Raw genomic sequence first — 261,189 nt, 5'->3', positions numbered from 1 at the left:
CAAGCATTCCGTTTACCAAACTGAGACAGAACACCGTCGTTTTATAGAATAATGCAATAACAACCAGCCAGGTATAGAGACATGGAAGCCCTACTTCGACGCCATTGACTGCGCGCGTCAATATTTTCAGTTTACAACCAAAGAGAGAACAGCGTCGTCTTACAATCACAATGCGTGTTCTAAACACCGGGGTCATACAAGATGCAAGACAGAGAAATAAAAAAATATATATATTTAAAACTGCACATATTACTTATTTTAAACTACCATATTCATTCAATCCAAGGATATAACAGCGCGAATCATTGTCATGCTATAATACAAACGTTTAAACAATAATCATTACGTGGACGCCAAATGACAGCGTCAATGTTTTTAAGACTATATTTTTTGTGTTTCAGCCTAATTCAGCTGTGGGACTTAGGCAATTAAGGAGAGCTGACATATGATCTGCCTAACTCACAGCTAATATCATTATACTGCCCTCTCTACATTATCTGAGTGCCTGTATATACATTTGCACATGCTCAGATCGTTTTTTGTATTTCTGCCTCAGTCAGCTGTGTGACTTAGGCAATTAAGAAGAGGAGACTCATGCTTTTTTAATTCTTTCTCTTTTATTGCTACATTCCTTTTCTAAAATCATCAGTGTTAATTTTAATCTGAAGAGCTAATGCTATTAACTTTTGTAACTTAAAGGTAGACTTTTTTGTATATAGATGATATCGACAGCCTCATAACAAAAGTGTCTAAGACATAATTTTTTTTTCTGCTTAACTCACTGCTTATATCAATATACTATATTTTTTGTGTTTCTGCCCAAGTCAGTTGTGGGACTTAGGAAATTAAGGAGAGCTGACTTATGATCTGCCTAACTCACTGCTTATATCAATATACTATATTTTTTGTGTTTCTGCCCAAGTCAGTTGTGGGACTTAGGAAATTAAGGAGAGCTGACTTATGATCTGCCTAACTCACTGCTTATATCAATATACTACATTTTTTGTGTTTCTGCCTATGTCAGCTGTTTGACTTAGGCAATTAAGGAGAGCGGACTTATGATCCGCCTAACTCACTGCTTATATCAATATACTATATTTTTTGTGTTTCTGCCCAAGTCACCTGTGTTACATAGGCAATTAAGGAGAGATGACTTATGATCTGCCTAACTCTCTGCTTATATCAATATACTATATTTTTTGTGTTTCTGCCTAAGTCAGCTGTTTAATAAAATAAGAAATACATTTTTATGGTGTGTTTTTTAACCCATTTGTTACAAATTCTTTCTCTTTTATTGCTACTTTCCTTTTCTAAAACCATCAGTGTTAATTTTAATCTGAAGAGCTAATGCTATTAAATTTTGTTACTTAAAGGTAGCATTTTTTTTAAATAGATGATATCGACAGCCTCATAATAAAAGTATTTAAGTCATAATTTGTGTTTGTTTTTCTGCCTAACTCACTGCTTATATCAAAATACTATATTTTTTGTGTTTCTGCCTAAGTCAGCTGTGTGACTTAGGCAATTAAGGAGAGCTAACTTATGATCTGCCTAACTCACTGCTTGTATCATTATACTGCACTCTGTACATTATCTGAGTGCTTTTATATACATTTGCACATGCTCAGATCGTTTTTTGTGTTTCTGCCTAAGTTAGCTGTGTGACTTAGGCAATTAAGGAGAGGAGACTGATGATTTTTAAAATAAAATAAGAAATGCATTTTTATAGTATATTTTTTAACCCATTTGTTACAATTTCTTTCGCTTTTATTGCTACTTTCTTTTTTTTTAAACCATCAGTGTTAATTTTAATCTGAAGAGCTGATGCTATTAAATTTTGTTACTTAAAGGTAGCATTTTTTGTATATATATGATATCGACAGCCTCATAACAAAAGTGTCTAAGTTATAATTTTTTTTCTGCCTAACTCACTGCTTATATCAATATACTACATTTTTTGTGTTTCGGCCCAAGTCAGCTGTGTGACTTAGGCAATTAAGGAGAGCTGACTTATGATCTGCCTAACCGACTGCTTATATCAATATACTATATTTTGTGTGTTTCTGCCTAAGTCAGCTTTGTGACTTAGGCAATTAAGGAGAGCTGACTTATGATCTGCCTAACTCACTGCTTATATCATTATACTGCCCTTTGTACATTATCTGAGTGCTTTTATATACATTTGCACAGGCTCAGATCGTTTTGTTAAGTGTCTTATATTAATATACTAAGTATTTAAGTCATAATTTGTGTTTTGTTTTTCTGCCTAACTCACTGCTTATATCAAAATACTATATTTTTTGTGTTTCTGCCTAAGTCAGCTGTGTGACTTAGGCAATTAAGGAGAGCTAACTTATGATTTTTATAGTATATTTTTTAACCCATTTGTTACAATTTCTTTCGCTTTTATTGCTACTTTCTTTTTTTTAAACCATCAGTGTTAATTTTAATCTGAAGAGCTGATGCTATTAAATTTTGTTACTTAAAGGTAGCATTTTTTGTATATATATGATATCTACAGCCTCATAACAAAAGTATCTAAGTTATAATTTTTTTTCTGCCTAACTCACTGCTTATATCAATATACTAAAATTTTTTGGGTTTCGGCCCAAGTCAGCTGTGTGACTTAGGCAATTAAGGAGAGCTGACTTATGATCTGCCTAACCGACTGCTTATATCAATATACTATATTTTGTGTGTTTCTGCCTAAGTCAGCTTTGTGACTTAGGCAATTAAGGAGAGCTGACTTATGATCTGCCTAACTCACTGCTTATATCATTATACTGCCCTTTGTACATTATCTGAGTGCTTTTATATACATTTGCACAGGCTCAGATCGTTTTGTTAAGTGTCTAAGACTTATTTTTTTTTTCTGACTAGGCAATTAGGGAGAGGAGACTCAGGATTTTTTAAATAAAATAAGAAATACATTTCTATAGTATATTTTTTAACCCATTTGTTATAAATTCATTCGCTTTTATTGCTACTTTCCTTTTCTAAATTCATCAGTGTTAATTTTAATCTGAAGAGCTGATGCTATTAAATTTTGTTACTTAAAGGTAGCATTTTTTTGTATATAGATGATATCGACAGCCTCATAACAAAAGTGTCTAAGACATAATTTTTTTTTCTGACTAACTCACTGCTTATATTAATATACTAAGTATTTAAGTCATAATTTGTGTTTTGTTTTTCTGCCTAACTCACTGCTTATATCAAAAGACTATATTTTTTGTGTTTCTGCCTAATTCAGCTGTGTGACTTAGGCAATTAAGGAGAGCTAACTTATGATCTGCCTAACTCACTGCTTGTATCATTATACTGCACTCTGTACATTATCTGAGTGCTTTTATATACATTTGCACATGCTCAGATCGTTTTTTGTGTTTCTGCCTAAGTCAGCTGTGTGACTTAGCAATTAAGGAGAGGAGACTGATGATTTTTAAAATAAAATAAGAAATGCATTTTTATAGTATATTTTTTAACCCATTTGTTACAATTTCTTTCGCTTTTATTGCTACTTTCTTTTTTTTTAAACCATCAGTGTTAATTTTAATCTGAAGAGCTGATGCTATTAAATTTTGTTACTTAAAGGTAGCATTTTTTTGTATATATATGATATCGACAGCCTCATAACAATAGTGTCTAAGTTATAATTTTGTTATGCCTAACTCACTGCTTATATCAATATACTACATTTTTTGTGTTTCGGCCCAAGTCAGCTGTGTGACTTAGGCAATTAAGGAGAGCTGACTTATGATCTGCCTAACCGACTGCTTATATCAATATACTATATTTTGTGTGTTTCTGCCTAAGTCAGCTTTGTGACTTAGGCAATTAAGGAGAGCTGACTTATGATCTGCCTAACTCACTGCTTTTATCATTATACTGCCCTTTGTACATTATCTGAGTGCTTTTATATACATTTGCACAGGCTCAGATCGTTTTTGTGTTTCTGCCTAAGTCAGCTGTGTGACTTAGGCAATTAGGGAGAGGAGACTCAGGATTTTTTAAATAAAATAAGAAATACATTTCTATAGTATATTTTTTAACCCATTTGTTATAAATTCATTCGCTTTTATTGCTACTTTCCTTTTCTAAATTCATCAGTGTTAATTTTAATCTGAAGAGCTGATGCTATTAAACTTTGTTACTTAAAGGTAGCATTTTTTTTGTATATAGATGATATCGACAGCCTCATAACAAAAGTGTCTAAGACATAATTTTTTTTTCTGACTAACTCACTGCTTATATTAATATACTATATTTTTTGTGTTTCTGCCCAAATCAGCTGTGTGACTTAGGCAATTAAGGAGAGCTGACTTATGATCTGCCTAACTCACTGCTTATATCAATATACTATTATTTTATGTGTTTCTGCCTAAGGCAGCTGTGTGACTTAGGCAATTAAGGAGAGCTGACTTATGATCTGCTGTTGACTTTTGCTTGTATATAATATGTTATATTTTACGACTCATATACTATATTTTTTGTGTTTCTGCCTAAGTCAAGCTGTGTGACATAGGCAATTAAAGAGAGATGATTTATGATCTGCCTAACTCTCTGCTTATATCAATATACCATATTTTTTGTGTTTCTGCCTAAGTCAGCTGTTTAATAAAATAAGAAATACATTTTTATGGTGTGTTTTTTAACCCATTTGTTACAAATTCTTTCTCTTTTATTGCTACTTTCCTTTTCTAAATTCATCAGTGTTAATTTTAATCTGAAAAGCTGATGCTATTAAATTTTGTTATTTAAAGGTAGCATTTTTTGTATATAGATGATATCGACAGCCTCATAACAAAAGTGCCTAAGACATAATTTTTTTTTGTTTTTCTTCCTAACTCACTGCTTATAACAATATACTATATTTTTTGTGTTTCTGCCCAAGTCAGCTGTGTGACTTAGGCAATTAAGGAGAGCTGACTCATGATCTGCCTAACTCACTGCTTATATCAATATACTATATTTTTTGTGTTTCTGCCTAAGTCAGCTGTGTGACTTAGGCAATTAAGGAGAGCGGACTTATGATCTGCCTAACTCACTTCTTATATCAATATACTATATTTGTTGTGTTTCTGCCTAAGTCAGCTATGTGACTCAGGCAATTTTAAGGACAGCTGACTTATGATCTGTCTAACTCACTGCTTATATCATTATACTGCCCTCTGTAAATTATCTGAGTGCTTTTATATACATTTGCACAAGCTCAGACCGTTTTTTGTGTTTCTGCCTAAGTCAGCTGTGTGACTTAGGCAATTAAGGAGAGCTGAATTATGATCTACCTAACTCACTGCTTATATCATTATACTGCCCTCTGTAAATTATCTGAGTGCTTTTATATACATTTTCACATGCTCAGACCGTTTTTTGTGTTTCTGCCTAAGTCAGCTGTGTGACTTAGGCAATAAAGGAGAGGAGTCTCATGATTTTTTTAATAAAATAATGAATACATTTTTATGGTATATTTTTTAACCCATTGGTTACAAATTCTTTCTCTTTTATTGCTACTTAATTCCTTTTCTAAATTCATCAGTGTTAATTTTAATCTGAAGAGCTGATGCTATTAAATTGTGTTACTTAAAGGTAGCATTTTTTGTATATAGATGATATCGACAGCCTCAAAGCAAAAGTGTCTAAGACATAATTTTTTTTTCTGCCTAACTCACTGCATATATTAATATACTATATTTTTTGTGTTTCTGCCCAAACCAGCTGTGTGACTTAGGCAATTAAGGAGAGCTGACTTATGATCTGCCTAACTCACTGCTTATATCAATATACTATTATTTTTGTGTGTTTCTGCGTAAGTCAGCAGTGTGACTTAGGCAATACTGATGATTTTTAAAATAAAATAAGAAATACATTTTTATAGTATATTTTTTAACCCATTTGTTACAAATTCTTTCGCTTTTATTGCTACTTTCCTTTTCTAAATTCATCAGTGTTAATTTTAATCTGAAGAGCTGAAGCTATTAAATTTTGTTACTTAAAGGTAGCATTTTTTTGTATATAGATGATATCGACAGCCTCATAACAAAAGTGTCTAAGACATAATTTTTTTTTCTGAATAACTCACTGATTATATTAATATACTATATTTTTTGTGTTTCTGACCAAAGCAGCTGTGTGACTTAGGCAATTAAGGAGAGCTGACTTATGATCTGCCTAACTCACTGCTTATATCAATATACTATTATTTTTTGTGTTTCTGCCTAAGTCAGCTGTGTGACTTAGGCAATTAAGGAGAGCTGACTTATGATCTGCCTAACTCACTGCTTATATCAATATACTATAATTTTTGTGTTTCTGCCTAAGTCAGCTGTGTGACTTAGGCAATTAAGGAGAGCTGACTTATGATCTGCCTAACTCACTGCTTATATCATTATACTGCCCTCTGTATATTATCTGAGTGCTTTTATATATATTTGCACATGCTCAGATCGTTTTTTTGTGTTTCTGCGTAACTCAGCTATGTGACTTAGGCAATTAAGGAGAGCTGACTTATGATCTGCCTAACTCACTGCTTATATCATTATACTGCCCTCTGTATATTATCTGAGTGCTTTTATATATATTTGCACATGCTCAGATCGTTTTTTTGTTTCTGCGTAAGTCAGCTGTGTGACTTAGGCAATTAAGGAGAGCTGACTTATCATCTGCCTAACTCACTGCTTATATCATTATACTGCCCTCTGTATATTATCTGAGTGCTTTTATATATATTTGCACATGCTCAGATCGTTTTTGTGTGTTTCTGCGTAAGTCAGCTGTGTGACTTAGGCAATACTGATGATTTTTCAAATAAAATAAGAAATAAATTTTTATAGTATATTTTTTAACCCATTTGTTACAAATTCTTTCGCTTTTATTGCTACTTTCCTTTTCTAAAACCATCAGTGTTAATTTTAATCTGAAAAGCTAATGCTATTCAATTTTGTTACTTAAAGGTAGCATTTTTTTATATAGATGATATCGACAGCCTCATAACAAAAGTATTTAAGTCATAATTTGTGTTTTGTTTTTCTGCCTAACTCACTGCTTATATCAAAATACTATATTTTTTGTGTTTCTGCCTAAGTCAGCTGTGTGACTTAGGCAATTAAGGAGAGCTGACTTATGATCTGCCTAACTCACTGCTTGTATCATTATACTGCCCTCTGTACATTATCTGAGTGCTTTTATATACATTTGCACATGCTCAGATCTTTTTTGTGTTTCTGCCTAAGTCAGCTGTGTGACTTAGGCAATTAAGGAGAGCTGACTTATGATCTGCCTAACTCACTGCTTATATCAATATACTATAATGTTTGTGTTTCTGCCTAAGTCAGCTGTGTAACTTAGGCAATTAAGGAGAGCTGACTTATGATCTGCCTAACTCACTGCTTATATCATTATACTGCCCTCTGTATATTATCTGAGTGCTTTTATATATATTTGCACATGCTCAGATCGTTTTTTTGTGTTTCTGCGTAAGTCAGCTGTGTGACTTAGGCAATTAAAGAGAGCTGACTTGTGATCTGCCTAACTCACTGCTTATATCATTATACTGCCCTCTGTATATTATCTGAGTGCTTTTATATATATTTGCACATGCTCAGATCGTTTTTTTGTGTTTCTGCGTAAGTCAGCTATGTGACTTAGGCAATTAAGGAGAGCTGACTTATGATCTGCCTAACTCACTGCTTATATCATTATACTGCCCTCTGTATATTATTTGAGTGCTTTTATATACATTTGCACATGCTCAGACCGTTTTTTGTGTTTCTGCCTAAGTCAGCTGTGTGACTTAGGCAATAAAGGAGAGGAGTCTCATGATTTTTTTAATAAAATAAGAAATACATTTTTATGGTATATTTTTTAACCCATTAGTTACAAATTCTTTCTCTTTTATTGCTACTTAATTCCTTTTCTAAATTCATCAGTGTTAATTTTAATCTGAAGAGCTGATGCTATTAAATTTTGTTACTTAAAGGTAGCATTTTTTGTATATAGATGATATCGACAGCCTCAAAGCAAAAGTGTCTAAGACATAATTTTTTTTTCTGCCTAACTCACTGCTTATATTAATATACTATATTTTTTGTGTTTCTGCCCAAATCAGCTGTGTGACTTAGGCAATTAAGGAGAGCTGACTTATGATCTGCCTAACTCACTGCTTATATCAATATACTATTATTTTTGTGCGTTTCTGCGTAAGTCAGCTGTGTGACTTAGGCAATACTGATGATTTTTAAAATAAAATAAGAAATACATTTTTATAGTATATTTTTTAACCCATTTGTTACAAATTCTTTCGCTTTTATTGCTACTTTCTTTTTCTAAATTCATCAGTGTTAATTTTAATCTGAAGAGCTGATGCTATTAAATTTTGTTACTTAAAGGTAGCATTTTTTTGTATATAGATGATATCGACAGCCTCATAACAAAAGTGTCTAAGACATAATTTTTTTTTCTGAATAATTCACTGCTTATATTAATATACTATATTTTTTGTGTTTCTGCCCAAATCAGCTGTGTGACTTAGGCAATTAAGGAGAGCTGACTTATGATCTGCCTAACTCACTGCTTATATCAAAATACTATTATTTTTTGTGTTTCTGCCTAAGTCAGCTGTGTGACTTAGGCGATTAAGGAGAGCTGACTTATGATCTGCCTAATTCACTGCTTATATCAATATACTATAATTTGTGTGTTTCTGCCTAAGTCAGCTGTGTGACTTAGGCAAATAAGAAGAGCTGACTTATGATCTGCCTAACTCACTGCTTATATCATTATACTGCCCTCTGTATATTATCTGAGTGCTTTTATATATATTTGCACATGCTCAGATCGTTTTTTTGTGTTTCTGCGTAACTCAGCTATGTGACTTAGGCAATTAAGGAGAGCTGACTTATGATCTGCCTAACTCACTGCTTATATCATTATACTGCCCTCTGTATATTATCTGAGTGCTTTTATATATATTTGCACATGCTCAGATCGTTTTTTTGTTTCTGCGTAAGTCAGCTGTGTGACTTAGGCAATTAAGGAGAGCTGACTTATCATCTGCCTAACTCACTGCTTATATCATTATACTGCCCTCTGTATATTATCTGAGTGCTTTTATATATATTTGCACATGCTCAGATTGTTTTTGTGTTTTTCTGCGTAAGTCAGCTGTGTGACTTAGGCAATACTGATGATTTTTAAAATAAAATGAGAAATACATTTTTATAGTATATTTTTTAACCCATTTGTTACAAATTCTTTCGCTTTTATTGCTACTTTCCTTTTCTAAAACCATCAGTGTTAATTTTAATCTGAAGAGCTAATGCTATTAAATTTTGTTACTTAAATGTAGCATTTTTTGTATATAGATAATATTGACAGCCTCATAACAAAAGTGTCTAAGTCCTAATTTGTGTTTTGATTTTTACCTAACTCACTGCTTATATCAATATACTATATTTTTTGTGCTTCTGCCTAAGTCAGCTGTGTGATTTAGGCAATTAAGGAGAGCTGACTTATGATCTGCCTAACTCACTGCTTGTATCATTATACTGCCCTCTGTACATTATCTGAGTGCTTTTATATACATTTGCACATGCTCAGATCGTTTTTTGTATTTCTGCCTAAGTCAGCTGTGTGACTTAGGCAATTAAGGAGAGCTGACTTATGATCTGCCTAACTCACTGCTTATATCAATATACTATAATGTTTGTGTTTCTGCCTAAGTCAGCTGTGTAACTTAGGCAATTAAGGAGAGCTGACTTATGATCTGCCTAACTCACTGCTTATATCATTATACTGCCCTCTGTATATTATCTGAGTGCTTTTATATATATTTGCACATGCTCAGATCGTTTTTTTGTGTTTCTGCGTAAGTCAGCTGTGTGACTTAGGCAATTAAGGAGAGCTGACTTATGATCTGCCTAACTCACTGCTTATATCATTATACTGCCCTCTGTATATTATCTGAGTGCTTTTATATATATTTGCACATGCTCAGATCGTTTTTTTGTGTTTCTGCGTAAGTCAGCTATGTGACTTAGGCAATTAAGGAGAGCTGACTTATGATCTGCCTAACTCACTGCTTATATCATTATACTGCCCTCTGTATATTATTTGAGTGCTTTTATATATATTTGCACATGCTCAGATCGTTTTTTTGTTTCTGCGTAAGTCAGCTGTGTGACTTAGGCAATTAAGGAGAGCTGACTTATCATCTGCCTAACTCACTGCTTATATCATTATACTGCCATCTGTATATTATCTGAGTGCTTTTATATATATTTGCAAATGCTCAGATCGTTTTTGTGTGTTTCTGCGTAAGTCAGCTGTGTGACTTAGGCAATACTGATAATTTTTAAAATAAAATAAGAAATACATTTTTATAGTATATTTTTTAACCCATTTGTTACAAATTCTTTCGCTTTTATTGCTACTTTCCTTTTCTAAAACCATCAGTGTTAATTTTAATCTGAAGAGCTAATGCTATTAAATTTTGTTACTTAAATGTAGCATTTTTTGTATATAGATAATATTGACAGCCTCATAACAAAAGTGTCTAAGTCCTAATTTGTGTTTTGATTTTTTACCTAACTCACTGCTTATATCAATATACTATATTTTTTGTGTTTCTGCCTAAGTCAGCTGTGTGACTTAGGCAATTAGGAGAGCTGACTTATGGTCTGCCTAACTCACTGCTTATATCATTATACTGCCCTCTGTACATTATCTGAGTGCTTTTATATACATTTGCTCATGCTTAGATCGTTTTTTGTGTTTCTGCCTAAGTCAGCTGTGTGACTTAGGCAATTAAGGAGAGGAGACTGATGATTTTTTAAATAAAATAAGAAATAAATTTTTATAGTATATTTTTTAACCCATTTGTTACAAATTCTTTCGCTTTTATTGCTACTTTCCTTTTCTAAAACCATCAGTGTTAATTTTAATCTGAAAAGCTAATGCTATTCAATTTTGTTACTTAAAGGTAGCATTTTTTTATATAGATGATATCGACAGCCTCATAACAAAAGTATTTAAGTCACAATTTGTGTTTTGTTTTTCTGCCTAACTCACTGCTTATATCAAAATACTATATTTTTTGTGTTTCTGCCTAAGTCAGCTGTGTGACTTAGGTAATTAAGGAGAGCTGATTTATGATCTGCCTAACTCACTGCTTGTATCATTATACTGCCCTCTGTACATTATCTGAGTGCTTTTATATACATTTGCACATGCTCAGATCGTTTTTTGTGTTTCTGCCTAAGTCAGCTGTGTGACTTAGGCAATTAAGGAGAGCTGACTTATGATCTGCCTAACTCACTGCTTATATCATTATACTGCCCTCTGTATATTATCTGAGTGCTTTTATATATATTTGCACATGCTCAGATCGTTTTTATGTGTTTCTGCGTAAGTCAGCTGTGTGACTTAGGCAATTAAGGAGAGCTGACTTATGATCTGCCTAACTCACTGCTTATATCATTAAACTGCCCTCTGTATATTATATGAGTGCTTTTATATATATTTGCACATGCTCAGATCGTTTTTTTGTGTTTCTGCGTAACTCAGCTATGTGACTTAGGCAATTATGGAGAGCTGACTTATGATCTGCCTAACTCACTGCTTATATCATTATACTGCCCTCTGTATATTATCTGAGTGCTTTTATATATATTTGCACATGCTCAGATCGTTTTTTTGTTTCTGCGTAAGTCAGCTGTGCGACTTAGGCAATTAAGGAGAGCTGACTTATCATCTGCCTAACTCACTGCTTATATCATTATACTGCCCTCTGTATATTATCTGAGTGCTTTTATATATATTTGTACATGCTCAGATCGTTTTTGTGTGTTTCTGCGTAAGTCAGCTGTGTGACTTAGGCAATACTGATGATTTTTAAAATAAAATAAGAAATACATTTTTATAGTATATTTTTTAACCCATTTGTTACAAATTCTTACGCTTTTATTGCTACTTTCCTTTTCTAAAACCATCAGTGTTAATTTTAATCTGAAGAGCTAATGCTATTAAATTTTGTTACTTAAATGTAGCATTTTTTGTATATAGATAATATTGACAGCCTCATAACAAAAGTGTCTAAGTCCTAATTTGTGTTTTGATTTTCTACCTAACTCACTGCCTATATCAATATACTATATTTTTTTGTGTTTCTGCCTAAGTCAGCTGTGTGACTTAGGCAATTAAGGAGAGCTGACTTATGGTCTGCCTAACACACTGCTTATATCATTATACTGCCTTCTGTACATTATCTGAGTGCTTTTATATACATTTGCTCATGCTCAGATCATTTTTTGTGTTTCTGCCTAAGTCAGCTGTGTGACTTAGGCAATTAAGGAGAGGAGACTGATGATTTTTTAAATAAAATAAGAAATAAATTTTTATAGTATATTTTTTAACCCATTTGTTACAAATTCTTTCGCTTTTATTGCTACTTTCCTTTTCTAAAACCATCAGTGTTAATTTTAATCTGATAAGCTAATGCTATTCAATTTTGTTACTTAAAGGTAGCATTTTTTTATATAGATGATATCGACAGCCTCATAACAAAAGTATTTAAGTCATAATTTGTGTTTTGTTTTTCTGCCTAACTCACTGCTTATATCAATATACTATAATGTTTGTGTTTCTGCCTAAGTCAGCTGTGTGACTTAGGCAATTAAGGAGACCTGACTTATGATCTGCCTAACTCACTGCTTATATCATTATACTGCCCTCTGTATATTATCTGAGTGCTTTTATATATATTTGCACATGCTCAGATCGTTTTTTTGTGTTTCTGCGTAAGTCAGCTGTGTGACTTAGGCAATTAAGGAGAGCTGACTTATGATCTGCCTAACTCACTGCTTATATCATTATACTGCCCTCTGTATATTATCTGAGTGCTTTTATATATATTTGCACATGCTCAGATCGTTTTTTGTGTTTCTGCGTAAGTCAGCTATGTGACTTAGGCAATTAAGGAGAGCTGACTTACGATCTGCCTAACTCACTGCTTATATCATTATACTGCCCTCTGTACATTATCTGAGTGCTTTTATATACATTTGCTCATGCTCAGATCGTTTTTTGTGTTTCTGCCTAAGTCAGCTGTGTGACTTAGGCAATTAAGGAGAGGAGACTGATGATTTTTTAAATAAAATAAGAAATAAATTTTTATAGTATATTTTTTAACCCATTTGTTACAAATTCTTTCGCTTTTATTGCTACTTTCCTTTTCTAAAACCATCAGTGTTAATTTTAATCTGAAAACCTAATGCTATTCAATTTTGTTATTTAAAGGTAGCATTTTTTTATATAGATGATATCGACAGCCTCATAACAAAAGTATTTAAGTCATAATTTGTGTTTTGTTTTTCTGCCTAACTCACTGCTTATATCAATATACTATAATGTTTGTGTTTCTGCCTAAGTCAGCTGTGTGACTTAGGCAATTAAGGAGACATGACTTATGATCTGCCTAACTCACTGCTTATATCATTATACTGCCCTCTGTATATTATCTGAGTGCTTTTATATATATTTGCACATGCTCAGATCGTTTTTTTGTGTTTCTGCGTAAGTCAGCTGTGTGACTTAGGCAATTAAGGAGAGCTGACTTATGATCTGCCTAACTCACTGCTTATATCATTATACTGCCCTCTGTATATTATCTGAGTGCTTTTATATATATTTGCACATGCTCAGATCGTTTTTTGTGTTTCTGCGTAAGTCAGCTATGTGACTTAGGCAATTAAGGAGAGCTGACTTACGATCTGCCTAACTCACTGCTTATATCATTATACTGCCCTCTGTATATTATCTGAGTGCTTTTATATATATTTGCACATGCTCAGATCGTTTTTTTTGTGTTTCTGCGTAAGTCAGCTGTGTGACTTAGGCAATTAAGGAGAGCTGACTTATCATCTGCCTAACTCACTGCTTATATCATTATACTGCCCTCTGTATATTATCTGAGTGCTTTTATATATATTTGCACATGCTCAGATCGTTTTTGTGTGTTTCTGCGTAAGTCAGCTGTGTGACTTAGGCAATACTGATGATTTTTAAAATAAAATAAGAAATACATTTTTATAGTATATTTTTTAACCTATTTGTTACAAATTCTTTCGCTTTTATTGCTACTTTCTTTTTTTTTAAACCATCAGTTTTAATTTTAATCTGAAGAGCTGATGCTATTAAATTTTGTTACTTAAAGGTAGCATTTTTTGTATATATATGATATCGACAGCCTCATAACAAAAGTGTCTAAGTTATAATTTTTTTTCTGCCTAACTCACTGCTTATACCAATATACTACATTTTTTGTGTTTCGGCCCAAGTCAGCTGTGTGACTTAGGCAATTAAGGAGAGCTGACTTATGATCTGCCTAACCGACTGCTTATATCAATATACTATATTTTGTGTGTTTCTGCCTAAGTCAGCTTTGTGACTTAGGCAATTAAGGAGAGCTGACTTATGATCTGCATAACTCTCTGCTTATATCAATATACTATATTTTTTGTGTTTCTGCCTAAGTCAGCTGTTTAATAAAATAAGAAATACATTTTTATGGTGTGTTTTTAACCCATTTGTTAAAAATTCTTTCTCTTTTATTGCTACTTTCCTTTTCTAAATTTATCAGTGTTAATTTTATTCTGAAGAGCTGATGCTATCAAATTTTGTTATTTAAAGGTAGCATTTTTTATATATAGATGATATCGACAGCCTCATAACAAAAGTGTCTAAGACATAATTTGTTTTTGTTTTTCTGCCTAACTCACTGCTTATAAAAATATACTATATTTTTTGTGTTTCTGCCAAGTCAGCTGTGTGACTTAGGCAATTAAAGAGAGCTGACTTATGATCTGCCTAACTCACTGCTTATATCAATATACTATATTTTTTGTGTTTCTGCTTAAGTCAGCTGTGTGACTTAGGCAATTAAGGAGAGCTGACTTATGATCTGCCTTACTCACTGCTTATATCATTATACTGCCCTCTGTACATTATCTGAGTGCTTTTATATATATTTGCACATGCTCAGATCATTTTTGTGTTTCTGCGTAAGTCAGCTGTGTGACTTAGGCAATTAAGGAGAGCTGACTTACGATCTGCCTAACTCACTGCTTATATCATTATACGGCCCTCTGTATATTATCTGAGTGCTTTTATATATATTTGCACATGCTCAGATCGTTTTTTTGTGTTTCTGTGTAAGTCAGCTGTGTGACTTAGGCAATTAAGGAGAGCTGACTTATCATCTGCCTAACTCACTGCTTATATCATTATACTGCCCTCTGTATATTATCTGAGTGCTTTTATATATATTTGCACATGCTCAGATCGTTTTTGTGTGTTTCTGCGTAAGTCAGCTGTGTGACTTAGGCAATTAAGGAGAGCTGAATTATTATCTACCTAACTCACTGCTTATATCATTATACTGCCCTCTGTAAATTATCTGAGTGCTTTTATATACATTTGCACATGCTCAGACCGTTTTTTGTGTTTCTGCCTAAGTCAGCTGTGTGACTTAGGCAATAAAGGAGAGGAGTCTCATGATTTTTTTAATAAAATAAGAAATACATTTTTATGGTATATTTTTTAACCCATTGGTTACAAATTCTTTCTCTTTTATTGCTACTTAATTCCTTTTCTAAATTCATCAGTGTTAATTTTAATCTGAAGAGCTGATGCTATTAAATTTTGTTACTTAAAGGTAGCATTTTTTGTATATAGATGATATCGACAGCCTCAAAGCAAAAGTGTCTAAGACATAATTTTTTTTTCTGCCTAACTCACTGCTTATAATAATATACTATATTTTTTGTGTTTTTGCCCAAATCAGCTGTGTGACTTAGGCAATTAAGGAAAGCTGACTTATGATCTGCCTAACTCACTGCTTATATCAATATACTATTATTTTTGTGTGTTTCTGCGTAAGTCAGCTGTGTGACTTAGGCAATACTGATGATTTTTAAAATAAAATAAGAAATACATTTTTATAGTATATTTTTTAACCCATTTGTTACAAATTCTTTCGCTTTTATTGCTACTTTCCTTTTCTAAATTCATCAGTGTTAATTTTAATCTGAAGAGCTGATGCTATTAAATTTTGTTACTTAAAGGTAGCATTTTTTTGTATATAGATGATATCGACAGCCTCATAACAAAAGTGTCTAAGACATTATTTTTTTTTCTGAATAACTCACTGCTTATATTAATATACTATATTTTTTTTGTTTCTGCCCAAATCAGCTGTGTGACTTAGGCAATTAAGGAGAGCTGACTTATGATCTGCCTAACTCACTGCTTATATCAATATACTATTATTTTTTGTGTTTCTGCCTAAGTCAGCTGTGTGACTTAGGCAATTAAGGAGAGCTGACTTATGATCTGCCTAACTCACTGCTTATATCAATATACTATAATTTTTGTGTTTCTGCCTAAGTCAGCTGTGTGACTTAGGCAATTAAGGAGAGCTGACTTATGATCTGCCTAACTCACTGCTTATATCATTATACTGCCCTCTGTATATTATCTGAGTGCTTTTATATATATTTGCACATGCTCAGATCGTTTTTTTGTGTTTCTGCCTAAGTCAGCTGTGTGACTTAGGCAATTAAGGAGAGGAGACTCATGATTTTTTTAATAAAATAAGAAATACATTTTTATGGTATATTTTTTAACCCATTGGTTACAAATTCTTTCTCTTTTATTGCTACTTAATTCCTTTTCTAAATTCATCAGTGTTAATTTTAATCTGAAGAGCTGATGCTATTAAATTTTGTTACTTAAAGGTAGCATTTTTTGTATATAGATGATATCGACAGCCTCATAACAAAAGTGTCTAAGACATAATTTTTTTTTCTGAATAACTCACTGCTTATATTAATATACTATATTTTTTGTGTTTCTGCCCAAATCAGCTGTGTGACTTAGGCAATTAAGGAGAGATGACTTATGATCTGCCTAACTCACTGCTTATAAAAATATACTATTATTTTTTGTGTTTCTACCTAAGTCAGCTGTGTGACTTAGGCAATTAAGAAGAGCTGACTTATGATCTGCCTAACTCACTGCTTATATCAATATACTATATTTTGTGTTTCTGCCTAAGTCAGCTGTTTAATAAAATAATATATTATTATTATAATTATATCATTATACTGCCCTCTGTACATTATCTGAGTGCTTTTATATACATTTGCTCATGCTCAGATCGTTTTTTGTGTTTCTCCCTAAGTCAGCTGTGTGACTTAGGCAATTAAAGAGAGGAGACTGATGATTTTTAAAATAAAATAAGAAATACATTTTTATAGTATATTTTTTAACCTATTTGTTACAAATTCTTTCGCTTTTATTGCTACTTTCTTTTTTTTTAAACCATCAGTGTTAATTTTAATCTGAAGAGCTGATGCTATTAAATTTTGTTACTTAAAGGTAGCATTTTTTGTATATATATGATATCGACAGCCTCATAACAAAAGTGTCTAAGTTATAATTTTTTTTCTGCCTAACTCACTGCTTATATCAATATACTACATTTTTTGTGTTTCGGCCCAAGTCAGCTGTGTGACTTAGGCAATTAAGGAGAGCAGACTTATGATCTGCCTAACCGACTGCTTATATCAATATACTATATTTTGTGTGTTTCTGCCTAAGTCAGCTTTGTGACTTAGGCAATTAAGGAGAGCTGACTTATGATCTGCCTAACTCACTGCTTATATCAATATACTATTATTTCTGTGTGTTTCTGCGTAATTCAGCTGTGTGACTTAGGCAATACTGATGATTTTTAAAATAAAATAAGAAATACATTTTTTATAGTATATTTTTTAACCCATTTTATCAAATACTTTCGCTTTTATTGCTACTTTCCTTTTCTAAATTCATCAGTGTTAATTTTAATCTGAAGAGCTGATGCTATTAAATTTTGTTACTTAAAGGTAGCATTTTTTTTGTATATAGATGATATCGACAGCCTCATAACAAAAGTGTCTAAGACATAATTTTTTTTTCTGAATAACTCACTGCTTATATTAATATACTATATTTTTTGTGTTTCTGCCCAAATCAGCTGTGTGACTTAGGCAATTAAGGAGAGCTGACTTATGATCTGCCTAACTCACTGCTTATATCAATATACTATTATTTTTTGTGTTTCTGCCTAAGTCAGCTGTGTGACATAGGCAATTAAGGAGAGCTGACTTATGATCTGCCTAACTCACTGCTTATATCAATATACTATAATTTTTGTGTTTCTGCCTAAGTCAGCTGTGTGACTTAGGCAATTAAGGAGAGCTGACTTATGATCTGCCTAACTCACTGCTTATATCATTATACTACCCTCTGTATATTATCTGAGTGCTTTTATATATATTTGCACATGCTCAGATCGTTTTTTTGTGTTTCTGCGTAAGTCAGCTGTGTGACTTAGGCAATTAAGGAGAGCTGACTTATGATCTGCCTAACTCACTACTTATAACATTATACTGTCCTCTGTATATTATCTGAGTGCTTTTATATATATTTGCACATGCTCAGATCGTTTTTTGTTTTTCTGCGTAAGTCAGCTATGTGACTTAGGCAATTAAGGAGAGCTGACTTACGATCTGCCTAACTCACTGCTTATATCATTATACTGCCCTCTGTATATTATCTGAGTGCTTTTATATATATTTGCACATGCTCAGATCGTTTTTTTGTGTTTCTGCGTAAGTCAGCTGTGTGACTTAGGCAATTAAGGAGAGCTGACTTATCATCTGCCTAACTCACTGCTTATATCATTATACTGCCCTCTGTATATTATCTGAGTGCTTTTATATATATTTGCACATGCTCAGATCGTTTTTGTGTGTTTCTGCGTAAGTCAGCTGTGTGACTTAGGCAATACTGATGATTTTTAAAATAAAAGAAGAAATACATTTTTATAGTATATTTTTTAACCCATTTGTTACAAATTCTTTCGCTTTTATTGCTACTTTCCTTTTCTAAAACCATCAGTGTTAATTTTAATCTGAAGAGCTAATGCTATTAAATTTTGTTACTTAAATGTAGCATTTTTTGTATACAGATAATATTGACAGCCTCATAACAAAAGTGTCTAAGTCCTAATTTGTGTTTTGATTTTCTACCTAACTCACTGCTTATATCAATATACTATATTTTTTGTGTTTCTGCCTAAGTCAGCTGTGTGACTTAGGCAATTAAGGAGAGGTGACTTATGGTCTGCCTAACTCACTGCTTATATCATTATACTGCCCTCTGTACATTATCTGAGTGCTTTTATATACATTTGCTCATGCTCAGATCGTTTTTTGTGTTTCTGCCTAAGTCAGCTGTGTGACTTAGGCAATTAAGGAGAGGAGACTCATGATTTTTTTAATAAAATAAGAAATACATTTTTATGGTATATTTTTTAACCCATTGGTTACAAATTCTTTCTCTTTTATTGCTACTTAATTCCTTTTCTAAATTCATCAGTGTTAATTTTAATCTGAAGAGCTGATGATATTAAATTTTGTTACTTAAAGGTAGCATTTTTTGTATATAGATGATATCGACAGCCTCATAACAAAAGTGTCTAAGACATAATTTTTTTTTCTGCCTAACTCACTGCTTATATTAATATACTATATTTTTTGTGTTTCTGCCCAAATCAGCTGTGTGACTTAGGCAATTAAGGAGAGCTGACTTATGATCTGCCTAACTCACTGCTTATATAAATATACTATTATTTTTTGTGTTTCTGCCTAAGTCAGCTGTGTGACTTAGCCAATTAAGAAGAGCTGACTTATTATCTGCCTAACTCACTGCTTATATCAATATACTATATTTTTTGTGTTTCTCCCTAAGTCAGCTGTTTAATAAAATAATATATTATTATTATAATTATATCATTATTCTGCCCTCTGTACATTATCTGAGTGCTTTTATATACATTTGCACATGCTCAGATCGTTTTTTTGTGTTTCTGCCTAAGTCAGATGTGTGACTTAGGCAATTAAGGAGAGGAGACTGATGATTTTTAAAATAAAATAAGAAATACATTTTTGTAGTATATTTTTTAACCTATTTGTTACAAATTCTTTCGCTTTTATTGCTACTTTCTTTTTTTTTAAACCATCAGTGTTAATTTTAATCTGAAGAGCTGATGCTATTAAATTTTTTTACTTAAAGGTAGCATTTTTTGTATATATATGATATCGACAGCCTCATAACAAAAGTGTCTAAGTTATAATTTTTTTTCTGCCTAACTCACTGCTTATATCAATATACTACATTTTTTGTGTTTCGGCCCAAGTCAGCTGTGTGACTTAGGCAATTAAGGAGAGCTGACTTATGATCTGCCTAACCGACTGCTTATATCAATATACTATATTTTGTGTGTTTCTGCCTAAGTCAGCTTTGTGACTTAGGCAATTAAGGAGAGCTGACTTATGATCTGCATAACTCTCTGCTTATATCAATATACTATATTTTTTGTGTTTCTGCCTAAGTCAGCTGTTTAATAAAATAAGAAATACATTTTTATGGTGTGTTTTCAACCCATTTGTTACAAATTCTTTCTCTTTTATTGCTACTTTCCTTTTCTAAATTTATCAGTGTTAATTTTATTCTGAAGAGCTGATGCTATCAAATTTTGTTATTTAAAGGTAGCATTTTTTATATATAGATGATATCGACAGCCTCATAACAAAAGTGTCTAAGACATAATTTGTTTTTGTTTTTCTGCCTAACTCACTGCTTATAAAAATATACTATATTTTTTGTGTTTCTGCCAAGTCAGCTGTGTGACTTAGGCAATTAAGGAGAGCTGACTTATGATCTGCCTAACTCACTGCTTATATCAATATACTATATTTTTTGTGTTTCTGCTTAAGTCAGCTGTGTGACTTAGGCAATTAAGGAGAGCTGACTTATGATCTGCCTAACTCACTGCTTATATCATTATACTGCCCTCTGTACATTATCTGAGTGCTTTTATATATATTTGCACATGCTCAGATCATTTTTGTGTTTCTGCGTAAGTCAGCTGTGTGACTTAGGTAATACAGATGATTTTTTAAATAAAATAAGAATTACATTTTTATAGTATATTTTTTAACCCATTTGTTACAAATTCTTTCGCTTGTATTGCTACTTTCCTTTTCTAAATTCATCAGTGTTAATTTTAATCTGAAGAGCTGATGCTATTAAATTTTGTTACTTAAAGGTAGCATTTTTTTGTATATAGATGATATCGACAGCCTCATAACAAAAGTGTCTAAGACATAATTTTTTTTTCTGCCTAACTCACTGCTTATATCAATATACTATATTTTTTGTGTTTCTGCCCAAATCAGCTGTGTGACTTAGGCAATTAAGGAGAGCTGACTTATGATCTGCCTAACTCACTGCTTATATCATTATACTGCCCTCTGTATATTATCTGAGTGCTTTTATATATATTTGCACATGCTCAGATCGTTTTTTTGTGTTTCTGCGTAAGTCAGCTGTGTGACTTAGGCAATACTGATGATTTTTAAAATAAAATAAGAAATACATTTTTATAGTATATTTTTTAACCGATTTGTTACAATTTCTTCCGCTTTTATTGCTACTTTCCTTTTCTAAAACCATCAGTGTTAATTTTAATCTGAAGAGCTAATGCTATTAAATTTTGTTACTTAAATGTAGTATTTTTTGTATATAGATAATATCGACAGCCTCATAACAAAAGTGTCTAAGACATAATTTTTGTTTTGTTTTTCTGCCTAACTCACTGCTTATAACAATATACTATATTTTTTGTGTTTCTGCCCAAGTCAGCTGTGTGACTTAGGCAATTAAGGAGAGCTGACTCATGATCTGCCTAATTCACTGCTTATATCAATATACTATATTTTTTGTGTTTCTGCCTAAGTCAGCTGTGTGACTTAGGCAATTAAGGAGAGCGGACTTATGATCTGCCTAACTCACTTCTTAAATCAATATACTATATTTGTTGTGTTTCTGCCTAAGTCAGCTATGTGACTCAGGCAATTTTAAGGACAGCTGACTTATGATCTGTCTAACTCACTGCTTATATCATTATACTGCCCTCTGTAAATTATCTGAGTGCTTTTATATACATTTGCACAAGCTCAGACCGTTTTTTGTGTTTCTGCCTAAGTCAGCTGTGTGACTTAGGCAATTAAGGAGAGCTGAATTATGATCTACCTAACTCACTGCTTATATCATTATACTGCCCTCTGTAAATTATCTGAGTGCTTTTATATACATTTGCACATGCTCAGACCGTTTTTTGTGTTTCTGCCTAAGTCAGCTGTGTGACTTAGGAAATAAAGGAGAGGAGTCTCATGATTTTTTAAATAAAATAAGAAATACATTTTTATGGTATATTTTTTAACCCATTGGTTACAAATTCTTTCTCTTTTATTGCTACTTAATTCCTTTTCTAAATTCATCAGTGTTAATTTTAATCTGAAGAGCTGATGCTATTAAATTTTGTTACTTAAAGGTAGCATTTTTTGTATATAGATGATATCGACAGCCTCAAAGCAAAAGTGTCTAAGACATAATTTTTTTTCTGCCTAACTCACTGCTTATATTAATATACTATATTTTTTGTGTTTCTGCCCAAATCAGCTGTGTGACTTAGGCAATTAAGGAGAGCTGACTTATGATCTGCCTAACTCACTGCTTATATCAATATACTATTATTTTTGTGTGTTTCTGCGTAAGTCAGCTGTGTGACTTAGGCAATACTGATGATTTTTAAAATAAAATAAGAAATACATTTTTATAGTATATTTTTTAACCCATTTGTTACAAATTCTTTCGCTTTTATTGCTACTTTCTTTTTCTAAATTCATCAGTGTTAATTTGAATCTGAAGAGCTGATGCTATTAAATTTTGTTACTTAAAGGTAGCATTTTTTTGTATATAGATGATATCGACAGCCTCATAACAAAAGTGTCTAAGACATAATTTTTTTTTCTGCCTAACTCACTGCTTATATTAATATACTATATTTTTTGTGTTTCTGCCCAAATCAGCTGTGTGACTTAGGCAATTAAGGAGAGCTGACTTATGATCTGCCTAACTCACTGCTTATATCAATATACTATTATTTTTGTGTGTTTCTGCGTAAGTCAGCTGTGTGACTTAGGCAATACTGATGATTTTTAAAATAAAATAAGAAATACATTTTTATAGTATATTTTTTAACCCATTTGTTACAAATTCTTTCGCTTTTATTGCTACTTTCCTTTTCTAAATTCATCAGTGTTAATTTTAATCTGAAGAGCTGATGCTATTAAATTTTGTTACTTAAAGGTAGCATTTTTTTGTATATAGATGATATCGACAGCCTCATAACAAAAGTGTCTAAGACATAATTTTTTTTCTGAATAACTCACTGCTTATATTAATATACTATATTTTTTGTGTTTCTGCCCAAATCAGCTGTGTGACTTAGGCAATTAAGGAGAGCTGACTTATGATCTGCCTAACTCACTGCTTATATCAATATACTATTATTTTTTGTGTTTCTGCCTAAGTCAGCTGTGTGACTTAGGCAATTAAGGAGAGCTGACTTATGATCTGCCTAACTCACTGCTTATATCAATATACTATAATTTTTGTGTTTCTGCCTAAGTCAGCTGTGTGACTTAGGCAATTAAGGAGAGCTGACTTATGATCTGCCTAACTCACTGCTTATATCATTATACTGCCCTCTGTATATTATCTGAGTGCTTTTATATATATTTGCACATGCTCAGATCGTTTTTTTGTGTTTCTGCGTAACTCAGCTATGTGACTTAGGCAATTAAGGAGAGCTGACTTATGATCTGCCTAACTCACTGCTTATATCATTATACTGCCCTCTGTATATTATCTGAGTGCTTTTATATATATTTGCACATGCTCAGATCGTTTTTTTGGTTCGGCGTAAGTCAGCTGTGTGACTTAGGCAATTAAGGAGAGCTGACTTATCATCTGCCTAACTCACTGCTTATATCATTATACTGCCCTCTGTATATTATCTGAGTGCTTTTATATATATTTGCACATGCTCAGATCGTTTTTGTGTGTTTCTGCGTAAGTCAGCTGTGTGACTTATTCAATACTGATGATTTTTAAAATAAAAAAGAAATACATTTTTAAAGTATATTTTTTAACCCATTTGTTACAAATTCTTTCGCTTTTATTGCTACTTTCCTTTTCTAAAACCATCAGTGTTAATTTTAATCTGAAGAGCTAATGCTATTAAATTTTGTTACTTAAATGTAGCATTTTTTGTATATAGATAATATTGACAGCCTCATAACAAAAGTGTCTAAGTCCTAATTTGTGTTTTGATTTTCTACCTAACTCACTGCTTATATCAATATACTATATTTTTTGTGTTTCTGCCTAAGTCAGCTGTGTGACTTAGGCAATTAAGGAGAGCTGACTTATGATCTGCCTAACTCACTGCTTGTATCATTATACTGCCCTCTGTACATTATCTGAGTGCTTTTATATACATTTGCACATGCTCAGATCGTTTTTTGTGTTTCTGCCTAAGTCAGCTGTGTGACTTAGGCAATTAAGGAGAGCTGACTTATGATCTGCCTAACTCACTGCTTATATCAAAATACTATAATGTTTGTGTTTCTGCCTAAGTCAGCTGTGTGACTTAGGCAATTAAGGAGAGCTGACTTATGATCTGCCTAACTCACTGCTTGTATCATTATACTGCCCTCTGTACATTATCTGAGTGCTTTTATATACATTTGCACATGCTCAGATCGTTTTTTGTGTTTCTGCCTAAGTCAGCTGTGTGACTTAGGCAATTAAGGAGAGCTGACTTATGATCTGCCTAACTCACTACTTATATCATTATACTGCCCTCTGTATATTATCTGAGTGCTTTTATATATATTTGCACATGCTCAGATCGTTTTTTTGTGTTTCTGCGTAAGTCAGCTGTGTGACTTAGGCAATTAAGGAGAGCTGACTTATGATCTGCCTAACTCACTGCTTATATCATTATACTGCCCTCTGTATATTATCTGAGTGCTTTTATATATATTTGCACATGCTCAGATCGTTTTTTTTGTGTTTCTGCGTAACTCAGCTATGTGACTTAGGCAATTAAGGAGAGCTGACTTATGATCTGCCTAACTCACTGCTTATATCATTATACTGCCCTCTGTATATTATCTGAGTGCTTTTATATATATTTGCACATGCTCAGATCGTTTTTTTGTTTCTGCGTAAGTCAGCTGTGTGACTTAGGCAATTAAGGAGAGCTGACTTATCATCTGCCTAACTCACTGCTTATATCATTATACTGCCCTCTGTATATTATCTGAGTGCTTTTATATATATTTGCACATGCTCAGATCGTTTTTTTGTGTTTCTGCGTAACTCAGCTATGTGACTTAGGCAATTAAGGAGAGCTGACTTATGATCTGCCTAACTCACTGCTTATATCATTATACTGCCCTCTGTATATTATCTGAGTGCTTTTATATATACTTGCACATGCTCAGATCGTTTTTTTGTTTCTGCGTAAGTCTGCTGTGTGACTTAGGCAATTAAGGAGAGCTGACTTATCATCTGCCTAACTCACTGCTTATATCATTATCCTGCCCTCTGTATATTATCTGAGTGCTTTTATATATATTTGCACATGCTCAGATCGTTTTTGTGTTTTTCTGCGTAAGTCAGCTGTGTGACTTAGGCAATACTGATGATTTTTAAAATAAAATGAGAAATACATTTTTATAGTATATTTTTTAACCCATTTGTTACAAATTCTTTCGCTTTTATTGCTACTTTCCTTTTCTAAAACTATCAGTGTTAATTTTAATCTGAAGAGCTAATGCTATTAAATTTTGTTACTTAAATGTAGCATTTTTTGTATATAGATAATATTGACAGCCTCATAACAAAAGTGTCTAAGTCCTAATTTGTGTTTTGATTTTCTACCTAACTCACTGCTTATATCAATATACTATATTTTTTGTGTTTCTGCCTAAGTCAGCTGTGTGACTTAGGCAATTAAGGAGAGCTGACTTATGATCTGCCTAACTCACTGCTTGTATCATTATACTGCCCTCTGTACATTATCTGAGTGCTTTTATATACATTTGCTCATGCTCAGATCGTTTTTTGTGTTTCTGCCTAAGTCAGCTGTGTGACTTAGGCAATTAAGGAGAGGAGACTGATGATTTTTTAAATAAAATAAGAAATAAATTTTTATAGTATATTTTTTAACTCATTTTTTACAAATTCTTTCGCTTTTATTGCTACTTTCCTTTTCTAAAACCATCAGTGTTAATTTTAATCTGAAAAGCTAATGCTATTCAATTTTGTTACTTAAAGGTAGCATTTTTTTATATAGATGATATCGACAGCCTCATAACAAAAGTATTTAAGTCATAATTTGTGTTTTGTTTTTCCGCCTAACTCACTGCCTATATCAAAATACTATATTTTTTGTGTTTCTGCCTAAGTCAGTTTTGTGACTTAGGCAATTAAGGAGAGCTGACTTATGATCTGCCTAACTCACTGCTTGTATCATTATACTGCCCTCTGTACATTATCTGAGTGCTTTTATATACATTTGCACATGCTCAGATCGTTTTTTGTGTTTCTGCTTAAGTCAGCTGTGTGACTTAGGCAATTAAGGAGAGCTGACTTATGATCTGCCTAACTCACTGCTTATATCAATATACTATAATGTTTGTGTTTCTGCCTAAGTCAGCTGTGTAACTTAGGCAATTAAGGAGAGCTGACTTATGATCTGCCTAACTCACTGCTTATATAATTATACTGCCCTCTGTATATTATCTGAGTGCTTTTATATATATTTGCACATGCTCAGATCGTTTTTTTGTGTTTCTTTGTAAGTCAGCTGTGTGACTTAGGCAATTAAGGAGAGCTGACTTATGATCTGCCTAACTCACTGCTTATATCATTATACTGCCCTCTGTATATTATTTGAGTGCTTTTATATATATTTGCACATGCTCAGATCGTTTTTTTGTTTCTGCGTAAGTCAGCTGTGTGACTTAGGCAATTAAGGAGAGCTGACTTATCATCTGCCTAACTCACTGCTTATATCATTATACTGCCATCTGTATATTATCTGAGTGCTTTTATACATATTTGCACATGCTCAGATCGTTTTTATGTGTTTCTGCGTAAGTCAGCTGTGTGACTTAGGCAATACTGATAATTTTTAAAATAAAATAAGAAATACATTTTTATAGTATATTTTTTAACCCATTTGTTACAAATTCTTTCGCTTTTATTGCTACTTTCCTTTTCTAAAACCATCAGTGTTAATTTTAATCTGAAGAGCTAATGCTATTAAATTTTGTTACTTAAATGTAGCATTTTTTGTATATAGATAATATTGACAGCCTCATAACAAAAGTGTCTAAGTCCTAATTTGTGTTTTGATTTTCTACCTAACTCACTGCTTATATCAATATACTATATTTTTTGTGTTTCTGCCTAAGTCAGCTGTGTGACTTAGGCAATTAGGAGAGCTGACTTATGGTCTGCCTAACTCACTGCTTATATCATTATACTGCCCTCTGTACATTATCTGAGTGCTTTTATATACATTTGCTCATGCTCAGATCGTTTTTTGTGTTTCTGCCTCAGTCAGCTGTGTGACTTAGGCAATTAAGGAGAGGAGACTGATGATTTTTTAAATAAAATAAGAAATAAATTTTTATAGTATATTTTTTAACCCATTTGTTACAAATTCTTTCGCTTTTATTGCTACTTTCCTTTTCTAAAACCATCAGTGTTAATTTTAATCTGAAAAGCTAATGCTATTCAATTTTGTTACTTAAAGGTAGCATTTTTTTATATAGATGATATCGACAGCCTCATAACAAAAGTATTTAAGTCATAATTTGTGTTTTGTTTTTCTGCCTAACTCACTGCTTATATCAAAATACTATATTTTTTGTGTTTCTGCCTAAGTCAGCTGTGTGACTTAGGCAATTAAGGAGAGCTGACTTATGATCTGCCTAACTCACTGCTTGTATCATTATACTGCCCTCTGTACATTATCTGAGTGCTTTTATATACATTTGCACATGCTCAGATCGTTTTTTGTGTTTCTGCCTAAGTCAGCTGTGTGACTTAGGCAATTAAGGAGAGGAGACTGATGATTTTTTAAATAAAATAAGAAATAAATTTTTATAGTATATTTTTTAACCCATTTGTTGCAAATTCTTTCGCTTTTATTGCTACTTTCCTTTTCTAAAACCATCAGTGTTAATTTTAATCTGAAAAGCTAATGCTATTCAATTTTGTTACTTAAAGGTAGCATATTTTTATATAGATGATATCGACAGCCTCATAACAAAAGTATTTAAGTCATAATTTTTTTTTGTTTTTGTGCCTAACTCACTGCTATATCAAAATACTATAATGTTTGTGTTTCTGCGTAAGTCAGCTGTGTGACTTAGGCAATTAAGGAGAGCTGACTTATGATCTGCCTAACTCACTGCTTATATCATTATACTGCCCTCTGTATATTATCTGAGTGCTTTTATATATATTTGCACATGCTCAGATCGTTTTTTTTGTGTTTCTGCGTAAGTCAGCTGTGTGACTTAGGCAATTAAGGAGAGCTGACTTATGATCTGCCTAACTCACTGCTTATATCATTATACTGCCCTCTGTATATTATCTGAGTGCTTTTATATATATTTGCACATGCTCAGATCGTTTTTTTGTGTTTCTGCGTAAGTCAGCTATGTGACTTAGGCAGTTAAAGAGAGCTGACTTACGATCTGCCTAACTCACTGCTTATATCATTATACTGCCCTCTGTATATTATCTGAGTGCTTTTATATATATTTGCACATGGTCAGATCGTTTTTTTGTGTTTCTGCGTAAGTCAGCTGTGTGACTTAGGCAATTAAGGAGAGCTGACTTATCATCTGCCTAACTCACTGCTTATATCATTATACTGCCCTCTGTATATTATCTGAGTGCTTTTATATATATTTGCACATGCTCAGATCGTTTTTGTGTGTTTCTGCGTAAGTCAGCTGTGTGACTTAGGCAATACTGATGATTTTTAAAATAAAATAAGAAATACATTTTTATAGTATATTTTTTAACCCATTTGTTACAAATTCTTTCGCTTTTATTGCTACTTTCCTTTTCTAAAACCATCAGTGTTAATTTTAATCTGAAGAGCTAATGCTTTTAAATTTTGTTACTTAAATGTAGCATTTTTTGTATATAGATAATATTGACAGCCTCATAACAAAAGTGTCTAAGTCCTAATTTGTGTTTTGATTTTCTACCTAACTCACTGCTTATATCAATATACTATATTTTTTGTGTTTCTGCCTAAGTCAGCTGTGTGACTTAGGCAATTAAGGAGAGCTGACTTATGGTCTGCCTAACTCACTGCTTATATCATTATACTGCCCTCTGTACATTATCTGAGTGCTTTTATATACATTTGCTCATGCTCAGATCGTTTTTTGTGTTTCTGCCTAAGTCAGCTGTGTGACTTAGGCAATTAAGGAGAGGAGACTGATGATTTTTTAAATAAAATAAGAAATAAATTTTTATAGTATATTTTTTAACCCATTTGTTACAAATTCTTTCGCTTTTATTACTACTTTCCTTTTCTAAAACCATCAGTGTTAATTTTAATCTGAAAAGCTAATGCTATTCATTTTTGTTACTTAAAGGTAGCATTTTTTTATATAGATGATATCGACAGCCTCATAACAAAAGTATTTAAGTCATAATTTGTGTTTTGTTTTTCTGCCTAACTCACTGCTTATATCAAAATACTATATTTTTTGTGTTTCTGCCTAAGTCAGCTGTGTGACTTAGGCAATTAAGGAGAGCTGACTTATGATCTGCCTAACTCACTGCTTGTATCATTATACTGCCCTCTGTACATTATCTGAGTGCTTTTATATACATTTGCACATGCTCAGATCGTTTTTTGTGTTTCTGCCAAAGTCAGCTGTGTGACTTAGGCAATTAAGGAGAGCTGACTTATCATCTGCCTAACTCACTGCTTATATCAATATACTATAATGTTTGTGTTTCTGCCTAAGTCAGCTGTGTAACTTAGGCAATTAAGGAGAGCTGACTTATGATCTGCCTAACTCACTGCTTATATCATTATACTGCCCTCTGTATATTATCTGAGTGCTTTTATATATATTTGCACATGCTCAGATCGTTTTTTTTTGTGTTTCTGCCTAAGTCAGCTGTGTGACTTAGGCAATTAAGGAGAGCTTACTTATGATCTGCCTAGCTCACTGCTTATATCATTATACTGCCCTCTGTATATTATCTGAGTGCTTTTATATATATTTGCACATGCTCAGATCGTTTTTTTGTGTTTCTGCGTAAGTCAGCTGTGTGACTTAGGCAATTAAGGAGAGCTGACTTATGATCTGCCTAACTCACTGCTTATATCATTATACTGCCCTCTGTATATTATCTGAGTGCTTTTATATATATTTGCACATGCTCAGATCGTTTTTTTGTGTTTCTGCGTAAGTCAGCTATGTGACTTAGGCAATTAAGGAGAGCTGACTTATGATCTGCCTAACTCACTGCTTATATCATTATACTGCCCTCTTTATATTATTTGAGTGCTTTTATATATATTTGCACATGCTCAGATCATTTTTTTTGTTTCTGCGTAAGTCAGCTGTGTGACTTAGGCAATTAAGGAGAGCTGACTTATCATCTGCCTAACTCACTGCTTATATCATTATACTGCCATCTGTATATTATCTGAGTGCTTTTATATATATTTGCACATGCTCAGATCGTTTTTGTGTGTTTCTGCGTAAATCAGCTGTGTGACTTAGGCAATACTGATAATTTTTAAAATAAAATAAGAAATACATTTTTATAGTATATTTTTTAACCCATTTGTTACAAATTCTTTCGCTTTTATTGCTACTTTCCTTCTCTAAAACCATCAGTGTTAATTTTAATCTGAAGAGCTAATGCTATTAAATTTTGTTACTTAAATGTAGCATTTTTTGTATATAGATAATATTGACAGCCTCATAACAAAAGTGTATAAGTCCTAATTTGTGTTTTGATTTTCTACCTAACTCACTGCTTATATCAATATACTATATTTTTTGTGTTTCTGCCTAAGTCAGCTGTGTGACTTAGGCAATTAGGAGAGCTGACTTATGGTCTGCCTAACTCACTGCTTATATCATTATACTGCCCTCTGTACATTATCTGAGTGCTTTTATATACATTTGCTCATGCTCAGATCGTTTTTTGTGTTTCTGCCTAAGTCAGCTGTGTGACTTAGGCAATTAAGGAGAGGAGACTGATGATTTTTTTAATAAAATAAGAAATAAATTTTTATAGTATATTTTTAACCCATTTGTTACAAATTCTTTCGCTTTTATTGCTACTTTCCTTTTCTAAAACCATCAGTGTTAATTTTAATCTGAAAAGCTAATGCTATTCAATTTTGTTATTTAAAGGTAGCATTTTTTTATATAGATGATATCGACAGCCTCATAACAAAAGTATTTAAGTCATAATTTGTGTTTTGTTTTTCTGCCTAACTCACTGCTTATATCAATATACTATAATGTTTGTGTTTCTGCGTAAGTCAGCTATGTGACTTAGGCAATTAAGGAGAGCTGACTTACGATCTGCCTAACTCACTGCTTATATCATTATACTGCCCTCTGTATATTATCTGAGTGCTTTTATATATATTTGCACATGCTCAGATCGTTTTTTTGTGTTTCTGCGTAAGTCAGCTGTGTGACTTAGGCAATTAAGGAGAGCTGACTTATCATCTGCCTAACTCACTGCTTATATCATTATACTGCCCTCTGTATATTATCTGAGTGCTTTTATATATATTTGCACATGCTCAGATCGTTTTTGTGTGTTTCTGCGTAAGTCAGCTGTGTGACTTAGGCAATTAAGGAGAGCTGACTTATGATCTGCCTAACTCACTGCTTATATCATTATACTGCCCTCTGTATATTATCTGAGTGCTTTTATATATATTTGCACATGCTCAGATCGTTTTTTTGTGTTTCTGCGTAAGTCAGCTGTGTGACTTAGGCAATTAAGGAGAGCTGACTTATCATCTGCCTAACTCACTGCTTATATCATTATACTGCCCTCTGTATATTATCTGAGTGCTTTTATATATATTTGCACATGCTCAGATCGTTTTTGTGTGTTTCTGCGTAAGTCAGCTGTGTGACTTAGGCAATACTGATGATTTTTCAAATAAAATAAGAAATACATTTTTATAGTATATTTTTTAACCCATTTGTTACAAATTCTTTCGCTTTTATTGCTACTTTCCTTTTCTAAAACCGTCAGTGTTAATTTTAATCTGAAAAGCTAATGCTATTCAATTTTGTTACTTAAAGGTAGCATTTTTTTATATAGATGATATCGACAGCCTCATAACAAAAGTATTTAAGTCATAATTTGTGTTTTGTTTTTCTGCCTAACTCACTGCTTATATCAAAATACTATATTTTTTGTGTTTCTGCCTAAGTCAGCTGTGTGACTTAGGCAATTAAGGAGAGCTGATTTATGATCTGCCTAACTCACTGCTTGTATCATTATACTGCCCTCTGTACATTATCTGAGTGCTTTTATATACATTTGCACATGCTCAGATCGTTTTTTGTGTTTCTGCCTAAGTCAGCTGTGTGACTTAGGCAATTAAGGAGAGCTGACTTATGATCTGCCTAACTCACTGCTTATATCAATATACTATAATGTTTGTGTTTCTGCCTAAGTCAGCTGTGTAACTTAGGCAATTAAGGAGAGCTGACTTATGATCTGCCTAACTCACTGCTTATATCATTATACTGCCCTCTGTATATTATCTGAGTGCTTTTATATATATTTGCACATGCTCAGATCGTTTTTTTGTGTTTCTGCGTAAGTCAGCTGTGTGACTTAGGCAATTAAGGAGAGCTGACTTATGATCTGCCTAACTCACTGCTTATATTATTATACTGCCCTCTGTATATTATCTGAGTGCTTTTATATATATTTGCACATGCTCAGATCGTTTTTTTGTGTTTCTGCGTAAGTCAGCTGTGTGACTTAGGCAATTAAGGAGAGCTGACTTATGATCTGCCTAACTCACTGCTTATATCATTATACTGCCCTCTGTATATTATCTGAGTGCTTTTATATATATTTGCACATGCTCAGATCGTTTTTTTGTGTTTCTGCGTAAGTCAGCTATGTGACTTAGGCAATTAAGGAGAGCTGACTTATGATCTGCCTAACTCACTGCTTATATCATTATACTGCCCTCTGTATATTATTTGAGTGCTTTTATATATATTTGCACATGCTCAGATCGTTTTTTTTGTTTCTGCGTAAGTCAGCTGTGTGACTTAGGCAATTAAGGAGAGCTGACTTATCATCTGCCTAACTCACTGCTTATATCATTATACTGCCATCTGTATATTATCTGAGTGCTTTTATATATATTTGCACATGCTCAGATCGTTTTTGTGTGTTTCTGCGTAAGTCAGCTGTGTGACTTAGGCAATACTGATAATTTTTAAAATAAAATAAGAAATACATTTTTATAGTATATTTTTTAACTCATTTGTTACAAATTCATTCGCTTTTATTGCTACTTTCCTTTTCTAAAACCATCAGTGTTAATTTTAATCTGAAGAGCTAATGCTATTAAATTTTGTTACTTAAATGTAGCATTTTTTGTATATAGATAATATTGACAGCCTCATAACAAAAGTGTCTAAGTCCTAATTTGTGTTTTGATTTTCTACCTAACTCACTGCTTATATCAATATACTATATTTTTTGTGTTTCTGCCTAAGTCAGCTGTGTGACTTAGGCAATTAGGAGAGCTGACTTATGGTCTGCCTAACTCACTGCTTATATCATTATACTGCCCTCTGTACATTATCTGAGTGCTTTTATATACATTTGCTCATGCTCAGATCGTTTTTTGTGTTTCTGCCTAAGTCAGCTGTGTGACTTAGGCAATTAAGGAGAGGAGACTGATGATTTTTTAAATAAAATAAGAAATAAATTTTTATAGTATATTTTTTAACCCATTTGTTACAAATTCTTTCGCTTTTATTGCTACTTTCCTTTTCTAAAACCATCAGTGTTAATTTTAATCTGAAAAGCTAATGCTATTCAATTTTGTTATTTAAAGGTAGCATTTTTTTATATAGATGATATCGACAGCCTCATAACAAAAGTATTTAAGTCATAATTTGTGTTTTGTTTTTCTGCCTAACTCACTGCTTATATCAATATACTATAATGTTTGTGTTTCTGCCTAAGTCAGCTGTGTGACTTAGGCAATTAAGGAGACATGACTTATGATCTGCCTAACTCACTGCTTATATCATTATACTGCCCTCTGTATATTATCTGAGTGCTTTTATATATATTTGCACATGCTCAGATCGTTTTTTTGTGTTTCTGCGTAAGTCAGCTGTGTGACTTAGGCAATTAAGGAGAGCTGACTTATGATCTGCCTAACTCACTGCTTATATCATTATACTGCCCTCTGTATATTATCTGAGTGCTTTTATATATATTTGCACATGCTCAGATCGTTTTTTGTGTTTCTGCGTAAGTCAGCTATGTGACTTAGGCAATTAAGGAGAGCTGACTTACGATCTGCCTAACTCACTGCTTATATCATTATACTGCCCTCTGTATATTATCTGAGTGCTTTTATATATATTTGCACATGCTCAGATCGTTTTTTTTGTGTTTCTGCGTAAGTCAGCTGTGTGACTTAGGCAATTAAGGAGAGCTGACTTATCATCTGCCTAACTCACTGCTTATATCATTATACTGCCCTCTGTATATTATCTGAGTGCTTTTATATATATTTGCACATGCTCAGATCGTTTTTGTGTGTTTCTGCGTAAGTCAGCTGTGTGACTTAGGCAATACTGATGATTTTTAAAATAAAATAAGAAATACATTTTTATAGTATATTTTTTAACCTATTTGTTACAAATTCTTTCGCTTTTATTGCTACTTTCTTTTTTTTTAAACCATCAGTTTTAATTTTAATCTGAAGAGCTGATGCTATTAAATTTTGTTACTTAAAGGTAGCATTTTTTGTATATATATGATATCGACAGCCTCATAACAAAAGTGTCTAAGTTATAATTTTTTTTCTGCCTAACTCACTGCTTATATCAATATACTACATTTTTTGTGTTTCGGCCCAAGTCAGCTGTGTGACTTAGGCAATTAAGGAGAGCTGACTTATGATCTGCCTAACCGACTGCTTATATCAATATACTTTATTTTGTGTGTTTCTGCCTAAGTCAGCTTTGTGACTTAGGCAATTAAGGAGAGCTGACTTATGATCTGCATAACTCTCTGCTTATATCAATATACTATATTTTTTGTGTTTCTGCCTAAGTCAGCTGTTTAATAAAATAAGAAATACATTTTTATGGTGTGTTTTTAACCCATTTGTTACAAATTCTTTCTCTTTTATTGCTACTTTCCTTTTCTAAATTTATCAGTGTTAATTTTATTCTGAAGAGCTGATGCTATCAAATTTTGTTATTTAAAGGTAGCATTTTTTATATATAGATGATATCGACAGCCTCATAACAAAAGTATCTAAGACATAATTTGTTTTTGTTTTTCTGCCTAACTCACTGCTTATAAAAATATACTATATTTTTTGTGTTTCTGCCAAGTCAGCTGTGTGACTTAGGCAATTAAGGAGAGCTGACTTATGATCTGCCTAACTCACTGCTTATATCAATATACTATATTTTTTGTGTTTCTGCTTAAGTCAGCTGTGTGACTTAGGCAATTAAGGAGAGCTGACTTATGATCTGCCTAACTCACTGCTTATATCATTATACTGCCCTCTGTACATTATCTGAGTGCTTTTATATACATTTGCACATGCTCAGACCGTTTTTTGTGTTTCTGCCTAAGTCGGCTGTGTGACTTAGGCAATAAAGGAGAGGAGTCTCATGATTTTTTTAATAAAATAATGAATACATTTTTATAGTATATTTTTTAACCCATTGGTTACAAATTCATTCTCTTTTATTGCTACTTAATTCCTTTTCTAAATTCATCAGTGTTAATTTTAATCTGAAGAGCTGATGCTATTAAATTGTGTTACTTAAAGGTAGCATTTTTTGTATATAGATGATATCGACAGCCTCAAAGCAAAAGTGTCTAAGACATAATTTTTTTTTCTGCCTAACTCACTGCATATATTAATATACTATATTGTTTGTGTTTCTGCCCAAATCAGCTGTGTGACTTAGGCAATTAAGGAGAGCTGACTTATCATCTGCCTAACTCACTGCTTATATCATTATACTGCCCTCTGTATATTATCTGAGTGCTTTTATATATATTTGCACATGCTCAGATCGTTTTTTTTTGTGTTTCTGCGTAACTCAGCTATGTGACTTACGCCCGTATTCTTAAACCGGATTTTAGTCGTAGTTCGAGCTAAAACTTTAAAAATGACGTCATTTTAATTCATAAACCGAACTACAACTAAATCGCCGACTAATTCAGGCCAACCTCGACTAAATCGAGACGAATTTTGATCGATTTTTTTAGTCCTGGATGGGGCAGACTAAATGGTCGACTAAATGGTTTTTAAACGATGTTTATAAAAAAGGTGTCGTGAATAAACGTATCACTTTTGTTGCATTTTGAATTATGAAATGTCTAGTTTTTTATTAGCTCATTACAATATTATTTTATATTTATTTTGATAAAGCAAATTGGGGTTTTTTAACACCGTGTCATAAATGGCTTTTTTTGTAATGTTGAAGTCCGACTTAACTTGGTTAAGTTGGACTTTATTTTGATCCGCCATTTTTAATAACCATGGCGAGGCAATTCAACGCCCGTGTTCAGCGATATGATCGCTTAAATTATCGTGAAATTGAAGTAATAAGAGATCGTTCAAACCCCCTATTTGATTATGACGATTCCCAATTCGTCCAAAGGTAGCGGGTTTCTAAAGAGATTATTGTTGAATTGTTAGGAATTCTTGATTTACGTAAGGATACAAGAGGAGGTGGTGGTCACCCAACAATACCACCGTTGTTAGAGGTTTGCGTAGCCCTACGCTATTTTGCTACTGGAACATTTCAGTTAATGCACGGGGATGCAAAAAACATATCGCAACCTATACCCTTTCCAGAATAATCGCAAAAGTTTCTCGAGCTTTAGCACAGGAGAATAGAAGGTTGATTGTGTTTCCAACGGGTGATGGCAGAGATATTGTTCAACAAGGATTTAGGGCGATTGCTGGTTTCCCTAATGTAATCGGATGTATCGACTGCACGCACGTACGGATACCTTGTCCAGGTGGACAGGAAGCCGAACTATTTCGGAACAGAAAGGGATATTTTTCTATAAATGTCCAAGTTATAGGTGACCATCGTCTAATGATTAGAGACATTGTGGCTAGATGGCAAGGGTCCATGCACGACTCTCTTATTTTTGAAAATAGTTTAATTTGCGAAGAATTTGAACGTCGAGTACACAACGGTGTGCTACTTGGAGATTAACTCATATAAAAAAAATAGAAATAGGGCAAAAAGAGTGCGCAATAACATTTAGCGCAAAAATCTGCGCACTCATGGCAATTTTGTAAACGCTTAAAATTGCCTGAAACGTACTCTTATTTCATCGAAAATAAATTTTAAAAATTTTAAGCGCGCGTACGCATGCGTTACATGCGCTACGCACGTAATTGTATTGCCATATGATGATTTATGCCCTGAAATTTATGAGTACCAAATTTTATTTAATTGTGATTCATGGTTGTTAAGATATGATTACAAACGTGATTTCGTTAAATCGTGCGTAGACCGCGTAATTTTTTATTGCGCACCGTGAAAACATAACCACAGCGATTCCTGGCCATAAGGAATATTCTGTGAAAAATTGACTTAGCTAGATTAAACTGATATCAAGATAAGGTCATAAAGCGATAAAACGCATAGTGATACCGGACCGACAGACAGACAGACAGACAGACCGACAGACAGACCGACAGACACACCGACAGACAGACCGACAGACAGACAGACAGACAGACCGACCGACCGACATAGTGAACTATAGAGTCGCTTCCACGCGACTAAAAAGCACTCAGATAATTTACAGAGGGCAGTATAATGATATAACAAGGTAGTTACGCAGATCGTAAGTCAGCTCTCCTTAATTGCCTAAGTCACACAGCTGACTTAGGCAGAAACACAAAAAATATAGTATAATGATATAAGCAGTGAGTTAGGCAGATCATTAGTCAGCTCTCCTTACTTGCCTAAGTCAGACAGCTGACTTGGGCAGAAACACAAACAAATATAGTATATTGATATAAGCAGTGAGTTAGGCAGAAATGTATTTCTTATTTTGTTGAAAAAATCATGAGTCTCCTCCCCTTAATAGCCTAAGTCACACAGCTGACTAGGGCAGAAACACAAAAAAGACAATCTGAGAATGTGCAAATGTATATAAAAGCACGCAGATAATGTACACAGGGCAGTATAATGATATAAGCAGTGAGTTAGGCAGATCAAAAGTCAGCTCTCCTTAATTGCCTAAGTCACACGGCTGACTTAGGCAGAAACACAAAAAATATAGTATATTGATATAAGCAGTGAGTTAGGCAGATCATAAGTCAGCTCTCCCAAGTCAGCTGTGTGACTTAGGCAAAAACACAACAAATACAGTATATTGATATAAGCAGTGAGTTAGGCAGAAAAACAGAAACAAAAATTATGACTTAGATACTTTTGTTATGAGGCTGTCGATATCATCTATATATAAAAAATGCTACCTTTAAGTAACAAATTTTAATAGCATTAGCTCTTCAGATTAAAATTAACACTGATGATTTTAGAAAAGGTAAGTAGCAATAAAAGAGAAAGAATTTGTAACAAATGGGTTAAAAAATATACTATAAAAATGTATTTCACATTTTATTTAAAAAATCGTGAGTCTCCTCTCCTTAATTGCCTAAGTCACACAGCTGACTTAGGCAGAAACACAAAAGAACGATCTGAGCATGTGCAAATGTATATAAAAAGTCTCAGATAATGTACAGAGGGCAGTATAATGATATAAGCAGTGAGTTAGGCAGATCATAAGTCAGCTCTCCTTAATAAACACAAAAAAATATAGTATATTGATATAAGCAGTGAGTTCGGCAGAAAAACAAAAAACAAATTATGACTTAGACACTTTTGTTATGAGGCTGTCGATATCATCTATATACAAAAAAAAGCTACCTTTAAGTAACAAAATTTAATAGCATCAGCTCTTCAGATTAAAATTAACACTGATGATTTTAGAAAAGGAAAGTAGCAATAAAAGAGAAAGAATTAAAAAATCCTGAGTCTCCTCTTCTTAATTGCCTAAGTCACACAGCTGACTTAGGCAGAAACACAAAAAACGATCTGAGCATGTGCAAATGTATATACAAGCACTCAGATATCTTTCTTTCTTTCTTTATTTCGTAATTTGGCCTTCGGCCCATATTACATAACATGAATCAATATTTAGGCGGTCGTTTCTTAAACTAAAGCATTTTCTAAAACGTTAAAATAAAATTATTTCTTTTGATTTGGTCATTCCTTAAGTTAATACTTTTTCAATGTATATAACAAACAGTCTTAATTCTCTTTTATTTCTAAATACATAATTCAAATAAGTATATATATTATGATTTTTTATCTTAATGTATTTCTGTCTCAGATTGATATATAAAGGGCAGCTAAACAAAAAATGCAATTCGTCTTCAATTTCACCAGTATTACAAAATAAACAGATTCTATTTTCTCTAATTATTTTAAGATTTCTTCTCTTCTCATTAAATAAATTATGTGTTGATAAACGAAATCTTGATAAAAGTGTCCTGAACTTAAAATTTAAATCATGTAAATAGTCTTCTGTAACATAATCAGCTTTAAAATAATTATAAAATCGCAAACGTGGGTTTTGTTGGAGACTTTCTCTTCCGTTCTGTAAAGCTGTATCGTATACAGCTTTACAGCTGTATTTGTGTACGAAATTATTATTTATATCATTTAAACAAAAAATATAATTAAATCCGTAATAATTAAGAATATATTTAACATTGAGTGCCCAGCAGTCGCTTCCCTTCTCGGCCCAGGTCTTCTGTTGAAGAAGGCATATTTTTGGTAGTCTTGTGTCTTCCATCATTAATATTTTAATCCAGTAACTTATCATTCTAATATGTCTGTAATACTTTAATTGGATATGGCCTAATTCACCTCTGGCCGCCTCGTTGGGACACGACTGTTGGACATTTAATGTATATTTACAATGCTAAAGATGGATATTTTCAATTTCCTTCATAAATTAAACATGGCTCTTTTTGTCTTGTCTGTTGTAACTTTTTCCATGGTGTTCCATTTACCTTGGCTGTTAATGGTGAAACCTAAATATTTAAAATTATTTACAATTTCTATATCATTTCCAATTAGCGAAAATGTATCATCGTTACTTATTTTTCCTCCTTTTCTGAAAACCATTATTTTTGATTTTGCATTATTGATAGTGAGGCTATTTCCTGTGCAATATCTCTGTAGTTGATCTATTTGTTTTTGAATTCCGATTTTAGAGTATGACATGAGCATAAGATCATCTGCATATATTAAGTGCGAGATAACTGTTGTACCTATTGAACAGAAATGTAAATCATTTTCAAATAAAAATTGTTTTAGGTCATAAAGAAACATAATAAATAATATGGGCGATAGGAGACAGTCTTGTTTAAGTCCTGTGGTGCTTTTAAAACTATTTGTTAGTCCATGTTGTGTTTTTATTTTAATATTTACATCCGTATATATTGCTCTTATAATATTATAAATATATACATTCATTCATTCATCTTTTATTTATTTACCAGAGTGGTTTTCTACAAACATGGTGCTGGCACTGCATGACCTAGGTTTATTAAGGAGCAGGCGTAAGGCATTGTTGAAGCACACCTTTAGTGCTTCCATAGATTTTACATTAAAATTTGCCCACAAAGAAGCACAGTATAAGTTACTACAATATGTTTTAAACAAAAAACACTTTATGTTTTTAGAGCATTTTGAGAAAGTTCTACATAGTGTATTAGCTCTAATGCACTGTACTGTCGTTTGGTATCCGTATCATCTTTCAAATCGGGTGTTAAAGTGTGACCCAAGTAATTAAAAACTCTAACAAAGTCAAGTTCCGACTCAAATAAGTTTAAAGTGGGAAGCTTTGACAAATTCCTGACTGTAGGACAGAATAACATACATACAGATTTTTTCTTGTTATACAATATATCATGCGTTAATGAGTATTTTTCACACATATGAATTAGATGTTGTAATGCAGAGGCAGATGGTGCAATAAGTACCATATCATCCGCGTAACTAAGGTTGTTTAGTTTTATACCGTGTAATTCGCATCCATTGCGAGACATACTAAGATTGACAATTAAATCATCCATATAAATATTAAAAACTAAAGGAGACATAACTCGTTGCTTGTCTAACACCATTGGTAACTGGGAAGTCTCTAGACAATGACTTTCCACACCGAACATGAAACCTTTGATTGATATACCAAGACACAAGAAGTCTAACTACACATAAGGGGGTTCCCCTATTAATCAGTTTCTTGTACAGTGTCCAATGATTAATACGATCAAATGCTTTGGAGGCATCTAAAAAACAGACATAAATCGGGCTACCATTTCTATTATAAAATTCGATTGTCTGTTTGAGAATAAAAATACATGTTTCAGTTGAATGACCATTTTTAAACGCATACTGTCGGTCATTTGATTCGAGTGTATCACCACACATTATAAACCAAAATAGACTCAAACACTTTAGACATCACGCATGCAATTGCAATAGGACGGTAGTTGTCTTTACTTGTAATATCCCCTCTTTTAGATTATTTTCACAATTGGTATGAGCACAACTTTAGATATCTCTTTTGTCACATGACCATGAGATATCTCTTTTGTCACATGACCATGAGATATCATGGCATTAAAACATATACTGTGGACTACAGAAATTCGCTTACTCGCATACCTAATGTGTTCGCCTTTCAAACCATCAAATCCAGGGGATTTACCCATGGGGAGTTTATTAATAAAATCATTAACTTGCAAAGAATTAGTACATAAACAGTCGTATGCATGTGTATATAACGTATCATTAACAAACTTTTTATTGGAAACATCAGAGATACAATTAAATAATGATTCATAAGGATTAGCCCATTAGACCCCCCCCCCCCCCCTCGGGATTTTCGGTGATTTATTTAATTTAAGATGTTTAATGCTGTCTATAACTTCTAATATTGTAATCAGAGGGGTATTATTCTGAGTTAGAGTTAGAGATGGATTTTCTATTAAGGGTGGCTTGTTGCTTAAAATTGATTTATTGAATACTGATTTGAAGTAGTCATACCAATTTTTACACGTTTTAGGAATATTGCTTAATAATTTCTTTGAGTCTTTAAACATGTCCCAAAATCCTTTTTCGTTTCTGTGTAAAGCTGTTAACATTTTTTTCTCTTCATCTCTTTCAAATATTCTACGTTTCTTTCTAATTAGGTTTTTATAGACTATTTTGCTTTCTACATATTCTTTAAGTAGCGAATCAGTTCTGTTCTCTCTGAATCGGTTGAGGTTGCGTCGCATAATGTCACGTGGCATTCATTATCGAACCATGGCTTCTCTACGTTTGGTCTATTGTTATTGCTAATGAATATGCATGATTTAACTTTCTTTCCAAACTTTAGCAAGAATGCAGTGAGATCTGTTACGGAGTTTTCACTCGTGTGCGAATCTGCTTCTATGTTATTAAGGGTTTCTTGTGCGTGTTTTCGTTCCGTTATTTCTTTGTCGATGTTGATTTCTGCGTCGAATACTATCTTTTCGCTAGTTGTGCATTCTTCGCATGTATTGTTAGGTTCTCTACTTGATTTCTGCGTTTTAACTTCAATTGAGAAAGATATTGGTAGATGGTCGGATTCATGTCTGTTAACGATTTCAAAACTACTAAAAATGTTTGTTATTAATAATTTTTCATCTGCAATAATGTAATCTACCGTACTTTTCCCTTGCTTTGTTAGGTAAGTTAAAAAACCTATGTCCTGATCACCATGCATTCTTCCGTTGAGAATTCTCATCTTAGTGTATTTGCAGAAATGTATTAAATTCGTTCCATATTCGTTTACATTGCCATCCATTGATTTTCTTTTTTTGGTGTATACGTCTGGTTGGTCTAACTCGTCATTTTCATTTCTTACTGATTCGATTAAATTGTAATCATCTAATTCTGCTGTACGGGCGTTGAAATCCCCTGCGATGATAAAATATCCTCTACCGTATTTATTTAAAATATGCATCATCTCATTTTCAATGAGCTGAAAAATAATGTACAGAGGGCAGTATAATGATATAAGCAGTGAGTTAGGGTTTATTTTCTAAAGAATTATCGAACGAATGCTAGATGACCATGTTGAATGATTTACAATAAGACACGCACTGTCCTTGGTGCGGGGGTCTTGAAGAATAGGTTTCTCATAAAAAGTTTACGGTCATTTCATACATCGAACGAATGCAATTGTCTTAAACGGCAAGTTAGGTATTATATGCGCGCCTTTGCCAGCTGTATCGGTATTGACGATGTTTGAGATCGTCAACGTTTGCCATCGTATGGACCTTGGTATCAAGTCTAAATCAATACGAATGCTATTGTGTTAAACGGCAAGTTAGATATTATACCACGCCTATATGCGCGCCTTTGCCACTCGGTATTACCATTGTGCCATTTAGCTACATTTAAAAATACAATTTTCATGAAAAAACTGTGAAAATTAATTAATTACTTAAGCCTGTTCTTGAGCTGCTTTAAAGGCACTTAGACTTCCACGACCATGAAAATCATTCTCTTTAGCACTATTTATTCGTCGTCTTTTTCTAGGAAGGTCCGATTGTTGAATTTCTTCATCTTTTACTCCATATCCCCCTCCCCCTGGGGTAAAGGTCTGCAGGCAATCCTGTAAAACAATAAATAATATCTGTAAATATTATTGGATAATATTGTCAGGTTTATCAAAGAAAATACTAATGCAAACCAGAAAAATGATAAATGAAACAAGATCATCTATTAACTAAGTAATAATAGAGAGGTTTCGCAATCTTACGAATACAATAACGAAAACGGATACGTCACGCACACGTATTCGTTTTCGTAAGCCATAAAAAAATCTGTTTCGCATGGCAACGAAATATTGAGGGCGCCGTCCAAAATATGACTGCGGTAAATTTGAGCGAAGCGCAGGTACGTGTTGCTTAAGCTTGGTGCTTGGCTGCCTAGGCCTAGCGTAACACCAACGCGAGTGAGGACTTTAAAAACTGCTATTTATCAAAATTGACCTGGCATTTTAGTAAATTACTTTAGTAAATTACTTTCAATAAATCTATAATTATATTATAATCATGAATCATTCATGATTCAAATGCAAAATGTGCAAAATAGATCAAAAACTATAGTCGTTTTGTAGTTACGAATATGACTGGGGAACACGAAAATGCTTTACGAATATGAAATGGGGATCAGCTCATAAGTTTCAGAATGCGTGACGTATCCGTTTTCGTTATCGTATTCGTCAGGTTGCGAAACCTCCCTAATACACAGATCCTTAAACCAACAAATTGAACAAAATAGAAAAACTAATAAAAAAAACTAAACAATTTGTTTCTGTTTTTGTGGAAGCTTGGACTGAGCTGTAGCCACCAGTACGGTTGGAGCTTGGACTGGGCTGTAGCCACCAGTACGGTTGGAGCTTGGACTGGGCTGTAGCCACCAGTACGGTTGGTAAGGTTTCAACCTGACAACTTTTTCACAGAGGCTGTTGCAACCCAGTGGATTGAAGAGAGATTGTTCCCTTTTCTTGCGAAAACCGAACCACTTTATTTCACTGTTGGACCTATAATTAGGTCCATGGTGGAAGACTGTTTCAAATCTGTTGTTCCCTGTAAGAGATGCTCTACTAACTTTGCAGTTTTTTTCAATTACCACAACTTGAACAAATAGCTACCATTCGGGAACTGAAGTAATGTGACACTTTGTAATTGTTAGTTTTTCATTTATCTGTTTTTGTATATCTCAAAGCAAACATAATTTCTATGTATATTTTATATGCAAATGACAATAAATAGAAGTAATTTTCCACTGATAAATGAATGAACATTAAAAGTAATCATTACCCCAGCAACAACATCAACTGAATTCTTTCCTCCTAGATTAATCAGCCTTCCATCGTGAAAGAGCATCAGGTTTTTCCCACGTTTTCCAGGTTGCCCTCCCGCCATTCCGTACGGTTGGAAACTCCTTCGTTCTGTTAGAATCGACAGTGTCAATGGCTTTCGGAATAGAACTTCCCGAATGACGCCTTCTCCTCCGATCCATTTCCCATCCCCACCGGATCCAGAATTTAACTGGAAGTTTTTCAGTACAACCGGGTATCTAGGAATAAAAATGAATTGTTGAGAAGAAAAAAAATTGTTTGATAGGTTTTTGTTTACATTTAACTATTTATTCAGTCCTTTATATAAGTGAAATCATAAGTGAAATATTATTTTGTACTAAAAGTGAATAACTTTAAAAAACGATAAAAAAAGTGATTTATTCAGCTTTATTTTTCATGGATAATGCATGTTTAGTACACTTTTAATAGCACTAGTTAAATATTCAATTCATTTTTTCAATATTCAATAAATATTCTCCAAACAGTATGAGAGCACATAGAGACTATTTGTATTTTGTGCTATACAAATTTAAAAACCATCAACCACTAGTGTAGTGTGGATAATAAACAAGTAACAAACTTTGTGTCATGAAAATTGAAAATACACAAACCTTCTTTCAAATATTTCAGGGTCTGTGATTCGAGTGTTTGTCATATGTGTGTGGACACCACCTCTTCCATCCCATCCAGGTCCCTATTTAAAAGTTCAATGCATGTCAACTAGTCTTAAGCTCTGTCTACACTATCAAACAAGTTTGACAAAATAGTGTGATGTGCCCAAATATGGTAGTGATATGCCAAATATAGTAGTGATATGACATCATCATATATGGGCACATCATATTTTTTTGTCACATAAAATTTTTGTTTTTGTTTTATAATGTAAAAACAATTAAATTATGAACACCATTTGTTACCAATAATTCAATTCATTACATTAATTAATTTTATTCAGGTACAATTAAAAAAATTATACACATGCAAAATGATGCAGCACCCTGGGGTCAAAGTTGAAACTTACAGCACCGTGGCCGCCAGCCAATGTTTCATAGTATCCAACGTCACTGTCTCCAAACGTCATGTTGTTCATACAGCCCTATACATAATAGAAGTGGTCAAAATAAATGCAAATAATTTAAAAATAAAGGGGAATGAAAAGAAAAGAGTAGAGGGGAGGAGAGATGTGAGATGAAGAGGATAGAGAGAAGGAAAGAGAAATGTAATAGGAAGAGAGATACTATAGGAAATGTAAATAGGAGAAGAGAAAGTACGAAGAAACAGGAAGAACATCAAAGTTGGTTGGTAGAACCCATTGGGACACCTAAAAAACAGGCAATATATCTTGAACTATGCAGCCAACCTATTCAGGGGACACTCGAATTAGGGTACAGTTTGATAAGACCTGAAGAGGTTCTTTTAATATTAAAATTACACGTACCTGAGATGCAGCGCATACGTTGAATGTCTTCAATACGACATCTACAACACGTTGGGATGTCTGTACATTGCCACCAACAACTGCAGCATTTTCAGACGGCGCCAGAATACAGCCCTCTGGAACAATGATTTTGACTGGATTCAAGCAGCCCTGAAAAGAAAATAAAACAAACAAGTAGCAGTCAACAATGTGTGTGGACACAGTTTAACTAGATTCAGGCAGTCCTGAAAAAGAAAATACCACACACAAGTAGCGGTCAACAATGTGTGTGGACACAGTTGGACTTGATTCAGGCAGCCGAAAAGAAAATACAGTTGTACAAACATTACATACCTGATTAAGAGGTATATCATGTCCCACCATACATCGCAAGCAGTATATGATGGCGGAGGTAGTGATAGCGCGAGGTGCGTTCTTGTTACCGTGTACTTCCGGACCAGTCCCTTCAAAATCAAACACAGCAGAACCCTGCGAAGACACAGAAATACATTAACCTAAAAAAAAAAACGACTCCCTGTTTAAATATTTATGAAAAGTAGGCCCATTATAATCACGTCAAATCACCTCTTCAATATCAATATCGACGGTCAGTTTCAGCGGCGTCCCATCATCCATGTGATCAACCGCCATCAGTTTGGTTTGACCGGTATGTTGCTGCGTCTGGCGGCCAATCTGTCGCAGCATGTCTTTAATAGCGACCTCAGCGGTATTCTGTATATGTTGCATGTAGGCCTGCACCACAGAAAGACTATACTCTTCAATAAGCTGTTCTATAAGAACAACGCCCTGAAATGGAGAAAGAGAGCATTATACTGTGTACATAGTTTTATTTGATTTTTATATTCATACAGTAATAGGGAGGTTTCGCAACCTTACGAATACGATAACGAAAACGGATACGTCACGCATTTGTGAAACTTTTGAGCTGATCCCCATTTCATATTCGTAAAGCGTATTCGTGTTGACGAATATCACCAGTCATATTTGTAACTACAAAACGAGTATAGTTTTTGATCTATTTTGCACATTTTGCATTTGAATCAGGAATGATTCATGATTATAATATAATTATAGATTTATTGAAAGTAATTTACTAAAGTAATTTACGAAAATGCCCGGTCAATTTTGATAAATAGCAGTTTTTAAAGTCCTCACTCGCATTGATGTTACGCTAGGCCTAGGCAGCCAAGCACCAAGCAACACGTAATTCAAATTTACCGCAGTCATATTTTGGACGGCGCCCTCAATATTTCATTGCCATGCGAAACAGATTTTTACTGGCTTACGAAAACGAATACGTGCGCGTGACGTATCCGTTTTTGTTATCGTATTCGTAAGATTGCGAAACCTCTCTAATAGAGTGTAATAAATTTATTGTCATTTGTAAACAGATAATGAAAAAATAATATGAAACATAATCATAAATATTATTTAATTGTAAATTTGGTAAACAAAAAGAGCAAAACACACCTTCTGATTGGCTGCCACTTGAGCCCTGAGGTCAGCCAGGTTGTCATAGAGATTACGAGTACCACTATTGCCAGGTATTTTGCCAGGTGCCATAAAAGCTTCAGTGACAGCTGTAAAAGGTGAGAAACGTCAATTTTAAATTACTCCCTCCAATTTGGTTTTTACAATAAATTCACTTTAGTATAGCAAGACAATGAGAATACATTTTTTGTATTTTGTTTTATTTCACACAGCAAGTGACTCAGCAATTACAGGATGGATTTAATAATTTATCGTGCTTATAAACTAAGTCTCATTTGAGGCTTAGGGAGTGGAGTTGAAAGAGTCGTGAGTTACAATGTCAGGACCTTGAGATAGGCAAGCATGTTAACCACCAAGCTACAGCTCCATTTATTTGTATAAAGTGTATCTAGAAGTAGAAATGAATTGCTCTGCACAAACAGATAAAGATACAAATGATACTTACCCTCTTCTTGGAAGACTCCATTTTTGACAAGTTTAAAAGACCAAAATACAGCACCCTCTTCATCAAGCGTCTTTGAAAACGGAGGCATAGACCCTGGAGTCTTACCTCCAATGTCTGCATGGTGACCCCGACTGGCTACAAAAAACACTGGCTTCTTTGTGCCTTTATGGAAGACCTAAAAAATAGTTTTAAGTGTATGCTCTCTAGTTAATTGAGAAAGCTACCAATTTTTTAGGAAATATATATTTTGTCTGACTTTATGATTAATTGAATATTGTAAACAAAATATGACATTTTTTGTTTCAGTCTGAAACTAAATGTTCTTACCGGTGTAATGACAGTTAGATCAGGAAGATGGCTTCCACCAGCGCGTGGATGGTTGCTAAGGATCATGTCGCCCTCATGTATCTCATCACCAAGTGTTCGAATCTAAAAAAACAAACGTTTTACATTATGACAAGCATTGCACGAAATAATCAAAATTCTATTGACTAATTAATGTTATTTTAAATATTTCTAGTTCTTAATATTTCTACCTGGTATTGTACAGTGTCTTGCATAGCACCAAGATGTACAGGTATGTGTGGGGCATTGGCGACCAGTCCGCCATTGTCCCCAAACACAGCACATGAAAAATCCAACCGTTCCTGTGAAAAAAATTAAAGAAAATTAAAAAAGAAACAGACTAGCCAAAAACAGCACATGAAAATCTAATCGTTCCTGTGGACAAAGCTTTGGAAAGTGAACAAGAAAAAGAACAGGCTGGCCTAATAAAAAATGATTCCAGAATTATCCTATAAAAATATAGAATATCATTTGTTAGCCAGTGGAGTAACGGCTAGGAGCGCTCATAGGCTAAACCCAGGGGCCCCAGAGTTTATGAGGGCCCTGAGCAGTGCCCAGAGGAATAACCAAGCATTAAAATATGTAGAAAAGGGCTAAAAATGCCTGAGGCCTCCAGCGTTGGAAAGAAACCAGCCAAATAATATCGCAAATCTACAGCCTGTGTGTGTCTGTTCCCATCACTAGCACACTCCAATTTAGTTTTCTAGTAGCTATCATACACATACTACCTTGATGTTAGTTGATATTGACGTTCTCTGTAGAATTCTACCCATCTGTTCAGCTGTGCTCATGAAACGATGAGAGAAAATTGACAACTGAATCATGTCCAAGTCTGTTCCAACTTTTTTAACTTCTCCAGATCCGACCTAAAAAAGCATGAGAATGGTGTAAGCATTTTATAATTAATTCATTGGCCAATTAATTACGTAGTCATAACACAGGCAAGGATCCGAGGCTTACTCGCTCCATTGTTCTGGTGGTAGAACAATTCTTCTTGGATAAGGACTATAACCCGTAGGTTCAGTGTACACATCTGGCTCATGTGCATTTTAAAGAACCTAGTACATCTTTCGAGATGAGTAGGGGGTTAACCCAGTGTACAAATACATCACAGCCACTGAACTGGGCTGAAGAGGTTGTTCAGTATAAATAAATAAATAACATATTTGTATTTTGACATTTCCTAACTGAGTGCTATTGGCCATTAGACACTACTAAAATATTACGGTTCTATTCCGGATTCTTAAGCTCAAATTACTACCCCTTATCTATGTGCCCAAGAGTCACTACCTGTATTTTAACATCACCCGCTGCTGTGATCATTGCTTGGCAGTTAGGCTCCACTAATATTGTACTGTTCTTTTCTATTAGAATAGCTGGACCAGTAATTGTCTGTCCAAACATCAATTTCTCCAACAGAAATATACCAGTGTCTTGATAACCTTTCTCAAAGTAGCATTTTGTAACCTAGCAACAAAGGCACACATTATTGTTAAAAGTTTTCATAGTGAATAAATACTAGTAACAAAATTTAAGGTACCCAAATATGGACATGATGATGTCATATCACTAACATATTTGGGCATATCACTACAATATTTGGGCATATCACTACCATATTTGGGCATATCACTACAATATTTGGGCATATCACTACAATATTTGGGCATATCACTACAATATTTGGGCATATCACTACCATATTTGGGCATATCACTACCATATTTGGGCATATCACTACAATATTTGGGCATATCACTACCATATTTGGGCATATCACTACCATATTTGGGCATATCACTACAATATTTGGGCATATTACTACTATACATGGGCACATCACACTTTTTATGTCAAACTAGTTTGATAGTGTGGACAGAGCTTTACTGTTAATCATATGCAAGTAATGTTACCTTCTCGGGTATAGGCACTTCTGAACTTTGTGTCAATTGAGTGTTATCTTGCGTTACAGTTTTTCCGATACCTCGAACACGGATATCATCAATAATTATGTCCCTACCAGCAATCGTGAAACCAAATTCTCTTTGATATCTGAAATAAACCAGAATTTAATCTTAAAGATGTATTGTCCACCAAAAACGTGAAAAATGAAGGTCAATAAAATCAAACTTTGTATAGGCCATTTTGTATTTTTAATAAAGTTAATTACTTGCACAGAAAAAAAACTGTTTGAAAAAAATGTTTTCACAAAATAACTATTTTTTTGCTTTAAATTACAGTTTTTTCAGGTAAATACATTTTTTTTCCCATCCAGTTTTTGGTCAAAGTGAATAACTAGTAAGTGATATTAAAACATATGGCATATTCAACAAAAAATGTTAGGGGGATAATATATCTTTAAGCTAATTCAACTGTAAATTTCTACTAAGAGAATTTATTGTATACTTTCGTTTTATAAAATATCATCTAGAAGACTTACCGGTTCGTGAATGCAGTTTCAAAATCTCCGCATTTAGGACTTGAATCGTTTGTACTTGGTATTGGCGAACACATGAGGGCGCAGTCCGTCTTCTGATACCGCATATGTAAGAACACCTCGGTGTGTATTTGCTCTTTGGTAAAACCTTGTTCTTGAAGTGATTTGACACAGTCTTGTGTTAGTTTGTCTAACTTTTCATCGAACTTGTTAAAGTTGTCTTTTTGATAGGGCAAAGCACACGGCTCTTGACTTTCACAAACCACGTCTGCAAGCGCCATCCCGTAAGCAGATAAGATCCCAGAATATCTAAGGAAATTAAATGAAAGGTTTGTTTTCAAGCTGCCATTTATTAGGAAATAAAGATAACTTGGTTTAAAACTAAGATTAGATATTCTATTTAAAACAAAGATAAGATATCTCTATTTAAAACTAAGCTATCTCTATTTTAAAACTAAGATATCTCTATTGCCTAAATAAATGACAGATTGGCGCGTCATACAAAAGGATATACTGTACCATTAGATTGGTGGAACGAATAAATAATGTAGCCATACTTACTTGTGAATAAAGACAGTGGTCATTCCAAGTGACCGGGCTATTGCACAAGCATGCTGACCTCCTGCTCCTCCAAAACAAGCTAGAATATGGCGCGACGTGTCATGACCTTTAGCCTGGGTCAAATTGCGAATTGGTCGACACATTGCTTCGTTTGCAACGTCAATGAAACCCATGGCGACCTCTTCTACCGTCATTTGTTTACCACCGTCGCTATCTGCTCTAAAACTGTTAATCTTGACAAATAACAAAATTAAATCGTTTATTACGAACCGTACAAATTCAACATTTATTACGAACGGTACAAACATTTGATCTACGTGGCACTAAAGTTAACAAACACAAAATACAGATTCAATCACAAGTACCTCTTTGGTGAGATCTTCAAAATTCTTAAAACATGTCTTTTTGTCCAACTCTTCATCTTCATTTGGTCCAAATATTTTGGGGAAAAGTTCAGGCAGAAGTCGACCAAGAATAAGGTTGGCATCAGTCACACAAAGTGGACCACCTGTAAAACAACATTTATTATTTCTAATCAAATACACCTGTAAAACACACCACCTGTATTGATAATACTGCTTCACCACCTGTATTGAATATTTTGTTATTGTATTTCTTATTTTAATCTGTGACTCTGCGATAATTTTATTTTGGTCCCCATTTACACACATTCAGTTATATTTTATTAAATTAAGCAGATGTTTTATGCATTAAATACTTTAATAATTTTACCTTTCCGGTAACAAGTTGGTCCTGGGTGTGCCCCTGCAGAATCTGGTCCAACTACAAACATGCCAGAACGAAAGAACAGTCTGGAGCCTCCACCTGCTGCTACTGTGTTGATATCCAACTAAAAGAAAACACATACTTATTATAAGCAAAGCAACATACAGTAGTGATAGTTCAGCTATGCATGGTCAAATATCAGACTCGTCATTTTTAATATTTTTTATTCACGCATTTATTCTTTGTATTTGTATGCGTTCTGTTTTTGTATGTCAACCCTCCTTTTTTTTGGAAAAATAAAAATTAACAAAATAAATAAAAATAGTCATTGCAGAGTAGTCGTTGTGTGAGCACAGTAGTGACTAAAGGCTAGCTGTGAGAACATGAGGTCACAGTGCTGTTCGATTTTGAAACAGAAGTTTGTTTAAAATCTGATAATTATTTTGTAACCATAAACAAGATGACAGCTTACCTGTGGAGCTTGTATACTAATACCAGCTGTAGTTGTTTCAAATACATGTTCATACTCGCCTGCATAACGACTAACATCGGTCGATGTGCCTGCAGAATTTAAGAAATTAGTGTGTGTGAAATACTAACTTTTGCCAATCCTTCATTTTCTATCAGTTGGCGCAATGCGGGTGGAAAAAGCTCCTGGTTTAGCACTCTTAAAGGGCCCTCCAGCGCTCATGCTCTAGTGCTGCTCCTGCTCTAGGGCCCCTTAAGCTCTAGGGCCCCTTAAGCTCTGGGCCCCTTAAGCTATGGGGCCCTTTAAGCTCTGGGGCCCTTTAAGCTATAGGGCCCCTTAAGCTCTGAGGCTCCTTAAGCTCTGGGGCACCTTAAGCTCTGGGGCCCCTTAAGCTCTGGGGCCCCTTAAGCTCTAGGGCCCCTTAAGCTCTGGGGCTCCTTAAGCTCTAGAGTCCCTTTAGCCAGTGAGCGACCACAGATAATAAAATATTTATAGCATAAAAAAAGCCTCGCATACAACAAATATTTCAAATTAAGAATTAAGCTACCTCCCATGTCGAATCCAATAACCGGTTGACTGGTCTCTTTGCTGTAAGTGGTCAAGGCATAGCCTACAACTCCACCTGCAGGTCCAGAAAGTATTGCTCTGGCACCATTAAATCTGAGAAGTGGAACACAAATTATTCAGTTATTCAGTACAAATAGATTGGTGCAGAACAACTGCAGTATTGATTGCAACAACTGTAAATTTGATAAAAAACAAATATCTTACGTTTCCATGGAAGTGAGTCCACCATCAGACTGCATAAAAAGAACTCTTACTCCTTCAAGGTTAGACTTAAATCCAGCCGCAAAACTCTGAAGATAGTCTTTTATGCAAGGTGTAAGGTAAGCGTCAGCACAAGCTGAAAATAGGAAAATATAGGACAATTCAGAATTTGGTAAAAAGCGGGAATTAATTATTGAAAAAATCGGGGAAACAATACATCAAACATTTTTGTTACGAACAAGCTTTTTTAATAAAGGAATAGGATAAATAATGATGATATTTATTTGGCCAATTTCAAACACAATTCATACTGGGACCAAGCAGCTATAATATATCCTGGATTAAAACACCTAACATTGTGTCTTGACCTTAAGTTACCCATTTGTACACTTGGGTGGACAAAGACAAACGTAAGTAAAGTGTCTTGCCTAAGGATACAAGCAATGTGACAGGCACCACACGTCCTTTTACAGTCAGGGGAAAAATGGCAAAACAATATAGATTATCTGATAAAACTCCTAGAATGTAGGAAGCCTTTTGCCATTTTGTCTCTGTCTAGAAGGTCAAAGGTTATACCTGTGTAGCCTCTTGGCACCATCCTGACCATTGGCATGACATCACTTGAGGTAGAGACGTGTGTAAATCCTACTTCTTTTGCAATCCTTGCTACTTCCTTCTCATGACCATCATAACTACAAGATTACAATATTTGACAACATTGAGGACACCCGATTGATAACAATGACGATGACAAGGGCTTGATGTTTATCTGCTAACAACTATGTTGATGACAATGATCTTGATGATACCAGATGATGTTATTATGAATTAATAAAGAGATAAGATGATGATGATTGTGATCATAAACTGATTAACATGATTGTGATCATAAACTTATTAAGATGATGATGACTGTGATCATCAACTGATTAAGATGAAGATGATTGTGAGCATAAACTGATTAAGATGATGATGATTGTGATAATAAACTGATTAAGATGATGATGATTGTGATCATACACAAATCTTAATGATAGAACTTATTTCTAAACAATTAAAATACACAGGTCCTTACATGTAGGAGTGAATTAGAGCAACAGCCAGGCTTTTGATACCTTTCTTGAAAACCTCTGTCAAATTAGCACGCAGTTCAGCCTCATCAATCTCCTTTTGAATCTCAACCTGCAATAAATAATAAGAAAACACTATCAAACTGACAAAAAAGTGGGATGTGCCTAAATATGGTAGTGATATACCCAAATATGGTAGTGATATGACATCATCATGTCAATATATGGGCACATCACATTTTTTGTCACAAAGTTTGATAGTGTAGACAAACACTCTCTTTTGGGACATGCCTATTAAAAGGCCACAACTAATAACAGGACACTTACCCATGAAAATATGAAGGGCAATTTAACAAGAGAGTACTTTGTTGGGTCTTGAAGATGTCTCCATAATAAAAGGGTACTAACTTTGTACAAGAATAGTTAAGCTTGGTTCCCACTTGCGACGCAACGTAACACAACCTACGCAACATAAGCAAATGCCGTTCCAATAATTGTGTTTGCTCCCGCCTGCGTGAAATCAAACCTGCTTGTTGCGCATCAACGGTAGCATGATGTAGACTTTGACATGGTTCACCCCACGTACTTTTAAGTAAGCGCTGTACTATGTTTTCCTGTGTTCTTTTGCCTTTGTGTTGCTGCGTGAAATCAAACTGATTTGATTTCCCGTAGCAATGTTTACAGCACTGATACGTCGTCGGTTCCTACTTGTTATTACGCAATACAACACTTTGTATCGATAGGTCGCTGCATTACATTCCAGTGGGAACCTAATTCTGTGACCCACCACATTGTTCATTGATGTTTCTTTACCTTTTCGCCTGTTATTCCTGCAACAGTCTTCAATCCATCTGGTTTTGGAAGCCGACATCGATCTTGTTGAAGATAAACACGTTCGTCGACCTCAACTACGTCCTCATAAATCATTTCTGGCGTCACAATCTCCTACAATTAAGAAATTTTACAACAGTGTGAAATATTAAACCATTTTTGTACTACCGCAAAAACTCATATAAACTAAATATAAAAAACTGGAAAGCTCACTGAGTTAGAAAAGCTATTGAATAAAATGACATTTAAAATATAACCTTTAAACTTACAAGGTCAAATATATTAGGACGAGCTTGATTTCCAATGTATAGTAAATCTTTAAAACCTTTTGTAATGGCTAAAGCGGTTCGTTCCCCCTTGCGTTCCAGTAGCGCATTGGTTGCGACGGTTGTTCCCATGCGGATCCATTCGATAAGAGATGTGTCAAGAGGTTCGTTTGCGGGGTACAGCGTTCCAGTCTCCTGTAAAACAACAAATATTATTTATATTAGCAAGGATTGATACTGTACAAATTTACTTACAATCTTTCTTTCTCCTTTTGGATGCATCACCCACATTTAATAATAATCATATATCACATTTATATAGTGCCATTTTCATTAAAAAACATGCTCAAAAGCGCTTTAATACATAAACACATCAAGACAGACAAAAAGTTATTTATACAAAGTAGATATAAAAATATGGATGCAGTTAAACAATAAATCTATTAAAAAGGTAGTTAAATTTATTTAAACATTTTTGGATTTTTATATAAAAATATATTTAAATATTTTAACTGTTTATACATTTATATATTAAAACATCAAAAATACAACATTAAAAAATATAAATAAAAAACAAATTAGATTATAATAAGCATTTTATCACAACCTCTTAAAAAATAACATTATTATATAAATCATTAAAATTTAAAATACAGCTTATATATTTCAACATCCAAAAAAAAAAAAAATTTGTTTCATTTTTAACAAGATCTAAAAGGTTTTAAAAGTTTTAAAATACCAGACTGGTGTTACTGTACTGTATATTAATGACTGTTATTACAGGATAATTACATCTTCCATCAGTCAGTAAATTTGTTTTTATTTTTTTTTTTTTTTTTTCAATATTAATATTGTAAATTAATTGTACCATCACATTTAATCATTATGTTGAGGCATTCTGTCAGTATGGATTCATCAGTATTTCTGTGTTCCAAATAAATTGATTGACACAAAAATTAACATCACGCACATAAAAATCACACTATAAAATAAATTACATTAATAAGTTGTCACTGTAAAAAGGTAATAAAAACTGAAACTGTAGTTCATTAAATTTAAAGACCTAAATTAAAATTATAAAAGTGATCTTTGATAATTGTAGAAAAACTTCTATTTTACAAATAATTTGTGGTTAGTTTGTAGGATGTAAAACATTTTTATTACACATTTTGGAAATACGCCAAATTGTTTACAATTTTTTAATTAGTTTATATCAGCCTCTGCTTTTAAGGATTTTTTCGAGAGCTTCTCCAACTTCGGTGCCTCGAAAAAATCTGTAAAAGCAGAGGCTGATATAAACTATTAAAAAATTGTTATTACAATTTTTATTTCAGACTTTTTTCAACCTCATTTTTTAAAATCTCTTAACTGCCTATATCCATTATATTGTACATTTTTTATGAATATGTGATGAGTATATTTGATTTAATGTATAAAATATTATAATCAGTAGAGAATGAAAAGGTCAACAGAATGAAAAGGTTAAATGAAATAGAAACGAGGCAAGCAAGTCACCTGACCTGTTCAAGGATACGGCGAATCCCTTCCCTTGGTGCATCAGGATAGTTGCTGGGATCAACTGATAAAAGCTTCATTACACGCATCTTTCCGTTTGGACACTTGGCCCAGACATCTGTAAACGTACCACCACGATCAATCGCAAATTGAAATTTCCCAAACATTATCTGAAAAAAAATATAATTAAGTACTTAAATAATATTTCAAAAGCATTTAAAAAAAAAATACATTCTTGCACACATTTAGTGCGTCATCATAATATTAAATAATAGAAGTATTTTAACAAAAAAAAGTATGTAGGCCCTAGGCCTAATAATTATTATTATTAATGGCTAAAAGCAAAATATATATAAGTTTGCAAGAACGTTGGAGCATATATACACTTATTATTCCTAGGCAGCCTCAACCTATATACATACACCGAAATCGGATTGTCAACTAACTTAGGGTAGTAGCACCTGTACTGTTTAGGCTACACCGTACTTCTCTCTGCTGGTAGGGGCCTACCTAACAAAACTTAGCTCAGTCTAGGCCTAGCCCTAGGCCTAAAACTAACTTACTGACAAGGAACTGATTAATGATTTAATGCCAGTTATTACTTGCTTAGACGCCTGCAAACCAGTGTATCACATTAATAAATACAACCAGCTTTTAAATTTGTTTATATACTACAAGTGACATACTGATTTTTGCTGATCTTTTCTTTCGTAAATCAAACCGCATCCATCCAGTGCAGTTTTTTTATGTTTACAAAACATCTGCTTAATCATCGTGACGTCACCCACGTGTTTGTGCAGTCAAGCGTTAAATCCAGGGCATTTAAATGTGATACGTATGCAATTATTGAAATTATCTTAAAGATACATTGTCCCCCAGACAAAATAATTCTGTAACAAATTTTTGTTGAATATGCCATTTTAATGTCACATAATAGTTATCCACTTTGACCAAAAATTGGATAAAAAAAAAATGTATTTACCTGAAAAAACTGTAATTTAAAGCAAAAAAATAGTTATTTTGTGAAAACATTGGCAGCTAGCCAACAGTTTTTTTGTTAAATTTAAACATTTATTTTGTCATTTTATACGTGAAAACATTTTTTTTTTCGACGGAAGTGATAAACTACAATTAAACGTGTTCAAGGTCTAATTTAATTAAACTTCATTTTTCATGGTTTTTTTTGGGAGACAATACATCTTTAATTGATAATTTTATGATTGTTTTATGAAAATTACGTATTACCTTTTGTTGCTGCACACATTGTGTATTACACGTATGGTAGGTGCCAAACATTAAACAGTTAAAAACACAATGATCAAAGTAGAAAACAAACTCACTTTATTACATAATCTGTGAATTATTAACATAATTTTTTACTTATTAAAGATCAGCAAGAACTAAATTTTAATTAAGTTAAACTTTATGCGACAAAAAAATGTGATGTGCCCATATATGGACATGATGATATCATATCGCTACCATATTTGACCATATCACTACCATATTTGGGCACATCACACTTTTTTTTGTCGAACTAGTTTGATAGTGTAGACAGAGCTTTAGAATTGCAGTGGTAAACGTTCATAAACATAACAATCTTTTGAATAAAATCCAATGTTAATATTGTTTAGAAAATAAGAATTGAAAGGAAAAAAACATTTGCAAATTCTTGGTAATGCCATTATTTCTGGTCTAAGTCAAGTGCAAAACAACCAACAAAACATTATAGATGTGACCTTAATGGATTTTGTGACTCCCACGCATAATGGGTCATGTATGACACGCTAAAGGCCAACAAGTATACGTTCCTCTAGGTTGGATTATTTATACATACAACAAGTGTGTATTTAAAATAATATAACAAAATATGTGTGTGTTTACCAATATAATTTCAATTTGATGAAACTTAAAAACAGATTGAAAACCAATTCTATGCCATAACAATATTTGTACAGTATATTATAAACCATCATGTCACTTATTATAAATAATGTTTAACCTATTTTTTTTCTGTAAAATGTACATGCAAATAACAATTTGTTAAAATGATATCACAAAATATATTTCTCGGATTTCAGTTATCTAAACGTTTTGATCATTAAGGTGGTAATCGTGAATTTTAATACAGAAACATGTCGCTTTGAAAATAGAACAAAGTTAATGGGCGTTGAAAAGACACATCAGCCACGAGGCTGGCGTAACGTGCACCTTTGTGGCGTTATTAACTCAAGTCACAAACCAAAGCGTACAAATTTGATTCTAAAATCGTATAATATTAGACGATGAACAACAACAGAATGCACTGCTTATCAGTGGCGTAACACAGAGGCCTGAAACCCCTGGTTTAAGAACCCTAAGTGGCCTTCCAACGCTGGAGGCCTTGGGTGTTTTTAGCATTTTTCAACATATTTTAATGCCTGTTATTTCCGCTGGGTACTGCTCAGGGGCCCCTGGGTTTAGTCAGTGAGCGCTCATAGCCGTTACGCCACTTTGATAATAATGATAATGCAGACTATACTACAGTACATATATTTGTGAAAAAAGGTAGAGGGGCTTATTTGGCCACATTGACTAATTCCAGTACATATATCAGGAAATGCTATCTGGTTTTTACTTCTTTGCTACTACCCTGCTTTCTTTTCTGTGTGGATACAAAAAAAGAAACGGGGTGAGAGAAAACATCGTTTATAATACGCAAATAATAATTTTTTAAATAACTTTAGATTATAATGAATACAACAAAAATTTGATTTTAAGTAAAAGCTGAAGACGAGAAAACCCGCAAATGTGATATGACTCTTGAGCACGCCCTCTACATACCACTACATTAGTTATCTATTTCTTTTGAGACTTTGTGAATTCATGCTTTGTGAATTCATGTGTAATTTGATCTCTGTTGATTGTCGGTTAGGGTCACTTCTGCTCTTGCAGGTTTTGTCATCTTAACTGTTATAATGTGACTGTCACTGCTTTCATTACCGTGGCAACTATAAACTCCTATGAACGTACTCACCAATCACGCGATCCTTAAAATTAATAAATTCTTCAAGTGAATACAACTTTTTATATAAGTAAATTAACAATCAAATAGAATTAATTCATATCAGAAACAGTTTTAACTAGATTTTTAAAATCGGGATTAATTTAATTTTTTACGGCCAATGACACAAACATAACCTTAGACGTCCAGATGAATGCACTCTTTACTTGACACATGAATATACAGTATTAAATTGTAGTTTACACAGAAATCGTAACTCCTATTCACACACATTTTAAAATATTTGATTGAATTCAGTACAAAAAAAAATCTTAGATACAAAATCTATTATTTTATTTCATAATTATTAATCATAATTTTGATATTATATAAAGATATAGATAGATATAGATATGCTTAGAAAATTGTAAGAATAATTAAATACAGATAGGATGTAATCTATTTAAAATTCAAGTAATAAACACAGAGTGTTCCGTTCTGACTAGAGCACCGACAGGAATCCGGACACTAGTGAAGTTAGTATGGTTATACATAATCTCATCAAAACAACAGCATAAAAAAATGTAAATACGACGCATATAAAAACAACACAAAACATAGAAATAAATTTCAAAAAGTAAAATATAAACAGAAGTGTTTTAAATTTCATAGAATCTTGGTGCGTAAACAAGATTAGTGGGATAAATTTGGTGCAACGGTGGAGCGAAAAAATGACACATGTCTCAACCACTTGATGTCAACTTTAGAAGTTCTATCTTTAAAAATGTATTGTCTCCAAAAAATATGAAAAATAAAGATTATTAAAATTAAAATAATTAAATAGGCCACTTTATTGAAGTTATTCACAAAAAAAAAAGATTATTTCACTTACAAACAGAAACATTGAATTTTAACCAAAAACCACTGTCTGACAGACAATTTATTCTTTGCTTTAAATTACATTTTTTTTCAGGTAAATGATTTTTTTTTCGATCCAGTGTTTTGTCAAAGTGAATAACTATTATGTGACATTAAAATGGCATATTAAAAAAAAATTGAAAAAAAAAAATTAGAGAGACAATATATTTTTAAGTATTTAAATTCTATTTAGTCAATTATTTTTTTTTTGTAAGAGTCGAGAGGGATATAATCATCGTAAAACAACCTTTTAAAAAAAAGTGTTTGTCCCACTATGTCGGTACCTGACCATGTGTGCTACATATTTGTAAAATATTAAAATTCACACCATGTTTAATAATTAACTGACATGTGATAAGCACTGTAAATTAACAAGTTGCATAAAAATGTCTTCAGTTAACTGCAAACTGAGCACCAGTTAAATTGAATTTATGTTTATAAAGAGAAATTGAAAATGATCACACTAGACTAAACCACAAGTAAGTAATGGGCGTACAACGCACGAATCTATTATCCGACACATAGTCTAAACTACAAAGTGACCGACTACATTATCACGCATCAACAGACAATATTCCGCACCAATTTATGTGACCATTGTGAAAATAAATTTGAGGTAGAATAAACATATAATATTCTTTTTAAAAAAATACAATAATCGTTAAATTTCGTCAAAACCGTTCGGTTTATATGGACTATAAGAAACTGTAACAAAATATTCTGACTAAATGGTCAGCTCAAACGGACAGAAATTGGTCAAAATATTTGTCAGCAGCCCCTTATGGACATTCTACAAATTCTTAAACACAATTTAATTTCACAGCATTCATTGCTGTACATCCTTTTTAATGGAATGTGTTGTTTGTGTGTGCATTTGTTCCTCCACTGTCAATAATACCATTTGTATACAAGGAGGGCGCCAACTAAAAGGCCTACCCCAACCCCAACATACTTTAGTATTGATTTGTCTTTCTTCTTCTTTTCACTCTTTCGTTGTTTATCTTTCATTCTCTCCACCTTGTCTTTCAACGCTTGATTTTTTTCATCTCGTAGTCTTTTCCTGACGACAGATGCACTACGTCAAAAAAGATTAGAAGAAAAAACATCAATTTTATAAACATTTACGAAAAATAAAAAGAATTTGTCGTATTCGAATTGGAACTTTCATTGTCAACATCAAGATTCGTTGAGTACTTTTTGTATTCGAATTTCGAATAGAAAACGTTGACAACACAAGCTCAACGCTCTGTTAAATAAAAACTCAACGGAAAAACTGTACGCAATGATAAAAGTCTCAATCGAATTAGACAATTGCAAACAATTTTGATGATGTACAATCATTAATAGGTAAAAAAAATATATAATTTAAAAAACAAGGAGTTATTATTAATGTCCTGGCAAATAAATATTTTATAGCGTCATGAGGTAATTTCCCGATTGATCGTAATCAAAACGGTACTGGGTTTGGTCTACTAGCGTTCCTGCTCCCAACCAGTACATCCATTCATAGAAGCCTTAGTCGATAGAAGATTGAAAAAATTGTTAGAGATAGAGTATACGATGTTATGATTATGTGTAGATATGTGATTTGTTCTTTTATTCCAATGATGTTATGTATTTAATAAATTTGTTATATCAATTAATTAAATTATCGTAGATTGCATATTATGCGATGAATATTATTTAATAAATTTTTGATATATTATTATTATTATATTAATAAAAGATATTTGTTAGTATAAATTAAAAAATATAGATATAAGGAAGAAAAGCAAAGAGATTATGGAGCGGCTGTACCAGAATACTAAGTATTGTAAAGTTAATATATTAAAAATTTAGGCGATCTTGTCAAAGGTCAAGCGCCTTCAGCCTGCCACGTTTCGATATTCAATTAACGTGTAGACCTTGATAAAGTACTCACTTTCCACCTGCCCCGATATCAGTGTCATCTGGTGAATGTGGTCGTTTTGTTTGCCTAGGTGGTACAGGTGGCGGATTTGTAGGTAAATCATCCTAATTGAGAGAAAAACAATATTAGAGGGCGTTTTAGATGAGACCTCTTTTGAAGATAAATAAAATTGAGAACTAGTACAAGAACTAGTTAATCAAACATCAAACAACTAGAACTAGTTAATCAAACATTTAAACTTACTTTTTCAACTAATGTACTAAGAGGTATATGTTCTAAAACAGCATGCGCTCCTTCTAAAACTGCCAAGTATGAAAACCTAAGCTGTGCGGGGGTTTGAATTAACCCCATCCGATCTCTCCTCATGTCTAGTAAAATCGACATCACGTCTACATCATTGAAATCACCATCCTTTTCAATCTAGAATACAAATAATATCACATTAATAACCCAGTTCAATTTTTCTCTTTTCGATAAAGCTCTGTCCACACTAAATTGAAGTGTGATGTGCCAAATATGCTAGTGATATTCCAAAATATGGTAGTGATATGACATATCATCATGTCCATATATGAGCACCTCACATTTTTTTTGTCACAAAGTGTAGCAACCTCTATGCAATGGCCAAACAGGAAATAAAAATCGTATCCAGTGATTCTAAAGTGATCATTCATACAATGATGGATAGGAAAATATATTGAGTTCTCAACCAAAATACTTACAATGGCCAAACAGGTATCCACCAGACAAAAGCTGCCAGACCTGCCAACACCTGCACTGCAGTGGACTACAGGTGGGCTGTCGTTGATATTCATACCACCTTTGTCTCTCACAGCCGCTAAGAAGCATAGGAAAGCTGCAGGCGATTGAGGTACCCCAAAGTCTGGCCATTTTGTATAGTGGAAATGTAATACTTGTTTACTTGCTCCTGTCTACAAAAAAAAAACTGAATATTATACATTTTGGAAACCCGACGACCATTTTGCAATTTTTTAAGTAGTTTTTATCAGCTACTGCTTTTACAGATTTTTTCGAGAGGTTTTCCAACTAAGGCCTTGATTGACACCAAGGTGTTTAAGGAGATGTCGTTAATAATGTTGCCGAATCGGCTAGTTAGACAAGCGTGCGGAGGATGTAGGCAACGGATCAGGATCTGAAAAGGTCGCTACATGTTACATTCTACCGTTGACGCATCCTTAGAGCTGAGTAGTTGAATTTCTCTCTTTCAATATATTTTTGTATTGCCTTTAATAAATACAGTATTTGGTTAATAAACTTTATGATAGCTTCTATAACCCTGCCTTCCGAGAAATGCTTCCAGTGCGCGACGTCAATTATGTCTAAAAATAGATCCTATGACATTTGACAATGAATAATAAAACATACAATAATAATAAACACACTTAAATATTAATTTGCATCACGATTGCCGGTAATTCACCTTTGACCTTTAACATTTAACAACTTACAGGGATGTGATCCAGTTTCATGGTCCTAATTGTGAAGAACGACGACACCTCTTCATCTATTAATTGTACTTTGTAGTTTGTATCAAACACCATGGTTCTGTTGTCCTCTGATCCCAAAGGGAAATACTGGGCACATTTTAGCTAAAACAAAGCAATAAAAACATGGTTTATACAAAATACATTGGTAAACACACAACCTTGTCCAAAAAATGGAAAAACATTAATTGTAAATAAAAAAAGGTTTAAGCTAAGACTTAATGATATTGTCTCCCTACAAAAAATTGTTTTTAAATTTCTTGTTTAATATACCATTTTAATGTCACATACTAGTTACTTTAATAGTAGTTCACTTTGACCAAAAATTGGATGGGCAAAAAAATTATTTACCTGAAAAAAAAACTATAATTAAAGCACAAAATATAGACTAGGCTATGAATGAGGTAGGTGCCACCCGGAGAGGTAGAAATTCTCATATAACTTTTCTAGACCAGTTTTTTCTGGGGAATCCAAATATATTGGGTAAACGGGCTGTAACCTGAGAACTTTCGCGTGAGGGCGCTTTTTTCAAAATGGCTGCCAGTTACAGTAGACTATGATATCTTGGCAACCACTGGTCATAGAGAGTTGATTTTGGTGTCAAATTGTTTGGAATGTACATGTTCCTATTTGATGTAATAGAAAATGTTGTCAGAAAATGGCCGGAAATACCTCTATTGACCTTTGACCCAATATCTAACAGATATCATATCTCCGTAACTACTGGACACAGAAAGTTGTAATTGGTGTCAAACTCTCCAGAATATAGATGTTTATATTCAGACTAATAGAACATTATCTGTAAAAATGACCGGAAATAACGTTACTGACCTTTGACCCAAAATGCAAGACATTTCTCCTATCTGATCACGTTAATCCTGTCAATTAATTCATTTTGTGCCAATTGGAGGTTGACATTCTCATATTATTTTCTTGACCAGTTTTTCATGTGCAATCCGAGTAATATGAGATAAATAAGCCATAACAAGGCCAAGAATTTAATTCTTTTACTACATACATGCTTCCCTTTAGTGTTTCAGTCTGTATGTCGTGTATTAATCTTCAAGATCGCTCACATCACTGCAATCTGAAAAGTCTTCATATTCATTATGTGTAAACAGTTCCTGGACATCAGTGGGAATCACTGTCTCAATCCATTTAGGCTCCATTTGTTCGTTCCATCCATTGTGTGTACTGTTGTTGACAAAATCATTGACGTCTGCTGATTGCCATTCTTTAGTAATGAAGTTTGCTCTAAGTATATGAAACTCAAGGGTCTGCTGACATAGTGGCAGTAATGATATATCTGTAATCTTGTTGTGTCTGGAAAACTTTCTGTTGAAGATATCATATCTTGCTTGATTTACACTTTTCCCCTTCACTCCATACAATGGTGAAACATACTCTTCAAGTTCCTCATACAACTCTTTTGATGGAACATCTGACACTCCAAGGTTGCAGAATGTGTCAGCACATTTTGCTTTGGATTCCAGAAGCTTCCAGCAGGTACGTTTTCCTTTCCGAACGAAAGCGGAGTTATACTCGTTACATGTGAAAGCATGGAATCCAATAAGGGATGATTTCTGCGCTTTTGTTAAATCAATGTCACTCAATTTCAGTACATTTCGGTATTTCCCAGTGTTTGTATCAATAATTACCCTCTGCCCATCACCCTATGAAATGAGATAGTGAAATGACTGGAATGTCAAAGTCTCCAGAATGGGAACGAATTATTACTACGCCTTGATTGTTATTTGTTAAAGCATGCTTTGCATGCAGGATGACTTTCGTGTCGGCTTCTTCTTGGCTACTATTAAGCTCCGGAACCAATACAACATCTCAGTTAGTAACGTAGATGCATTCTTTGTACGATGAAAAGTAGATAACATCACTCCTCATATCTGTTAGAATGCTTTCTTTCTTTGACACTAGTACACAGCGAATAAGCTCAATCAATCTGGTCTTGTTTTTGCCGTTGGCAAGGAAATTGTTAAAATCACGGGGCAATTTTGATATTTTTGAGCTTACAATTACTTTTGGTGCAATACCGCGTCTGTTTCTCGCAGTGCTCGACCAGGATCCATAACATCATCTCACTTTATTTTCGAATAGTGGTTAGAAACTCGAAATCAAGGCAAATGGGAAAGTAAGAGTAATATAAGCTAATCGGGATGTTTTAGGAAAGCTTCTTGCCACCTCAACAAAGCATGGTAGAATAATTGACTTTAAGAAAGCCTTTGAGTATCCATTTACCCCTGTCCGCTAAGCCTTGCTAATGCAGATGGGACAAGACGAACAACTCAGAAAAGTGTCCTAATGGAAATTCTCATCAAAAGTTCAACAGATGTTATAGATCCTGGTCGGGCACTGCCAGCAAAGGCTATTGTCATTGCCTATGTTGTTGACTTAATGGTATTAATCAGAACATTTACATCTTACCCTGATACGTACGAGCATCTTGTAGCAAAGGTTTTCAACAGCATCCCTAAAGGATACAAGCGTGTTGATATTGTTACCGATGCATACCTGCCAAAAAACATTAAGTCTGTTGAGAGAAACATACGCGGTATTGCACCAAAAGTAATTGTAAGCTCAATAATATCAAAGTTGGCCCGTGATTTCAACAATTTCCTTGCCAACGGCGAGAACAAGACCAAATTGATTGAGCTTATTCGCTGTGTACTAGTGTCAAAGAAAGAAAGCATTCTAACAGATATGAGGAGTGATGTTATCTACTTTTCATCGTACAAAGAATACATCTACGTTACTAACTGAGATGTTGTATTGGTTCCGGAGCTTAATAGTAGCCGGAAGAAGAAGCATACACGAATGTCATCCTGCATGCAAAGCATGCTTTAACAAATAACAATCAAGGCGTAGCAATAATTCGTTCCCATTCTGGAGACATTGATATTCCAGTCATTGCACTATCTCATTTCATAGATATTGGGCAGAGGGTAATTATTGATACAAACACTGGGAAATACTGAAAGGTACTGAAATTGAGTGACATTGATTTAACAAAAGCGCAGAAATCATCCCTTATTGGATTCCATGCTTTCACAGGTAACGATTATAACTCCGCTTTCTTTCGGAAAGGAAAACGTACCTGCTGGAAGCTTCTGGAATCAAAAGCAAAATTTGTTGACACATTCTGCAACCTTGGAGTGTCAGATGTTCCATCAAAAGAGTTGTATGAGGAATTTGAAGAGTATGTTTCACTATTGTATGGAGTGAAGGGGAAAAGTGTAAATCAAGCAAGATATGATATCTTCAACAGAAAGTTTTCCAGACACAACAAGATTACAGATATATAATTACTGCCACTATGTCAGCAGACCCTTGAGTTTCATATACTTAGAGCACACTTCATTACTACTAAAGAATGGCAATCAGCAGACGTTAATGATTTTGTCAACAACAGTACACACAATGGATGGAACGAACAAATGGAGCCTAAATGGATTGAGACAGTGATTCCCACTGATGTCCAGGAACTGTTTACACATAATGAATATGAAGACTTTTCAGATTGCAGTGATGTGAGCGATCTTGAAGTTAATACACGACATACAGACTGAAACACTAAAGGGAAGCATGTATGTAGTAAAAGAATTAAATTCTTGGCCTTGTTATGGCTTATTTATCTCATATATTCGGATTGCACATGAAAAACTGGTCCAGAAAATAATATGAGAATGTCAACCTCCAATTGGCACAAAATGAATTAATTGACAAGATTAACGTGATCAGATGGGAGAAATGTCTTGCATTTTGGGTCAAAGGTCAGTAACGTTATTTCCGGTCATTTTTACAGATAATGTTCTATTAGTCTGAATATAAACATCTATATTCTGGAGAGTTTGACACCAATTACAACTTTCTGTGTCGAGTAGTTACGGAGATATGATATCTGTTAGATATTAGGTCAAAGGTCAATAGAGGTATTTCCGGCCATTTTCTGACAAAATGTTCTATTACATCAAATAGGAACATGTACATTCCGAACAATTTGACACCAAAATCACCTCTCTATGACCAGTGGTTGCCAAGATATCATAGTCTACTGTAACTGGCAGCCATTTTGAAAAAAGCGCCCTCACGCGAAAGTTCTCAGGTTACAGCCCGTTTACCCAATATATTTAGATTCCCCAGAAAAAACTGGTCTAGAAAAGTCACATGAGAATTTCTACCTCTCCGGGTGGCACCTACCTCATTCATAGCCTAGTCTAATAGTCAAATTGTCTGTTAGACAATTGGATTTTGGTTATGGTTAAATTTAAATGTTTATTTTGTCTTTATAAAGTAAAATCATTGTTTTTTGTTGATTTTATTTTCGTACGGAAGTGAATAATTTCATCAAAACTGCAAAATGATTTTAAATAGATCATTATTTTTCATGATTTTTGGGAACAACACATATTTAATATTATATTTATTTCCTTTTATTCTTTTACAACTATCGGCCATTAATCCACGAAAAATTGAAACTTCATTTGATATCTGTGATAATTATAACAGTAATAATAATAATAATAATAATGATAATAATAATAATAATAATAATAATAATAATGTCTTGGGTAACTTTTGTATAGATATTTTGTACTTTTTTAATCTTCACGTTGTTTTTAATGTTGTAATTTTGTATTTTATTGTTGGATGATTTTGTTTTGCTGGAGACCCACTTGATAGTTTGATTTAGTTCGATTTTGGGAATCCTGTCTCTCTCTATTGTTTGTTATTTTTTTGTTATAATTATGTGAGATGAAATAAATGAAATGAAATGAAATGAGAAAGATAAAAATGTTATAGTCTGTGACTTTCAAATGTGAGCTTCTTTTAACGGATTGCTATAATATTTTCTTATTATTGATGTTAGCAAATGATAAATAAAAATAAAAATAAACCTTGCTGTAGAATTTGTTTTTCAGAGATATAACATCTAAGATAATAATACAATTATAATCACAGTAAGTATATTTCTAGGAAATGTTGTTGTTACAATATTTACTTAGTCTATCACGCCATTAAAACCATCTGTTGTCATACATAGATAATCTTATCAATTCATGTATTCATTTTATAATCGCTATAAGCTTTAAAATGAATACCGATTTCAAAGAAATTTGTCTGCCAAGCCTGATGACGTGACCAACTACCTATTCAACTTTCAAATGCTCTTTATGTCTTGATTTCAAGTTCAGATTCTCCTTTATATCAACAATTGATTTAGATGATGTTTGACATAGTTGTAAAAACTGCTGAATGTTATCACACTGAACTTTGAACCTCCAAAATTGCTCCTGTGTGACAATTGCTTCTGTGTGACATTTTGCTTCTGTGTGACATTTTGCTTCTGTGTGACACCTCCATGGTGACATATTGCTTCTGTGTGACATTTTGCTTCTGTGTGACATTTTGCTTCTGTGTGACATTTTGTTTCTGTGTGAGAATTGCTTCTGTGTGACAATTGTGTGACTTTTGTTTATGTGTGACATTTTGTTTCTGTGTGACAATTGTTTCTGTGTGACAATTGTGTGACAATTGCTTCTGTGTGACAATTTTGTTTATGTGTGACAATTTTGTGACAATTGCTCCTGTGTGACATTTTTGCTTCTGTGTGACAATTTTACTTGTGTGACAATTTTGCTTCTGTGTGACATTTTGCTTCTGTGTGACAATTTTGCTTCTGTGTGACAATTTTATTTCTGTGTGACAATTTTATTTCTGTGTGACAATTGCTTCTGTGTGACAATTGCTCCTGTGTGACAATCATTTCTGTGTGACAATTGCTCCCATACTGACCAAAATTTTTTTCTGATTTCCCAAAAAGTTGAAAATTAGACTGGATGAAAATTCTTAAAATTAAATTTAGAGTAAGCCTGGGTTATACCCTCATTTGTGTAACATCCCTGCCCAGTAGACGTGATATTAAGTGAATTTATTAACTTAATATTGAAATAATAATTATGATTTGCTAATGATTTGAACCTACCACTCCTTTTTCAATAACTTTGTTGAGCATTACAATAACTTTGCAGTCTTGCTCCCAGACCATTTGCCAAAAATGACCAACGGTATTATCCTTTGGTCCCTGTTTTAAAAGAAATATGATATCAAATATAATAAAACAATATATAAAGCTATAAAATGTTTAAAACATATTTTGACATGTAGTAAACAAATATTTAATATCTACAGTATTCTGTCTTTAATTAGATTTTTACTCGGGGTACCCGAGTCTAGGACTTACTCATTTTCTCCTCCTCCATCTGGACACTATTGAGTAAAAAGTGCGATTTTTAAAGTACTACTCCTCCATTATTAGTTGTAGTATTGAGCTGGGATTTGGCATGAATATACTACAGGGACATGTCCTCAAAGCTATAGAGCCGGATTTTTAATTTTTTGTTAATTAATTTGTTTAATTAGGAAGCCACAATGTGTGACACACACCACAGCGCTATGTAGTTATATGCGGCTTGTTGGCGTAGTGGTTATCACGTTTACTTAAAAACACGCAGAAGGTACCTGGTACCTTCTTTCGCTGTACCCCGAGTATTGCACATTCGTGCTTGTTTGTACAGTAGTTTTGCATATGGAAAATATCATTACTTCTGGTAGTACAGTAATTCAAATTTTGCCTGTTTTATTTTCTTGTTATTGTGACATAGTATTGTATGAATCCGAAGAAAATAGTATTGACAATTTTGTTGCAACATACCCCTATGTCCAAATTTAGAAATTCATTTTATGACTGTAGACAAACTGACAAACTGTTAAGCCAGGTTTATTTACGATTTTTTGTAATGAGATTTACAGGTCTGTTCATTTGATTTGCCGAATATTTTGTACGATTCGTGGAATGAAATATACAGTAATTACCAGCTCATATCGTGTAAAGCTCTGTCTACACTATCAAACTTTATCTGACAAAAAAACATGTGATGTGCCCATATATGGACATGATGATGTAATATCACTACCATATTTAGGCATATCACTACCATATTTGGGCATATCACTACCATATTTGGGCATATACTACCATATTTGGGCACTTCTTTTTGTCAATCTAGTGATAGTGTAGATAGACTGTTAAGACTGTTAAATTAAGCCAGGATTAATTTTCTATAGTTTTGTTTTTCCAAAAACATTTACCGAAGAAAAAAAAAAAAGTTTGAGTCTGTCGTTTGCATAGAGAGTATGGATACCTTTCAAAGGCATGAACATTCAAAAACAATTAACTTTCTATTAGTAAATATTTTTAGTCAAAGATATAAAATTACGTTTTTATTTACAGTTGATGGATTTTCTAGCGAATATTTCCAAGAACTATTAACACTATGACATTATGAGGCCAGACAGCCAGACTGCCCTAGTTCCACTTATAGCATTTAACAGTTTTCTCATAATGAGACATCTGTTAAATTAACTTAGAACTGTATATTATCTTTATTTGTCAGATAGAAAGTGCTTGTAATTGTAATAGTATTGTAAATTTGAAGTGCTTAGAAATGTAGTCTGCATTGAAGGGGATAATTTAAGTCATTTTTTATCATCAACGCGCACACACACACACATCTGACTCGTTTGACATGGCCAATGAGTAAGCCTAAATATTCCAACTATCAAAGTAATAAAACCATGTGTCATACTGTACATTAATGTTTTAATAAAACATTTATCTTGGCATATTTATAAAAATTTGGAACTTCAATACTACAGCATTGACACTTTAGCAAGTGAAATACAGTACATATAATAAAATGGTTCTTAATGTGCCATTTAGCAATACTTAATAAATAATTTTTGCATGGAACACTTTCAAATTGTTTATGTACGACAGAATTCCAAGAAGGTATTAAATATGCAAAGGAGAAACATGAATGACTCATGTACAGTTGCATTTTACGAGTTATCGTAGAATCTCAAACAGCTTATAATCTGGTTTTGAAAAAAAATAAAATTTGAAACCACAAATGGAATGAAACTGTGTAACTGTAAGTAGCAAGCTTGATTTGCATAATATCCACCTGTACATAACACATGTATACAACTTATTGTAAAATATTTTACACATTATGGTAAACCCCCAACATATTCTGTAAAAGTTGTTGGGCTTACAGAATGTACATTAGCTGAGTTACCTAGGGGGTAGGTGTCAGCGTAAAAAAAGTGGATGGGAACAAACTAAAACAGGCATCTTATTGGTTTCTTGAGTGAGTTTGTGCGTGAGCTTGACCGAGTTAAATTAACAGTGAAACAGTGTTAAGTGACCTAGGGCGTAAAAATAGCGGATGGGTATAAAATAAAACAGGCATCTTTTGGTTTCTATATAGGGCGAGTTTGTGAGTGAGCTTGGCTGAGTTAAATTTACAGTAGATGTCCCTGCCCAGTTCCATCCAGCACAATTTCCCCCATGGGCTTATACCCAAGTAAAACCGAATTACTGTACATACCTGTGTGAGGATATATTTCTTTGATGCTTTCTTGCCCTGGACATGACTAGCGTTGATGTAGTCATTCTTCCCAGCGTCAAGTTTTACTCGACTGTGATCATCTGTAATATAGAGATTTACATCAATTTGAATTTACTTTTTTTTTTTATATTTATTTAGACAAATTGCCAAGGATAAAGAAAACGAATTAATTCACTATCCTTTTAAAGGTGGCAATCCTGTTCATAAGACAAACATATACACAAGATGCTCTACATAAACAAAATCTTATTACAAAGTCTTTGGGAGTGGAGTTGTAATTTGTTATTAGAAAAAATCCTGACATATGACAGGACTTAAACCCAGGACCCTGGGATTGGTACCCAAGCATCATAACCATCAAGTCACTTGTGAAAATTATGAAATATGAAGTTTCTTAATAATTATTTATTATTTAGGTCAAATTGCGAACAATTTCATAAAAAAATACATGGCTAAAAACAGGTAAATTAAGAAACAAAGTAGAAAGCACATTGCTGAGAATTAATTCTTTAATGTACAATTATTATAAAATGTAATTTTTTGTTTTTAAAAGATTTTTTACAAAGAAAACTAAACTACTCTACTCAAAGTTCAATTACATTTTTGACTGTTTTTATCGGACTAAGAATGAAAATGATCAATAACTATTAATTAATAATTAATATCACTTTGATTCCTAATGAAAAAACTGTCAATTGTCTTTTTCCAAGAAATTTCTATAATAATGAAAGAATTAGTAATGTACTGTACTATCATTATTAAATTAAATTACATAATTATTATTACTATTAATAAAGAACTTAGTTATGATTTCAATAGGAATCACATTCTACTTTCAATTACGGGAAATTTTCACAATTTATACTGTAAAATTAGAAATTATATAAAATGATCTGTAGAATTAATTGATTTAGTAAAAATACATGTAATAATAAATACTTTGTTTGTAATTAATGAATATTCTTTTTATACTATTTTACATTACAATTAAGATTGAAATTAAAATTTTATTATAACAAAGATGAATCAAGAGTTACAGTACTGTTAAATATTAAAGTGCTCAATATTCTTACACGAATCATACACAATAATTATTACACCAAGTACTACAGCAGAAATGAACTAAATAAAATCGTACATTATTGCGGCGGTAAATAATGTAGATTACTGCATCAATTGCAGTATAGAATAATTATGCTATGATCCCTAAATCTCTGTCTACTCTAAACTATCAAACTTTATATGGCAAAAAAATGTGCCCATATATGGACATGATGATGTCATATCACTACCATATTTGAGCATATCACTACCATATTTAAGCATATCACTACCATATTTAAGCATATCACTACCATATTTAAGCATATCACTACCATATTTAAGTATATCACTACCATATTTAAGCATATCACTACCATATTTAAGCATATCACTACCATATTTAAGCATATCACTACCATATTTAAGCATATCACTACCATATTTAAGCATATCACTACCATATTTAAGCATATCACCAGGGAATAATTTCGCCAGCAAAAAGCTACAGTATACAAAACAACCTTATTGCTATACATTTCTAAAATTGCTTAGCAAAAAATACAATAGAAAACTATGTTTCTTGACTCAAAAATCAGTTTAATTAGCAATAATGCTAAACAAAATTTTAAAATGAAATTTGTCTCTGTATCACTACCATATTTAAGCATATCACTATCATATTTGGGCACAAATTCGTTCAGTATATCATAGAGAGTGTGTTACTTACATGGTAGCACATCACGATACCTGTTTCTTTTTTTACTGTCTGGCTTCTTAGCTTCTAAAGTTGTGTAGTTGAATTCAAAACAATTTGTTTGAATTTTCTGTAATAAAAACAGGAAAAAGTTAATTACATTCATCTATTTCCCACTTTCTTGCAACAATGAATTAACAAATTACGAAATCAACAGGAAATTAGTCCGTTATTTTACTACGAAAAAGAACAATTTTGGTTTTGTGTTAATAAAGTTCTGTCTACAGTACACTATTTAAACTTTAAAATGTGATGTGCCCATATATGGACATTGTTATTTCATATCACTATCATATTTAGGTACATCACACTTTTTTTCAAACTAGTTTAGACAGATCTTAATACAAAGTGTAATCAATTATGAGTGATGTGCCCAAATATGATAATGATATGCCCAAATATGGCAGAGATATAACATGTTCATATAATTATGGGCACATAAGATTTTTTTGTCACATAAACTTTGATAGTGTAGACAGAGTTTTAGACAACTGCAGAACGGTAATAGGAAGGTATAAATATACAAAGACAAGGTACACAAAACAGAATGGGCATGGGAGGTATGATTGCGGTGTGCTAACAGAAAAGGTGGATGCGGTGCCAGTTTGATCCCAGGTGACGTTAATAAACAAATTCTATATTGTATTCAAAGGTTGATTCATGTTGTCATACAAATTTTCACAGCCGAAAAAAAATGACATTCTTTCAGTCAGTGTCCGAGGTAAACCACAAGTGATCAGAAACAAAGTGGAACACAAAAGGAAGTACATCCTGCCCAGTAGCTGTCATCAACATTCTTGGTTAAATACAAAAATAAACTTGTAATTTAGCAAAACCACTTTATTAAATAAAGGTTTGTGGTAATTCTTTTTCCACAAAGCATTGGCATTTTGACAAGTATTGTGTATATTTTGGTATTTTCAGTATTTTGGTTTCTTTTTCCACTTACAGTATGAGCAATAGTTGAAGGCTACTACAGTAGCTGCTGAAATCAATTTTTTTTTGCATAGAGTGCGTGATGCATAAAGTTAAAAAACATTTAAGTACAATAAAAAATTGAATATATTATATATTTTCAGTTTTTATTATTATTGTACAGAACTTTACATACACTTTTAAAATAGCCAACTGTTTAATTAAACAATTAATTTATTCCAACAATTCACCGATAGTTTTTAATTTACTGTATGTTATGTCTAGCTATGGTGCCAGTAGGCAAGATGATATGGGCGGCCATTAGGGCAAAAATAGACAAACGTTGCCGTACGAACAATTCCGCTCCCGTAAGGCAAACTAATGGCAATTTTTGTCCTTAACGCCAATTTTTGTCCTTACGCCAATTTTTGTCCTTACGCCAATTTTTGTCCTTACGCCAATTTTTGTCCTTACGCCAATTTAACCATACGGCAATTTGTTCATATGGCAATGTGTTTGTGTGTCCGTACGGCAATATTTGTTTGTCACTCAAGGAATTATGTCTTTAACGCCATTAGTTAAAGAATGCCAAATAATAGGTAAAGCTGAACTACCAGTATCTGTTGAGCAGATACGAAAGAGTAATTACAAACCTAAACAACAGCCAGCAAAATACAAATCCAGTGAGTACTGTTTTCGTTTTGGTTCGAAATCGCACAAAGCCGATGATGTCAAATGCAAGGCAAAGAAAGCTAAATGCAATAAATGCCGTAAGATAGGACATTTTGCTAGTGTTTGCAGAAGTGTTGAAATTGAAAATATTGATGAAACCATGTCTGTTAATATGATGGTTAACAGAAAATTACGCACTGACGTATTGATAGGTCATTCAGCAAAAGTGAACATGACCATAGATACTGGTTCACCAGTTACAATTCTACCCAAAAGAATCTATAATCGATATTTTGTCAACGAAGCTCTACAAAAGGCGTCAATCAAACTGATGAGCTACTCCAAGGAACCGATACATGTGCATGGATTTGTGAATTTACCCGGTTACGCTTACAAGTGAGCCAGAGAATAAAGTGCACGCGAAGATTTACATCGTAGAAAAAGGATCGCCTATTCTCGGGATGGACTTAATTAGCAACCTAAATATTAACATTGTGAAAGGACAAATTGCTTGCGTCCAAGTTGCTACAACTGATGATGCTGAATACAAACAAGAACTGAAAAAGAACTATCCCAGATTGTTCAATGGGAATGTGGGACTCACGAAGGATTTCGTACATAAAGTTATGGTCCACAAACACTGTACACCTAAAATACAGAAATTACAAAGCTTACCATTTACGGTAAGAGACAAAGTTGCTAAAGAACTTGATAGGTTAGAAAGCCAAGGAATTATAGAGAAAATTAAAGTCTAATTGTGGTAGTAGGTAACAAATCTGGTGATGTACGTATTTGTATAGATTTAAGAGAAGTTAACAAAGAACTTGTAGTAGACCAATTTCCTTTACCCGATATTTCAGAATTATTCAATTCATTGCATGGTGCTACTGTATTTTCTACGTTAGATCTTAGATCTGCGTACTATCAATTAACATTACATAAAGAAAGTAGGGATTTAACTGGTTTTATTACACATAAAGGCCTTTACCGTTATAAGAGAGTATGTTTTGGTCTTGCTTCCGCACCATCTGCATTTCAGAAAACAGTGAGTTCAATCCTAATGAATGAAAAGGGGGTACGTTGCTATCTTGACGATATTGTTGTCTTTGGTAAAGATGAACATCAACATTTATATCTATTAATATGGACTATACAATGTTGCACCTTAAATACAAAAGGCAGGGTTAACGCTAAACCTTGATAAATGCCAATTTAGAGTGAAACAAATTTCATACGTAGGTCATACAATTTCGGCTTCAGGACTTCAACCTGATAATGACCACGTAAAAGCCATAATCGAGGCAAACATTCCAAACAACATCTCTGAATTGAGAACTGCTTTGGGAATGTTTGGATAATATGCAAAATTTGTACCAAATTATGCGACTACATCAGAACCATTAAGGTATTTGCTAAGGAAAGAAAATGCGTTTGTGTGGGGTACTGAACAACAAGCCGCATTTGATAAATTAAAGAATTGTATTGCTAAAAGTACTGCATTGAATTTGTTTGACCCCAAATTACCAGTGATTGTTACCACTGATAGTTCAGATTACGGAATAGGTGGTGTGCTAAGTCAAATTAAAGATAACATTGAAATTCCTATTGCATTTACATCCCGTACATTAACAAGTGCAGAGCGTAATTATTCAACGGGAGAGACAGAAGCATTAGCTTGTGTATATGCGTGTAAAAAATGGGTTAATTACTTATGGGGTAACAAATTTACATTACGTACTGACCACAAAGCTAATTTGAAATTGCTAAGTTCATGTGCTACAGGTCATAAAACCATACGAATTGCTAGATGGGCTACTTAATTTAGATTATGTGATTGAATATGTTACAGGGCAAAATAATGCTGTTGCCGATGCTTTAAGTAGACTCCCCATAACAGAAAATAATCCTTCTGTTGATAATAGTGATGAATATGTATTAAGTTATATATTGGATGCTAACACTTGCATTACAAAACAAGAGTTAATTAAGGAAACAAATACTGATCATGTGTCAACATTACTTAAGAAGTATATTAAAACTGCATGGCCAAGTAAGAAAATGTTAAATGAGGAATTAAAACCTTACTACTTTGTAAAAGATGAATTGTGTTTAAATGATGATTTAATTATGAGGGGGGAGAGACTGGTAATCCCAAAATCATTGCAATATAAAATAATTGATGAAGCACATACTGCACATCAAGGTATTGTACGAACTAAAAACAGGATTAGAGAACTATACTGGTTTCCTGCTACAGATCGTAAAGTAGAAGATAAAATTAAGAATTGTGAACCGTGTCAAAATAGTGATAAGACGGCTAAAACTTACAATGCGCCATTACAACCAATTGCGTTACCAGAACATGCATGGCAAAAAGTTGCTATTGATATAATAGGCCCATTTGAAAAGGGACCTAGAAAGTGTAGATATGCTATTGTGCTAGTTGACTATTTCAGTAAATGGCCAGAAGTTTCTTTTACTAATGATATTACATCTACATTTGTATGTAATTTTCTAGACCAGATATTTCCAAGAGAAGGATTACCAAATGAGTTGGTATCCGATAATGGGAAACCATTTGTATCCATAGAGTTTGAAAATTATTTAAAGGAGAGAGGTATTAAACACATTATAACATCATTGTACTATCCTAAAAGTAATGGATTAGTTGAAAGAATGAATAAAACAATTAAACATACCATTCAAATGGCCAATGAAAATAATAAGAATTGGAATGAGGCCATGTTAGAATTTCTCATGATCTATCGATCTACACCTCATGCTGTTACAGGCATATCTCCTGCAGAACTTTTACATAAGCGTAAATTAATTACTAACACTAAATGTAAGACCTACAGATGGTTACCAAAATGGAATTAAAAATACTGAGGTAAAGAGTTCCAAAGTAAAAGTAAGAAGTATTACGATGATAAGAAAAATGTGAGGAAACCACAATTTAAAGTTGGAGATTCAGTACGAATTAAGAATCCGAGACATGTTGATAAATCAAGTAATAAGTTCTATACTGGAGGTAAAATTAAAAGAATTGTTAGTAATGCTACATATGAGCTAGATGATGGAAAGATCTGGAATGCTAAATACCTAACAAATGATCTAACCACACAGAAACAGAAAGATACTGTTGTACATACATTTGATAAAAATAGACCTAGACGTGAAGTTTATAAACCACGTTGGTTAATTGATTACACTCCCTAATTTAAAATTAGTAGTGGAGAGATGTTATGTACAATAGCGAGCGAGCTTTTGTTTTGGTACGGTGGAGCGAAGGAAATGGCAATATACTGTAGACGATCAAATGGAACATATTCCATCCATATTAAATATTATTAAACAACTGTTAAATTACATAGTTGAAACAGAGCAATTCACTTCACTCCAATCTTCCAATCTTGTAAATATAGTAGTTCTGTATTTTTTGTTCAATTAAAATAGAATAGGCCTATCTATACTTGTTTTTGTTTTAACTATTAAAAAAAATTGAAAACCATATTATAATTTAAGTAAGGCCTAAAATGTTAAATTGTAAATTTATAGAATATGATCAATTCCATTTTTATAAACAATTTATGTAATAATAAACGTAATTATTTTTAATATTAAAAAGTAATGCATGCAGTTATACATGTTATACTTCTATTATAAAAAGCTAGGCCTAATATAACCAAAAGCACCAGCCAACCAAGGCGAATCTAAACTAGCTTGAAAGACACCTTGAGTCCTCACCATAAACTCGTTTGCCCATCCGCTTGATTCCTCGTCTATCTGTGAAAATGTCTCTTCCATTTTAGTAGTAGTTTTAATACATAACGTTCTAATAATGGAATATGAAAACTTTGTCTATTGACATGTCAAGTAAACACGGATGTAAGTACTGTACTGTGCTATTTTGTTGCCAAAAAAGCAGAAAAAACTGTGCATGCGATTGTGAACTAACAATTGCCTACTTGACTTGTTTTATTTCACGGGGACGCTCACCAACCGCAGGGTTTTCCAAGAAACTTACAAACCGGAAGTTATCGTATTTCATGATGACTTCGGTTGATAGAGGGCGCAACGTTTCTCCAAGCTAAGTTTATTTGAAAGGCTGCCGTGAAATCTATCCAGAAACGATTGTTTGTACGGCGACCGGCTGTGTGGTTTTAAAGGCCAGGTGCGGGCAAAAAATTTCTATTGATCATACATTCCAATAATTATCGATCTATAGTTTCCCCTATGTTTCATAATTTTTGGGATTTTATTTGTGTTTACACAAGCTTTTTGAAAATTACCACTTTCTTATCAGTGGGGGGATAGTTCAAATTACACAGTAAAATCTCTATTCTTTTGTACACAAATTTTGAAAATAGAGAGGCATTTTAAAAAGCTATGAAAAATAAACGGTGTGGTAAAAAATGTTATCAGATGACTAAATATAGGTAATATAACTTGAATTTTACATTTCTGGTATTTTTATTCAACTTTAGAATTTTATTTTCATGTTATAGCAAAAATTATCCACCGTATATCCACTATCTTTTTTCACCTTCTAGGGAGTCACCAGACATGTTATTACATTATGTTAACTACCTATCTACTGAAAAAAAGTCTTCCTAGTTTTTTTGGCAGAATTTTGCCAAATTTTGTATTTGACCATAATAGGGGAAATTCATGTTTTTTCGTCTTGATTTCTGTTACAAATATTAGATTTATGTACAATTAACCAGATATTATTTTTAAAATTCCTGCCTGTACCTGAGCTTTAAAACAATTGAGGGAGCTCTTCAACTTTTGTAAGTAGTGTTGCTTGGATACATTACGCTCGTCAAGGCTATAGAGCAATTTGTTTTATTTACTTCCCTTTTTAAAGTGTAAAAATAATAATATGGGCGATGCAAAAACAGATTCAATGTATGAAAGTGCCCGTCTAAATCTTTTAGAAGTGATTGAAGACAGAAACAGGGCATTGAATAAGGTTACAGTTGGTTTTATATACAATACTAACTTGTCTTTTTAGATCGTTATATGAATGAACGGGAGCTGTCAATGACAATGTGGATCAGGTCCGCTGGCATACTCAACCTAGGGCTAGGCCTAGTAGTAGTAGATAGGCTAGGGCTTAGGCCTAGAAAAAAAAGGAGTCAAATATCTTTAAAAATATTATATTGGTTTTATTTTTCAGAAATCGTTATTGCATCGGTTGGTGTATGTTGCCAAACTTTCAGAAAATCTCAATGACAAGAATGATCTTTGTGGTAATTTTTGTTTACATTTTTATTTAGGCCTTGGCTTGGCCTATTTTTTATTTTTTTATTTGAATGTTTTGTATTAAATTAAGTTAATTTAAAACAATATTATAATAGGCATATCCTAGAGTAGACTAGGTCTATTGACAATAAACAGTCTATTATAGTGTGTGTTTTTTTTGCAGTGCATTATGATAAACAGTTAAAATACTGGCAGAACCACTACCAAGGAGACAGCGCCACCGGCTTACTTCTCGTCTATCCAAATTACTTTGTACATCTTGTTGAAACGTGCAGCGAAGAGATCATCTCGATCATTAGGGACTTAAAGGAACTAACAGAGGCAGAGGACAGTCCAATCAGCAACAGCAAAATTCTTGTCATTTCGAGCAATGTATCCAATCGGCTGTTTCAACAATGGTCGTTCAGGGTGCTAAATTTGCCTGCCTCACGATTGGAAGAATATGAAACAAGCGAACCAATAGAAAAGCTTGTAAGATTCAGAAAAATTGTATGCAAAATGAACTTGTAATGTGCAATGGGACAACTTTAATTTTTCCCATTAATTTTCCCAATAACCTCGTCTATTTGCTATAGTTTGCATTGAATGTTTCATGACAAATATGATGGCATCTGTATATGTTTCGTTTAAGGTACCAGAATGTTTGACGTTGATACTAAAACTTGGGGCGTACCTTGCTAAGCAACCAAAGGTAATGGTTCATAATCAGAAATATTTTAGATTTATCACCAAACACGTACCTTAGCAATCACACACACACTTTTCTACATAAACAGTGGCGTAATGGCTATGAGCACTCACCAGCTAAACCCAGGGGGCCTAGCTAGAGCTCAGGGGGTCCAGCTAGAGCTCAGGGGGTCCAGCTAGAGCTCAGGGGGTCCAGCTAGAGCTCAGGGGGTCCAGCTAGAGCTCAGGGGGTCCAGCTAGAGCTCAGGGGTCCAGCTAGAGCTCAGGGGGTCCAGCTAGAGCTCAGGGGGTCCAGCTAGAGCTCAGAGGGTCCAGCTAGAGCTCAGGGGGTCCAGCTAGAGCTCAGGGGGTCCCAGAGCATGAGAGGCCTTAAAGTGCAAAACCAGGAGCCTTTTTCCCCTACATTACACCACTGTACACAAACATAGGAGGAACTTTTCAGTTTATGATTGTAATCCAACCTTTTCAGCTCTGGTTGGAATTTGATGTTTTTATACCTTAATAAATAAAAAAAAAATAAATAAATAACTTTTCAAAACTGTGTTTTGAGTTAGTGTTTCTTTACGACGTAGTGCGACTATTGTCAGTGTTTTGAATTTATTCAAAACTAGATGATCCCATATTGTAGAGTTAAGACATACCATGTGTGCCGGAATGTTTTTCTAACATAATTGTTTCTTACCAGATAACACAAAGGAATATTATGGACTCCCTACATGAGAAAGTTCCAGATTTACTCATTCCCCAAGGTAAATCATATTTTTTTTTATTTTTTTTTTTATTTATTCAATTTCTGCCATATACATAAATAAAGAAGACAAAACAATTATAAAAGGAGGCACGGAAAGACCAAACAGGTGCTAAACACCTATGCTAGTTGGTCAACCCAGAACAGAGAAAAATAAATAAATTACGTTCTACAATAAAAACATCGACAAGAAAGCGACCAACTACACACATTTTCAATATCAAAATTATTTAAAAAATAAATATTGAGATAATTAAGTAATTTGGTTTTAAAAGAACTAACAGAAATAAAAAGAACTAACAGAAATATATATTTTAAACTATGAATTTAAAACTATGACAGGACTTAAACCAAGGAGACGTCTTGTTGGTAAGCTGGCAAACTACTAAGCCACAATACCACTACATAAGCTATGACAATGATTATTTTCAAGAATAACCCTAACCCATTTGAAATGGTTTTTTTTATACGTAACATCAAAATTATGCAGAAATTCATTGACCAAGAAAAAAAACATTTTTCCCACACTTGACAGCGAACCAACAGTTTTCTTAACAAGTAATTTTGTTTCCATTGTAGATCTTATTGGTTACTTGCTGCGATCACCTGAGCTTTTTACGCCACAAAGTTACCTTGAGAAATATGACCAACCATTTGATATAGTATTGGATAATGGTAAGTTACAGCACCGGTGGTGCAATGGCTATAAACACTCATTGGCTAAAGCCAGGGCCCCACAACATGAGCAGTCTATTATGCAACTATCCAGCATTGGAGGGCCCTTTAGGAGTGCTAAACCAGGGGCACTTGGCCATGTGTGTTATGCCACTGCAGTTCACATTTAGACAGGCTACACCAATTTTTAAAGATGCACTTTTTTACTCAATTTTTCATTTTTATTTCAGAATTGGTATGGCCACTACCAACCAAGAACTTTCCCATATATTAATTGGTAATTCAACTAACTTGGGATTTGTAAATATAATTTATATCTAGCAAAAACAAGCTGTAATTTTAAAAACTTAACTGGTCTAAATAACTGGTAGCTGTCCTGTGTGTCACCAATAGATACTGCTGTATGTAGTTCTGAAAACAAGTATATTTTATTACAATTAATGGAAATGCATGAAGAGCAAACATTTGTACAGTACTTACCATGCAATCTGTTGGTGCCTCACTCAGTGCCATTACTCCACATCCTCCTCTGAACAGAATGCCTGTCAATCTTAGATTAAATTAGCAGAGGGGAAATTGGCTATATAAACAAAAATAAAACCACTAAACAATTTGTTTCATATGACTATTATTTAAACTTCTCATTATTATGTACAACTTTTTCCTGCCTAAAATTAAACAATACAGAAATGCTATCAAAATAAATTGTATCAACTCAACTCTTTCAAATTATACTTCTAAAATAATTACAGAGAAAGCATATATTACAAGCATTATTCTGAGCAGGTCATGCAGAAATATTTAGTCAGGAGAATTTTCAGAAGTGGAGTTTACATAGGTCATGGAGCAACATTGACCTTGCCCACAATTCACACATCCTCAATCCACGATTTGTCTTAAGAATATGCCACATAATATTCAGAATATGTTTCGGGCCCCATCCCACTTACAGTATTACCTGCCCACCCTCAACCCAACCATCCCTAGGTACCCTAACATCCCAGGCACCCTAACATCTCCAGGCACCCTAACATCTCCAGGCACCCTAACATCCCAGGCACCCTAACATCTCCAGGCACCCTAACATCTCCAGGCACCCTAACATCTCCAGGCACCCTAACATCCCCAGGCACCCTAACATCCCCAGGCACCCTAACATCCCAGGCACCCTAACATCTCCAGGCACCCTAACATACATTTCTCCATAATCTTATAGCCTTATGATATGTAACATTTCTTTTATACAAAAACAGAATAAAAAACATTTTAAAATTGTATCTATAATTAGTACATAATAATGGCAAATTATTTGATAAATTATCCCATTATTAATATTTACAATTCAATCTGGATTGTTCCAATAGCTAATGTCAAGATTTACAATAACCATTTACACTAGGACAATAACGATCGACAATAAATAGACAAATGTGCATTTTTCATACACAAAACAAAAGAAATATAAAAACTTTTCATTCTAGAACTATAGAATAACCATCTATGCTTCCTTTGATGAAAATAATATTTTCACACGTCCAATCAAATGACGTCATGATTAGTAAGAGCAATAATATCGTGACAATACAACGATTTTATTGTTTTTATTTATCCAGACGTCATTTGATTGGAATTTTAAAAATATTATTTTTATCAAAGACAGCATAAATGATTATCCTATAGTTCTAGAACGAAAACCTTTCTAATTTATTTTGTTTTATGTAAAAAAAATGCATGTTTATATATTTATCGTCGATCGTTATCGTCCTAGTGTAAATGGGCCTTAACAACAACTATTCAAATGAAAACGCATGAAATAAAAATAGTAATGCCATGAAAGATTAACAACCTCCAATAAGTTAAAGCGGTTTAAATTTACAATGAATAAATGTTCGTACATTATCATCATTATTATATTAGCAAACAGAATGAACACATGGTATTTTCACATTTATGTTGTGACATAAAGCATGATTCTTAAATGTTAAGTCTATTTATTTAAGTATTATATGATTATTATTGATTTACGAATATTTAATAAATGTTTATAAATCAAAAGGATACTGGGTAAATAAGTTGCTCATTTTTTATCTAAAAAGTATGCATTTTACACTTTGATCCAAATTGAAACTGATCAGAAAACTTGGTTCATTAAATATTAATATCTCAAAATATTATTAATATTAAATATTATAAAATAAATAACCTGCAGTACATATTGATAACATTGCTTACAAAATATCGGTATCAATAATTGGGCGAAAAAAACTTTTTTTTTAGAGACAGCTTGATTTTTAATAAATTTTCTTATTTCAAAGTTATTGTTTTATAACAAAATTCCAGTTACTTGGAATAAATGTTAAGATGCTTTATCTTAATATATATAGAATTGTATTCTATGCAAGTTGTTCCTCGTTGGTGGCGTCATCCGTAGAATCGTCGGTGTTCAAGAATGACGATAACAATGAATCGCCGTCAAATTGGGCGTTGGAGATGGGCTGGTATTCAACTAGTTCGTTACCTGGAAAAAATGTGAATTTAAAACATATCACATCATATTTAGCATTATATGACTAGTCTGTTTGAGGAGATCTAGTTCCTCAGACCCCACGCTGTTTCTATGAGAGCAGTTTAAAGGCAAATTTACACAGACGAGCGGTAACGGTAAGAGGAAAATTGCGTAGCTTGTGCCACGTAAAATCTGTATCTATCCCGAGTGAAAACCGTTCGCTCCGCGTTGTGTGTAAATGGTCATAAGGAATAACATGTTGTTATATTTTTATTACCGTTACCATTCGTTTGTGTAAATTGGCCTTAATGTAAGTAACCAGTTGAGAATGCCTATTAATTCTAAGTAAAGTGCGTGTGTAAATAATACCGAAATACCCTCATCAATATATATCCTTTGTGGTTTAAGGGTCAATATTCACAACCTGTAAGTTAGAGAAGCCTGTTGGTCACACAGTTTATTAGGACAGTGCATTATAGTAGTATAAACTTACCTGAATGTTTTCCGTCAGGTGCTGCAGCTAACTTGCTCAAAAAATCCTGTGAAAAAATAATAATAATAATGCACATGAAAATATATATGCTAAAGATGAGGACATATAAAAGTTGAGTACTGAAGTGCTGTTACACCATATTATACTATATATTATAGAAATGCTATCCAATCAAAATGCTTCAATGAATATACAGTACCACCAAGCAACAAAGAAACTAGATAGGCAACTTGTGTAAGCTGTCTGTCTACACTATCAAACTAGTTTGACAAAAGAAGTGTGATGTGCCCAAATAAGGTTGTGGTATGCCCAAATATGATAGTGATATGACATCATCATGTCCATATATGGGCACGTCACATTTTGTTGTCACATAAAGTTTGATAGTTTAGACAGAGCTTTACACAATAAAACACTTTTTAAGCCTACAAATAATTGCATACCTGGTCAAAAGGCTCGGGGTAAAATACCTGAAAAACAACCATCAAAAATATTAAAAACTTAGGTTGTGGGGGATAACTTATAATATCTGGCAATACAGTCAAGGAAAAACTCAGTGGTATGTGAAAGAGCGACCAAATTTTGTAACCCAATTTCGAGTGTGAAACCATCTGATGGTGTATTACAGAAAATGCCTAAGATACTGGACACATTTAGATACAGTACCGAGAATCAGCTAATTTTGTTGCGTTCCAAGGCGGATGCTTGTTCAAATGTCTGAAACTATGTAATATAACGTAGTTCCTCGGGTACGCCCGGGGAACTACAGTATATATATATTTATACTGTATGATGAAGGGCTAGAGAGTTGCCCGAAAGGTTTACTCATTTTTTTGGTTGTTTTACTTGATTGATTTAGTTTTTTGCTATTTTTTTTTGTATCTCTGTTAACATCCAGCCACTGATACCCACAGCATTGTCATTTTTTCAGTAATTTGCCTTTGGATTTATATATATATATATATATATATAAACAAATCAGGCAAAGAACATTAATTCTAAACCGCCCGGTGATATACTGAAATTTAATTAATTAATTTGAAACGATAAAGATGAGGAAATCTGTGAGAATGAGAAAAAGTCGCCCCAACCGAGACTCGAACTCGGACCGCCTGCTTGATATGCAGATGTCCTAACCATTAGACCACTGGGGCTTTCATGGTATTGTTCGAACTCGATTGGATAGCGACTCTTTAACATTCTCGGCGTGGTACGGCGGAACAGCACTAGTCCTCAGTTGTACGCACGCGCACCAGAGATCAAATTGATACGCCCTCATCTTACAGTATTTTTATTCACGAGGCGGGATCTCCGAAGAGATACTTTTATATATATAAACAAATCAGGCAAAGAACATTAATTCTAAACCGCCCGGTGATATACTGAAATTTAATTAATTAATTTGAAACGATAAAGATGAGGAAATCTGTGAGAATGAGAAAAATATATATATATATCAGCCATAGAACATTAATTCTAAACCGCCTGGTCATATACTAAAATTTTATCAATTTGAAATATATATATGAATACAAAAAATTACATATTATATATTGATAAATGAGATTTAAGAAAGTTGGTGTAGTGTTACTTACTGGTAATAGTGTATCTGGGTCTAGGCTGTATTGTCCGTTTGTTAGCATTTCATGAATAAATTCAATGTTTGATTGTACGTTTTCAATATGTTCAGATAGTTCTTGTCTTTAAGAAAATGGAAAAAAGGGTTAGCAATTATTAATACAAACTTGACACTTTATATCATGCAGTATATACAGTGGCATAACGGCTATGAGCACTCACTGGCTAAACCCAGGTGGCCCGGAACAGTGCCTAGAGGAAAAAACAGGCATTAAAAGACTAAAAACATGGCTTCAAGCTTAGGGTTCCTAAACCAGGGGCCTCGAGCCTCTGCGTTACACCACTGAGTATATAAGAGGCTGATGAAGATTTAGGTCGTTTAACTATATAGTAATACTAACTTGTGTTCATCAACTGAAAGAGGGCGCTGTAATACCAACGAATTGCTTGGTTCCGTGTGCTTTTTGTCTCCGTTTCTAGAAACTGTTTGTAGAGGAATATCTTGAAGAAATTCTAAAGATTCTGAAGGCTCAATTTCGGTAACGACGTCCGAGTTTGTATTGCTCGAAGGAGATACAATATCAAAATTCTGAATCTCTGAAGGAGATTGTATGATGGGTTCGGTAAGTTCCGTCAAAGTAGCTTCAGGCCCGTCAACAGCCGGAAGTAACACTTCATCAGGAGGAGTGAGGGAGTCTGTACTAGATGCATTTACTTGGAAAGCATCACCAAGTGGATTTAAAAGTTCTGAGAAGAATTGTTCAGTTGCCGCTGCCGAAGACGGTTGTAATGCGGAAGCAATTGATGATGAAGCCGTCTACGAAAGAAAATGACAAATTGATTAAACAGTGGTGGTCACAAAGCTGGCTTATTAATTCTAGGATCCTGGGTTTAAATCCTAAAGATTAATTAAAGCTCTGTCTACACTATCAAACTAGATGTATTGTGCCCATATATGGACATGGTAAAGGTAAGCTTAACTGGAAACTGAGGAGATTCGGATTAGGCCCTCTACGGCCAGTAGTGCAGTGCCTACCAGATCAGCACACGGGGAGACGATCCCCTACTCTTTTCAAATAGTGTACCAAGCACTGTTAAGTACACGGGACCAACGGCTTTACATCCCATCCGAAGGACGAGGCAATGAGAGTAAAGCATCTTGCCTAAGGATGCAATTAGTATGGTACAGATAACCTCGAACCCATGCTAGTCCAATATTACCATTACACCATTACTCTCCAGTATATACAGCACCCGCCGCGATTTCTAGACGGTCTCCCATCCAGAACGCAACCGGGCCCAACGTTTCTTAACTTTGGTGATCTGACGAGAACCGGTGTTTCAACTCAGTATGGCCGTATTACTGTGATGTAATATCACTACCATATTTGGGCAAAATCACACCTTTTTTTTTGTCAAACTAGTTTGACAGTGTAGACAGATCTTTTAGACTACAGTACTATACCTATACTGCAAACAGATAATCTGTATTTATTGCAGTGAATGTGAGCTTACCTCAAATGTTGGCATTTGTTTCCTAGTTTTGGGGTTCTGTGCTGCGTCTTGTATCATTAATGGCCTGCATAAGAAATATATTAAGATCAATGTTAGTGATATTAAGGGGTTACTTTGTTGGCTTCCTACTGCATTTACATTGCATTGTGAATTTATATTTATACAGTGTATAACCCTTCAGTCAAAGCCTGGTTTCCCAGAGGGCCCAGTTATGATCAGTGGCTGTGTGTGTACTAATACACCGGGGTGACCCCCTACTCGTCTCAAAAGCTGTACTTGGTCCTTTAAAGTGCACATAAACTAGATGTGGACACTGGACCTACGGTTTATAGTCCTTATCCGAGAAGACTCTTTCTACCACCACAACCATGGAGCGAGTGAGCCTTGAACCCTTGCCGATGTTATGGTTATGTATTTATGGTTCCACTGTCTTGTAAAATAAGATAATCTAGATTTAAGTCAAATAATAAGATGTTGTATTATTCAAACCTTTTTCTTTTGACAGGCCTTTGTGGTATGATTGACATTAGGAACTGAATCAGCCTGTGCACAACTTGCTGCTGTTTGCTGTGCTTTTGTCTCAGTGTAATCACCTCTTGCCATAGCCCCTCGTTTTCCCTGTAAATAAATACAACATTTTAATTTTAATGCATTTTAATACTTAAAAGTATTATGAAATAACATTCTTAAGAAATATTATTTATTGGAAAGTATTAATACTACTTGATAAAATGTGTTTTGAGTAGATAGGTGCAGGACCAAAAAATCTTGAATCTTTTTCATTGTAATTTTAAGTAGGTAGGGGGAAGGGGAGACCCTCAAATCTCTGTCTATGCACACAGAAGAAAACCCCAATATTAAGACAGTAAATACTAATGAAATGTTATTTGCACCAGTATCCAGGGGCATTGAAATACTGTACAGACATAGACAATTGGCTAGTATTTGGACAATGAGCTATTATCTGGACAATGGGATATTATTTGGACATTGGGATAGTATTTGTACATTGGACTAGTGTTTAGACATTGGGCTAGTGTTTAGACATTGGGCTAGTGTTTGGACATTGGGCTAGTGTTGGGACACTGGGCTAGTGTTGGGACGTTGGGCTAGTGTTGGGACGTTGGGCTAGTGTTTGGACGTTGGGCTAGTGTTTGGACGTTGGGCTAGTGTTTGGACGTTGGGCTAGCGTTTGGACGTTGGGCTAGCGTTTGGACGTTGGGCTAGCGTTTGGACGTTGGGCTAGCGTTTGGACATTGGGCTATTGTTTGGACATTGGGCTAGTACTTGGACATTGGGCTAGTACTTACCTTTTCATGGCTGTCAACCTAGAGTCCATATCTTCTTGTTTGCCTTTCAACTCCTGCACTTCAGTTAGTACCTTAGTGACATCATTAGCCTTTACTTTTATATCCTCCTTTGATGTTCCCTACAAAGTAAGAATTAACATTATATTTTTCTTTTTCCTTCTTAATTTAATCATTACATAATGATGCAAAAAACAAGAAGAATGTAATGTTGACCTTTAAATCCAACCAATCACTGGCCTGCATTTTACATGAGGAAATAGCTATTTGATTGTACTGTAGGTTTACCTTTCGTTTTATTTCTTCCAAAAGTTCCTTCTGTCCTCTTCGGAAGAAAAGGTGTTGAAATTCAATTGCATCGCCATCATACCTCATCCCTCCTTGCTCTGGATAGCTGACTTTCCGAAAGCCATCTAAACAAATTTAATTAATTAATTCTGAATACATTCATATTGTATGCATATTAATTTGTTGTTGAATTTAATGAATAAATTAGTACATGAAGATGTTTTGCACAATTTGAAATTGCTTCAAATATACTCACACATATTGAGTTGTCTGACAAAGCTTGCCATGTTATTGTGCTTAAAATAAAGTGGTAACACAGTTTTGGCAAACCCACTCTGATCCAAAACACAGAAACTTGTCCCAGTCTGAAAAATATAAATAAATAAAAACTTAGTTGACCTGCAACATAAACTTAAATTAAATCATATTTTATTCTTCTTGTGGTGAACTGGAGTAAATAAGAATAGATTTCATGCAGCAGACGACATTTATTAATTAATAATTAATTGGGAACTTTTTATAAAATAATTTTATAATTACCTAGGCCTATTGATTAATATATTTTTTTTAAATTCTAGACTAGGCCTACTACCCTTACTAGGACTCGGAGGTAGGACCTAATAATAGGCCAGTTTATCTGCTCATCCTGTCTGTAGTAGTGTGATTATAACCTATAGGGCCTAGCCTGAATAGGACTAGGCCCAGGTTAGCTAGATGTCCGCTAGCTAGAAGTGGTAGGGGAATCCCGACGAGTTCTGTTTACGTACCTCGCTCCATTCTATGTAATCATCTGTGACCTTATCTTCAACTAGCATCCATAGTTTGTTGATAAACGCTGGAACACTGCTTGCAGTGTTATCCATATTATATTTACATGTAGTCTTTGTAATGCAAGTTTACTAAATTTTGACTTTATTTTATTAAAGACGTTTACGATGTCAAAATGCAAAATGGCAAAATCACGTCTGATAGCGCCCTCTATCGATTTGAGTTTAACCTTTGAACTTATTTATTATATAAAACATGTGTTTTATGATTTAATACTCTCTAGAAAAATGGAACTTTTGTCTGATCAGGGCTTTAGAGTTGACGGTCGAAAGCCGCATGAATTAAGAAAAGTACAATGTCGACTAGGAGTACTAAATGATGCTGATGGTTCGGCCTATATTGAACAAGGAAACACAAAAGTTTTAGCCGTTGTTTATGGACCTCATGAGGTAGAGTATGTCTGTGTATGAGGCTGTCTATTGGCACGGAAAGGAAAGCAGTGCATGGTACACATTTAGAGAGGTTTCTATAGGCACGACCGACCGTGTGGAAATATTAGTATTTTCTATTGACACGACATTAAAATTTATTTTTTATTATCAGCAATGTCAACATTTAATGCTTTGTTTTTAATTGTTTTTTCAAATTAAAAAAAAACATTTTTTTTAGGTACGAGGCGGTAAATCGAAGTCGCAACATGACAAGGTTATTTTAAATTGCCAATACAGTATGGCAACGTTTAGTACCGGAGAGCGAAAACGACGACCAAAGGGAGATAAACAATCGCAGGAGATATCGTTGAATCTTAGAAGAGCATTTGAGGCTGCAATATGTACCGAGCTTTATCCACATTCCCAAATCGACATTTTCTGGCAGGTACCTAAATAATGGTGTACACATTTTATTTGATAAAAATCCATTTCACAATTAATTTTCAGAATAAAAATCTGTAATTCTTTGTTTATTTCTTACCATATTTGTTTTAGGTTCTTCAGTCCGACGGCGGTAACTTAAGCGTTTGTATCAACACAGCAACCTTAGCATTGATTGATGCCGGCATACCAATGAACGACTACGTCTGTTCTTGCTCTGCGAGTTTTGTCAACGACACCCCACTTTTAGATGTTAGCTACATAGAGGAATCTCAAGGTGGGCCGGAGATGGTGGTGGCGCTCTTTCCCAGATCGGAAAAGATCGTACACCTTAAGATGACGTCGCGGCTTCACATGGACCACTTGAGTAAAGTGACGGACTTGGCGTGTAAAGGAAGTCGGGATATGTTTGGCATTTTAAACCAAGCGGTGCGTTTACGTGTCAGTGGATTGTCGCAGTCGATGCAAGTTGGTTGATTTCAGATTCGGACATGTGACCTTGCCAACCTGCACTACTACTGGACTACCACATAATTTATCAATGATAATTCCATGTATATTTGACAAATACAATAAATTTATAGTGGGTTTAAATGTTAGGGTATAAGTATCTAAAACAACACTAATTGGCTTGTTTACACTGTGTAACTTATTGTTTGTAAAGAAAATTAAATAAACAAGTTGTTCATTTTAGAAAGGTTGCTGTTTGTGTCATTTTTGTCAGGGATGGCCTTTCATACACAAGATAGCGTTACACAGCACAACTACAATCATAGAGTACTTTACATGAAATTAAAATCAAAATTTAAACAAATTACCATGAAATAATTTCATCTGAAGCCAAATAATTCTAAAAAAAAAACTTGAAATTAAAATACATTTATCACAATTTTACATTTGTAAAATGTTTAATTATTGATCCAAGACAACAAATAAAATAGTAGTACATTAATTACTATTTTAATGAAAGTTTAATTAGGAAAAAAAATGTAATGCTCCATATTAAATGTGGAAAGTAGGCCCTTGACCTTTGACATAATCACCAATCTAAAAATAGAATTTTTAGTTATAATTTATTAATTTTTATAGATTGTTTCGATCCTCCAATTAAACATTTTAGACTTACTGAATCTCATTTAAAAGAAAAATAAAGTTATACTTTTCAAGTAATTATATATTAATATTTCAATAAAGACAGTTAATTTTAGTAGACATTCAAAAAATCTAAATTCATAATTGTTTTAAAAAAAACAATATATATTATATATTAATTTATAATATTCTCCGTTGCATTAGAACATATTGCCAATATTATTTGCATAAATATTTAAAACTGATAACAATAATGAAATGCTGGCTGCTCTTATAATATTTCATTTTACCATCATTACTGGCCTATCACTGCTCATTCTAAACCTTTTTCCATAATATAACATTTCTATCCTCGCCGCCAGTGACTACATGCAGATTCGAACCCAGACACATTGATGCAATCATACCTAAAATCATTTAAGAACAAAATGGGAGATTGTATATCATCATTATTTCATTGCTGTATTGAAATATAATAATATCAAACATTTAAAAAGCGCTCTTTACCAGCGTCTCACAGTGCAACATGAAAAGAATAACTATTGAAATAAGTGAGTTTCCAGGAGAGATTTGAATTGAAAAGGGATGGAGCGAGGAAGTTAGTTCCAGATCTCTGGTGCCTGAGCAAAGAAGCCCTAGGCACAGATTATAGGTTAGTTCTAGGTGGTATTAACATAAGAGGATCCGTTTCAGAACAAAGACCTCTGTACATGTACTCCACTTTTGCACATAGTCACTTTCATTGGTATAATACTGTACACATACTATTTTGTATGAATTTTAGTATGTACACTGGATCATAATTACACTGAAAATTTTAAATAGCTGTAGGGACGGGCGTGCAAATAAACCATCTAAATGAATATTCATTTACTAATTATGTTTTCGAGAATTATTGTTTTTATGGGACCAACAAATATGCTAAAATATAATATTAACAGTCCGTCAAAAATAAATAAAAAGTAGTTAATTTTAGCTTTCAAAGGAGGAAACTACCATAGCGCTACCCCTGGACCCACTCCTGCACTTGTTTCTTAACTTCTCAATCCTTTATTTTTGTCTTGTTGTTGTTGTTGTTGTTGTTGGCGTTTCATGTTTTTGTTAATGAAATAATTTTAAAAATTGAAAAAAAAAAAAACTTCTCAATCCTACACTGATTACACTTACTTTCATGTGCCTTGATTTTAGTAACTAATTGTGCTTTGGCCATATCCCATACAAGTAATTCACCCTGTCCTCCTGCTATCAGGTGTTGCTGCTCAGGCCAACACAGGCAGCTGAAAATAAATACATTTAATTGATTAATTTTATTTGTGTGCAGATGAAACTCACTCAAAAAGTTTTACTTACAAAAGCTTAGGAATATGAATCAGTCTATATCATTGATAGTGAGAAAGGGGATCCGGGACGATTCGGCCCAATTTTGGTGGGACGATTCGGCCCAATTTTGGTGGGACGATTCGGCCAATTTTAATTGATATTGACAATGTTGATATAATATAATAAATTACTAAAAAAACGTAATTTTATATTCAATTTATTACTTAGAAAACTTTGTTTATTTTGTGCATTCGGCAAGTGGGCAACAGAGGGCGTAACTTGTTTATCGTTCGCGTGACTAAAAAATAATCATTTTCGACAATGTTTTCAAAATGTTTGCTTTATTGCATCTTTATCCCTAGTAGTACTACCCCATAGTCTCTCTACCTAACAATGGTCATCATTTGCACCCCTGATTTTAAGGGTTTGAAACCCACACACTAATAACATACCTTATACTTTGACCTAGATCTTTAGCTAGAATCTCAGTCCATGTGTTAATGTCAACTTCACGCATATAACAAATAACATACCTTATACTTTGACCTAGATCTTTAGCTAGAATCTCAGTCCCTGTGTTAATGTCAACTACACGCATATAACAATCTTCACCGCAAGAAACCATTCGTTGCCCATCTAATAAAAGTAATTTTACAAAAGTTTAATAAAAAAAAGGGAGTAGCAGTGAGTATGGCAATCCAAATATTTACTGTTTTCCACACACCTTTGCTGAATTTTACGCAGGTGACTTGACCTACGTGCGATTGCGTTTGTCGGAGAACTGTTTGGCATTCCACATCCCACAAATAAACGTTACCATCTTTTGTTCCACTTAAAATCTGAGAGTTGCTGCTATTCACATGGATACAACTAACCTAGTAACGGATAGAAAATATATACAAATACAAATAAACAATAATGTATTTTTTTACATATATGTGGCAGAAAGGAATATTAAGCTCTGTTTACACTATCAAACTTTATGCAACAAAAAAATGTGATGTGCCCATATATGGACATGATGATGTCATATCACTACCATATTTAGGCATATCACCACCATATTTGGGCACATCACACTTTTTTTTGTTAAACTAGTTTGATAGTGTAGACAGAGTTTTAGATGTTTAGAGTGAAATTTGACAAAAAATGGTCTAGTGGAAAAAATGACACTTTATAAATATATATATATATATGTGAATAAAAATACTGAAAGGTGAGGGCGTATCAATTTGATCTCTGTTGCGCGTACGTACAACTGAGGACTAGTGCTGTTCCGCCGTACCACGCCAAGAATGTTAAAGAGTCGCTATCCAATCGAGTTCGAACAATACCACGAAAGCCCCAGTGGTCTAATGGTTAGGACATCTGCATATCAAGCAGGCGGTCGAGTTCGAGTCTCGGTTGGGGTGACTTTTTCTCATTCTCACAGATTTTCCTCATCTTTATCGTTTCAAATTAATTAAATTTCAGTATATCACCGGGCGGTTTAGAATTAATGTTCTTTGCCTGTTGTGTTTATATATATACTTACCCCCGCGTCATGATCAAGTTCCATAATTGGGGCCAGAGACAGCTTTTTGGGGTCAGCAACCGGGTCATACAACCAAATCTACAAATGTGTACAAATGAATATTGTATAATGATAGGCTTTCTAAAACAAGTCTCATTATTACACTGTTTATGGCAAAGAGAAAAATTCTACTGTGTCAAAGTTATGATTTGAACCTAGGTCTTTGAGCTTGAAGGAGAAGGGCAAAACACCAAGCGGTAGTGCCACTACATTCTGAAGTAGTTTTACCTTTATAGTTGAATCCCAGGAACAGGTAAACAACATGTTATCCTGCCAAAACATATCAGATATAGCGTCATCATGCAGTGTTAACTGGCTTATCACACGGCCAAACTCCATTGAATATAAGTATCTGGTATTACGTAAAGAAACAAAAATTATGATATATTTAACTTATTAGTAATAACCAGAAAATGTACTACTGTTTGTCCTTAGCAGCAGATTAGAGGGGTTTAATGCCTCTTAAGCTCTGTCTACACTATCAAACTAGTCAAAAGTGTGATGTGCCCATATATGGCAGTGAAATTCCCAAATGTGGTAGTGATATGACATCATCATGTCCATATATGGGCACATCACATATTTTTGTCACATAAAGTGTGATAGTGTACACAAGATTTAAGCTCTGTCAAACTTTATGTGACAAACAAAATGTGATGACATCGTATCACTACCATATTTGGGCACATCACAGAAACCGATAGTGTAGACTTAGCTTTAGAGTCTTGGATAGAGCTGATAATTGATTGATTGATGTTTGTTTAGTGTTACTTGTTTTTGACTACTAGTGGATGGTAATTAATAAAAGGTAATAGAAAAACTGTACAGTGAATTGTCCCAGCTGGCAATCAGCACCATCTTCTCATTTGGTAGCAGTATAATGGATGATAACGGCATTGATGACAGGTTGATCCCACGCACTTGCTGTTGCTCTTCAAAGGAATATACTTTAAAAACTCCAGCTGAAACAAACAAAACATAGAGAGCTTTAAATGAGTCTTCTGTCTGTCTACACTATCAAACTACTTTGACAAAAAAGTGTGATGTGTCCAAATATGGCAGTGATATGCTTAAATATGGCAGTGATATGCTTAAATATGGTAGTGATATGACATCATCGTATCTATATATGGGCACATCACAGTTTTTTGTAACATAAAGTTTGATAGTCTAGACAGACCTAGTGAATTGATAAATATGATGGTAGGGGTTCTGTTAATAGGGACCTTTTGCATCAGGACGGTAAACGAAGGGGACAGAAATTAACCCGATGCGAAGGTTCACTAATAATGGTGGGGGTCATGTGTGTTAGGAAGAGGGAAGGAGGGATATTAGCAAAGAGTATGGAAGGGTTAATTACAAAAACGAGGGAAAGTGAGATGAAGGATAAGGAGGAAGGAGAGTAAACAGAAAGAAGTAGGAACAAAGAATGAAGAAAATGGAAAAACATTGAAGAAATGGGAAAAAAATTGAATATATATATCATGGTATTTTTTATTTTTGAAAATGTAAAATAAATTTGCAGGCAACGGCTTTTTACAATAAAATTACAATATTAAAAAGTTAAAATGTATGTATAAAAGACCATTGAATTCATATAAAATTACAACATTAAAAATACAATATAATAATATACAACTGAGTACAGAAGTGATGACGAAAACATAAATTATCTTAATATTTTTAATATACAATAATATAATATTTATATTTCTATAGCAAGCAAAAAATGCCAAAATACCTAACTCTTACCTTGAGATACTGAGTAAACAAGTTTGTTATCTCCAGACAAGCATAAAGAGGTAACCATGCTATACAAAAAAAGAATCATTTTGTAACTATAATATTGAGAACTATTGCACTATAATATTAACCTTTAAAGATATATTGTCCCCCTGAAAAAATTATGCTGAACACAATTTTTGTTGAATATGCCATTTTAGTATAACATAATAGTTATCCACTTTGACAAAAAATGTCATTTTATATGGTAAAACACGATTTTTTTTTTCGGGTTTTTTTTCGGAAGGGGATTAACTATGAAAACTACAAAATAACCTATTCAAAGTCTGATTTAATTATTCATCATTTTTCATGTTTTTGGGGAACAATACATCTTTAATCTTTAATAAAGTTGGAAATATAACAATGTACTACACTACACTTTATATTTACTTTAAACAACCATATTCAAAATAGAATAAAAGAGAGAAACATATGACATGCTACAAAATACATTAACATAAAAATACACAAATCATCCAGACATACAATTTTACCTTTTTTTTATTTCATATGCATCCAACAGCGAGCACAAAAATTACAGGATGGATAAACTATTTAATAATTTATCATGCTTATGAACTAAGTCTCGTTTGAGGCTTAGGGAGTGGAGTTGAAAGATTCGTGAGTTACAACCATAGCACACTCGGTCAGGATTGAACCCGGGACCTTAAGATTGGAAGGCAAGCATGTTAACCACCAAGCTACAGCTCCCCTACCAAGCTACAGCTCTACTACATCTTGTATTTTTATTTTTAAAAACTTACTCTCGGTGAAGTTTGTGCCGTTGATAGAGTGTAAGACTTGCTAGCTGCGACCAGTTATTGGTTTCTAATGATTCCTCCTCATCTGAATATTTAGAACCATCTGGAAAATAAGAAGTGATTTCATTTGTTTTGTTTTTTAAATAGTATTCCTCTAAATAGGCGTACAGTATCCTCTGAATATGATGTATTTATATTGATAAAGAATATATTGTCTCAGAATAAAGATACTGGGAGCATTATCCCAAAAAGAGATACTGTACTAAAGCTTACCTTGATCTACCACCTCACTTTCAATGACATCATCATCTACATACTCCTCATCCTCCTCCTCATATTCGGTACCATCTGCTAGTTTGCCATCATCTGAATTCATTTCATCACTGCCGGTTGCAGGAAACCTAGTAGGATGCGGTTTGGTAAACAGCTGCTTGGGTGTCTGACCAAACTCCATGATTTGAGCTTCAATTGCAGCTCTCTCATTTGGATCTTTAACTCTAGAAACCAAGCACAAATATTGGATAAGAGTTTTTTTAGTATAACCTTAATCTCCGTCTACACTATCAAACTTTATATGACAAAAATGTAAATGTGCCCATATATGAACATGATGATGTCATATCACTACCATATTTGGGCACATCACATTTAGTTTGATAGTGTACACAGAGCTGTAAGTGATCTGTTTGCTTCTCAGAACAGCAAACTGGAAAAATAAAACAATTTTCAAAATGATTGAAATTCATTTAATTTTTAAAAAAATTTACTTTTCAATATCCACTGCACCTTCATAAGTTAGATAGTAAAATACTGAAATTAAAAAAAGAAATTTGTAAACATTATTTTTCTTGAAGACAATAACTATTTTCACATAACGCTTTATATACCTCCGCCAAGGAGGTATATGTAATCGATCGCGTGTGTTTGTTTGTCTGTCTGTTTGTTTGTTTGTCTGTTTGTTAGCAGGATTACTCAAAAAGTAATTACAAGATCTTTACCAAAATGAATGTACAGATAGATATGTGGTCAAGGACGATTCCATTAAATTTTGGAACCATTTGGGACCAAGGTCCCAATTCTGGACCACTTTTTAGTATACTTTTCAAACCTGCTAGTGTTAAAAGATAGGACAGAATTTTTCAAAAGCGAGCAGTCTTAAAGTAACAAGTAAACTGGAATTGCATTTTCTCGAGAACTATACTTGTCCAAAAAACTTTTGTACAAGACAAGAGTTATAATTGGTGATTTGTAATTTTAAAACATAATTTGATTTAATGTGCACCTTTTTTTATGAGAGTAGTTTAAAAAACCTATTTCTTTTCGAATTCACTCGTTTGATTTTCGTGTTGCTGTTCTATTGTTAGTCAACTGAAGCTATTGTTAATTGAAAGGCTTGTTACATAACCATTAGCCTAAATTACAAACAGCATTAAGACACACACAAATATATATATATATATATATTTTTTTTTTTCGGAGAAATCTTATGTAGGAGAATTTTACAGTAGGCTGAGGTATGCACTCTCGGATTAGCTTTCTAGTTTACTTTTAATAGCAGGGGTAGGCAACTCAAATGTACTCTGGCTCGCAGGTCAGGTTTGGCTCTCAGGTCAGGTTTGGCTCGCAGGTCAGGTTTGGCTCGCAGGTAAGGTTTTGCTCACAGGCCATATGAATGAACCCTAGATTTAAGCTCTTGTTAGACTTACAATTGTCATATTTTTCTGCTTCTTTACCACGTTGTTTGAAGCCATATATGAGGTCAATCCATTTATGCAAGTGCATGGATACATATTCACTTTCTAGTGCTTCTCTACACTTCTTGCAAAAATCCTTTGGATCTGAGAAATAATTTAATATAATTGCTTATTCAAAAACTACATTTCTGTTAACAGAACAGAATTTCTGTAGGCCTACAGTGTTTAAATAATTTTCTAATTTGATTATGTTTTTAACTCATAAATAAATATTCGTTGATCTGTGAACATTTAAGTTTGATGTTATAAAGTTATTTAAATGATAAATTAAAATGATAAATTAAAATGATAAATGATAAATTACCTGAAGACCATGGTGGTAAGGTCACATGGTTAACCTTTGACCCATCCTGCCTTACGCCTAAATCTAAGGATTGCTTGTTAATGAGAAAATCTGAATACTCGGGCAAGTAGAACTCTGGGATGACCTCTTTGACATCTGAAGGAAGGGAGAGCACATTTGACCATGTTTCTTGAATGCTAAAAAGAGAGAAATTATTGGTAATCTTGTTAATGTGTTATTCATGAACAAGTACGAGTCTTTAAAATGTGACTACACTATCAAACTAGTTTGACAAAAAAAGTGTGATGTGACCAAATATGGTAGTGATATGCCCTCAAATGGTAGTGATATGACACCATCATGTCCATATATGGGCACATCACTTTTGTCACATAAAATTTGATAGTGTAGACAGAGCTTTAGACTTTCTTCTTTATACTGGCCCAGTACAGCACCATAATCAGCACACACCATATCCTATTCTTTTTGAATGTACAATGTATGTGCACATGACCAGCAGCTTTATGTCCCATCCGAAGCAGGCAATGAGAGTAAGGTATTTTGCCCATATAGGGATATGATGATGTCATATCACTACCATATTTATGTACATCACTACCATATTTGGGCACATCAAACTTAGTTTGATAGTGAAGAATACAATATGGCAGAGAAAGGTTTCTCACATACCTCTCACATATTAGTCCAATATCCCTTATTATTTAAGTGTATAAAGGGCGTGTGGCGTGTAAAATACTTTACTTACATTTGCCTCTCTCCACCCAGGTGTATAAATGGGTACCTGGTTAGATTAAGACACAACTTTGCGCTGATTACTAGCTGCATTATGGGTGTATGTTTCTATACGTGTTTGATCCAAAAAAAATGATTGGGGTAATAATGTTTCACAACATTAGGCGCTATATAAATCCAGGATATTATTATTATTCATTATTTACACCACTCAATTACTTTCAAACTAACCTGTTAAATAGCCTATCAGGCTGGTCAAACCTTCCACTCTGTAAGCATAGCATATACTGAGGTGCAACACGGACTAGGTAGTACAGAATATAGCCAGGGGTTGAATAATGGGAACCGTACAGAAACCTAGGCTCAGGCATATCAGAAAATCTTTCCTGTAAAAAATAAGTTGCATAGGAATACAGTACTATTTCAAACCCACTTGCATTTCAGATGTGATCATTTGCAGAAAACACTAAAGCTCTGTCTACACTATCAAACTAGTTTGACAAAAAAAAGTGTGATATGCCCAAATATGGTAGTGATATGACATCATCATGTCCATATATGGACACATCACATTTTTTTGTTACATAAAGTTTGATAGTGTAGACAGAGAATTATAATCAAAGCAACTATGGCTTTAAAATTATACACTTACCTTAAATCTTGTCAATCGCTTCGGATTGAGCGCTCCAATTGGTTTGCTTAAGTCACGAAATGTTTTAGGGTCACTGAGGTCAAGCGTCGGACTAGTGTAGTCTGCTATTACCCACGGAAACACTGGATACTGAGTAAAATCGTTAAAGCTTCGATCTGCTTCGCTATGGAGAAAAATTTATTTTAAAACAGTAAATATTTATAAATAATTTTTTTCAAATCTGACTGCAATAGAACACCTCCTTTGCCATACAACTATTAAAGGGACACTTTACTGTAAAACGAATGTGAAGCCAAATATGTTAACACCATTATGGAAACCCTAATCAGAGGACACCCCTAACAAAGGGACACTTGTTTGGTCCCAAAGGTGTCCCCATAATAGGGGTTCTACTTCAGATATTTAGTAGATGGTTATTCACAATGAATGTTATACCTATTTAAATATAGTAGATAATCAAGGTTGGTAACACTTCCACTCTGCCATTTTAACAACATATTCTCTTTATCATTCTCCATCAAACACACATCTGAAAATAAAATGCAAAATATTAATTTTGGGCCTCTTGCCAGCCGCTCTGAGTTCCTAAAATTAAGCGTCTGTGTGAGAACGCTCGCTCCGATAACTCAATCCGGTTAGGCCAATCGGGATATACTATCCAGATTGCGAACGATAACGGTTAGAGATTTGACCTTTGTTTCACTAACAGCCAATCAGCTTCTATTATTTCTTTGGTGGCAAATCAAGATGGCATGTTATCATGGTGTTAATTTTAATTTTTCACGTGCAGGCATTGGCAGACGAATGTTTTTTTTAATGGAAATTCATTTCCAGCAGCTTTGCGAATTGCTAGGCTAGCGTAGAGTATGGTGTCTAGGCCTAGGTTATGGTACTACTAGCTAGGCTTACACACAACACAATGTTCGCTTTCGGGTCAACAAAATAAGTGTCTTCTGGTAAAATGACGTCAGTTATTGTTATTATCTGGATCAATAATGTGCGTATGAACGGATATCCTTGAATTTTTGTATCTGGATAAAAGTTAACTGTTAGTGGCTATGTGTGATGTGTGTGTCTCCTCTGATGACATGCACAAATTGGAATCTCTTTATTTATAAGTCTACAAAGAATGTCATTTAGCTGATAACTTCTGTATGGATGACAAAATTGAGATAAACCAACCTTCTTGCTCTATCAAATGCTCATAAAGTTTATCTCGCTCTACCGCTGTTGGAAGCACAAGGTACATATCAGCTATTAATGAATCTTTGGAACAAAATATCTCTAAACCCTGAAATTATTTAAAATGTTATCATTTATTGCGACTACTCAATAAGTTTCAACAACATTGATCTAGGGACAGTGGCGTAACGCATGTCTGAGGCCCCTAGTTTAGGAATGTATTGTGGCCCTACAACGCTGGAGGTCTTGGCATATTTTAATGCCTGTTTTTTCCTCTTGGCACACCTCAGGTTTAGCCAGTGAGCGCTCATAGCCGTTACGCCACTGTCTAGCGATAATTAAATACTTTGGAATCAGATAATTATAAATATATTACTGTACCTTTCTGCAAAAACATATACCGTACTGACGCGGGTATAAGCCCATACTCGGGTATAAGCCCACCCCCGACTTTTGACTAATTTTCATGAAAAATGAGGCACTCGGGTATAAGCCCACCCATTAATTCGAAGATCTACAGTGTGTGTCGTAATACATTATTTTGTATTTGGCGACGTCCATACACCGAATACACCTACCTTTGATCATAACCAAGCTAGGCTAATATACGCTAGGCCATATGAGGCCTAGCGGTCCTGTTTTGTTTACACTCCATCGCGGTCGAAGATCTCTTCACACACGACGCTACAAGTCGCCAAAACGGAAAACCACTATTTGGTATCGGCTGCCATAAACAAGCTTATTAAATTTCTTTGGTACATTTCTATTTAACGAACATTGTATACTTGCTTTTCTGCTTGATAAATTCTTGTTCAATTGATGTTTAAAATAAGATATTCTACGATAAATTACACGAACTATAAGCTTAATTTTCCGACACTCTATAGGCCTACACCTCGTGTATTTAGAGGCAACGTCGTACACGTGAGGGCGCTCGCTCGCATGGTGGAAATACACAGTGTAGGCCTACATGTGCTGTTTTTGACGATCTGCATTTTTGGATCCTCGGGTATAAGCCCACCCCCCAAACTTGACGTGATTTCATGTTCGAGGGGGGTGGGCTTATACCCGCGTCAGTACGGTATATATAGAATAATTTTTAAGAATACATACCACTTGTCTTAATAGAAATCTACGTTTTAGAATCCTCTTCATTTCTGTTAAATTCATTTTTGTAACTGGCTCCTAATAGATAAAAAAGAATATTTTCCCAGTTAATATCTATAACCTAATAGGGTGTGTCAACAGCTAAATGTACAGTAGTCATCAGTCTGTGTACACAAAGAGTTACTTATCATATATATGGACATGACGATGTCATACCACTACCATATTTGGGCATACCACTACCATATTTTGGCATACCACTACCATATTTGGGCATACCACTACCATATTTGGGCATACAGTATCACTACCATATTTGGGCACATTATATTTTTTTGTCACATACATTTTGATAGTGTAGACAGAGTTTATAAATATTGTTTAAATCAAATATAAAAAACACAACTTACTGGTTCTAAGTTATTGAATGGTTGAAAGTATAGCCTTGATGAGGTGAGCATTATTTTACCTGGGTTCACTACCAGGGGTGAGATTCTATCACAACTTGTCTCCATGACGATTTGTTCGTATAAGTTGCCAAGCCAACTGGTATCAAAACTTACCCTGTTTTGTAACGATTGGATTATTGTGGATATCTGGAGAAGAAATGTTTATAAATTACTGAACTGACTTGAAAAATGTAAAATTAACAATTTATTTGCTGGCACTCACCATTGCATTTTGGTCTGCAGGAGTGAGTTGAGAGGCTCTGTGTAACTGACACATCTGAGGTAGAACCTTCTCTGGCGACACAAAGTTGAGAGAGAACATGTATTTGTCGCCTTTCTGCAATAAAAAAAAACCCGCATTAGGATATAAATAAGTTGCCAAATATGGTAGTGATATGCCCAAATATGGTAGCGATATGACATCAACATGTCCATATATGGGCTGGCACACACATATATTATTTTGTCACAAAGTTTGATGCGTAGACAGAGCTTTAGAAGCACTACAAATCTTGTTATTTACATGCAATATGAGCCATGTGCCTGAAGCCTAGCCAATACATGCAATATGAGCCATGTGCCTGAAGCCTAGCCAATACATGCAATATGAGCCATGTGCCTGAAGCCTAGCCAATACATGCAATATGAGCCATGTGCCTGAAGCCTAGCCAATACATGCAATATGAGCCATGTGCCTGAAGCCTAGCCAATACATGCAATATGAGCCATGTGGCTGAAGCCTAGCCAATAGATTTTGATCATGATATTTAACTTTGACACAATTTCAGTCTTATTGTAGTTCATTAATTTACCTTATTAAAATGGTACGGCCCTATGACATCGTCTTGTTTCATCTCTACTGTCTGTTTGGCTTCTATTGATACAACATTGTTACCCAGCCTAAAACACAATCACTCATTTTGTATTCTCTTTTAGAAAACATGCCTTTTAATTTTCACATTATCCGATTGGTTAATAACTAATAGCTACGCTCTACAGTTGTCTTTTTATTTATACAATTAAAACCAAATTATTAAATTATCTCAATACTTATTTTTAAAATAATTTTGATGTTGAAAAAATGTGTAGTTGGTTGCTTTCTTGTAGATGCTTTAATTGTAGAATGGAAATAAGTTGTTTTTTTTGGTTTGTTTTTGTGCTCTGTTCTGGATTGACCAACTAGCAAAGATGTTTAGCACCTGTTTGGTCTTTCCTTGCCTTTTATATTTGTTTATTTCTGTGCTCTGTTCTGGATTGACCAACTAGCAAAGATGTTTAGCACCTGTTTGGTCTTTCCTTGCCTTTTATATTTGTTTATTTCTGTGCTCTGTTCTGGGTTGACCAACTAGCAAAGATGTTTAGCACCTGTTTGGTCTTTCCTTGCCTTTTATATTTGTTTATTTCTGTGCTCTGTTCTGGATTGACCAACTAGCAAAGATGTTTAGCACCTGTTTGGTCTTTCCTTGCCTTTTATATTTGTTTATTTCTGTGCTCTGTTCTGGATTGACCAACTAGCAAAGATGTTTAAAACCTGTTTGGTCTTTCCTTGCCTTTTATATTTGTTTATTTCTGTGCTCTGTTCTGGATTGACCAACTAGCAAAGATGTTTAGCACCTGTTTGGTCTTTCCTTGCCTTTTATATTTGTTTATTTCTGTGCTCTATTCTGGATTGACCAACTAGCAAAGATGTTTAGCACCTGTTTGGTCTTTCCTTGCCTTTTATATTTGTTTATTTCTGTGCTCTGTTCTGGGTGGACCAACTAGCAAAGATGTTTAGCACCTGTTTGGTCTTTCCTTGCCTTTTATATTTGTTTATTTCTGTGCTCTGTTCTGGGTTGACCAACTAGCATATGTGTTTTGCACCTGTTTGGTCTTTCATTGCCTTTTAAATTTGTTTCGTTTGTTTTATGTACTGTATATGGCAGAAATTTAATAAATAAATAAATAATTTGGGATAGCTTTGTGAAAGAAATCTGTAGTGTTTGATCACTTTTTTATTTGATGTTAAATCAACTTTTCTGGCTTAGCATTTAAAAAACTGTGTTAACAAAATATAGCGAAAAAACAATTCACAAATTCGCTAATCTAATACATCAAATGTTAATGGGTTTCAAAATTACAATAGAATTTTCACAATAATATTATGTTTATTCTCCAAGGGCCCATACATTTACCTATTATTAATTATGTAGATATAATACCGACAGTTGTAATAGCTTACTTTGATAGCAGGTTTCCACTCCATCTTGTGATTCGTTCACAATTTCTTAAAATAAACTGTAAAGATATCAATTTAACCACAAATTAGTGAAGTAGAATTTCATTGAATGTCAACAACACTTTATAAAATAAGTGCTTTATAAATCATGGAGTTGTATGAATGAATAATTTTTTTTTTGTATGAATATTTTTCTTCGTACCTTTACAATAGGAAAGCGAGCATCTTGCGGGGTAAATACAATTGACTTTGAACATACTTTCAGACGACCTCTGACCTTCCTGTTTTGAAACAAATAAAAGTGAAATAGAATAATGTTCATAATTAATGTATTATAATTTGAGTTCAACAAAATATATTCTATTATATATTATTATTAGTTTTTATATGACGCCCTACAAAGAACAGAGCGCCTAACAATACTTAGTAATTAATTAAAGAGAAAAGTTTTAAGATGACATTTAAATAGAGGTGCCGAATTCGCTCCTCTCAAATCGACAGAGGTAGCATGTTCCAGATCCGCGGATGTCACCAGCTTTCCGATTAGATCGTGGAACGAAAAGTCGGGTGGGATCATTAGAGGAGCAAAGTGGGCACCTGTAATTAAATGAAAGCTGATCACGGTTAAACTTAATTAAATCAAAAATGTACAAAGGAACAACAGAGTAAATACATTTATAAACAACAAAAACAATAACTTTGTACATTTTTTTTTATATATGATTTTTATATTGTACTATATTAGTATTATTTCATATGATTTATGCAACATTTTTTTATTAGCACCATTGTGCCATCAACACTCATCATTTGCATTATTATGTATTGTTATTATTGATTGACGGTTGTTTATGTTAAATAGTAATTCCTGCCAGGAAAATAGACAATACAGAAAACACTTAATCACCATACCTTCATAAATATTATATTATTTAACAATTGAAAGTAAATTTGTTTCCTGGGATGGAACTTTTAGTATGCAGTATTAATTTTGCTAGGTTATTATATTAGTTTTGATGGATAATATCATAGAGATATTAATAAGTATATCTCTATAATATAATACTTCTACTACTTTGTTTACCTTTGAATTGCCTCATTTTCTGGTAAATCATTGCGATAATAATATACACTGTAATCTTCAAGGTAAATTTCTCCAGGCTCAAGTAGTAGTAAAGAAAATCTGTAAATAATAAATAGTAGGCATATTAAATATTATTAGATTAGGCCTATTAAATTACAATTACTTACAGGTAGACTTCATGCTATGTGCTAAATGAGAATCAGTTCAACGAAAGTATTTGGTGCAAAATCAAGTTAACATTATATGAAACAATATTGATTGGAGTATGTTACCGAAGCTGTGTCAGTAGCTCAAGACAAAACAACAGAGCCCTCAATATACTAATCGAGGAATCCATGAAGCAGAATGTAACTCATAGACTGTTAATAGGAGACTTTAATTATCCCCAGATCAAGTGGGAGGAATATAGAGTGGAAGCTGAAGGCATAAAGGGAGATGATGCTGAGAGTTTCTACGAAACAAGCCAAGACTTATTTCTACATCAGCATGTAATTGAGACGACAAGACACAAAGAAGGACAAAGGCCATCAATGCTTGACCTGGTATTGACAAATGATGAAAGTGCAGTTGAAGAGATACAACATTGTAGCCCACTTGGGAAAAGTGATCATGATGTATTGTTTTTTTAGTATACCTGTTCAAGAAATCCTATTGGAAGTGATGAGAAAAAACAAAAGAATTACGCAAAAGGTGATTATGAGAAACTAAATGATTCATTTGGGAAATTAAATTGGGATGCTCTGCTTGATGACAAAAGTTGTAACCAGGCATGGGAAACATTTATGGAAATCTACAATGCAGAAATATACATATAAAGAATATAAAATATAAAGAACATGAAACCTGTATGGCTGAAAGCTAGAATAAAGAAGAGTATAAAGAAGAAACACAAATTATACAAAAAGTACAGACAGACGAAACCAGTACAAGGACTACCTTGAGTACAAGAAACAGAGGAATGTCGCAAGTGCAAACGTGAGAAAGGCACGTATAGAACATGAGCAAAAGTTAATGAAGAACTTTAAGAAAAATCCTAAGCCAGTATACAAGTACATTAGGGAACAACAAAAAGTAAAAGAAGGTATAACTAATCTTGTAAAAGAAGATGGAAGTTTGACCGAAAATGACCAGGAAGCAGTTGAAATGTTGAGCAAATTTTTTCAATCTGTATATACCCATGAACCAGATGGTGACCTACCCCAGTTTGATAGCAGGAACAGCGACAACATTCTTGAAAATATTGTATTTTCGGTAGAAGATGTTCAGAAAAAATTAAATCAACAGCAACCAAACAAAGCTCCTGGTCCAGATGGTGTCCATCCTATGGTTCTGAACCAATGTGCCAGTTCTCTAGCTCATCCACTTACTATCATTTTCAAGCTCTCACTTGAGACAGGTAAATTACCAAAAGATTGGAAGACTGCAAATGTCACACCAATTTTCAAGAAAGGATCCAAGAAGAAAGCTGAAAATTATCGGCCCATCAGCCTAACATCAATACCATGTAAAGTTTTTGAATCAATCATCAAAGACAATGTGCTTGGCTTTGTTAAAGGAAGTAGAATGCTGTCTAGGTGTCAACATGGATTCCTAAGTGGTAGGTCTTGTCTAACAAATTTGCTACAAACATTCGAAACAGTCACTGAAGCTCTAGATAGTGGTGAAGATGTGGATATCGTATACCTTGATTATATGAAGGCGTTCGATAGCGTTCCACATCGAAGACTAATTCACAAGCTGATAGGCTATGGAATATCTGGTAAGACTATAAATTGGATAGCTGAGTTTCTGGCAGGAAGAACACAGAAAGTAATTGTAAGAAATACAACATCCAAGTCGGTAGATGTAGTGAGTGGAGTCCCACAAGGATCAGTCCTTGGCCCAATCCTATTCATCCTCTTCATAAACGATCTTCCAGATAAAATTATCAGCGCAGACTAAAACATGTTTGCAGATGATGCAAAGATTATAAAGACCATCAAAGAAAAATCGGATTCAAGAAAACTTCAAATTGATCTTGATAGGGCTCAGGAATGGTCAGAGGACTGGCTGCTAAAATTCAATACCAAGAAATGCGAAGTGCTCCATGTTGGTAGAAAGACAGAGAAATCAGAATATTGTCTAAATGGAGAAATGTTATTGGCAGTAAACGAAGAAAAAGACCTTGGTGTTATCTTCACTAGCGACTGCAAGCCAAGCCGACAGTGTGCTGCAGCAGCAGCTAGAGCGACAAATAGTATGAGAACTGTCAAAAGAACATTAAAAAATATTGACAAAGAAAGTTTTCAGGTCATGTACAAGGCATACATCCGTCCACATATGGAATACTGTATACAGTCCTGGTCTCCTTACTATAACAAAGACAAAGAAATCTTGGAGAAGGTGCAGAGAAGAGCTACAAAGATGGTCAAGTCAATAAGTGATCTACCATATGAAAAAAGGTTAGAATATCTTGATCTTCAACCATTAGAGACAAGAAGACTACGGGGAGATTTGATTGAAGCTTTCAAAATTTTGAAAGGCTTTGAGGATATTGACCCAAAAGATTTATTTAAATTGTCTCACAACATCAGAACCTGGGGACACAGCTTAAAACTATATCGTCCAAAACTTAGAGGAAATCTTATGTGCAGGGTCAACTTTTTTACCATCAGAGTCATACATCACTGGAATTCTCTGCCTGAATATGTAATACAAGCCTCTTCAGTGAACATCTTTAAGTCTAGACTTGACAACTATTTTCGGCTAGAAATGGAATCTAATAGGCACTAGCCTAAACTATTTCCATCAAACATTAAGTGTAAGTGTAGGCTCCACCGTGACGTGACCTTGTTGTTTACATTTTGTTATAGCTCCTAGAGACTAGGCCTAGGCCTGGCCTATAAATAGTATTAGTAGGCCTAACCTCGGCCTATAGTAGGCTAGGCCTACCTAGCCTAGCCTGAACACCGCCTAGCCTTAGGCCTGGCCCTAGCTAGCCTAGCTAGGCCTAGGCCTTTCCTACTAGCCTAGTACTAGTAGGCTAGGCCTCCTAGCCTAGGCCTAGGCTAGGCTAGGCCTAGTAGGGCCGGATCCTACTATCCGCCGGATCTAGACTAGGCTAGGCCTAGAGTAGGCCTAGTAAATAATGTGATAGGATATAATCTGGGCCTACCTTTCTTTATCAATACAGTCATTTTTTGCATCAACAAATGCCATGACTTTATTTTTTTGCACAATCTCCCCCTCCTCCTATCTTTTCTCCTCGATCCTGTTTAGTTTTTAATTTTGTTGGTAAATAAAATTTATTCGTACGGCCGCCGGTGTAAGATTTAAATCTGTCCGGTGTTTGAAAGTGTCCACTGGACAATTTTCAGCATTGAATATTGTAATACTAGCTGTTGAAAATGGCCGCAACCACCCGGGCAGCTTTCATCGATAAAAAAGTAGGACCATCGAGACATCGACATCATATTAACCCCGTAAAAACTAGGGCACTGGACGTTCACCAACTCCCGTTAGGGTAATTATAATTCCTTAGAATACCAACTTGAATCGCAAAATATCAAGTGGATTGAAATAAATATTACTATTATTATATCTGGAGACATATAGTCTAATCAAATTAAATTGTTTGTTTTTGATTGAGTATATACAACCTGTTGTCAATTTGAAGTAAATCGACAACTTGAAAAATATATAGCCTACTGTATTATTATTTCGAGGGAATGAATATCACTAAATCATATAGGCATAGGGCCTACCTATTTCGTTATCTCGAAATATTATTTCATTCGAAATTCGAATTACTACTTCGCGAGAGAACGAAATAATTTCCCTCGAAATTATTTCGTTCTCTCGATCATCATCATTATCATCATCATCATTCCTTGTCTCGAAGTAGTAATTCGTTTTTTATATTATTCAGTTCTTGAAATCTTATTTTGTTCTCCCTAAATATATTCGTTCCCTCAAAATATTTTTCAGTTCTCAAAATATTATTTTGTAATATTCATAATACTGCTACTAATTTAATAATATCAACTGATAACAAAAGTTCTTTAAACAAGTAAGTTCGTCATTGTTAAAGTCAGTTCTTTTTCATTATATTTTTTTCACAGATGCCTGATTTTTGTTTTTATTTAATAAAACATTGAATTGGTTAGTCACAATATTTGCTTTGTTTCTAGAGACTTTACATTATTTATTTATTTATCTAAAATACATTTGAAAAATATTGTTGATGCATATTACCAAAAAATATTTGTTTTTTATATTTTATATGGCAAAATAAACACCTTAATTGCGCATCATAATTATTCGTTCACTCAAGGGTATTTCGGTTTTTTGTTTTTTTCGAATATTAGGGTATTTCGTTCCCAATACAAACAGTCCAATACCGTTATACATCAAATTCATAGAATAATGGCTTATATTGAAATGAAGCGTTTAAAACGTCTTTGCCACAATGTCTGTACATGCAGCTGAGTTTAAAAAATCGCGGTTGTATTTTTGTTTTATATGGACATATAAACATAGAAACCACCAGCTAATACCAGAAATACCAACAGCTTATGTATCAATTTTTAAAATCAACACCAGCTAATTTAGAACGGTCAGCAGATAATGTAGTAACGAAAATTGCCTCACAGCTAATGTTGAAAATATTGTATAATTTAAAAACCTGTCTACATCATGTGAAAATGCATTTCTTTACTTACCGGTAGCTATCCATCTATCCACGTCTCGTAAGTGACCAACCAACAACCACTTCTAGTAAGTAACCACCTCTATTGAACGACCACCGTCTCTGATAATCGCCCACCATCTCTTAACGACCACACCACTCGTCAAGGACGAGCTATTTTAAAGGACCACCACCTCGGCTTCTCATAATCAACCTCATGACGGACTACCTCTCTTAACGACCACGCCTAAAGTGTCGACCTCTCTATAAAAAAAAACGTCCACCTCTCCACTGGGACCACTTCTCATAATCGACTACCATCCGTAACGACCACCTTTCGCAAATTACCACCTCTATTGAGGTGGTCACTTACGGGAGGTGTAGTCGGTAAAAGAAGTGGTCGTCTACGAGCGGTGGTAGTTTATGAAAAGCAGTCCCTTATGAGAGGAGGTTACCCCTTCAGGAAGTTGTCCATTGTGAGAAGCGGTCCTTTAACAGAGGTAGTCCCTTTTAAATATCAAAGGTGGTCGCTAACAAGGGTAGTTGCTTACGATCAGAGTGCTACGTTTTGAAAGCCGATCACTTACGAGAGGTGGATAGACTGACAGCTAAACTAAGTAGAGAAATACATTTGCACATGATTTAGACATTTAGGTTTGTAAAATATATAATTATTATTTTATTAGCTGGCGATATTAACTACATCAGCTGTGAGGCAATTTTCGTTACTTCATTACCTGTTAAGTTGTATATTAGCTAATGTTGATTTTTATTTAATAAATAACTGTTGGTGTTTCTACATTAGCTAGTTCTAGGTTTTACTACATGGGTGGATTTGACAGTTTCGACGACATTTGCTGCCGTTTTCTACACTAGCGGTTTTGAACAGGGACTAGTGTAAAGGAAATGCCACAAGTTGTGTTTTTTTATTTTTTTTTATTTATTGTTTTGTGTACTAAAGTGGCAGCATAATCAGTATTTATTTTTACCAGATGTCCAGCAAGGGTAATGTCCCATAACTCAGGCCACAATTGTCAGGTCAACCTCAAAACAGCGGCTCTCGGGAGATATTAATTACCGGTAGTCGTGTTAACTGTCATCTGTTATTTGTCAGGAGAAGGGGTGCGAACTTGCCATATCTCAAATTAAGATTACGCTTACCATGAATATGATTTCATTACAAGAATTATATACCACAGTATGTTACGTAATTTAATTCTCTTATTTTAAAAAATAACTAAATAAATTAGTATATGATTCTAGTATAAGTATTATAAAAAATGTTTCTATTTAATATACAGGGAGCGGGGGTTGCCTCATAGCCTGAACGGTTTTAATACGAACTTATGTACTATAATATTATTTTACGTAGATTACTATTTAATATTATTTTATTTATTTAACAACATATTTATACAGGATTATACACAATCAAGTAGAAATATTTGTTTTGCATTGTGGTCCTGTCGACAAAAACGGATACAAATTTAAATACAATTTCAATTAATATTATAATATAATTTGAGATGAACGTATAATATGTAATAAAGAATAACTATATGATTATATTTTATACTCCTATCTGAATGTGCTATTTATTGTGTAATAGAACGACTGAAGCGTTTACCAATAAGAGTATCTTCGAAATTTAATTTAATAAATGGCATTTCCCTCCAATAGTTTTTTTCTCTCATTTTTTGTGTACTTGCCACTGTAATAAATTACCATTCCCTAACCATGAACATTCTAGAATAAGATGTTTACATTTAAGACATCATGTATAATTAATATAATAACAATCAGGAACATTCCAGTATGCTATTAATAGAAACTGTAATCAAATAGAATAAGAAGTATAAAGAATGATATAGAAGGATAGGAACATCTTGTATATAAAGGGATGTAAAACTATTGTCATGTTGTTGGATATTAGAGGTTGGATATTAGATTGTAAAAGTTATTGTGAAGCTGTTGTTTAAAATGCTTACTGGGTTGTTGAAAGTTGAAGTTGATTGAAATTAAAGATTTGTTTTTGAGTTATTTTACAACTTTGTGAATTTGGTGTGTATACTTTTATGTCACAAGGGAGTTTCTAAAGTATTTTCAACCGCTCGGAAACATACGTAAAAGGAGTTCGTGACATCCACTTAAGGCACAAAGTTTAAATTATAGGCCTACACCTGACAAAACTGTTTGCTCTTTCTTCTAATCGGCAATTGGTTAAAACAAATGTAGCAAGAAGCTGATTGGCTCAATGTTTGTTCAAAACCTCCTACATTTAAAAAATCATTCACTTTGCTTGCAAAGTTCCAATCACGGTGTTGTTCGTTACAATCTGCCTTCTTTCTATTTTTACTTATTATCATGATTATGGCCGATCATGAGTTTGATGCCTTGAGAAACTATCTACAAAACAACGTTTATCCTGTAAATTATTCTGAAATATTAAAACGAAGTTTGCGACGGAAAGCCAAGAACTTTACAATTCTTCGTGATATCTTGTATTACAAACAACATTCTGGTAGATTGTTGCGTGTATTGTTACCGAAAGAAAAAAACGAAGTGTTAAACAGTATCCATAAGCAGGCACATGGTGGTCACTTGGGTGTCAACAAAACGTAAGTTTAAAGTTTGTCAATTAAATAATATATAAGCTTCGATAAGTTTCTGGGTGACTTTAAAACTGTTTATATGTTTGGCCAGGTGGAATGCCATCCTGAGATGAGTATTAGTAATTAGTACAGCATTGTTTTTAAATGATTTTATACGTAATTTTACTTTCTGTGGACCACAGAATTCGAAACAAATGATTAAATGAATGAATTAAATGAATAATAACTAATACTTATCAATTGAAAAATGTATAATGACCGTGTACATTATGAAGTTAGTATTTTATATATAGATTCAAACATATTTTTATACCTCCATGAATGAAAAATATGTTAAGTCGATAATAATTTCTACTCAATATATTATCGCAATTAATTGTATAAATATATTGAAGTTGAACATAAAATATCACATGTAAAAAATACAAAACATATATTGGCATTCAATAATTAATCAAAAATGTTCCGAATATGAGCACTGTTTCAATAATTTGACAGATTATTATTATATAATTTACACAGTGCTACACAACGCATATATCTTTAGTTCAAAATTAAGATATCTCTTTTAATAAAGATAGATTATTTCAATTGAAAACTAAGATGTCTTACTTTTTAAAAGAAATATCTATGTTAATAGATATTTTTTTGTAGGCTTATTACACCTCGAAAAACCAAGAAGAATACAGTACAACTAGCTCTATCTATAATAGTAATGTTTTAGTTTTATAACAGTTCATATACGGTACTCTACACGTGCCCACTGCATAACTAACACAGAAAAAAATCCACTTGTGATATTCCGAATGGGACAAGAATCTTCCATTCTAAATATCTTGGTAAGTAAGTAATATAGAGATATCCCTCATGAGAGATATCTTAGTTTTAAATAGTGATACAAATACTTCCCGAATGAAAACTTATTCAGGTCTTGGTATAATAAATATGTTCAATATTAGTTGCTCATTCATAATGCAAAAAGCCATATCAGTATTAACTTTCGTTCGTTTAAAATGTATACTTATGAAAGAAAACACAATTTGACAAAAAAAAAGGTAAGGAAGAAGACTTTTATTATGTAACTTTAAAGTGGATTATTACATTTTTTTTTAGGGAATACTTCTTTAAAAAAAACGCATTTTCAATAACAAAACTAGTTTCCAATCCCCCGGTAATGGAGTAAAACCACCTGCAGCTTATGTAATGAAAAAAATTAACACCATGTAGAACGATCAACAACGAATGTAGGAACGAAAATTGCATCCCAGCTAATGTAGGACTATCGCCAGCTAATGTAGAAAATATATATTTTACAAACCTAAATGTCTAAATCATGTGCAAATGCATCTGTTTACTTAGCTATCCATCTATCCACGTCTCGTAACCGACCAACTTTCTAAAACGACCACACATCGTAAGCAACCAACTCTTTTAAGGGACCGTTTCTCATAATCGACTTCCTCTCTCGTAACGACAACTTTTTTGGGTGACCACCTCTATTAAACGGCCATCGTCTCTGTTAAGGGATCGCTTCCCATAATCGACCAACTATTGTAAGTGATCACATCCTCTCATTATGGACCGCTTCTCATAATCGACCACCTCTCGTAGTAAGCGACCACCTCTCTTAACAACCACAACTCTCGTAAGCGACCGCTTTTTATTTTCGACCGCCTCTCGTAAGTGATGATCTCTTTTAGAAGACCACCATATCTCTAAATGGACCGCTTCTCATAATATACCAACTCTTGTATAAATCACCTCTCTTAAGTGACCACTTCTAATAAACGACCTCTCTGTTAGGAGACCGCTTCTCATAATCGATCACATATCGTAAGCGACCACCTCCCTTATCGACCACATCTTTCGTAAGTGACCACCTATTTTAAAGGACCACTACCTCTCGCAATCTACCATTGTGGCTCACTAAAAAGTACCCGGTTTCCTTAATAGGGTGTCCTCTACATTTTAAAAATAAATAAATTTAACCAGTATGTAGTGTTAAAACGTATATATTTCCCCTTGTTTATTTAAAAAAAAAAGTGGCGATTTTTATATCTACTCTGTCGCACATTCACCAAGCGTACACAATAATTCTAGTAGGACAATTAATTATTTATACTTTTCAAGTTAGTTTTTTATTGCCTGAGTGAATTATTACCAGATTGAGGGCGTAGTTATTTTGTATGGGAGGCTGCACTCAATTTGAAGTTTATATGGGGGTATTTAGAATGTAAACACGGTACAATCAGGGAGATGTAAATCTCCCTGGTACAATGTGACACGGAATCATCACGGACTGATGGACATTTTTCATAGAAGGTATCTTTTCCCTTTTCAATATTCATTTATCATTGTCAAATAAAAAAACTAGAAACATAGATAAATATTAAAAGTTAATTAATCAGTTGTGCCCAGTGCTTGCCTTAAACGAAAAGTTAAAATATATGGAACGCCAAACTGTAATGTTATTATAATGCATTGATGAGAATGGTGATGTGAACTGCGGTAATAAATAATAAATAATATTAAAAAACAAAATAAAATTAAAATATTTAAAGAATCCATAATACAGTTTTAAGGTCAATAGTAAACCTACAAAGAGATTGAATATCATCAATACAATAAACACATTTTTTTTTTTTTTTAACAGTTGGAAAAAGATACGCGAAAGGTATTATTGGAAGGGGTCATTTGATGGTGTTCGTAATTTTATAGCCGCCTGTGATCAGTGCCAACGGAAAGAAGTTTTAAAAAAAGCAAAAGTGCCACTTCAACCTATACCCGTAACAGATACTGCTTTCAGACAGATCGGTATGGATATTGTTGGGCCTTTGGTAAAGACAGAAAATGGTAAGGTATCTCATGACAAATTACTGAAAAACAAAAATGCTGTGACTGGATAAAAAAGCTAAATCAAAACGTAAAAGTAAAAAGCAAGAAGACATGAATGAAATACGTTCAGAAAACTTTGTAATTCATTCTTCAGGGCCTAAAATTACAGTTAATAATTAGTTCTGTTCGGCCTTTATTGTAATAGGGCTGAACTTAAATTTATTATTGTAAAGGCACAAGCGCAATTTCTGTGAGGTTTCTTGAAATTGTTAACTAAACTAAAATTATGACAGTTCTCTTTTTTACACTGTCAACAAAAACTAGATTTACCAAGAATCAGATGCTCTTATTATTGTCACCGGATTTACATCGATTATGGCTATACTGTAATAATCTTTATTTCTGCCTGTTTTAATTTGATCCAAACCATGACTGGGGTAATACTGTTCAGCGCATAGAGGTTTTACAACATTAGGCGCTATGTAAATCCACGATATTATTATTGTTCTTGTTCTTATTATATTTATTGATATTAATATTGTTATTATTATTGTTATTTCATTCGTACAGTTCGGGTGTTGTACATCTCATCATGACATTTTGACACTACTATTATTACGGCTTATTATATTATTATTTGCTGTGTTTCAGGTAATCGGTACTTACTTGTATTTACGGAGTACCTTACCAAATGGGTGGAAGCTGATGCAATTCCAGATAAATCTGCTAAAACAGTGCTGAGATCTTTTATTGATTTTGTCTGCAGACATGGAACACCTTCTATATTGATTACAGACCAGGGTAGAGAGTTTTGTAATGAGCTGAATGACAGCTTCTGTAAGCTGATTGGGGTAGACCACAGAGTTGCCTCACCATACCATCCTCAAACAGGCGGGCAAACGGAGCGCTTTAACAGAACACTTTGCACAATGCTTATGACGTTGACCAACGCAGACCAAAATGACTGGGATATACAACTCCCATACGTGTTGTTTGCCTACAGAACATCCGAGCACAAGTCTACGAAATGTGACCCATTCTCATTAGTTTACGGTAGAAAGGCTGTGTTGCCTGTAGAATTACGTATTCCCATCGTTTCGTCTAATAAAGATGACATATCCGGAACTGTTCCTTTAAAAATAAGAGTGGACGCTTTTTTGAAACTCAAAGATTCAAGGAGAAAGGCATCAGAAAATATCAAAAAAGCACAGAAAAAGCAAAAACATTATCATGATGCTGGTGTTAAAAGCAACACGTACTATGCAGGAGATCAAGTGCTCTTGCAGAATTCCAGAAATTTGTCAAGAAAGGGAGGCAAACTTAATGCTCGATGGACTGGTCCATATATTATAGAAAAAGTCCTCACTCACAATACATATCGACTAAAAGGAAGAAGGGCTATTGTTAACGGAAACAAGATCAGACATTACAAGTCCGATAAAACAACCTCTTTGAACTGTCCATCATCAAGCACTAAACAGAAATGTAATACCAATGATAAGCATCTCCCTCCAAAGAAACGAAAGCGAACGCCAGACATCCCACCTGAAGTAACGCACCATGATAACATACCTACATCCAAGAATGGTGATATCACACCGGATGATCACATTATTAACATACCTACATCCAAGAATGTTGATGATAACGATAACAGACCTACATCCAAGAATTATGATATCACACCGGATGATCACATTAACATACCTACATCCAAGAACGATGATATCACACTGGATAATCACGATAACATACCTACATTAGACAATGATAATGTCGCACCGGATGATGACCATGACAACAGTAGGCCTGTATCTGATAGTGATGTGGTATACCTCAACACGAAAACTTCAAGAAAGTTATTCTTTCCTGTCGATGCCAATTGGCAGCTTGAAAAGGCAGCACCATTTGGTATCAATGTCAAAAATTTTCACAAAACTCACTTAAAATGTGAAATGGACAAGGCAGCCAGGCCTACTAAAGTTGTTAATATGAGAGGGGACGGCAACTGTCTTTTTAGGGCTTTGAGTTATATTCTCTTTGGTGTCCAGAACTACCATGTAGTTGTACGGGATTACATACTAAACTATATGTCCATGAACAAAAACCTATTTGAAAAAATTGAATCCAGATCATTTGAACGATACGTGGAAGACACGAGAATGGGGGAATATGGGACATGGGGTTCGGACATCGAAATCATGGCATTTGCGACCATGTCAAATACGAATGTTTATGTTTACAGTAAATATGGAAGAAGGAAAGGGCTTCCACATTATGAATGGTTGAAATATGCACCAATAAGTAATCAGTTTGGTGATTTAGTATCTGAAAGAAACATCTACCTATCAAACTTATGTGCACACTTTGAGCCTGTCCTGGATGTAGACAAGAAAACTTATGACGCTGAATTAAAATACACTCGTACACCATACGCACCAATCAAAAACCACCTTGCACGGAAATACTGGGATATTGTATCCGATGTGACCCTCAATGCTGCTCTGGTAGATAATTACGAAGATGAAGCGGTAATGCGTTCCGAAGGCATTATGGACGTTATATACGTATCTGAATTCACGGACACACATTATGACATTGAAGCAGTCAACCATCTAAAAGATGATATCGATCCAAATATATTCAATTTGCTTTGTGACATGGAACATTTCCCGGAAAGGATTCATCAGAGCAACAATGAAGTACCTGGACAATTATATGTTGATTCATACAACGTCACTCTTTAACTGTAGGCCTACCTATGACCGGTAATCTCAACATACACAGAAGCATTAAATGGTGAAAAGGGTATTTGTTTACCTTATAGAGGTAAGTTTCGTTAATGCTTTGATTTTTTACAGGTGCTTCCGTCAAGAGGAGATTGTCGGCTTTGTCTGAAACTCATCGACGAAGAAATACCAATTGTATTTGTCGGACCAGAAAGAAGAACATAGATTCACCACAGCGGCTAATTAAAGCGTCACCATCTTTCATTGAATCAACGGAAGACGAATATCTGAGCATAAGTACGTCAAAGGCTCAAGGGGTCTAATGGAAGGTAACAACAGATCAAATACAGTGTGTCCAGTGTAAACATGCAATGATGTGTCATGCGCCCTGCTTTGATCGCTACAAGGATTAAAAAATTAATTAAAAAGCAGATTGTATAAAAGAATAACGCGACTAAAGGTCCGGTAAGGTAAAAGTACGTGAATTAGATTGTAACTAGTGTTTATTTTTATTGTATTTTTATGTTTAAAAAACTTTTTCATATTTACAACTCATATGATTCTGTTTCATAATGTTATGCAATTTTCTTCTATAATATGTTTTCTTTGGTCAAAGGGGCACATACAAACGTGCAACCTACCCTCGCTATGATCATCAACCTTGACGTGGTAGCGAGGCTTGCGTGCTTCCAATGTATTGGTAGCCAGACCAATGATGATCAATAACAAAGTAAAATAAATACAAACACACTTACTGAAACAAGTTTTAATAGCAATAAATAAATAAATAAATAAATATTTTTCTGTAACTATTGTTCATTATTATTACACTATTATTATTTTATCCTGTTAATATAAGTAATGATCAATGATATATAATTTATGTTTACAAAACTCGTTCATATTTACAACTCATTCTGACAAGACAACAACATTTAATATTTTTGTAATTCACAATTCATACATTTATTTGTAATGTATTCATGAATTTGCTTTTCCTTCATCCAATCTACATAGTAGATATATGAAACTATTGTTCTAACCACGTGACTATGTAGCATAGAACATTAATTCTAAACCGCCCGGTAATATACTGAAATTTAATTAATTAATTTGAAACGATAAAGATGAGGAAATCTGTGAGAATGAGTTAAAGTCGCCCCAACCGAGACTCGAACTCGGACCGCCTGCTTGATATGCAGATGTCCTAACCGTTAGACCACTGGGGCTTTCACGGTTCGAACTCGATTGGATAGCGACTCTTTAACATTCTCGGCGTGGTACGGCGGAACAGCACTAGTCCTCAGTTGTAAACACAACAGGCATAGAAATAAATTCCAAACCGCCCGGTGATACACTGAAAATGATTTAATTAATTTTTGAAACGATAAAGATGAGGAAATCTGAGAGAATGAGAAAAAGTCGCCCCAACCGAGGCTCGAACTCGGACCGTCGGCTTGATATGCAGTTGCCCTAACCATTAGACCACTGGGGCTTTCATGGTATTGTTCTTTAACTCGACCGGATAACGACCCTTTAACATTCTCGGCGTGGTACGGTTGGAACACAATACATATATATATATATATATATATACAGACAGTAACAAGTGTACATTATTGTAAATATAACAAATACATATATATTATATATATATATATATATGTATATGTATTTGTTATATTTACAATAATGTACACTTGTTGTTACTGAACTATGGAGAATTTTTTTTTTCCGAAATAAAAGAAGAATGAATGAATGAATTTATTTTCAATCTTTCTACATAACAACAAATATATAGTATAACAGGGGAGTAGCGGAAAAGCAAAAGTAAAGTAAATTTGAACCAGCCAAACATGTATGAAACATTATCCAGTAAGCACATTTTATAAGAAGCTTTTGTTTATTAAAATGGGTTTCTCTGAAATTCCAGAAGTTTATTAAACATTGAAAATAACACAATCGCCTTTAAACAAAATGCTGTTCAAAAAAAGAATCGGTTGAAGCAAGCGTTCTTATAACATCCGATAAAATGAAGGTTCAATAAAGTAGCCCTATTAACAAATGTATGAGGTCTCAGGCCTATCCCATATTAATTATTTTTATAGATACATTAATTTTAAGATTCCAGATACCGAATTGTTGTTTTTTTACATAACAAGTCATTTTTTCTTTGAATATAAATTCTGATTTAAGGACAAAATACTAAAATAAATACTTACACCAAAGGTGCATAAAAACGTGTTGATGTGGCGCTATATCGATGTCATTATCTTTGCATTCACCCTAGACGCACATAGTGTGACACCCCTACCATATTCTCGATGTGACGATCAATGTACCAATTAACATAATACTTCAGTAAAACTGATTATGTTTTTTCAAGAGATCAGCTATATCGTGTTGATTATAAAAAGGTGCAACTTTTAATTGATTGGGGATTAAACAAGTAAACTATTTATTCTTCTTGTCTTTACTCGTACAAAATAATATAACGGTCGCTAATTGGAAGTGTTTAAACTAAAGTGATCTATAATTGGAAGAGGACCCGTACAATTACTTGTTTTTTATCACATGATTATAAACTATTTATTCTTCTTGTCTTAACTAGTATTTATTCTTCTTGTCTTTATTCATACAAAATAATATAACGGTCGCTAAATGGAAGTGTCTTAAAGTAAAGTGACCTTTAATTGGAAAAGGACCAGTACAATTACTTATTTTTTATCACATGATTAAAATCTATTTATTCTTCTTGTCTGTACTCATACAAAATAATATAACGGTCGCTAATTGGAAGTGTCTTAAAGTAAAGTGATCTTTAATTGGAAGAGGACCAGTACAATTACTTGTTTTTTATCACATGATTAAAATCTATTTATTCTTCTTGTCTGTACTCATACAAAATAATATAACGGTCGCTAAATGGAAGTGTCTTAAAGTAAAGTGATCTTTCATTGGAAGAGGACCAGTACAATTACTTGTTTTTTATCACATGATTAAAATCTATTTATTCTTCTAATTGTCTGTACTCATACAAAATAATATAACGGTCGCTAATTGGAGGTGTCTTACAGTAAAGTGACCTTTAATTGGAAGAGGACCAGTACAATTACTTATTTTATATCACATGATTATAAACTATTTATGCTTCTTGTTTTTATTCATAAAAAATAATATAACGGTCGCTAATTGGAAGTGTTTTAAAGTAAAGTGATCTTTCATTGGAAGAGGACCAGTACAATTACTTGTTTTTTATCACATGAATAAAATCTATTTATTCTTCTTGTCTGTACTCATACAAAATAATATAACGGTCGCTAAATGGAAGTGTCTTACAGTAAAGTGACCTTTAATTGGAAGAGGACCAGTACAATTACTTATTTTATATCACATGATTAAAATCTATTTATTCTTCTTGTCTGTACTCATACAAAATAATATAACGGTCGCTAATTGGAAGTGTCTTAAAGTAAAGTGATCTTTAATTGGAAGAGGACCAGTACAATTACTTGTTTTTTATCACATGATTAAAATCTATTTATTCTTCTTGTCTGTACTCATACAAAATAATATAACGGTCGCTAATTGGAAGTGTCTTACAGTAAAGTGACCTTTAATTGGAAGAGGACCAGTACAATTACTTGTTTTTTATCACATGATTAAAATCTATTTATTCTTCTTGTCTGTACTCATACAAAATAATATAACGGTCGCTAAATGGAAGTGTCTTAAAGTAAAGTGATCTTTCATTGGAAGAGGACCAGTACAATTACTTGTTTTTTATCACATGATTAAAATCTATTTATTCTTCTAATTGTCTGTACTCATACAAAATAATATAACGGTCGCTAATTGGAGGTGTCTTACAGTAAAGTGACCTTTAATTGGAAGAGGACCAGTACAATTACTTATTTTATATCACATGATTATAAACTATTTATGCTTCTTGTTTTTATTCATAAAAAATAATATAACGGTCGCTAATTGGAAGTGTCTTAAAGTAAAGTGATCTTTCATTGGAAGAGGACCAGTACAATTACTTGTTTTTTATCACATGATTAAAATCTATTTATTCTTCTTGTCTGTACTCATACAAAATAATATAACGGTCGCTAATTGGAAGTGTCTTACAGTAAAGTGACCTTTAATTGGAAGAGTACCCGTACAATTACTTATTTTATATCACATGATTATAAACTATTTATTATTCTTGTCTTTATTCATACAAAATAATATAACGGTCGCTAAATGGAAGTTTCTTGAAGTAAAGTGACCTTTAATTGGAAGAGGACCAGTACAATTACTTATTTTTTATCACATGATTAAAATCTATTTATTATTCTTGTCTGTACTCATACAAAATAATATAACGGTCGCTAATTGGAAGTGTCTTAAAGTAAAGTGATCTTTAATTGGAAGAGGACCAGTACAATTACTTGTTTTTTTATCACATGATTAAAATCTATTTATTCTTCTTGTCTGTACTCATACAAAATAATATAACGGTCGCTAAATGGAAGTGTTTTAAAGTAAAGTGATCTTTCATTGGAAGAGGACCAGTACAATTACTTGTTTTTTATTACATGATTAAAATCTATTTATTCTTCTTGTCTGTACTCATACAAAATAATATAACGGTCGCTAATTGGAAGTGTTTTAAAGTAAAGTGATCTTTCATTGGAAGAGGACCAGTACAATTACTTGTTTTTTATTACATGATTAAAATCTATTTATTCTTCTAATTGTCTGTACTCATACAAAATAATATAACGGTCGCTAATTGGAAGTGTCTTAAAGTAAAGTGATCTTTAATTGGAAGAAGACCAGTACAATTACTTATTTTATATCACATGATTATAAACTATTTATGCTTCATGTTTTTATTCATAAAAAATAATATAACGGTCGCTAATTGGAAGTGTCTTAAAGTAAAGTGATCTTTCATTGGAAGAGGACCAGTACAATTACTTGTTTTTTATCACATGATTAAAATCTATTTATTCTTCTTGTCTGTACTCATACAAAATAATATAACGGTCGCTAATTGGAAGTGTCTTACAGTAAAGTGACCTTTAATTGGAAGAGGACCAGTACAATTATTTGTTTTTTATCACATGATTAAAATCTATTTATTCTTCTTGTCTGTACTCATACAAAACAATATAACGGTCGCTAATTGGAAGTGTCTTAAAGTAAAGTGATCTTTAATTGAAAGAGGACCAGTACAATTACTTGTTTTTTTGTCATATGATTAAAATCTATTTATTATTCTTGCCTTTATTCATACAAAACAATATAACGGTCGCTAAATGGAAGTGTCTTAAAGTAAAGTGATCTTTAATTGAAAGAGGACCAGTACAATTACTTGTTTTTTTGTCATATGATTAAAATCTATTTATTATTCTTGCCTTTATTCATACAAAATAATATAACGGTCGCTAATTGGAAGTGTTTAAATTAAAGTGATCTTTAATTGGAAGAGGACCAGTACAATTACTTGTTTTTTATCACATGATTAAAATCTATTTATTCTTCTTGTTTCTATTCATACAAAACAATAATAACGGTCGCTAATTGGAAGTGTTTAAATTTAAGTGATCTTTAATTGGAAGAGGACCAGTACAATTACTTGTTTTTTATCACATGATTATAAACTATTTATTATTCTTGTCTTTACTCATACAAAATAATAAAACGGTCGCTAATTGGAAGTGTTTATTTTTAAGTGATCTTTAATTGGAAGAGGACCAGTACAATTACTTGTTTTTTGTCACATGATTAAAAACTATTATTACTCTTGTCTTTACTCATACAAAACAATAAAAATGGTCGCTAATTGGAAGTGTCTAAACTAAAGTGTTCTTTAATTGGAAGAGGACCAGTATAATTACTTGTTTTTATTACATGATTATTATTATATTGTTATTTATTCTTCTTGTCTTTATTCATACCAAATAATATAATGGTCGCTAATTGGAGGTGTTTTAAGCCAAGTTATCTTTGAAAAATAAAAACTAGTTTGGCATTATTAACAAATAGTGGTCGTTAAAAAAAGACAAGTGCATGCGCAATCACGATCAAAACCTGAATCTCAAATCTCAACCACGGACGGTATTCAATCCAAGGGTCAGACATTATTAAACGCGCCGGACAGCATTAAATTGTTGGAAAACGCCCGCGAACCCGTTGAAACATGCAATTGGACACTATCCAATGCTGAAAAGTGTCCACCCGGACACTTTTGAATGATGGACACATTTCAATCTTACACCGGCCGTATAATACACATACACACCACCTGCCTGCAGAGCAGCTGTGATTGGTGCACAAAACCACGATAAGGGCGCTATTGTGGTTAATTAACTCAGCTTTTAAATACTGTATACAACATGTCACATTCAAAGTAAATTGATGAACTAAATTTTCATTATATTTTATAATTTATTTTTGCAAATATAAAAAATTAGCACAATCCAAGAACAAATAATATAAAATATGATACCGTCCAGTAAATAACAATTAATAAGGGCACTGACCAAATATTGTTTAAAAAAAAAAAAATATGAAAACATGACTTACTTTTTCTTTACAATTTAAGCACTTACAACAATAAAACACTAAATATTTTAGATAGTATATACACTTATGGAAACGAGTGTAATTTATTGTCATATAAAATTATCAACTTATAATAATTATAATTACGGTAATATAATTATAATGAGTAATTAGTTGTTATCATTGCTATTTTTAGATTGCCAAATGTAGAAGAATTAAATACATTGAAAAAAATGTTTATCTACAGTATTTTCTTAACAGTATTAATTGGCATATTATTCTTTCAAAATTAAACAAAAAGTGGGTAGTACGCAGTTTTTGACATAAAAGATATACCTTCGTAAATTGCCAATAAGACAACTTGTATTGTTTCTTATTTTCAGTCTTATTACAAATAATGGATTTTTTTTTGTGGTTATCCTTGGCAATTTGCCTAAAATGAGAATAAAAAATCAAAATTTTGATTTTTTATTAGTCTCATTTTAGGCAAATTGCCAAGGATAACCACAAATGAATTCATTCACTATCCTTCTCAAAGGTGGCAATCCCATTCACAAGACAAACATATATACAGGATGCTCTACATAAACATCATGCATATGATAAACAGAGGATGATATTGATTACAATCTGTGTATTTAAGTACTTTCAACAAAAACTGACACATTTTAAAAAAAAAGTAGACATGGGTCTCTAGGTATATTATACTATAGGTAGTTTATTTAATTCATGTATAATATCAACTCTGTCAATTTTGGACAAACATTTGGCGATATCATTAACTGTTGGGGCTCCAAATTTTTGCTTCCATTTTGAGATGAGTTGGTAAACCTGTTCTTGAAAGCCATACCTGTCATAGTCATACTTAATTGTACTAATGTCATCTGATAATCCAAGTACATTTCCAAAATCTGTAAAATTTTCTGGTTTAAGCTTTCTCTTGATACAAAATATAACATCAACATCAATTGGTCGGGTGCCATCTATAAATAGATTAAAAGGATATGAGACAATCAAAAATGTAATGTATTTGGCAACTAAGTTTATCATAAAGGTACCTACAGTACATATCACGTTTGTTGGAGATGGAAGATTGTAATCTCCCTTAACAACTATAAGCACAGCAGGTACTATGTTTTTACTTACTTTTAACTGTGGGGGTAGTAGATGGCTTTGTTTCTGCTGATCCGTGAGTTTCTGAACCACGAATACTATGTGGCCCTTGAGAATCTTGCTCATCTGTATCTGTAACAGGTTTTTTATTTTTTGGTCTAATATCAATTTGTTCCTATAGAGCAAAAGAAATAAAAAGGTAACAAGTACATTAAAGATCTCTAAATTCGGTAAAGTGATTACTCATCACTAACTGTAAGCAAGTACGCCCATTTCATCCAAAAATTACATGATATCTTGGCCTACCTGTGATAACTGTTCTTGACAAATTCTGTAGGCTTCATGTATCAACTTCCAAAAAACATTGCTATATACCTGTTGAATTCTTGTTTTTATATCTAAAAATGAAATGAAATTAAACTAAAAACAATAGATAGAAGAAGCCTTTGTTTTCAATGCAAAGTTTTGTAGATATTTAAATCTGCTTGTTAATAGCAGTTGCATCTCTATCAGAGTTTTCCTGTTCATGTTGGGGTTCATGCATAGAAGTAGAAAATAGAATAACCAAAAACTAACTTTCAAAGTCTGGTCTTTTATCAGGCTCATGTTTCCAGCACTCTTCTATCAACTCCTTGACAACAGATGGCGTGTCTTTGGGCAGATCTTCAATTGGAAGACGTATTCCTTTCACAATATTTTTTTCTAGTCGGCCTTTATCAACATCTAAAAGACAAACGTTACATAATAAAGTATTTAAATTAACAATTTACAAGTTCAGTTGAACTCTTGCTGAGTATTTAATAGAGGAAATATCAAAGTAACACATGAGCTGAGTCCAGTTTTATGATATGAATTGATTTCTTTATTATTAATTAGTATGTAGTTGTATAATAAGCTTCTCACGGTGTAAGCACTAGGCTGCAGACCTTATTCATTGTATAGACCCAATACAGTAAGAAAGTAATTAATTGTCAACTATAATAACTGTACCAAATAATATTCATTTGATTCTGCATTTATCCAATCATTTGAACATTGCACTTGTAATTCAAATTTATTTTTACATTTGTTTTTCCTAATCTTGTTTGCTTTTGGGTGTAAATAGATTTCTCTTGAATTATATACTAATTCACAGTCTACCTACCTTTGTACACTTCTTCTCCACTTCCAATTTCATACTGCAAAATTGCGAAACTATAAACGTCCCATTTAACATTTCGGGTAGAGAAAGTTGTAAAGTATTCAGGAGGCATGTGAGTTGGTGTACCAGCTTTATCTGGTACGTCCATTACTGAAGCCATACTTCTTGAAAGTCCTAAATCACCAATCTAAAATATGTATTGTAAAAATTATAGGCACTTTCAGTAATATACTAAAAATTATTATCCATTGAAAATATATCAAAACACATATACAAAGCAAAAAGGCATGGAATAACCTACCTCAATCCATTCAGCAAATTGAAAAGTAATTTTAAGAAAAATGTAAAATCACATTTCTGTTCATCCAAATAACTATAAGTAAATTGTAGTCTTTTTAATTAACTTGTTTTATATATATATATTATTCTTGTTGTTATATTTATGTTTAATGCAATACTTTGTAACGTTTATATTTTAGATTATAAAAGAATACCAATGGAAATAAGCTAATAAGTTTTTTGGGCGATCATGGAAAATCTTTTATAAATGTATTTATTTGTAATGTCAGTAATTTATGTTATCACTTTATATGTAACAGTTGAGTACAACCCATTTGGACATGGACTTCATTCACGTGTTCACTAACACCTAAAAGTCACTAATTTAAAAATCAGTGTGGGGGTAGAAGGCCTACAGATAAAGCAAAGATAAATGAAAAATAACTAAAGCAATACCTTTACAACTAACTTCTCATTGACAAAGATATTTTCAGCTTTTAAATCTCCGTGAACAATTGGAGGTTTTTGATGATGAAGGAAGTACATTCCCTCTGCGATATCTTTCAACATTCTCATTCTAAGAGCCCATGGGATGTGTTTTACTCTTTGTTGAAAAGATCTTAAACTTCCAAGTGTCATCCATTCCATGACAATTCCAAATTTGTCGTTATCAGTGACCAAACATAACACATGAATAATTTGACATGAATAAAGCTGGAGTTTTTTCATTTGTGTGGCTTCTCTTTCAGCTTCATCTCTGTAAGAAAAAAACTTTAAACGTTGGAAGATGTACAAAATGACATTTCCAAAAAGATTTACTAAGACTTATAGAAAGGGAACCCAAAAGGTCACTTCTCCATATATTTATTGGTAATTTCTTATGTGCGTCGACATTCCATACAAATTCGCATTTGTCCTTAGATAGTGCTAATGATAATCTGATTAGTTTTTAACGTTTAATTTTATTTTTTAATGTTCACATACCTACTCTTTAACATTTTGATAGCAACATCATTGTAGGTAGGATGGTGGGCTTTAAACACTTTTCCAAAGGCTCCGCTTCCAATATTATTATCGTCAAATTTAAATGAGTCTAGGCGCTCATATTTTAAGTCGTCACCAGTTCCTTTGTTTATTCCAATTAATTTCATTTCAGAAGCTAGATCATCCATTTTGTCAGCCATTTTTAAACCTTTTTAATTTCTGGGGGGAAAATGCAGATGCAGAGTACAATATAATGCAAAACACAAAAAGTAATACATTTTTTACATTAATAAAAATTTGTTGCAATTTCTGATAGCAAGCCTTAAAAATACATTTGAAGCAGAAGTATGCCTTATTTATATATTAATTATCAATTATTGACTATTGGCTATAGGCTACTCAGAGTACCTGTAGGTTGGTAGTGTTTCTGCAACTGCCATTGACTGATATATAAGTTATAAACTGCAATATAAAATATAAGACAGTGACTATAGTTTGGTACTATAACCTGTTTAGTTTCTTAAATATCATAAACTATAAAAAGAAATAATTATCAATACACACCTGACTCCACAGTTCAAAAACAGAAGCAGGAAGCACGTCTAGTCACATTAATAGAATGGTCTATAGAAAGGTCATGTTTGCAGGGTCGCCGCACTGGGTCATAGAGAAGGAAATAATGTTTCTGTTTTACATCTACATTTTGAATAACAATTCCCTGTCCTTGGTTAAATGATAAATAATAGATCCCTCTATTTAAAATATTATGCGGCACATAGGTCTATTAGTCATATTGTTATTTATTTTACAAACTCATTTTAAAAAATGTAATGATATTGCAATGAAAAAAATAGGACATTTATGTACATTTTATAGAAATATGATATTGTAAAATAGTTATCCACTTTGACTAAAAATCGGATCTAAAAAAAATTCTTTACCTGAAAAAAGTGTAATTCAAAGCAACAATGGACTGCCAGCCAATGTGTTTTTGGTTGAATTTAACAATTTATTATGTCATTTTATAAGTGAAAACATTATGTTGATACTTGATTACAACTACAAAATAACCTATTCAAACAAAGTCTGATTTAATTAATCTTCATTTTGCATGTTTTTGCGGGACAACACATTTTAATTATATATTCCGTAAAGTGGATAATACAATTTGATAGCAGGTAAATTTAAATTGGATTGTGTTATAATATTTATACATTACTATTAATACACATTATTTAATACATTATTTACAGACAGATAAAATCTGCAGAAGGATATTTTGAATTAATGATCTGCTAGTTATAGTATTAACAAAAACTAATAAAATTTAATAAAGGAGCACAATATGTATTTAAATTTTAAATGAAATTTGAATAAATATAAAATATAATCCAGTAAACAACTTTAATTATCAATGTTTACATAAAGCAAATGAGTTATGATGGTAAAGGTACAAAAAGATCATTAGCTGTTTAACATCAAAACATGATTACAAATTTAGCACAAACACAGAAAACGTGAAATTGAATACTGTTAATACTGCATAAGGCCTATTCACATACCATACAGTAGGAATTACCACACATTTATCAAATTACATATATAATTAATAACTAATATGTGTTATTGCTATTGCTTTTTATTTTTTCATTCAGGAAACAGAGTTTGCACTAAAGTTGATTTAATTTGTGTATAATGTCAATTTGTCTAATACTTAACAAACACTTGGCGATATCATGAACTGTTGGGGCTCCAAATCGTTCTTTCCATTTTCTGATGAGTTGGTGAACTTGCTCTTGATAGCCATCCCTGTCAAAGTTGTACTTTATTACATCAATTTCTGTATCTGAAAAATCTAAAGCGCTTCCAAAATCTCTGAATTTATCTGGCCCAAGGTTTCTCTTGATGCATCGTATAACGTCAAAGTCTATTGGTCTGGTAGAATCTGTAAATGTTGTTGAAAGAAAACGTTTAAATTTTAGTTACTAAATTCACCATAAGTCAGACCTCTCAAGTAACCTGATAATTGCAAAGTTTCCCAATATTTCAAGTCAATCTTCCACTTCCCACTAAACAGCAATTTATATGGAATGATAAATATACCAGCTTATTATGTGAGTAAACCCTTGGCTACACTATCAAACTTTATGTGTCAAAAAAATGTGATGTGCCCATATATGGACATAATAATGTCATATCACTACCATATTTAAGCATAACACTACCATATATGGGTACATCAAACTTTTTTGACACATAAAGTTTGATAGTGTAGACAAGGCTTAATAGGCATACAGAAGGAAATGAATTTTACATTATAAAAACTTCCTAACAAAGCAAAACAATGCCACTACGTCAATCTTTATTTGTATTGATTATTGTGTAGAATTTCTAATAAATAAATAAATCAATCAAAACATCCAAAAGCTTATTTTTGGAAAATCCCAATGAAGAGCGTGATTGAAGATCGTAATCTAATACCCTATTCACATCTGTAAAATGTAAAAACTTGTAACCAGGTTTACACAGTGTGAATACAATTTTGTAGAAAATCTCCAGGATTTCAGAGAGGTTCCTTGTGAAATCCTGGAAGAGAAACACACCGATGATGGGCCTGTTTTTGTTCCCGAGTTCTTACTGTGCGCGACCGTATATTAAACAGACCAATCACAGTAATCAAATAGTGTGCAACTATGCTCTCTCTTAAGATTTCTCAGGGTTCAAGTATGCATGTAATAAGTTTGGAGATCAAACCTGGTTACAAGTTGTAGAAATTTATCCAGATGTGAAAAGGGTACTAGATGTAATATTAAATTGATTGTTTTTACTTACTTATGAGTATTATAGGAGGTGGCCTTGGTTGTGCAGTTTGTGCATGAATACCAACTCCTTGATGGTGTTTGTTATCAAAATAATGTGGATTTTGTATTGGCTGTCCAGTAAAATTGACTCTATTGTCCGTGTATAATGCTTGGTGGGAACTGGAATCGCCATAACTACTTGTCATTAGCTGTGGAGGATTTTTTGCTTGGTACTGACTTAAGTCACTAAAAGTATTTATTGGGAATTGGCTGGAAGCATAAAAATCGGAATTAGGTGGTACGGACTGAAGAGGTTGTGCTGTCGGAGGTTCAATGAAATCTTGATGATTTCTTGCAAAAGGTGTTGCCGAGCTGGTAGTGGCTGTTCCAGATGTCATATTGCGATGAACACTTGATACATCAGTACAAGATACAGCAATCTTTTCTAACGAACAACGTTCACTTATTTGAGGAACCGACTCACTGACTGTACTTTCTAAACCACAAGCACCAGCTGTTTCTTGAAAATCAGAATGTCGCATTTCAGAGCCATATTCATTCATATTTACTCTTTGAGATCCTGGGACAGTTGTAAGTAAAGACCGGTTAGTCTTTAACACTGTTTCTTCACCATATGATTCACCTAGTATTCGTTTAGTTCCAAATTCTGGTGTTTTATAATTATTCTGATTGATATTTGCATTTTCTCTAGAACTGTTTGCTTGTTTGTCATTATCAATTCCAAACATCGGATTAGCGGTCGTTAGATTTTTCGATTGGTCAAGTTCTGTAGTGTTTTTTTCTTCCTAAAACAAAGGAATTAAAATGTTAAAAGTGATCAAATTCCTTGCTATATTTATTGTACAATTAACGGCCAACTCAGACAGCATCGTACGACGAAGCCCGATGAAACGTCTGGACTCGCCAATGCTGTCTGAGTTGAATCCCGACAAGAGGGAGTCGTCTTGAGATATGATTGGCCGTAGTTTTTAGGTCGTAAGGAGAACATGCTTTTCTCCCGACGAGACGATTTATTGTGCGACGCTGCCTTTACTTTACCACTAATACTATCTTTAGGGATCATATCTAATAACAAGGAATAAACCTTTAATATTAAATGGATTATTTTTTATCAAAAGACAACTTAAGTTTAAAGATTTGTTTTCCTACCTGTGATAACTGCTGTTGACAAACTTTTAATGCTTCGTGTATGGACGTATGAAAATTCTCATTGTATTCCTTTTGAACTCTAGTTTTTATATCTAAAAAAGATTACAGATTTTAACTAAAAACTACTAATAAGGTATAAAATATATAATATCAAGGGATCGTTCACAGATTGAAGGTTTCATATTGGGCATAATATTTCTCAGAGTAATAACAATTTAATACGTCGAAACTGGCCACAGAGACATCTAGTATTGCTCAGAGTGTTCTATACTTGTAAATGCCATTGTTTTGATTATGATGTGATTATAATACTAGACAGAGGTACCAACAAATTTCTTACGTTCAAAGTCTGGTCTTTCATCAGGCTCATGTTCCCAGCACTTTTCTATCAACTCCTTGACAACAGATGGAGTATCATCGGGCAGATCTTCAATTGGAAGACGCTTTTTTCTCGTCTTTACAAGTAATTCTAGTCGGAACGCGTCACCATCAAGCTCTAAAAAAACAAAAGTTACAGGGTGTAGCAGTCAGTTATACAATGATTACAGATGTGTATCGCAGATATGAGGTCGCAGATATGAGGTTGCAGATTTGAGGTCGCAGATTTGAGGTCGCAGATATGAGGTCGCAGATATGAGGTTGTAGATATGAGGTCGCAGATGAGGATGCAGATATGAGGTCGCAGATATGAAGTCGCAGATATGAGGTCGCAGATTTGAGGTTGCATATATGAGGTTGCAGATATGAGGTCGCAGATATGAGGTCGCAGATATGAGGTCGCAGATGAGGATGCAGATATGCAGTCGCAGATATGATGTCGCATATATGAGGTCGCAGATATGAGGTCACAGATATGAGGTCACAGATATAAGGTTGTAGATATGAAGTTGCAGGTACAAGGTTGCAGGTACGAGGTTTCAGATATGAGGTCGCAGGTATTAGGTCGCAGATATTAGGTCTTTTAAGTGAGTTCGGGGGTTGAATGTACCTACCTTTATAAACTTCTTCTCCACTTCCAATTTCATATTGCAAAATGGCAAAACTATAAACGTCCCACTTGGTATTTGGAGAAGATTTTATAGTAAAGTATTCAGGAGGCATGTGAGTTGGGGTACCACCTTTTGGTCTATCCATCATCGATTTCATAGTTCGTGAAAGACCTAAATCACCAATCTGATAAATATAATTATTTTCAATTGAATATTGACTTGATGGTGTAGTAAACTATCGGTTATATGTATGGAATAGCTTACCAGCAACAATTAAATGCTCCACTAGTCTGAACAGATTTAAAGCTCTGTCTACACTAACTAGTTTGGCAAAAAAAGTGTGATGTGCCAAAATATGATAGTGATATGGCAAAATACATGTATAGTGATATGACATCATGATGTCCATATATGTGCACATCACATAAAGTTTGATAGTGTAGACAAAAGCAGAAAAAAAGCAGCATATACTACTACTCCTATCATTGCCTAGAAAAATTCCGGAGTTTACACCCCATTTACACACACACAACAGCAGCCTTGTTCTGTGTATGAATTCTGGAGTCTCGCTATGAGATGTGAAGGGGCTACTACTAGGCAACATACCTTTACAACTAAATTCTCATTGACAAAGATGTTTTCAGCTTTTAAATCTCCGTGAACAATTGAAGGGTTTTGATGATGATGAAGAAAGAACATTCCCTCTGAGATATCTTTCAACATTCTCATTCTAAGAGCCCATGGAATGTGTTTTACTCGTTGTTGAAAAGATCTTAAACTTCCAAGTCTCATCCACTCCATGACAATTCCCAATTTCTGTCCATCGATGGCTAAACATATCACATTTACTATCGATGGATAAACACATAGTTTTCTCATTTTTGTGGCTTCTCTTATTGCTTCCTCTCTGTAAAGAAAAAAAACCCTGAAGAAATCATGTGTGCCTATTCAGAAATTGTGTACAATCAACAACAAAAAATGTATAAAATAGTAACGTAAATAACATTAGAATTTAAGTTAGAATTTAAAACATTATGTTTATTGTTAAATTTTTTTCCAAATTGAGCAAGAAAATCTTGGCACACGTCGTGACAATTGTTCAAACAACACACAATTTTATTTTACGATTTCCTACCATTTCTCATTAGCTGGAGATATAAATATTATTGTTATTTAAACACATACCCACAGTTTGGGAATAACATTTTAATAGCAACATCATTGTAGGTAGGATGACGGGCTTTCATCACTTTCCCAAATGATCCACTTCCAATATCTTGGCCAAATGTAAAGGAGTCGAGACGTTCAATTGCCAAGACAGCACCAGTTCCACCAATTATATTAATTGATTCCATTCCGGAGGTCAGACCATCCACTGTGTCGACCTCTGCCATTTTGAAATGTATTTTTTTGTCTTACTGATAATAAAAAATAAAGCATACAAGTTACAACATATATTATTAAAATTGATAAAATATTTGATAAAAATAAGTCTGTTTACTTTTGTGAAATGTTGTTTTGAGATTTGCAAATGAGTACGAACACTAGTCTGTTTCATTTAAATATTGGTCAAGAAAGCAGGAATATTACACTTATCCATATCTCGAATAATAATAGGCTCTGCGTAGTGTTTCCGCTTAAGCTTGCTTGGTATTATTGAGACGAGTCTGCCTCGTGTGTGCTGTTGGATATCCGAGATGATCTAACTAGCCTATAGCCTAGATTAGTCACCACTACTTACTACTACTAGGCCTAGCTAGTGACTAGTGGTGTATGAGAGGCCTAGACAAATAAAAGGACGCTTTTGTGCCTTTTGAGCGACACGATTATGTTCACAGTTTCCTGAGCCTCAATCTACTTTATACTCAAATGAATTAACAATACATATCCTGCCTTACCATTTAAGAAAACAAAAACCAGGAAACAATTCGCTCTTCCCGGCTTACATTAAAACATCACAACTCGTCTGTCTCTCGATCGTATCGTGTTTCACCTCCGGTCGGTCATGGATGGGTAGGTACGTACGTAATGAGGGGAAATACCCATTTTGTTCTAAAAATAGATGATTAATAATAATAGTTCCCATCTAATCCGCATTCCTTACATTCCTCGGAAACTGCTTAGTAAAAGCATTTAGTAAGAATTATTAGACATTACAAACTAACTATTATTAAAAATATCTCCAAACGCGAACGAAATTCCACTAAGATTATTAATTATATTGCATGGAACCGGTATCATGATGCGATTTTAGTAAATAGCGCCATCATTTATTATTATAGGGACACGCGGCCTATCTACGATATTGATATTTAAATGCAGGTGATATGACTGTAAGCCAAATTCATTTCTGGATCGAAAAACCTTCATCAGAGTGAAAAATCAATTAATTTGTATCGTAACCAATCATTACTCTGAATTAACTCTGCATTAGTAGTAGAAGCTTGTATATTTATACACAGTTCGTTAATTTTACCTCGCGTGTAGCCTACCTTAAAATCACGCGTGTTAAACACAATATTTCTCGTAATAGCAGTTTGACGAACTTTGTATTTGCAGGGGGTTGTTAATTTACAACTACCTGGTAATTGTATCCGTTTTTGTACGCACACCGATCCGTACGTCGATATCCGGTAATCCGGACGCCGATATCGTGCGCGCAACTCGTTTAAATCAAGGAGTTATCATAGTAGACTGTTTTAATCAAAAGGTACGGTAATTTTTGTCTGTATTATTGATTAATAGACAGCAATTAACATAATTATGAATATAAATTGGAACAACGATATATCATATATTGATTGATCGAACTGTGCGTGTTGTCTTCGCTACGTTGTCGTCACAATAGGTTGTGAAGACCATCTTCTTATCTTGTCAAAAGAGGTGGAGCGATGATTACTATACACACACTGTCGATCGCCAACTTATACAATATCTAAGATAAAATTAACTTGTTAATTGTGGCTTATTACAAGAAAAGATCATCATTAAAAAGTCATTTTAACGTGTTGTGGAAAAGAAGCGTGTTGCACTAATATAGTATAATACTAAATCAACATCAGATGAATTGCGATAGGACGGCGGTTTTTGTTTCGTCATCATCACAGAGAGCGAGCACGTCCTTTTAGTCGCGAATAGCAGGCCAACAGTAGCAAGCTATCGATGGCCGTGAATGCTATATACGTTTCTGTGTGACATAATGCAACTCCACATCGCAACACTAACAACACACTACTTCGACTACCAGCACCTTTTTGGATTATATAGTTCGAGAAAAATCAAAACATTACCAAGATGCAAGCTTCGCTATGCGAGTTTTTCGTCTTATCTGTAACTTTTACAACGGTTTTAAGTTTAAACTCATCATCAAGCGGTAACTCAACTGTAACACAGTTGGAGTACGATAACAGTACCGAATCATCTGTGTTTGCCAATAGCAGTAGTAATGTAACGGAGGAAGATGATAGAAGACGTCTAAACGCACATACAGATGTTGTGTCAAAGTTTCTTCAACGTATGGAAGATATTGAACGAAATGTCGCAAACTGCGAAAGAGGTACCGACGTTACCCTAGACAGAGGAGCTGTCACTTACGGCCCAAGAATGTTTCGCCGTCAAGCAATGTTTGCCGTGCATAGGGCTAACCTTCTGACACGAATTTGGAAAAACGCTAGTATTTATAGCCAATTAGAAAACAACGAATTGTTTTTTTATTCGGCTGTGGTTTCGGTTGTGGAAAATAACCCCGATGTGTTTGCATTCGGAAATTGCCACGGAAGAAAACAATTTGGGAATTATACTGCTTTTTGTCCGTTTGCGTATCGTCAGTCCAATGGCATGATATTGGTCAAAGATTTATCCGTTTCTTACGATTATTTAACAAACCAATCGGAATTTTTCTGGGAAGCTGGACAAAAAGCCGAGGAATTGTTAAAAACGAGAAAACCTACCAAAGGTAAGAACTATATACCATGATTTTATTCTTCCCTGATATACCGAATTAGATGGTTTTAGATTAGGTTGTAAAATGAACGTAAAGAAGGCCTTTTAAAATGTAAGCATATTAAGCCTACTGTTTAAACAAAAATACTTTCTTGAAAAAGGATCTCAGGTCCTAAAAACGATATACAGTACATACATAAACACACTCCAAGTTTCGTCACAAACGGTAAACTCCGTTCGTACGCACTCTCCAGTATGGTATACATGCGTCATAAGAATGATACGTTACGCACAAGTGGTGTAAAGCGTGGTTCACACTAGCGACGCAACGCAAGGACGTAACGCAACGCAAGTGAATTGACCAATCACAAGCGATGGCTTATTCGCCTGTGATTGCTAACTGTCTATAACTTCGCTTGTCATTGGTTAAAACGCTTGCGTTGCGTTTACGTCCTTGCGTTACGTTCCAGTGGGAACCAAGCTTTAAAAACGATATACCGTTGATCGTACGTACTCCAATACGGTAGCCTGTAGCCTAACTTAAAATCACGCGTCTAAAACACACATTTATCGTAATGACAAACGTTTGCTGCAAACAATTACCTGGTATTTATATCCGATTTTGTACGCACACCCATCCGATCCGTACGTCGATATCCGGAAAACCGGACAGCAATATCATTTGCACGCGATACACTACCTTTGGCGTAAAAACGATACTTCATTCGTACGCCCTCCAGTATGGTACGTGTCATAAAAACGATACGAACGCACAAACAATACACTACATTGGCGTAAAAAACGATACTCAATTGTGACGCGCGCACTCCAGTACGGTACGTGTCATAAAAACGATACGTACGCACGAACAATACACTCCATGGCGTAAAAACGATACTCTATTTGTACTTACTCCTGTACGCGGTACTTGTCTTAAAAACGCTACGTACGCACGAACAATACACTCCATTGCCGTAAAAACGATACTCCATACGTACGCACTCCAGTACGGTACGTGTCATAAAAACGATACGTACGAACGAATGATACACTACATTGGCGTAAAAAACGATACTCAATTCTTACGCGCGCACTCCAGTACGGTACGTGTCATAAAAACGATACGTATCGCACGAACAATACACTCCATGGCGTAAAAACGATACTCTATTTCGTACTCCTGTACGCGGTACTTATCTTAAAAACGCTACGTACGCACGAACGATACACTCTATTGCCGTAAAAACGATACTCCATACGTACGCACTCCAGTACGGTACGTGTCATAAAAACGATACGTACGAACGAATGATACACTACATTGGCGTAAAAAGCGATATAGGCCTACTCCGTTCGTATACGTACGCACAAACGATAACTACATATGACAAAAATGATCAGCCATATTGTATCACAACCTCAATTAATAAAACATAACACAATGTTAATAAATAGATCACATCTAATGCAGGATTGTGCACAGGATATTGAATCATGTTTTCATTTCTGGTTTTAATCCTTCAGATTTAAGTACAATAGTGAACAATAAGGCAGATAATGAGCTGAGATATTCGCATAATATTACAGAAAAGATTACAGTACTACAATATATTGGTAGGCAGTGCACACAAGTCAGCCTTGGTTAAATTAAAAACAAATTTCAATACCAAATTCCAAACCAGGTTGGCTTGCCGAATAGCGTTGATATAACGTATTTGTAGAGGCAATGTTATAGTGTTTATAGTAGTGAGACAAGAAACGGTGGTGCTGTTAATTGTCTTCAGATATAAACTCTATACAAATCGGACGAACCTACTGTTAGTTACGGTAGTTTTTCATGTTTCAAAACTGAACTGGTTGAATTCTGAACAAAAATGCTTCATCCTCGATTATTTCGTCGACGTATTACATTTTAACTTTTTAATATATCAATACTGTACACTGAATATTGACTGGAAAACCATAAAGGAAATAATATTTCCTCCATGGACAGACCGACCGACCGACTCAACCATTTTGTCGATTGTCTCCTCAAGCATTGTTATGTACTATTGTTCAATTAATATAGGCCAGCTGATTTGGTAGAGTTTGTCGATAAGCACTTGGACTTAAGTCAGCAGATTTCCCAGATCAGTCATTCTATAATCAAACATAGAAATAGCACAATGATCGAAAACTCGACAGGTGATTGTAAAATTGAGTAGCAACTGCCTTCATTACGATTCTATCATTTGAGAATAATAACTCAAAAAATTACATTTATAAAAACAAATAAGAAAAATAAACGTTTTCTGTTAAGCCGCAAATTACAAAATTGACAATTATCAAACACCCGTTGATCATTTTCTGTTGCCGTTAGAAATTAGACGTACTTAGCTCTGAATGGTAAGATTACTGAATGCAACACTTTAACGTTATTTTTAGATTGTTTAAAAATCGATCAGGAAATCTGCCATTATATAGTGTAACTTATCTTTACGGTACTGGAATGTAGGCCAAAAAAACACAAAGTTAGCATTTTGATTATTTCCTATTTCCTATTAATTATATAGAGTTATGACACTTTATAAAAACACTCATGCCGACAGAACAAAGTAAAAACAAATTTATGTGTTGAAAATGAATTTAAAATTGTAGGCCTAATACAGATTGTCACTTACATGGAGCAAAATTGTGAGAAAAAAAACACCCCCGGCTTACTTAAGCTTGGTTCCCACTAGCGACGCAACGTAACGCAATCTACGCAACGTAAAGCGTGGTTCCCACTAGCGACGCAACGCAAGGACGTAACGCAACGCAAGTGAATTGACCAATCACAAGCGATGGCTTATTCGCTTGTGATTGCTAACTGTCTATAACTTCGCTTGTCATTGGTTAAAACGCTTGCGTTGCGTTTACGTCCTTGCGTTACGTTCTAGTGGGAACCAAGCTTAAACAATGTCCTTCAAATAGCTTGGTTCTCACTAGAACGTAACGCAAGGACGTAAACGCAACGCAAGCGTTTTAACCGATGACAAGCGAAGTTATAGATTAGCAATCACAAGCGAATAAACCATCGCTTGTGATTGGTCAATTCACTTGCGTTGCGTTACGTCCTTGCGTTGCGTCGCTAGTGGGAACCACGCTTTAAGACGCAACGCAAGTTACGTAAGTGATTTCAACAACACGAGCGATTGTTTATTGTCGCTTGTCATCGGTCAAATCGCTTGCGTTGGGTCTCGGGAAACCAATATTATTTACGGAATACACAATATACGAAGAACGATTTGAACAATGTTAGGCCTTCATAACTAAATTTTTTTTAAAGTCTCGGGGAAAATCGATCGATCGAAATACACTGTTTTTATTGAGACACAAATCGTTGTTAGAAATAGTTATTACAGTTTAAGTAGTACACCTGTGAGGAAAAATACATTATCTCATAAAAAAATATATATTGTCCATTAAAAATATACATAAATATAGGCCTACATTTAAAGCTGAAATTGGTCAAAATAACATTTTATCTGCTAGCGTGGTTCCCACTAGCGACGCAACGTCACAAAATCTACGCAACGTAAGAAAATGCCCTTCCAATCATTGTATTTGCCCCCGCCTGCGTGAAATCAAACCTACGATGTTTGCAGTACTATACTATTGCGTCGTCGGTTCTCACTTGTGATTACGCAATACAGCACTTTGCGTCAATACGTCGCTGCTTTGCGTTCTAGTGGGAACCACGCTTAAGAAACAATTTGCTTTAAACGTCTGGTGGTACTTGTTGATGAAGATATTTTAATACATGACACGATTTATATGCATATAATTTGCGTTGCTTTTGTTGTAACGGTCCAGTCCTATTCACCATTCATCTATGGCTCTTATTATATTACGTCTTCTCAAGGCCAGAGAAAGGCCTGATAAAAATGTAATAATACTTTAAAGACATCACGAGCGCCGTATTTACTGCTGTTTACATTATCGCATGATTTTCTAAAAGCTCATCTCCTTTCACCATCATATGAACTCGCACCATGGGTCACGTGAAACCTACAACTTCGCGTCCTTCAAAAGAACGGCACAAATATAATTAATATGTATATTTTAATAATTGACAGTAATTATGGTCCAATTAACAGCGGAGGCCTAGTAAAGCTTGGTTCCCACTAGCGACGCAACGTAACGCAATCTACGCAACGTAAGAAAATGCCCTTCCACTCATTGTGTTTGACCCCGCCTGCGTGAAATCAAACCTGCGATGTTTGTAGCACTGTTGCGTCGTCTGTTCCCACTTGTGATTATGCAATACAGCACTTTGCGTCAATACGTCGTTGTGTTGCGTCCTAGTGGGAACCACGCTTTATGGGTCACGGCACAAATAATAATCTTTATTGTCTTTCTTTCTTGTTAGTTCTTTTTCACATACATAAAATCAAAACTAAAGACAAAAGACCAAAAAAAAAAAGCTTTCGCTTATCGAGTTTTGGCCTTTTAAAATAAATAAAACTTAAACTAGAACGTATATCATTTCTGAGAAAGAAAAATCTGAAGAAAATTAATTACATATATGAAAATTAATAACTCACTGGCATTATCAATATGAATATGAAATAAGTAATAGAAGAGTATTATACACATTTTTTTATTTTTTTTTTTAAATAGATAAAACTAGAAAAAAAAACTAAGCATCATATAAGGTTATTAAATGTTCTTTGACTTTGATGGCAAATTGTGTTCTAAATGAAATTGACTTAATATTTACTGGGATTTTATTCCAGAGTTTGGGACCTTGGTATGTTATATTGGTTTGAGATAGGGTCGTACGGCAAAAGGGGATCGAGAGATTAAACGGGTCATTAAATCGGGTGTTAAATGGATGGTTTACATAGTTAAAGTATAGTATAATATGATGAGGTAATCTAGAATAAAATAAATCGGAAATAAATTTAAGCACATGCAACTCATACAATTTAAACACATCTAAAATCAACAATTGCTTAAACAAAGGTATAGAATGTGCTCTAAAATCAGAAAACGTAACACAGCGAACGAACATCTTTTGAATAAGTAGAACTTGGTTTAAGTAACTTAAATGTGTACTTCCCCATACTTCAATACCATAGGTAATTAGTGGTAAAATAAATGATTTATAAATTAACATTAAATACTTTGAGGAAGAAAATACCTTAATTTATAAAAAAAATACCTATTTTTGTACGTAATGTTTTACATAAATTGTTGAGATGAGTTTTCCATGTAAGATTCTTATCAAGTGATACTCCAACAAACGATACAGTCTCAGCCTCATTAATTACTTTATCGTTAACAAAAAGTGAGCCTATCTTATTAATAATTTTGCCTTTATTGTGAAATAAAATATAATTAGTTTAGTTATTTGTTAATATAATTAATATGTATATCTTAATAATTTACAGTAATTATGGTCCAATTAACAGCGGAGGACTAGTTATTCATGGCCTAACGTTTGTCGTCCATGAAAAGATAATTATAATGAATGCAATTTTGAATTGAGCTCAATGTCACTATAGCCAATTGCCAAATGAATGGTTAAGGCATACTCGCGAGGGTAGCCTATAAGCATGGCGAGGGAATCTCGAGTACAGTAATAAATATCTTTAAGAAATGCAATTTTGAATTGAACTTTATGTCACTATCCAAGTGCCAAATGACGAGGCATGCTCGCGAGGGTATAGGTATAGCGAGGGAATCTCGAGTCGAACAGAGTATCTGTAAATAATTTCTTATTAAGAAGATCCTTTGACTAACCTTCGTTGTACAGTGGCTAAAGCGTGGTTCCCACTAGAACGCAACGCAACGTAACGCAGCGACGTATCGACGCAAAGTGATGCATTGCGTAATCGCAAGTGGGAACCGACGACGCACCGGCACCATTGCTGTAAAAATAGCAGATTTGATTTAACGCAGGTGGGGGCAAACACAATGATTGGAAGGGCATTTTCTTACGTTGCGTAGATTGCGTTACTTTGCGTCGCTAGTGAGAACCAAGCTTAAGTGCTAGTTAGCCTATTTACCGCGGATTCTGGTGGTCCTCTCTACATGACGGTAGCCACACAGAGAGGTGATATGCTTATTCACAATCGTAATATAAAATATTCAAATCGTATTGTTACGTCAAGCAGAGAAATATTTAAAAGACACCTGTCAACGTGAAATTATTAAATAAAACCTTTAATTTAGATAATTATTTTCTCGTATATTAGTCATTTAGAATGTTGATTTTAATGTTTTTATAACATGAAAATTACCTTGGAAACAGTAAGTGGTTGTTTTTATTAGATGACGTCACTGCTGGATGTCCTATTTATCTATAAATACCCCGGCTTAAAAAAGATGTCAGGCTGTGGTGGCGTCTTCACAAAAGACCACCTTCAAACAATGTAACCATGGCAACATTTTCTTACCCTGTTTTGTTCCACTAAACGGTCTTAATGTGTTCATGGATATTTCCTCTATGATGTGATTGACATATTAGTCTTATGTGGTAATATTCAATTTGCAAAATTAACAATATTCAAAACTGAAAGTATGTGACGTTATGTACGCGCCGTGTGATGTACTGAGATTCCAGGCATTTTAATAAGCTTGTGTCCACACACTTGTTGGGCGACGCAACTTGACGTATTGGATCCTTTCGCTTGTGATTGGCCACCTCACTTGCATGCGCCTAAATGTCAATTGACGAGCGGTAACGGTAATACAAATAGAGTATATTATATTTCTTATGACCATTAACTTACACAGAACACGGGAGCGGACGGAGGTTTCCGCTCAGGATTTAGATAGGCATACGGATTCTATGTGGGACAAGCTACGCAGTTTTCCGCTTACCGTTACCGCTCGTCTGTATAAATTGGCCTTACGCCTTTACGTGGGAACGAAGCTTTAGTTTTGTCTTCTGTCCATTTCTGTGCTTTCCTCGAACACATACAGCTCGTCTGTGTGAATTGGTCTTACGCCTTCACTGGAGAACGAAGCTTTAGTTTTGTCTTCCGTCCATTTCTGTACTTTCCTCAAACACGTACAACTCGTCTGTGTGAATTGGCCTTACGCCTTTACGAGGGAACGAAGCTTTAGTTTTGTCTTCCGTCCATTTCTGTACTTTCCTCAAACACGTACAACTCGTCTGTGTGAATTGGCCTTACGCCTTTACGTGGGAACGAAGCTTGTCTTCTTTTAATTTTCTGTACATTTAATTCATCGAACACGTACAGCGTCTGTATCTCCATTCTCCTTTCATTGTATTGTTTCTTTCAAAAAGATCGAATTTCACAGACATCTTACAGATTAATAATCCACAACTGAATGGCTAATTGACTCAGATATATCGAGATAATTGATTGAAAATGTATTGATAAGCGTGTTGACTTTATTTACGTATAATATCTTGATTGACATTTGATACCTTGATTGATCGGTACGCTGATATTGTAAACCATTGTGAAAGGCTCTAAAACTCTGTCTACACTATCAGATTAGTTTGACCACAAAAAAGTGTGATGTGTCCAAATATGGTAATGATATGACATCATCATGTCCATATATGGGCACATCACATTTGTTTGTCACATAAAATTTGATAGTGTAGACAGATCTTAAAGCGAATTGATTCCAACGACATTCTTTACACATAAATAGCCCAGGACAAAATATAAATTCAAAGGCAAATTTGTGAAGAAATTTCCATTGGGTATCAGTGGCTAGAAATCTATCTCAATAGTGATACAAATAAAATAAGCACTGAAAAAATGAAAATGCTGTGGGTATCAGTGGCTGGATCTCAATAGAGATACAAATAAAACAAGCACTGAAAATATGACAATGCTGTGGGTATTAATTAGTGGCTGGAGGATCTCAATGGAGATACAAAATAAAATATTTAAAAAAAAAGAAAAGTTCAGATGTATACTTATAAAAAGTTGTGCCCGATGAATACTTAGATTGATTTTTCCACGACGCACTCTGTTTAGATAATTTTAAATGCAACCATCAAAAGCGTCATGTTTACCACGCCAAAGGTGTCTACGAAAAACGTCAAATTGTCATTCTTTTTCACACAAATCATATTTGACAACACTCTAATATACTACGTTAAAGATATTATCTTTTTTTATTCTGAATTTTACATTGAGCACGTTTGCTACGTATGTAGGCCTACCAATCAAATACACTGTATCTCATACCAACTAACTTGTATAACCAATGCTATTAAGCTGATAAGTGGAGCGAACTTTTAAGTCTAGGTACACTTTGCGTCATCTCGACAGGAGTGCATAACTTGTATTACCAGCCTGAGCTGAGTGTTGAAGAAATAATTCGAGCTAAAACTGAAATACATGAAATAAGGTAGACTTGCCCCTAAAGCTTGGTTCCCACTAGAACGTAACGCAAGGACGTAAACGCAACGCAAGCGTTTTAACCAATGACAAGCGAAGTTATAGACAGTTAGCAATCACAAGCGAATAAGCCATCGCTTGTGATTGGTCAATTCACTTGCGTTGCGTTACGTCCTTGTGTTGCGTCGCTAGTGGGAACCACGCTTAAAGCGTGGTATCCACTAGGACGCAACGCAGCGACGTATTGACGCAAAGTGCCGCATTGCGTAATCACAAATGGGAACCGACGACGCAAATTAGTGCTGCAGACATCGCAGGTTTGATTTCACGCAGGCGGGGGAAAACACAGTGATTGGAAGGGAATTTTTTTACGTTGCGTAGATTGCGTTACGTTGCGTCGCTAGTGAGAACCAAGCTTTAGGCCTAGCCTACAATTCACAACGGTTCAATGAACGAAACGGTACACTTACGTAAGCTACCGGTGTAAACTCAGCATCGGAGGTGAAGGGTGACGTTACAGGTGGCAGAAACTGCTAAAGCTCACATCAAACTGTGGATTAAAACACAGCTGAAGAAAGACAGGTGTGTGAGAAATATGATGAGGATTCCACTGGCGTTACCACTTACCACTCACCATAGATAGCATTCACACGAGCAAATTGAATCAATAACGGCTCTCAGTAATGTACTGTACTTTCAATATTCTAGACAAAGTAGACATACTGAGGATTTGAATAACACCTGGTAAACGTATAATGTATAACCTGTTTCTTGTTTGAATGAAAAAGAGTTAAATTAACCAGTGGAAAAACAGGCATTACAATTATGTCGAACCACTAGCGTTGGAGGGCCACTCCTATAACAGGGGTCTTGGGCATCTGCGTTACGCCACTGAAACTTTCTAATCAAACCCATAAAAACCACTTCGGCCATTTAAGCCCTAGTTTATAATATTGTAAAACTTGGTTCCCACTATAGAACGCAACGCAAGGACCGGACGTAAGCGGCAACGCAACCAAATTGACCAATCACAAGCGACAGTTTGAATAATCCACCGCTTGTGTTTGGATTCGCTTACGTCATTGCGTTACGTCTTATAGTCGGAACCAATCTTAAATATACATTGTTCGGTCTGTCTGTATGTCCATCACTCTACTTTAAGGATGATGGGTCACTATTATTACATTATATTGAGAAGTTGTCGATAAAAAAAAGAAAATGATGAATGCGTTTTGTGGGCGCGCGTGAAGCTTTATGACACGTGATTTGACATAAATACGAGTACGGCGTGCAAAACGTTATGTTCCTCTTGATACAGTATAAACAATACGGACTAAAGGATTTCAATCAGCACACCATACACGCTGTCATCTCTTAAAACATGATTGGACAATTCAGATAAAGATCGAGATAAGATTTGAAACTGTATTTCGAATGAAGATTTGTCGAACAAGATTAGAATTGCCTGTCGACCAACCATCTGACACTGTATAAACGTAATATTTATACTGTGTTAAAGATCATCCGTTAAGTTGGAATCAATCATTCATATAATTCTACACTCATGTTTCCTGGAGATATGTTTCACTTTTTAATCACATCACACCACACGGGGCTACAATCAAATTACAGATTCCTATTATTATTATAATACATATAAGGCTATAGAATTTTTCTTCAATTTCCAACAGCGATTTTATTTACCAATTACTAAACAAAAACGCGTTGAAACTGTTAGCTCTGCTTGCGGGGTCAAACACGATAGTGTGTAACATTTCAAATTAAAACCGTAAAGTATGTATTGTCGTCAGCTCCAACAAATTACCATAATTGTCGGAGCGCGGGCCCTAGTCACACCCTCTTGTCAATCAATCTAAAATAAAACAGATTAAAAGACACTAGATTCATTCCTTTCATTTTGCACTAGGGGTCGGGGTAATTGCCACCAGTGACGTAACGCAGAAGCCTGAAGTGGCCGCCGCCCTCCAACGCTGGAGGCCTTATGCGTTTTTAGCCGTTTTCTAAATATTTTAATGCTTGTTTTTTCCTCTGGGTACTGCTTAAGCGTGTTTCCCATTAGAACGCAACGCCGCGACGTATCGACAGTGGGAACCGACGACGCAATGGTGCTGCAGACATCGTAGATTTGATTTCACGCAGGCGGGGGAAAACGTAATGATTATTGGGAAGAAAGGCATTTGCTAAAGCGTGGTTCCCACTAGGACAGAACGCAACGACGTATTGACGCAAGGAGCTCTATTGCATAATCACAAGTGGGAACCGACGACGCAACAGTGCTGCACATATCGTAGATTTGATTTTACGCAGGCGGGGGCAAACACAATTATGGGAAGGGCATTATCTTACGTTGTGTCGCTAGTGGGAACCACGCTTTACGTTGAGTAGATTGCGTTACGTTGCGACGCTAGTGGGAACCAATTTTAAAGCTTGGTTCCCACTAGAACGTAACGCAAGGACGTAAACGCAACGCAAGTGAATTGACTAATCACAAGCGATGGCTTATTCGCTTGTGATTGCTAACTGTCTATAACTTCGCTTGTCATTGGTTAAAACGCTTGCGTTGCGTTTACGTCCTTGCGTTACGTTCTAGTGGGAACCAAGCTTTAGGGGCCTCCATAAGCTCCGGGGCCCCTGGGCTTAGCCAGTGAGCGCTCATAGCTGTTACGCCGCTGATTGCCACTGAATGTACGTACGGTTCAGGATTGAGATCAAACAGCCTTACGGCTATTGAGAGAACTAAGAATTTTGAGTATATTACCGTAGAGACGCGTGTATTGCTGGTAAAGCGTGGTTCCCACTAGCGACGCAACACAAGGACGTAACGCAACGCAAGTGAATTGACCAATCACAAGCGATGGCTTATTCGCTTGTGATTGCTAACTGTCTATAACTTCGCTTGTCATTGGTTAAAACGCTTGCGTTGCGTTTACGTCCTTGCGTTACGTTCTAGTGGGAACCAAGCTTTAGAAAACGTTTTAGATATAAATGTTAATATCGCTTCTTTTTCTTAAGAATGTAGAGAAATAAGTAAGTTAGTATTGCCACGAAGCATACACGTATATGAATGCTAAACGATGTTAGTGTACTTTTTGTAATACATATTAATTCGCTCAACCATTAGTAGACAGAAGGTGTATAAAAGTAAAGTAATTAAGTGGCTGTGACGCGTTCATTATTAAAACATCCGCTCACAATGGTAATCCTTAGTTAATAAAATATACATAACCATTGTTTATTTGCACGCTATCTTGTTGGTTATTGCTCATGTTGTTTTAGGCATAGTTTGTATGCCTAACAGAAATATCATTCATCATTGCCTGGCATGCCTCATGCACTGTCAAAAATGTTTAGATCTTAAACACCTATTTTGTATACCCACTTTTTCCACACGTTTAGCTTTTAAACACGAGTTACATGTTTAGCGTTTTTAAAACCTAAACGTGTTTATATCTACATGTTGTTTTCCTTCACTCGATTAGCAGTCAACATGTCACTAATATGTTCAGTCAACATGTCACTATTATGTTCAGTCAACATGTTTAGGTACGTGTTTAGCGTTGCGTGCATATAATTTACTGTGGCGGGAAAAAGCTTCACACATGAGCTCCACACATGGCAAATTAAACACATTTAAAACTAAACGTGTCTTTATATTGCTCCACATGTTTAACAATCAACACTGATGATGTATTGAGTTGAATAGGCCTACAGACTACTACATGTTTAGAATGTATTTAGAACCTAAACATGTTCATATATAAACATGTATAAGATTAAACGTGTGGAAAAAGCAAAACAAAATACATGTTTAAGATCTAAACACTATTTTTACAGGCTGTAGATTCCATTATAGGCTGACGAAAACACATTCCTGTAGCTATTTATTATTGCCTGCCACGCGCAAACGTTATTGGGATTTTCCCGCGCAAAAGGCAAAATACACAGTAGGACTAGCTAACGATTTATTCATACTTGAGATGTTGTATGATAATGATTGCAGACGTCTGTCGCGAACGAATATCAATTAGTCAATATTCATCACGAAGGCCTCTTCCTCATTTTTTCAAATTCAAATTCAAATAAACATTTATTTCTTTCTTTCATATTTGAGTAAAAAAACATTATAATTTCTGATATTTTATAAATAAATATTTTTTTTTTTTAGAGATATAATACAGTAAATCATATTGTATAAAAAGATGATTCAGTTATATACAAAATGAAAGAGGCAAAAAAACCCAAGAAAGTATCGATCAATTGGAAACAAAAATCCAATTGCAACTTGTATGTTGGGAAGCCATGTAAGAAGATTATATACTTGTATATATAAATGTAAACATATAACTACACATACACAAAAAGATCAACAGACACACACACACACACCAACAGAAAAGGAAGCAATTTCGAAAAAGTTTCTAAAGTTAAAAAAAATATTACAAAATAGAGAAAACAATTAGTTATAATTTGAAATAAGATATTCTTTAAGTTTAAAAGAGAACATTTTGCTAGAAGACGATGATGAAATTTCGGGAGGTAGATTATTGAATAGTTTAGAACCACTATAGCGAATGTTAAGTTTCATTTTAGTTAGTTTAGGTTGAGGAAGATGAAGGTCCCGTCTCATCATCTTGATGCTTGTTTGTTTGTTCATGGAGGTATAAAAATAGATTATAACTCCATGGTTTGTTGATGGTCGTTTCATCCCATTTTTTTTAGCATGGATCTTCAATTAGAGCGACCAGTGTGCAGTGGTATTCAAAAATCACCCAGATCTCTCATTTGAGACTCATGTAAAACAGATTCTTTTTAACCTGAGGGAAAATGCCTTTTGTTGAAAATTTGTTTCAGGTTTACTGCACCTATTAGCTTCTATTGATTGTCAATTTCACAAAGGTATCGTGGAATTAATTACAGTTCGCACATTACTGCATATTCAAGGTTAAAATGTTGTTACAGTGTGATGTCGAATTATCTTCTTTTCAAACAAAAAAAAAAGGATTTACATCTTCCACTTTTCTATAATGCGATAGATAGTTATGATCGTCTGCGCATGTCAAAGGTGACACAACAATGGATACTTAAAGATGTATTGTCCTCCTGACAAATAATTTTACATTTTTTTTTTTTAATATACCATTTTAATGTCACATAATAGTTATTGACTTCGACCAAAAATTGAATGGGGAAAAAAAATATTTACCTGAAAAAACTGGAATTTAATGCAAAAATGGTCAAATTGGCTGCCAGCCAATAGATTTTTGGTTGAATTTAACCATTTATTATGTTATTTAATAAGTGAAAAGATCATTTTTTTCGGTTTTTTTTCTACGGAAGTGATTAACTTTATTAAAACTACAAAATAACCTATTCAAAGTCTGATTTAATTAATCTTCATTTTTCATGTTTTTAGGGGACAATACATCTTTAAGATCGTCTCTGCGCATGTCAAAGATGATACCAGCAACTGATACTTACGATTATTATAATAATGTTTACAATATTAAACAAAAGCTGCTGAAAGTTGCAAAAAAAGAAAAAAACCTAACGGCGTTTCATTTCAATTTCAATTATAGTATGAGATAATATTATGTTCTTATTTATTTACATCAATGCATACGCCATACGGTGATTCTTTTTAAAACAATTGTATTCTGTTTTTGTTCTTCAAATCTATATAGGATTACAAATCTCGTTACATGAACATCCTTTAATAAGATCAATATTGTCACTGATTTCATACATTGTAAATGTTTGTACGCGCGCGTGTAAAAATAAACTGATTATCAAAGTTTGTACGCGCGCGTGTAAAAATATAATGATTATCAATGTTTTTACGCGCGCGTGTAAAACATAATGATTATCAATTTTTTTACGCGCGCGTGTACCATATAATGATTATTAATATTTTGTAATAATGTGTGGAGGTTTTACTGTATTAAAGACTCTACTCGCTTGGTTGATTTAATATCACAGTTGTTTATTCAATAATACGTTATAATACACAATACGATATAATTATGAAGAAACAGGACCAAGGTAAGTGATGCTGGAAGTGAGGTGTGGCTGTAGATGTGCTTCTGAGGAAGTGTCGGTAAGGTGTGTGCTCCAAGAAGTGTCTGTGAGGTGTGTTTTCGAAGAAAATTTATATAATCTTTTTTTTTACTTGTTTTTTTAGTTTTAAACATGTTTAACTTATGTGTTAAAGAAAAGATATTAGTTAAATTGTTTGTTTTTTTAGTTTCTAATTGTGTTATTTTATTTTATTTTTTTTTTGTTTTGTTTTGAGGAGCCTATTCACCACAAGCTTTGCTTTCTTTTAGGCTCCTCCACTTTATATTTATATATTTGTAAAGTGCAATAAATAAATAAATGAATAAATGAATAAAAATGAATCTTCTTCGAAGAAGTGTCTATGACGTGTATACCGCCTTCTGTTCATTAGCATATGTCATTACATCGTCTGTGAGCTTAATGATTGGTCCTAAGTCTGTCCAGGTACGTTTGGATGGAAGTGATTGATTTTATCTGGGGGGAGGGGGGGGTTACAATGATGAATTGGCTCTGTCGAATCTCTGCTTAAAACTGTCAATATCTAGTAGTTTTATGATGTGAACGGTCATAAGGTCAAATTAACTCTTCTTTTGGGTTTAATTATGGACTAATGGACATTAAAACATCTGGACAATCTCTTCACTGGACCTTTCTGGGGCAAATTCGTGTACCCAATCGAAATGTGATACTAAGGTTGATTTTTCAATTATAAATCTATATCACTACATTACAGTTTGTACGCGCGCGTGTAAAACATGATTATCTATGTTTGTAGCGCGCGTCTAAAAACATGATTATCAATGTTTTACGCGCGCGTGTAAAATATGATTATCAATGTTTGTACGCGCGCGTGTAAAAACACAATGATTATTAATGTTTGTACGAGCGTGTTTCATATCACTATTAAGTGTCTCTTTGTGGTTTTATTGTGCATAATTTATTTTTTATTACGAAGATATTTTATAACGCAGAATTGTTAGTACATACAGGTGCGTTAACGCAGCTTTGATGTACGTGTACAGCTTCCGCGTAAGATAGCTGACCTAAGAGCATTTTGTGCGTGTAACTTTTGCGGCGTTCATCTATGAACTAAGAGTTTTAATATACTACATAATACATTGTCACTATTCTGTGTTATTGTGTTATCAAAACAGCTAAATTACAGTCTGAAATGCGATTACAGTACTATATTAATAAAAAATTAAAAAAATATATATATATATATCATTCCGGAAATAATAATCGATTGGTTTTATTAGAAAATTCTTGAAGAAGAGTTATTAAAGTAAATTTATATGGTTTAGAATTTCTATTGTTAAATATTATAACATTATAATAATTTTTTTTTTTATTGTTGAATGAAAAAGGTCAGACTTAGTTTGCAGTTTCAAATTTTTAAAACTTATTCACTTCGGTAAAAAAAAAAAATAAAATCATAATGGTTTCATTTATAAAAAGATAAAATAACGGTTAAAGTAACCAAACACCAAATATCTGTTTGTTTTTTTTTTTGCTTGAAATGAATGGACTTTTTGTAAAAGTTTTTAGTTAAAGTGTGATTTTAAAATGGCATATTCACACACAAAAAAAATGTTTTCATGAAACTATATATTTTTAAAATTAAACATAGTAGTATAAAGCATGGTTACCAATTGAACGTAAGCGCGCCGCAAGTAATGGCTGATCAACTCACGTGACGTCATATAGATGAGGAACGATCTTTAAACCCGAGAAATATCCTTTAACGTTTTATTATATAGTACGGGGAGCCGTATGGAACATACATAATTACGGCACGGCGCCCCATATTTAAGCAGTATCATAACTCCTGACGTGTACTACTTTTTCTTATTCTAAATCAATCTAATAAGTCGATTATATTTGATGTGTATGTAAATTTATGAAATTGATATCGCTATTAGTGATATTTGATATTGTAATCAAGTCAACTTCTGTCATGCTTCATCCGAAAAGGCTACATTCATTATGTAGGCCTACCAGCCTCTACCGGCCTACAGCAGGTGAATACAGGACAAGAAGAGTTTAAACTTCACTATATTCCCCATTACTCATTTTTCGTAAGACTGCCCTTAATCTTTACAATATCCGACTGGTTGACCATTCCACTCGTGAAACGACAATACTAGCTTTAAAAAAAATGTCATTTTTGTTCAATTCATCATTCCTTTTTAACGTTTTTCTATTTTTCAAACATTCATCACTTTTTACAATTTGTTTTTTCCTGTTTTTGACAACACAGTTCATTATTGTCGACAGATATAACAAATGTCCCGAACGTCGCAGCACATTTCCAGCGACTATATACACAGAGAAAACTGCATTTTAAAAAGGAAATTATTAGCATGAAAGGCAAACAATAATGTGATGTGTATGAAAAGTATCAATAAATAAAAGTCACTACTTTAGTGGCAGGTGGAATATGTTACAGATTGTTTGCGTAGGCCTATTGCTTGCCTCCTCAAGCCATTTTCCTCGCGTAGGGATATTTGTCGCCTCAAGACATTTGTCGTCAAAGCAATTTATCTAGAATAACAATGTTTATCTAGCTTAAAGTAAGGAACTTTCTGAGAATGATATTTAGTTTTTTATCAATTAAATAAAAACTTTTCGTCAGTCACGAATGATGATGAGCGCGTGCACAAGTTGATAACACTAGCTTGTGTTATTAGAGAAAACACCCAGATGACACTTCAAAACCCCTGCCGACCACCCACCTCCTCCCACCCCAGCCGATGGTTACTGTGATTCACTTGATATGCATTGACGACACTGGTCACATAGGCCTACTTTTTCTTTGTGTGACCTTAGGCCTACATGTTGACATAATACATTTACTGTAAATACCAATTGCCTTAATTAATAATCATTCTCAGAATCCCTGCAAAGATGATTAAATTTCGTATTACAGTATTACTTTACGAATAATGTGCAATTCTTTGAGAAATCATCAGATAGCCTACTATTTCATTATGACTTGAAAATAGAGGCGACAGGAAATTAAAAATGTATATATTAGAAAATCGTAATTCCATTCCTTGATGGAAATTGCTAATCAATTTATGGTGCGTTAATGTTTGAATGTAAATAATGGAATTAAATTTCATTCGTAAATGTATGTAAAAAGATACGATACTTAATAACGTAATGTAGTAATAGTCATAACGCGTTTGTAATATTGGCAGACGCGTTTGTAATATTGGCAGACGCGTTTGTAACATTAGCAGACTTGTTTGTAATATTGGCAGAGCGTTTGTAATATTGGCAGACTTGTTTGTAATATTGGCAGACGCGTTTGAAATTATTAGCAGACGCGTTTGTAATATTGGCAGACGCGTTTGTAATATTGGCATTCGCGTTTGTAATATTGGCATTCGCGTTTGATTTCATCATCATCATTCGCGGTACTTATACGTACCATTTATTTGTATCAACAGAATATATATATATATATACAGTATTTTTTTTACAAGAATATTTCTATAAGTTTAATCATTAAATCATAATGAACGGAAAACGTATTTGATACAAAACGGGTATGCAATGAGCCGAAGCTCTTAAACGCATTACCCTATAATACAGATATCTAATTAGCAAATAAAACAATAAAAGTACAAATAGAAATAAAAGTAAAAGTAACAAAAGTGAACTCTACATGAATGAGTATTTATTTATTAATAGTTGTTGTATTTCCTTTTTAAATTTTCCGATTTTATGTTTTCAGGTAAACGGTTCAAAATATTTGCCATAGGCAATACTTCTCTGTCCTATATTTGTTCTTTTTAGAGGAATACGAAAATCACTCTTCTTCCGCGTACCATACTCATGTACAGACTTGAGAGGCTTCATAATCCTCAGCAAACTTTTGGCAAAAAGGGTGTAACTATAGTATATTCTGCAGTTTGTAGGCCTACTATTTGCACAAACAAACTTTAGAAAACTTTTTGTTTTTTCTCTTTATTGTTTACCACCACAAATGTTTGCTTTTGTGACAAACCTCGGCAGAAAAACGAAGTTTGTAAAAATCTAAACTAGGAAACTTCAGACAAACATTCGGTTAAGTTTGCTGTGCAGATGTATTTGAAACCTATGGACTTTTACTGTGTGTAAAGCTCTGTCTACACTATCAAACTTTATGTGACAAAAAAATGTGATGTGCCCATTAAAGAACATGATGATGTCATATCACTACTATAATTTGGGAATATCACTACCATATTTGGTATACCACTACCATATTTGGGCATATCACACTTTTTTTATCTAACTAGTTTGATAGTGTAGACAGAGCTTAACATCTACAAGGCGTCTCACAATGCTATTCATTGTATTTTAGTTGAGTTTGCTCTTCGTCTGAACGCCACAGAACACCAAGAAACGTACTTTGACGAGTACATTATGGTGAATTATGAAGACGGCCATTGGAGTCCACCATACTTCGACTGCGGTGGAGGCTACATCTGGATGATGACGTATACAATACCGTTCCTTGGAATGACTGACAACGGTACATATTACTTTAAGTAAGTTTTACTAAACTAGTTTGACAAAAAAAGTGTGATGTACCCAAATACGGTAGTAATATCTCAAATATGGTAGTGATATTACATATGTCCATATATGGACACATCACATTTCTTTTGTCACATAACATTTGATAGTGTAGACAGAGCGTTAAGTTCCTTGAAGTTCGTATCCTAAAGTTTGGTTCGAACGTAAGCGCAACGTAATAAGTAATTTGACCAATCACAAGCGATGGATTTTTCAAGCTGCGTCTATGCCCTGGAGTGGGGATCAAGCTTAATGAGCAACAAATACTGCGCATGCGCAAAAACGTAACGAATAACACTACGAATAATTATAAAATTCGAAAAGCTGCAAAATGATGCCTTACGCTGCAATAAGTAGACTTGCCTCAAGTCTGTATTTAATTATTGTCTTTTTTATGTTAGTTTACCAGTCGACGTTTGATTTTTGTCTGGGTTTTTAAAAGCTGAAGTAGTATACGTATGAAACGCCATATGTGCCAAAATATGGAACCCAGACTACGCCATAAGCAGCATACCGTGGTTTTACAATACATTTAATACGAGAGGGTTGTTTTCATCCGGGTCGCGACAAATATAAAGCATACAAACAGTATGCGCATGCGTACAAGTCAATCAGCGCCCAGATAGCTGTCGTATTCAAATGTCTTTAAAAAATAATAATCTTTGTTATTAGTAAATGGCAAGTAGACAAGAAATGCATTAATCAAAGTTACAATAAATACTATAAATTGTGAAATCGTCAGAGCGATTAGCGTAGTAAAGATTCAATATTATGAGCACGTTTTCGTGTATTTAAATTGAAACGGGAAACTTTCCGATATTGGAAATTTGATACGTCTACGTAAATTAAGTAAGTATATACGAAGAATCCATCAGAATGTATTTTATAGTCATTATTTTAAACATTAAGAAACGATAGAAATGTCAAGGCGTACGCAGTAGATACACATTCATTTATTTTGGAATTAAAGATTTATTGTCCTAAAAGACATGAAAAATAAAGATGAACAAAAAAAATCGAACTTTGATTAGGCCATTTTGTAGTTTAATAAATGTATTCAACGCCGCAGAAAAAAACGAACAAATATAATGATTTCACTTTAAAAAGACAACTGTTAAATTCAACAAATCATGTCTCTGAGGTATATAAGTCATTATATCTTCAAACCGTATTTTTATTCTACTGCGTTTTTAAAACATGAAGGAATTTATTTATAATTCTTTCGTATATTTGAATATAATAGGCGGGAGCATACCGATGCATGCATTGTCTGTATATTTGCCAGAGACAACCATGGGCGGTTGCACAAGGCCTACTAACCTGTCGCTTGTCATTGGTCAACTTGCGTTGTGCGTCGTACACCCTTACTTTGTGTCCATGGAAACAAGCTTTTGACGCGCACGGTCTTTTCATGATAAAAGTAATTTTTGCTGTTGGTTTACATTTACATTTTTTTTCTTTCATTTAATTTTCTAATTTTTAATTTATTTAGATTTTTTTTTTTTTTTTTTCAATAAAGAGGAACAAGTGGGATAGATATTGATTTACGGGACATCGATATTGACCAATGTCCAGTGAGTGAAAACGCCACAGAAGAAGAAGTGGACAACGTGTTTGCTGGTTCAGATAAATGCCACCGAGAAACACAAACTGTGAGTAACTAATATAATCGATTGTTAGCGATAATCAATTATATATATATATATATAAGAATATGAAAATACTACAGCCGTTCTGGTTGAAGGAATTCCGAAGGTTGGTTCAGAGCTGAGTACATGATGCGTATATTTACAGCGTGTTCTACAAATCATAGCGAAATGGCGACACCACCTCCTAACAAAATATTGCTACTCTCTGGAAAAGATGTGTTGTAGGATGTCGTGCGTATATTTACGGCTGGTCTACAAATTGTAACGAAATGGCGACATCTCCTAACAAAAATATTGCTATACTCTCTGGAAAAGATGTGTTGTAGAAGGTCGTGCGTATATTTACGGCTGGTCTACAAATCGTAACGAAATGGCGACATCTCCTAACAAAAATATTGCTATACTCTCTGGAAAAGATGTGTTGTAGGAGGTCGTGCGTATATTTATGGCTGGTCTACAAATCGTAACGAAATGGTGACACCTTCTAACAAAAATATTGCTATACTCTCTGGAAAAGATGTGTTGTAGGAGGTCGTGCGTATATTTACGGCTGGTCTACAAATCGTAACGAACTGGCAAAACCTTAACCAAAATATTTCTAAACTCTTTCTGGAAAAGACGTCTTGTAGGTGGTCAGAATACGTGCGCTTATTTACGGCGTGGCTAAACTACTGCTTCACTTTCGAAAGAAAACGTGCTTAGGAAATCAAAATACATGTGTATATTTACGACATCAAATCAAATCGTAATGAATAACACCTGCTTTCGAAATTATCGATACACTCTTTGGAACAGACGTGTGGCAGGAGGTCAGAGTTAGTAATGATGTAACCAGTTAACAATCGATGGTTAAATCCAATGAGGATTTAATGTCGCATTAGAATTAATTTAAGAAGTATGTTAATCTGCGCATTTGTACACTTACATTATTATACTAGTATTAATAGTCAAAGTTATTACGTTGGAAATGGATTAATCGATAAACACAGAGATTGCGAGTTACCTTGCAGTTCATTTATCTTTTTGGCGGTCAGTTCTGTTATTATTAATGTCGGTTAATATATTTAAACTGTTGAAGCTGCTACGAATGAAAAAAAAATCTTTATAGGACTATACTTCAATATATTGAAATTACTGTAGCTAGCCCGTGTGCTGTTTGATGAACGAGGTGGTAGGGGATTGTGGACCATGAGGCTGAGTTCTGACACGCATGGGGGATGACCTCTAACATGCATGGGGATGACCTCTGACACGCATGAGCGATGACCTCTGACACGCCTGGGAAGGCTAACCTCTGACCGCATGGGGATGACTTCTGACACGCATGGGGAATGACCTCTGACACGCATGGGGGGGGGGGAGGTGACTTCTGACACGCATAGGGATAACTTCTGACACGCTAGGGGGCTGAACTCTGACACTCATGGAGAGGCTGACTTCTGACATGCATGGGGCTAACCTCTGACATGCATGAAGATGAATACGTGTTTTAAGAGTCCTCAATATGTGTTACGTTATTTTGCAGTGTAAATTTGTTTCTGGGAAAGGATTCCGTAGAGGCTCTTATGTCTGTATCTGCAAAAAAGGATATTACTTCCCGAACGAGACGGCGGAAGAACGTCTTTACAACGGCTCAGAGATGGAAGAAGAATTTCGTAAATATATGATACGAGTTGATAATAATTACAAGGATTTAATATGTCTACCATGCGGAGACGGATGTGATGAGTGCACAAATGGTCAATCTTGTATATTTGTATACAATTGGGTCCTAAGAAACGTGTTATTAGCGGTCGACTGTATGGCTATCGTTGGACTTGCCGCTCTGTTTTATTTTACACTAGCCTACAGGAACATAAAGGTAAGATTTTAGATTTTAAAATTCACATTTAAAGATTTTAAATTCACATTTAAAGATGTTGTCCCTGAAAAATAATTGTAAAATATTGTTTTTGTTGATTATGCCATTTTAATATATAACATAATAGTTATCCACTTTGACCAAAAATTGGATCAAAACAAAATTTATTTACCTGAAAAAACTGTAATTTAAAGCACAAATTAGCTGACAGCCAGTGGATTTTTGGTTGAATTTAACCATTTATTATGTTGTGAAAACATTTTTTTCTCCTATGAAAGTGATTAACTTTATTAAAACTACAAAATAACCTATTCAAAGTCTGATTTAATTATTCTTCATTTTCATGTTTTTAGGGACAAAACATCTTTAAGATAGTTTAAAAGAAACAGTAGTTGGAATAAGAAACACAATTTTTAGAGTGAATTTTCTTCACTATTTACTCTAAAAAGAGATGTGGCACACTCCTCAATAGAGTGACCATTCACTCCAAAAGAGTGGATTTCAGTCTGTTACATTAAAGAATGTATACAGATGATTTGTCTAATTTTTTTCAGGTTGTAAAAGCAGCCAGCCCCATGCTATTACGAATTATTCTATTTGGTTCGTTGCTGTTATATTGTCGGGTAAGTTTTGATTAATATCAATTATTCACTGAAATAATTACCGCACAATAGTGTAATTTAAAAACACATATCTACAAAAATACTAAGAGTGGGTCATTCAAACTCTCGGTTGTAATTGGTCCTGAGTGAATCAAGCTTAAAGCTCTGTCTACACTATCAAAATTTATGTGACAAAAAAAATGCCATTTATCATACATGGGTATATCACTACCATATTTGGGTATATCACTACCATATTTGGGTATATCACTACCATATTTGGGTATATCACTACCATATTTGGGTATATCACTACCATATTTGGGTATATCACTACCATAATATTTATGCACATTACACTATTTTGGTAAAGCTAGTTTGATAGTGTAGACAGAGCTTTAAGTCGAATAGTTATTTATATAGTAAGGATTTTAAATCAAGAAAAATGGATATAGGCCTAAAGTAGAACACAATAATTAAAGTAATTCAGTCTGAACGATAAATTCATCAATCATTCTTTCAATCAATCAATCCATTATTTGAATATGTCTACATTTGTTAAATGTGAACACGGTGTACAAACCAATTGCCATGTAAACCAAACACTTCATCAAGCTACATTACGTGACCTGATTTTAAAACACTCTTACGTCACAGAATAATAATAATTCAAGCACAAAGGTATCTATTGTACTTAAATATTAGCAATTCATCTTTCCTGTAATTTATTTTGTAACGTTTGACCAAATAAATTGAATTGAATTATGTTCATTTTGTTGTCGTAATAATAATAACAGGTTCTAGCTGGGTATAGTGAGCTTACAACTACAAAATGCATTCTACAGAAGTGGTTTCAAGTGGCTGGCTTTGCCACTTCGTATGGGGCGCTACTTCTTAAAACATGGAGGTAGGTATGGGGCGCCATTTGATGCCATTTTTACCATTTGATGCCATTCTCACTCCTGAGGACAATCAAAGCATATTGATCTAAACGTCGAGAAACTAATATACGTGGTGTACCGCAAACTTTATATCAACATTTTTAATGTTGTTGAATACACGCTTACATCACATCAGTCATATTAGTTTATATTACTTTTTGATCCCAGTATGAAACGATTCTAATAAACTATACGTACAGTATATTCTAAAGCTCTATATACGTATAACACGCCATGTGTGCCAAAATGTTCGTATTTTTTAGAAATCAATATTAAGTCGAATTGCCGTCTAAAATCTGGACTATGACTTACAAACCTATCACAAGATGCTTTACTCTCTCATTGTCTCCTCCTTCGGATGGGACGTAAAGCCGTTGTTGTTCCAGTTTGCACAGTGCATGTTAAAGAACTTGGTTCACTATTCGAAAAGAATAGGGTATCGTCTCCTTGTGCTGATCTGTTAGGCGCTGCACTGCTGGCTGCCGGTTGGTACGTCCCCGTGGTAGAAGGCCTAATCCGCAACGCAACGACATATATTGACGCAAAGTGATGTATTGCGTAATCATAAGTGGGAACCGACGACGCAACGACAGTGCGGCAAACATAGCAGGTTTAATTTCACGCAGGCAAACACAATTATTGGAAAGGCATCTTCTTACGTTGCGCGGCGTATATTGCATTACGTTGCGTCGTTAGTGGGAACCAAGCTTTAGTAGTACAGTACTGTACTGGAATCTATATAGTAGTAGTGAAAACTAACGCTTTTGCTACGCAAGACTGATTCGTTAAGCTGTCGTTTTCACTTCCGCTGATGTGGTGTTGCATGCACCGGTGTGCAAGTATTTAAATTTAAATTGAAGAATTTCTAAAATCCATTAAAGTATAAACTATATAGAGTTGATACTTAGAGTTACATTATTTTTAAGTGCAGAACAGAATGAGAGCTTTTAAGCATGTATGATGTAGGCCTATTTTTGATTTATAGAAATATACATGACGATCTTGCACGAAGACGCGGTATACACTAGTAATTCATTTTGCGGTGCGAATAGGGAGCTTTCGATTTAAGACGACGGGACTTACGTTTGAGTTCTTGATGACGACCGTGCATAAAAAATTTCCACACAAACTCACACGCATGCGCACAAGAAGTCAATATGCTTTTATAGGTCGTCGAAAATCAACAAATGTATAGTATTTCACACTACGACGCAAACTTAGTTTAGTTTGTTACGGTGCGCGTAATTTTACGTGTTTTCTCCGAAGCCTGTTGTTTGGAGATGTTATAGTCTTTAACTATCATAATTTATGATTAGACCGGAAACATGGCAATGAGGTTTATTGAAAATAGCTTGATTTCCCGAGGAACTTCATTGCATAATGGGAAGGGTTTAGGAGCAAACAAAACAAATCCTGTACGTACGCGTCGTGACGTTTGCTCTCAAAGCATTCCCATCATGCGTCACGCAACCGATTTGCGCTAAACCTTCAGCTCTGTCTACACTATCAAACTTAATGTGACAAAAAAATGTGATGTGCCCATATGGAAATGATGATGTCATATCACTACCATTATTAAGGCATATCAATGTCATATTTGGGCACATCACACTAGTTTGATAGTGTAGACAGAGCTTTAAATTATTTTCGTTACAGGATTGCAGTGGTATTCAAAGTGCAGTCTGCCCTTCGTGTTCGCATCACGGACGCTGATTTAATAAAGAGGCTGTGTATCATACAGATTGTATTCCTAGGTTATCTGGTAGCAAGGACGGCAATATCACCGCCAACAGTCATAACAGTACAGTCAATGACAGGGGTGAAGTCAATACAGTGTTCTAATGATTGGTGGGATCATGCAGGAACACTTGGTAAATATTATGTCAAGTTGATCACTCTGTCCTCAAATTATCCCCTCGGTCATCACACTATCCCCTCTGTCATCACACTATCCCCTCTGTCACCATCATTGTCCCCTCTGTCATCTCATTATCCCCCGCTTGGTTCCCACTAGCGACGCAACACAAGGACGTAACAGACGCAACGCAAGCGAGTTGACCAATCACACGCGACTGTTGGAATAATCCATCGCTTGAGATTGGTCAAATCACTTTGCGTTGCGTTATATGTCCTTGCGTTGCGTCCTAGTGGAAATCACGCTTTACAGTCACTATTATCGGGCAGCCGTCTACATAAACTAAGCTGGTCTCGCGTGACATATAGGAAAAAGCATTTAGCATCATATCAAAACTGCACTCGCTGTAATGGACATAATTATAATTCTTATCTAAAAAAATAACACACGAATAAATAACACAATTTTAATGACAGTTGCCTGCGTTATATGATTCAATAATTCATTTTTATGTTTCTCGTTTTTCATTTTTATAGTCGAGTTGCTGTTTCTGCTCTGGGGTGTACGTTTGTGCTACAACGTGAGGAAGGCGCCATCTGAATTCAATGAAAGTCGTTTCATAAGTTGGGCAATATACAACGAAACGTTATTATCAGTGTTTTCTGGAATAGCATTGTAAGTGTCATTATTATTAATTTGATCGTGGCAGACTATAGATCAGTGGCGTGATGCCCCTCAGGCCCCTAGTTTAGGAACCCTAAGTGGCATGGAGGCCTCGGACGTGTTTAGCCTTTTCAACATATTGAATGCCTGTTTTTCCTCTGGACACCCCATAAGCTCCGGGGCCCCTGGGTTAATTAACCAGTGAGCGCTCATAGCCGTTACGCTACTGCTATAAATGGAAAATATAATAATATAATAATAACAGGATGAATATGAGCCTGTACATGCTTCAGCTTGGTTCCCACTAAATACGCAGCGTAACGCAACCTACGCGACGTAAGCAAATGCCCTTCTAATAATTGTGTTTGCCCCCGCCTGCGTGAAATCAAACCTGCGATGTTTGCAGCACTGTTGCGTCGTCGGTTCCCACTTGTGATTACGCAATACAGCACTTTGCGTCGCGTTCTAGTGTCAACCACGCTTTATCGGCAGAGAAATTGGCGTTGTGATATCTTTATCGCGGATTTTTTAATTGGTTGCAGTAACGCTTGACACATTGTATAATAGGAGTATTGTAGTTGTATTCAATTCCTATCAAAAGTTACTTCATGTAATAGGCCTACAATGGTAGTGTATTGTTACATAGAGCCTGGGTTCGGATTTTTTAATTGGTTGTAGTAACGCTTGACACATTGTATAATAGGAGTATTGTAGTTGTATTCAATTCCTATCAAAAGTTACTTCATGTAATAGGCCTACAATGCTAGTGTATTGTTACATAGAGCCTGGGTTCGGATTTTTTAATTGGTTGTAGTAACGCTTGACACATTGTATAATAGGAGTATTGTAGTTGTATTCAATTCCTATCAAAAGTTACTTCATGTAATAGGCCTACAAGGCCTGGTGGTGTATTATTATTACATTCTATAGAGCCTGGGTTCGAATTATGTGTCTGCTGAACAGACCTCTTCTGATCAAAAACACTACAAGACTCATAATAAGGCGCGCTTGATGATTCTGATGGATGCGAACGATTTAACACGCTATAACAAAAACAATACTTCTTAAATTGAATTGCCGATCTTTAATATACCAATGACGTCACACATTCACCTGGCGCAGTCACGTTTTACTAAAACTACAGTTTAAATATTTTGTATATAAATAAATTAGACGATTTGATTGATTTATTATTTTTGTATAATGTCACAGATTAATAATACAATGGTTTCATATTAAAAGACATTCTGTAACGGCAGCTGAAAATAATCAGTTATAAATAACGTTACAAAATTCGTGAATTAAATTTAATTAGTGTTTTAGGTTTCAAAGTATCTTGTTGTTATCCTAATTGGAAACATCTAAACACAAATTGAAAAGACTTATAATGTTTGTAAAGCATGTTACGCGGTGACGTCATTGTTAATTACGATAATTCAAATATGATTAATTGGCCTACATGTCATTTTTGACATTTAAAAACTATCGTTGCGTTTTGAGAAACGTTTTAATCTGCATGATATAAAAATTAAACAATTATATTTCGCTAATAGTAAAGATGATTATGATGACTTCTCCTCCAGGTCACTATATACCTAGACTTGTCCAATATCTGTAGTTATTTCTGGGCTTTTCGATGTTTGTCTGAAAGCTCAAGTAATATACGTATGAAACGCCATATGTACCAGAATAGTTATATTTTTACTAAATATTACCGTAAGTAAAAACTTAGAACCCAGACTACAATCTGGGCCTACCCTCAGACAAATTTTACTCTCACACCAATCAACGAAACATGTGCAGTAATACACCGGGGTTTAAAACACGAATGAGCTGTAAACCCTATTCTATCTACAAGATTACTTTTTGCCACGAGAAGTACCTAGCCGCTCTGCATTTAATCTATGTTTATACCACATAATTTAAAAATCTCCTTTAAAATTATAAATGGCCTACCGTGAGTATCAAAATTGTGTAGGCCTACTTTATACAACCATGCGAGAACCGTGTATTCTAACAACAGAACATTGAGTTATAAATTATAATTACTATCTTTTTAGGGACCACATTGGAATTAAGTTGTTTTACTTTAAACGACTTTATGTGTTTTCCCGTGCATCGTCAGACTTCATTAATCCCGCCATTTTTATTTGCTTTTTTGATGTACATGTATATTAATATTTAAGGTGATTTTATATATTATTGATGTATTTTTAATGTTATTTATTGAGATGCCAAATAAATGAAAGAAAAAGAAAGAAAGAGCTCGCCTTACCAAGATAGGAACTTGTAACAGTCTTTTGATCTTATGTCTGGCTGCGACGAATACCAACAGTACTGTATATTTACATATTCTCCGCGGCGCGAAGTGTCTGTTAAGAAGCGTGGAACTGATCATATCGCAGCCATAGATAAACCCATTTGATCTCCGAAATTCCTCATCCTGATTAGATTGCCTTGGTATATAATAACCATGCTTGTCTTACAATGGATACTGATGTCTTTTGTTTCAAATCTGTTTTAGGTTTTTCCTTCATGATCTTGCCAATCCTGATCTGATGCACGTTATAGATTTTGCACATACCCAGTTGACAACCACAGTGGTTCTAGTTCTTTTATTTGGTAGTAAGGTACGTTACATTTACTCTGTTTTCTTTGTGTTTGTCTATGTTTATGTATTTCATTCTGTTTGTATTTACTGCAGTGTTAAAGCTTGGTTCCCACTAGCGACGCAACGCAACCGACGAAACGTAAGAAAATGCCCTTCAAATAATTGTGTTTGCACCCGCCTTCGTGAAATCAAACCGATTTTTGCAGCACTGTGGCGTCGTCGGCTCCCACTTGTGATTACGCAATGCATCACTTTGCGTCAATACGTCGTTGCGTTGCATTCTAGTGGGAACCACGCTTAAACGCACGCGCTGTTGGGTGTTGTTTGAGGTGCGAGATAAACTCATATTTTTATAAAGCTTGGTTCCCACTAGCGACGCAATGTAACGCAATCTACGCAACGTAAGAAAATGCCCTTACAATAATTGTTTCTTTCCCGCCTGAGTGAAATCAAACCTGCATTGTTTACAGCACTATTGCGTCGTCGGTTCCTACTTGTGATTACGCAATACAGCACTTTACGTCAATACGTCGCTGCGTTGCGTTCTAGTGGGAACCACGCTTTAGGCCATATTGTATATATACGAGCATTAGAGTATGGTACGCCAGGTTGAGACCGGATTAAACTCTTAGAAAAACTGACAATAGTGTGATATGGTACGCAATCAGTGCATTGAATATCTCATTATGTTGCTATTATATGTTTGATGCAAGATTTTTAGCTCGCATCAGACTATTATAAAAAAATATTATGACATACACTGTACGTTAAATCTTTGTGATGAAAGCTCAACATTTAAGCTTTTAAATCTGAGTATAGTTTTTTTTATCTTTCGTGATAATCTAAGTGTCTTTGTATGCAGACGTTAAAACGTCCATTTTTCTTCTATGCTTAACTTCTCTTCTGTATTTAGCTATAACAGCGAAACACGTTTAGCATTATTTTCACAATTAATGATCACATCATATCATGCGTTCAAGCTTTATATGATAAATTCCACTATCTAACCTTATTTATTATCTAACGCATGATATATTGATTATATTACATTAGTTTCTTTAACGTAATGTCAACATTGTTATAGCTTATATAACTATATCACATAATGTATTCTTCTCAAATTATATACAAAATGCGTTTGACATTAATGAGAGAGAGGAGTTTGAGAATAGGAATTGCGTGCTGCTGTAGTTTAAAATGGCATCGTTGCATTTAGTTTTCCCTGGCTCTATAATCTCGATTATACGACGTCATCAATTATTTGTCTACTATTTATCATATACAGATATATATGGTTTATAAAGGAAAAGGAGATGTCATTGATACAAAGTTTAAGACTACGATGACACAGATAAGTCACCACAGGTCGAGCGTTGGCGACGCGTCGTGGTCGCGGCCGCCACTTGGATATCCATCATCGGTCGCCCCTGCCATAAAAACTGATAAGATGGAGAAGTCTGATATACAGGTAAGTGCCATAAAGCTCTATCTACACTATCAAACTAGTTTGACAAAAACAAAGTGAGATATACCTAAATATGGTAGTGATATGCTTAAACATGGTAGTGATATGACATCATCATATCCATATGAATAAATACCTATATATATATATATATATATATATATATTGTCGTCACATTAAATTTGATAGTGTAGACAGAGCTTAAGACATTGATACAGTATAATGATTAATGAAACCAGATCGTTAGTGCACTGTAAAAAACTGTTAAATGTACAGTTTTTTTAATGTAAACAATTACATCAAACAGCTGTTTTACAAAAATCAGTAAATTTGTAAAAGTTGTTTGCTATGTAGGGCCTACTGCTGTATCAGTGGTGGCGCCAGCGGGGGGGCTACGGGGGCTCTAGCCCCCTCGTCGGGGAGCCTAGCCAATACCCCCCCCCCCCCCCCCCCGTCGGGGAACACGGGTACTTTTTGTCGGGGAATATAATATACAGTAAAAAACGTTCGCGTTCACTTCATATAGCTTCAGCGCCTAGAAAACCACGACGTTCCATTGACCGTGAGAGTACGTCAGAGGGCTATTATGCACTTTTATGCATTCATTTATTGCCAGCGATCTAACTTACTACTAAACATTAGCTAGGTTCGCACTTGTCTGGCGGTATCCCTTTGTACGAATCGTTCAACGTTGGGTCGACACGCGTGATATCAAGTTCCATCCAGGGACCAAAATGTGTAATGTAGTTATTTTCCAGGCGAAGTTTACCGAAGGGAACACGGGTACTTTTTGTCGGGGAATATAATATACAGTAAAAAGCGTTCGCGTTCACTTCGTAGCTAGCTTCAGCGCCTAGAAAACCGCGACGTTTCATTGACCGTGAGAGTACGTCAGAGTGATATTATGCACTTTATATGCATTCATTATTGCCAGCGATCTAACTTACTACTAAACAATAGCTAGGTTCGCACTTGTCTGGCGGTATCCCTTTGTACGAATCGTTCAACGTTGGGTCGAGACGCGTGATATCATGTTCCATCCAGGGACCAAAATGTGTACTGTAGTTATTTTCCAGGCGAAGTTTACTGACGGTTACGTCGTGTACTGCGCGTCGACGTACGCTACACGTAACACTACAGCAAAAACGAATTATGTTAATTGTTCGTATGTTCACCAATTTTTTTAATTTACAAGTAACATTCTGTACCGTGGGGCACCTAAAATAAATTTTTCATCCATTACTAAACAAAAAAACATGCCATTTTCGCTTAGCCAACATCTTATTATAGCTAAGTTATTACATTTTCAATGTCCTGTATGTCATGAATTTCTCACCACTCGGAAGTCCAGATGGTACGCACGCATACACTTGGGAGGAATAAACTTATTTCCCCGACTGAAAAATGTCTACGCTTGCGTTTTTTAAGCCTCTAGGCCTGATGTTTCCGAAGTATAAAATGCAATTTTTTGAAGACCTGCAGCTGTAGTTTTAAACAGTTTCTTAGTTCAGCCCCAACAATAAAGCTGGTCATATTTCGAAGTACAAGAAGTGCATTTTCCGGGACGTAACATCTCTATTTTTCAAACATTTCTTAGCTCAGTCACAACCTTGATAGGGACTTATATATTTTGTTTCATGTTTTGAAGTATAATAAGTCCAATTTCCGGGACCTCCAACTCTATTTTTCTAAATTTTCTTTGAACTTTTATTTTTTAAATTGAAAAATATGGATTAAAACAGTCATCGCGCATCGTTTTTTTGCACGCAGTATTTTATTTATGCGTTATAAAAAATGGAAAAAATGGCTACCCTAAATCTGATTCAAATGTCCTCAAATGACGCTAGAACGCGTTGCTTCCGGGGACTTCGCCCCCTGGACCCCCACCGGGGGCCCTTGGCGGCCCCCTGGCCCCCAGCCTAGTGATGCTCGCTTCGCTCGCATAGCCCCCCTCGTCGGGGAATGTAGCCCCCGCGTCGGGAAGATCCTGGCGCCACCCCTGTGCTGTATATCTGTTACAGCAATTCAAGATATTTGATTTTTTTTAAATGTTCACATTGTGATGCCACAGACTATTGCACCAGATGCCTTTAGATATTCTTGACTGCAAGGAGAAAACAAATTGTTAAATTTACGATAAAAAGCTAGCAGTATTTTTTCCAATGTTTTACTGTAAAATTTACAGTCTGTTATTGCTGTATAAATTGTTTCAGTTAACTGTAATTCGATTTACAGTGTTTAGGCCTATAGTTGTACATCTTAAATTTTCAAAAATAACCTTAACAGCAAACAAGGCCATATACATGGCTGCAGTCGCGTGCTCAAATTTGAGTAGAGTCGCGTTAGCGCGCAACTAAAAACTGCCAGCTTTTTACCGCAAATTTAACAATCTTGTTTACAGTGCGCAGCTTCGACGCGCACATTTATATATTGCTAATGCTACATACCACGCATGTGCGGAGTTTGTGTTTCTTGAAATCCAGGCCTCATTTACAAACAATGCACATGTATGCATGACACGCTTTTGTTTAGCAAGCAATAACGGTATACAGTATATTAGAATAATACGACCTAAGCTCGAGAGTAAATAAAATTATGACATTATGACCAAGACACTGAACATTGAACTAGTTTCATCGAGATGAAGATACTGTGCGTGCCCTAGATTCCGAGTGTGTACGCCACGTGAAGTTAAAAAGTTTGTTTTGATTAAATGGGGAGAAGGAAAGTAGTTCGATACAGTAGATTCATTTTGTTGAATAATCCAATATATTCTCCTATAGAAAGATATATACACTTTATTAGCTGTAAAACTCTACTCAATAAAATGGATATGCAGTGCAATCAAGATACAATAGTTCATTCTCGCTATCAAAAATAGTACGGTATCTTAAAGATACGTTGACTAAAGCTCTGTCTACACTATTAAACTTTACGTGAAGAAAAAAAATGTGATGTGACAACGACGATGAAAACGACGATGACAACGACGAAAAGTATGACAACGACGATGACAACGACGACGACGATGATAATGATTGCTATGACGTATAATGGCCAATAATGATAAGCATATAATATATTTTTTAGGTCGAATTACGACGACTGTATATGCAACTGGAAATACTCAGAGACAAGAGTATGAGGCTAGGCAACCCCCATCTAAAGCAAGAATTAGCCGCAGCTGCAGAGGCTTCTAAAGCCCTAGAATCGGTTCAAGTTTGCAAGAAAACTCGACAGTCAATGGAGTCATTGGGCCTACACGAGGAGCTTCAACCGTTGAACGGTGAAGCGAATCATCTAGAAGGACAGTCATCATACATAGATAATAATTGTAACTACGATGATCATTTATGAGCCTTCCAATATCTCTAGTGTGAATACATAAATATTATTTTACATTTATTACTGATTGTTACAAAAGATGATTTATCACGAGATCGCTGCTTCGAATATCATACGACTATCACATTTTACAGAATTACTATAATAATATCAACTAGTGATGAGATAATAGAAGAATAACAACAGAGGATCAATAATTGCTGAAACTAAATCCGGCACAAAAAAAGTTTAGACTTAAATTTATTTTATCAATATGGTTCACATTTTCATTATTATATACGAATGAAAGACTGCGCACATATCAGCCAGTGGTGGTGTAATGGTTTAGGAAGTGTTTGGTCCAAATCCTTGGAAAAGTTACATCATTTGAACTATTTACAATCACAAATAAAACTGCTAATTGGAGAGTAGGGATTGGTTGCTGAATGTCAGGTGTGTAATTTCGGCGACTCCAATTGGTTCAGCAGCAAGGTTTAAGGGGTATATTTAAAAAACTAGTAAATTTATTAGTATTAATAATAACGTCTGTGGGGTGGGCGGGGGGAGAAAATATATACAGCGTATTTATACACCAGGGAGTTGTAATTGCAACTCCCTGTTTATACTCTTAAGTGCAATATTAAGTTAAGTTTATATATTATTTCTTTCGTTCGAAACTATAAATCAGACGTATTAAGTTTGGAATCGAGTTTCATGTAAAGCGTGACCGGAAGATGTTATAACTAATGCATATTTCATGATGTTTGGTATTATATTATTAATAATTTGTAATGCTTTGAAAACAAAATGGCGGTATATATTCTTGTTCACGCACGCACCACCGTTAGCACAACTCTTGCCAGGGTGTATATTTTAGGGTCAGGGGGTGGGTTTGGTGATCGACTTTCACCTTCAGTACTAATTTATAACTTGTTACAATTAGTAATTTACGCATTTCTGTTGATTTTTTTGTTTGTACAGTACTTTAAGATCCAGGAATTGCCAAGTTCTGACGTCACAATTCTGTACGCCTTTAATACAATCGTTACTTTGGCTTTGCTAGTTCACATCGCGCGTCACGTGATTAATTCATCACATTTTTAACCCATTTAGTGTTGTTATTCTGCATAGTTTCGTATATTAACCTGACCGTTATTAAATCATTAATAAAAGTCTCATCATAACAAACCTACACAATGACGTAATGATACCGCGGTTAAATACATGATAAAGTATGTAAACAAGTAGATGAACTGAATGAATAGTGAGAGGATGAATAAAAGAAAGGATAAACGTGGCGATATGATGGATAGAATGAAAGAACATGCGCATCGATTTTACTAGCCTACAGAAGGCTAGCAACGACCGAAAGCTGAACATGACGGAAATAAAGTACAATGGTTCATTATGAATATGGTTACATCTGACGTAAGTCTAGGCCTATACATAGAATCTGGACTAATTTGCTTATGATACAATTGTGAACTCGGATCGAAGCAAATTATTACAATATACGTTGTCATTGATTGTATTCAATTGCTCAATACGCAACATTATCCACTACAGTAGGCAGCAGGTTAAAGCTTTGTTCCCACTGGAGACGCAACACAAGAACGTAACGATTTGACTAATCACAAGCTTATTCGAACTGTTGCTTGTGATTGTTTAAGCTTGGTTCCCACTAGAACGTAACGCAAGGACGTAAACGCAACGTAAGCGAATTGACCAATGACAAACGAAAGTTTGAATAATCTAAACTTATGTTGTCATACGTCTTGTGTTGCGTCTCAGAAACAGAAATCGTTAAAAAAAACAGCTTGGACGCAACGCAGTTGACCAATGACAAGCCAATGTTCGAATAATCCATCACTTGTGATTGGTCAAATCACAGTCGGCGTTACGTCCTTGCGTTGCGTCCTAGTGGGAACCAAGCTTAAGCGAATTGACTAATAAAGCGTGGTTCCCACTAGCTACGCAACGCAAAGACGTAGACGCAACGCAAGCGAGTTGACCAATCACAAGCGACTGTTCGAATAATCCATCGCATCGATTGGTCGACTCGCTTACGTTGCGTTACGTCCTTGCGTTGCGTCGATAGTGGGGGGCCGGAACCAAGCTTAAAAGCGATGGATTATATTCTGAACTGCCGTTTGTAATTGGTCAATTCGCTTGCGTTCCGGCTTACGTCCTAGTGGAAATCAAGCGTAAGAGAGATTGTAAACTTGTTGTAGGCGCCGGTGCGTTATACGCGCGGGAACTGTGGTCACGTGTGCGAGTGTTAAAGCAGCAGGCAATTATTTCCATTTGTTGTTAATAGTCTGCTCTGGGATGATTAGAATTGTTATTAAAACCATGCTGCTACTAAAATGCCAAGAGCCGAACAGATAGTTTATTACTAACCGGCACTTTTTAGCAATAGGCTTTCCCTCAACACAGTTTTTTTTAAACAGAAAGTGACTTTTTTAAACAAACATGTTTTGTTTTCATGAGACAATCATGCATAATAATGCACGTTTCAATCAATTCTATTCCCTTGCTTTTAAACAACTGGCAGAATTTGAAATAAAATGTCACAGTTGTTGTTGATTATTTTTAGCTTCTTACAAATTATATATTGTTATGTGCGTGCCAAATTTGATATCAAAAGCATCAGGTGTCAATTACCAAGAGGACGTCCTACTTTGGGTACTGTTCGTGTACGTATACAATACTTTATTTATTACCTTCGATTCTAATAACGCTTTATATCCATTGCCTTCGAAAGCGACACGCGTAAATGACCAGCTCACTCTTCGTATAAAATTTTTTTTAAAGTTATTTCTCGAAAAATTCACTCAAAAATATCAGCGTGATATTTCCGTGTGTTATTTTTCAAGTAGGCTAGTTGATTGGTTTTCATTTGGAAATGACGTAAACGCCACTCAAGTAGTTTGACCAATCACGACGCAATACATCATCTGAAGTCGCTTGTAATTGGTCAACTCGTTGCGCTACGTCAAACTTAAATTTCAAATTTTATTCGAAGAAACCCGCACATTTCAAACAGTATACACAGTGATGCAGAGAGGTTCAAACATGTACGTGTAGAATTGAAATCTATCCGATACAGGATAGGATTACAGACAGATTTCATTCGCGAGGAAACCGTTTAAAAATAAATTAACGTCTATGGGCTTTCACGACATACTAATAAATAATTAAATTCACAACATTATTCAATTTAAGCACGCAAATTGGCAAATCCCTCATGGACACTATCATATATTTTGATTACTCTCAAAATTGATACTTCTTCACTCATATTAATTAACTATCTAATTACCTCGTGTATGTAGGCATTTGAGGTATCATGTGTATCGGAGGTGCTTATACCGACACTTCAGTGTTCTATTCATCCGTACAAAACATTCATTCCTCCATTATTCACTCTTTCGTCTATTCACACGAGTCGCATTATATTTCCTACTATGGCATACTTGTTTGTGGTCACATTCAAGACAAATTTAAAGATGTATTGTCTAAAAACATGAAAAATGAAGATTAATTAAATCAGACTTTAAATAGGCCATTTTGAAGTTTTAATCAAGTTATTCACTTCTGTAAAAAAAAAATATAAATAATTATTAACTTATAAAAAAGAAAAAAAAGAAACGGTTAATTTAAACCAAAAACCATTGTCTGACAGACAATTTAAGTATTTTTTGCTTTAAATTACATTTTTTTCGGGTAAATACTTTTTTTTCGATCTAGTTTTTGGTCAATGTGACAGTAAAATGGAATATTCAACAACAAAATTATAATTTTAGAGGGACAATATAGCTTTAAAGAATCAATCAATTTCTCGTGAAAATTACATAATTGCAGAGTGTGTCAAGCGTTCCGGTAAACCGTAACATGGGCTTTTAAAATTTCTTATGGTACATCACAATACTAAACAAAGCTCTTTTTCCTAATGAAAAAATCCCGGACGCGAAATTAATAGTTTTGTTTATAATACAAAAAAAAACCATTTTCGATGAATACTTTAAATTTACTGGGAAAAAAGGCATTTAATTTGTCAATTTCACTTGCGATTGTCGGTCGTGTTGACGATTAAAACGTCAGAATATTCAGAAAGTGTTACAAAAAAAAAACATTTTTCGCTGAATATTTTTCGTTAAATTTACTGGAGAAAAGGCATTCAATTTGACATGTCAATTTTACTTGCAATTGTCGGTCGTATTAACGATTAAAACGTCAGCATATTCATAACTTGTCACAAACTGATGAAAATGTTGATACGACTTTTGCACGGTGTCAGCTTTGTGACTATTTGTGGTGTCATGACAATTTATTGTAACGCCTCAAAGACATGAATGCACAATTCATCGTTTTATTATTTAAAAACTATCGTTTATATTACTCTGGGCGCTAATGACTAGGTGAAGTGAGAATAACGAAATGAAAGAAGACGAATAAATAATAATGTACATTTAATGAAGTCGGACCATCGCTTATATTCGATTTATCACAGCATACTAGTTTTATTTTTTCAAATCTTTAACGAATGAAACGGTAAAATTATAGTAATGCTTGGTTCCCACTTGAGACGCAAGACAAGGACGTAACGCAATGTAAGTGAATTGACCGATCACAAGCGATGGATTATTCGAATGGTCGCTTGTCATTGGTCAACACGTTTGCGTTGCGTTTACGTCATTGTGTTACGTCCCAGTGAGAACCAAGCTGAACAGATGAATAATACATTTATATTGACTGACCTGTAGGCTATGTAACGCCGATTTAATTTCACCTTAAGCGTGGTTCCCACTAGTGACGCAATGCACCGCAGCAAAGTATTGACGCAAAGTGCTGTATTGCGTAATCACAATTGTGAACCGACGACGCAATTAACAGTGCTGCAAACATCTCACGTTTGATTTCAGGCAGGCGGGGGCAAACACAATTATTGGAAGGGCATTTTCTTACGTTGCGTAGATTGCGTAACGTTGCGTCGCTAAGTGTGAACCAAGCTTTAGTTTAAAATGGCTTACTATGTTTTTAACCACTTTGTATTTTTTTTAGTTTACAATTTGGGTAACATAAACTGGCATAGGCCTACCTTTGACTACTTTATTCTCGTTTTTATTTATTTTTTATTTATTTTAAAACATATTTATACAGGATAAAAAAACATTTCATTTATATATATTGCACTTGTTTTTTAGGTGCTCTTCTTACAATTACGTATGGTCGGTCGATTTTTATTTTTATATAAAATATTAATTTTTAAATTTAATTAAGTCGGCATTTTATTCTTGTTTTAAGTTCAAATTTAACCATTGTTACTGATATATATAATTGCACTATACGAATGAAATTTATTATTATTAATAATTATATTTATATTGTTCAATTGCATTTTCAAAAATCACTTGAGTGAGATTAGATTAGTAAATTAACGTATTTTGATCTTGAAAAAAATGTAACTTGTAATCTAAAATGTATAAATCGTTTATTGGTGAATATCTGTATAATCTTTTGCAATAAAATCAGGTCGGTTGTGAAACAATTATTCTAGATAATTTATTTTGAACCGTGTAAATTAATCAACCATGAACCTAACACCAATACGGTACTACCATGTTGACCAACAAATACATAGCATTAAGCGTGGTTCCCACTAGAACGCAACGCAGCGACGTATTGACGCCAAGTGCTGTATTGCGTAGTCACAAGTGGGAACCGACGACGCAATAGTGCTGAAAACATCGTAGGTTTGATTTCACGTAGGCGAGGGAAAACACAATTATTGGAAGGCATTTGCGCATGTTGAGTAAATTGCGTTACGTTGCGTCGCTAGTGGGAACCAAGCTTTAAAGATGATATGAAAAGGTTCCAAAAAGTTTCATTTTATGTCTTCAACACGTAGTATACCGGTATACTGTTATATAATTCTGACTGTAATAGTAGGCCTACATTTCGGGGATGACGGTTTGGCATAGAAAACAGCCCTAAGAAATGGGGAAAAAATCTTTTGTACAGAGGATATAGGAATTTCGGGGTTAATCGTCTACCGAGCCAAAACTATTTCGATATTTACTTATCCGCTAGGCAGTTTCATTCGCAAATGATTAATGCATCGTAAATCGTTGAAAATATGGAATGTTTCTTGCAACTTTTTTTTTAAATCTATTTTTAAATTCGTTTTTCATGCTCATTTTTACCGAAATATTTAGCCACAAGCCACTGACTGACAAACCGCCACAGCATCAACCATTCAACATTAGCAAGCATCAACATTCACAAACCGCCACACCAATAATATAAAAAACGGCAAGCACCAAATTGGCTAAACAAACAACCAAACGGTAGGGTACATTTTTGTATGGGTCCATGCGGGACAAAATAATTTAAACACATTATTGTATCATTCATCATGCAGTACTGTATCACATACTGATATAAGATGATACAATCTAAAGCACTATAAGTATTACGCACTAACCTAAAAGATCAAAGAGGAGAAATTGATTGATAAATCCTCCAAACAAAATTCAAACGCAACCACATGCGCATGTGTAAACTTAAGAAATCGTTTAGGGTAAAAAAAAGATAGGCTATACACTTGATTAGGTTATTAATCAGTGTCGCATTACAGTTCTAATGGGTTTTTTCTCGGAAATGATAATCTCTGAAGAAGACCATAAACTAGCGTGGATTACAAAACGCAATGAGTGGTCAAGATCCACTTGTTATAAACAAGAGCTCATAACGAAGCTACTATAATTACGTTTTTGAATTATACCGTAGATAAGATAATTAATAGGTTTTTGATTAAACACTTAACTTCATAAAGAACCTATTATATAATAACATTCTTATAGATTATCCAATAATAACTGTTCTGAATCGACCAATCGTAACACAGGATATAATGATGAATGACAGGTTTTTAAAAGATTACATTATATGCTGCTTTAGTAGGCCTAGCGGGAGCAAGAGTATAAATCACCCTTCCGTGGTAGGTCTAATCAGGCGATTGCGTTTACATTTGTATGACGCTAGCTCGTCGCCTGTACCCAGAATCAATCCGCTAAAACCGCGTAGTCCTAAAGCTTGGTTCCCACTAGAACGTAACGCAAGGACGTAAACGCAACGCAAGCGTTTTAACCAATGACAAGCGAAGTTATAGACAGTTAGCAATCACAAGCGAATAAGCCAACGCTTGTGATTGGTCAATTCACTTGCGTTGCGTTATGTCCTTGTGTTGCATCGCTAGTGGGTGGGAACCACGCTTAACACGTGAAATGGAATAGTCGAAGAGAAAATAAAAGAGAAATCAGAACTGACATGCTCCTATAAATATTTTCGTGAGAAAAATAATCACTACCGAAATGAACAAATATATCACTATACGTTGTTTTTTCATTTCAGAAGATTGGAAAATGGTCAGTAATGAGCGAAATAGAAAGTGTCAAGTAAATGATAAAATGATACAGATTGGTACGTGCGCGGAGAAGGAGGTACAGAACAGACACGCGCGTCTAAGTATATCTGTATGCGCAAGTAGTTGAAAAATGATAACGATTTTATACGCGCGCGTATAAAGAGGCACGGAACAAACACTCGCGTCTAAGTGTTGATAATCTGTATGCGCAAGTCGTTGAAAAAATGATACAGATTTTTTACGCGCGCGTATAAAGAGGCACATAACAGACACGCGCGTCTAAGTGTTGATATTCTGTACGCGCACGCGTTTAATTTACGTCTATTTGTGATAGCCTCAATGGTTGATAACCAATTTTGCCTTGGGATTTATTGTTTCCAAAAATCACACTTCTGTGTTAAATAAACAATTATTATATACACGACGCTAACTCGTAGTGATAGCTCAAACATGAAGTGAACTATATTTAAATTAAATTAAAATAAACAACGTCACTTTCAATCTGAATAACTGTTGATCTTTATTATATTAATTGATTTAAAACTTGTTTTTGTATTTTACTAGTAGGCTAATAAATTGTTGAATAACGTCAGTTTTCGTTTGACATACCACTCATATTCTCATTAATAATACTGTATTACTATTTTTGAGTTAATTACATTTGAGTGGGTTAATACCTCAACTGGATAAACAATGATAGTGTAGGATAATAGAAAATCTAACAACAGGATTCTGGGCTCCGGCGATCAAATGCTTTATCTCTGGATGCGACACGATAAGTTCCACCCAAGCTTGGTTCCCACTAGAACGTAACGCAAGGACATAAACGCAACGCAAGCGTTTTAACCAATGACAAGCGAAGTTATACAGAGTTAGAAATCACAAGCGAATAAGCCATCGCTTGTGATTGGTCAATTCACTTTCGTTGCGTTACGTCCTTGCGTTGCGTCGCTAGTGGTAACCACGCTTTATGAATATGTACATAAAAGAATAGCACTGTTGATGTGTCGCAGCCAGACAAGATCAAAGGACTGTTACGAGTTCCTATCTTGGCAAGGCGAGCTCAGTGTCCCGAGGAACAATTCCTCCATGTTTGGATATAATGCTTTTTTTTTTCAATCTCTCACTTTATTGTAAGGCCTACTAACTTTTCATTCAAACTGAAAACACTTGCTAAAAATAAAAACAAATGAAAGAACGAAACTAATAAGGAGAGAATAATAGAATAAGAGAATAATAAAACGTAAAATCGATTGATTCTAAATCGGTATCACTGTATTACAAAAGTTGCATGATACTGGCACGATACATGAAATATGTCACGAGAATCAGGGGGTAAATCAATAATTAACAAAATCGTCTAAAAAATTTGTTTTGAAATCATTTATTGACGTAATAAAAAACAGTTTACTTAATTTACGTGTTTTTGGTGGATATAGATATTATACTTATAATACATTAACAAATATTCCTAAAGAGTTTTAAATGGAATTAGCGTTTGTTTTATAGAAATTTCTAAATATTTTATTTACATATAATATCCTATATATTTTACCATAGAGATATTATTATCTCTATATATTTACTGATAGAAAAAAAGATATAAGTGGAGAAAAAAAATATTCGCAATACAGAAAATCTTCATAAATCCATCACTTATGTTTTCCGAGTTTCAAAAAGAATTTGTTCATAATGACGATCTATTGCAGATACGATACAAGTTGACAGTCATTCATCACGGTATTATATCATATCTTGTTCTCAAAACACAGGACAGTTCAGAAAAAAATTCCATTTGATATGGTCGACGTACCACCGAGACATCCCTTATTGAAAAAAATTCTTCATTGAGAAATATTATTTTTCTTTCTTAATACAGTATTACTTGTAACGCGTCATTACGTGTGCACATGTGACGGCAGTGTACGAAATAGCTGTTTATCCATTTATATAGGCCACCGACGCATAATAAGCGAACATGGGTGTATGTACGTATTTAGCGCACGTAGATAGCGTGCGCGGTTAGTGAATGTTAACTAATTAATACATTATTAGAGGTACAGTACTTCAACTTGAATATTAAAATAATTGACAAAACTCAATGGTTTAAGTGCATCGCGAATAAAAAATGCTGATATAAATTATGAAACAGGTAGTTTTCATGTAGTTCAATCGCTAGTAATTATCTTCATCTTTTAAAACAGAAATAAATAAAAAGGCTGCATTTCTGTGAAAAAATCAACATGGGAAAACATAGCCATTACCCAACTCAAATAATCACCACTTAAATACGCGGCAATAGACGGGGAGGCTAATTTCTTTAGGATGACTGTGTTTCCAGACTACTACAGTTGGTAGCAGCAACCTTAACACTACTATAGGATAGGGCAAACTGAGTGTAACTCAGAAGATATGATAAAGGCGTCATATAGTGATACATATGTATCACAGGATTTTCCTGATACTGTATAATCATAGATACAGTACCGGGGTGAGGGTAGTATAAACTGGGTGTAATTCAGAAGATATGATACAGGCGTCATATGTGATACGTATGACACTGTATCAAAGAATTTACCTGATACTGAATAAATTAGATACAGAGGTGAGGGTGGTTAAAGGTGAAAGGCCACATTAGATAGCAAGTTGTAATCCAAAAACAGAAAAGGTCGTGAATTTAATATTGGAATATTATCAGGCAGTGAGTACTGGTACATGTTGGCATTTTATATAGAAACAAGGTTAATCACTACAATGATTTAATTTTAAACAAAATGTCTACCATCAAAGCAAACTGATAGAAAATTCATTAATAATTTTTACTTGTTATTAGCACTTTGGTGTAGCTCCAAAAATAATAATTATTAAAATATCTATGGAATGATGAAAATATTGAGAAAACAAATGAGCCTGAATAATTGTTTAACAAAAAACCATCTATCTTGATCCGACATAAAGACGACATCTGTCTAATGAACTCAAGCTCCTAGGCTTACATTACAGCTTATTGCCAGCGCTGCACTAAGCTCTATCGTCGCCAGGATAATTGCAAAAACGCAAACTGATTATTTAAGTCATTCTAACTTTCTACTAGATTATCAACGTCTGAATCGGTCAATGGACTGTCAAGATGCTCAATGGCTTGTTCTGTATTTGTATTCAGAAGCTTACTTGAGACTAATGACGGCCGGTCTCTGTCCCAATTACGTTTCTCTTCGATAGCATCTTCGTCGCTCTCGACGCGAAAGTAATTATCGCGCATGTCTAACGTCAACGTGACCATATCTTCTACGGAGACATTTGAATGTCCTCGTGAATGTGTTTGAGTAAAAGTTGAAGAATCAGAGGGTATACTACCTGATAGATCTACCATTTCCTTTGGTTCTTTTCCAGTTACTTCTTCATTTTCTTCATCTTTTCTTTTATCTACTTTTTCTTCACATTCCCTTACCTCTTTTTCTTCACCTTTTATATCATCTTCTTCTTCTTTAATTTTTCTTTCATCATTTTCTTTCTTCTTTTCTTCATCTTCTACCTTTTGTAAAACATCTTCACTGTTTTCCATGACATGGTTTTCTTCAACAATGTTTCCATTTTTGATTCCATCATCAGTCCGTTTATCAGCAAGAAATTCACTTTTTTCATCTTCTAACATTTTAAAGTTATCTGAATTATTGGAGTCATTCAAACTTATTTGTTCATCCTCATTAATTGCAAAAACATCTTCAGAAATAACATCTGTCTCAGAAACATTATATAGATCAGAACCAGTTGTGTCCTGTATAGTATCTGACTGCGAATCAGTAGATTCTGAGTTCGTTTTCTTAAATTCAAACTTTGATTCAGAACTTGAAATATTGGTATCATCAAAACCAAATAAATGTTTCATTACAGATGTATCCAATTGAGATTTATCCAATTGAGTTGTAGAAATATTTAATTGCGAGTCAATTTCTTTACACTTTGATTCAGTACATGAGATATTGGTATCATTAAAACCAGTTATATCTTTAATTACAGATGTATCCAATTGAGATTTATCCAATTGAGTTGTAGAAATATTTGATTTTGAGTCAATTTCTTTAAACTTTGATTCAGTACTTGAGATATTGGTATCATTAAAACCAGTTATATCTTTAATTACAGATGTATCCAATTGAGTTGAACAAACATTCGATTGTGAGTTTGTTTCTTCCGAATTTGATTCGAAAGAGGAACTGTTATTGATATTCTTGCTGTCACTAGAATCATCTTTCAACTTAGATGCAGATTTTGTTCCAGAAAGTTCCAAATTCCTTCCCTCTAACGTTGTTTCATCACTGCTACTTTCATCCAATTTCCTATTTTTATCATCACATTTGTTTTTATCAACAATGTCAATTGGTTCTTCTTCTTCTGCTACCAAATGTAACACGCTTTCTTCAAGTTCAATATGTCTAAGTCGCCTTCTATCAAAATGCTTTATACTCAACTGTGAATAAACCACAAAATAAAAACTTACTTAATTATAAATAATATCATAGGAAAATCACCTAAAAAACAATGCTGTGTTTCAAGTACAAATAAAATAACGCTATAGGTATCAGTGGCTGGATTTCAATGGAGATACAAATAAAATAAGCATTGAAAAATGACAATGCTGTAGGTATCAGTGGCTGGATTTCAATGGAGATACAAATAAAATAAGCACTAAAAAAATGACAATGCTGTGGATATCAGTGGCTGGATTTCAATGGAGATACAAATAAAACTAGAGGGTACTCCGAGAGTACAAACCTCCGCCTACTGTAAAATTCCTCTACATAACTTTTTTTTTTTTGTGGACCTTGATCTTTGACCCTGACCCTTCAAAATGTAACCACAATTATATGATGTGTCATTGATCATTGTGGCTAAGTTTGGTGAGAATCGGATCAAAACTGTGGTCTCTAGACAGTAAAATAGTTTTTTGTTAGTTGTGACCTTGACCTATGACCTTTCCCCCTCAAATTCGAACTCGTCCGAGCTTTTTGGGAATAGATCATTGTGTCCAAATTTGGTTAGAATCGGATAAAAACTGTGGCCTCCAGGCTGTTCACAGACACACACACAAACACACGGGTGAAAACATAACCTCCTTGGCGGAGGTAATAAGCACTGAAAAAATTACAACGGTGTGGTTATCAGTGGCTGGATTTCAATGGAGATACAAATAAAATAAGCATTGAAAAATGACAACGGTGTGGTTATCAGTGGCTGGATTTCAATGGAGATACAAATAAAATAAGCATTGAAAAATGACAACGGTGTGGTTATCAGTGGCTGGATTTCAATGGAGATACAAATAAAATAAGCATTGAAAAATGACAACGGTGTGGTTATCAGTGGCTGGATTTCAATGGAGATACAAATAAAATAAGCATTGAAAAATGACAACGGTGTGGTTATCAGTGGCTGGATTTCAATGGAGATACAAATAAAATAAGCATTGAAAAATGACAACGGTGTGGTTATCAGTGGCTGGATTTCAATGGAGATACAAATAAAATAAGCATTGAAAAATGACAACGGTGTGGTTATCAGTGGCTGGATTTCAATGGAGATACAAATAAAATAAGCATTGAAAAATGACAACGGTGTGGTTATCAGTGGCTGGATTTCAATGGAGATACAAATAAAATAAGCATTGAAAAATTACAACGGTGTGGTTATCAGTGGCTGGATCTCAATGGAGATACAAATAAAATAAGCATTGAAAAAATGACAACGGTGTGGTTATCAGTGGCTGGATCTCAATGGAGATACAAATAAAATAAGCACTGAAAAAATTACAATGGTGTGGTTATCAGTGGCTGGATCTCAATGGTGATACAAATAAAAAAAGCACTGAAAAAATGACAATGCTGTGGATATCAGTGGCTGGATCTCAATGGTGATACAAAAATAAAATAAGAAAAAAAAGCTCAATTAAAACAAAAAAGTAAAACAGTCAGAAAGAAAGTTTCAATCTTTTGGATGGTTGTTTTGAGCTTCTATTTGGTGTAAAGAGAAGAAACAAGGCCATATACATGGCTGCAGTTGCGTGCTCAAATTTGAATTCATGTTTAGCAACCGACCGACCGACATAGTGAGCTGTAGAGTCGCGTTTGCACGCAACTGAAAAGTCCTGAAATCTGGCCTGGGAAGTTGGTTACTTATTTATCACATTTCTGTAAAATTTATATCAACAACTATTTTCCAATAAAAATGTTATTGGAAATTTTTTTTTCCTGATATTCTCTGCTGAACTCACTTTAATATAAAATGAAATGGACCATCCTTTGAAAATAATTTGATTTTGTCTTCAACATATTTAATTACTTTTTCAAAAAGAGTAATTTTAGATAGAAAACTCATCAAAGTACACTAATTATAGTATTGGGGATACTTCAAACCAAACTAATCACAAAAGTCAGAATTCGTTCAAAGAAAAAAGGCAATTTTTCAAGAAAAATATTGACAATCCAGATGATTAATGATTCGTGACCGAACACGAGAACCATTGTTGCATTTTGTCATAATGAAATGATCACAAGTTAATGATATCCTAGCAAAGTCAATTAACCTTAGTTATTACCCATCATTAGTTTTCGAAAGAACCGTAATGACAGAAATAGCCAGTTACTACTAAAAATTAAAATTTCTTGTATCAAACAAATAAAGAATCAATTGGTGAGTTAATTTAAATATTTACCTGATGTTTTAATGTGACGTCGAGGATTGGTGCACTTCGATCAAATGATTTTGTTTGCTTAAGCTGCTTCCTCTTGTTGAAGATTTCCAGACTGTGTTTCAGTGCTTCGTGTTGACGTAGATCTGCTTCGTTGTATGCTTGGAACAGTTGATGCATGCTCACTTTTTTAACAGGAGATCCTGGAGCTAAACAATTTATAAGAAAGAGTAATAAAACAACAATTAATGATATTAATATTTTGTTTTTTATATTTCATTTCAATTCTATTTTCCTTTTGTATATATGAATTTAAAATTTTACTGTTTAAGATATCTTGTAATCTCCAATGGCTGTTGGATGTATAATTGAAATAAAATTAAAATAAAATAAATTCATTATTTACATATTTATTTATTTCATTTACTGTGAAAAGCAATTATTGAAATGTTCAAAGAAACAAAACTATTTTTTACAGTCAGACCAAATAAAAAAAAGCAAAGAAAAATAATGTTAATCACCATTGGCAAAAATAATTGTTTCATTTTATTTATAGAACTTTTCTATAAGCATTCATCTACTATAATCATGTATGATAGATTTGGAATTGGAATGTTCATGTGGTAATTTTAACAAAATGCAATAACATTTACTTCATAGGTTTAAATACAATAAGATAAACATACTACATCTGGCTGTTTAAATGGTTAAATCAGTATAATTTATTCTCCGTTTTTATTAGAGGACCTTTAGTTTCAAGAATGACATTAAGTAGAAATTATTAAGTCATGTAGAAAACAGTAAGCATGACTAAACATAATATGACACAACATTTATCAACACACTTCTTTGATAGTTTTAAATTGTCTTACTTTTAATTGTATTTTGCATTTTTGGATTAAACTAAAGCTCTGTCTACACTATCAAACTGTGACAAAAAACGTGATGTGTTCATATATAGACATTATGATGTCCTATCACTACCATTTTTGGGCATATCACCACCATATTTGGGCATATCACCACCATATTTGGGCATATCACCACCATATTTGGGCACATCATAATTACTAATGAGCTTTACAAATGAAATACTACAGAGAACTGTCCTAATACATTCCAACATTTTCTGGAAAATCTCGTTTTACAAATGCAATTTCAATTTGGGAACTTCAATCAATATTGTCTGTACTTCAACCAAGAATTTTTTTATATAAATTAGACCAATAAAAGATGAATTGAATAATCAGGTTTTGATTGAGTTGAGGTTTTCTGAGATTCTGTACTGTAATAAATAACTAATAAGATTCTATATAACCAGGGAGTTGTAAAATAATATTACATGGTATAACTGCAGGTTATTAATTGGCGATTGAAACTTCCATCCTGCAGTATCCATCAACCAATCAAATCAATTTTATTCCATAGAAATAAACACATTATTTACACCAGTTATAAAAAAGGATCTCAAAATAAAACAAAACTATAAACAGAGACTCTAAAAAAAAATGAACCAACAACAATATTGTCAATAAAGAAATATTATTTGCAAATATCTTGGAAAACTAAGATAGAAAGCTACTCTGAAGCTTACCTTTGTAATAAAAGAAAGCATAGAATTCATTTAAACTACTGATTTAAGCTTAAGTTAAGTTTTACCAAGCAAGAAATGTCACTATTTTAGCTTGATACTTTACCATACATTTTATAACCTATAATATACACGAAGGAGGTCAGAAAATCAACTAGTTTGAACTACCTAGAGTTAAAATATGATACATAACGGATATATATATTTCAGAAACCATCAACCTAAAACTTATGACAGAAACAAATAAAAAATGCTCAAATAAATCGAGTATAAAACAGGTGAATAATTTGAAAAAAACTATAAAATACCTAAATGTTAACATTAGCCATGACCTGAGGCTACATATCGATATACTGTATTAAAGACTAAAATGATGCATTCAAACTTCAAAAATGTATAACACATGAACAAGAAATTGTTGAAATATATTGAGATTTGAGAAAGACATGACAGAGATTAAAAAATTATTGATGTGAATCAAGGCTAAATATGACGGTTAAACTGACTGTTTCAAAACTACTTCAATACATGATAGGCTTTAGAAATAAAACTATGATTGATATAGTGACACGATATAGTGGAAATCAAGCAAAGTAGAAACAGACTATTAGACATTTACTTATTTTATCACAACCTTTTTGAAACGTTTAAACCGGGGGCGTTAAAAATGGAAGTATATAAAATGGTACTAAGCAATTAAAATGACAGCAATCCGTCAAAAAATGTCTAAAGTAATCATCTCTCGCAGGAATGAAAAATGTTGTGCATTTGTCGACAAATGCTTTCCAGTTGTTCATCAACAAATCTTGCTGAAAAACAGTAACTTTTTTTTTTTTTTATGTTTTTAATTTTGCTAAACATGCATTTGAATGTTGTAATGTTTTGTCTCCTCTGATATTGCTGTATTTCATTTGATTCATCAAAACAATTCTTATTTATTGAAGCATTTGATTAATTTAATAATGAAGAGATCTACAGGTTAATATCTCAACTGAAATTTGGCAAATGAAACAAATTCATGTTTTAATAATTCATAATTTGCTTCAAACAATTATAAAGAAATGTTTGCAGTAATGAAAATGTCACAATGCATTAATAACTAGAAAGCCTACTGTAAAATTCTCCTACATAAGGTTTCTCTGGTATAAAAAAAAATATATATATAAATTTGTGTGTCTTAATGCTGTTTGTGATTTACGCTAATTTCACTACAAGCATGTGTATGCGAGTTTGGTGTAATGGTTATGTAACAAGCCTTTCAATTAACAATAGCTTCAGTTGACTAACAATAGAACAGCAACGCGAAAATCAAACGAGTGAATTTGAAAAGAAATAAGTTTTGTATCAAAAAACGTGCACATTAAATCAAATTATGTTTTAAAATTACAAATCACAAATTATAACTCTTGCTTCTTGTTTTTTGGACAAGTAGTTCTCGAGAAAATTCAATTGATTTTACTTGTTACTTTAAGACTGCTCGCCGGCTTTGAAAAATTCTGTCCTATCTTTTTAACACTAGCAGGTCTGAAAAGTATACTAAAAAGTGGTTCAGAATTGGGACCGTGGTCCGAAATGGTCCTAAAATTTAATGGAATGGTCCTTGACCACATATCTATCTGTACATTCATTTTGGTAAAGACCTTGTAATTACTTTTTGAGTAATCCTGCTAATAAACAAACAAACAAACAAAACAAACAGACAAACAGACAGACAAACAAACACACGCGATCGATTACATATACCTCCTTGGCGGAGGTAAATAAGACTGGGAGGAAGTATCATACAAGTCTATTCATTAACTATGTACATTTAAACTAGTCTAGGTTATAGGTCAAAATTAGTAAAAAGATAAATATTTTGGCAAATTTCCTACGTAAAATACATGAGCTCATATTTTTTGCAGTATTCAGACAAAATTGAAACATGGGCTAACATAAAAAAGTCAATAACTACAGGCCAAGTCTAATCTAGTCATGCCTCGGGTCACATTCTATGGTCGCCGTACAGGTAGGCTACTACAATAGTACTTCTATGAATGGATGACTAGCTGGTGACAATAACGCTAGTTGGTCATACCCAGTACCGTTTTGATTTTACGATCATTTGGGAAACCACCTCACGACATCTAAAACATCCTTTAATAACTAAAATTTATTTATTTTATCATTTTTTTTCTACAGAAATGAGTAACTTTATTTAAAGATTAGGACCACAATGGAAATAAGTTTGCCGTCTCGGTACTTTTTTGTGTTTTTATCCTATTGATTTTATATCAGAATAAAGAAATAAAATAAAAAACTACAAAATAACCTATTCAGAGTCTAATTTAATTAATCTTCATTTTTCAATTTTTCGGGGGACAATACATCTTTAATATTTCTGGACCGAAATGCAATTGTGTGTTTTAAAACAGCAAAAATGACACCAAATAAGGTTCCCAGTGCACAACCACAAGAGTGTTTTTAATTTATGACGCTGTCAAATAAGTTAAGAATTCTTCCTTCTGACTCAAGCTCATTTTAGGAATTAAATAATCAGTTGTACAAACTCATCCTCTCAAACAGCAGCGTTCAGACGCTGTCAAATAAGTTAAGAATTCTTCCTTCTGACTCAAGCTCATTTTAGGAATTAAATAATCATTTGTACAAACTCATCCTCTAAAACAGCAGCGTTCAGAATCAATCAATTCAGATGCCCTAAAGTTGGAGGTCATTTGCAGTTTCACTTCTTTCACAGTCAGTTCATTCAAAGTCGGTCATTTGTTTGTGCCTTGGTCTAAGTGTCTATCGAGGTCTGTCAAGCAAGTTCACTAGATGCCTATTACATCTCCTAATCCTCATCTTTCACAACAGTACTTTCTGTGTTTCTTGTATGTAAGCTCAAATGTAGCTAGTAGTGGGTCACCCTCATTAAACAAAGTTTGATAAAAAAATAAATTAAATAAAAAAGTGGAGCTGTAGCTAATAGTAGAGCTGTCTATAGCTAGTAGTGGAGCTGTAGCTAGTAGTGAAGCTGTAGCTAGTAGTGGAGCTGTGGCTAGTAGTGATGCTGTAGCTTCTTGGTGGTTAACATGCTCGCCTTCCAATCCAAAGATCCAGAGTTTAATCCTAACTCCACTCCTCAAATGAGACTTATTAATTATAATTATTATAATAGTAATTATAAATTATGAAATAGTTTATCCATCCATCCATCCATAGGTTTAGAAAATCTCAAGGTGGGAACTATATTATTATTTATTTGAAAATAAAACGCATGCTTTTTCTGGTAGAGTCATACTGATGATGCCTCGCACACTGTGTAGCCAAAATGTTTATTTATTTACATCCCTAAATTTACAATCGCGTATTCACTCATTTTACTGACGCTATTCAATTGTTTGATACAAATACAATCACCAATTTGGTTCGCCAAATTGTAGAAGACGACAAGAAACTCAAATCATGAAAATAAAAGATAACAAAATAGTTGGAAATGTAAAACCGCGAAAATGTTGGGATTTACAGTATTTCCATGCAAATACCACACAAAAAAACTTGATATTCTGATCAGCATACTCCTCAAGTTTGTAACATTGTGAATGTCAACCCACTTAATTACATCATAATAACTATTTTGCATTAATATTCAGAGTAAAAAGTAGGTACTTGAGTAGGTACACTTCTTTTTGATTATTCAAATGCAAATACCCTGATTACAGCGATGGTATTAAATCTCCCACAGGACCTAATTATATACGTTTGTCAAAAAACAAATGTGTTAACATTATGAAGCTGTTGAAACCTTGTCACTAATCATCAATCATCAACTCGCTTTTCTCACGTATAGTTTTTATGGATTAATTACCAATACATTTGGTAACATGCCAATAACAGCTGTATTTATTGCTTTCTTAATCCATAGCAATAACTACATAACAAGAAACACATAATATTATTGCAATAATTTTTTTAGCAATTACAAATCATGATAATTTTTTCTAATAAAATACTCACTAAAAGTAGACAGTGAACAATAGAGGGCGGTATTTAGTTTCTTAATTTCCTTCATTATTAATGTGCGTTTCATTTTAGTTTAAATAGAGTTTGGCCAAAAGTGTAAAGATTTGTGACTGTAGAAGACATCTCCAAATAAAAATTGTTTAGGAGATAGTTGTTATAATTAGAAGTTATTATTGAATAATGTAGTTTACCTAGTGTTGTTGGTCTCACGGCAACTTGCGACAGAACTTGTTGCTCTTGGTAACTTTCATTTACTTTCTTTAAAATCTTTGAAACTTCGAAGTTCTGAAAACAATAAAATAAACAAAGTTTAGAAGAAGAAAATACTTAACCAAAGTATTATTGTTAAAAATATTTATTGTAATGTATCAGAGTAAAAGAATTAGCTAAGTGAGTTGAGTGAGTGAGTGGCCGATGATGATGTCATATCACTACCATATTTGGGCATATCACTACCATATTTGGGCATATCACTACCATATTTGAGCACATCACACTTTTTTTGTCAAACTAGTTTGATAGTTTTGACAGAGCTTTACAGAATAATGTTTCTCAGTATATACTGTTCCTGAAACAAAAGATTTCCATGGTTCCAAGTGGTGAGTGAGTGGCCGAGCGGTTAAGACAGTGGAACCGTAATTACGTAGCCATAACATCGGCAAGGGTTCGAGGCTCACTCACTCCATGTTTCTGGTGGTAGAACAAGTCTTCTCGGATAAGGACTATAAACCGTAGGTCCAGTGTACACAACTAGCTCGTGTGCACTTTAAAGAACCTAGTACATCTTTCGAGACGAGTAGGGGGTTACCCCGGTGTATTAGTACATCACAGCCACTGATCACCAACTGGGTCCTCTGGGAGATCAGTCTTTGACTGAAGAGGTCACCCAGTATAAAAATGAACAAACAAATAAGAACAAATAAAAGTAACCAAAGTGAGGAAACTCCAATAGTCTTATTGTTGAAAAGATTCATCAGAAAAATATATTAATTTTGAGATAAACCCTAACTTTTATTTGTGTATTGAAATGTTTGTTTACCATAATGTAATAGTTTTTACATTTGTTTATAATTTATTGTATTTTAATATGTATATGGAAAATTGCATGAACCTGGTTTCCCACAGTGAGGGATGAATAAAGTATGACTTTGACTTTATGCAATAGTAAACATTTTATTCTTCTACTTTTTCCAGTTTGATGAACCAAGCACAAACAATTTTTGTTCTTTAAATAAATAATTCTTTAATTCTCATTATACTGCATGAAACAAAAATAGCTTCAGAGATAATTAAAGAACAGGTGGAAACAATTCAAAAAGCAATGAATGTATTTTATTTTTACTGAATGACATAAAAACATTAATTAACCAGTTTGCTGAAGAAGTTATCATATGAACTGCTTCATTCAGTCCACATACAGAATTGTTGACATAAAATGCTTTTGATATAAATAATTAGCTAAGCTAACAAAGCTGAAGGCTTATCTTAAAGTTAAAGAGTTCATTTATTCTAGTATTAACGTATATGAGTCAGCATTTAAAAAAAGTTAAAATCCATAAAATCCGATTGGATCTAAATCACAGGTTTCCATGGTGCATTGCCAATTGACATAACGAGTGCAGTACACGACCTCGCTAATATCACAAACGTTGCGTATACTTAAAAGGTTATACAATAGACATGGTTTACAAACTTGGCTCTGATTTTTATTTAAGTATGAATAAAATACGTGTTACCCTGTGGCCGTAAGTCAGATCGCCGGCCAGCAGAAGCATGCATCAAACGATGAAGTTGGCAGATGTAATTCTAACCATTTAGTGACAAATTGTACACTAATTTATTGTAAAGACTATTTATGCATTAGTTCAACTAAAAAACCAATTGGTGTAAAAGAATATTTTAAAACTGACATTTTACTTTTGCATTTTATCTTTAAGAATAATGGATTTGACAGAGAAAATATTGTTAAAATGTGAGAATAAAAAAAGAAATGTAACCATTTTGTTATTGTTTAGAAAAAATTATCATAAAAAAAATCTTGTTCCATTTCTTAAAGATGTATTTTCCCACTTAAAAATAATTGTTTTAACATTTTTTGTTGAATACGCCATTTAATGTCACATAATAGTTATCCACTTTGACCAAAAAATAGGATCGAAAAAAAATAGTTTACCTAAAAAACAGTAATTTAAAGCAAAAAAATACACAAATCGGCTGCCAGCCAAAGAGTTTTTCGTTGAATTTAACCATTTATTTTCTCATTTCATAAGTGAAAACCATTATTTGTTCCATTTTTTTTTTACGGTAGTGATTAACTTGATTAAAACTACAAAATAATCTATTCAAAGTCTGATTTTATCTTTATTTTTTATGTTTTTGGGGGACAATACATCTTTAAGATCAAAGATTAGAGATTTAAAATTGAGATTAATTTGGTTGTTTATGAATGCATTTTCAGTAAGCAGTCACCTTCTAACTGCTTTGAAATCTCCTAGTACAGTACGCATAATAATATGTCACCCACATCCATGAAAATGTTTATAAAATGAACTACAGTCCTAGTTTTTAAATGCTATTTTGACCTGCAATATTAATTTATACAAACTATCATTCAAATACAAAATCACAAATAAAACTACAAATTTTATATATAGTAATATATTTTAATCTACATATATATAATATAACAACTTAACATGATTTAATGATGATCAGGTTTGAAAAGACAAGTCTCAAACCCAACAAGGTAATACATTTTGAATTTTTTATATATTTTTTTTCATATGTATCCAACAACGAGTAACTCGCCAATTACAGGGTGGATAAACTATTTAATAATTTATTGTGCTTATAAACTAAGTCTTATTTTAGGCTTAGGGAGTGGAGTTGAAAGAGTTAGTTACAACCCTGGAACTAGGTCGGGATTGAATCCTGGACCTTGGGATTGAAAGGCAAGCACATTAACCACCAAGCTACAGCTCCACTACTACGGAATAAAACGGCCACTAAAACAATCATACATTTCTAAAATCTTTTGGCCAGACATTTTCGAATGAAGTATTATAAAAAGAACATTTTAAAAAGCTTCTTAATAGTTAAGCATCGTTGTGCCATAATAAAGTTGATTTATCTAACTAGGTCTGCTATGATACTAAGATGTAGTATTAAGTTTACATCAGCATATAAATACAAGACCTTAAGCCAGTACTAGTCAAAGGCAATTACTACTATTTTAGGAGAACAGACAAATTACTTTGAGTATTCTTAACACAATTTCTATATAATCTCTAATAAAGCCCCAGTTTCATGTGTTTTTAGACCGCGACCCAGTTGCAACCTTGTTTTCAATCTGTTTTTCATTTCTGTTCTTATCAAACCATGATAAACCGCCAAGTGATGGATGACAAATAAACCCATTAAGTCTTAGGATTAATTACATAACATTTACTGCTGTAACTATATTTTGTTTAATCTGCAATTATTTAGTTAGCTTTTGCTAGATTTATCGCATTTGTTGTCTCATAAATATCTAGATTGAAACAAATAAAAATCTATGTTATCAAAATAAGTTATTGCAGTTTAAACTAATTTGTAGTTAACTATTAAATGACTCCATATTAGGCATATTTAGGCAATCCGGACCAACATATCTTAATTCTGGACTACTTTTTATCATCTTACTAATTTCAGATCTTTATCTGATTCTTTATACTTTTCCTCTTTTTAATCCTGGCGGAGGTCTTGTTTTCATTATATTTAATAAATATATTATATTTATTTATGTACAGGACATGTCATATCCAAAATATGTTTCATTATTCATTTTATTGCACTTGTATTTATATTGGCTGTTATTTAACAATAAACTTTAATTTAAATATCAATTTATTTTACAATGATTTATAGATGTTGGTGATTTGTAGTCACTCTTGTTATTTTTGGCATTTTAACTTTGTAAGTTTATTGGCAATAAAAGGCAATAACGCTAAGTATTACATTATTTTATTTTAGCAATTTATGAAATTATTACTTTAACTGCTTTAAATCAATTGCAAAAGATGGTAATGAGATATACATTAGATGGTTATAATTTAATGGTCTCCTAAAATTTAAAAGTCAACAAACATTTATTTTGGCATTGGTATTCTACAACTTGTCATGTATCACAGGCAAATGCTATAATACAGTGTCACAAATGTATCACATGTGATACCTGTATCAAAGGCAAATGCTGCAATACAGTGTTACATATGTATCACATGTGCTGCCTGTATCATAGGCAAATGCTGTAATACAGTGTCACCAATGTATGACATGTGATGCCTGTATCATTGGTCATACAAAACTTAACATAATACTGTACAGGCAGCACATGTGATATATGTGACGCTAGTAAACATTTTAAATAAAATATAACAGCTTCCAAATAAAAAATTAAACATAGTGTAATTTTATTTTAGTTTAACTGCAAAAAAAAATGTTTAAGGAAGCAACATAACAAAATACATGAAACTGAATATGTTAAATATTTTACAGTCTCCTCAGACATAAAAATCAACATCCAAAATCCGAATTATAGCATTTAAATCTGGAAGGATTGATAAAAGCAGAAATAATACAAAGAATAATGGCACAGAAACATTGATTAAAGAAACTGATACTGCCATTGGTTCGATACAATTATGCCTTAAGTTGACCTGTTATTCAACCGGTCAAATAACTATGACCGATTTGACATTAAAAAAACTTTATTTAAAAACTACCAAGAGAAATTTTGATTTATATCTGAGAAATTAAAAGAGGTAAAAAATGAAACACTAAATAGAGAATTATGGAAAAGGAGACTGCTAGTGAATGGTGGATGAAGAAGGGGAGGAGGTACACCTGAGAAAGGAATTGGAGCGAATACAGACATCTATGCATTTATACTTATTTATTTATTTATTTACTCAATATTCTGCCATATACAATATAAAGAAGACAAAACAAATATAAAAGGCAAGGAAAGACCAAACAGGTGCTAAACATCTATGCTAGTTGGTCACAAAAACAAACCAAAAAAAACAACTTATTTATTTACGTTCTACAATTAAAGCATCGTACAAGAAAGCGACCAACTACACACATTTTCAATATCAAAATTATTTTAAAAATATATATTTAGATAATTTAACAATTTGGTTTTAAAACTAAACTAACAGAAATATCTAAGTTGCGAATTTCACCGGGTAAGTTGTTCCAAATTCTGGTAACACGTGGGATATATGATTGAAAAGAAGATTCTGTTCTGCAGCCACGATTATCAAAAAGAGAATACTGGTATAATATTTAAAGAAACACTATAATAACTAATCCCTTCAAATAGCACTATCTGTACTAACAACATTCATCACATAACATTAGAAAGTGTCAAAAGTATGTTTATGACTCGGGGGAAGTATGCCGCTGATGGGAGAATGCAGTCAGCTAATAGATTATTTATAATTACGCATTCAATCGGCTTGTCTCTTAATGTTAAAGTACAGATAAGGAAGATACCTCACGTATCTAGAGTTGAAAGACAGGCACCGTACTTATTTTTAATTGAACAAAATGGACAAATTCATTTGGTGCGCTACATAGACACAATATGTACACATTAAATGTATGTTTTGATGTATAACAAGACTTTTACGTTGATTCAATATTCCCATTCTCGTAAGTATGTAACATACCGCCAAGACAAAATGTAGCGAAAGGATTTCGACAAAATGTAGACATTCTTGTAGGAATAGTCAAAGTTTTGTTTAAAGCTCTGTCTACAGAGTTTGACTAAAACAAGTGTGATGTGCCTAAATATGGTAGTGATGTGCCTAAATATGGTAGTGATATGCCCAAATATGGTGATATGACATCATCATGTCCATAATTGGGCACATCACATTTTTTTTTCACAAAGTTTGACAGGCTATTAACCTGAATGGTTTGAAATGCATGTAAGATAAGATCATATATTTTCAATGCATTAATCATTTTTTATGAATCTAAACCAGACTAAATAAGGATCAATAACATACTATTATAATTTGAACTAACAAAACAGCAATAAAATCTAGTAAACCTCTAACATTTTCTAGGTTAATTTCAATGAATGTATAATAAAAAATGTTTTATTTAATTCTCCTGTTCACTGCTGTCATATTAATTTGTTGTATCCATGATGTATGTATGGATTTTTCATCTTTAAGGTCTTCATTAAAAAAAAATTGGTCTTTAAGTTCTAGCATGGAGCTATAAATAGCTCCATGGTTCTATTGTAAAACATACATTGACATGAATGTTAAAGATGTATTGTCCCTTGAAACACAAAAAAATGAAGGTCAAAATATTCTAAATTTAAAGTGGCCATATCAAAGTAATATTTAAAGTTATTCACTTTAAGTCGAAAATTTGAGCCAAAAACAAGTTTACGTAATTAACAGGTAAATTAGTTTGATTACATTTCATCTGGAAAATCGTCACGAGCGAAAGTAAACAAAGATTTCAAACCACATTAGTATGCATTATGTATATGCTAAATTAGGATTGTTTAAAACTCGTCACGGTTAAGAAGGTATTTTCACACAGATCATGAGGAAGTTTTATTTTGTTTGTATTTTGTATTTTGGAAGTCAAAGTTATTTTTTAAACAAAAAAACGTCTGTATTTCAGTTAAATTTTTTTTTTTTTCTAAAAACTTTTGGTGATAGTTAATAACTATTATGATACTTCAAAATGACCCACCTTTTTTCGAAATCTTTTATTTTTTATTTTTTTGGAATTAGTCAAAGGGACAATACATCTTTAAACTGAATATTGTTTTAAAGATGTATTGTCCCCCCAAAACATGAAAAATAAAGATTAATAATATCAGATTTTGGCTAGGCAGTTTTACCGTTTAAATAAGTTATTCACTTCTGTAGAAAAAAAAATGTAAACAAAATAATTATTCCACTTATTAAAAGTAAAAGAAACAGTTAATTTTAACCAAAAACAATTGTCTGACAGACAATTTTAGTATATTTTGCTTTAAATTACATTTTTTCAGGTAAATAATTTTTTTCTTCGATCCAGTTTTTTGGTCAAAGTAAATAACTATTATGTGACATTAAAATGACATATTCAACAAAAAATGTGTTAATTGTTTATTGTTTCAGCACAATATATCTTTAAATAAAACAAAATAAATGTTCTTTGAGATTATGTAATCATTTTAATTTACTGTACATATTTAGTAGAAAAAATGGTTTCATCAATTCATTATATCAATAACATAAAAGGTCATATTAAGTTGAATTTAATATTTTATTTTATTTTAATATTTTATTGACGACTTGTCATGTTTCTTACATATTTTATGATGCTTGTAAATTATTATATCTCAAGAACTTACATATTAAATCAATTCATGTAAGAATTTTTACTTACTTATTGCAAAGTTTCAAGATGTATTGTTCCCAAAATCATGCACAATGAAGATTAATAAATCAGACTTTGAAGAGGTTAATTTGTAGTTTTAAATTTATTCACTTTCATAGAAAAATTGTTTTCATTTATAAAATGACAAAATAAATGGTTAAATTCAACCAAAAACCCATTGGCTGGCAGCCAGACTATTTTGTGCTTTAAATTACAGTTTTTTTTCAGGTAAATCCTTTTTTTTGTTATTCAATTATTTGGTCAAAATGAATAACTATTAAATGACATTTAAAGAAAATATTCCGAAAAAAATGTTAAAAATTATTTTAGCCAGGGTGGCAATACTGTACATCTTCAATATATATTAATTGAAAAAAAATGCAAATATCCAAAACATTCAAGAAATAAATATTTATCGTATTTGAGCTTGAATGAAAAAGACGAGAAGTATCATATCTGATGAAACACAATCAGTATTTGAAAAAGATTACGAATTTGTAATAGATGATGTTCTTGTGTACGCCTGCAGCAGAAACGGTTACTGATGACATATCACTTCCCATCAATCATCTCATCATCCAAATATATAGATCAATTCATTTTGTTTTTTAACTTAAGGCAGCTTTCTTCGGGCATGCTGTGTTGATCTCTTTTCTACTTACTGTACATATTTCTCGATATTTATCAATAACATACTACAAGATTATCAGTTTTCAGGTTTAGAAATTTTCTTTTTTTTATCAACTAGCAAACCTTTGCTATAGTTGTACAATATCTTAATATACTTATCTATCTGGAGTTGGAAATCAACATTGACTGTGTCCTTGAGCAAGACACTTACGTTTGCCTCTCTCCACCCAGGTGTACATGGTAAGGTCAAATCAAATAGACTTCACCACTAATTAATAGCTACATAATCCTAGGAGGTGTCCATACGTGTTAAATACATGACTGGGGTAATCATTTGGAGCGTTTAGAAGCTTTGTGCATTAAAGCGCTATAAAGAACGACATATAAATATTATCCTGGTGAAAAGAAGCATGAAGCTCTGTCTACACTATCAAACTGTATGTGAAAAAAAAATGATGTGCCCATATATGGACACGATGATGTCATATTACTACCATATTTGGGCATATCACTACCATGTTTGGGCAGACTTTTTTTTGTCAAACTAGTTTTATACTGTAGATGGAGCTTTAAACAGTGTTGAGATTTCATTTTCTTGATTTAATCAATGAATAAAATTCATTTATCATGTCTGTGTACAGTCAATCTTCTTTATTGTTAAAGCAGATTCTTATTTGATTGTTAATGTAATGCCTTTCTGGTAAACATTCTCTTTCCTAGCATCCTAACAGATATTCCCATGCCTCCCGCATCCTTACTTCTATTTATCAAATGCCTCCCTAGTGTTTATATCTTAATTAGCGACGATTTCAATTACCTATTGTTACTATTTGTGCAACATTTAACTGCATTAGAAGGTTTTAAATTGGTCTTTCAGCGAAGAGATCTAATTGGATAGATTTTAATTGGAAGAAGATTTGTATAAAGTTTATCATGTGACATTTAGAAAGCATGTTTTTAGTGCTTTAATATTCAAAGCTTAAATTACAAACTCAAATAACCTACATTTCCAAGATCAAATATTTATAGAATATTATCAAAGTAAACATTAAATCATTTAAATAAATTCAACGTTGAATGAAACATGATTTGATGTCATGATCCAGGTACATTATTTGAAACAAAAGTGAAACAACAATTACTGTACTCAATGGAAAGTAGGTTGTTGCATCATCCTCTAGATGAGACATACAGGAGGTGAGGTGGTATTGTATGCAATGCAATATGGATAAACCAAAGCAAACATGGAGGGTGAGATGGAAGAAAATAATTTGAAACATATTTGAGGAAAATAAGAATAAGAGAAAGTAGTATAGCAAGAAGGAAACAATTTTTAAAAAAGACATATAAAAGCAACATCAGAACAACCTAAATGTATGAACCTAGACTTGTAGAGCACCAATGCCCACATTCTATTAATAATAAGTATTGACAAGATCGCCTAAAATTGTTGTATATTAACTTTACAATACCTAGTGTTGTATATTCTGGTACAGCCGCTCCATAATCTCTTTGTTTTTCTTCCTTATATCTATATTTTTAATTTATACTAACAAATATATTTTTATTAATATTATAATAATAATAATAATTTATATAACAAATTTATTTAATAATATTTTTCGCATAATAGGCCTGTACAATCTACGATAATTTAATTGATTGATATTAAAAAATGTAGCCTAAAGTATTAAATAAATAACATCATTTGAATAAAAGAACAGAACACACATCTACACATAATCAAACATCGTATACTCTATCTCTAACAATTTTTTCAATCTTCTATCGACTAAAGCCGAAGTATAGTCGTTATCTCGGAACCGTTCTATGGTTACCACCAGGTAGGCTTACTTCATTAAAGCTTCTATGAATGGATGTACTGGTTGGGAGCAGGAACGCTAATAGACCAAGCCCAGTACCGTTTTGATTACGATTAATCGGGAAATTACCTCACGAGGACAGAAAAGCCTACTATTCAAATCAAAACATAATTGTCTCACTTTTTGTACTTATCTGGCAATAAGTTGAAAAGTTATTTAAAGGACCTCTACTGCTATCTATAGTTACAATCAAAGTTGTTGTAGCATGTTCTTACACTTTGTACTTATCTAGCAATAAGTTATTTAAAGGACCTCTAATGTTATCTATAGTTACAATCAAAGTTGTTGTAGCGTGTTCTTAATTGTTGTACTTATCTAGCAATAAGTTGACAAGTTATTTAAAGGGACTTCTACTGCTATCTATAGCTGAAGCTGTGGGATCAAAATATTTATATCAGATATGTATATCACAATCATGCACGTTCTCTGCGTATTCTGCTGAAGGGATCTCTACCATACTGTACCTATGTTGTTGTGTCATATATTTACTTTACAATTTAAATCTGGCAATAAGTTGAGACATTTTTTTAAAAGATCTATACCGTACTGTACCTATAATAATTACAAAGTTGCCATGGCATTTTCTTACTTTTTACACTTTAAATCTGGTAATAAGTTGAGATGTTCTTTAAAGGGATCTACATCTGTAAACTATAATTACAATTAAATTAGCTATCACTCGTTCTATTACATAAATCTAGCAGTATAAAGAATACCTCCAGGACGCACGTATTAAGTGTAAGATTTGGAATCCATTTTCATTAAACATTTAAAGACAGCATTGCTAGTGAAAGTTATAAATAACCTACATCTTCAGGGCTTAAATGTATCTATTTATGGAAATTGGCCAATTATTTTTTTTCAGATCATATTATTCAGTAATGAGAATAATTCAACACATAGTTCTGTAGAAGACTTCGCGGCTAGTTTATGATTCATGTTAACTTATTGCAAATCTAATATTCATAGTATAGTACTGGAATAAATGTATACAAATTCAATTCAAGTTCACATATATTTAGCCAAAAAGCATGGATCTTTACACAAGAGAAAAGGCATGTGTCTGTATTATTTGATTCAACAGAAAAAGTAATAATTTTCCAGTTTATTATATTCAGAACCAAAAGAATTTATTTAATATAGTTTCTGTAGTTGTATCCCTTTAAATTAAAATATTGAAAAATCTATGGTTTTTAACTAAAAATTTTAGGTGGAGAAGTATTTTATATGGATACTGTACACTCTTCATACAGTATATCTGCTATATACATATATAGTATGTTGTTTTGTAGAGCACTCTTCAGTTTGGTACGGTGCATTTTTGTTGTGAATACTATTAGCATTTAGCAAAGCACGCTCGTTGAGCTTGTGCACTCTTTGTGTTCATAATCAGTGTACCATGTCCCGCATACCTGGCTCAGCCTATATATTGTGCCAGTTCTGCGGTACATTTCATTTCGAAACCTGAGCTGCACTGACGAGATCTAATAAGTTCGAAACAGTACTGTCTGCAGATTGGATATATAGCACTGATGAAGGGCTAGTGTTGCCCGAAAGCTCTGCTAACTTTTCTGGCTGTTTTACTTCTCGTTTTGATTTAGCTTTTCGCTTTTGTTTTGTATCTCCATTGAGATCCAGCCACTGATACCCACAGCATTGTCATTTTTTCAGTAATTTGCTTTTGGATTTATATATATATATATATATATAGATAGAAACAGACAGAAACATGTTTGCACAGTAACAGTTGTTACAGTTCAATTTGTTGTTGTGCTTCCTTTTGTTTTGTAAAAATTAAAAATACTGTAAATTTAAAGTGCATAAAGCAAGTAGTCAATTTTGGAGTTAAAATAATAAAGAAAATAAATAGTCCTTTTCATACAGTGATCAATATATGTTAAACATTACAATTATTTTTACTTGAAAATCAATAAATTCAGTAACAACATTTTTTTTTTCATATAAATTAAGTACTGATAATTAAAGTCTATGTGATAATAGACCTACGTCAATAAAATAAATTTCCATCAGAATATCATCACATTTCGATCAAGGTATGTAGTTAAATATGGATTATAAACATGTAAAGCTCTGCCCACACAAAATGTGATGTGCCAAATATGGTAGTGATATGACATCATTGTGTCCATATATGGGCAAATCACATTTTTTGTCACATAAAGTTTGATAGTGCCGACAGGGTTTTGAGTCTTGAAATACTTTATGAACAATTAAGATGACTAGAAGTTGGTTTTGCATGATTAAAACATTCATACAAACAATTTATTATCATTCATATTAACAAATTATTACGTCAATGAAGAGACGTTTTCTTAGATGATATTATTTTAATGTAGGTCGAAATATCTTACAGAATATAATATCAAATATGTAGTTTAGTTGAATTGTAATATTATATTATAGAATTAATGATATAAGTTGTAATCACGATATGAGAATGTTAAAGTTACCGTAAAGTAGAAAAACAAATCTTCTACAAATTTGTAGAATCAGTGTGGCACCATTATTAATTTGTAGCGGTGAAAAACAAAGATTGTTTTTGTTCTTATTTAAAACTAAAATGATTACAAATTTTGCATTGTGATTATTTTCGACAGACCCTGTATTGTCGACCAAAAATATGTAAAATGAAGATTAATAAAAAAAAAAGACTTTGAATATGCCATTTTGTAGTTTTTATAGTTAATCACTTTTGTAGAAAAACAGATTAGGAAAAAAAACAGTTAAATTCAACCAAAAACCCATTAAATTCCAGTCAATTTGAATATTTTTTACTTTCAATTACAATTTTTTAGGTAAATATTTTTTTGTGAATAACTATTGTGAAATTAAAATGGCCCATTCAACAACTAATTTCCTTCTTCCCCGGTAATACTTCTCAAATTATATTTTCTATGATCATGATTATAATCCGTAAAAAACATACTAGATTAAGCAAGATTTATTATAGGATTTATATCACAGATTAGTTATTAAATGTGAATGATTTACGATTGTCAACAGGAAGGAGGAATTATATAACTGTCATTCATTCAAATGTGATCTAAATAATTCATTCAAATGTGATCTAAATAATTCATACAAATGTGATCGAAATAATTCATACAATTATGTGCCAATGTATTTGTGAGAGATGCGAAGAAAAGCAATTGAGTTTTCATAATAATGAAAAAGGGACAAATTGTACACCCATTAAACATGGGGAAATGTGGAAAATAGTACAGCCAGAGAATCTACAGTATACACAAGAATCTTCTGTTTGTCAAAAATGTTGAAAGAAATTATGGGATAGATGTTTGTGACGAATTAGTTAAAGATTTTAATCAAGGATATGCAAGTCATCAAATTTAAATTTGCCTTTTTATTCCTAGATTTTCAATGTTCACTTTTTGGTTAACCAGTCTTTTGGATTTTGAACTCTTTTCTTTTGTTTTATATTTGTTCTTTTCTGACGAAATAAATGCAATGAAATGAATAGAGCTTATGGATGGTGAGTCGCCATTTTGGGTCATAGCGCAATACATATAAGCATTGAGAAATATGAACTCACTCATGTAATTAATAGTACAGATAACTTTACATAAACTAAAAACGTTTCTTTTCCAACAACATTAAGAAACATCATTTCAATGTACAGCGCTTTTGATAATGGTTTTATTTTAAGAGTGCTATATCAAATTTGTAATGTAATAATGTAATAGTACAGCTATAAACAAAGGTTGGTTTATAATACTTTGAATAATATGAATGCACAATGTAAAATAGTACAGGTAACTTTAGTAATTATAAAGGTTACTCTACTAAATTCATGTATTAAAAAATATGAATACATTCGTAAAATGCAATAGAAAGGTTTCATTACCATATTTGAATATGAATGTACACTATTATGTAAAATAGCACTGCCAACAATAATAGAAAGGTTGAATTAATTCGTTTTTTGTAATTTTTTTATGTTGCATTGTTTGTCTTTTTGCTGTTCTTTCAAAGGACCTCAGTGGAAACAAGTCCGTAGAGGACTTTTATGAGTTATCCTTGGCATCCTTGTTTTATTTTGGTATTTTTTGATTTGCTAATTTTAATTGTATGTCTGTGATAATTTATGTACTGATACCGAAATAAATCAAATCAAATCAAATCAATTAGGTCCTTGGTATTATCAGGTCTTTGGTATTATCAGGTCCCTGGTATTATCTGGTCCCTGGTATTATCAGGACCCTGGTATTATCAGGACCCTGGTATTATTAGGATCCTGGTATTATCAGGACCCTGGTATTATCTGGTCCCTGGTATTATCAGGACCCTGGTATTATTAGGATCCTGGTATTATCAGGTCCCTGGTATTATCAGGTCCCTGGTATTATCTGGTCTCTGGTATTATCAGGTCCCTGGTATTATCAGGACCCTGGTATTATCAGGACCCTGGTATTATCAGGTCCTTGGTATTATCAGGTCTCTGGTATTATCAGGACCCTGGTATTATCAGGACCCTGGTATTATCAGGACCCTGGTATTATCAGGTCCTTGGTATTATCAGGACCCTGGTATTATCAGGACCCTGGTATTATCAGGTCCTTGGTATTATCAGGTCTCTGGTATTATCAGGTCTCTGGTATAATCAGGTCTCTGGTATTATCAGGTCCCTGGTATTATCAGGTCCCTGGTATTATCAGGACCCTGGTATTATCAGGTCCCTGGTATTATCAGGACCCTGGTATTATCAGGACCCTTGTATTATCAGGACCCTTGTATTATCAGGACCCTGGTATTATCAGGACCCTGGTATTATCAGGACCCTGGTATTATCAAGTCCCTGGTATTATCAGGTCTCTGGTATTATCAGGACCCTGGTATTATCAGGACCCTGGTATTATCAGGACCCTGGTATTATCAGGACCCTGGTATTATCAGGACCCTGGTATCATCAGGACCCTGGTATTATAAGGGCCTGGTATTATCAAGTCCTTGTATAATCAGGTCCTGGTATAATCAGGTCCTTGGTATTATCAGGTCTCTGGTATTATCAGGTCCCTGGTATTATCAGGACCCTGGTATTATCAGGACCCTGGTATTATCAAGTCCCTGGTATTATCTGGTCCCTGGTATTATCAGGTCCCTGGTATTATCAGGACCCTGGTATTATTAGGATCCTGGTATTATCAGGACCCTGGTATTATCAGGACCCTGGTATTATTAGGACCCTGGTATTATCAGGACCCTGGTATTATCAGGTCCCTGGTATTATCAGGACCCTGGTATTATTAGGATCCTGGTATTATCAGGTCCCTGGTATTATCAGGTCCCTGGTATTATCTGGTCTCTGGTATTATCAGGTCCCTGGTATTATCAGGACCCTGGTATTATCAGGACCCTGGTATTATCAGGTCCTTGGTATTATCAGGTCTCTGGTATTATCAGGACCCTGGTATTATCAGGACCCTGGTATTATCAGGACCCTGGTATTATCAGGTCCTTGGTATTATCAGGACCCTGGTATTATCAGGACCCTGGTATTATCAGGTCCTTGGTATTATCAGGTCTCTGGTATTATCAGGTCTCTGGTATAATCAGGTCTCTGGTATTATCAGGTCCCTGGTATTATCAGGTCCCTGGTATTATCAGGACCCTGGTATTATCAGGTCCCTGGTATTATCAGGACCCTGGTATTATCAGGACCCTTGTATTATCAGGACCCTTGTATTATCAGGACCCTGGTATTATCAGGACCCTGGTATTATCAGGACCCTGGTATTATCAAGTCCCTGGTATTATCAGGTCTCTGGTATTATCAGGACCCTGGTATTATCAGGACCCTGGTATTATCAGGACCCTGGTATTATCAGGACCCTGGTATTATCAGGACCCTGGTATCATCAGGACCCTGGTATTATAAGGGCCTGGTATTATCAAGTCCTTGTATAATCAGGTCCTGGTATAATCAGGTCCTTGGTATTATCAGGTCTCTGGTATTATCAGGTCCCTGGTATTATCAGGACCCTGGTATTATCAGGACCCTGGTATTATCAAGTCCCTGGTATTATCAGGTCTCTGGTATTATCAGGACCCTGGTATTATCAGGACCCTGGTATTATCAGGACCCTGGTATTATCAGGACCCTGGTATCATCAGGACCCTGGTATTATAAGGGCCTGGTATTATCAAGTCCTTGTATAATCAGGTCCTGGTATAATCAGGTCCTTGGTATTATCAGGTCCCTGGTATTATCAGGACCCTGGTATTATCAGGTTCCTGGTATTATCAGGTTCCTGGTATTAGCAGGGCCCTGGTATTATCTGGTCCCTGGTATTATCAGGTCCCTGGTATTATCAGGACCCTGGTATTATTAGGATCCTGGTATTATCAGGACCCTGGTATTATCAGGACCCTGGTATTATCAGGTCCCTGGTATTATCAGGTCCCTGGTATTATCAGGTCCCTGGTATTATCAGGTCCCTGGTATTATCAGGACCCTGGTATTATCAGGACCCTGATATTATCAACATAATGTATCAATAAAAGTTACTTTAACGATTCTTATGTAAATTAGAATCTAATTAATAACGGGAGAATTGAAGATAAAAGAAGATAAGTGGTGCGTTTTTTTTTGCAAAAAAAATTAACAATCTCTGTTCAAGCCACTGGGTTGCCAAAGGCCTCTGTGAAAAGTGGTCAGGTTGAAACCTTACCAACCGTACTGGTGGCTACGGCCCTGAACCCTTATCAAAATCTAACACTTGCTAAACAACATTTGTGATCATGATATCCGTATATTCATAAATCATTGAAAACAATTTCCTCCTCGATCTCCATGCCGTTTGGCGCCTTTTAACAGGGAATTCAAGCATAAAGGCCCCAAAGCAAGAATTGATAAAATATTATTAACTGAGTGCTTACAAAAATAACCGTTTTAACGTTATTGTATCGATCAACAGCGACTCTGCTGTTATAAGCAAAACACTATATGTAATAAAAATACTATTATTGATTGTGTTTGTTATGCATTTCTCAGTTTATGCTGTACATGCTTCTTCTGCTTAATAAAATGAAACAGACTGATCATTAAATTAATGTACTTTTTACCATAGAAAGCCGGGGCCTATGTTGATGATGATTATTGTGGTTTTTCTAGGTACTATTAACTTGCCTTATAGTGATTTCACGTAATTGAATTGACATGTCCTGGGACTAGTACAGCTTAGGTCTTTGGCGTCTCAGTAAATTTAACAATTATTATTGAAAGACCGTAATAACTTTTTAGATATTAGAATAATTTAATAAAATTCGAAGTTTTCTGTAGAAAAAGGATTGCAGAAAAATATCAAGCATAGAAATTGATATTGATTATGTAGAGTGAAGATAATGATGATAATGATAATGATGGCAGTGTTAAGATATGGAGTGATGAATCAATAATTATGATGCTGTTGGCAATGATAACGATGTCATGATGAGGGTGGTGGATGATGATGATTTGTTATGTAATATTAATACACAGGGTTTTGTACAATAACAATTATTTTTATATATCCCAGGTTCGATGACTTCTGATGTGAAAATGTGAAACAAATTTACCTCAGTTGACGAACAATGCAATGAAAATATTCATATCATTCGAACACAACAATGGGAAGATATCAAAATGATAAAACTTAATCGAAGCCTGCGTTGATTACACTAAGCATAAAGATAGAAAACCGCCTATGGCGCATAATTAGAACTATCTTTCTGACTAGGCAGTAGCCTTTAATAATTTACCACAATAGGTTAGTGCTATCAACTACTAGGTATAAAGTGTTTACTGCTAGCTGTATAATTGCATTTAAAGTTTACTTTGATGTCGATGCGTCTTCTGCCAGATTAGACTAGAAGCAAGCAGTAATTTCCTTTTCACAATTAAATAATCTATTTTTACATCAACCTATTCTTTGGCGACAATACCATTATTATATATTATATAACTTGGGATAATCGAGTCATTTTTCAGCAAACACAGAAATTGTATAGCCAATCAAAGGCTAAGAATCAATGCTACTCTATCTATAGCATTTTATAAGACACAATTTTTAACATGAAAATGACAATAGTTTGAAGGATAGGCACTTGAATGACAATAACATAATCAACAGCTTATTAGAATCCAGTTTGTAATAGTCTTAACTAAAGATACTAAGATTAGCAAATTCTCTTAAATCATGGATGATTGACCCGTCCATAGAACTTGAAATTTACAATTAAATATCAGAAGGTTTACATTAAAAAACATCAGCAAAACGGCATAAATTTCTCACTTCTTTACTATTTCTCACTTCCTATGGCAGGAGGCAAGTCAACAACTTGTATCTTATGTAATACTAGGGTCAATTTTCAGTACATGGAAGTACTGATTGTAATAAATAATAATTAATATTATTTAAAAGAAGATTTTAAAAAGAAATTAAAGTAGATTTTGTAAATTTCTACCTATATTATTAACCTTTGCATTTCTTGGAAAATGTGTAAAATTAGAAGTATTTCTGGCAAACATTTCATTAAAAGAATGTTTATTTCAAACTTGTGTTGTTGGGTTGAGTTCAGTTTCCTCTAGTCAACTATTGTATTTTGAAAAAAATCTACAATGATCCAACTGTCATTAAAATTAATGGTCATTGATCAAAATAGGGAATATTTATAACAAATGACATATTGTGACGAACTTCACTTTAAAAAACAATTGATCCAATGCATTAGTTAGATAAAAGATAAATTAATGGAAATCAAAATAAATTGGAAATTATCTGATAACTTAAGCAATGCTACTGAGCTTGACGGATGAACAAAGTTGACAGAAATCAATAAAATTGATAAATTTAGAATTTAGAAATAAAGAAAATATTTTTAAAATCTATTAACTGAACTGGGTATTTGAAACAAATTAAAATGTATTTAAATTACCTACAAAATAACTATTAAATTTGAAAATGAGTTCTTCTTTGTAAGTTAAAAGAGAGAGCAGTATGACACAATAGTAAGGGATATCAGGCGCCATTTGAGAGGCATGGGTTCGAGACCTGTCTGTGTCATTATTGTGTTTGTATCCTTTAATCAGTTACTTGAAAAGCAATGATAGCCAATACTGCAGCAAAAGCAGAAGTATGCCACTACGAAATCCCTTGAAGACTTTCAGTAATTATATGTGGATAGATAAATCTTTCCCTGCGGATGACCATCAAGAATCAATGATACTATGGTGGTAATTACAATTTACTGATTTAGTTTTAATGAATAGCTAATTATTTTCTAATTATTCAATATGGAAATATCTAGTTACTTCTTCAGTTGGAAATTAGAAACATACTTTAATTTAAATTCAATGTTACCTAAACCATTATATTACTGAGTAATAAACATTAATTGTTAGTAGTAGTAATTGCTTTTCAAAATAATGATCTTATTATAATGATGTCATAAACTCCAATGGCTTTGTTGACAAATGTTAGAAGTTGCACTATACTATTAATCTCTGTCTACACTATCAAACTAGTTTTACAAAAAAGTGTGTTGTGCCCAAATATGGTAGCGATATACCTAAATATGATAGTAATATGACATCATCATGTCCATATATGGGCACATCACATTTTTTTGTCACATAAAGTTTGATAGTGTAGACAGAGCTTTACAGAGGGAGGAGAAACTTTGCCATGAAACGAACAAGGGGCAATACTTTATAGTTTCAATTTAACAACCAACTTATATTCAGGGGACTATTAAGGGGACAATTTCCTATTTAAAGGCCCATTCACACTAGGGCGATTACGATCGACGATAAATAGATAAACATGCATTTTTCTTGCATAAAACGAAAGAAATTAGAACAGTTTTCGTTCTAGAACTATAGGATAATCATGTATGCTGTATTTGATAAAAATAATATTTTTGAAAATTCAATCAAATGACGTCATGATCAATAAAACAATAAAATCGTTGTATTGTATTGTAACGATATTATTGCTCTTACTAATCATGACGTCATTTGATTGGATGTGTGGAAATATTATTTTCATTAAAGGCAGCATAGATGATAATCCTATAGTTCTAGGATGAAAACTTTTTTAAATTCTTTTGTTTTAGGTATGGAAAATGCATATTTATCTTTTTATCGTCGATCGTTATCGCCCTAGTGTAAATGGGCCTTAAGGGGACAATTTGTTGGGGTTTGACCATCATTAGTTCCAAAATACGATTGTATTAAATTACTATTAAACACTGTTAATGTTAGAAAGAAAATAAGCAGAATCTAAAACTTGGGTATTGTGACTTCCTATACCTTTTAATGATCAATAAGTAATTTCTTCTTTCTTTCTAAACTGAACTTTGACCTAACCTTTGACATTTAAAGCTTAAATAAAACCCTACATGAAGAAGATTGAGGCAGAGGAAATTATAAATCATACTCACTTACTTGTTTTAACGTTTATTATGACAAAACTAAATACAAAATGCTCTTTTAAATTATAGAAAATCATCCACTTTAAAATAGAACTTTACTGAAGGGGTCATAGGTCAGCTGAATATGCAACTATCAACACTTTCTTTTGTTATTTAATCTCAGACACTGAGTTTAATCAATCCACAAGGGTCATGATATATAATTGTAATCTTAATTTGAACTTTGGCAATTAGAATATCTCATTATATGTTGGGCATCTTTAATTATTCCAAATTACTTTCAATGTACTTTTAGTAAATTAGGACAAGAGGATTTTCAACTACCTTTTTAAACACAACTTGTACTGTATATGGAGTGAATTTATATATTGAGTGAATTGTAATGGATTGAATTTTTATATGGAGTGAATTTTTATGAAGTGAATTTATATATGGAGTGAAATGTTATGGAGTGAAATGTTATGGAGTGAATTTTTATATAAAGTGAATTTTTATATAGAGTAAATTTTTTTTGAGTGAATTTATATATGGAGTGTATTGTTATATATGGAGTGTATTGTTGTATATGCAGTGAATTTATATATGGAGTGAATTTATATATGGAGTGAATTTATATATAGAGTGAATTGTTATGGAGTGAACTTATATATGAAGTGTATTATTGTATGGAGTGAATTTATATATAGAGTGAATTGTAATGGAGTGAATTTTTATATAGAGTACATTTTTGTGAAGTGAAATTATATATGGAGTGTATTGTTATATATGGAGTGTATTGTTGTATATGGAGTGAATTTATATATGGAGGGAATTGTTATGGAGTGAATTTATATATTGAGTGTATTGTTGTATGGAGTGTATTGTTGTATATGAAGTGTATAGTTGTATATGGAGTGAATTTATATATGGAGTGAATTGTAATGGAGTGAATTTTTATATAGAGTAAATTTTTGTGAAGTGAAATTATATATGGAGTGTATTGTTGTATATGGAGTGAATTTATATATGGAGTGAATTTATATATGGAGTGTATTGTTGCATATAGAGTGTACTGTTGCATTTGCAGTGCATTTTGATGGAGTGAATTTATATATTGAGTGTATTGTTGTATGGACTGTACATTGTTGTATGGAGTGAATTTATTTATGCAGGGTATTGTAGTATATGGAGTAAATTGTCCTATAGAATGAATATTGAGGTAATTTTTTTGATTTTTATTCCTTAACATACAGATTTTTCAGACAAATAATTTAATTTTTTAAATTAAATATATTTATAACTATTATATATTCAACAACAAAAAATAAGATGATTCTATAAAAGCACAAGGAGTTAAGTTGTGGATAACTGAAACAATTTTTTGATAGAAAAAAAATAGTTTCTTACTTGTGATAGTTGGATAGGTGTTAACTGGGCTTTATTCCTACATAAAACAGTTGATGGTGATTTATTTGAAAGAAGTTCAACCAGTTCAACGTAATTGTTCCTTGCCGCCTCGTGTAAGGGTAGGTTGCCTCTAGCATTCGCTTGTTTACAGTTTGCACCAGTCTAAAAATACAAAAACAAAAATTTTCATTTTTGCAGCTTTAAAATGATTTTTGTTATAGAATTCTTAATTAATTATTAATTAATTCACTCTTATTTTCCTTTTTAACAGTACACTCAAATGTGAGGTAAAAAACTACACAAAAGCAGTAGCAAGACAATTGAGTTGTATAGTATCAATATGTTTATCATTCCAGTGGATCTGAACTATCAAACTAGTTTGACAAAAAAATGTGATGTACCCAAATATAGTAGTAATATGCCCAAATACGGTAGTGATATGACATCATCGTGTCCATATATGGGCACATCACTTTTTTTTTCAAATAAAGTTTGATAGTATAGACAGAGCTTTACATAGAAGAGCTTTTTACTTGTTGTACATTTAGTTGTAGGCCTGCAGGCTTGTAGTAATCACAAAGTGCAAAACATGATTAAACTGACGATAATAAGTGCAACTGCAAAGGTAACCTCTAAATAATTACTCTAAGATTTTAAAATTTTCACATCTTTTGTCAAAGTCAATTTGATTAATTACACAGTGTTTTAAAATAATCTGTACTGAATGTTATATTGACGTACAACACTTTTGTTAGCTTACAGCTATTTATCTTGACATTTTAAATTCATTATGTGTTTTTTTCAACACTATATTAGTATTAACAAACATTGAATATTAAAATGTTATAAGATCTACTGCAGTAGTGAGCTAATAAACTAGATGTATTATACATGTGAACACAAAATCTACTGCAGTAATGAGCTAATAAAATAGATGTACTGTACACCCAACACAAGATCTACTGCAGTAATGAGCTAATAACCTAATGTACTGTACACCAACACAAGATCTACTGCAGTAATTAGCTAATAAATTAGATGTACTGTACACCAACACAAGATCTACTGCAGTAATGAGCTAATAACCTAGATGTACTGTACACTAACACAAGATCTACTGCAGTAATGAACTAATAATGTAGATGTACTGTACACCAACACAAGATCTACTGCAGTAATGAGCTAATAATATAGATGTTCACATCAAACAGCAGCTCTACTGCAGTAATGAGCTAATAAACTAGATGTACTGCACACCAAACATAAGATCTACTGCAGTAATGAGTTAATAATGTAGATGTTCACATCAAACACCAGCTCTACTGCAGTAATGATCTAATAGATCACAGATGTACTATAGGAAGAAAAAAAATGCCATCCCAATACAGATCAAATCCCCTATTAAATCCTTTACTTTGTAAAAGCTTGGAATACATTCAGATGTTTAATGTTGGTTGGGGTCGGTTCCACAAACACAAGCAATCTCTCAAGTTCTCTTTATTAGTAATAACTGGATAATAAGGGTCGTTAAACCCAGACAAAAAACTGTCCAGAAAATGTATAAAAGTATTTTAAGATGGGTGGGAAAACATAATCTTATTATAATACACAATTTTAAGTAAATTTTTACAAATCATGAACCTCCTTTTTGTCTATTCTCGGTGGAATAATTGGATTTTACGGCGAAAATAAAATCCTAATCCAAGGAAACGTTCACAAAAGAAATCAATCATCGCTTTCAATCAAAAAATAAATTAATGTTAAAAAAACAAAAACATAAAGAAGAAATGACAGATCAAAATGTATAGTGTTAAGCTCTGTCTACGCTATCAAAATAGTTTGACAAAAAAAGTGTGATGAGCCCCAATATGGTAGTAGTGATATGCGCAAATATGATAGTGATATGACATCATCATGTCCATATATGGGCACATCACATTTTTTTGTCACATAAAGTTTGATAGTGTAGACAGAGTTTTACAGATATACATTTCATAGATTATATAAATGGTGCAAATCAGTTTTGATGGATACGACAGAAATAATATTAAAAACAAAAATAAAACGTAAATCAGCGTCTTCTTAAAGGCCCATTCACACTAGGACGATAACGATCGACGATAAATAGACAAATGTGCATTTTTCATACATAAAACAAAAGAAATATAACAACTTTTCATTCTAGAACTATAGAATAACCTTCTATGCTTCCTTTGATGAAAATGATATTTTCACACGTCCAATCAAATGACGTCATGATTAGTAGAGCAATAATATCGTGACAATACAACGATTTTATTGTTTTTATTTATCATGACGTCATTTGATTGGAATTTTAAAAATATTATTTTTATCAAAGACAACATAAATGATTATCCTATAGTTCTAGAACGAAAACCCTTCTAATTTATTTTGTTTTATGTAAAAAAAATGCATGTTTATATATTTATCGTCCATCGTTATTGTCCTAGTGTAAATGGGCCTTAAGTCCCTAAACACATTAAAATAACGTAACACGAACCGTGACAACCTTTGTGTAATATGTGTGCGTTCTTTCTACATACTTATAACAAGAAACCATTGTAGATATGTACAAAGCTAGTACTGTACTATATGTACAAATCTTTTAAAATACAAGAATAAGAATTCAAAAAAATAAATATATTTAATTTAAAAAATGTATTTGTTTGAAAATTATAGAACCACTTTGAAAACAATGGTCATTAAGCTCTGTCTACACTATCAAATTGTATGAGTGTGACAAGAAAATGTGATGTGCCCATATATGGACATGATGATGTCAATCAATACTGTATTTGGGCATATCACTACCATAATTGGGCAAATCACACCTTTTGTAAAATTAGTTCCAACAAACAACTAAAATGGCAGCGACTGTTTTCAAAAAGTCTGTTTCTTTTGCTTCTAATATCAAATGATCATGTGAACTTTGATTGAGCTGCTTGAATCCGAGTATTGGTAAGCTTTTAGATTTGTGTTCACACTTATTTTAATGAAAATTACAGTATTGTGTAGGAACTGACATTTAGCAGAATTCTGTAAGCTGCTCTACTTTTAACTAATGTTGCATGTCACAGTAATGATGAACTAAGTTGATGAAGCTGGAAGTGTTGTGGTGGTAATGAAGATGAAGTGATGAAAATGATGTGATGAAATTGATGTGATAAAAATGATGTGATGAAAATGAATGATGCAGTTACTTATGATAACAATTATATCGGTTATGATAAATGTTGATGCTGGATTTGTTTGTTTTTATATAAAAAATGATTAATGAAAATTATAAAAAAGTGTGTTTTTTTCTAAAGCTATGTATGTTCCCAACAAATTTTAAGTTGTGGGTTTTCCCCATAAAAAATTAAAATTATAATAGGTAGGCTAGTTTATAATAATGATTTAGATTATAATATATATATATGAGACTCAAGATTATAATAATAATGATTATGACAATATACTGGAATTTTTTTTACTGGATTTTTTTGTTTTTTTTTGTTTTTTTTTACTGGATTGTTTTTTTGGTTTTTTTTTAATTAAATTTTTTTTATATTTAAATTAGACTAATAAAAGACGAATTGAATTGGAAAGCATATTAACAATGTAAAATACTTGAACACACAAACCTGGATGAGTATTGTAGAGGGCTGGAGATGGCCAGACATTGCACAGTAATGAAGTGGACTATTGCCTCCTACATCCTTAGTGTTGCACTTAGCACCATGGTCTAATAGCAGTTGTACAACCTAAAGAAAACAAGAAAAACTTAATTATTTTACTATTTATAACTATTCTTGCAAATTGATTGGTTAATCACGTCATTTGGAATTAGCCCTATCGCATGGAAAAGTGATATTTAATGGTGATAATGAACGGTACTAATGCACATTTACAGTAGCTTTCTAGTTTCTGTAAACATTTTGCCACGCGATGTTGACTTTGGAAATGCTTTTCGCACCGTCTATTTCTACTCTAGAGTGGGAGAACTGCCTTTTTTAATGGCCCAGCTTCCAACCTAGCATTCGTCAATGATTTATGATAGATAACTTGAATAAAAGTAGGTGTGTTATAAAACTAATAAGTTTTTTTTTTTTTAATTGTGAACATTTTGCCACGCAATGTTGACTTTAGAAATGCTTTTCGCACCGTCTATTTATACTCTAGAGTGGAAGCACTGCCTTTTTTAATGGCCTAGCTTCCAACCTAGCATTCGTCAATGATATACGATAGATAACAAGAATAAAAGTAGGTGTGTTATAAAACAAATAATTAATTGTATTCGTTAAAATGGAGAGAATATTCACAAATAAATTAACTGCTCTATTTCTAATATTTTACAAATTGCGCTCAACGCCAAATTCAGGTGTGTTGGAGGTTTGCTGTTTGTATCATGGTGTTCACAAAATCTAAATGTGTTGTAAATCGCACTCCTTAAGGGCATTCCAGGAGTGGTTTACTGTAGGCGAGCGATCCAACACCCACGTCTCAAAGGCCTGAATAATATTATATTGTTTGAAGGTTTGCATGGCAAAATAAAATGTTGATATAAAGTTTGCTGTACACCACGTACATCTAGTTCTGAAGGAACTGTTGAGTATCTCAACAGATATATGTGGTACTAGAACTAGATATACTAATAGTTTAATAGCATATTTAATATTTTGTTTAAGTTTTCCTTTACATTATTATTATTATTAAAAATCGTATAATATCACATAGATTATTTCTATAGTGAAAAGTCCAAATCAATATCTGCAGATTCTTTTTCTTTTTTTTTCAATTTGGTTTTTGGAGATCTAAAACTTGTATCTTGTTTATGTAGTTTAGAGCCAACTAAAATTATGTAACTGTTGACTTTCCTGAAACTTTACATCAGAACTAATGATCAGATACTCAGAGAACTGATTAGTTTTTATTTTTCTTTAAATGTCAGCACTATACCGTTGATTAAGGTAAAGACTCGTATCAACACTAAGTATTACATTTCATGTCGTGACCTTTCTAAAAATAACCGTTTTTAACTCGTAACAACAGCACAACCATAATTACCATTTTCAACTTTTAAGAAATAATTATAAATAATGGTTTTTATATGACAAACCACTATTGGTTGAATAATTTCTCTTTTATAACAAAATTGGACAGGTTTGTTTTTTTAAGAAAGTACTTTTTAATATTAATTTATGTACCTAATAAAAGTGTCATAATAATTGCTAAATGAGTGATTGTCAGAATAAATTGCTCTGTAATTGATGAGTTTATATTAAAATTGAAAAACAACTTTAACTTTACAGGTGTTTAAATAGTAATTTATTGGAACAAATGCATACAACTGTATCATGAGTTTGATTTGCAAAAAGAAAAATACTATTTAAAATGGCTCTGGGGAAACACCTAGAGGTCACACTTAAGAGGTCATGACTCTAACGACACTATACTGCTAATAAGAATTATAAATAGTAATATTGTATAAATTGAACAGTGTTTGATGTCATGCTTAGCCGGAGGAAGTGTAGGAAAATTGTTGAAATCTGAATTGACTATCTTATTTATCAATTTTGCAATTTTCAAGGTGAATTTTGTGTTAAAGATGTATTGTCCTAAAAAATATGAAAAAATGATAATTAATAAAATCAGACTTTATATAGGCCATTTTGCAGTTTAAATAAAGTTATTCACTTCTGTAAAATAAAAAACAAAAAAAATAATTATTTCAAGACAGAAATGTTGAATTTTAACCAAAAACCATTGTCTGACAGACAATTTAAGTATTTTTTTCTTAAAATTGCATTTTTTCAGGTAAATCATTTTTGTTTCAATCCAGTTTTTGGTCAAAGTGAATAACTATTATGTGACATTAAAATGGCAAATTTAAAAAAATGGGAAAAAAAAATGTGTAGGGGGTCAATATATCTTTAAGGTATTTAAATTCATAGTGAACCAATATGTGGTGGAAATCTAAAAATACCATTACGTTTATAGTTTTACCTTTGTTTTATTTTCTTTGCAAGCCAGATGCAGGGGAGTGACTTGCTGATATGATGTATTTCGAACATTAGGATTTGCTCCTCTGCGTAATAAGAGCGCCACCAGTGTTTCGTGGCCGTGTAATGCACTGACATGCAGCGACGTAAAGCCTTCGGCATTACTTGTATTAACCGTTATGTCGCCAACACCGTATGTTGTCCGCTGAAAAAAAAAAAAGAAGCAAAATATAAGTAATCTATGGACAAATTCTAATTAAAATCTCTCAAAAACCTGAATAAAGATTAATAAAATCAGAATTTATTAGGCCATTTTGCAGTTTTAATAAAGTTATTCACTTCTATGGCAAAAAACGAATTATTTCACTTATAAAAAGACAAAATAATGTCTTTCTAACTATAAATTTCAAGAAAGCTATAGTAAAATAAGTTAACATTTTGAAATATTCTCTTATTCCGAGATATAATAATGACCTAAGCAGGTCATAACAAAAACCCATGAGTTTGTTTAATTCAACCTTTCAATATTTTTATGTCTTGGAACAAAGATTAAAAACATTGAAAAGTTATAAATACTCAATGATTTGATAGGTTAGTCGTCAATAGTTATTTATTAAGCAACGTAAATGATAGCAATAGATAGAAGTAATTTAAAATCTCTTCTCATCTTCAAGTTGATTTATATTATAGTTTGATTTAGAAAAAAACTAGTATTGCTATGCAATAATATCAAATAAAAAATATATTTAAACACAAATCAAGAGAGTTTTTATATTAAATTGATGTTATGTAAGACTTTTTTTTTATATAACTTTGAAGAAATGAATGAAGTAGTGGTTGAGATGGTTGGCAGTTTGTTTGAAAGTTGGTTAATTTTAAAGAAACTTTACTGTATTACTAAAACAGAAATATTCTAGTACTTAAAGAATTTGAGGATAAATGCTCAACTTAGTTTAAAAAGTATTAATATTTGAGGATAAATGCTCAACTTAGTTTAAAATATTAATATTTGAGGATAAATGCTCAACTTAGTTTAAAATATTAATATTTTTCTGCCTATATTACCTGGTTCAACCTACTACATGTATATATATTTATTCTCAATTAAATCAATTCAAATTCTTATATGTATGTCTATATCAGAGCCAAGCACCTGAAGATTGAGTTCATACTCATGAAACAGTAACTATGTAGTGCAATAAAAAGTTCAGTTGGTAATTAAAAGCGTCTTTATCATTTATTTATAAATCTTTACCGTTTCAAATTAATTAATTAAATTTCAGTATATCACCGGGCGAGTTAGAATTAATGTTCTTTGCCTAATGTGTTTATATATATAAAAGTATCTCTTCGGAGATCCTGCCTCGTGAATAAAAATACTGAAAGATGTGGGCGTATCAATTTGATCTCTGTTGCGCGTGCGTACAACTGAGGACTAGTGCTGTTCCGTCGTAACATGCCGAGAATGTTAAAGAGTCGCTATTCAATCGAGTTTGAACAATACCATGAAAGCCCAGTGGTCTAATGGTTAGGACATCTGCATATCAAGCAGGCGGTCCGAGTTAGAGTCTCAGTGGGGGAGACTTTTTCTCATTCTCACAGATTTCCTCATCTTTATCGTTTCAAATTAATTAATTAAATTTCAGTATATCACCGGGCGGTTTAGAATTAATGTTCTTTGCATCCAACAGCAAACACAAACTAGCCAATTACAGGATGGATAAACTATTTTATAATTTTTAGTTTCATTTGAGGCTTAGAGAGTGGAGTTGAAAGAGTTGCAAGTTACAACCCTGACTTTTGGTCAGGTTTGAACCCCGGACCTTGGGATTTGAAGGAAAGCATGTTAACCACCAAGTTAAAGCTCCACTATATAAATATATATAATTATACTCAAATTTCAATTTTTTTATAATTCAATTAAATCAATTCAAATCCTTATAGTATTTCTATTATGCATATTCTGAATTCAATTTTTTTTTTTATTCATTTAATCAATTTAAATTCTTATGTCTATAGATACCTTTTGAAGAGCTGAACATTTTTGGCATTGGCAAAGAGGATGGCACAGTTGAAGGTTTGGAGTGACATCTTCCATGTCACTGTCATCACTGTCACTCTCCCATCCCAACTGGTAGCGTACCATCTGAACGTCTCCGTCAGCTGATGCTCTAAGCAGTTTCTCCACCTAGAAACAACACAATCACATTTGAGTATTCCATTTATGCTCTGTCCACACTATTAAACTTTATGTGACAACAAAATGTGATGCACCCATATATGGAAATAATGATGTTATATCACTACCATATTTGAGCATATCATTACCATATTTGGGCACATCACACGTTTTTGTCAAAATAGTTTGATAGTGTAGCGCTTAAATTGTATGCGACAAAAAAATGTGATACACCCATATATAAACATGATGATGTCATATCACTACCATATTTGGGCACATCACACTGTGTAGATAGAGCTTTATACAATAACACATTGCAATTTGGCAAAATTCAATTGAAATACCTAAAATATATCATCAAATAATCTCCTCTAATGTTCCATTTATAAACCTACCTCTCTTGCTCTCTGTTGTGGAGATATTTTTATTCCTCCTTGCCTTCGCATCAGAGGCGTTGTTAATGACTTCGTCTCACTTCCTGCAGTTTGGCGACCATCGGGTGATGTCTGTTGAGGAAAACACACAATTTATCTAGTATATCTTAAGGTACTAAATGTAAATACATCTCAATACAATCTCCCAACAACTTGGGCGACAACCTTTTTTGGTGGGTGGGGATTGAAGGTCTAATACTTAAATTTGGAGTGGAGTTGTGGCTTGGTGGTTTGGTGGTTATGATGCTTGGCTACCACTTTAAGGGTACTAGGTTCAAGTCCTGTCACATGTAAAGATTTTTTCTAAGTACAAAATTACAACTCCACTCCCAAAGACTTGTAATAAGAATTTGTTTATGTAGGGCATCTTGTGAACATGTTTGTCTTGTAAACCTCTGAGGGTCCCTAATGATCAGCAATTGCTGGATGGATCACCCTCATATGGTCCAAAAAAAAAATAAGTACTTCTCAATTTGGTTTTCAAAACATGGTAAAAATTCATTAATGAAAATATATTGCACTGCTGTGGAGTCAAGTGTTTGCTTTAGAGTTCATATAAGCAAGGTAGATTTTATGTCAATTACTGATTTCAACAACTTTGGAAATAAAATGCATACGCTCATAATGAACACATTAGATTTCTTTAAAGCTTTACACAAAACACTTCAAAACAGAATGAAAATACTGTACTATACCATCATCATCATATACTCCTGACCATCACGAAGCATGTCTACTGCCCTCTGGAGTAGGTTGTTGACATTTGCGTTGAGCGAACGCATCAAAGGAGTTTCTTTTCGGCGATTACGGGCTTCAACTGAAGCACCGTGCTCAAGGAGTATCTCAACAATATTTTCTGAAATGTGTGTTAAAAATAATTAATTTAATCACTAAAAAAAATGTAAAAAACTACAGAACATTAAATAAGTTGGCTCTCGTGAAAAAAGATATTAACAGAAAAATGATTATTACTTGTACTTACCGTAACCCCATCTTGCAGCTTCGTGCAGTGGCGTGTTGCCGCGGCAATTTGGAAAGTTGACCTCAACACTGTTGATGACTTGTTCAGAGTATAAGATCGCCTTTACACACTAGAAATTAAAAAATAATATATAAAAATATTAGGGTATCACTTTGGTTATCAAATGCTTTAAAACTGCTTTATCGATTATTGTTACAGTGATATGTCTTTTAGACTATTATTAGTGTCAGTATATAGTGTTATCTCTTAAGCTCTGTCTACACTATCAAACTAGTTTGACAAACAAGTGTGATGTACCCAAATATGGTACTGATATGACATCATCATGTCCATACAGTATATGGGCACATCATATTTTGTTGTCACATAAAGTTTGATAGTGTAGCTTTAAGCTTAAGACGTACCTCTTCGTGTCCATTTGCAGAGCACAGATGCAGTGGAGTATTGCCATCATTGTCATCAGCATTTATATCAGCACCATGGTGAAGTAGCAGTAACTAAAAATTATAACAATATAGCTGTACAATAAACCACATTCTGACAGATGGTCTAAATTATATTTTAAATTAAATTCTTTATGTAATTTGTAATTATTAATGAATACAATTAACGTTGAGAAGAAATTGTTAGTAATGAACTTTATTTGAATAATTATGTATTTAAACAGTACCTACACTCACAGTAAGAAATTGGCATTTCAAATGGCGACAAAAAATGGTTTATGCATTTATTGTCAAAGGTTTTAAGTTTATCCCCCAATGGCCCCTAAATTACTTTAAAGTACTTGTGTTATACCAAATAATTATATTGAGAGACTGGGGAATTGGCATGTTCCATTCATCGCCAAGCAATACGTTTGTATAAACATATATTAAATCTATCAAAATAGTATGTTTTAAAGAAAATCGGCTTCACCATTATGATGCTGTACTCGAGCTGCTTAACCAATTTTCGGAAACCCCTCTATTTTGGGCAAATTGTTAAACAAAAATTTGTTTTAATCGTCAATAAATAATTATCTAACTCAACTTAATTAGCAGGGTTACATTAGGTGGTTAAATTCAGTGTCAAACGTACGAACCAACTTTATATTCCATCGAGTAAGAATTAGTAACACGCGATTTACCAAATTTTTCCTTATGTAAATTTAGATATAGATGAATCTAAATAGTATGTTCATTAACTTGAGTGTGTGACTATAATAATTAATAATCGTAATGACAAACTTTAAAAGCACTTAAGAGACAATTTATTAAACACAATATTATGTGTACATTGCATGTTATTAAAATCACAGTTAAGTGCTGTGTACTAAAAGCTTTTATTAAACTCTGAAGTGCTATCTAAGATTTTAATCTTAAGCTATGTCTACACTAACTAGTTTGATAAAAAAAGTGTGATGTGTGGCAGCGATATGCCCAAATATAGTAGTGGTATGACATCATCATGTCCATATATGGGCACATTATATATTTTGTCACATAAAGTTTGATAGTGTAGACAGAGCTTTAGAAATGATAGGAATGGTTATCTACACATATGCACTGACAGTAAGACACAAGATTGAGGCTCATCCTACACCTGTACGTGAACACAATGTATACTAAACTTAAATTAAAAGACTATGAAAACCTACTGTAGCAGCTTGTTGGCCTTTCTGGCAGGCTAGATGTAGTGGAGTTGATCCGTGGTAATCTGTAGCACACACTATTCCACCCTTTTTCATTAATGTTTCCATGATAGAAGAATGACCTGTAAAAAATTATGAATACTCGTATTAAAGCTCTGTCTGCACTATCAAACTAGTGTGATGTGTCCAAATATGGTAGTGATATGCTTAAATATAGTAGACAATATGACATCATCATGTCCATATATGGGCACATCATATTTTTTTGTCACTTAGGCAAGATACTTTACTTACGTTGCCTCTCTCCACCCAGGTGTATAAATGGGTACCCGGTTAAATCAAGACACAACTTTGCGCTGATTACTAGCTGCATTATGGGAGTATGTTTCCATACGTGTTTGATAAAAAAAAATGACTGGGGTAATAATGTTCTGGCATTGAGAGCTTGTTTATATGCGCTATATAAGAATAAACTATTATTATTAATATTAGTGTAGACAGAGTTTTACAGAGAGGATGGAATAATGGAGGGGGATATTCTTATATCCTACTACTAGCCAAAAAGGCTAGCTGTAAAAACTCCCCTAGTTATCATTTGTTGTTCTTGCAATACAAAACACACATAATCCTATTTCATAAAATCTATCAATTCCATCAATATAGTGTAATACTATAAATGGTAATGTTATATAATATTAATGACTAAGTGTATAGGAAAATACTAAAATCTATTATTTAAGATTACTTTGTGTGAAAACTATAAAAATTCTAAGGCCATTGTCCTGTAGACCAGTCAACAACGTGTCGAAATCTCGCATACAAATCATTAATAATTTTTCATTTGAACTTTTTATGACATTGTACTTAACACTGTAGTATATAAACATAACCAGCCTGTTATGACAATATTACTTGTGTTAAAAATCAATGTGAGCGCGTTCGTGCGTAGCACATCGATGTTCAATTGATTCGTTCTTACAGATCATTAATCATAAGCACACTTTACTTTACCATTAAATGTGTATTTTTTATTCGATCTTATCAAATAAACATACTTAACGTTTTATGATCAATCTAGCAATAAAGCTACAATGCTGCAATATAACCCCTATCAATGGTAGACCCATGGGACTCAGAAGTGTCCTACACTATAGATGTCCTATTAGGTTTGGCTGTAGACTCACAGGACCCAACAAAGTGTCCTATCCTAGGGATGTCCTACTGGATTTGGCTGTAGACCCACGGGACCCCACAAAGTGTCCTATCCTAGGGATGTCCTACTGGATTTGGCTGTAGACCCACGGGACCCCACAAAGTGTCCTATCCTAGGGATGTCCTACTGGATTTGGCTGTAGACCCACGGGACCCCACAAAGTGTCCTATCCTAGGGATGTCTTATTGGCTTTGGATGTAGACCCACGGGACCCCACAAAGTGTCCTATCCTAGGGATGTCTTATTGGCTTTGGCTGTAGACCCACGAGACCCAACAAAGTGTGCTATCCTAGGGATGTCCTACTGGATTTGGCTGTAGACCCACGAGACCCAACAAAGTGTGCTATCCTAGGGATGTCCTACTGGATTTGGCTGTAGACCCACGGGACCCCACAAAGTGTCCTATCCTAGGGATGTCTTATTGGCTTTGGCTGTAGACCCACGAGACCCAACAAAGTGTGCTATCCTAGGGATGTCCTACTGGATTTGGCTGTAGACCCACGGGACCCCACAAAGTGTCCTATCCTAGGGATGTCTTATTGGCTTTGGCTGTAGACCCACGAGACCCAACAAAGTGTGCTATCCTAGGGATGTCCTACTGGATTTGGCTGTAGACCCACGGGACTCGACCAAGTGTCCTACCCTAGGGATGTCCGATTGGGCTTTGGCTGTAGTGTTAAAACATATATGAAAATGTCCCCTTAATAGAGATATCTCAAATTAACCATCTTACATTTGAAAAAAAAAAGATAAATATTTTAAACAATGTACTACGTCAAAATGCGAGAATAATGTATGAATTTTACCGTACGATGCTGCCACGTGCAGCGCTGTACATCCTCTATCATCCCTCGAGAAAGCAGTCACTGCTTTTGGGTCATTCCTTTTGCTAAAAAAATAAATACACGCCATTAATAAATTGAAATAAATACTGTCATTGGTAAATTTATAATTAAAATATTCCTGTGGGTGCATTAAAAAGAGAATACCATATTTCATTTTAAAACTATCTTTTATAAAATCACTTCAACCACAATATATTTATTACATCAACTGATGCCAGGTGTTGGAGTAGGTGATATAATTTATTAACACCCGACAGAACTTTAACAACATTTCTCTAGTTAATATGGCTATTAGTATTATATCTACTATAATCAAATGTTGTTATTGTAAGATTTCTCAGGCAGAAAGTAGTGAAAAACAAGATTAGGGGGATAACAACCATTATAAGGATACAATTACAATTGTATAACAACAACTTAAGAATCAATAATTAAATAAGCAAATAATACCATATTTGGGTACATCACACTTTTTTGTCAAACTAGTTTGATAGTGTAGACAGAGATTAAGAGATATATTGTAGACTATATTAACCCATTTATTGTGCTCTATGATGGTTCAAAAAACTATATCATCTTTTTTTTTTATGACAATAAATTAAATCTGAATTTGAAGTGTAGGTTGTGATTAAACTAAAATAACCTCATGTTCGATGTTCGAATACACAAACAACAAAATATTAATTGAAATGTTCACTAGTAAAAGATTTATTACTCAAATACTGCCAATAGTTCAAACAGAGTGCTTTTAATCACGTCGCAGAAGAAACTACTACAGCTAGTGTACGCCCTCTATCTTGGCGATGGCAACTCCAATAGTGGCCCAATGTCGTCACTTGCATACAAACCAACTTTTGTTAACAGTCCTCGGAAATATACTGCGTAAATGCTGCACCTCCCCATATTTTCTCACACTTGTGCTACCAGGCCCACGGTATAGAAAACTGGTGTTGTGTGATGTGATACGTCGTGAGGTGGTTATTAAAAGTTTTACTAATGAATTTTATTTATATTTTTGCTTTATGTACACGTTAACTTACGATCAAATAACAGTTTTCTCATCGCAACTTGTACAATGTAATTTAGAAAACTACAACCATTTTTCCATAAACATAGGCCTACACATCATACAGTAAATTTCTAGCCTAACAAATTTTTCAAAACTTTCTATTATTTAAAAGTCGAAGATAGCCAGGTCTCGGGTCCATTCTATTGTCGCCACAGATTGATATCTTCATCAGTACTTCTATGAATGGATGATTAGGTGGGAACACGAACGCTAGTTGATCATACCCAGTACCGTTTTGATCATAAGATTAATCGGGAAACCACCTCACGACGATAAATTATTTTCCTCATCATCCAAACAGAAATACATATAGTAGTCATATAATACATAAGAGTCTTAAAAACTTGGACGGATCCAGGATTTTGAAATAGGGAGGGGGTGCCTAAAAATGGTGAAATAAAGTGCTGAGCTTAATTTTATGTCCTATCTTTTTATCTTTTGCATTACAATTTGCGAAATGGATCCTTGGATCCGCCCCTGACGTTGGTTTTCATACTGGAGAAAGGAGGAAAAATGTACTTGAAACATACTTTGTGATAAGTTTTTCACATCGATCACATCCGCATAATGGATGACACATTTCTTCAACAACATGCCCATAATCTGTCGAGCCAATGTTTAGCAGCTTCTCTACTTTCTCTAACCTTCCATGCCTTATCTCCTAAGAAGAGCGAAAAACATGAGATATAGAGAAAATTTCTTTTTAAAAGTTTTTTAAATTTTTAATGCGGTCTTGATTTTTTTACATTGTTATGCAATATTGTATTTCTTTTTTTTTTTATGTTTTTTACACGTAATTTTTTTGTATATTTTAGAAAATAAAGAGAAAACAATAATAATAAACTCATAATAAAAATAAAAAACTTTATAAAACATTTTTTATTGTTCATTTTAAGGCTCTGCTTCCTATACAAATGTATTTTCCCCCAAAAACATGAAAAATGAAGAATAAGCCATTTTGCAGTTTTAATAAATTTATCACTTCTGTAGAAAAAAAAACAAGAAAAATAATTATTTCACTTATAAAAAGACATCGTTAATTTTAACAAAAAACCATTGGCTGGCAGCCAATTTGCCTTTTTTTTTTTCGCTTTAAATTACATTTTTTTCAGGTAAATAATTTGGTTTTCAATCCAGTTTTGGGTCAAAGTTAAAAATATTACGTGCCATTAAAATGTCATATCCAACAAAAAATGAAAAAACATTTTTAGGGGAACAATATACCTTTAAAAAAAATTTTCATTTAAACACAAATTCAGAACTGCTTTTATAGAGGGCGGCATTATCAATTTAAAGAGTTTCAAACAGTGCATATACTTACTTCAAACAGGAGCTCTATTGAGGGTGGGTCATCTCCATCATAGGAGTCATTTCTAGGCCATATAGAAACCATATTTGTAGGACTCATACTGAATATAGATAGTGATGTGGAACTAGCAGGCCCAATGGGTAAACCATTCATGTCTCCTGATCTAACATGTTCTACAGCTGCCTCGACAGATGCTAAATAAAAACTGTATAAAAAGAAAACTTGTAATTTATGAATATGTTTGGACTCATACTGAATATAGAAACATGCGGTGAGTGAGTGGCTGAGCAGTTAAGACAGTGGAACCGTAATTACGTAGCCATAACATGGACAAGGGTTTTAGGTTCACATGGTTCTGGTGGTAGAACAAATCTTCTCAGATAAGGACTATAAACCATAGTTCCAGTGTACACATCTAGCTCATGTGCACTTTAAAGAACCTAGTACATTTTTCGAGATGAGTAGGGGATTACCCCGGTGTACTAGTACATCACAGCCACTGATCATAACTGGGCCCTCTGGGAGACCAGTCTTTGACTGAAGAGGTCGCCCAGTATAAATAAATATTTCAATTTCAATTTGTTGGGTCAACTTTTCAGATGTGTACACCAGAAGACCTCCAGTCAAGACTTGTTCTACCGCCAGAACTATAGTGGAGGAGAGACTTGAACCTGTGCCGATTCCATGGCTATGGTTTGTACCCCTGCCATATCTGATATATGATCTATATATCTATATTAATAAAAGACATAATTGTTTTATTTTTTCATATTGTCTGTTTTGTTTTGGCATCCCTGACACAATCATTTGCTTTCTTTGTCTTATTTGAAAATAAATATTATTATGATGGTGATGATGATGATAATATATTTTGAAAAAGTTAAGTTCTAAAAAAAAACATACCCAAACTCATCGTTGTGAATACTTGAAAATCTAAAATTGTGTAAGTATGCCAAGTTGGTAAGCCAGTTGGGTACTTCAGATTTAACAACTAAAAACACCAAAAGAGGGAGGAGGTCGTCGGACGACAGAACGGCAGATGATTCTAAAAGATACATTAGAAAAACATTGCAGATAATGAAAAAGTGTACCCAGAAAATCATCAAGTTTGGAGGAATGCATATTGTGAGCGGCAAATTATGATTACAATTTTGATTAACAATTTTTAGATATGAAAATAAAGATCTCAATTATTTAAAATTACATATAGGGAATAAGTAAATATTGATATAAAAATATAGATATCAGTTTTTTAAAATTACATAGGAAATAAGTACGTTTTAAGAAGGAGTTTAAACAAAAATGTCAATTCAGCCAGTCTAATTTGTGCTGGAAGAGCATTCCAGAACACAGGGCCATACTTAAAAAAGCATCACCTAAAACCCTAGAGTAGACAGTTGTTGCAAAAAAACTCTGAGCTTGGTGGCACACTACGATCGAATACTATAAATGTGTTTACCTGATGGAGTTGGTTTTGTTTTCATGTTTGGTTGGCTAAGGCCCATAATCGTCCTCCTCAAACAATGCAGCTTCTCTAGAGGGGTTTTGCACTGATTCATATTAGTTAATTCTCTACGCGCACGAGGAACATTCATCGTGAACTCGCTACGAATACCGAGGTGTTTCACTTGCAGTTCTGATAAATTGCGGGTAGTCTTGTTAAGAGCGGCATCCTATGAAACAAAACAAAAAATCATAAATTCCTTTTTACTATTAAAAACACATTTAGAATTTAGGAAAACTAGACCATTAAGTTGTAAAGAACAGATGGACACGTTGTGTGATACTAAGTGAGAAAGCATTTATTGTACGTCGTGTCTTTATATAGAAATATACACAGGTGGTAATCAAATTAACTACAGTATAGCGCCATCATATTACAGCTCAAGGGTGTCTGGTATTGTGAGAGTCAACTAAACTTCAAAATTTAAGAATAAACTTGCTTTAAATCAAATCTAAAATTTGTAGCAATTGATATGGAAGATTGGTACCATTATGAAAGAGAGAGACTTGTCTGTGTGTGTGCCTTTACCTACCCATATCTAAAGCTCTGTCTACACTATCAAACTTTATGAAATGTGCCCATATGGACACGATGACATCATATAAATACCATATTTGGGGATATCACTAGCATATTTGGGGATATCACTACCATATTTGGGCACATCATACTTTTTTGTCAAACTAGTGTTAGATAGTGTAGACAAAGCTTAGGCTTACACACATGTAATTGACATTCATAATTTTGGACCTCTTAGTGAAATCAGTAATGGTCTGAATAAATTCAAACCCAGAAAAAAAAAACTTACGTCATTTGCAAATAGACTGCTTAACACTTTGAATACTTTCTTATAAACACTATGCATCACATATGTTTCCATAGCAACTTTGAGAAGATCGAGGTATGCTTTATCTTGCTTTACCGTTTTCCTCTGAAAATCAACGTCACATGATTAATAATACGTCTCATATGAAAGCAAATTACGAGAAATTTTTTTTAAATATTGCGATAACCAAGATAAAAGCAAAATCCAGGTAGCTTATCGGAGTACTTTTCGTTTATCATTTTAACAGATTTCGTCTCTATCTGTCAACAACCTAAACATGTCAAAGGTCACTATGACTTCCATATATAGTATACTTACCAATCCAGGATCCCTAAGTGCTGTCCGCATTGCTTTGGTAAATATTGTATTAGTTTCATCAATGATGTGTCGCAAGTTAGTGGAATGCTGGGTAGGGTAGAAGTTGTGTAATAAATCATTTACTTGCTTTTCACACGATTTACTGACTGCAAAATAAAAAAAGAATATTTTATTTCAACATAATGAAAAAAGAAGAAAAACAAATATGCAAAAAGATATCACTTCATCAACTGTAGAAAAAACCTATTTAAACATGATGAAAATCAAGTAGTGGTATTGTGTTGGTATTGGTTTTAGTGTGTGACATTCTTGCTTACCAATCCCAACGTTCTTGGTTCAAATCCTGTCAGAGTCACAGCCAATTCAGCACCACTACCTAAACTAGTTTGACAAAACAAAGTATGATGTGCCCTAATATGGTAGTGATATGCTCAAATATGGTAGTGGTATGACATCATCATGTCCATATATGGGCACATCACATTTTTTTTGTCACATATAGCGTAGACAGAGCTTTATAAAGGAGTCATGTATTTGCCGTTGATGGTAGGAAAATAAAAATAACTGTACCTTTGTTTCCCCATAAATATTCTGCACAATCTTCATAATTTTCAAGATTAGTTGTGATGGGATCTTCAACAACATCTGCATAAAGAAAAACATACACAAAATGAATGCTAGCTATTTATAGCTTTTAGTTATAAAACATAAATGTCATTTTTTAGACAAATTCTGCTCATATAAACCTGTATTAAATGTGTTATTCATTTTGAAACATCAAATATAATTGTCAAGCAATTTTTAACATGTACTCTCTATTTTCCACTGAAACATAGAATTTATGATAATGAAATATGCAATATGTAACATAAAATATATCATACAGTACTTATATAGATTTTTTTTTAATCAGAGAAGCAGAGACTTTTACGTGGCAAATTTGGTTTTATTTTTCTCAGCTATTTTACGAGTCTGAGCTTGAGGATTCCTTAAATCGTGCAAACCAAAACCAAATTGGCTTCCCCTATTATTCTATATTTTAAATCTTATCAACCGCCCTGGAATTCTACATAAATATTTTTAAATACAAACATTTATGTACAGTAAATCCCAGGGTTTTATTCATAACATTATGTAATATGTTGTCATACTGACCTGTTCCCCCTTCTAATAGTCGATCTAAACAAAATACTTTAAAACTTTCATCACGACTGTTGAAATACGTTTCTTCAAACAAAACTTTAACCTGAAAAGTGAGAAGATAATAAATTGAGTTCAACAAGGATAATGATGATGATTATAATGATGATTGTGAGATGATGATGATGGTGATTATGATGATGATTATGATGATGATTATGATTATGATGATGATAGTGAGATGATGATGATGGTGAATATGATGATGATGATTATGATGATAATGATGAAATGATGATATTGATAATGATGATGATTTGATAATGATGATAATGATGATGATATTGAAAATGTTAACGATATAGATGATGATGTCAATGATGATATTGAAAATGATGATATTAATGATGATGATGGTGATTATGATGATGATGGTGATTATGATAATGATTATGATTATGATGATGATAGTGAGATGATGATGGTGATGATGATGGTGATTATGATGATGATTATGATGATGACGATTATGATGAAATGATGATATTGATAATGATGATGATTTGATGATGATGATATAAATGATGATGATATTGAAAATGATAATGATATTGATGATGATGTCGATGTCGATGATGATATTGAAAATGATGATATTGATGATGATGATGATGATATTGATGATGATGATGCTATTGATGATGATATTGATGATGATGATGATATTGATGATGATGATGATATTGATGATGATGATGATGCTATTGATGATGATGATGATAATGATGATGATATGGAAAATGATGATGATAATAAACTTAAACTAATGATGAAAGTAATGTACAGTAACAACTTAGTAGAAAAGAAACTAAGCAAAACTAGTTTACACTAGAAAGTGATATAGCAACTTAGTGGAAAGAAACAAGACTAGTTCACTACCTTCCTTTCGTCTTTGAACCCAGAACTTGTTTGAATATAGTCACCAATAAAATGTACTGTCTAGAAAAATAAACATAAATCAAAAATGTATTGTAACATTTATCAATACAGTCAACTCTCCCAATACAGGAATCTCTGGAAACTCTCCAAAAAAACAGGGGGAAAAGGTCCCAAATTCTTATTACCATTAAAAACACATTTGGAATACTAATCCTTCCAGAAAACCAGACGTAGCCAAAACAAAACAGGAAATATATCAAATGAACAATATTTAAATTTTAATAAATTTCTCATTTATTTCCACTTTCAGCAGCTGTACTACACCAGTACAGCTGACTTGAAGAGAGCCTCTTAAAAACAGTACAAAAATATACAAAAATTCAAACATAGATTTACAAGAGTATTCATAAAGTTAAATTCTCAAACAGATTTAAAAAAGTTAAAATTCATAAATGTACAATAAATTAGAGAAATGTTTAATTAAAATTCATCAAAAAATAAAACTTTAAAGTTAATATAAAAGGACACTGGTACCAACTATTGCTTACAGTATATTATATTATTGCTTATTTTTTTAGATATAATTTTAACTTTAAAAATCAGAATAAGATATATTGCATTTAAAGGGGAGAGATTGTATGTATGTATTTTATTGTCGAATTGTAAAAAAATATTATTTTTATTTTAGATAAACATACTGTATCATGTCATTCAATATTCCTCTACAATAATTGATTTTCTTTCAACTGATAACATATTAGGGAGGTTTCCCCACCTTACAAATACGATAACGAAAACGGATACGTCACACATTCGTGAAACTTTTGAGCTGATCCCCATTTCATATTCGTAAAGAGTGAGTGAGTGGCCGAGCGGTTAAGACAGTGGAACCGTAACACGTAGCCATAACATCGGCAGGGGTTCGAGGCTCACTCACTCCATGGTGGTAGAACGAGTCTTCTCGGATAAGGACTATAAACCGTAGGTCCAGTGTACACAACTTGCTCGTGTGCACTTTAAAGAACCTAGTACATCTTTCGAGATGAGTAGGGGGTTACCCCGGTGTAGTAGTACATCACAGCCACTGATCACCAACTGGGCCCTCTGGGAGATCAGTCTTTGACTGAAGAGGTCAGCCAGTATAAAGATAAAACAAACAAACAAACAAAGCGTATTCCTGTTGACGAATATCTCCAGTCATATTCGTAACGACAAAACGAGTATAGTTTTTGATCTATTTCCACATTTTGCATTTAAATCGGAATGATTCATGATTATAATATGATTATAGATTTATTGAAAGTAATTTACTAAAAGTAATTTTCTGAAATGTCGGGTAAATTTTGATAAATAGCAGTTTTTAAAGTCCTTACTCGCTTTGATGTTATGCTAGGCCTAAAAACATTTTGTTCAAATTTACCGCAGACATATTTTGGCGTATTTTTGACACCCTCAATATTTTGTTGCCATGCGAAACAGACTTTTAATGTCTTACGAAAACGAATACATGTGCATGACATATCCGTTTTTGTTATCGTATTCATAGCGTTGCGAAACCTTTATAATAGAGAGGTTTCGCAATCTTACGAATACGATAACGAAAACGGATACGTCACGCACACGTATTCGTTTTTGTAAGCTATAAAAAAATCTGTTTCGCATGGCAACGAAATATTGAGGCGCGTCCAAAATATGACTGCGGTAAATTTGAGTGAAGTACGTGTTGCTTGGCTGCCTAGGTCTAGCGTAACATCAAAGCGAGTGAGGACTTTAAAAACTGCTATTTATTTAAATTGACCTGGCATTTTAGTAAATTACTTTAGTAAATTACTTTCAATAAATCTATAATTATATTATAATCATGAATCATTCCTAATTCAAATGCAAAATCTGCAAAATAGATCAAAAACTATACTCGTTTTGTAGTTATGAATATGACTGGTGAAATGGGGATCAGCTTAAAAGTTTCACAAATGTATGACGTATCCGTTTTCGTTATCGTATGGTTGCGAAACCTTCCTAATGTCTCTGTTACTGTTAGTTGTTTTGAAATAATTACAAATATCAACAATGTTTTGTAAATTTGTTTGGAAACCATACAGTACCAGCAACATTCAAAGTACGGATGTGTGTCTAGTCAAAGATAAATAATCCAGCAGAAGGCATGAAAAACTACCGGAAAAACACTGGTACCGCTGATAATTAAAAGATAATAATAATAATAATACATTTTTTTTGCTTAAATCTTCTTTTATATAATTTGTTAAAGATGTATTGTCCTCAAAAACATGAAAAATGAAGATTGATGAAATCAGACTTTACATAGGCCATTTTGCAGTTTTATAAATATTATAAAAAATTAAGTTATTCATGTTCTGTAAAAAATAAAATTACACTTATAGAATGACAAACAATGCGGTAAATTTTAACCAAAAACCATTGTCTGACAGACAATTTAAGTATTTTTTGCTTTAAATTACATTTTTTTTCAGCTAAATTATTTTTTGTTTATCCAGTTTTTGGTCGAAGTGAATAAATATTACATGACATTAAAATGGCATATTCAACAAATTTGAAAAAATAATATTTTTTTAGAGGGACAATATATCTTTAAATAATAATAATTACTGTAATGACAAGAGTTGGAAAACTCCTATATCTGCTTCCAAACGTTTGAGTATGAGTATGAGTATGTATGTACTTACTTTTCCACTCGCTGTGAGATAAAGGGTTTCCTTTCCAAGCGTTGATGGCCTTAGAATGTGGTTTTCGTAATCAGTGATTGTTAAGGAGAGCCTTGAAAATACACCAGACCTTGGAATGCAGATCTAAGAAAATGTTTCAAAGAAAATATATTCTCAATATTTTTACTCTCGATAAATGTGTACACACATGAGTTTGCGGGACAGGCATATACATATGCAAATTTACATTGTTATAAAAGATAAGATAAAAAAAATGAAAAATAAGACAACTTAATGCAATTGTGTATAAGTGGTGAACAAAGTTTGCTTTTGTTTTCCCTAGGAAGTAATTTCACTCTTTACTTTCACCCTGGTTTTCCCTACTAACACTTTACTCAGTCGGTGTACAGTATCTTTAACTTAGGCAGTTAAAATAAAACTATTCCTGTGTGGAAATCATTTTAAAACAGACAAAGGTCAAATGGTTTCACATATTTCAAGGGAGTTCCTCCATGAGCATGCATAAGCCTTAGAATAATGATAAATTGATGGAGTAAGAGCAGTTTTCTGTTTGGGCTCATGCCTATTACTTGCTCCTGGCAAGATGAATTGTGAAATGTACTTTTATGAACTTTTGCCGAATAAATATTATTATTATTAAGCTCTGTCTACACCATCAAACTTGTTTGACAAAAAAATATGTGATGTGCCTAAATATGGTAGTGGTATGACATCATCATGTCCATATATGGGCACATCACTTCTTTTTTTTGACATAAAGTTTGATAGTGTGGACAGAGTTTAAGATTTTGTTTGTTTGTTGTTAACTACACAGGTATAACAATATTTTTTAAATAGTTTGGAACATCTTCAACAAAGTGATTATATACATACTGTCCAAAAATAAGCCCACTCACCCCCGATATAAGCCCAGTCACTCCCTGGGTAAGCCCACACTAAGTAATTTATTTCATATATAAAATGAATGGCCAATCCCAACAGGAATTTTGTGGTGTAGTGGAAGGTAAATGAGACTAAGGCAATCTGACAACAGGACGCTGTCCCTGCCTTGCCAAGATAGGAACTTGTAACAGTCCTTTGATCTGGTAGCGAGACGATTCGGCCCTGGGACGATTCGGCCCTGGGACGATTCGGCCCTGGGACGATTCGGCCCTGGGACGATTCGGCCTGGGACTATTCGGCTCTGAGACGATTCGGCACACTTAAATTTATCGGCTTTGATATGCATTTTATAAGCATAAAATAAGTTTTTTCCCCAAACTTTATTTTCAGAGAGACTATGGGGTAGTACTACTAGGGATAAAGATCCAATAAAGCAAACATTTTGAAAACATTGTCGAAAATGATCATTTTTAGTCTGTCACGCGAGAAATGTAAACAAGTTACGCCCTCTGTTGGCCGCTTGGCGAATGCACGAGATAAACATGGTTTTCGAAGTAATAAATTGAATATAAAATTACATTTTTTTAGTTAATTATTATATATATTATATCAACATTGTCAATATCAATACAATACGGATTGTTAAACACCTTTAAAAACTTGATAAATACCAAAAAAAATGAATATGAATTTGGTCTAAAGTGAGACGTTTCGGCCCACAAAGTGGGATGTTTCGGCCCAAAAGGTGGGCCGAATCGTCCCACCAGATCTTATGTCTGGTTGCGACGAATACTAACACAGTACTCCTGTGTAAACGGCCCCTGTGTAAATATTCTCTGCGGTGCGCAGCGAAAGTTAAGGAGTGTACAACTGATCGTGTCGCAGCCACAGATAAACTCTTTGATCTCCAGACCTCACAGCATCGTGTTGTTAGATTATCTTGATCAGACATTCTCTGTAAATTGACTTTAACATTGTTTAGTGTGTAGTTTGGGCCATGGACATATAAATATTATTAGATAGATTAGTCTAATTAATAGTGGTAACTGTTCTACAAACCATCCATCTCGTTTCTGCTGCTCTGTCGTACAAATGCTTGTGCTTATTTAGCAGGGTTCGATAAAATTTATTTTCGGATATATCTTCATCATATGCATCCATCTTGTTGTTTGTATAATCATTCTGTGTGAAACAAACATTAAAAATGTTATATTTATTTCATTTATTCCACATTTATTTAGTCATCAACATTATCATATAAAGCCTAGATTACTATTTATTCTACTAGCAAGCCTACTAGCCTTCGAAAAATCTAGGCTAGGTCAGGCCTAGAAAGAGCACATACCTACTAGACTCAGGCCTGGCCACAATAGGCTAGAGAGGGCTCTAATAAGTAAATAAAGAGCCTCATATTTTTTCAACACACAGCTAGCCTAACACAGGGTCTCTAACAAACTAGGCCTAGCTAAGCTACCTAGCCCAAGAATTAAATATATAGAGAGGTAAGATGAAGCACAATCAGTATTTCCATTCGTGGTAGTAAACAATTTAACGCTAACCTTATCCCGCATAAGTTAATTTAGGCCTAGGCTAGGCCTAGTAAACACCGTGTGTGTGCTTCTTCTGCAGTCTGCCTAAAATTGAATCGACGTCAGTCAAAGTTTTGCGCTTAAAAGTAACACATCGTTTATCGTCCATAAAAGGCGTTTGTAATTGACGTGAAATTTCCAAACCGTTCAAAAACTCACATCGCCGTCCAAAAGTGTTGAATTGGTCCAAATCAGGAAGTTATAAACTTATTTAAAAATTTTATTGTACAACTCCCTGATTAAATCATCATTCATTCATAATAAAAGCTTGTCAAAACTACACAATATTTACACAATATTTTCTATTTAAACAAACTATGCAACAACATTATTTTCAATTTCCAATGTTTATTGACGATGTTAATTTTGAAAACATTACTTAAAATCATAAAAATAAATAGATAATATGTATTTAATATTTAACCATATCTATTATATACAAACTTACATCACTATTTTTTTCAAACTTTTTATCTATAGTATAATGCGCATTTAATTGTATAACCACATCCTAGAAACGCGCGCAAAAGTGCACAATTAATAATTAAACACCATTTATAGTTATCATCAGTATACCACCATTCGCGTAGTCTATCTTTTGGCATCACTTATCAAGGAGAAAATGCATATAGGCCTATTTACTGCAATAACAATAACATTTGTCGTATTTAATTTTATGCTGTATAATTGAGGTATATGTTTGAATTTGATATAGGAGTGGCTCTACAACCTGCACAATTTAATTAAATAATTATATACACCTTCGGCTCCACCGAATAATTTACATACTGGTTAGTTGAATACTGACCAATGAAATGTTAAAGAAACGCAATACAAGAACGCACATAAACTCAGCGCTAAAGTTGTTCTTGTAGCCCGGCAGTTAAGAGGAGACAGGACCCGGACTTTAAATCCAGGAGGGGTGGTGAATCAAATATTTTGCTGTTTAAACTAATGTTACTGATTGCGTTTACTTTTCGCCATTGACGCAAATTTGATGAAACACGAGCGAACACAAAAGTCGTACTATTTATTTCAAGATATGAACGCACGTTAACAAAATCGTTGTGTCACGTCTGACGATGTCTAGAACACTAAGTGTTACACTTTCTCTTACAAGAAGAAATTACAATACACAGTAAAATATCAAGGTTATGGTAATATTTAGCGATTTTTGCTTATTTTAAAACTAAAACTGTTTAAATATTAATGTTTGATGGCTACAATCTATTACAAAATTCACATTTAACACACACACATATAAATAAGCTTCGTATATCGAACAACAGAAGGAATCGATACGACGACGACGGCTTTGGTGCTCGACGACGACGGCTTTGGTGCTCGGCGACGAGTTGTGATTACGGAATTGTTCAACGGCGATCGTCATCAACTTCTAGGCCGCCTATGGAGAGCAGAAACCACACGATATTGGACAGTAGTTGACGGCAAAATCTCTGTTGGTATCACAGGTGGATTTGGACCATTTACAATGATAGAATTGATCTTCACAGGGTGATTCTGAAAAGAAAAGAAATTTAATGATTATTTTATCAAGAATCGGATGAAGATAAAAATGAAAATAATAATACACAACTTAAAAGTAGCAATGCAATTGGAGAAGCCGACATTATAGACAACATTTTTTTTTTAGTATTTGGTTGGAGACATGGTGCATCAAGATATTCAAGTTGAGACGATTTCTCTTCTTCAAAACAAGTAAATGAGGACAAATTATTTCGGTTAAAAATCATGATGTTTAAATAAACGTTGTTTTTCTTGAAGAGATTAAACAAATAGTATTATGAGTAGGGTACCAAAATGGAAATTCGCATAAGTGCTCAGTATGCATATTGAAGTCTCTCACAATGCTAATCAATATTTTACGTGAGATATCAATTAATGAATGTAATGAATTAGCAAAATGCAATTTACTATATACTTAAAACGTTTACTTTCAATTTAGAATGAATCGTGATTGTGTATACTGTAAGCAATGGTTTCGTAGGCATATCAAATTTGTTATAATGCATATTTCAGGGAGAAATAGATGAAAAGGCAATTTTAGTTGAAACAAATATGGTAACAAAACAGACATTGCTTCATCATCATTGTTTTAAAAAACGTGTCCCTCTGCTTTATACAGTATATATTTCTTTTCTTTGCCATTATACTTTGTATGTAGGCCTAATTGGGTTTTTTTGTGTGGATTTTATATCATGTTATATTTTATATTGTTATTGTGAAGGACGTACTTTTGTGCTATAATTATGCCACCGATCTAAAGGTGTTAACAGTTTTATTGACATAATAGTCCAAAAATTGTAAATTACACTCGATTTAGATGCTTACCTGGAGTGTCATATGTCTTGTCTGGTACACCTGAACAAAACAAAAACAAATAATAACTTTATTTGCAGAAACGTTACTTGCGTAAAAACAGAAGAGAAGAAGAAGAATTGACGTGTAAGATACTGTACAAAAATGCAATTATTATAAAAGTTAAAACTTACTGCATAGACCACACATGGCCGGACACTTTTCTGGTACGTACGGATGGTCCTCATCGCACCAGTTTGGATACCAACCATTCCAACACCATTCATGTGTATTTTCACATATATCTAGAAATTAATTAACTCATTATTGAAAATATCAAAATAGCAAAGTTTGAAGACTGTTTTACCAGGGAAGAAATACTCTTTCCTGATTTCACTGAATAAATACTCGATAAGGAAGCAATTGTAAGTTTAGGGACCAAGTCAACAAAATAATTATACTCTTTACCATACATTAATGCAGTAGTTACTGAAGTAACATGCGCGGTAGAACACATTTGACATGGTCCTTTGTTCATTTATCCATACGTAAATTAGGTACGACTTACTCGAGCAGGTTTCTCCCGTCCAGGCGTCGTCACATTCACACATGCATTGATCTGTGTTCAATTGACCGTGTTCACATTTCACATTGCATTCTGTCAAAGAAAAAAATATAAATGTTTGCTGAATCATTCTGTCAAGATAGTTAAAAGTTATAAATGTTTGCTGAATCATTCTGTCAAAATGTTTAAAATTATAAATATATGCCATGGTGAATCATTCTGTCAAAAAGATATACATTCGTTGACAGATCTTAGAATTTAAAAAAACTGTCATAGGTTTAAAGTTATATTCGTAATCTAGGACCTCGTTTAGCAATCATCAACGATGGGGGCCTTTATGGTATAAATGTTTGCTTAATCATTCTGTCAACAAGTTATACATTTGTTGACAGAACTAGAACTGTCATAGGTTTCAAGTTATATTCGTAATCTAGGACCTCGTTCAGCAATCATCAACGATGGGGGCCTTTATGGTATAAATGTTTGCTTAATCGTTCTGTCAACAAGTTATACATTTGTTGACAGAACTAGAACTGTCATAGGTTTCAAGCTAGTTATTCGCAATTTATATCATCTAAATTTGTTTGATTCTTTATTGTGGCGTACGTGTTAAATGGCGCTTAAACAGTGTTTTGCTATCCATTGCAACAAGTGCTCCTTGTCCTTATCTGACGATAAGCAGGGGAAAGTGTACAAAAGAAAGTCCTGATTTCGAGTCTTTATCTTTGTGTCGCAAATCCATTATTATATTATTTTGTTTCGGGATAACAGGTATGCCCTACTTTTCCTTTGACTAAAACTTTCACTCTCTAACTAGGGTTATTATTTATTGTTTATAACAGGCCTATTGCACTGTCATCAAAATGCTTTACAGATTTGTTCAATATAGTTTTAAATGTAAATATAATGATAAGGGTTGAGGTGAATTTAGGGTACAGCGTATATGTGCAAGATCGAGCGTCTCCTTTCTGATGGATCGATTCTGGCCGCACAAGTTTACCTCTATAAATTCATATACAATATACCGTATATTTTCTGATTACTAGGCCTACTCTTATTATGATATAATAAACTGGCCTACACACCTGAACAGGTTGGACCAGACCAGGAATCTTCGCATTCACATTTGCACGTGTCTGGGTTCTTAAAGCCTCCATTTTCACAAGGCGGTCCTCCGCATTCTGCAAAAAAAAACATAGGTAAAACTCAATGAGGATGCGAATTCTTTATTGATATAGGTATGTTTGCAAGTGACAAGAGCATGTGACCTCAGCATGATCCCCACTCGGGACCTCAACATGACCCCCGCCCGGGATCTCAGCATAACCCACGCCCGGGACCTCAGTATGGCCCCCACACGGGACCTTATCATGACCCCCGCTCGGGAATATTTAGCAGTTTCCCAAATTCAGGTCAGTACTGGTGTTTTAATTTAAAGGAATTAAATCGAGAGAGTGAAACCTTCTTCTACGAATTTCTTAAAAAGTTATTAAATAGGTGAAATACAATTAAGTAATACCGTTTTGATGAATTCACTAAGACAATGTTATTATAAGACCTAGATTATGTTTTCGGTATTGCAGTTTGGATTTGATAAATAAAAGATGAAATTTCTGTGAAACGTTCACCTTTATGTGACCCAACTTCTTCCAAAACATGGGATTCAAAAACATTATAAAAGGTAGTAACTTAAAGTATTTAAAACGTGTGCAGCAGTCATTACCCGATAAGTACATCCACTTTATAAAGCAAGGTGGCTAGAAACATTGGGGTCACAAGACTAATTATGTTCACTAACTAAGTCTTCTCTGTTTTGATATCTCTGTAGGCCAAACTTGTGATGAAGTTTGTCAGATTTGGGTGACTAATCGAGTATCTATGCCATCCATACCTACTGCTAATCATAGTAAATTGCCACCCTAAGGAAATCGAATTTCCTCCCCAGACAGAACATTCAGATGATCAAATTCATTCCTTATATGGAAACCGAGCACGTGATCAAGATAACTAATGAACAGACGGTAGCAGTAATAAATGATTATATAAGTGCAATTGTGTACTATACTATTTTATCAAAACACCTAAAGGTCAATATACACAGAAGAGCGGTAACGGTAAGCGGAAAACCGCGTAGCTTGTCCAAATCTGTATCTGTCCGGTCCAGAGCGGAAACAGCCCGTCCGCTCCGCAATGGTCATAAAGGAATAACATAGATTCTCTATTGTTATTACCGTTTACCGCTCGTCGTCTGTGTAAATTGTCTTTAGGCCTAATTCTATTAATTTAGGCCTACCACATAATCCACAGAGTGCGGGACAAAGCGTTTCTACGGGGTTTGCATCATCGTATTTGAAGCACCATTCCTTAGGCCAGCCATTGCCGCACCATGGATGAGTATTGTTACATGCATCTGAAATAAAACAACCATAATACATTTAGTATACAACTTATATTTAAGTGTTTTACTTTCAATTCTACCATACATATCATTGATCTTTCTCTAATCTTCATCGACGTTTCTTAAGCTCTGTATACACTATCAAACTTTATGTGACAAACAAAATGTGATGTGCCCATATATGGATGATGTCATATCACTATCATATTTGGGCACATCACCACCATATTTGGGCACATCACCACCTTATTTGGGCACATCACCACCATATTTGGGCACATCACCACCATATTTGGGCACACTTTTTGTCAAACTAGTTTGATCGTGTAGACAGAGCTTTAGTTTTAATTCCGACATTCTACCAGGAGTTATACTTTCTAATCTTCAGATGAGTTTCTTCATTACTGCCCAGTGACAATGTTTAATTGGTTTTCTGTCTTTCTAAGTATAATTGCTACTGACATTGGCCAATTCAGAAGGACACATTAACCAACAATTTGCTATTAATTTCAGAATCTTGAAAATGAATTTTACTAATTATACTACTGAGAAATATCACCATGGTTACTTACTTTGACAAGACGAGCCCGTAAATCCAGGTGCGCAGTCGCAAGTACAATCTTTATTGAGAACTCCGCCATTTTCACAAGTAAGAGCACAGACTATAAAAAGACAAAAAAAATATAATAAATCTAATGTTTTGTTGCATTTGATAACTCCTATAAGTAACAACCATAATGGAACTTCTCCGTATTAGGCCTATAGTAGGCCTACTTTCAGCCAATAATTCGAATGACATTGGAACTACAGATTTTACTAATTTTAAATTGAGTAATTGGATTATATTTAGTCCCACAGATGAATTAATTCCTCTACGATGGTGTTATTATTAATTCCAATTAGTAGCCATGATTTGCAGTAAAAATGTGTGAAAGATTCCACAAAATTGGGCTAAAAATAATTCAACATGACGTTAAGCGTTTAAAATTGTGTTTCAGTTAACTTTTTGTCGAAAGATATTTCCATGCCGGTTGGTTTGTAAGGCTTCAGGGCGGTCAAGACTTTGCACTTTTCAATAGCTCATGTTTTCATTAGATAAAATAAGTAAAATCTATCAATAGTCATCTAATTAACGAACCTTGCGGTTCTCTGCCCAGAAATATTGCCAAAGGCCCCGGATGTACAGTTCAATTACCAACATGCGTATTTGTGACGGTTCGTATAAAAGGGGGCCTTTTCGTAAAACATAAGCAAAATGGACAAGGTGCAACAGTGTAGGCACTGTGCAAGGAGGCACAATACTTTTGTGCACATTTCATTGTAATTTTTGTTGCCATTTTGACCACGCGTCGTAAAGATAAAGTATCAATTAAGAATCTCTCTTGAGAAACCGGACATTATACGTAGAGGTAATTCAATAAGATATAGTGTTTATTATAATGGTATTGTATCAATATGTCACAGATTAAAACCGCACCTAACTATGATTGATGACTTCATCAACTTTCTAAAAGGTTGCAAGATGAATTGCCTTGTTATATTATTGGCTAAAGTTTATTACAAGTCAGTGTACTGGTTTATTTCTGTTATACTACTAGTAACTACTGCGTAGGCCTACTCTCGAATCGGATGTTTATGTAATAAAAACACTAGCTTTGAATGCAAAACTCACTATTAATTAATAAGCTTATTTGGCCTACGTTCATCAACATGGTAACGTAACAAGTTCATTTAATTAATCTAAAGACGCATGCGCAGTGATGCAATGCACTTTTCCACTTACCGCAATCCTTTTCCTTCATTTTACAGTCACCTAAAAAGAATTCAAAGTAGCATAGTTAAGTGGTGGCCGTTTAACACTTACATTCATAAATCATTTCGTTACACATTTGGCATTTCTTATAAACTGAACTGAACATCTAAAATAAACTTCTTTATAATTAATTCATGGTTCATATTAAAGTGAGTCCAGATAATTTTGTACACTTCACTTATAAAAGTAAGCTCCTGATTTCAAATGTCTTTTTGTTTATCATATCAACTTTTTCCACAACAACATTTTAAATAACCTTAGAATGCCTCAATTTTGATGAATGATTGAATTTCCTATCTTTTGACACCAGAAAAATTCCGTAGCGCCATTTTAAAGAAAGGGACTTAATTTACGACGTTCATTTTGCTGTCGGAAAATAAGTGGGTTTATATCAATATTGTTGCTATAGAACAATATAAATGTAAAACCCGGAGTGACCCTTTAAGTCGATGGTTCTGGCACTTAATATTGCACTTAAGTATTACATTTGATTATAGCCTGCAGGTCTTATTAGGACCAATTAAAAGTGTAATTATCACCAAGTAAACAACCACAAATAACTTTTTTATCTACGTCACGTACACGTCACAGACGTTCCAGAAATAGAATTTCGTAGAAATTTCCCGACTTCAACATGTTTTTGTCAATGTTTTAGCGGAAAGTGTAGGCTTCCAGTGAAGGATAAATCATAGTCAAGGGTCACGTTCCCCCAGAGGGGCGTCTGGTCGACACAAGGATTTAAAAATATTGATTTAAAACATTTAAAATCGAATGAATGAACGAACGAATCAGGGAAATACAAATTTGTAAAAAGAACCAAGGTTAGATTTCCACGTTGACAGAAGCAGACATGTTCGAAATACATCGACTATAGGTACTGTTTTTATTTTTCTACTCGATGCGGCACGAGATCAACATAATACGTGAGGTGAACGAAATTTGAGTATTGCGTATTTTGTGTATGTGATTTTCTTGAAATGCAAACTTACTACAAAGTCCATTGCGGCAGGTACCTTTACCCGATTCACATTTACTGCACGGTTCGCCAATACTGTATGGTTTTCGTCCAACAACATTTCCTCTGTAAAGTAAAAATTATAATGGCTAACATAAATCTATTTGCACATATTTAACATTGTACTTTCCTGTTATTTTTTCCTATTGATTTACAAATTTAGACATGTCGAGTTGTCTTGGCCGGTGTGTTATAACAGGTCTGTGATTCGGAGTTCGGAAGAAGGTCAACCATAACATTTAATGGCATATTGCATTTAGGACAACCAATTTCCTAAAGAGATTTAACTTTAATGGTAATCATTTTTGAATCGTGATAAACGTATGGCGATGGCGCCTAGACTTGTGATCTTGTTATTCATCATTTTACATTTAAAAAAAAAACATCTTCTTTGTTTTTGCAATATTTTCGTCCCTAATATGAACTATACAATCGCCCAATTAATGTGTGTGGTTTCTAGATAGTACAAACATTGGTAACATTACTGAAATTTACGTGAATGTACTTTCGTTTCTTGACATAGGCTACTGCGGCATTAGAATAAAGGTTATGTATTTGTTTTCATCATAAATTCATACCAGTACGTATAACTAGAAAATATTTGCCTCTAACTGTATGTCCAGTATTTAATTCTCCTTAAATAAAGTCTCATCTTCATTGAGATGTTTTACTTTATAATAAAGGTCGCATGTTGAGTACATAGAAGGTATCTTCCATTAAGACGTAAATTTAAATGTTTTAAAAGCAGTAATGTTGGCATTATTAAAATGTTACAACCATGTATTACAATAGTCTCCCTTTGTGAGACGTGTGAATTGGCAGAGCTTTTAGAGGTAAATATCAAGGAATTTATCTCCTAATAATGCAAATTAATTATCTTAACCTTTCCAAAGCATCCTTGGAAAATACAATTTTATAATTGCATAGTGTAAACTAGAAAATTGGTAGGTGGTGCATTTAGATGTCCTCGTATAAGCGATGTATACTGTATTTTCAATTCAACAAATAAGCTGTCATTAGATATACCCTAACTGACTATCACAAGTCATTAAGATACAAGTCTAGGTGTAATACATTTTCAGCTATCTCTGTCACTACAGACTGTGTCTGCGTACGCGTACTCCTCGGCATGTACTCTGGCGCGCGTGTCGGCTGTGTTAATTGAACCATGCATCCAATCAATTACTGCCATCAATTACCCATTTCTTCGATACTTTTCTCCTACTATACGACATCCTTAAACATGAATTATATAATCTCAACCTACCCTTCTCCATAATTGCAAACAAGATAATTGGCATTTTTATGAGTTGCTCCAGAGGCAGGATCGAAAAGGCTTTGACAAAAATTTATTGCACATCCGACGTTCTTTGTGCTTGCCCATACCATCTGATAAATTAGAAAGGACGGTTAAATGTTGATACAACGGTCAAACAAATTCGAAATATGAAAAGGGGTTAGGGTTTCTTCTGGTTTCGACCCTATTTTCAACTCAAGTTATTATTTTGTATTTATCTTGACCGTATATATTAAATAAATTGTGCTCTGTCGCACAAACAAAATCCAAAAGGAAAATCTATTTATAAACTCGAAAATGGAGAAAATGGAAAAAATGGCACACAGTTGGTCATAAATAATGTATGTGTTTTTTGTGCAGGTCTCTCAGTAGGCCTAATGCAATGTGAAGGGGTTTATACTAATCCGTCCTCAAATAATAAACACCCTTAAGCACTGTCTACACTATCAAAATACTTTGACAAAAAAAAGTGTGATGTGCCCATTTATGGTAGTGATATTCCCAAATATGGTAGTGATATAAGCATATCATATTTTTTTGTCGCATAAAGTTTGATAGTATGAACAGAGCTTCAAATCACTTAAAAAATTAAATGTCATGTACCTGAGTGTAATGTCCACACATTTGGTTCTCTTGACAAGCATTGGTCAAAATGTTGTAATACTTTCGTTCATTGTTCCATAACGATAGCATGAATGAGGGTGACGTCTGCCGAGCCCTACTGCTGCTCCAGGCTAGGTTCTGGCCTATGTAATGGTAATTGGTGTCCCAGTCAGGGTTCCCATGTTCCCACACACACTGCTCGGCATATGCTTTAGACATGGCTGCTAAATCGTCATCCCATTTCTAAGGAAAGTATAGAAAATATAACTTAAAAGAATAAACATTTCATACTTCAGGGGAAAACACTTTCAGATTTTAAAGTTAAGTATTTGGTCTAACCAACTTTCTGCGAGCTATGCCACGTGATCGTTTGATCGCCACCTCGTCATGTGCACTTTGAGTTGCATAAATTGAACATTATTATTATAGTGACATTTTACCGTGCCACGTGACCATTTTTAAATATTGTGCTTTACCATTTCCTCCATATCTGAGGCCGGTCCAGGAACCCTTCGCCTGTAACTATTATGCCATGAGACTATTTGTTTTTCTTGTTTTGCCGTCAGGTCCGATTGTACACCTGATTTTCGATTTTTTCCTTTCCTTGAATTCTGTAACAAACAAAACGAACAATGAATCATAATGGTATAAAGTAACAAAATGCTATAAAGTAACAAAATGCTATAAATTATACCAATGTAAGTATATCAACTTGCTATAGACCTACAGCAATGAAGCATATACAACCCATACAAGTTACTCACCTACCCCATATCTAAACAAGAAATATTTCTTACAAAAAACGCTGCTCGCTTATTGAAAAATATTTTCTATTTCAAATTTTTTTGAATGTGTCATTTTATTGTCACATAATAGTTATTTTACCTGAAAAATGTAATTTAAAGCAACAAATACTTAAATTGTCTGTCAGACAATGGTTTTTTGGGTTTCTTTTCTCTTTTTATATGTGAATAAATATTATTTTTTTGTTACAGAAGTAAATACTCAATTTCTGTCACTTTAGTTTTATATAATTTTATTGCTAAGGTCAAGTCTGGGGGTCACTTCATCACCCTAGATATTTCAAGTGTGAAGTATCCTATTACAAACACAAATGGACTGTTTCGATGATAATTCAATGAATATCTGACAGTAAATTACAGTCAAAAGTCATAAATACCAGAAATGCTTTGGGATTTCTTAATAGACTCTTTTCTCAGACGTTTTTTGGGTCTACAGTAGCAGCTGGAAATCTATAAATTATAGTGGAGTTTCCATTTTCGCAAAACTGTCGTCCTTAGAACTATAACTGCTGCTTGATTTAGCTTCTGATTGAGTAGTCCTAATGGGACGTAGCGGGCTAGAGCAGCAGCGTGAAAAACAATGTTCTGTACACGGTTGAAGTGCGTCTATTTCACAGTTTTTCAACCGGGATCTCGATACGGTATATTTCCTACCCATCACAGGTTTTGGACACTACACACCGCCGCTACTTCGTATTTTATCTATTGGAGTGGTATTTTATTTTGAACTTAACAAATTAACCTCACTGGTTTCTTCATTTCTGTTGACAGCAATTTTATATAAACTCACTGTGACGTGAACTACATCGGGGTTTCTTTAAATTAGCCACGAAAATCATGCTGTTCTCCATTCCACATACCGTAAACACAGATAAATAATTATAAACAAAACTCATAACGTACAGGAGAGTTTCGATCTTATAATATCTACGTTGATATTCACTTCACCCAGGTGTATAAATGGGCACAAGCATGCGCAATGGAATTATGGCACCCTATATTAAAAGATACAGACTATTAAGCCTAAAATGGCTCAGACAAGGATTAACTAATAAACCAACCTAACCTCGGCCTGATAATAACTTAATTTAAGATAAATAGGCATATCCATGTACAATTAATATGTTGCCATATTTTAGGTACCGGTATATATTCATTTAGTACGTCTAGGTTGTTGACCTCTTAGCTTCTCTGTAACTGGGTGATATGCTTTTTGATCTTCTTCAACAAATGACACACGGTGGAGAGAAATGTGATTATGTAATCACGCTTAATAGGCAGAATTAACAACATTTAGCACACTCTAGAAGTACTGGAAACCAAGAAGTAAATCGTATATTATACCGTCGGATAAATAAATCCACATTTCGGAGAGGTACGGTAGGCCTACAAAATAATATAAGGAAACTAACAGCGCTACTGCGCTTTTAAGCTGGATGAAAAATATGAATTGATCCGGGCTGTCGATCGAGTGGTTGTTGCGGTATTTAGGTATAGGGCCTAATAATAGTGACATTTTGTCACTATTATTACTCAAAACCAAGAAGTAATCTTGTATTATACCGTCGGATAAATCCACATTTTGGAGAGATGGCCTACAAAATAATATAGGCCTAAGGAAACATCGCTCCATGACTTTTAAGCTGGATGCTAAATTGTAATTGTCACATGGTAAATCTCTTATTCTAAGCACTGAAATCGTATAGGCCTCTTCTTGAGTGGTATTCATAATGAACGTGTTTTATAGAGTGGTTTTTACCAAAACTCAGGAAATAGCGGAAATTATGGTTAATCTCATAAGTAGAATTTAGACAGTAGGCTAACAATAGTCTGTTAAAATAGACTGTTGTTTTTAGTCGAGCGTTTTGTCGTCGAGTTCAATGTTTAAGTTGTAATACAATGATGAGTGATGGATTAAACCGTGGAAAGGTGATAAGTTTAAGTTCAAAGAAATTAGTTGAAAGTCTTTGGGAAGCTTGAAGGGAATGATAACAGTTTGGCTTTTCTGTGCAATCTCATTATGTCATATGTTAAGTCTTAAACGGATTGGTTCAAATCTGCAAAATGTACTACATCAGAACAAAGTATGCGCCATCTAATTTGTGATGGAAACCGGCGCAATACTGTATAAGATTTCCTTATTTCATTATTATGGCACTAAACGAATCAGCGGACCATTCCTAAATTTAGGAAAGATGTTCTTGCTTATTGTACACACAAAGGGGAGATGGGTGGTTGTTTAAGGGGAAACCCACCCCTACATTTCGGTAAATGCTGAACAAAATTAGGTTTATAACTTCATTATACAATTTTATTTTGTCTATAGGCCTTGTCCACCACCCTCCTCCACCACCGTCAACACACTATATCCTAGATCCGTCACTCATGCTTCTTCTTAATATGGGACGCATTACAGATTGAAGTAACATCCTTTCTTCCTATTAAAGTGTTTACAAACTTATTAAGCGAACTAAGAGAAGATTGATCGGTAATAAACTGTGGTGTGACATTTCTAACGTCGAGATGATACAACATCACAGTCAAACAAAATTAGGAGATCTGCTTTTGTAATAATCATCCATTTGATATAACGGGACGAGGAGAGCCAGAATGTCTGATAAAAATGCGATTGTATTATAATCGTATAGAGAAATTATATTAATTTTTGAATAGCCGATTCTCGGTACTGATATTGCACAGTATCATTGGCAAATTCATGATACAGTATCGCATGTGAAACACATATGACTGAAGTCTGTATCATAGACCTAACCTTCAGTACAGGCATTGCATGTGACAGACATGGGACGCTGTATCATGGAATTTGCCTATATGGAGGAATATTGCGATAGATGGGTTTTCAATTACTACATTTCAGAAGGCCTTTAAAAAAACATAAGCATAATCTAAAGCTCTGTCTACAAGTATCAAACGTTATGTGGGAAAAAATGTGATGTGCCCATACCACTACCATATTTGAGCATATCACTACCATATTTGAGCATACCACTACCATATTTGAGCATATCACTACCACACACATAATATATCACACTTTTTATGTCAAACTATTTTGATAGTGTAGACAGAGCTTTAAAATAATACAGAATCAAGTCATTAACCTGTAGGCCCAATTCTAAATCTATAATGACCATTTTATGACAAACCCAAACGTCAGTTATGTTCTCTATGGACCTTAAAAGTAAACATTGTCCTGTCTTGACCACACATGATTCACCGACAAATTAGCGGATGTTCAAAGTGGTTCGAATTTTACACCTTATCGTGGAGTTTTAATTAATTACTGGGTCAAATGTTTTGACTTGGGTCTAAAAATAGATTTTCTGTCGGCAGCCTTTAAGATGTGCAAGAAAGTTCACTATAGGCCTAATAGTAATACATTTGTTTTATCAAAAAGATCAAAATATTTACAAATACTTCACAGAAAGAATGTAGGATTAAATAACATAATAAAGTGCATTATTACAACATATCGTGCCAATCACAGGTAAGTTAGTCACAATGAAGTATGTAATAGAATAATTTCTATAAACTATTATGAAATATTTTTTTGTGTAGGCACTTTCAGCACAAGTTCTGCTTTTTTTAAACAGTACACTCCTTCATTTTTACACATCGTAAGAAATTATATTTATGTTTTTTTATAATGGAAGGAAATACATGTTATTTCGATTGATTGATTGAATGATTGAACTAGACCTAAGCATTCCCCTTTAGCAGTATACTACCAACCATGGCAGGTGGTTTCAAATGCGATAGTTTAACCTACTTTCCCAGTAGACCTACTCATTCTAGTTATTTTGATAGTCCATAATGCGGACAATCTACTGGTACCGTATTAACTTAGGCCTAAATAATATAAAGGAGGCATAGTGTACCTCAATATTAGGCCTACAATTGTCGAAACACTTGGATCGAATGATTTCCTATTTATATCAGCAGTAGCATTATTTATCGGAAGTGATATATCTCCGATTGCGATCAAACTTCCTAGAATACTAGCTAAGCCTACTTACCGTCTTTTGCTGGGGTCCGAGAATATACGATGTCTGTTTACCCCTTTGCCCCGTTAAAACTGGAACATCTCCTGTAATGTTTAAAACAAAACCCTGTCTTTTCACAGTTTCTGATCCTTTTTTGTCGCGCTTCTTCGCAGACTTTGCCAACACGGACGTTGATATAATAAGTATACTTAAACCAATAATAAATAGCTGCTGTGATATATTATGAAGATGCATCTTTGTAGATACCAATATTTTTCTTTTTCTCTCTCTTATTAAAGTAACCACCGATACTCGGAAAAAATTTCTACTAATGCCAAAATGATCATTTTCTTCTTATATAAGGTAAACTTAGACTGTTCTATTTTTATTGAGGTTTTCTTATCAATGAGTAACAACTTAATAGTATTTGTATGTGGAATTATTTATGCCATTTCAGTTCCGGTTTAAGTACACGAACAGGATTTCTTTATATTTGTATAATAGGAACTTCTTTATTTTGATGGAATGAATAATAATGACGTAATAATAATAATGACGTAACGTATGTGATTCAGATATAATGGAATAACCCACAGTTGATAAATCAAATCGAAGTGTAAGGTAACGGTTTGGCTGTGTGACCTGAGAAGAACGTAATCAAGTAGAAACCGATAAGTGATGTGACGACACCCATGGGTCGTGTCATCTCCACTGGATGATACAAGATTGTAAATAACTAACAGTTTTTGTTTTCTTCAATTTCTCGCGAAAGTGTTGTTTACATCAAAGTATACCGACAATTAATTTGCGTTCAGGTTCAATATCCAGTTATCTTAAGTAGATCTAGCTGGCCTATATAATCTATTATTTAATAGTCTAATAATATAACTTGAACTTGAACGTTAATTTTCATTTACAATTAAATGAGTGAGGCAATAGCAACGTTTATTCTCAGTGGCTGTGAGCCAATAAAGAAGAAGACTGATTCGCTTTGTGACGATCTCGTTGTTCACATAGCTAGAAATTAGAGGAGTCCGCAAATTCGTCCCAAAAACGTGCGGAACCATCAGTAATGCAATAATATGAATTAAAACGCACAACTTTAATATTGTTGAGGCTTGAGAAGAAAATCCCTGAGATATCATTGTAAAAGTAGGCCTATATTGGTTTTCTAATAAAAATCACATTCCCTGTTCTTAATGCTTTCCTGATGTTTTAATGTGATAAAACCTTGACATTGAAATGACCTTGTCATCGGTTAGCAACGTCACCACATTCGGGTCACATTCGGCCCCGAGCGAGTGTTCGTTGACACATTTATGAAAATAATTAACTTCACCTTTCGCTTCTAAGATATCGTATATTTTTTTGACTGCACTATATTGTAATCAGTACATTAAGTGATTCATTGAACTCCTCCGATACTGCTCCTCACTCCCCAACCGATCGAGGGCACACGGACGGAAACATTCCTAGGCCTATAAATTGTAAAATACAAATTTATGGTCGCGTGTGTATATTGTATCGTTTCGCTTGAAACAAAGTATACCCCTGTCGATTGTTTAACTAGTATAACACATTGATAGGCCTAATCTGTTTTCCCAATTTCAGTTTCAAACGTATAAATTGTGGGGTTTTTTTGTATTTGCCTACGTGTTGTAGTCGCGTTTCACACATCAACGACGTTCAACGCGTTTGTAATCGTTCGTTTTATGCGTCTGCACATCTCTTTGATTAGATGCAATAAGTCCTAACACTTCCCCACGCAAACACAATAGCCGTTAGCACCATCAACTTTCCCAAATGTACATTTTAGGTGGTTAATCACCTCAATTAGGTAGTATTTGAAATGTCGAAAATCCCTAAAAACCGTTACAAACGTAAACTCAATTCACACGTAGCTCTCTTAATATTGCGTCACCGGAATCCAACCACTTTACACACTAACTTGTACACAGTATACAATAGTTTTGTTTAAATTCGCTCTTCTTGATTTTATACTGTCATCAGTGCCTACTTACTATCTAAATCAGTGAACGATTTGCCACGCTACTGTACCACCCAGATCTCAAAGCGTGGTTCCCACTAGGACGCAACGTAACGCAACCGACGCAACGTAAGAAAATGCTCTTCCAATAATTGGAATCTATATGTGAACTTTATTCAATCAATCGTACATTTGTTATAATGGTAACCACAATAAGGTATAATTACAGTAGATTTTTACAAAAAACAAGACCAATATAAATATTAATTATAAAATAATTATATACAATGATTATTTACAGTAATGATAATAATAAAAATTAATTGTGTTTGCCCCCGCCTGCGTGAAATCAAACATGCGATGTTTGCAGCGCTATTGCATCGTCGCTTTCCACTTCTGATTACGCAATACAGCACTTTGTGTCAATACGTCGCAAAAACAGATTTCACGCAGTCGGGGGCAAACACAATTATTGGAAGGGCATTTTTTTACGTTGCGTAGGTTGCGATACGTATCTAGTGGGAACCAGGCTTTAGTGTGAGTAGAATTTATAAAACCAAAATTTGGCACAGATTTTCCTTATAAGGTCAGACTTCATTAAAGTCAAAATGGTCGTAATTTATAAACTTTGAAAAATATTACACATTTTATATGCGTGTTAAAATATCAAATTGCGGTAAGAAATTAAATTCCCAGAAGATTCCATTAGAAAGGAACTTATCCTAAGATAAGGTATGGAAGGGAAAACGGGAATTAAGTTTAATATACAGTAGGTACCTGGATATTTGACGAATTTTTACTTTCCTTGAATTCGCATGTTACATATTTTACATTCACATGTTAAGCTTGGTTCCCACTAGCGACGCAACCTACGCAACGTAATAACAATAATTGTGTTTGCCACCGCCTGCGTGAAATCAAACCTGCGATGTTTGCAGTGCTGTTGCGTCGTCGGTTCCCACCTGTGATTACGCAATACAGCACTTTGCGTCGATACGTCACGCGCTGCGTTGCGTTCTAGTGGGAACCACGCTTTAGGAACCACGCTTTATTCGGCCGTTTCTCAGTAGGAACCAATTTAACAGCGTGTTGTCCATTAAAACAAATTCAAATAAGACGCCACGTGTGATTCTATATATGACACTGTATTAAATACTTTGCCAATGATACTGGACACACATGCCAATTTGGAGATATTTCAGAGGAATCGGTGAGGTTCTGATTGTTTAAGGCCATACTTACTTACCAAGTGTTTACTTCATGGTTTCGTCGGGGCTTGGAATACTCATGCATTGTTCTATGAGTGTTGGCCGTCTAAGAAAGCTATTCAAGACAATACAATCCCTACCTGCAGATGTGTTGATAACAATAGTTGCAATTTGCATAACGAGTGTTTTCGAAACTATTTTTGCTCTATCTACAGCGTGGTTCCCACTAGAACGCAACGCAACGTAACGCAGCGACGTATCAACGCAACGTGCTGTATTGCGTAATCACAAGTGGGAACCGACGATGCAACAGCGCTGCAAACATCGCAGGCTTGATTTCACGCAGGCGGGGGCAAACATTAAACATCGCAGGTTTGATTTCACGCAGGCGGGGGAAAACGCAATGATTGAAGGGCATTTTCTTAAGCTTGGTTCCCACTAGAACGTAACGCAAGGACGTAAACGCAACGCAAGCGTTTTAACCAATGACAAGCGAAATTATAGACAGTTAGCAATCACAAGCGAATAAGCCATCGCTTGTGATTGGTCAATTCACTTGCGTTGCGTTACGTCCTTGCGTTGCGTCGCTAGTGGGAACCACGCTTTACGTTGCGTAGATTGCGTTACGTTGCGTCGCTAGTGGGAACCAAGCTTACACAATCAAACGAGCTTGACAAAAGAAGTGTGATTTGCTCAATGGTAGTGATACGC

The 261,189-nt window shown here is 33.7% G+C and overlaps 12 protein-coding genes across 16 annotated transcripts; 4 read left to right on the top strand and 8 right to left on the bottom strand.

Annotated features, from left to right (window-relative positions):
- Nucleotides 1–39,510: 39,510 nt before the first annotated feature.
- On the bottom strand, nt 39,511–58,446 carry LOC140056499 (5-oxoprolinase-like). The gene is made up of 28 exons (XM_072101886.1): nt 58,394–58,446; nt 57,713–57,877; nt 56,196–56,387; nt 55,909–56,040; nt 55,101–55,207; nt 54,602–54,717; nt 54,029–54,161; nt 53,805–53,917; nt 53,261–53,349; nt 52,795–52,912; nt 52,428–52,570; nt 52,063–52,295; nt 51,505–51,810; nt 50,978–51,116; nt 50,355–50,531; nt 49,793–49,930; nt 49,256–49,366; nt 49,047–49,148; nt 48,720–48,894; nt 48,254–48,363; nt 47,348–47,569; nt 47,117–47,251; nt 46,784–46,933; nt 46,367–46,441; nt 45,957–46,039; nt 45,305–45,563; nt 43,921–44,091; nt 39,511–43,455 (listed from the first exon to the last, which is right to left on the bottom strand). The coding sequence occupies exons 2-27, from the start codon at nt 57,872–57,874 to the stop codon at nt 43,921–43,923; spliced, it is 3,891 nt and encodes a 1,296-aa protein (XP_071957987.1). The 5' UTR covers nt 57,875–57,877; nt 58,394–58,446; the 3' UTR covers nt 39,511–43,455.
- A 613-nt stretch (nt 58,447–59,059) lies between these two features.
- On the bottom strand, nt 59,060–80,880 carry LOC140056506 (tyrosine-protein phosphatase non-receptor type 1-like). 2 transcript variants are annotated; one of them, XM_072101895.1, is made up of 10 exons: nt 80,641–80,880; nt 75,280–75,376; nt 73,488–73,588; nt 71,021–71,119; nt 64,987–65,127; nt 64,240–64,449; nt 63,761–63,937; nt 63,530–63,621; nt 62,561–62,683; nt 59,060–60,351 (listed from the first exon to the last, which is right to left on the bottom strand). In XM_072101895.1, exons 1-10 carry the CDS (start codon nt 80,698–80,700, stop codon nt 60,321–60,323), a joined length of 1,131 nt encoding a protein of 376 aa, XP_071957996.1. In that variant the 5' UTR covers nt 80,701–80,880; the 3' UTR covers nt 59,060–60,320. The 2 variants fall into 2 exon arrangements, with proteins under 2 accessions (XP_071957996.1, XP_071957995.1); XM_072101894.1 differs by lacking the exon at nt 59,060–60,351 and having other exon boundaries at nt 61,467–62,683.
- Nucleotides 80,881–81,724: 844 nt separating this feature from the next.
- LOC140056154 (testis-expressed protein 47-like) lies at nt 81,725–86,762 on the top strand. 3 transcript variants are annotated; one of them, XR_011846728.1, is made up of 8 exons: nt 81,725–81,868; nt 82,076–82,148; nt 82,325–82,632; nt 82,793–82,852; nt 83,534–83,597; nt 84,176–84,271; nt 84,502–85,258; nt 85,312–85,680. XR_011846728.1 is itself a non-coding variant. In XM_072101433.1 (8 exons), exons 1-7 carry the CDS (start codon nt 81,779–81,781, stop codon nt 84,543–84,545), a joined length of 735 nt encoding a protein of 244 aa, XP_071957534.1. In that variant the 5' UTR covers nt 81,725–81,778; the 3' UTR covers nt 84,546–84,548; nt 86,656–86,762. The 3 variants fall into 3 exon arrangements, 2 of the variants coding, with proteins under 2 accessions (XP_071957534.1, XP_071957533.1); XM_072101433.1 differs by lacking the exon at nt 85,312–85,680 and adding an exon at nt 86,656–86,762 and having other exon boundaries at nt 84,502–84,548; XM_072101432.1 differs by having other exon boundaries at nt 84,502–85,680.
- LOC140056153 (heat shock factor protein 1-like) lies at nt 85,689–92,936 on the bottom strand. Its single transcript, XM_072101431.1, has 11 exons — nt 92,726–92,936; nt 92,215–92,323; nt 91,959–92,083; nt 91,674–91,792; nt 90,853–90,981; nt 90,364–90,427; nt 89,250–89,665; nt 88,866–88,971; nt 87,714–87,740; nt 87,271–87,316; nt 85,689–86,789 (listed from the first exon to the last, which is right to left on the bottom strand). Exons 1-11 carry the CDS (start codon nt 92,819–92,821, stop codon nt 86,665–86,667), a joined length of 1,362 nt encoding a protein of 453 aa, XP_071957532.1. The 5' UTR covers nt 92,822–92,936; the 3' UTR covers nt 85,689–86,664.
- Nucleotides 92,937–92,967: 31 nt separating this feature from the next.
- On the top strand, nt 92,968–94,283 carry LOC140056156 (exosome complex component RRP41-like). The gene is made up of 3 exons (XM_072101434.1): nt 92,968–93,175; nt 93,396–93,602; nt 93,713–94,283. The coding sequence occupies exons 1-3, from the start codon at nt 93,014–93,016 to the stop codon at nt 94,073–94,075; spliced, it is 732 nt and encodes a 243-aa protein (XP_071957535.1). The 5' UTR covers nt 92,968–93,013; the 3' UTR covers nt 94,076–94,283.
- A 278-nt stretch (nt 94,284–94,561) lies between these two features.
- Nucleotides 94,562–112,863, bottom strand: LOC140056008 (protein FAN-like). The gene is made up of 25 exons (XM_072101204.1): nt 112,766–112,863; nt 109,612–109,710; nt 108,730–108,808; nt 108,531–108,586; nt 107,122–107,209; nt 106,533–106,646; nt 106,271–106,456; nt 105,867–105,938; nt 104,754–104,862; nt 104,007–104,100; nt 103,572–103,734; nt 103,151–103,305; nt 102,188–102,363; nt 101,836–101,967; nt 100,897–100,939; nt 100,403–100,626; nt 100,133–100,232; nt 99,336–99,394; nt 98,410–98,545; nt 97,812–97,935; nt 97,545–97,622; nt 96,735–96,885; nt 96,544–96,646; nt 95,858–95,967; nt 94,562–95,097 (listed from the first exon to the last, which is right to left on the bottom strand). Exons 1-25 carry the CDS (start codon nt 112,807–112,809, stop codon nt 95,009–95,011), a joined length of 2,784 nt encoding a protein of 927 aa, XP_071957305.1. The 5' UTR covers nt 112,810–112,863; the 3' UTR covers nt 94,562–95,008.
- Nucleotides 112,864–116,478: 3,615 nt separating this feature from the next.
- LOC140057739 (uncharacterized) lies at nt 116,479–122,678 on the top strand. Its single transcript, XM_072103461.1, has 4 exons — nt 116,479–116,895; nt 119,543–119,742; nt 120,376–122,426; nt 122,586–122,678. Exons 1-4 carry the CDS (start codon nt 116,642–116,644, stop codon nt 122,676–122,678), a joined length of 2,598 nt encoding a protein of 865 aa, XP_071959562.1. The 5' UTR covers nt 116,479–116,641.
- A 6,525-nt stretch (nt 122,679–129,203) lies between these two features.
- On the bottom strand, nt 129,204–132,747 carry LOC140057035 (receptor-interacting serine/threonine-protein kinase 3-like). Its single transcript, XM_072102575.1, has 7 exons — nt 132,532–132,747; nt 132,004–132,304; nt 131,272–131,455; nt 130,704–130,850; nt 130,434–130,525; nt 130,161–130,302; nt 129,204–129,997 (listed from the first exon to the last, which is right to left on the bottom strand). The coding sequence occupies exons 1-7, from the start codon at nt 132,729–132,731 to the stop codon at nt 129,717–129,719; spliced, it is 1,347 nt and encodes a 448-aa protein (XP_071958676.1). The 5' UTR covers nt 132,732–132,747; the 3' UTR covers nt 129,204–129,716.
- A 10-nt stretch (nt 132,748–132,757) lies between these two features.
- Nucleotides 132,758–139,456, bottom strand: LOC140057034 (receptor-interacting serine/threonine-protein kinase 1-like). 2 transcript variants are annotated; one of them, XM_072102572.1, is made up of 9 exons: nt 139,390–139,456; nt 138,677–138,909; nt 138,098–138,398; nt 137,495–137,675; nt 136,843–136,998; nt 136,503–136,594; nt 135,364–136,138; nt 133,096–134,476; nt 132,758–132,993 (listed from the first exon to the last, which is right to left on the bottom strand). In XM_072102572.1, exons 2-8 carry the CDS (start codon nt 138,883–138,885, stop codon nt 134,202–134,204), a joined length of 1,989 nt encoding a protein of 662 aa, XP_071958673.1. In that variant the 5' UTR covers nt 138,886–138,909; nt 139,390–139,456; the 3' UTR covers nt 132,758–132,993; nt 133,096–134,201. The 2 variants fall into 2 exon arrangements, with proteins under 2 accessions (XP_071958673.1, XP_071958675.1); XM_072102574.1 differs by lacking the exon at nt 139,390–139,456 and adding an exon at nt 139,082–139,330.
- Nucleotides 139,457–140,418: 962 nt separating this feature from the next.
- On the top strand, nt 140,419–178,301 carry LOC140056257 (probable G-protein coupled receptor CG31760). The gene is made up of 11 exons (XM_072101565.1): nt 140,419–141,446; nt 160,217–160,403; nt 161,951–162,083; nt 163,606–163,941; nt 164,496–164,564; nt 165,341–165,450; nt 167,141–167,355; nt 167,876–168,014; nt 170,527–170,632; nt 171,899–172,081; nt 175,169–178,301. Exons 1-11 carry the CDS (start codon nt 140,786–140,788, stop codon nt 175,433–175,435), a joined length of 2,406 nt encoding a protein of 801 aa, XP_071957666.1. The 5' UTR covers nt 140,419–140,785; the 3' UTR covers nt 175,436–178,301.
- Nucleotides 178,302–184,152: 5,851 nt separating this feature from the next.
- On the bottom strand, nt 184,153–242,527 carry LOC140056673 (ankyrin repeat domain-containing protein 27-like). The gene is made up of 25 exons (XM_072102121.1): nt 242,437–242,527; nt 241,937–242,059; nt 239,996–240,118; nt 237,291–237,350; nt 236,367–236,457; nt 235,782–235,856; nt 235,212–235,357; nt 234,876–234,998; nt 234,023–234,236; nt 233,467–233,608; nt 232,576–232,768; nt 231,785–231,915; nt 230,147–230,229; nt 228,134–228,249; nt 226,902–226,994; nt 226,498–226,606; nt 226,211–226,371; nt 225,477–225,587; nt 224,923–225,087; nt 222,904–223,104; nt 220,542–220,661; nt 216,898–217,059; nt 195,304–195,397; nt 189,544–189,728; nt 184,153–187,302 (listed from the first exon to the last, which is right to left on the bottom strand). The coding sequence occupies exons 1-25, from the start codon at nt 242,446–242,448 to the stop codon at nt 185,911–185,913; spliced, it is 4,425 nt and encodes a 1,474-aa protein (XP_071958222.1). The 5' UTR covers nt 242,449–242,527; the 3' UTR covers nt 184,153–185,910.
- Nucleotides 242,528–242,824: 297 nt separating this feature from the next.
- On the bottom strand, nt 242,825–257,590 carry LOC140056309 (uncharacterized). The gene is made up of 13 exons (XM_072101635.1): nt 257,317–257,590; nt 252,953–253,087; nt 252,477–252,719; nt 251,844–251,965; nt 250,551–250,642; nt 249,532–249,561; nt 248,321–248,410; nt 247,644–247,760; nt 246,436–246,531; nt 245,354–245,443; nt 244,980–245,090; nt 244,819–244,848; nt 242,825–243,987 (listed from the first exon to the last, which is right to left on the bottom strand). The coding sequence occupies exons 1-13, from the start codon at nt 257,536–257,538 to the stop codon at nt 243,872–243,874; spliced, it is 1,494 nt and encodes a 497-aa protein (XP_071957736.1). The 5' UTR covers nt 257,539–257,590; the 3' UTR covers nt 242,825–243,871.
- Between the last annotated feature and the right edge of the window lie 3,599 nt (nt 257,591–261,189).

Source organism: Antedon mediterranea, chromosome 8, assembly GCF_964355755.1.
Source record: "Antedon mediterranea chromosome 8, ecAntMedi1.1, whole genome shotgun sequence".
Classification (NCBI taxonomy): Eukaryota; Metazoa; Echinodermata; class Crinoidea; order Comatulida; family Antedonidae; genus Antedon; species Antedon mediterranea.
This window is presented reverse-complemented; position numbering and strand designations above follow the sequence as displayed.

Coding starts and splice junctions, on each gene's coding strand:
- LOC140056499 (XM_072101886.1), bottom strand. CDS start 57,874: ATGTTTGGGAAATTTCAATTTGCGATTGATCGTGGTGGTACGTTTACA. Junction 56,041..56,195: donor GTCCTAATATATTTGACCTT/GTAAGTTTAAAG, acceptor TCTTAATTGTAG/GAGATTGTGACGCCAGAAAT. Junction 54,718..55,100: donor GCTCTAATTCACTCCTACAT/GTAAGGACCTGT, acceptor GTAATCTTGTAG/TTATGATGGTCATGAGAAGG.
- LOC140056506 (XM_072101894.1), bottom strand. CDS start 80,700: ATGGAAGAGACATTTTCACAGATAGACGAGGAATCAAGCGGATGGGCA. Junction 75,377..80,640: donor GATGGGCAAACGAGTTTATG/GTGAGGACTCAA, acceptor TTTTTATTACAG/AAAATTCAAACAAATTGTTT. Junction 73,589..75,279: donor GTATCGTGATGTGCTACCAT/GTAAGTAACACA, acceptor TCTATATTACAG/ATGATCACAGTCGAGTAAAA.
- LOC140056154 (XM_072101433.1), top strand. CDS start 81,779: ATGGGCGATGCAAAAACAGATTCAATGTATGAAAGTGCCCGTCTAAAT. Junction 83,598..84,175: donor AGATTTACTCATTCCCCAAG/GTAAATCATATT, acceptor TTTCCATTGTAG/ATCTTATTGGTTACTTGCTG. Junction 84,272..84,501: donor TGATATAGTATTGGATAATG/GTAAGTTACAGC, acceptor TTTTTATTTCAG/AATTGGTATGGCCACTACCA.
- LOC140056153 (XM_072101431.1), bottom strand. CDS start 92,821: ATGGATAACACTGCAAGCAGTGTTCCAGCGTTTATCAACAAACTATGG. Junction 90,982..91,673: donor AGGTTGACAGCCATGAAAAG/GTAAGTACTAGC, acceptor ATTTATTTACAG/GGAAAACGAGGGGCTATGGC. Junction 87,317..87,713: donor ACCCCGAGCCTTTTGACCAG/GTATGCAATTAT, acceptor ATTTTTTCACAG/GATTTTTTGAGCAAGTTAGC.
- LOC140056156 (XM_072101434.1), top strand. CDS start 93,014: ATGGAACTTTTGTCTGATCAGGGCTTTAGAGTTGACGGTCGAAAGCCG. Junction 93,176..93,395: donor TTGTTTATGGACCTCATGAG/GTAGAGTATGTC, acceptor CATTTTTTTTAG/GTACGAGGCGGTAAATCGAA. Junction 93,603..93,712: donor AAATCGACATTTTCTGGCAG/GTACCTAAATAA, acceptor TATTTGTTTTAG/GTTCTTCAGTCCGACGGCGG.
- LOC140056008 (XM_072101204.1), bottom strand. CDS start 112,809: ATGGCATTTGTTGATGCAAAAAATGACTGTATTGATAAAGAAAG. Junction 96,886..97,544: donor AACTTGATCATGACGCGGGG/GTAAGTATATAT, acceptor ATCCGTTACTAG/GTTAGTTGTATCCATGTGAA. Junction 96,647..96,734: donor CTGCGTAAAATTCAGCAAAG/GTGTGTGGAAAA, acceptor TACTTTTATTAG/ATGGGCAACGAATGGTTTCT.
- LOC140057739 (XM_072103461.1), top strand. CDS start 116,642: ATGATTATGGCCGATCATGAGTTTGATGCCTTGAGAAACTATCTACAA. Junction 116,896..119,542: donor CACTTGGGTGTCAACAAAAC/GTAAGTTTAAAG, acceptor TTTTTTTAACAG/TTGGAAAAAGATACGCGAAA. Junction 119,743..120,375: donor TTTGGTAAAGACAGAAAATG/GTAAGGTATCTC, acceptor GCTGTGTTTCAG/GTAATCGGTACTTACTTGTA.
- LOC140057035 (XM_072102575.1), bottom strand. CDS start 132,731: ATGGCTGACAAAATGGATGATCTAGCTTCTGAAATGAAATTAATTGGA. Junction 130,526..130,703: donor TAAAAGACCAGACTTTGAAA/GTTAGTTTTTGG, acceptor TTTCATTTTTAG/ATATAAAAACAAGAATTCAA. Junction 129,998..130,160: donor TACTACCCCCACAGTTAAAA/GTAAGTAAAAAC, acceptor ATCTATTTATAG/ATGGCACCCGACCAATTGAT.
- LOC140057034 (XM_072102572.1), bottom strand. CDS start 138,885: ATGGCAGAGGTCGACACAGTGGATGGTCTGACCTCCGGAATGGAATCA. Junction 138,399..138,676: donor ATGTTATTCCCAAACTGTGG/GTATGTGTTTAA, acceptor TTTTCTTTACAG/AGAGGAAGCAATAAGAGAAG. Junction 134,477..135,363: donor ACCTCCTATAATACTCATAA/GTAAGTAAAAAC, acceptor CAACATTTACAG/ATTCTACCAGACCAATAGAC.
- LOC140056257 (XM_072101565.1), top strand. CDS start 140,786: ATGCAAGCTTCGCTATGCGAGTTTTTCGTCTTATCTGTAACTTTTACA. Junction 162,084..163,605: donor GCCACCGAGAAACACAAACT/GTGAGTAACTAA, acceptor GTTATTTTGCAG/TGTAAATTTGTTTCTGGGAA. Junction 164,565..165,340: donor CGTTGCTGTTATATTGTCGG/GTAAGTTTTGAT, acceptor TAATAATAACAG/GTTCTAGCTGGGTATAGTGA.
- LOC140056673 (XM_072102121.1), bottom strand. Junction 228,250..230,146: donor GCACGTGGCAGCATCGTACG/GTAAAATTCATA, acceptor AATTTTTTACAG/GTCATTCTTCTATCATGGAA. Junction 217,060..220,541: donor CCTCTACAATACTCATCCAG/GTTTGTGTGTTC, acceptor TTGTATTTTTAG/ACTGGTGCAAACTGTAAACA.
- LOC140056309 (XM_072101635.1), bottom strand. CDS start 257,538: ATGCATCTTCATAATATATCACAGCAGCTATTTATTATTGGTTTAAGT. Junction 253,088..257,316: donor TCGGACCCCAGCAAAAGACG/GTAAGTAGGCTT, acceptor TGTTTGTTACAG/AATTCAAGGAAAGGAAAAAA. Junction 245,444..246,435: donor GTCTGGTCCAACCTGTTCAG/GTGTGTAGGCCA, acceptor TTTCTTTGACAG/AATGCAATGTGAAATGTGAA.